Source organism: Mya arenaria, chromosome 8 (genome assembly GCF_026914265.1).
Source record: "Mya arenaria isolate MELC-2E11 chromosome 8, ASM2691426v1".
Lineage (NCBI taxonomy): Eukaryota > Metazoa > Mollusca > Bivalvia > Myida > Myidae > Mya > Mya arenaria.
This window is the reverse complement of record NC_069129.1, coordinates 23,649,374-23,914,987: the sequence shown is the minus strand read 5'-3', so window position 1 is coordinate 23,914,987 and position 265,614 is coordinate 23,649,374. Positions and strand designations below refer to the sequence as shown.

General features: G+C 34.5%; 8 protein-coding genes across 21 annotated transcripts in view; 4 read left to right on the top strand and 4 right to left on the bottom strand.

Annotated features, from left to right (window-relative positions):
* Positions 1-15,227: 15,227 nt before the first annotated feature.
* LOC128242752 (zinc finger protein 45-like) lies at positions 15,228-36,964 on the bottom strand. 3 transcript variants are annotated; one of them, XR_008262694.1, is made up of 15 exons: positions 36,835-36,964; positions 33,928-34,081; positions 32,242-32,477; positions 31,701-31,838; positions 30,338-30,596; positions 26,050-26,238; positions 25,510-25,682; positions 23,534-23,666; positions 22,662-22,816; positions 21,740-21,868; positions 20,238-20,385; positions 19,467-19,592; positions 18,025-18,158; positions 15,999-17,404; positions 15,228-15,932 (listed from the first exon to the last, which is right to left on the bottom strand). XR_008262694.1 is itself a non-coding variant. In XM_052960025.1 (14 exons), the coding sequence occupies exons 2-14, from the start codon at positions 34,052-34,054 to the stop codon at positions 17,219-17,221; spliced, it is 2,133 nt and encodes a 710-aa protein (XP_052815985.1). In that variant the 5' UTR covers positions 34,055-34,081; positions 36,835-36,964; the 3' UTR covers positions 15,228-17,218. The 3 variants fall into 3 exon arrangements, 2 of the variants coding, with proteins under 2 accessions (XP_052815985.1, XP_052815986.1); XM_052960025.1 differs by having other exon boundaries at positions 15,228-17,404; XM_052960026.1 differs by lacking the exon at positions 36,835-36,964 and adding an exon at positions 36,545-36,686 and having other exon boundaries at positions 15,228-17,404.
* On the top strand, positions 36,711-45,058 carry LOC128242754 (glutathione S-transferase omega-1-like). 2 transcript variants are annotated; one of them, XM_052960030.1, is made up of 7 exons: positions 36,718-36,821; positions 39,106-39,156; positions 39,915-40,101; positions 40,239-40,344; positions 40,762-40,984; positions 42,788-42,917; positions 44,261-45,058. In XM_052960030.1, exons 3-7 carry the CDS (start codon positions 39,984-39,986, stop codon positions 44,518-44,520), a joined length of 837 nt encoding a protein of 278 aa, XP_052815990.1. In that variant the 5' UTR covers positions 36,718-36,821; positions 39,106-39,156; positions 39,915-39,983; the 3' UTR covers positions 44,521-45,058. The 2 variants fall into 2 exon arrangements, with proteins under 2 accessions (XP_052815991.1, XP_052815990.1); XM_052960031.1 differs by lacking the exon at positions 39,106-39,156 and having other exon boundaries at positions 36,711-36,821.
* LOC128242753 (uncharacterized) lies at positions 44,912-75,065 on the bottom strand. 2 transcript variants are annotated; one of them, XM_052960028.1, is made up of 8 exons: positions 74,862-75,065; positions 70,256-70,402; positions 65,099-65,178; positions 64,500-64,650; positions 61,817-61,903; positions 60,565-60,620; positions 59,989-60,151; positions 44,912-47,872 (listed from the first exon to the last, which is right to left on the bottom strand). In XM_052960028.1, exons 2-8 carry the CDS (start codon positions 70,377-70,379, stop codon positions 47,115-47,117), a joined length of 1,419 nt encoding a protein of 472 aa, XP_052815988.1. In that variant the 5' UTR covers positions 70,380-70,402; positions 74,862-75,065; the 3' UTR covers positions 44,912-47,114. The 2 variants fall into 2 exon arrangements, with proteins under 2 accessions (XP_052815988.1, XP_052815989.1); XM_052960029.1 differs by lacking the exon at positions 44,912-47,872 and adding an exon at positions 52,965-54,417.
* A 24,328-nt stretch (positions 75,066-99,393) lies between these two features.
* On the bottom strand, positions 99,394-125,889 carry LOC128244622 (uncharacterized). Its single transcript, XM_052962636.1, has 12 exons — positions 125,797-125,889; positions 122,007-122,711; positions 120,644-120,760; positions 119,672-119,798; positions 117,852-117,983; positions 112,771-112,850; positions 111,683-111,833; positions 110,180-110,368; positions 106,964-107,176; positions 105,167-105,228; positions 101,419-101,581; positions 99,394-100,756 (listed from the first exon to the last, which is right to left on the bottom strand). Exons 2-12 carry the CDS (start codon positions 122,679-122,681, stop codon positions 99,984-99,986), a joined length of 2,682 nt encoding a protein of 893 aa, XP_052818596.1. The 5' UTR covers positions 122,682-122,711; positions 125,797-125,889; the 3' UTR covers positions 99,394-99,983.
* Positions 125,890-126,028: 139 nt separating this feature from the next.
* LOC128242494 (uncharacterized) lies at positions 126,029-135,383 on the top strand. The gene is made up of 8 exons (XM_052959656.1): positions 126,029-126,165; positions 127,720-127,791; positions 128,582-128,791; positions 129,164-129,301; positions 130,254-130,314; positions 131,687-131,754; positions 132,285-132,379; positions 133,031-135,383. The coding sequence occupies exons 1-8, from the start codon at positions 126,100-126,102 to the stop codon at positions 133,143-133,145; spliced, it is 825 nt and encodes a 274-aa protein (XP_052815616.1). The 5' UTR covers positions 126,029-126,099; the 3' UTR covers positions 133,146-135,383.
* An 848-nt stretch (positions 135,384-136,231) lies between these two features.
* Positions 136,232-219,388, bottom strand: LOC128242243 (capping protein, Arp2/3 and myosin-I linker protein 3-like). 8 transcript variants are annotated; one of them, XM_052959333.1, is made up of 41 exons: positions 219,228-219,388; positions 216,030-216,127; positions 211,089-211,139; positions 208,647-208,706; positions 204,961-205,088; positions 204,013-204,181; positions 202,471-202,544; positions 200,951-201,026; positions 200,262-200,350; positions 199,560-199,651; positions 196,603-196,796; positions 191,671-191,748; positions 190,209-190,393; positions 189,118-189,287; positions 188,636-188,738; positions 187,595-187,649; positions 186,491-186,594; positions 186,072-186,209; positions 185,287-185,380; positions 184,517-184,615; positions 183,960-184,091; positions 182,990-183,106; positions 182,337-182,399; positions 181,818-181,927; positions 180,919-181,006; positions 178,746-178,811; positions 176,911-176,946; positions 173,573-173,636; positions 168,761-169,177; positions 164,224-164,292; positions 161,767-161,915; positions 158,918-159,012; positions 157,939-158,019; positions 154,535-154,613; positions 153,328-153,964; positions 152,105-152,355; positions 149,890-150,193; positions 148,857-148,949; positions 148,455-148,475; positions 144,072-144,254; positions 136,232-142,280 (listed from the first exon to the last, which is right to left on the bottom strand). In XM_052959333.1, the coding sequence occupies exons 1-41, from the start codon at positions 219,262-219,264 to the stop codon at positions 142,117-142,119; spliced, it is 5,313 nt and encodes a 1,770-aa protein (XP_052815293.1). In that variant the 5' UTR covers positions 219,265-219,388; the 3' UTR covers positions 136,232-142,116. The 8 variants fall into 8 exon arrangements, with proteins under 8 accessions (XP_052815293.1, XP_052815294.1, XP_052815290.1 ...); XM_052959334.1 differs by having other exon boundaries at positions 148,455-148,472; XM_052959330.1 differs by lacking the exon at positions 148,455-148,475 and adding an exon at positions 144,785-145,126.
* A 1,045-nt stretch (positions 219,389-220,433) lies between these two features.
* Positions 220,434-232,025, top strand: LOC128244706 (uncharacterized). Its single transcript, XM_052962749.1, has 4 exons — positions 220,434-220,573; positions 227,654-227,823; positions 229,637-229,741; positions 230,648-232,025. The coding sequence occupies exons 1-4, from the start codon at positions 220,561-220,563 to the stop codon at positions 231,140-231,142; spliced, it is 783 nt and encodes a 260-aa protein (XP_052818709.1). The 5' UTR covers positions 220,434-220,560; the 3' UTR covers positions 231,143-232,025.
* A 16,282-nt stretch (positions 232,026-248,307) lies between these two features.
* LOC128242424 (cytochrome P450 3A24-like) overlaps positions 248,308-265,614 on the top strand; it is a 19,409-nt gene continuing 2,102 nt past the window's right edge. Inside the window, exons 1-15 of one of the 3 annotated variants that reach the window (XM_052959569.1) lie at positions 248,308-248,541; positions 249,049-249,144; positions 250,406-250,502; positions 253,377-253,429; positions 253,849-253,945; positions 254,391-254,507; positions 255,613-255,704; positions 257,298-257,449; positions 258,110-258,237; positions 259,010-259,091; positions 259,322-259,479; positions 260,582-260,670; positions 262,255-262,392; positions 263,498-263,660; positions 264,884-265,614. The exon at positions 264,884-265,614 is cut by the window's right edge and continues 2,102 nt beyond it. In XM_052959569.1, the coding sequence (XP_052815529.1) occupies positions 249,071-249,144; positions 250,406-250,502; positions 253,377-253,429; positions 253,849-253,945; positions 254,391-254,507; positions 255,613-255,704; positions 257,298-257,449; positions 258,110-258,237; positions 259,010-259,091; positions 259,322-259,479; positions 260,582-260,670; positions 262,255-262,392; positions 263,498-263,660; positions 264,884-264,967 (1,524 nt within the window). In that variant the 5' untranslated portion in view covers positions 248,308-248,541; positions 249,049-249,070 and the 3' untranslated portion in view covers positions 264,968-265,614. Of the gene's footprint in view, positions 248,542-248,694; positions 248,753-249,048; positions 249,145-249,856; positions 249,988-250,405; positions 250,503-253,376; positions 253,430-253,848; positions 253,946-254,390; positions 254,508-255,612; positions 255,705-257,297; positions 257,450-258,109; positions 258,238-259,009; positions 259,092-259,321; positions 259,480-260,581; positions 260,671-262,254; positions 262,393-263,497; positions 263,661-264,883 lie in introns of those variants that run through there. The other 2 variants (XM_052959570.1, XM_052959568.1) reach the window with 2 other exon arrangements.

Sequence of the window (265,614 nt, the reverse complement as noted above, 5' to 3'; positions counted from 1 at the left end):
TGTATTGACATATTTCATTTAGAAATGTACTTTTGCAGATTTTGAAGGTAGATTAGCATGGCGTGTATACCTCTGTATATCTCAGTTTTAACCACTTAGCCTTCTTCTACGTTATTTTGACCAAAATGTTAGCTGATGTGCTTTGTATGATGGTAGATAATTTGCATTATCATTGTTTCAGGAAACCGATCCACATATAAGCAAGTTCTCTCATACCTCAGCTAAACATACTGCAATTGACCCATATGCTTTGGGTATCATTTGAGAGGTATCTGCTTGCTGATTACTTATATCTTAAATAAATTGTGAAAAGTACAGCATACATAAAGTTATTTTAGTTTGTGCATTTGATCTTCATTTCTACTGACATTTAACACTTTTAAGGTAAAAAACGTGTTTGATATATGTACCTGTCTTTTATAAAACACACTGTTCACTAGCATGTTTGTATTCATATTGTTACGAGTATTCAGTTTTATTGAGAATATTTCATTCAGAATTGTTAAACATATTTATCCATGCATTGTAAAAAATGGCATTTCTGTTCATCGATTTTCAGTTCTTTCAAACTGTCATACCTTCACTAATTAATTCATTAAGCAAATGTCAATACATTGTTCTTACTAGAAATTAAAATATTGGAGGTCAGTATAAACAAGGTTTATTTGTTTTGCTTTTAAAAAAATGTCATAAATGAAAGTTTAAAACTAAAAAATAGTCAATGAAACGACGATGTCTACTGTACACAATCATTTTGATATGGATCTATTTTTCAGCTTAAATGTCGGCCATTTTATTGCCTTTTTCAAAAATGGAAATCAGTCACTTTTGACTATTTAAAGCGGCAGAAGGACCGTTTTTGACAAGTTTTTAACTTTTAGTCTTGGAATTCGCCAATGTTTTAGTAAATCTCTGGAAACCAGTGATACAAGACTACTGATAAAAGATAAAATAGCAGTATTCATTTTTACGTTCAAACAATAATGAATTATAGCTAAAAGCGTTACTAACGCTTTAAGAAACAAATATGTTGTTTTTTGCATAACAAACAGTAAACATGGAAACCTGCGATTGCTCTTGTGTCAGCAGTCTTAAATCACTTGTTTCACTGGCATTAACGCAAATATTGACTAATTCTAAGACAATTTTTTTAAGTTGTCAAACCGGTCAGTCTGTGAGTGTGCAGCTTAAAATTGAATATTGTACATAATTGTAATAAAACACGCAGATATTTATCATGGCTTTGTGTAAGAAACATACTTTAATGATATGTGTTTGCTGAGATCTTGTAAAATTGTAAATACATATGAATGTTTAATGTCCTAATTGTATTTTAAATATATACTTTGTATGAATTAACATTCAATTACGTATATAATTTAATATTATTTTAGACAATGATATGTCAATACGTATGGAGTTACGAGCATTGCGTCTTCCCCCAATACCCACCCATTTTGGTCCAGCACGCGCAAATATCTTTATTTAATATACATTTTTTTTTAGAATTAGCCAATGCCAAAACTAACTTATCGACATTCTCTGTTATAAAAAATATGTACGTTTATCATACAGAGACTCGTAAATACAAAGAAAATAAGACTGAACTTATTAGTTTGACATAAATATCCGCATGAATTATACAGGGGTTGAAAACATATTAATAAAACGTCAAAAACTAGCTGATTTAAAATCGTTGGGAACTTGACACCCTAATGCATAGGCCACGCACAATGTACTTAATGTCTGTAGCGTCTCCGGGCGGAAGGTTATGAATTCCTTAACAATGTGTGTATGTCAACAATCAATAATGTAAGCCTGGCTAAGTAATAATTGAGTTGATTGAGGAATATATTTTAGAAGCGGGTGCTAGTTCGGAAAGTGTCCGAGTATCATACCGCATAGACAGTAGAATTGTTGATGTACACGTACAACTAAAAATGTTGTTACGCTCCTGTTATTACATGCGCGCAGGAATGTGTCTGGTGAAGCATATATTTTTAATTTTGTAATTGTTGATTGATGTTGTGAAAAGTGAGATGTTACTTACAAACTTAAGCCCTCAGTGTTCCAGTAAACTCGTGTTTCACTGACTGTTCCAAGGCGGTTGTCCATTCATTTATTGGTAAAGCTATATAAATGCATGTGTGGTCTGTTTCTGGTATTTATGTGTGCGGTGTCTCTAGTTCATAGTCGCTTGTGTGACACTTCAATATTGGTCGTTTAAGTTTCTCCTGGCGTGAATAAAGAACACCTAAAGCGTTTCTATATATTAATATACGTATACTTATGCACAAATAACCATCCATCTAGCTCAATGATCGTATAGTGGAAATTTGTTTATATTAAAAAAACTTGCTTTAAATGTCTTAACATTCAATTGTTCTTATAACATTTCTGAGTCCGTTTAAAATGAAATAAAACAGTTAAATAACTCATCCGATGAAAGAATCTTAGAATTTGAAATCCAACAACATTGCTCCGAGCAGGATTGCACTCAAATCAATGGCGAAATTGGAGTTTGATTAGTAGGAGCGCGCTCGTGTCGAAAATGGGCGCTTCTTAAATTAAGTCCCATTGTTTTGGGTGTGGAGACAGGTTAGACTGAGAGCTAGACAGTCTATCCCGGCTGATTTAATTTGCTTTAGGTCAAGTGCTTTAGTAAATATATTTCTACTTAAATAAGATAAATAGTTCCGCTTGGTCATCACTTCGTCACGTTTTGAAAAGTGCTGACCGACACAGTGCCCTAGTTTGTATTTCTGCACTCATGACCAGATTATTTTAAATAAAGCGAAATCGGCAGTGACCATATAATATATAGTGTCACATCTGGGCCCTTGCCTAGCGTCTTTCAACCGTTATGTTTGTATTTTTTGGACTAGGGCACTTGTGCAATAGTTCGCAGAGATGCACCAGATATCGACAACCTCGGCCGAGTCTACAGTTCACTGACGTCATGTTTCACTACGCTATGCAGTTTGATTGGATGCCCGTTACCGAATTTGAATGATTAAAGTCGTACCAGGACTGCTAACAATGTACTAGAACGTGAACAGTTCACCTAGTCAGGCATTCTGAAACTGACAGCAACCTTCGTTGTTTTTGGATTAGGCCTAAAAACAATATGTCTGTTTCGGATAACCCGACCCTACCTATAAAAATGCGCCGACCCTAACTATTTTTTTCCGTTTCTGGGCAAAAAAAATATTCGTTAGCGAATAGAGAGTTACGAAGGGCGGATAAATGCAGATTTTAATCAGAATTATTGTGAATATGATAAAACAAAGTCAGGCAATGACAGTAATGTAGGAAACACTGCCATGTGCAAGAAAACACTCTTAACTTACGACAGATTTTGAAAAATAAAATAAAAAAAATAAATAAATAATCCCTACCTACCCTACCTAGAAATTTTGGGAAGGTTACCCTAAACAAACGATTTTTTTTGGCCTTATGAAAAGTTGAAGTTGTTTTTAATAGTGTGGAAAACAACAATGATGACTACGATGCGAACGAGAACTATAATAGATATATGTATTATGAAGATGTAGTAGATGATCGAGACTATGCAGAACAAAATGAAAATTGGACAGATGATAGAGACTATGGCGATATGGATGACTTCAACTGAGGCTATGATGATGACTATTAACTGGAAACCTACTATAATGAATACGATACGGCCGAATACCATTATGCGAATGTGATGAATGATGATCATGGCGCAGTGTAGACTTTGTAGGTCTGCATCTTGCTGCTGGAGAAAAAAACAGTTCTCTCTATGTTCGCAATTTATTTTACATCTTTATAGTTATAAATATAATCTCATCACTAGCCATTTTAGCTTTATATAACTTGTACAGCTTTAATTGTTTATATATTTTAAAACATCGCACCTAGTTCTATAATAAGAAGATAGCGGAGATGCAGACAGTTACCTCTGGCCTTGGTGTGAAAAATCACAGAGAGCCAATCCTTGATCAACGACGCAATCTCAAAAGGTGTCAATGTTTGACAAATTGCGTTATGATATAGTAAGTATACATGATAAATGTGGCAAAAACATGTAGTTTTTTTTCTAACCACGACTGGGTTTCCTTGAGTGTTAGGCATAAACGAACATATGTACACCACATGTCATGAGGTCGTCAAATGGTCAAAATCGGTATTACTAATGTAACGGCATACAATGAAACATAAAGTAAGGGTTTAAAGTTTTTGGTATGTATTTACTAAAATAGATGGTTTAATGCGACGCATAAGGCGAGAGTGGTCTATTGGTATATGTGTCCGCCTCCCCACCAAGAGGTTGTGGGTTGAATCCTACCCAAAGGTACCTTCTTATGGCCTTTCAAAATGTACTCTAGTACTGGTTTCAGCCCAGGAAACGGACACCGTGTATTTTAAAGCTGCCAACTTTCGTCACAATCGAGCTAAAAGAAATAAGTATAATTTAAACTTATGACTCGAGATTATATTTTGTACACTGACCAAGTCTCGGTTTAAGGTTTAAGGTTACCGATTCACATGATTTAATTGAATGGCTGACTTATGATTTATCGAAGTAAATGAACGGCACATCTGAAAAACTGCCATCCCGTTGAACAAAATGGATAAACACTAAATTTGTCTCATCTAATATATGTCTATCCAGTAACCAGGTAAGAAAAGAAACTAGCATCCATTTGTACGATGGACTCGATTGGTCTGTCCTTGAACTTGCTACTGTAACAGAATGGTGGGACTATTGCATTATATAATAATATCGTGATTTGTATCAATTAATTACAATATATTAATAAAGTATAGATTGTGTTGTCAGATTTCTTAGCATTTATTTGCAATATATACCATGAACATAGATATGGTGTATTTAACCAGTAAATAATTCAGATAATAAAACATCAATTTTGAGAATTGAATCAACTAATAACAGCGATTTCAAAATGTTAAAAGCAATGCTAACAATAATTGAGAATTATTTACAAAAAAGTCTCCCTTTTTTGTAATTAAAAGTTCAAAGTTAAGTCAGAGGAGGAACTGCCGGGTGCTTGCAGAGAATCCTTAGTCGTTTTATTATTTGTTTCTCTTCTGAAAGATATTATATGAAATGATATAAATTGTATGACAGAAGTTTCTGATAATTAAATGATAAAAGCAATGCTAACAATAATTAGGAATCATTAAAAAGTCGTTTTATTATGAGTTTATCTATTGAAGGTTATGATATGAAATGATATAAATTGTATGACAGGACGTCGAGTTGTATGAACTCGTTTAGTGGTTATTCAAGCTTCAGTCTGTAAATTAGACCACAAATAAGACCATTTGCTATGTTCTGTACTGAAAGGTTAAACGATACCTTATCGTATTTCTTTAGACCTTACGGTCAAGGATAACCCGTGAAAGTGCAAGCACTTATTTCCAACAGGGTCTTTTGTTTTTTGTGATTTTTTTTGCTGACAGCACGCTGAAGAAAGTGGTGGTATACAAGGATGTTCGGGTGACATACCCTAGCTCTTTTTCGAAGAGACCCCTTGGTTCTTTTACGTGCTCGGTGTAAAGCACCTGGGTTAAACCAGTACTGAGTACACCATTTTTCCAAGCGCTAACCTTTAATGGCCAAGCGCCAGGCAAGGGAGCTAATTGTGCCAAATTTTAACGTTTTTTTGGAATGACGCAGCCGGGGACCGAACCCACGACCTCCCGCTCCGTAGGCGGAAGCTTAACCACTAGACCACGGAGACGGTCTACTCAGTTTACAATGTTTTGTAAACATATAACTTATACATCTTACTAAAATACAATAAGAAATATATAAAATTATTATAAAAGAAACGTAAAAAACATGAATATTTTTTTTCATTGAAAAGCATAATTATAACTTTATAAAAAAATAGGTTACGTTATGCTGTATGTTATAATACCTCATTATGAAGTATTCATTAATCATAAAACAATACTTTATATTAATAAATTGTTTAAATTTTTAATTGTTTTATTATATATTTCAGGACAGGTATTTGCTGTGTAATTATCAATATGTTTGTCCATTGTTTATCATGTCAACTTGGGGGATAAACTATGAGCATAATATCCGTATAATCTACGAAATAATCACTATGGAAACGTATATTGAAATAACTATAAAAGCATCGCTCGCATTTTTTCACAGACATTAGCTGTTACATCCGTTGACCATTGGAAGTTCGTGTTATGGCAGGGAATTACACTGACTTTAGGTCTGAATTAGGCTTGAAAGTCGGGAATGGCCTCTGGGTGTTTGTATCTCCCGTTTTGATACTATTTGGGACTGCTGGCAATGCTATTTCCATCATGATTTTGTCTCGACCTGCGCACAGCAAATCTTCATCCACCGCCTATTTCCTAGGACTTGCAATTTTCGACCTTCTGATTCTGTACATTGGGCTCTTCTTTAGGTGGTGCAAAAGCGCCTTTGACTGGGATGTTCGCTTTGTGTCAACCGTTACATGCAAGCTACATGGATGGCTGTTTTACTCCCTTCTAAATGGCTCTGTTTGGATACTGGTTGCCATAACCGTGGAGCGTATGCTAGCGACGCTGAACATACAAAAACACAAAACTGTATGCACCAGACTGAGAGCAAAGTTAGTGGTGCTTGCAATTGGAGGATCAGCATTTGTTCTAAATGGTCACATTCTTTATGGATTCGAACTTCTAGAAATATCAAATGATGGCGTGTCGGAAAAGACGTGTTTTACATCCGATGCATTCTACGCGGATTTCATGATAAACACTTGGACATGGGTTGGGCTCAGTACGTATTCACTGATTCCCTTTGCTGTTCTTTCGACTGGAAACATTTGTGTCGTCTATACACTAGTTAAATCCAGAATCAGGCTTAACACACAAATCATGCCTCAGAATGAAGGTGTAAGCGTAAGTGTTCGTAAACGGAAGATTTCTCGGTTGACCCTGCTACAAGTATGTCTGAATTTGGTATTTATTATCAGCACGCTGCCGATTTGTGTCTACTTGATTGGTGAGCCTTATTGGGTCCCTAAAGATGTTCCACGTCATATTCAACTACAAGATCCCTGGCTGGCAATCGCTAATCTGATGATGTACGCCAACCATGCCTGCAACTTCATCATGTAATGCTTGGCCGGTTCTAAATTTCGCAATGAGGTCAAGAAAATGTTTAGAATTGAATGTTGGGCCCGTACGCCATTGGCATAAAAATGTTGCTTGAAAGATACAAAGAACTCTTGTGTAGTTAAAGACTGTTTTGTGATTTTGTATGTATGTATGTATGTATTACTCTAAGTTAAAGACTGTTCTATGTAGTGATTTGGTATGTATGTATTATTCTAAGTTACAGACTATTTTATGTTTTGATTGTGTACGTATGTATTATTCCAAGTTGAAGACTGCACTATGAAATGATTGTGTACGTATGTATTATTCCAAGTTAAAGACTGCATTATGAAATGATTGTGTATGTATGTATGATTCTAAGTTAAAGACTATTGTATGTTTTGATTGTGTATGTATGCATTATTCCAAGTTAAAGACTGCTCTATGTAGTGACTATGTATGTATGCATTATTTCAAGTTGAAGACTGCATTATGAAATGATTGTGTATGTATGTATTAATTTTAGTTAAAGACTATTTTATGTTTTGACTGTGTATGTATGTATGTATTATTCTAAGTTAAAGACTGCTCTATGTAGTGACTGTGTATGTATGCATTATTCTAAGTTAAAGACTGCACTATGTAGTGACTGTGTATGTATGTATTATTCTAAGTTAAAGAATGCTATGTGTCTTGATGTTGTGTGTGTGTGTGTGTGTGTGTGTGCGTGCGTGCGTGCGTGCGTACGTGTGTGCGTGCGCGAGCGTGTGTTTGTGACAGTATGTATGTATTTTTTTTAAGTTAAAGACCATCCTATGTAGTGGTTGTATGTATTGTTCTTATCTTGTTAAGCTTAGAAAAGGGTTTGGTTAGTGTTACATCCTTTTCAAAAACCAGGTGGGAAGTCTTTTTTAAATATATATAAATTAGGCTTTATATATGAACGTAATCGTCATCTTTTTAGAACGGTGTTAAAGTACTATTCTATTTAAAGCGTTAAAAGTTTAAACTATATATTGAAACACAGACTTAAAAAACTAACTATAAAAACGGTAGGATCGGCGACTATTTCGAAGGTAGGGTCGGCGACTATTTCGAAGGTAGGGTCGGCGACTATTTCGAAGGTAGGGTCGGGTAACCCAAACCAAATGCATTTAAGGGTCGCAGGTATCCCGCATGGGCGTTTCATTGAATATAATAGCATGTTAATCAGATTAGATCGAGATATTATGTCAACTCAAAAGGTTACGCCCCTTTATTTACACCTCTTCTAAGTAATCCTGGATCCGCCCTGAATTTGATATAATAACTATGTTTTTCATAGTTTATAGTATTATGTTGTGTCCAATGACAACCATTGACTTTGTTTACTGAATATGTAAATATCGCTTATATTTTTAATAAGAAAAGTTGATTTCTTAAGTATTATACATCAATATTTCAAGTTTATAAGTTGTATTTCAAAATTGTTTGCAACGGTAACATTTTCCATTTACGTGTAAATCTAAAATTTTAAAAGCAGTTTACCACTTTTCGGTAACAAAGTAACCCAAAGATCAGTTGACCGAACAATAATTAGCCTCAACATAAGTAGCCCCAACATAAGTAAATCTATCATAAGTAGACCCAACAATAGTAATTCCAACATTAGAAGCCCCATCATAAGTAATCCCATCATTAGTAGCCCCAACATTAGTAGCCCCAACATTAGTAGCCCCAACATTAGTAGGCCCCAACATTAGTAGCCCCAACATTAGTAGCCCCAACATTAGTAGCCCCAACATTAGTAGCACCGACATTAGTAACCCCAACATTAGTAGCCCCAACATTAGTAACCCCAACATTAGTAGCCCCATCATTAGTAGCCCCATCATAAGTAATCCCATCATTAGTAGCCCCAACATTAGTAGCCCCAACATTAGTAGCCCCAACATTAGTAGCCCCAACATTAGTAACACCGACATTAGTAACCCCAACATTAGTAGCCCCATCATTAGTAACACCGACATAAGTAGCCCCATCATCCATCATTAGTAACCCCATCATTAGTAACCCCAACATAAGTAACCCCATCATTAGTAACCCCATCATTAGTAGCCCCATCATTAGTAACACCGACATAAGTAGCCCCATCATCCATCATTAGTAACCCCATCATTAGTAACCCCAACATAAGTAACCCCATCATTAGTAACCCCATCATTAGTAACCCCAACATAAGTAACCCCATCATTAGTAACCCCATCATTAGTAACCCCATCATTAGTAGCCCCATCATTAGTAACACCGACATTAGTAGCCCCATCATCCATCATTAGTAACCCCATCATTAGTAACCCCATCATTAGTAACCCCATCATTAGTAGCCCCATCATTAGTAACACCGACATTAGTAGCCCCATCATCCATCATTAGTAACCCCATCATTAGTAGCCCCATCATTAGTAGCCCCATCATTAGTAACCCCATCATTAGTAGCCCCATCATCCATCATTAGTAACCCCATCATTAGCAGCCCCAACATTAGTAGCCCCATCATTAGTAGCCCCATCATTAGTAACCCCAATATGAGTAACCCCAATATGAGTAACCCCAATATTGATTTTGATGATAAAAGTTTGATTGCAAATGATGTGAAATGTATGTGATGCCTTTTCCGTTGTTGTAGCTTTTAAAATTGTGCAATAAAACAAGATCATTGTAAAGTTCTGTGCTACTGATTTATATTGAATGTTTAAAACACACGCACACGCACGCACGCACGCACGCACGCGCGCGCGCACGCACGCACACACACACACACACACACACACATGCGATATACGCCATGCGACGGATGCGACTGACTGCGCATGCGCATAATACTGACCAGTGACGATAAAAATGAATGTCTGTACGTTAAATCAGTTTGTTTGGTAATAATGCGTACTTGTATAAAATAAATGAATACGTAAAATACAATATAAACTTTCAGGACCCTGTACACTTAAAAGGATATTGCACATCAAAGCGAATTGTTAACCGTAAATGCTTCGCAAATTTCCGAATTTTATCATAAGCATCAATCTTACAGTGGCCGATGATACACACAATTCAGAGTACATGGTCCGGCTCATGCAATATCTGAATACATTGTCATATATTCAGCATTCGGAACTCCTCGGCCAATTTCCACGAAAACAACCTCGGATGTATGCCGGTACACCAGAAGTAGTTCGTAAAATTTTGAATCATATATTAAATGCAGTGTTAAGCTTGTATTTGTATATCTAAGTTTAAATTTATTGACAGTGAAGTGTATTATTGCAAATATAATTAAGAATCCCAAGAGTTAAGTCATTAAGTTTAACTACTAAATTGAATTACTGTACGCGATCTACTTGCAGCGTAGTTAAAGTGTTCCAATTGCTGACATTGTAAACATTCCATATACATCCGAGGTTGTTTTCGGTAAAAATGGCCGAGGAGCTCCGAATGTGATCAACACGGTTTATAATTAAAAGGGACTGTACTCCTGACCGGGGGTACATTCCCTTCGAATGACTGTAGTATTGGACAGTGAACCGGACTGCTGTGTTGACAGGGGCGTAGCCAGCGCTACGCACTTACGCATGTGCGTAACATCAATTTCAATAATGAAAAAATATGGCCAAAAATTGCATCAAAGTTGAGGGCTAAGCTAAGAATTGATATCAGTATAAAAGGAAAATCAGCCTAAATCAATCACTTGGCAACTACAAAGTCGGAGGCCTCGAACCTATAAATCTTCAAATACACATCAGAGCTTAACATGTTAGTTCCATTTTCCACTTTTCCCCCTGGAAAGCCCCCCCCCCCGAACCCACCTTCAGCTACAGGGATATTTCCCCTTCCACCCCTTTCGTGCGTAACATTCAGTAAGGCCTGGCTACGCCCCTGGTTGAGGTTGTTTTTTAAATACATTCAGCAACATGAACAAATCTCTTCAACTTGACGCATGTTCAGGTAAGAGGTATGGTTGCTATTAAAAGATAAGAGGGAAGTGCGCATTTAGACTGCATGTTTTTGTTGCAACTTTTTGTTTTGGTACTATTCTTGGCATGATTTTCTTTCTCACAACTTCGATTAAATTTAAGTTGTCTAACTTTCAAATATTTAGGCATTTCGAGATTTTCTGTCATTATTAAACTGCTGTTATTCATGGTTTGTTCATGCTAAATCGTTGGTAGAAGTGACCCCTTTGATACATATGAAGAAAAATGTTTACAGGTCATATAAGACCAAATCAGGAATTCATTCCAATCAAACTAATGTACTGCTATCATGACTTACTAGTATTTTGTCATATCTATCCATAGCATGTTCTTACGGGTAATAGGCCATATACTGACAATTCAATTGGCAAAAAAGGGATAATTGGTTGTACCTTAGCCGAACATATAGATATGTAAATCGCTTTTTTGCCATTTCGAGTGTATAAACTCTGTAGTGACTAGCCAACGTAGGTGGATATCGAACCCTACAGAGCTAGTCTACCCATAACAATTCGTACGAATTAGGTGATGCTTAATTTTTTGATTGTACAACATTGTGTCTTAAGTAATGGTTGTAAAATGCGTAGAAAGTTAACAAATATAGAAGAACAATGATAAATAAGGCTAAAGGTGGTGGCCCCATGCCCTACGCTCCCGAGTCTCAGTACTGCTCAAAATATTGAGCTGGGGATGGTGGCTCTTATGTGATAGATACGTTAAAGCGGAGTAGTCTAAACTACTCTACTAGACGTGTTATACGGGATTCTTCCAATCCCTAACTAGACCAGATTTTCACCTGGCTCTGACCTCTGTTGGACAAGCCAACAGGTATTTTTACCTATCTTATAAATATATAGCTCTCTGCAACACTTATTCTGAAAGCATTAGTATATCAAACATAGTTCCCTCGTGTATAATGTTTTTTATCTTACGGAGCTCAAAGCTAAAAACATGCGGACGCTTAGCAAAATTATTAAATTGCCTGGCCTTATTAGATACTGTGTCTGTGGAAGAGTGAATATACATCCATGTGTAACGAACTCCCGCAAGTGTTACAAATTATGTTCTATTAAAGAGTATTCTTTTGTTAAAGTTGCTTAACCCTTGAACTACAGTCGAGGCCCGTTGGCTTGATATCGCTTGGCTCGAATTTCTCGTTGGCTCGAATTGGATGTAAAGGACCGAGTTTGTTTGTCTCATTATAATCATTACCGCTTGGCTCGAATTTCGCGAGGCTCGAAGTATTTTGGCCGGTCCTTGGGATATCGAGCCAACGAGTTTCGACTGTATATATCATTGTTCCTTGGTACGCTATGACATTCCTCCATACATGTGCATATGGCTATACACTCCTTATCAACTCAACTCAACTCAAAACTCGTTTTATTTACTATTTCGGATTACAATGTATGCAACAACATGAATAGGATATATATAAAACGCCTGTTTGATGAATGACATGATTTCGATAATTTTTTTACCCCCATTTTTTACAAGTTTTGTGTAAATACTCATCGCATTTGTCATTAGGATAAGCGCACTAACAAGGCTGCCAAACCCTGTTTATAGCCGGATTTTTTGGTTTTGACAAATGCGATTTTGCAGCAGGACGTTTGTTTGTGAAGATCAAGAGCTGTCACAGGAACGTGACAAATGCTCCCGAAATAATCCGTTTGACAGATAACCATTAGTTATTAGGAATGTATGGACAAATAGCCCTGGCCCCAATTTCTCGTCGCTTATTTCAATTAGCCAAAATATATACTGAAAATGGATTTTGATAAATAAAAAATGGTTTATTCTGATAATCATACAGATTGTTCATACATAATTTCAAAAATATCTTGAAGAAGTTAATATAACACAGCTTATAGAACAACAAAAATAGTGAGACTAGCTTAATCCTTTTATAAGGAAAGTTTCGAGAAATTGGGGCCCGAGCATTAAGGGCTCGACACTAACGGTAGCCCGGTGACCCGAGACACCCATTTATATGTAACATATTTTCAGGATGACCTACCCTACCGTCCCATGAACTTTGCAATATTTATTTTAAAAGAGCAATTCTATACATGCACAAGATAGTCACTGCAATATGGAGCGGATGTCAATTCGTCCTATGCCTAAGCGTTATTCAGTTAATTGATCTAAAACGGGGTTTTCAGCTAAAGGTCATCTACTATCATCCATGATATTTGACCTCTTAATCAATAAGGATCATCTGCTGGTCATTTCCAACCTGACTACCAAGTTTAAGGCATATGGGCCTTAACGTTCTTCAGTTATTGGTCGCAAACTGATTTTAGGCTCGAGGTCAGCACGACCTTGACTTTTGACCCACTGACCTCAGTTTCATTAGGGTTCATAAGCTTAGTCGATAGTTTCATCTGCTGATCAATACTAACAATTCTACCAATGTTTGGGGTTTCCGTGCATAATGGTTCTTCAGTAATTGATCGGAAACGACTTTTCAGCTCGAGTTTACCACGACCTTGACCTGTGACTCACTGACCTCAATTTCATAAGGGTTCATAAGCTTAGTCGATAGTTTCATCTGCTGATCAATACTAACAATTCTACCAAGTTTGAGGTTTCCGCGCATAAGGGTTATTCAGTAAATGGTCGGAAACGACTTTCAGCCCGAGTTTACCACGACCTTGACTCACTAACCTTAATGAGCATAGGGTTCATCTGCTGATTATTAACGACTTATTTCGAGGTACTGGGCCATAGGATATTGATCGGAAACGGATTTTCAGCTCGAGGTTACCACGACATTGACCTGTGAATCGAAATCTATAGTGTTTATTTGCTGGTCATAACCAACCAGCCTACCAAGTTTTAGGTCTATGAACATAAGCATTCTTTAGTTATTGATCAGAAACCCCGGGGAGGGACAAACGGTCCGATTATTATATGCCTCTCGCGGCATAAAAAATAAATATTCCTGCTACATATTCACACAATTTCGATCTAGTTTTTAACCCAAGAAGACCCATATTCACACTAGTTCGTAATATTATGCCGAGAGTTACTTGAAAATTGAATCAAGACTTGAATTTATGAAAGGAATAAGGAACTTGGTCTTAATATTTGACCTAGTTTTTTATCTGAGCTTTCCCATATTCAGACTGGTCTAACCCATCATGTAGACAAATATTATGACCGGATTTCATAGACTGGAAAAAACACTGCTTATTTTATGAATGTATTATTGGCTGTGAAATATTCTGACAGAATTTCTTGACGGTTGGATGAAAACTGATCTATTTGTGACAGAAATTAATGAAAATTAAACACATTTTTCTGAATATTTGATCTTCTGAGACCTGTTTTTTACCGAAGACGTCACATATTCACACTGTTCTTAAATATCATGCAAAAAAAATCTGAACAAGTTTCATAAAAATCCGAAGGCACTGTAATAACTGTTGAATTTGACACCGGTAGAAATAAATAGCTCAAAATTGTTTTGGACAGCTGCCCAGGCATTTTTCGTCAACCTTAAAACCCGCAATTATCAGAAAAACGTCCCTTGAAAATATTAACGGGGCGTTGTTCGAACGATTTACTTCAAGCAAATGAAAAAAAGATACATCAAACATACAGAAAATGATTATTAAAGCTGCACTCTCACAGATTTACCATTTTTACAACTTTTTTTGTCTTGGAGAGAGCAATTTTTAGTGTAAATATCTTCAAACCAATGATGTAAGATTGCTGACAAAAAATCAGATCGTAGTTTTTTTTATTTCCGTTCGAAAATTAATGTTTTACGGCCTAAAACGTTACTAAGGGTATAAGAAAAATGCATAAAACATCCTTTTTTGAACTTAAATACAGATATCTGCAATCTAATTTTTGTCAGCAGTCTTATTTAACTTGTTTCCATGGATTTTCGCAAAAATTAGCTCGTTCCAAGACAAAAAAATAAAAAGTTGTCAAAACGTTCAATCTGTGAGAGTGCAGCTTTAATGGAGTTTATTTTTCATCAAAATGTTGAAATGAAATGTATGAAACAAACCAGCGTGTTAGTCTTCATTAAAAATTATTGATGTTGTTAAAAGGAAGGTCTAAACAACATATATTTGAAAAACTTGTTTATTTTCAAGTGCAATATAATACATTCTTAACAGCTAAACAATAAATGGTCAACAGAGTTGTATGATTTAAACATAAATGTTTTGTTTTCATAAACAGCTATTTACAATACAGAGAGAACTATAAATTGTTTCATAATAATGCACAATTGTTTACTAATAAATATCAACATATATATGAACATTTACTTAAATATAACTTTGGAAATAAAATATAAAAAAAACCCTTTTGCCATGGCATTCACCAAACTGATGATGATGATGATGATGATGATGATGATGGTGATGAAAATGATGATGATGATGATGATGGTGATGAAAATGATGATGATGATGATGATGATGATGATGATGATGATGATGATGATGATGGTAGTGGTGATGCCAGTGATGATGATGATCATGATGAGCTTCATGGAAAGAAAAGCAGTCATGTGACAACAATAACAAAATCTGTCTCAAAATAAATAATACTACGTATGTCAAACTATTAATATCAGTTTTAATGTCATTACAATACTTGTGACAAAAAATCAAAAACCTCTACAAATGTACAAGTTTTCTATATTTTGAGAAATCTTCCTGGGGGTCGTTTCAATAAAGGATCTTAGTAGTAACTTCAATAATCTGTATTAAATGTCACAAAAAGGCAACACATTGATTTTATTTCCGTAACTTTTGTGTTCATTTTAAATAACTTTTGTGTTCATTTTAAATAACTTTTGTGTTCATTTTAAATAACTTTTGTGTTCATTTTAAATACTGGCTAAAGTTCAATGGAAACAAAATATGTAGCAAAATAATGAAACTATGATACGAAGACAATTTCAATTTACTAAGATCGAAATTGAAATCATCAGTAAAATGATTCTACAATAAATCATTGAGAAAAGCTTTTCATTTATCAATGACCGTTCTTTACATATATATATATAAAGGCCAACATCTTCTTCCACATTTTATAACAATCTGAAAGAATATTATCAATGAGTTTGAATAAACATTCTTAAAGCTGTTAGACTTATCTATAAAGGCTTGATTTTCATGAACATGCGACTGGATATGTATCTCTTTTTGCTGCGTGACCAGTCGACAGTGTAGTGATTTTTAATAACTATGTGTCTGTTAACCACACATACAAAATTACACATAAAATCTGTGTATTTAAATTACTATTTTACCTATTCATGAAAATTTGCAAACACCAGAAAGAAAATGGCAGATAATCAATTGAACATGATTAAATAAATACAAGCCAAAAATCATACGCTTTTTCAGTGGTGACACAGAGAACGTTTTGTCACATTGTTCAATAATTATTAAAGATGCACCCTTACCACGATTAAAATAAAACAATTAATATACCATAAAGGATGAATAAATGTCGAAAACTGTTGTTTTTATTCGAGATACCCACTTAAATTTGAAAGAAAGATGCAGAAAACACGGTATTTCTACCTAATGAGACGATAGTAGATCGCAGTAAATTTTTTAGCATTCACCAATCATTTAATATTTTGGCGCTTTCACCTATTAAAAACATGGTTACAATCTTTTATCAGTAATTCATATTTTCCATAAACGCATTATTTATTAAGTAGTTTAAGGTTTATCACTCAAAAATTATGTTTGTTATACATGTGTATGTATTGATTTTTCACTTTAACAAAAGATCTGTATTTCAAACTTTTAATGTTTTAATTATTATAAGCGTGTTTTAACATTTCACAGGATATAACAAACAAAATCAATGTCAAACCCTTTAAAATGTGAATGAGTCCCTTAACTACAGTTATGATTTGACAAGGTAATGCAACTCCATCCAAAAATTGAAAATGGTAATAGACATATTATCACTAGAAGTGCTATCTGCTCTTATTCCCTATTTACATCCCTGCAATGAACATCACACATTTGATAGATTGTTACTAACAAAACATACTATTTCGGACAGCATTCAAACCTATCACGGTCTAAACCACATTAGCTATTTTGGACTTCAGTAAACTCAGCTTTCGGAACAGTTGTGACATAGATCTGCTTCTGGTTGCCATCACCAACCAAAGGCTGGAGCTCTGAACTACCATTAAATGTATACACGGTGCTGTGTCCGTCCTGAACGACAGTTAAAACCTCTGCTGCTTCCAATTCTTTGGCTGTAAGTGTAGTCTGAAAACAAAATGGTAACATGAAACTGGATAGGCATGTTTGCTGTGTGAATTGAATAACTTGAAAATTATAATCTAGGCCTAAAAAAATAAATTGTTTGGTTAGGGTTACATCCTTTTCAAAAATAGGTAGGGTAGGTAGGCTTTTTTTTTTATTTTTTTTTTTATTAGGCTTTATATAAGAATGTCATTTTTAAGTTTTTCATTATTTTTTTTTCAAACTGACATAACCCGAACCAAATGTTTTTGTTTTTTTAGGCCCTACTGATATTTGCTGGCCTGCAGTTCTATAAATATCTCAAAGGGAGCCAAGAGGAAATGCTTCTATGAAAAATACAAGTAGAAAGGAAACCAGTTGCCTCGATATCGCTTGGCTGGATATCCTCGTTGGCTCGAACTTGAGGTAAAGGACTGATTAATTTCAACACTATGTAAGCATTCCAAATCTGCTCATATTCATAAGGCTGGAAGTATTTTGGTCAGTCCATTTGGAATGAAGCCAACGGGTTTCTATGTAGTGACACACTTATTGCACTGGGAATTTTATTACAAAATCAATGCTAAAGTTGAAAAATAATAGACAACAAGGGCTGTCACGGTCACCCAGGAAAGACAACTCACATGAACTTCCTGCATCTCGATTTCCTGTTCTTCCTGCAGCAGTTGGGCCTCGTCACCACTCGGTACGTTAGGACCCCCGATAACGATGGTCCGCCCGCCCGATGTTGTTGCCTTGATGATTCGTGGAATGTTTACTGGAAAGGGGATGTAAGTTATTTGTATCCACCAATATTTTACTACAAAAAATGGCTGCAGAGTAAAAAGAAAAGCTCATCTGTTATTTTTCAGTTAAAAAGGGGGCATAACTCAACAAGTTAGAGTTATGAGCCGTGTTATGTGTACCCTGGGACATGAATACAAAGTTTCATTTTTATATCATAAAGCTGCACTCTCAAAGAATGACGGTTTCAACATTTTTCCCGTTTTTTTCTCAGGTTTGGCTGATTTTGGTATCAATGCCTTCAACTAATAAGACATATAAGATAACTCACAACAGAACAGATCTCAATTGGAGAACTGCCGAAAAAATCATTTTTCTTAAAGGATAAGTAACGTAAAGAATCGGCTAATTCCAAGACGAAAAAAAAAAAAGTTGTCAAAATGGCTGATCTGTGAGAGTGCAGCTATTATGGTTTTGGAGTAACGGCAAGGTTTAAGTTTTAAATGCCGATTCAATTCATGTAGACCACAACAAGACCAAGTCTTTGACCATAACTCAACATTTTAGCTTCGAAGAGCAGACAAGCTAAAACTTAATAATCTTACATATTCCATTCATTATAACACAAGGTATTCTTTTATAATATCACTGACGGTAATGAAAATGTTGAAGCCCTGTCACCCAATACAATACTGGCATCCTTTGGTTAGAGTCTACTAGTGTATTTTGGCCACATTGTAAAGATAGCTAAAAGCTAATATGAATCATTCTTGAGTCTGTTTGCTTGGTTGAAACCAGTACTGCAGTCCTTTTTAGACGTTAAAGAAAGTATCTCTTGTGGCGATAGAATCCACAACCTGTTTAATGAAAGGCTCAGCACTCCTATATATCTAGACAACTATCACGTTCCCATTAATTCAACTTGACATTTACAGCCCAGTTTCCCCAATCTTCAACCATTTCTCAACCAGGCAGATTTTTGTCCGAAAAAAAAATTTGTCACAATTAGTGACGAATGGCCCCGAAGTGGGTAATCTATGCGACGTGTGGTCTTGGTATGTGTATAACAAGTTATTTTAAAATCTGTCCATACAAGAAAAAGTTACAGCCGAGACACATCTACCTATAGTCTATGTCCTTATATATGCAGCATTTCATAGTAAATAAACAGTAAGTGTGGCCTTGACCTTAGAGGTAGAGACACAGGTCATACACGTGACACGCCATCTTGGTTTGTCAAACAAATGTGCCTTCGGGGGAAATAAAAACATTCTGCCTGTTGCTTCAGAACAAGGGTGGACCGGAATCAGGATCTGAAGACTATTCTTATAGGGATAAATACCTCTGTCAGCTATTTGGTGTACGACTGTGGCGTCCATGGTTGACGTCCCGTCAGCACCATCCATTGCTGCCTCCTGACGCTCAATTTCTTCAAGAGCGGCTTCAGTTAAATCCTGGAGAGTGGCACCTATATCACAAGTAAGACATTAAACAATTACAATATTATCTATGCAGTATTTGACCATAATGAATTTGACAGACAATATTAGGAATTCTGATCAATTAAAGTAAAAGTAGATTTTAATTGCCAAAAAATTGTGTCTGTATTTTCAATCATAGTATAAGTTTTAATCAAAAGAAAGGAAAAAAAATTATCATCACAAGCATTTCATTTTATAATTTAAAGGCAGACAGGTCACCGTGAGATCAGAATAGTGTTACCAAAAACACTTTTTAAGCGACCAATAAGCTTTGTAAAATCAATAATAATATACATACATTTTTTTAAGCAATAATGTACAAGTCAGTTGATGTGAGAAATCTTAACAACAGCAAATACTGGGTGCTTTGCTACTAGCTGGAATCTCTGGGGTCTGTTCAGAAATCTCGTGAGCAGCTCTTCGTTTAAACATGATGTCACAATGGCCAGCAAGTTCTAGTTTAACTCAATCAGGCAGTTACAGAGCTCTTATACAGTTACATTATTCACACCATTTTTTATTTTTCCATCAACATTTTTTGCCAGTTTTTGGGGGAAAATATTAATAATTTTTGGAGAATATGCTAGATGTAAACGGTATATAAATTCCATAAAAAATCCCTTGTCCCAAACCTTTATGGTGGTTCTTGATATGCTCCTTGAGGAGAATTTTCCTGGCAAAGTCCTTCCCACAGAGTTCACAGGCGTGTGGTTTCTCACCCGTGTGAACTTTCATATGGTCCTTGAGATTTCCATTCTGGGCAAATCCCTTCCCGCATACCTGGGTAATGATATAACATAGTTAAAGTTAATCTACATTTATAGAATACAAACATATAGCAATCGGAATGTGACCTTTCTCAATCCTGATCTAAAAATTAATCCTGAAAACCATCATCCCTGCTACCATGATGTATCACATTATATCTCATAAATTACGCTATCTGGTATCAAGTGGAGGGGATGTTTGAACTAAACTCCCCTTGTAATTTATACAGTAAAACTGCGATCGCTCGAGGTCGCAGGGGACCGAGCCTAAACCTCGAGGGAACCGATGTTTTGATCGACCCGATTTTCAATTCTCCAGTCTGTTATGAAATATATTTCAGTGTGTTTCAAGTATGAAGTAGTCTGTTTACTAAGACACCAATTATGTGTTGCGTTGTGGAAATCGCTCATATGTTCAAAGACTGTCGTTTACAATATGTATACTAAATATGAAATGTAAAAAATATATCAATAAATCAATATTTTTTTTTCAAAAGCAAAGTGACAAAGAGTAATTATTTCCAGAGAGTCCGATGTTTGATTGATATGGTAGTGTTCATTCATATCTTATTACTCATATTCATTTCTCACAATTAACTTCTCGGCATTTACTTCTCATAATTTTCTTCTAAAATGCCCATATCAACTAATATCGGTCATGCGTTAACAGTGTTTAATGGTTTTTCACACCGTATCAATTGCCTTTCAACTGTCATTGCACATTTTACAACTTGCGAACATTTTGTTACCTAGCAATTGTTGTTTATTTTGGAACACGCGTTCGAGAAAAAGTGTGAAATCATTACCTCGAGTGAGCCATTTTAAGGTTTTGTGTACTTGGGACCGAGAATTTTGCTCGACTCCTCGACATAATTAGGTTTCGATGCAGCGTTGGTATATTTTATATGAAAATAGAAAGAAAACGTTCGGGACCAAGCTCCGACCTCGAGGGAACGCTGATTCTCGAACGACCGCATGTTCGAACGACCGCAGTTTTACTGTACCTCATTAATTAAAGATACATAGTGAGATATAATTGTTACACTGTTAGTAGCTGGGGGTGTATGGGTTATACACCCCCAGTGGTTTCATACCATGTGAGAGCACAGCCATACACCCCTAACTACTAAGGTCCGGGGGTATACCAGGGTAGCGGGGAAAATGGGCCATGTCTTTACATCCAGGTGGCCAGCAATGCCAAGTAAAGGTGGTGGTTTTGTTTTAGCGCTGAAAATAGCGGGGAATTGGCCTTACCTAGGTATGGAGGGCATTTGGCAGGGATTTAACCAGCAGTTTGTCCCCGCTATTCCCCGGATCTGAAGGGGAGTGGTTACAATTGACTGGTGCATAATAATCCCAACACTAACCTGGCATTTGTACGGTTTTTCCCCCGTGTGGGTTCGCAGATGTCTGTACATGTCTCCGATCTTCTTCACCTTCCGTCCACACACCGTACACACAAACGGACGCTGCCCTGAATGGATCTGAAGGTGTACCTAGAAACGAACACAGAAATAAGACTAAGAGGCGATCAAGTCAACAAATATTTCCAAACACCATGAACATAAACAGACACTGCCCTGAATGGAGGAGAACCTGTACAAAACACACACAAAATAGAAGGTGTTCACTTATATACAATGGTTTTAACAGCTGAAAATTGTCAGCTGAGTGTCTGTTTCAGAGTGAGGGGTTCATTCCAAGGGCCATAACTCTTGTTAGAAGAGGTGAAATGTCACACAAGTTGAAGGTGTACAATTTCCATTTCTGTCCAATATTCCAATTAAGTTTCGTGAATGTAGGTGCAATACTTTTGTAGCTACACGGTACAGAAAGGTACAAGCGTGACTCCGATATAGAGCCTAGATTTAACTGTCCTGGTGTATAACTAAAAGTATTTCAGAGAGTCCAGCGCATGAATCCAGAACATCCAGCTTCTTTAAAAGAACATTAGATTCCCACTTTATGCAAAGCAGGACTAAGACAGAAATAAGTATTTTGGATCTCTCATCATTTTTCCAAGTTCAAACTTGTTGATCGATTAGCCATAAAGACAAACATTTAGTCCTGAAGAATTTGTTAAAATCTTAAATTATTTGAACGATGTATTTTAAAACTACTTTAGTTGGTTACCAAAAGCAAATGATGCAAAAAATATAATCTGAATGGAATCAGCAAGCCTTCAGATACATTCCTAAGAAGGCATCATACTTACATACTACAAGTAGCATAGCATATTTCTTTCAATATTATCATGTAAAAGGTTTAAACAAACATAAATACAGTTACCTGTAGTTTTTCCGCATGGAAGAACCCCTTACAGCAGATTCCACACCTGTACGGGGACGACTCCTGAGGGCGTACATGAATCATGGTGTGTCGTCGCCAGTTTCCTCGCTCAGTGAAGGTCTTACCACACACTGCGCAGCTGTACGGCTTTTCACCTGTGAAAGTTGACATGAAAGATGAATATATATTTCTTCCTGAACAGTATCTTAAAGAGACTTGAGCAAGATCTTTTGTTTTCATCCCTCCACTGCTAATCGGTCTGGTAATCTTTAAACTAGAGAGTCAAGGCCGGAACATCAACACTAGTCTGTTTTTGTAGTCAAATAAGGAGCACAACTTAACAATGATTTAAGTCAGAGTTACGAGCTTTGCCATGACATGTGGGTATTGCATATGACTTCATGTGCAGAAAGTTTCATTTGAATGTCTTGAAGGGTTTTTCATTTTATTTTTTTTTGAATATCTTGAAGGGTTTGCATTTAGACAAGTTTTTAAAAATGCACTCTTACTCCCAAATAAGATATTCCACAATTAATACAAATGTTATAATTTACTGAAAATGATGAATATATAGCACTCACTAGTCATTTAATATTTGTGCGTTTTCAGCTATTAAATACACGGTTTCAATATTGTTATCAGTAAGTAATATTTTCCATAAATGCATTATTTAGTAAGTAATTAAAGATTCATCACTCTTAATTTATGTTTGTTATACACATGTATTTACTGATTTTAAAAAATTATCACTTTAAACGATGCCAACATCACCATGGCTTAAAACAATTCTAAGCCCACTAAAACAATATTCGCTGTGCAACTGGAAGCGACCAAATTTCAAAGGCTGTCCATAGACCAAATGAAAATCTCACCTGTGTGTATTCTGGCGTGCATTCGGACCTCATACTTCTGCGAGAATCGTTTATAGCAAAACTCACACTCGTAAAGTTTGCGGTCTTCTGTATGGATCATCATGTGCCGCTTACAGTTGCTCTTATTTGTGTACTGAAATTAAAAAACCTACGGTCTGAGATAAAATGTTATGTTTCTTGAGTTTCTTCATAAGTTTCTCCCAACAAGCCCAATGTGGATATATGTAACCCTCAGCATAATTTGTTTTATCTGTTATAAAAATTATTGAGAATGTTTGCGAATTTAGGGCCATTTAAGGTTGTATTTTGTTAATTTTGAAATAAAAGGGTGTTGTTCTATTGATGTTAAATCATTATTAACAAGGTAAGGGCTATTACAGTAAAACATGGGGGGAAAGGCAATTATTTTCATAGTATATGGGTGGGTGTCTTTTTTCCCTAATTTGGACCCCGAAAGGGTAAATTTGCTTCTGTAGGGGGGTGTTATATTTTTTAAGTGCCTTCCCCGGTGGTTATATGTTTAAATGGAATAGCCCTAAGACTAAATAATAAATGTGCTGACTCTATATTTTATGGCGTTGTAGTTCTTAAAATATATATAATTTTTGGGCTTGTTTGAGTAATATGTGTTCATATAAATTTAAATATCGTGAATATTCAAACAAAATACAAACCAAATACAAGACCAAAAATTACATTAAAAAAAAAAAAAAGGATGATTCAGTGACAATGTTTTCTTTAAAAAATGTCAAACCTGTCAGTCATTGAATCTGTAAGAGAGCAGCTTCTAGGCCATCATTGTACTTTTGAATGTTAATTTGATTCATATATTATTTAGATGTTTACTTTTACTATGATTACTACAGAAACAAGCTCAGTAGACAAAAATATTACTGTTAAATAAATAATACAGTTGAAACTTGTTGCCTCGATATCTCATGGCTCGATATCCTCGTTGACTCAAACCAGATTAAAAGGATCGATTTTATTTTACTCTTTGTTCATATAAAATTCGATCGGATGGCTCGATTTCTTGAGGGTCGATATTTCTCCTTGCTCATAGTCATTTTCGCAGTCCCAAGTAAGAATTTCACACTATGTTTTGTTTGCTTGGATCAATGTCATTCTCGCGGGTTCAGTTAAGAATCTCACACCTTGATTTGTTTGCTTGGCTTCATTTAGCACAAGGCGCTAATCAATTAAAATTGCTTGACTGGTATTATAATTATTATCAAATTTAAATGGTTTAACAGCTTGAATAAACATGCCATCACTTTAAGTTCTGTCTCTAATTGTTATCCATCTATAAATTTCTATGCATTTTGATATACCTTATGAGCTATGTTTGTGTTACCCATTGTTTAAAATTGCTCGTTTGTTGTTTTAGCATAAATGTATTTTTATAGTAAAATACAAAAAATTAAATGATATTTTCTAAGTATCGAATAAGTCATGTTACGAACTTTACAATTGTAATTATGTCCAATAAATACGCTTCTCTTCTCATGCAGAGATAGCGTAGCCAATAACAAACGACGTAAACAGTACTTTTTTGTAACGAATAAAAAAATGACATTCTGTAAGCAATCCCACTTGGCTCGATATTCTCGAGGCTCGAAATATTTTGGCCGGTCCCTAGAATATCGAGCCATCAAGTTTGGACTGTATGTTTAAGGTACTTGATAATAAATATTTGATTTTGGTTGCTTGGTGACCCATCATGTTATTTTGATATAAGATTTTAAGTTTTTTTTCTTTTTTTTAGGCTTTATAAAAGAAGGCAATTGTTATTATTGGAGAAGTTTTGTAAAGTAATCACCAGTAAAAAGCTTTAAAGGTTTAAAACTTCATATTAAAACACATGCTTTTTTCCCCATCTATTTCGAGGGTCTAATCAACTGAGCCAAATGTATTTTTTAAGGCCTTACTATCTACCTGTCCCAGGATTTATATAAAGTCTGTAACTAGACACCCACCTGTCTTCCGCACACATTACAAGCATAGATGTAGCCCGAGTATTTGGTCCGCATCGAGTCGGATCTGACGAGGGTCGGGGAATTGCGTCCTGCAAGCAGACTTAATGTCTCCTCATGACTGCTGGACTTCCCTGGGCTCTCGGGCTTGGCAGGGGATTCAGGGTCACCTCCTTCTAGGAAAGCAATGAATTAATCGAGTCAAGTAGGTTGTTTTAATTTCATTTGCAACATGTTCAATTTGTGTACTGACCATTTTGAAAATAATTGCAACATTTAAGCCCTTCCAAAACATATATGAAAGTTACTTTCAGTATAACTATGTATGCAGGAGGACATTTATACAAAAACATCTAACATTTTTATCAGTTTCAAAGTTATAGTTACAGTAAATAAAAATACATCTCTTTCATATTGTATTGTTTCAAGGAAATATTAGAAGTGTGTGTATATATATACACACTGCCAATCTCCCCTACCTAATTCCCCCCATTGCCTACTGGTATATCAAGCCTCCATTCAGTATGTCAAACAATTTCTTACCTGTATGCACCTTCAGGTGGCGTTCACACTCTTCCTTCACATTGTACTGTTCCCCACAGATGTTGCACGCATATATGTACCCCATCTCTCCATCTCCTCCGTCCTCTGCAGCGTCTTGACTGTTCTCATCGCCTTCCCCGGTATCCATAGCACTGCCAATGCCATTACCGCCTATGTTTATGCTGCCTCCTGAAAAAATATTGACAATCTTTTATAAATTTTGCCAAAGCTATCAACCCCAATGTTTATGCTGCTGTCTGAAAGAATATTGACAATCTTTTATAAATTTTGCCAATGTTATCAACCCCAATGTTTATGCTGCTGTCTGAAAGAATATTGACAATCTTTTATAAATTTTCCAATGCTATCAACCCTGATGTTTATGCTGCTGTCTGAAAGAATATTGACAATCTTTTATAAAAATTTGCCAATGCTATCAACCCCAATGCTGTTGTCTAAAAGAATATTGACAATCTTTTATAAATTTTCCAACGCTATCAACCCCAATGTTAATGCTGCTGTCTGAAAGAATATTGACAATCTTTTATATATTTTGCCAACGCTATCAACCCCAATGTTTATGCTGCTGTCTGAAAGAATATTGACAATCTTTTATAAATTTTCCAATGCTATCAGCCCTGATGTTTATGCTGCTGTCTGAAAGAATATTGACAATCTTTTATAAAAATTTGCCAATGCTATCAACCCCAATGCTGTTGTCTAAAAGAATATTGACAATCTTTTATAAATTTTCCAACGCTATCAACCCCAATGTTTATGCTGCTGTCTGAAAAAATATTGACAATCTTTTATAAATTTTGCCAACATTATCAACCCCAATGTTTATGCTGCTGTCTGAAAGAATATTGACAATCTTTTATAAATTTTCCAATGCTATCAACCCTGATGTTTATGCTGCTGTCTGAAAGAATATTGACAATCTTTTATAAAAATTTGCCAATGCTATCAACCCCAATGCTGTTGTCTAAAAGAATATTGAAAATCTTTTATAAATTTTCCAACGCTATCAACCCCAATGTTTATGCTGCTGTCTGAAAGAATATTGACAATCTTTTATATATTTTGCCAACGCTATCAACCCCAATGTTTATGCTGCTGTCTGAAAGAATATTGACAATCTTTTATAAATTTTCCAATGCTATCAACCCTGATGTTTATGCTGCTGTCTGAAAGAATATTGACAATCTTTTATAAAAATTTGCAAATGCTATCAACCCCAATGCTGTTGTCTAAAAGAATATTGACAATCTTTTATAAATTTTCCAACGCTATCAACCCCAATGTTTATGCTCTCGTCTGAAAGAAAATGGCAATCTTTTATAAATTTTGCCAACGCTATCAACCCCAATGTTTATGCTCTCGACTGAAAGAATATTGACAATCTTTTATAAAATTTCCTAACTCTATCAACCCCAATGTTTAAGCTGCTGTCTAAAAGAATATTGACAATCTTTTATAAAATTTGCCAACGCTATCAACCACAATGTTTATGCTGCTGTCTGAAAGAATATTGACAATCTTTAACACAATTTGCCAATGCTATCAACCCCAATGTTTATGCTGCGTCTGAAAGAATATTGACAATCTTTTATAAAATTTTCCAACGCTATCAACCCCTATGTTTATGCTGCTGTCTGAAGAATATTGACAATCTTTTATAAATTTTGCCAATGTTATCAACCCCAATGTTTATGCTGCCATCTGAAGAATATTGACAATCTTTAACACAATTTGCCAATGCTATCAACCCCAATGTTTATGCTGCTGTCTGAAAAAATATTGACAATCTTTTATAAAATTTTCTAACGCTATCAACCCCAATGTTTATGCTGCTGTCTGAAAGAATATTGACAATCTTTTAATAAAAATTGCCAACGCTATCAACCACAATGTTTATGCTGCTGTCTGAAAGAATATTGACAATTTTTTATAAAATTTGCCAACGCTATCAACCCATATGTTTATGCTGCTGTCTGAAAGAATATTGACAATCTTTTATAAAATTTGCCAACGCTATCAACCCCTATGTTTATGCTGCTGTCTGAAAGAATATTGACAATCTTTTATAAAATTTGCCAACGCTATCAACCCCTATGTTTATGCTGCTGTCTGAAAGAATATTGACAATCTTTTATAAAATTTGCCAACGCTATCAACCCCTATGTTTATGCTGCTGTCTGAAAGAATATTGACAATCTTTTATAAAATTTGCCAACGCTATCAACCCCAATGTTTATGCTGCTGTCTGAAAAAATATTGACAATCTTTTATAAATTTTGCCAACGTTAACAACCCCAATGTTTATGCTGCTGTCTGAAAGAATATTGACAATCTTTTATAAATTTTCCAATGCTATCAACCCTGATGTTTATGCTGCTGTCTGAAAGAATATTGACAATCTTTTATAAAAATTTGCCAATGCTATCAACCCCAATGCTGTTGTCTAAAAGAATATTGACAATCTTTTATAAATTTTCCAACGCTATCAACCCCAATGTTTATGCTGCTGTCTGAAAGAATATTGACAATCTTTTATATATTTTGCCAACGCTATCAACCCATATGTTTATGCTGCTGTCTGAAAGAATATTGACAATCTTTTATAAATTTTCCAACGCTATCAACCCCAATGTTTATGCTGCTGTCTGAAGAATATTGACAATCTTTTATATAAATTTGCCAACGCTATCAACCCCAATGTTTATGCTGTCGTCTGAAAGAATATTGAAAATATTTCATAAATTTTGCCAACGCTATCAACCCCAATGTTTATGCTCTCGTCTGAAAGAAAATGGCAATCTTTTATAAATTTTGCCAACGCTATCAACCCCAATGTTTATGCTCTCGACTGAAAGAATATTGACAATCTTTTATAAAATTTCCTAACTCTATCAACCCCAATGTTTAAGCTGCTGTCTAAAAGAATATTGACAATCTTTTATAAAATTTGCCAACGCTATCAACCACAATGTTTATGCTGCTGTCTGAAAGAATATTGACAATCTTTAACACAATTTGCCAATGCTATCAACCCCAATGTTTATGCTGCGTCTGAAAGAATATTGACAATCTTTTATAAAATTTTCCAACGCTATCAACCCCTATGTTTATGCTGCTGTCTGAAGAATATTGACAATCTTTTATAAATTTTGCCAATGTTATCAACCCCAATGTTTATGCTGCCATCTGAAGAATATTGACAATCTTTAACACAATTTGCCAATGCTATCAACCCCAATGTTTATGCTACTGTCTGAAAAAATATTGACAATCTTTTATAAAATTTTCTAACGCTATCAACCCCAATGTTTATGCTGCTGTCTGAAAGAATATTGACAATCTTTTAATAAAAATTGCCAACGCTATCAACCACAATGTTTATGCTGCTGTCTGAAAGAATATTGACAATCTTTTATAAAATTTGCCAACGCTATCAACCCATATGTTTATGCTGCTGTCTGAAAGAATATTGACAATCTTTTATAAAATTTGCCAACGCTATCAACCCCTATGTTTATGCTGCTGTCTGAAAGAATATTGACAATCTTTTATAAAATTTGCCAACGCTATCAACCCCTATGTTTATGCTGCTGTCTGAAAGAATATTGACAATCTTTTATAAAATTTGCCAACGCTATCAACCCCTATGTTTATGCTGCTGTCTGAAAGAATATTGACAATCTTTTATAAAATTTGCCAACGCTATCAACCCCTATGTTTATGCTGCTGTCTGAAAGAATATTGACAATCTTTTATAAAATTTGCCAACGCTATCAACCCCTATGTTTATGCTGCTGTCTGAAAGAATATTGACAATCTTTTATAAAATTTGCCAACGCTATCAACCCCTATGTTTATGCTGCTGTCTGAAAGAATATTGACAATCTTTTATAAATTTTGCGAATGCTATCAACTCCAAAGTTAAAACTGCCATCCCATCAATATTGACATTTTTTAAATTTTCTGTTCACCAGTACTGCAAACGTTAATACAGATATCTGATTCATTGATGAAAATATTGAAAAAATAATATGGACCGCTGACGTCAAAACGGAGCATCCAGCCACATCTAGAATGCATATTGAGGCCCAGACTCATTACAGGGGCCTTTTTTTAATGATGCGAGAGTAAAAAAACCCACCTAGGGTTAGGTTTAGGTTAGGGTCATGAATTCACTTCAGAGTCCTCAAGGGGAATTTGTCTCAGAGGGCTCCAGAGCTAACAGCTTAAGCAACACATATACTGTATAAAAGATAATTCCCAATACCTGCTAAACTATCAGTAGCCACTTCAGACACTTCCTCCGTAGCGGCCACATAAGTCTCCTCGCTGTTTTCCGCACTTCCATCATGGCTGATGTGGCTCACATGATTAAGAAGGTCGGGATTCGCCACTGTGCTATCTAAACCTTGTCGTTCTGACTTGTAGTCATCACTGGGTACGATGTCTCCCGGTAAATATACTCCACCAACTTTTAAGTTTGCTGATCCAAACATCATTTCTCTCTGACGTTTCATTTGTTTCTCCTGAAAATTTTAACGATGATGGAATCCATGAAGTGACAATAGTTAACAGTTAACTTTGACTATCTTCCTTATTAACTGTGTAATGATTGCATTTTTGTGAAGTGGTTTTTACAACTTTTTTTGGGAATGGGACCAAGGCCCTCAAAGTTGTAAAGATAAAAAAGCGACAACATGCCGAAAATTGTAAAATCTACCATAGTAAATTTCAAACAAAACAAAACCTTGTTTAAGATCCTGGGTCTGAAAATAGACTGTATTTAAACATTTCTGTACTAGGCCATAATAAATATACATGTACATTTGGTTTGGGTTATCTGACCCTACCTATGAAATAGGCGCCAAGCCTACTGTTTTTAGTCAGCTGTTAAAAAAGAAAAGAAAAAGAAATATTTTGTTTAGGTGTATGTTTTAATATGTAGTTGAAAACCTTAAAAGCTCTATGCAAAATATTACTTTAACACCATTCTCCAATGATGACAATAATGTTCTTGCATAAAGCCTTATCAAAAAAAGAAAAGAAAAAAAGCCTACATCATAACATGAACCTACCCTACCTGTTTTGAAAAGGATACATGTTACCCTAACCAAACCATTTTTCGGCCCTACATTTGCAATTGACTTATTAATATTTTTTTATTGGGACTAATGATTGTTTTTCGATTCTTAAATTCGGGCCAAAACTGTGCCCATTCACAATAACAAATGCACTCCTTTTTCATAATTGTGTTATTAAAATACAAAAATCTAAAATCCATCAAATTACACTCATTTTATTATGTGCAAATACAAGCTTCATTATACATGTGTAGGTGTATTTTAGGACAGAATTCACAACAGTAATAGTATTTGCCCAATTTCTTGCACAACGTGAGTGTTTTAAAATTCTGGCTGTTGCACAATTTAGCAAAGAGCTCTGCTATTTTTGCAATTTAAAAGGCCCTCACGCCATTCACAAAAACGCCAAAAAAATAAATTTAATATCAAAGGTGACCATGACGTGTATAATAATGGGTTTTCCAAGCATAAAATTTTCCCCTTTTGTGGACCAAACACCTTCAGATATCTGCAACCAATTCTAACATATAAACATAAACAAGCACATACCTCCCTCATGTGAACATCAAGGTGAGACTTGAGTGTACTGGACAATGTGAACAGTTGGGCACAGATTCCACACATAAAAACCTCTGCCCCATTGTGCGACACCAGGTGATTCTGCCAGGCCATCTTGTTTCTGTATACCTATTAAAATAGATGACATTTTGAACAGTTTGGTGCAGATTCCACACATAAAAACCTCTGCACCATTGTGCGAAACCAAGTGATTCTGCCAGGCCATCTTGTTTCTGTATACCTAAATAAAATAGATGACATTGTGAACAGTTGGCATAGATCCCACATATAAAAACCTCTGCCCCATAGTGCAAGACTAGGAATTAGATTGTTATAGTTTGGCACAGACTAGACACTTAAAATCCTCTGTCCCATTGTGTGACAACTGATGATTACTATGCTATGTAGACGCCAGGATCGGTAGAAAAGCTTGCCTTATTCTCAGACTGGTCGAGTTAAAAAGTTTTATTTCATAATTATTTTTTATGGTAATTTATTTTAAAATTAAGATTAAAAGCCACCAGGTACTAACCTTTGCACACAGTGGACAAGTGTAGATACCATTCATATTTGTTTGTCTGTACATCCCGTGATCAGGGGGTGGTGCTTTCTGAGCTTCGGCTTCTGCTTCAAGTTTCTTCGTCTTTGCGATTGTCTTGCGGACAATTTCTTTGACGACAGGCAGATCTTCTAGGCCAAACACCGTCTCGGTCTGTGTGGTGTTGTCCTTCACACTGGAGATAACGGTGGCACCCTCCCCGCCTTCATCTATTCATAACAGAACCAGTGCTAATTTTTAACATTTCCAGAAAAAGGCCTGGGCCTGTTTATTTTTTTGGCTAAAATTGGTAATATGGAAGGCTTTATAAAAATAATGAAAAAAGAAAGTGATAAAGTTTGTTTCTTTTAGAATACAAAAACTCTTCCAGTATATTCAGGGTTGCCAGCACTTTGGTGAAATGTATTTCCCTGACTTTTCACTGACCAATTCATGTTTTTCACTGACCAAAATCGTCAAACACATAAACGGCCTCCTGACCTCCCCTATAGCCGTCCAATCCTCCCATTATCTTTTTGCATGTAAACTTGTATTTATTTTCCAAAATATAAATCATTTACATTGTACATCAAAGTAATGATTCAAACATAGTGTTCTACTATTCTTAACTATTTCTATTCAAACACAGTGTGACTGTTGGTCAGTGAAACATGTGAAACATTAGCATGAAAACAAGAACATAGGGCTCATTTTGGCATATCATGAAATAATCACTATAAAATTAAAGACTTTGAATGAGTATGGTAAGTAAGTGTGAAAAAAAGTTAGTGTGAAAAACATAGCATTGCATAATTTAACCAGTTTCCATCATGTTTGCAAGACAAATCCTCTTGTACAATTTCTTAGTGTCAAAGCAAAAAGCAAAGCAGGTTATATGCCAATATGGTAGTTTGGTATACATGTATACTGACTAGATTTTGTTAGTAATTAAAAGCCCTTCTAGTTCTACCCAACACTTAAACTCTGTGTCCGTAAGCCAGTTATTATTGAAAGATGTCTGTTTTGAACTCATATTTGTTAATTTGTCATGCTAACAAGGAAGAGCCTGAAACAGAGTAATTTAATTATATTATCTGCCATCAAATCCCTTTATTAGATGATATAAAGAAACCGCAACACCTGAAACAAGGATAATAATCTATAGATTAGAATATAATGTCAGGTAAATTCTCTTTTCTGGTGTTATATTCCTACAATACAACAGAAATTACGTATTAGTCAGCTCTGGAGGCAAGGGTTGCAAAGCCTTTCAGTCTTTAGGCTGAATGATGTTCTAAGGTAAATAATGGGTATTATAATCACTAAGTTAACATATAATGCTTCTTAATATCACAGTTTACTGTTATTTGAATTTAATGCTTAACTGTGAGAGTGATAAAGTCAAATATTAAATGCCTAAAGACTGCCATAGCCAAGAAAGACCTTCAATGCGTATATTTTTCGACCTTTGAAATAATTTTTCCCTGACTTTTCAGGATTTTCATTTTTCACTGACCAAATTTCAAAATTCCCTGACAATTCCCTGACCTTGAAAAAATACCCAATTTCCCTGACTTTTCAAGTCCGCTGGCAACCCTGATATTAAATTCTATGATTAAAATTTTTGTCAGTTTTCAAAAAGGACCATGTAAAGAAAATGTACATATGTTGCTGTCTTACTTTCAGCCCCAAAGTTGACTAGAATCAGTTGTTGGTGGTTCTCATGGGGTGTCCGTACCGTTATCAACTGCTGGCTACCAATTGTTTCAGCTGAACTCAGACTTTCCATGGTTGTCTTGATGTCCATGTCAAAGTCAGAGTTCCTTCATATATACTGAAATAAATAGGTCAGTTTGGCATTACAATGTAGATGTGAAATTGAAATTGCTTGGAATCAAATTCACATCAAGCTAGTAATAAAACTGTTTTGACATGCACACTTGAATTTGTTCTAAAACCTTTTGCAGACAGGAATTATTTTCTTTATAAATCCTCCATACATGCCATATTTGGGAGACTATTCCAAGGGATTTGTTCAGAAAGGCTGTAGATTCAGGGGGATTTTGATTGAATTCAGGGGGATTTTTTTAGCAGGGATTTTTCCCCCTTCAGGAGATATGTCATGGACGATCCTTCATCAGGAGTTGTATTGTGCATTTCACATACTGTAGTACTCTCCCAGGTAGAACCAAGCCTTACGTTAATAAAATAGCTTTTCATTAAAAAATAATCAATTTTGTTAAATATTTCTGAAAAGGTAAAATCTAAAAGCATCTTGATCACCCTATAAATTACCAGACCCCAATCAAAGGCTTGAAAAGTAATACTTAAGGTGAGAGATCACTAATTTATCCTACCATAGCTTCAAATGCTAAAATACAATTTTCAAGCTGATAGAGCACTCTAATGATTGACCATCAACACCATAATTCATAATTTAGCCTTAAAATTGAGCATTTTTTACTTACAAAAATGGTACCTTGAAAATTAGAATAAAAAATATGTGATGTTTAAACAATAAACAATACACTCTAGAATACAAAAAAACAACAAGTTTTTAAAGCCACATGCATGCAAACTTGCTGACTATCTAAATATATAGATATCCATATGTAAACCATTCCAAGGGCTTTCCAAATTTCCTCAATATTTCAGTGAATTTATAAATCACATGACATTGGTAAAATATCTGTCATTATCTTTTCTAACTTGTTCACAGCAAGACTAAGTGGTTTTCAATCAAAAATTCAAAATGTAACTTTCAGTAATAGCCTAAAATATTAGACGTGTTATACGGGATTCTTCCAATCCCTAACGTCTAAACGGGAATGTGCAAAAAACGGGGGTGTTTTAAAAATATTGAAATTGTTTTAAGTGAAGTATTTTATGGTTGAAATTGATCATAAAGAGTTATATTCATATTTTACCATGTAAATGAAATGCTATTTTGCACTAAACAAGCATTTAATGCATTAAAACAAGTTGTTTACCTTTCCAATAAAACGAAAGTTGACTGACACAGAAAACAATTATGCGAAGGGGAACAACTCAATACAATCGTAATAACTCGGCCTCCTCCGACAAAGCTTCGAGATAGACCTCGTTCTACAATCGTAACAACTCGGCCATGGCCGAAATGTTCCGAGCGATTGAAAACTGTGCCCTGAAGCCTTGTAGGTGCCCTTCATGTATATATCGTTATGTTTTGACAGAATGAAATGAAGAAAAGCCGTCAAACTCATAATTATAAGTTGGATATTTATTTTTTGTGTACGGAACTATTATAAAATAACATTATCTGGTAATATTTCTTGTTTTTATGATATTTTATAGACGCTATATGCTTTAACCCGGAATCCTGATCGGAACAACTACCCTCTTTTGATACTAAACAATTTGTACGTGAAGGATTTGCCATATCAAAAATCTAAAAAAAATCCGTCAACGTACAATTATTTGGACTAGATTGGTAGTTGATCTGCTTTGCCACAAATTACATATCAATTTGGTTGGGCCGAGGCGACCCAATTCACAAATATTAGACCATAGGGGCATATGTACGGATGACTGTGAGATGAACAGAGCCACGGAAAATCCATTTCAAACTTTACCATAAATGTGCTTCCCATAATCCCACCTTATTCTTTAGCACCAGAGAAGCTATTTTTACGGCAAAAACAAAACCACTGCATTTAATCGGCACTGCCGGGCCACTTGGAAGGTAAAAACACGGCCCATTTCCCCCACTATTCCCCAAGACCTGTGGGGACTGTGGTTACAATTGACTGGTGTCAAAACTAATCATAGATGGTGTTGACTTTTAGTTGGAAAATGATACCAGTCATTTCGGATACAATTTAAATAAAAAATATGAGTAAAACATAAAATAAAAACCTCTTAGTCTTATTTTCTTTGACAGACAAACTTTAAAGCTGCACTCTCACTGATTTAACATTTTGACAACTTTTTTAATTTTTGTCTTGGAACGAGCCATTTTTTGCAAAAATCCATGGAAACCAGTCATTTAAGACTGCTGACAAAAAATAGATTGTAGATTTTCATATTTAAGTTAAAAAAATGATGTTTTATGCATTTTTCTTTAAACCGTTAGTATAAAACATTAATTTTCGAACGAAATATGTAAATCTACGATCTGATTTTTTGTCAGCAATCTTATATCACTGGTTTGCAGATATTTAGACAAGACAAAAAATAAAAAAGTTGTAAAATTGGTATATCTGTGAGGGTGCAGCTTTAATTCAGAAAATGAATAAGCCAGAAAAGTCTTTGAGATTACCTGCACTGTTTTAGTCAGTTCACAAAACGTGATTTTTTACATGACAAAAACATACAGCATTATAATGAGAAAGTTTATTAAGATGAAACTGGAAATTGAGTTACTCAGAAAAACACATAATACCAAACATCATTCAGGCGATTCCTATGCATTTATTTGACATTGACCAAGATCAAGCTTCTGTGTTCCCGATCTCTTCGGCGCATGCGAGCGTTTCCACAACAAAATTTACGAACATTTGGACAGCTTATAAACAGGTTTTACAGACATAACTAATGTAGGTAACTTACCAATACGTTTAATAGCAATACAATTCAATATTTCAAGCAGTTTGCTACAATGACGCTGTATATTAGTCGCGCAAACAAAATTTTACAAATGGCTGCCAAGCGCCAGGTGAAGCGGAAGTAGATTTTGTAAAGGGAGGCCACCCAAGGAAGATCAGGAAAGTTTAGCGCGGGAAAATTCAAATTGGCGATTGTATTTTGTCATATCACTGATCGCCATGGTTAATGGGTTCCGACTTCGTGGTAATATACTAGATAGTTCGACCATGAACTAATCATGGGGATAAATAGATTAAAAACGGCGAGATCTGTATGGATCTGAGCCATTTTTTTATTTTCGAAGGGAATTCAGATTACATAAGATCTATGACAGATTTCTTAAGACGGGAGCAACCCCAGCGCAGTTCTATTCAACTTATATCGATGTTTGTCAAATTGTGTACACACATGTTTACTGACCTTTTTTCGGATGCTATGTTCACCCCCAGAAAGTGTGTATGTCTATATATATTTAAAACATGGAATATATTTTTATCTAAAAATAAGGCTGCTTAATCAACTGCGGCGCTTTGTCCTAGTAGAACTGGGCACTTGACATCTTTAGATCTAAAAGAAACTACCTCTTATTCTCACCATTGCGTCTTATGCACCAGTCAATTGTAACCACGGCCCCCAGGTCCGGGGATAGCCGGGGAAATGGGCCGTGTTTTTACCTTTCATGTGGCCCCGCAGTGCCGGGTGAATGCGGTGGTTTTGTCTTCGCTTTAAATATAGTGGTGAATGGGCCTTACCTAGGGTCCCTGGGGTGCGGGGGCATTTGGCGGGAATTTTACCATCTGTTCGTCCCCAATTTGCGGTGAATTGACATATTTGCATTGTAGTTTATACCAGTTTCATATTTCAGTTTGCTCTGGTGTTTTTGTTCGAATTTGGTCCTTTATAGAAAATAATATATCATTCTAGACCAAACACTGAGTCAAGTTGCTGTACGCGTAACAAAAGGGGGTGGGTCAGCCTCAACGAGTGCATACATTATTTAATTTACATAATTTACATAATGCCACGGATGGGGTTAATTATTTTTTCAATGTATATTGAGCTTTACTCACCTGGCTTGCGTATACATTATCAACTAAAATTAATCCGACGGCTTAACCTGAGACGGACGGCGAGTAAACATTGAAACGACGTTATATGCATATGACTTCGTCGCTACGCTACTTTGCGACATACTATCCCGCCGGGAAGAATCATTCCAGGAACCCACGAACCCAGGCAGATGAAGACGCTAGTGACCAGCTGAGGATTAAGGCTTGTATCTGTGTCAGAATGAACTAATAAATTAGCCCGTTTATTGCGAAACTATGTCCCCAAATGATTTGGCAATTACAGAAAGCATGCAGTTTACGAAATTAATATAATATTCAATACGTATGGCTATTTATGGCGAACAATACCGTTCCTCGACGCAGTGGCCAAAATCCTGGAGAAGCGTTTCGCGTTGTCAAGCTTGAAGCATGGTCATATGAAGAGGCCCTGAAGTTGCAGTACGGACGTCAGACAATGGCACTCCACGTAGAGCGGTACCGTAGGGTCAGCCACCGCTCAGGCAAAATTTTGAACCAGTACACATTCGTGTGCGAAGCGAGCCGGCAGTGTACATAATCTGTCGCACTGACACGGTGACACCCATCTCTGATGAAAGGAGTTAAAGGAATGGTTTAGCCGTGGGTACCCGGCGATGGCACAGAGTCTGTGAATTGATCGAGTTCTAAATAATATTTGTTTCTGATATTGAATATGCCATGTATTGTGTTCCTCTTGTTTTGTGTCTGTTGCAGTTAGGCCTTTACCTTGTGCCTAAATAAACCAGCCTTTTGTTAAATATGTGGCCCTGCAGTTTCCTTTGTTTTATTGAAATTATTTATTGAATGATTTATATAATAAGATTTGCCGGTAAAGTGCAAATAGTATTCCGGCCGAAAACAAAAAAAAGCTGTACTTTACTTTAATTTTCACCGTTGCAGAATAGATAAAAACAAATCAAGCAATATATCCCCTCCTTTTAAACACTACGTCGCTGGTAATTATGCTGTCTTTGAAGTTGAGTAAAGTGAGTTTTAACGTATGCAGAAGATTAGGGTTGCAATGCAATGTGGTAATTTCCGCATTATTTAGTGAATATATACCACCCCAAACACGTATCCCCTCCACTGTGTTCCTATTATGATAAGATGGTCAATTTGTTTTACATTGGCAACGATTTCTTTTTAGAACTGACTTAGTCGACAAACACCATAACAACAACAGGCAGAAACTCATAAAGTAAGAAATTTATAAATTCAACCCTAAATATGTTTTTTCAAAAGCGTTACTAACGGCTTTGGGCAGACAAGAATTTAACACTTCTTGTCTCATTTAAAAATAGTAATTAACAGTCGAGCTCAAATTTCTGAAATTTGAACTTTTGATTATGTCACAGTTATCGTTGAAACACGCATGTAGTTCACATCTTATACGAAATAAATTCCATCGTTTCCCTATAAAATCTGAACGAGTCCCTTTAACCAAGGGCAGTAATGTCAGGTGCGTCCATGTTTCCTGGTTCATTGTTTTGGCTGAAAAACGTCGTAGAATCAGTGTTAAAGCTGCACTCTCACAGATATACCATTATTACAAAAAAAAATTATCTTGAAAAGAGCTAATTTTTGTAAATCATGACCTGCAAACAATGATATAAGATTGCTGACAAATATCAGATCGTAGATTTTCATATTTCCGTTCGAAAATAAAAGTTTTATGGCTTTAAGAAAAATGCATAAAACATCAATTTTAGAACTTAAATATAAAAATCTGCGATCTAATTTTTTGTCAGCAGTCTTCTGTCACTGGTTTCCACGTTTTTTTCGCAAAAATTGGCTCGTTCCAAAAAAATATAAAAAGTTGTCAAAACGTTCGATCTGTGTGAGTGCAGCTTTAACGTCGAAACCTGTGATATTTAGGACGGATAATGATCTCTGATACTACTGCTTGTCAAATATACATGTTGTATGTATCGATTACCCATTTTATCTCGTCCACAGGTCAAAATGTAGAACTCGATCCATTTGTTGACGGAAGTGTTAAATAGAGGACTTCGTTTTAAATGATAGATGATTTGTGGACGTATATATAGTTCATTGTCTGGTGTTCAAGCGAAACCACTTTTACGGGCAATTACAACAGCATCTACGGAAATACCAGTCATGTCCGAATTCGCCATCGGAAGAGGTAAGTATTTACAATGTACCTTCGTAAACATGAAATTTAAAATATTATTTGTAAGCCTTACTCAGTGTATATAGAGATTTTTTCTAAACAAATCGTAACAATGGACGATAATATATTAATAATTCTAATATTTTTAGGTCAGACGTGCCCGCCCCGTGCCCCAGGCGTACTCCGTCTCTACAGCATGCGCTATTGTCCGTACGCACAGCGTACCCGTATGGTTCTCGTCCATAAGAACATTCCGTAAGTACAGGTTTTATTTTTCTCTAACGTAATCTTTGTGTATTTATAAATGCCACCGAGTGTTCGTGTTGGACTGTACATTTTTGAATTGTCTATTTGGAAGATATACAAACTACGCTTTGTAAAGTAGCTTTCGTCCGAACAGAACAGCTGTTATCACTCCAAACATTGGAGTCCAAATTATTTATCCTCGTAATACCCCAGTATATACTATTTCGCAAATCACAGTATATACATTTTCACAAATCATTTGAAATATTCACAAATCATTTAATTTTCTATTCATGTCAATAGCTTAACCATTGACTCTTTCTTCTTAGACTTTTGAAACGCTTTAAAAAGTGTTCCATGGATCTTGTATTCCTTAAAAATTATTTTTTTTCGCCGTTCTGTGCGACACTGGTTCATTATTTTCAGCGCGGAAATCGTGAATGTCAACTTGAAGCGGAAACCAGACTGGTTATTCGAAATGAGTCCTACTGGACTGGTACCAGTCCTGGAATGGGACGGAGGCCACGTGCTGCACGAGTCAGCCGCATGCAATGACTATCTGGACGAAGCGTACCCCGAGCCCCGCCTCAATCCCGCCGACCCCTACCTCCGGGCCCGAGATAGACAGCTTTGGGAATCTATGGGCAAGGTCAGTGTTGGTTATTGATATTGATTCACCAAGAAACTTTAAAATTGCTTTTGCACCAGGTTCAGATCAATCAGTTGATGTTAAAAGGGGTGCATCTTTGGACATGCGCCCCTTCCTCAGAACCAAAAAAGACTCAGGTTTAAATGTTGATAGTGGGTTTGAAGTCTTCCTCCAAGATTATTTTGGCCTTTAAGTTAAAAATGGTGCATTTTGTGGTGCATCGTATTCAAAAAACATTCTCCGATATTGACATAGATAAGTGATCTTGAACGTTTTTAGTACATGTAACATTGTATTATTATCCCCCGCCGAATCGAAGATTTTGGGAGGGGGATATCGTTTTAGCATTGCCCGTCCGTCATTCCATCCGTCCGTCCGGTACCATATCTTGGTAGGCATTGATCAGAAAATGTTCAAACTTGGTCAGAATGTTCCCCTTGATCATATCTCGACCACTTGTAAAAGTGGGTCACATGGGGTCAAAAACTAGGTAACTAGGTCAAATTTTAGAAAAATCTTTGGAATATACTAGAGGCATTATACATGGTCAAATATTCATGAAACTTAATCAGAATGTTTTCCTTGATGAACTCTTTGTCGTAAATAAAACTGGGTCACATATAATCGAAAATTAGGTCACTAGGTCCAATCTTAAACCCTTGTCCGGAACCATATCATGGTAATGATACGTCAAGTTATGTTCAAAATTGGTCATGATGTACCCCTTGATGAAATTTGGACCACTTAAGAAAGTGGGTCACATGGGGTAAAAAACAAGGTCACTAGGTGAAATCTTAGAAAAAAAATGGAACATATTAGAGGCATTATACATGGTCAAATAACCATAAAACTTAATCCGAATGTTTTCCTTGATGAAATCTTGGACTTATTTAAAACTGGGTCACATATGATCGAAAATTAGGTCACTTGGTAAAATCTTAGATTTTTTTTGTCCGGAATGGAAATGATTGGTCGGATTATGTTCAAACTTGGTCATGATGTACCCCTTAATGACATACGGACCGCTTGTAAAAGTGGGGCAAATGGAGTCAAAAACTAGGTCACTAGGTCAAATCTTAGAAAAATCTTTGAAACACAGTAGAGGCATTATGTATTGTCTTATATTCATGAAACTTGATCAGAATGTTTTCCTTGATTAACTCTTGGACATGTTTTAAACTGGGTCATATGTGATAAAAAAAAATAGGTCACTAGTTACTGTTATCACTTCAGACATATCTGAACTTTTACTTTGAAATCATTCAAATTCATAGAAACTATTACAAATGTTACTCTATATACAAAACTTTTATTGCAAATAATTCCAAACAAACTCAAACTTATATCCAATGTTGATAACAGGCCAATTTCTCTGCAGCCATATTACAGGATAATGTAGGAATATTCAACCTTCTTTTCATTTCCAATCCATGAACTTTGCCTAATCAGGCGGGGGATATTAATTCAACGAATTTGCTTGTTTACTTTTATTTATTTATGGGGGGGGGGGGGGGGGGGGGGGGTCAGGAAGTTACTTCAATCTCCCTTTTTGGTACTCAGTTAATAGTGGATATTTAATAAGTATTCGGGTCTCAAGGGGGTATGCAGTACGCAGAAATTCGCATTATTCTGGAGGCCAACTATCAACATCCGGTCGAACATTTAAGTCACACTCCTGTTTAAAAACAATGCATACACATGAATAACAAACAAATCTTTAGTGATAAACCTTTATCTACTAACTATATAATGCATTTATATATTTCATTGCATATTTATTACAGAATATATATATATATTCAGTTGATCAGCTCGTTTTATGATGTAGCGGGAACTGCTGGTCAAGACAAGGTAGTGATGGACCGACTGTTTCGCGCCTTCACCAGATATGAAAAGGAACTGGTTTCCAGAGGGCAGGGACCTTTCTTCGGAGGTATTGATTTTTATACGCCCGTTGTTGTTTTTTTAAAAAGGGAAGTTTTTATAGTTTTACCTGCGGCAGAATATTGTCCGTGCAATAACTTCAGAAGCCTGTCTAATCATCACCACATTTGATCAGAATGTGTATTGGCATACTATCTTGAATAAGTTCGATAACCAGCCATATCCCTCAACTTACTCGAGATATCGCCCTTCAATTAAAGATTTTTTACCTTAAATTGGTCTTGTCCTCTCAATAACTTTAGGAACCTTTGTTAAATCCCCACCAAATTTGGTCTGAATGTGTATTGGTATGTCTTGGACATGTTTGATAACCAGCCATATTTCTCTAGTTTCTCAAAAGTAATCGTCCTTTAATTATTGAAATTACCTAAAATTGGTCTTGACCGTTCAATTTTTTAGAAGCCTGCAAGATAACCACCAAATTTTGTCAAAACGTGTTTTGGCATAATATCTCGGACAAGTTTAAAAACCAGTCTGTAAATAGTCACTGGAGAGTTATCGACCTTGTATAATAAATTACTTTTAAAGCCTTCATTCCATCATCACCAAATTGAGTTGGATTGTTTATGGGCAAGTTATCTCGGACAAGTTCTATAACTAGCCACATTGCTAAGGTCACTCACGAGTAATTGCCCTTTAATCATAGAACTTACCTTAAACTGGTCTTGTCCGATCAATAACTTTAGAAACCTTTGTCCAATCATCAGCAAATTTGGTCAGAATGTGTATTGCCATTAATATCTCGACCAAATTCGATTATCATCCATACCGCTCGTGTCACTCGAGAGATATCATCCTTAAATAATATAAGTTACCTCAAATTGCTCTTGTCCGATCAATAACTTAAGAAACATTTGTCCAATCATCACCGGATTTGGTCGGAATGTGTATGGGCATAATATATTGGTCAGGTTCGTTATCCTGCCATGTCGTCTCAGTCTTTACAGTGTCCGCTCTCTGAATTCGGCTAAACACACAACTACTAATTACCTAACTTAAATAAGGACGGGCGTTTTTTTTGGCGATAGTTGGCGCTCTTTTTATTTCTGTATAATTACTTAAATGATATTATTCAATATTCTAAATATTGAAAAGAAATAGGTAACAGTGTTTTTTGCTTTGTTGGATTAGGGGGAGGGGGCAAAATTGCTTGAGGCTGAGCTCTTTAATGTTCAGTTTTAAAAGGTACAGAATTGAATCATACTACGTTGTTTAATGGATCATATTTTCTAAATACCAATTCATCTTGCGATACTGTACTTGATGTGAATCGCAATTTTAATTTATAACAAGCATTGCCAAATCTTGAACTTCATATTTGACCTATTGCAGGGAGCAAGGTTTGCATGGCGGACTTCATGATATGGCCATGGTTTGAACGCCTACCAATCGTGAACCAAATAGTCCCGGAGACAAAGATCACTCCGGACAAATATCCTAGGCTGGCCCAGTGGATAAATAGCATGTACGAACTACCGGCCGTAAAAGAGACAAAGTTTGATGTCGAATCACATGCACACTTTTTGAAAACACTTAGGGTTGATAAAAATCCGGATTATGACTATGGACTAACACAGCCAGCAAAACTGTGATTTAATCATGTTACTTTGTTAACTCAGTATATTGTTTATGTTTTCATACAGTGACATTGGTCAGGTGTTTGTGAGGACTAGACAACTTTTCAAAACTAAACTCGTTTACATGCATCCAAGGGCTATTCCAGTAAAACATATAACCCCCGGGGGGAAGTCAATTATCTTAATAGACGGGTGTCTTTTTTCGCTAATTTGGACCCCAAAAGGGTAAATTTGCTTCTGAAGGGGGGGGGGGGGGGCATAATTTAAAAGTGCCTTCCCCCTGGGGATTATATGTTTAAATTGAATAGCCCCAAGTACTTGTGTAACAATTCTTACTAAAACTATTTGAAAGCCCACATGTGCACTCAAATGATTTGTACATGGTGTTCAAGGTAATCAGTCACAATAATGGTTATAATGTTTTATTGCATATTGTTATTGAAACATGAGTAATTTTTTGTATTTTTTATAAACATAGTCGAAATAAAATTAATCTGTAAGAACACTGTATAAAATTGATTGTATACAACAACATGTAATAAAAAATCAACAATAACATAATGTTCACAATGTTCTCACTTTATGCAAATACAATCGAACCCCTTTGGCTAATTCTTCGTTGGCTGGAACTGGGTGTAAAAGACTGATTTCTATATACTGAAGGTAAGCATTCCCGTTTGGCTCGAATTTTCCGAGGCTCGAGGTATTTTCGCCGGGTCCCTGGGTGTTCGAGCCAACGGGGTTCAACTGTTATAAAGTGATTCACAAAACTGTTTAAAAAATCGCAAATACTCATGGGTGAAAGTTTTCAGCATTGATACTGAATTCAGTATTTTGGAAAATATTTATCCTATTTAATGTATTGTAAAAATGGCATTTCCCTATGTAAACACCCTATTTTCAGTATTTTGAAAAATTCAAACTTTCACCCATGAATACTTTAAAACAATTTAAAGTAGTTCTGTCACGAAAGTGATGAATACAACCTACCGCCTGTACACATTATGGTTTAGGATGTGAGCATGAACATGATTGATATAAAGCTCGCCATTATTATGCCATTGTGACTTCCTCCATCCTGATATAAACCTCGGCAACATTATGCCATTGTGACTTCCTCCATCCTGATGATTTTAAGATCACTTTTTACAAGTAGAGATCGAAAGTCAAAGAAAATGATAAAATTTCAAAATACTATGCTAACATTATAGAACAAGAGGCCCAAAAGGGCCTATGCTCTACTGGCTGTGTTTGTGTGGTCAACATCACTGTTTTCGAAAAGAACCAACCCCTTATAGATATCTGAATACTCAAAACTGAAGACTGTATTATGTTCGCAAGCATTTATTACACAATAGCATTTTTTTATACTATCAAGGCCCAAAATCTAATCATTTCAAGGCCCATAATCTAGGCATGCATGTGCTGATCTAGCTGGTTTTCGAAAGGAACCCAGCTCTAATGGATATCCAAATACTGTACAAGTTTCATCGAGATACAATCAAAACTGAAGGCTGTATTGTGTTAACAAACAATTGTTTACTGACATACTGATTTTTTTATACTATCAAGGCCCATAATCTAGGCATGCATGGGCGGATCTGGCTGGCTTTCGAAAGGAACCGAGCTCTTATGGTTATGTAGATACTGGACAAGTTTCATCGAGATACTATCAAAACTGAGGGCTGTAGCGTGTTAACCAGGAATTGTTTACTGACAAACTGATTTTTTTATACTATCAAGGCCCATAATCTAGGCATGCATGGGCGGATCTGGCTGGTTTTTGAAAGGAACCAAGCTCTTATGGATATGTAGATACTGGACAAGTTTCATCGAGATACAATCAAAACTGAAGGCTGTATCGTGTTAACGAGCAATTGTTTACAGGATTTTTATACTATCAAGGCCCATAATCTAGGCATGCATGGGCGGATCTGGCTGGTTTTCGAAAAGAACCGAGCTCTAATGGATATGTAGATACTGTACAGGTTTCATCAAGATACAATCAAAACTGAAGGCTGTATCGTGTTAATATGAATTGTTTACAGACGCACGGACGCACATACTACGTACACATTACCATCGCATAAGCTCTTCTGGCCTTTGGCCAGTAGAGCTAAAAACAAATGACTATCATCATGGAAATTGTTTTCAATCATTTCAAAACTGAAAATAATTTATCATATGTTTCTAAGTTAAAAGACCTTTTAAGAAATTTGGTTTGTACATTATGAAGATATATTGATCTTCATTTTTATTATTACAAATACAAGGGTGGATTTACTATGAACATATCTCTGTCAAAATAGATGTTCAAGTATATACATTTTTCAAAACTTTGCGTTAAACTCAAAACTGCTTTTGCTTATTCATGTCTGTATCGACCATAAATGGCAATATATTTACCATGTCACAATTTCTGGTTTGTATGGCCATCTTTGTGTTTGTTAGAAGATAAGCAATGGCAGTTCAACACTTCCCAAACAATTCTGATAACATTCAAATGAAAAACTATATAGTACCACCATCCAAAAATCTTGTTTATATCAACAACCGTGGTTCTACAGTTTATGAAACAACCAGACTCGTCTCTTTATTTAAAGTCAGGACTATATATCCATTGGTTCACGGCGTTGATCCAATGGTTCAGGGTGCTGCAAGTGAAAAAGCTGCGCCACCAAATCACCATCAATTTCCCTGTTTTTTTCTAATGTCTCAAAAATGTAAGACATTCTTGAGCCGACTTCAAAACGTTTTTCATTTGGAAAACCACTCTGTAGAATATTTGAAAGATCAAAAAAGAATTCCGGGAGACCACATGTTACTACGCCTATCACCTCAACAGATGCTGCCGTGTTTGCTGCATGTTGACAAACCCTGACGATCGGGGCTCCTGAGGCGCCATGCTCCATAAAACAATGGAAAAGCAGCACAAATGGAGCGTCGAAGGGTTTGTATCCTCGATCAACTAAGGTTGGATCTTTCCCTTGATAGGACAAGTGCGTTTTATAATATCCTTTTTTTGTTTCTAGCCATTCCTTTGCCTGCACCATCTCTGGCCCATTAGGAGAGACAACCTTACAATGCGGATCAAGGCGTTTCTGATAACATTTTGGGTGACCATAACCAATTATTTGAACTGCGTTCAACAGTGATCTGTCAACGTATTCTTTCCTAAGAAACATTCGCGGAGGTAATCTCGTATCTGGGTTGGCTATTTTAAGAATTGCAACATCATGAGGCTCATCGAAGTACAACCATTCTTCCAATTTGTAATTAGATATGTCTGGTTCAATGGGTGAAACATTGAAATTTATTTTCACCAATGTCAGATTTCTCTTACAATAGCTTCTTTTCTTATCAGGATCTGAAAATGGAACATATAAGTTATTTGGGCTTTTACTTACATGTAGACCACCCAATCTCAAACAAAGACAACGATAATACCTCAACTTTGATAAAGACAAGCTAACAAGCACTAAATCGCGCTCGACTATGCTGTGCAGCATTGTCTTGAAAGTGAATACAATAATGATGCAACATGTGCCTGTCAAAAGCAATAAAAATATTTAAATTAAAAAGTATACAAGAACAGTGATGTGACAAAACCAGGTTTTCAAGGATTGGCAGAAGAGATTCAGTTTTAACTGATTTCTTCTATTTTTTGTAACAGTGACTGACCTTTCTCCTTTTCACTATTTCTTCACCATTTTAAATTTTCTTCACCATTTTAAATGAAACATAGCCCAGTATACGGCTTTTATGGAGCCCCGCCTTCAATCTTTTACAGGGTTTGATTGAGACTTTAGTTTCTTAAAACACTTTGACAAACCTTTTCACAAAACGTTCGTCTGACAGAGCACTGTCAAAACATTATTATGGAAACAGGTTGTCCAAGTGTTTGATGAAACATATCATCTTATCAAACTCCGGTAATAAAATGGAGGCGGGGCTCTTTTAGCGCCATAAAATGAGCTGATATATATGGGTACCTTTCTTTTTGCTATCAAAGAAAAAAATAGTTGTTCCCATATATTAACAAGCTGTATTAAACAACAAAATTATATTCAGAAAATGCCAGGCATTTACGACTAACTTTAAATACAGTGTGTGTCTTTCAAAGCATTGAAAACATATCATCTCCCCGCAAGTTGAACCAGTTTTCATGATATAATTATATAGGTTCTTTTATTTGTGTAATATAAGAAACTTTTTTCGATTTGTTGTTTGTAAAATGCCAAGAAATAGATCTCTGAGAATTTGTATAAAATATATTGTCACTGAAAACAAGAGTGCTAGACTGGCCTTATATTCAATACTTTGACCAGCCAGGAAATAGAGATCTAAGAATTTATATGCATGGCTACTATCAGGAGCGTGCATGCATGCGTGCGTGCGTGCGTGTGTCCTTCGAACCACTGAAGAAAATCATCTCACCGAAAAAAGAACAACTGAACATTTAATTTACATAATTATTTAGGTTCTTTTTATTTCGTATTTCGATTTTATGTTTATAAAATGCCAAGAAATAAATATCTATCAGTAGATTAGATTAGAGTATTAATTAGGACACTGAAAGTGTGTTAGTCAAGCTTATATATATATATATATATATATATATATATATATATATATATATATATATATATATATATATATATATATATACATTTGAGGCGGAAAAGAGAAACCATGCAACTGATAAACCTGTCAAGAAATGGTCTGAACATTTGCTGAAATTATTAGTAGATCACTTATTTCTTTTCACGTATTAATGCACATTTTATAGTGGGTAATGGGCCTCTGCTGACAGAAATTGGTTATCTCAATTTACATGCATTTGGCCAATTTCTTTTTATTTTTTTTTAGTTTCGATTTCATGCAAAATTTTGTTGCATCAAATCAATTATATTAAATCTTAGCATTCCATAATTGACAAAAAGTCAGAAAAAACAACATTGTTTAATGTCTGAAATCATGTCCTTACCTTCGACTACCGTATTTTCCGGCCAATTTTGCCCATGAATTTTGGTGTTTTTATATACAATACACCTTTATAAGACGCAATCAGTTTTTAGAACAAATCCAGCACTTCAATTTCTACAAATCCATGGTGATGTTCTAGAGAAACAGTCATTTATCAACTAAATTTGTTAATTTGCTTGACGAAAAATCGCCGATTTTCTTGGCAACTGTGAGCTTATGTAGTTAGGTTAATAATTCAACAAGTAAACGTGAATATGGATTTATTTTACGTTTTTTATTTTATTATTTATAATTTATCATTATTCTCGTAACAATTAAAGTTTCATTCATATTCGTAGTGAATTCAAACATTTTGGTCATTGTTTTAAGATTCCCAAACGACGATTATGGATTATTATATTTTTTTCGATCGTATGTTATTTTCTTACCAGCCTAGACGAAATCCTGGCAATCGAATGATATATTTTATGGTATCCGACCGACCAATTTAATTAAATACAAAAACCATAGCCACGCGCCTTTGATCTTATTACCGCTTATGCTCTGACATCACAAATTGTAGCATTTGATCTGCAGCCGACACATTCCTATAAATGTTGTTACAACTTTTGCAGGTTTTTGTTTGGATATATCATTGATGGGATTTTAATTAGGCGAAATAAATAACCATTTATAACTGCGGATAAATTAATGTAACAATTAACAAGAAACGCCGCAATGCAACGAAACCAGGTTTTTAATGATTGACAGAAGAACTTCAGCCTGTGTCTGTTTTTCTATTTTTAGTAACAGTGACCTTGACCCTAGGGACCCCAAATGCACTCCATTGAAAGGTATCCATAAACTCTTCCTTTATACCAAGTTGTGTCAGGATATGTCAACCCCAACTTAAGTTATTCAGTTTCAACCATTTTTCTGTTTTAAGTAACAGTGACCTTGACCTTGAATCTAGGGACCCCAACGCAATCCCATGAAAGGTATCCATAAACTCTTCCTTTATACCTGGATAAGTCAAGATATGTAGACCCTGTCTAAAATTAATCAGTTTCAACTGTTTTTCTATTATTAGTAACAGTGACCTTGACCTTGAATCTAGGGACCCCAAAACGCAATCCCATGAAAATATCCATTAACTCTTACTATAGACCAAGTTTGGTTAAAATATGTCAACCCTAACTAAAGATATTCAGTTTGAACCATTTTTCTATTTTTAGTTACAATGACCTTGACCCTAGGGACTCCAAATGCAATCCCATTAAAGTATCCATAAACTCTTCCTATAGACCAAGTTTGGTCAAGATATGTCAACCCTAACTAAAGTTATTCAGTTTCAACTGTTTTTCTATTTTCAGTAACAGTGACCTTGACCCTAGGGACCCCAAACACAATCCCATGAAAGGTATCTATAAACTCCTTCTATTGACCAAGTTTGGTCAAAATATGTCAACCCTTACTAAAGTTATTCAGTTTCAACTGTTTTTCTTTTTTTAGTAACAGTCACCTTGACCTTGACCCTAGGGACCCCATACGCAATCCCATGAAAGGTCTCCATAAACTCATAAACTCTTCCTATCGACCAAGTTTAGTCAAGATATGTCATCCCTCACTAAAGTAATTCAGTTTCAAACGTTTTTCTATTTTTAGTAACAGAGACCTTGACCTTGCCCCTAGGGACCACAAACGCAATCCCATGAAAAGTACCCAAAAACTCTTTCTATAGACCAAGTTTGGTCAAGATTTGTCAACCCCTACTAAAGTTATTCAGTTTCAACCGTTTTCTATTTTTAGTAACAGTGACCTTGACCTTGACCCTAGGGACCCCAAACGCAATCCAATGAAAGGTCTCCATAAACTCTTCCCATTGACCAAGTTTAGTCAAGATATGTCATCCCTAACTAAAGTTATTCAGTTTCAACCATTTTTCTATTTTAATTAACAATGACATTGACCTTGAATCTAGAGACCCCAAACGCAATCCCATGAAAGGTATCCATAAACTCTTCCTTTATACCTGGTTTGGTAAAGATATGTTGACCCTGACTAAAATTATTCAGTTTCAACTGTTTTTCTAATTTTAGAAACAGTGACCTTGACCTTGAATCTAGGGACCCCAAAACGCAATCCCATGAAAGTATCCATAAACGGTTCCTATAGATCAAGTTTGGTCAAGATATGTCAACCCTAACTAAAGATATTCAGTTTGAACCATTTTTCTATTTTTAGGAACAGTGACCTTGACCCTAGGGACCCCAAATGCAATCCCATGAAAGGTATCCATAAACTCTTCCTATAGACCAAGTTTGGTCAAGATATGTCAACCCTAACTAAAGTTATTCAGTTTCAACTGTTTTTCTATTTTTAGTAACAGTGACCTTGACCTTGACCCTAGGGACCCCAAATGCAATCCCATTAAAGGTATCTATAAACTCTTCCTGTACACCCAGTTTAGTCAAGATATGTCATCCTTAACTAAAGTTATTTAGTTTCAACCGTTTTTCTATTTTTAGTAACAGTGACCTTGAACCTAGGGACCCCAATCGCAATCCCAGGAAAGGTACCCATAAACTCTTTCTATAGATCAAGTTTGGTCAAGATATGTCAACCCTTACTAAAGTTATTCAGTTTCATAGGTGAGTTTGACGCCGCCCGGCCGCCCGCCCGCCCGCCTGAACAACGACGTTCGCCATTCTAATAACCAGGTTTCACTATGTGAAAACATGGTTAATAAAATGGGAACCTGGCAGTTAATCCTGAAATGAAAATTTATTCTCCGGTGACAGAGACAGACAAACAACGAAATGAATGACGATATTTATATTTTTTACTTTTATGTCTAAAAAAAGAAAAGGGTCGGCGAGGGAAAAAAAGGTCGGTCGGGTCACCGGAAACACAGGTATTTTTTTTACCTAAACACTAAGCTGTGGAGTGAGGATATGAGCCAAAATCTAGAAACCTGGCATAAACTGTAAGACTGATAAGTAATTGTTACTTTATTTTTGCGGAGCAATTGAAGAATGTAAAACATGTTCATAACTTATATCTGTTGTGACAAATTGAATGCAGGTAGCCAACATATTTAATAAGGTTCTCTTGATCGCATGATTTTTAAGACTGCAAACACAGCTACTTGTTTCTTTTAGATCCAAGCAATGCTGTTCTGACAGGGTTCCCAAATTTTTCTGCAAGTAAAATTCCAGACTTTTTCAAGGATTTTTTTGCAAATTCCAGACTTTCTCTCAACCTTTTTCACAGTAATTACAACGAAACATTTCAGTGAAATATTGTTTACATTTTCACATCTTAAAAATAACTTATTTGCCATTATCAACATTTATTAAACAACTTGTTAAATGACATCAAATGTCATTTTCAAAGGGTTTTATTCTCAAAAACAAAACCTTTCACTTTCTGAACTTCTTAGACATTTATTGAACAACATGATTAACCTTAAGCATGCTGAATACTGTTGGCCTCTGTGAACAGTGTAGACACAGATTAGCTGGCATGATCAGGGTTTAGGCTATTTGTATTTGCTACTTGGAAACTTAAAGGCTTACCTACTATCTGTGCATAGAACATTGTGGTCCCTGATCAGCCAGCATGGTTTGGTACCGGTTGATCTCCGTATACAATACCAATTTTCGTAATTGGTGGATAAATGCATGCTTAAGGTAAATATAATCAAATATCACATTAAAAAAGTTTTACTCTCTGAACAAAAACTTACTTTCTGAACATTTTTTTAAGCTGTACCAACTTATTTCATTTTTTGTCTTAGATAAATTTTTGACGTAAATATCTGCAAACCAACAATAAAAGATTGCCAACAAAAGATCAGATCGCTGATAATTTCATATTTCTGTTCGAAAATTTATGTTTTATGGTTTATTAACGGTTAAAGAAATATACATAAAACACCAATTTTTTATCTTAAATATAAATATCTGTAATCTATCTTTTTGCCAGCAGTCTTAAATAATTGGTTTTCATTGAGTTTTGCCAAAATTGGCTCGTTCAAAGACAAAAGTAAAAAAGTTGTCAAATTGTTCAATCTGTGAGAGGGAAGCTTTAAACATTTATTGTACAACTTGATCCCATAACATCCAGTGTCATTTTAAAAGAGTTTAACTCTCTTTAAAAAAAAATACTTGCATCAGTGAGCATAGATTCAGCTATATCTGAACATCAATCTTCATCAATCCATGTTCTTCGCTTCAACCATGGGTGAAAATGCAAAATAAGTGACTTTTTTGCACAAGTTTAAAACTATTATGATGTCTACTGGCCAAAGAACTTTGGTCTTCTCAATGTCTATAAATACGAGCAAGGTCAGTCTCAAGGCATGATCATTCATAGATTCACACTTGAATAGCAAATATTTGTCCGGCTGTGTAGCACTTCGCAGACTAGCAAGATCATTGCAATTAGCATTCATGTATGTTATTGACAGCGTATCTCAAGTTTATTTTATTGTAGATTAAAAAGATCGTTGTATATAGCACCCACGATTCTTACTGACAGCGTATATAAAGCGAATCCCGACAAACTGCAGCCAATTTTTCGTTTAAAATAACTTTTAAATGCAGACGGCAATGCAGACACAGCTACTATGACAAATAAACGCTTGCATGTGGTAACAGAAACCTTCTTAGTCTCGATCATTCAGCCGCTCTGATCAGAGTCAATTCAATACAGAACAGTGTCAGATGCAAGCGTCTTGGTGATCGAAACTACTTACTTTTACTAGGTTTGTACCCAAAACGGTTCAAACTTTTCCCGGCTTTTTCCCGATTTTTACCTATAATCGCAAAATTCAAGGCATTTTCACGACCGGGAACAGACTTTTCGATATTCCCGACTTTTTCCCATTTTCCCGGTAGCGTGGGAACCCTGGTTCTGTCTTTAAAAATCAGCAGAAAGGTTTGACTGAAAAGGAGATAGTTAAACTTTGTGCATTTTCAACATTTCCAGGTGAACAGCTTTGCCAATATGTTCCAAAGCCAAAAGAAAATTCTGTGTTTATTATGGATCTTCAAAAGGTTAAAGAAACAGATTAAGTTTGTGGTGATAGCGGTTGCTATAACAGTCATTCAAGTCCTTCAGTTGTAAAAAAGTAACAGCAACGGGCTGTAATGTGCAACATATAAAGACCATATCTCGAAGGAAGTTATTACAAAATGATCCAATATTGTCTGAAAGCAATGTTTATACAATTAAAAGAAAATATAGTGAGAGAATAGATCGAGTTGGATTAGGAAAAATAACAAGAATTATAAGCAATGTATACTCATGTTATGGTTCAGAAATATATGCTGAAATTCAATACTTGGGAGTAGCAATACCATCAGGTGTTGGCCATTGCAACGCCATCGATAAGAAAAGACTATGTCCTCAAAAAGCCTTCTGTTTTTGACCGTGAAAAACAACTTCGGCAGCATGAGCCACCAAGGAAAGTCATTTCTTTGATAGAGAAAGAAAAGGGGGGCCTTATAAATATGGCATCCTCAAGTGACGGTCCTAGAGATAGAAACTAACTATATAATTTGAAAAAAGTTAGACAATTTTCGAAATACAGGACCAGTGATCTCGCCAAATTTCACAGAACTTATAGCAGACATGGACGTAGGAAAGTTTGTAAATGTAGACTTTTCATTTCATTCAAAAGAAAACAAGCAAATTTGTTGAATTGATATCCCCCGCCTGATTTGGCTAAGATAAGGAACAGAAATCAATTGTTGGTGAAATAATTATACATGAGTTTGAGTTTGATTGCAACTGTTTGAAATAAAAAAATATTGTATATAATGTAGCATTTAGAACTGACCAAGAAACCTAGTTTATGACTCCATGTTACCCAGTTCCAAACTAATCTTGTTACCCAGTTCCAAACTAATCTAAGATTTCATCAAGGCAAACATTCTGATCAAGTTTAATGAAGATTGGTCCAGATATACTGCAAAAAAATATAGCCTCTAGAATGTCCACAATTGTTTTTTTCAGATTTGACCCAGTGACCTCATTTTTGACCCCACATGACCTACTTATTTCAAACTATTCCAAGATTTCATCGAGGCAAACATTCTGATTAAGTTTCATGGAAATTAGAGCAGATGTATTGCCTCTAGAGTGTTTCCAAGATTTCTGTAAGAAATTACCTTGTGACCTTGTTTTTGACCTCATGTGACCAATTTTAAAACTCTTGTAAGATTTTATTAAGGCAAACATTCTGACCAAATTTGAACATAACTGACTATTCAATACCAATGTTTGGTTTGGGACACAATTTTTCAAAGAGTTCACCTACTGACCTGGTTTCTGACCCCATGTGACTCAGTTTCGAACTATTCAACAACAATCAAGGAAAACAATTTGATTAAGTTTCATGAATATTAGATTTCCTCTAGTGTGTTTCCAATAAAAAAATTAAGATTTGACCTTTTGACCTTGTTTTTACCCATATGACCCACTTTTAAAATGCAGCAGAAATTTAACCCAAGAGAACATTTTGATCATGTTTGAACATAATCTGATCAATTACCACCATAAAATAGTTTCGGACAAGATTTTTGAAAGATTTGAACTAGTGACCTAATCTTTAATCACATGTGACCCAGTTTAAAACATGTCCAAGAATTCATCAAGGAAAACATTCTGATCAAGTTTCATGAATATTAAACCATACAAAATGCCTCTTATGTGTTTCAAAGATTTTTCTAAGATTTGACCTAGTGACCTAGTTTTTTACCTCATGTGCCCCACTTTTCCAAGCGGTCCATATTTCATCAAGGGGTACATCAAGACCAACAGTTGGAACATAATCCAACCAATCATTTCCATTCCGGACAAAAAACGTAGATTTGACCTAGTGACCTAATGTTCGATCATATGTGACCCAGTTTTAAAGTCCAAGATTTCATCAAGGAAAACATTCTGATTAAGTTTTATGAATATTTGACCATGTATAATGCCTCTAGTATGTTCCAAATTTTTCTTAGATTTGACCTGGTGACCTAGTTTTTGACCCCACTTTCTTAAGTGGTCCATATTTCATCAAGGGGTACATCATGACCAATTTTGAACACTTGACCAATCATTTAATACCATGATATGGTTTTGGACGAGATTTTTCAAAGATTTGACCTTGTGACCTGACTTTCGATCATAGGTGACCCACTTTTATTTAAGACCAAGAGTTCATCAAGAAAAACATTCTAATTAAATTTCATGAATATCTGACCATGTATGATGCCTCTAGTATGTTACAGATTTTTCTAAGATTTGACCTAGTGACCTAGTTTTTGACGCCATGAGACCCACTTTTACAAGTGGTCGAGATTTTATCAAGGGGAACATTCTGACCAAGTTTGAACATTTTCTGGTCAATGCCTACCAAGATATGGCTCCGGACGGACGGAAGGACGGACAACGCCAAAAATATAACCCCTCTCAAAACCTTCGATGGGGGATAAAAATGATACATCCTAATACATTTGCATTGACTGATACTGCTATTACTTGGACACAAAAGTATTGTGATCCTTCAAGCAGCTCAAAATCACTGCCAGGAATTATTATGACTTATAAAGTCGGCCCATTTTATACCTTATGTTTGAGTTTTCCTCATCCCCATTTAGTCAACAAAAATAGCAAACAAACGAACCCCCTACGGTGTTTGATGTTATGATGACTAGCACTGTTCGTAAGGAATTGGATTATCGATACTTAGCACATCAACTAAAATCATGTGGTTTAAAGAAGCTGATATAAAATTATGGGGCTGACGGAGAGCTCGCTTAAAGGAAAGGATTGAAAGCTGTGAAGAGGAGAAAAAAAATTAAAGATAAAATTAATCATGATTAAGAAGACATGCTGTCTAATAAAAAAAAAATCAACTACAGAAACTGCAGATTGTCCCCATGAAATCAAATCAACGTTCCTGAAATCAAAACGAAAAGAAATAAGAAATGAAGCTGGTTTGGGAAATCCTCCTCATAAATTTGACAAAAAAAAGAGCAGATTCTATAAATAATGTCGTGAAAGAATCAATTGGTGATCAGTATGAAGATCAGTCAGCTTTCCACAGTTGAGTGCATGAAAATGTAGTCATACTACATTAATAACCACCTTAAGCGCACATGTAAATGCTTTTCGCCAACATTGCTTTCACAAAATCGTAATAAGATTTTGTTCTCAGCATAATTGATGATAAACCATAATAAATCTTTGCAAACAATTTTACTTGCATTAAATGCATATTAACATGAATTGAATATTAATCTGCTTAACCTATGTCAACACTGTCTGATTAATTTTATTTTGGGCCGTAGGCCTTGCATAACGGCCATAAGACCATATTTGATTTTTGCGATGAAACTAAATGTATATTGCAAGCTGATATGCCTGTGTAGCTTGGAATTTGTTTTTGGGTGTGTGGAGCCACAGTCACTTAAAACTTCCATGTGATGACTGTTATGGATAATGATGATATTTTTTAAATGCTCAATAATATATAAGTTGTACCACAAATGAAGTTATAAAGATAATAATATATATATATATACATATAATGTTAGTATACATGTAACTCCCTTGCTTTCGGTGTGAGTATTTTGATTTTACATGCTTAAATCTTAACCCGGTAATTCTTGGCATTTTACACAACACAACTGTTTTTAGACACAAATTAAACTAGAGATGTTTGTCAACATTATGCTCCCCCATAAGCGACATGTTGTCAGGATTATTTGGACAATTGAATGAAATATGCATGGACCTCCAAGTGAAGTTTTAGGGCCATGGGTGCAGGCAGTGTCAAGTTATCACACAAGCTTTTTGCGTTCACTGTGACCTTGACCTTTGACCCCTAAAATTAATAGGGTCATCTACAGGTCAGGCCCAACCCCCTAGTCAAGTTTGATGATCATAGGTCCAGGCTTGGTTGAGATATCACTGTAAGAAGCTTTGATAACTTTTTCGTGTTAAAGGTCACTGTGACCTTGACCTTTGACCCGATGAAACCCAAAATCAAGAGTGGTCATCTACTGGTCAGGCCCAACCTTCATGTTAAGTTTGATGACCATAGGTCCTGGAATTGTCGAGTTTGCCTTCAAAGTCACTGTGACCTTGACCTTTGACCTGATGACCCCCAATATATGAAGGGGTCATCAACTGGTCAGGCCCAACCTACAAGTTAAGTTCGAGGGCCATGGGTGCAGGCATTGTCAAGTTATCACTTTGACAACCTTTTATCATTCAAGGTCGATGTGACCTTGACATTTGGCCTGATGACCCTCAAAATGAAAAGGGGTCATCTACTGCTCAGGCCGAACCTCCAAGTCAAGTTTGATGGCCATGGGTGAAGGCATTGTCGAGTTATCACTCGGACCACTTTTTATCATTCAAGGTCACTGTGACCTTAACCTTTGGCCTGATGAACCCCAAAATAAATAGGGGTCATCTACTGGTCAGACCCAACCTAAAATTTAAGATTGAGGGCCATTGGTGCAGGAATTGTCAAATTACCAATCGGACAACCCTCCATCATTTGTGACCTTGACCATTGACCCGATGACCCTTAAAATCAATAGGGGTCATCTACTGGTCAGGCCTAGCTTCCATGTCAAGTTTGATGACCATAGGTCTTGGCATTGTTGATAAATAACTCGGACAAGCTTTGAAATTCTTTTATCATTTCCTTTTACCATCACTCGGACAAGCTTTGGTCTACCGACGGACGGACGGACCGACATGTGCAAAGCAATATATCCCTCTTCTTCGAAGGGGGGCATAATAACCTATATAATTAGGTCATGTTGAATTGGTGTTTTTTCTTGGAAAAAATCTATATCTTGGCATTTCAAAAACTATATGTGGAAAAAACCTTCCATAACACAAATAAAAAGAGCCTTTACAATTATGTCATGTCCAATTGTTCCATTTTCAGTGAGATGATACTTTCTTCAGTGTTTTGAAGGACACATTTGTATACATATAGCTACTCTTAAAACGCTAGAGAGAGAGAGAGAGAGGGAGAAGGTGAGAGAGAGGGGGAGGGGGAGGGGGAGGTGAGGGAGAGGGAGAGAGAGTTCAATTGATGTTTTGATTTTGGGAAGACGATATTGCCTTTTGAAACACATGTTTATAAAGCTTGTCTAAAAGCGTTTGTTTTCGGTGGCCTTAGATTGCATATGCATTCCCTGATCTCTATTTGTGTTTCACAAACAAAAAATCGTAAATCCTGATAAAACACAAATAAAAGAGCCCTTAAAATTATGCATATTCAGTTGTTCTATTTTCGAGGAGATGATATTTTCTTCAGTGTTTCGAAGGACACACATATATAAAGCAAGTCTTAAAACGTTTGGCATTTCTAAATACAGATGTATTTCTTTTGTCTACTTCCGTTCCACAAAATACATATGTATGAAAGTATGTGTATCATTTAATGTGGTGATATTTTACAGACTTAGAACACAAGTGTTTCAGATTTCAACTCACCAACTATGGCTCGTACAACATGGAAAGCAGTCATCAAGAACATTCCTCCAACACGAAATGCTGTTCCAACTACTTGTCCTCCAATTATTAAAGCTGCAACAGACTTCATGTGACTGGCAAAGCAATCTACCATTGTTTGTGTCATTGTGTCATCATCTCTTTTCTAATATTCAGTAAAAAAAAAAAAAACGTTTTGAAATACAAACACGTATAATCTTGGATTTTTTTTTTTATTTACAATGAATAAAATATTTACATTTAATAATTGCATATTGAAGTTTGTTCAATCAATACATCAAAGAACACTTGGATGCTGTGATATTTTGTTGTTGTTGAAAAACATATATCCTACAACATTCATTCAAAGACAGAAGTTTGAAAGTAAATATATTACAAATAATGATAAATTTAATAAAATTCAAAATACCCTTTTTTGAATGGCTTGCTTGATTAAAAATATTATAATAAATCATTTGCTTTTCCTGGATGTATATAATTATAGTGCTTAATTTCATTTTTATATAAGTCATCATATGTATATAATTGTAATTGTAGCAAGCTAGACTGCAGACTTACTTTGAATAGTCCACTGGTACCAGCACTAGAATCGGGTACATCGTTCGACCCCGACGCTGTGAAAAAAAACTCAACACAGTTTTGTTTTGATATAGTTATAAAGTTGTCAAATAACTAAACCTTTCACCAAATTGAAGACTATAATTATACATATTGTTCATGTGTATCCAGAACCGGTCAGTATATATGACCTTAGGGCATACGTATGCCAGCTTGGCCTAGTTACCAGCACAAGGCCGAGGAAATGAATTCACAACGAAAGAAACATTGTAGCTTACATTAAGCTTTTAAATTCTATAGATACTGACATAAAAATTACAAAAATGCATGCATTGCTGTTAACGTCATATGAACAGTTATTCAAAATCATTCAAGTCATGTATAAGCAGATCACATTTTTAAAGAGTTAAATTGAATTGGTAAATAAACTTAATATTCTTAATTTATTATACATCATCAAATAAATTGCTAAAACTATACACCAAAACATCATGTAGCAATGCTGCGCAACTGCTATTCAATGGCATCGTGGAGAGGAAAATCAAGTTCTCCAGCACTGGTCACATGAGCGGAAACAAATTTCCACAGAGTATCTTATTTCAAAGATAGGAAAGGGGATATTTCGAATTATAAATTTGGAAATAATGACAATATCTTGCAGGCAAACAAAATGCATTTATTTGGTACCGTATAAAAAACAGTTCAAGGTGTTTGAAAATGTCTAAAACTTAAAGTGTGTAAAAGGGACACCAAAAAAGTTTATTTTCTGTAACGAATCTCAAGACAATTATTTAATAAAATGTTTAACTCTTGTAAAAATATATACCAAAATGTAAAAAAAAAAATTAGTCCGAGACGGGGTTCGAACCGGTGTCGCCAAAATTGCAGTCCAGCCTTGTATCCCCTTTGCTACGAAGACTTACTCTAAAACGTTGGAATATTTAAGCTATATACCTAACTTGGTATTATCACGTGATAACATCGACTAGCCAATCATGCATAAAAATGAATTCTACTAGGTATACATACCTAGTAATCTTTTTTAATGGAAAAATACAAAAAAACTGTGAAAAATAAATTATTTGTAAACTATGTGGTACTTCAGTTAGTTAGTTTCAATATATTGTACACATCGATACCAAGTTTATGTCAGTTTTCGACAATTTTCTTTATTTTCGCTATTTCATCATACGGTGTATAGTCCCTTTAACAACAGATTATGCCAACAATGACGTTTGAGAAAAATACTCACCTGAAGCACCATAATTGACCACAGCTCCAAAGTCTATCTCCTGTATCTTTTCAATTGTTTCTTGCTTTGGTTCTTTTCCCTCTGCATCTGAAGAAACATGAAACAATAAATATTTTATACACCATTAAAAAGCATGATTTAACTTTATAAAATTGTAAAGGGTCATTACCAGTAGTTTTGATGTTATTAACTACTTAAAGAATCATTTTGAAAAAAACATATCAATGTGACAAGTTTACACATAAAATTAATTTATAATGATAATCAAGAGCAGTCGCAGATTGCCATTAAGAACGGTATCAACTTTGCCTTTCGACAAAGTATAACAATGAACATTAACAAAGGGCAATAACTCAAAATATTCTACAGACAGAGTAAAGGTTCCTGTGCATTTTACTTTTCCTCAATGGGATCTATTTAAGGAATAAACAGCGTGATTGATTTCATTATCGGGGTATGAAAGCGTTTATATCTCCAATAATGACATCAATGACCAATTCATTACTTAATTTTACACCAATAGTTCATTATTTTTTTCCAGAATTGTAAGAAAATAATACTTTATTTCATTCAGGAAAACCTTACAGTTATTCTTTCTCACCCATCCTGTAAATAGAACAACCTGACCTGACACAAACAAAAACAAGATAAACAAGAGATGTTTGTCAAACATTATGCCCCAACCCTGAGCGCCATGTTGTCAGGAATTTTTGGACAATTGAATTAAATATGCATTGACTGAAATAGCAGTCTTAAGATTATGACCATTCAAAGTGTGAGGATAGTAGGTAGTTTTTAATCATGTTCAGATGATGACTGATATTTGCAGATAATCATGTATCCTCTAAGAAGCAGGGAATAAGTAAATATGACATAAATCTTAATGACCTATATGAGTTGTGATGTTCACCTTTGATTTGATGACTCAAAATCCATAGGAGTCGCCCCATACCTAAATGTCAAGCTGGACGGCCATGGGTGCAGGCAGACAATGCGAAAACTTTTTTTTCTTCACAGGACATTGGGAAAACTGAAAGTTTACCTGTCGCACCAAATTTTTACCTGTCGCAATGTTACAAACAGTATTCAGTTACATCAGCCTAAACCTTGATTTTAAGTCTCTTATTTAAATAAGTTTTGTAATTCCCCATTATAAGAGGTTTAGATCTTCTTGGTTAGATGTGTCCTACTATTATAAATTACAAAAAAGGAGCTAAACAGCAGGTCAAAAAAATCAATATTTCTGATCTTAAGTCATAATTTTTTTCCTCCCTTGCCTCCCAAAAAAACTCATATCCAGTTCGTCTACCCATGGAGCAGCTAGATCTTACTCTTTTAATTCATCTTTAAATAAAGATACCGTACGGTTATAAAATATAACGAATTATACTACAAGTCAAACTTAGACACAACATTTATGCAAAACAGAAATTAGAGTTCTTGTTATTGGCAATGTTAAACAGAGCGGAAAGAGTGTCAGCTCGGTATGTTCATCATCATATTTAAATTAACACGACTGCCGGGAACCACTTCACCGAAAAAAATTCATACGGAATTTTGTAATTTCCGAACATTTCTGTAAAATTCCGTCTATTAAAAGGTATTAGAGTACGAGCTGAAATTGGAACCTTACGTGTTTTTTTGGCTTTTACGGAAACATGTGCAAAACGGGGTTTACAAAAAGTGATACACGGTTTAACATGCTGAATAATCATGATATAATAATTAAAAATAAATCTGAACATTTATTTAGAAACTGAAAGTAAATTTTCCGAAAAATTAAACGGTGCTGACTGTAATTTTTCACCGGACATTGTGACTGACCAAAACAAAAGTTTCGTCGGTCAAAATGGAAATATATCGTACATGTCCGACTGTCCGACGGACATTTGCATTGTCTGTGCAGGCATTGTCGAGTTATCACACAGACTAGCTTTTTGCCTTCAATGTCACTGTGACCTTGTCCTTTGACCCTTTAAATCAATAGGGGTCATCTACTGGTCAGGCCCAACCTCCAAGTCAAGTTTGAGGGTCATGAGTGCAATCATTGGCGAGTTATCACAAGGACAACCTTTTCGCATTTAAGATCACTATGACCTTTGACCCGATGACCCCTTAAATTGATACGGGTCATCTACTGGTCATGACCAGCCTCCATGTCAAGTTTGATGACCATAGGTCCAGCATATATATATATATATGATATTATTGAATTATTTTTTTTTAGAAAGTCTTTTTACCTCTACTGGTTCATTTTCAACATCCTAATAAATTATGTGATGTAAAGTTTTTTTGATAATTGGAACTCGGAAATCATTGATTTTCATCACATTCAGAGACCAGTATGAAATAGTATCTGTCATGATTTATTGCAATAAATATTTACACCCATGGATTGATATTTCAGCCATTTTGGGTCTTTTGAAGGGAAAAAAAACTAATATTAACTAATTTTCCTAATTCGCAGGAGACTAAGACAGCTTTCTATTTTAACTGTAAAATTTCCCAATTTCGGCATTTTCATAACGCAAAATATCCCAAAATGTCTAGGGTCTTTTTCCCAAAATGGGCAGAAAAAGCCCTTATATATACGAGATAAAAGATACATGTTCTAGTATGTATAATACTGCACCTGCACTTCTATTCTTCTAAATCCTAAAAATTAAAATTAAAAACAACTTACCATTGGCAAATTGTTCGTCAAAGTATGTCACGGCCAAGTATTTGTTTCCAATATCTAGCAAAGCTGAAGCTAACAGCTCCTTTGGGTTCTCATCACAGTCAACCACAACATCATGCCACGCCTTCACCAGGCGAAATGTTTGCTCAGATATCTAAGAAAATAAATAAGTAATTTTACCTCATACAAATGTAATCAAATCATTTTTATTTAAGAAGAGGTTATGAAGATGCCTTGAGCAAAGGGTAACTAGTGAAATTTTTAAGCATGAGTTATGGAACTTGTTACACATGTGCCCATATTTTTTTCATTTATAAATGAGGTGAAATAGCGTGTTATTTCACCGCTGTTATTTACACTGCAGTGAAAATATAATGCACTGAAAATATAAATTTTATATATTAGAGATTTGGGTTTCTGTTTTGTTTAATACAAGTAATGTCAAATCACAACACTTTTTATATTTCATAATTTAAAGCATAAAAGAAACAGAAAAATTGTTGAATTTTGGAGTAGGATAGAAATGTATTTCACTTGTGATCACATAAAATTTTAATAAATTATATATATATTGTATTTACGACTCATGCTCAAATACTTACACCCTGAAATGATCTCACAAGCATATCATACTGTCTCTGTTCAAAGTTCAGAAATAGAGCCAATTGGTGAAAATCTTTACCTGAAAGGATATACCGGTACATAAATGCACGATTGTATAGAAGTGTCACAGAAACATGACAAATGCCCACAATTGGACCTTGGTGGATAAATAAGATCAAATATACATGTTGAATATGCCTTCAAATCGCTCTTTACAGATCTGTGAATATTAATTGAATTCCTATCAACATGTAAAAATGTATGGCAGTGATACAAACTAAGAAATACATATTTGTGCAACAATGGCTTCCCAATGGGACCTTGATCTTTAAGATGACAACAATTATGTCATGGGCGACACACCTTCCAATTAAGTTCTATGTATTTTCATAAATAGCAAGAGCTGTCACAGTTAGTGAGGAATGCCCCAAAAGTGCCATCCAGTTCAATGGAGTATGCCATTATTAATATGCCTTCATTCAGGATGAGATTACATAAACAATAAGCATATACCCCAGACACTGCAATAGTCGACCCGAAGTGTGGGGGAGTGATGAAGTAAGATGTAGGCTAAGGTACACTGGTCTTGCAATCAACACATCTTCTTTATGTACCGAACTCATGTGCCAATATATTTTTATAATCCCTCGGTGCATGACAAAGTTACAACTCAAAAAGGACCAACTACATAAATGTGCATATATTGTCCGATTGTTGCAAAAAGGTACCAAACAACATTTTGACCAAAACTGACTTTTCACTATTATTAGTTAGAAATAACTTATTTCTACCTTGTCTAAAAAAATCTCCCCTGAATATTGAATATTGACTGAGATATGTGTTTGTGCAGTTTAGTACCAAGTGAAATTGGTGCTTTTGATTGGTGGAAAAAGGTACCATATGCCATCTGGTGTATGCAAGAAGGTGCTATAAGACACAATGACATGGTACCTTTCTGCATTGAAATATTTTTACACATTAGATATATTTTTACACAAAGAGGAGCCTTATGGCATGTGGTACCTTATTGCATGAAATGATTCTAAAGCATTAGATACATATTGCAATGTAAAAGGGAGCCATATGACTTGTGGTACCTTCTTGCATAAAATGATTTTAACTAAATAAGTTTACAAAGTGTGCAATAAGTGACCTAGTGGCATATGGTTCTTTTTTGCATAAATGATTAAGACTAAAATGTTAATATTTTACAATATATGTTTATATGGTACCTTTATGAACTGATAGCAATTAACAATTTTTTACTAATTAATACTGATAACCTTGATATCATGTAACAAGTGTCCGGTAAGTTATTGTCACTTTTTGTGGGATTATAGAAACACCAGATGTTGGTGACTTCACATTCGAGAAGTGTAATTTGTTCATAAGGACAGAAGATTAAGAAGGGTCAGATATGGATACCATAACAAATGTAAGTATTGTTTTCTGTCATCTACAAAACAAAATTAAGTAATAATGATTATAACTTTATTTGGGGTGCGTTGAATATAACTAAATATATTACTTGTCTGTAAAGTAATGGTATTTTGGATTTATCCATTCTACCAGTAATTTGCATTGCGATATGTATTATGGAATGTGTATTTAGGATAATATACATCTAAAAAAAAAAATTTAAAATTTAGTAAGGTAGTTATAACAAAATTATGTTTCAGTAAGATTACATGGTAAGATGTAAGATATCTACTACACAGAATTCAATATGTGGAGATACTATAGCATCAAAAAGAACTATTTATAACAGGCCTGTTATACAGAATTTCAAATCTGAAAATGATTTTTAATAAACAGATATACAAAGGTGTGAAGGACTGAGGTAACCTGTCAAATTAAGATTAATAGATCCAAGTGAAGAAGGTTACACTGACATTGATCTTGATGAAACTTACAAACCAAGCAAGGATCTTTTTACTTCCAATGATACAGAAAATGAGACTGTATAAGGAAACATTAAACGGAAAACAGAGGTTTTAGCGTGGAAATTCATGGAAGAACTTTCGGAAACATATCAAGATCTAGCAAATGAAGACTCCAATAAAAGTTAAGCGGGAAAGAACACAGAGAGATGTCCATCAAAAACTAATGAACAGTATAACACTCTCACAAAATAGGAGATGCAAACAGACAATAAAATTAATAATTAGAGCCACCTGGAAAGAGCAAAGCGTATGAGTATAAAGTTAAATACAGTGCAAACAATTGTACGACAGTCACTCATATCAAGACTGTATAACTTTCTTGTCAGCAATGAACTTAAGCCAGCTAATGTCCAGGGAGATGGAAACTGCCTTTCCAGAGCACCAAAAGAAAGATAAAATGAATTTATAACTGATGATGTATCAGAAAGAAGTAAAAACCTGTGTAACATTATGTTGAAAACCAGTGAACATTCTGTTCAAACAAGCCCATAGGGTACCACAGTTCACCAGAGAAATCAAAAAGTTAAGAACAATCTTACAATCTTTGTTCTACAAGCCAAAACAGGACCAATGTTTCGTGCAATTGGATTACCGGTATATAGAAGGTAGCAAGCAGATGGTAGTACTAATGAAAACTTGACCAAAGAATACGAAGACTTTCAGTTAAATAAAGTAAAAGAAATAGAAGAGAAGGAAAAGGTCAAAGAGAGAGCAAAAGCTTTCAGTAGTGTTTACGTTGATACGTTGGACTCACATGCAGTGCTTTAAAGGCCTTACAACTCTCTTTTCATAAGTCAGTGAGCTAAGCTACTGTATAAAACTATGTGACCATTTGACCATTTATTTGTTGCAAAATAAACAAGTATTTTGTCACCTTTGGAACAAGACCCAGTACAAACGGGGCTCCTCCGAGGTAGCTACATGTCTCATAAAAACACTATGTAAGTATGTTAAAAAGGTTATGTGGAAGAGATTGTGTACATCTCTGACAAAACAGAAATCAGTATGTAATATTATCCATTCTGTTCACACTTCCTTGTGTCAGGACAATCTCAAATGGAATGTGATTCTGTTCACTCAACTATAGAAACAGCAAAAAAAACGTCTGTGTGTTCGTCGCAATGGATTACACGAAAGACAAACCTGTATGTTGTGGTTCCAAACAAATTCAACCATGTGGTAGACTACAAGAAATTGTGAAAATACTGTCCAAACTTAAAAGTGTCAACCTCTGGTATGCGCAGAAAGTGGCTACATGTTAAATTGAGTTAGGTAAGAAAATACTCACCCAAAAGTGTATTTATGAACTATTCACTTGAAATGGACTCATTTCTAGAGATAGCTATACCAACCATAACAAGGTAGACAGAAAGGAGATCATTTCTTCACCTCTCACTTAATGTCAGCATAACAAACATAGATGTTGTGCCAGTCATCAGACGATGAAGATATTGATGATAAAGAAACAGGAGTATTTCAATATGAACAGATTCATTTTTCATACTGGTGTAATTATTATGATAACCGTTAGTACATTTACACTGAACTGGGATTAATAATCATGATTATTCCAACTGAGGTTTATGCAACTTACAAGGTACTAATTGCCATATGTCTCCTTTTCACATTATTTTGTTTTACCTTATCACTTTATGCAAGAAGGTACCATGATACAAAATTAACTAATTAACCTTAATTATCCATTGTATTGATATGCAATTCAATGAACAATTTAAATAAACCATTTCAGATAAGTGATAAAAGATTCAAAGTCGCAAAATAATTTTCTGATTTTTTAGAACCTTTAAACTCAATTTATTCGAAAGTATGAAAATGTCGCTTGGTACCTTTTTGCACCAATGGGATGATATAAAGCATTTCTTAATGAATAAACTTAAGTATGACCGTGAACTTTGAGGTAGGGCCGTGGGTCTTGCTCATGAAACATTGCCTTTATGTACCAAACACACATGTATGAATTTATTTTAACACCCCTGTGCACATACCACATTTTCAGCTCAGACACTGATACTTTAGCTATGTGTTTATATGTAGCATACCTTTATGATTTAACTCCAAGAGCGACCTTGAACCTTTTGGTAGGAACATGGGTCATTCACGCAGCATGTCATCTTTATGTACAGAACACATGTGAAAATATTTTTTAAATCCCTCTCTGAATGACAAAGTAACAGACCGGAGAAGGAAAACCAGGGAACATAATTAAAACAAAATATTAATGAGCACGAAGCAATGCCTTGCAGTCCATCTAGTACAACATTGACCTCAAAATGTGGCCTTGATCTTTGAGATAGGAGCACATTTCTTTTTTGCAACACACATCATCTACAATGATGAGAAATATGATTGAGTTCTTTTTTGTTGTTGTGATTTTCACCACTCAGATAAAAGCATGGATTTCATGCACGGCACATCTACTTATGGTTCTCTTAACTTATGTGCAGTTTTATTCAATTATCACTAATAATAACCAAGTCATGCCTGTGACAAAAAGTATTGCTACATGTATGAAGTCCATTGACCTTCATGTGTGACCTTGAGCATTGAAACAAGAGCATGGATTTAAATCATCAATACAGCTTATCATGGTACTCTGCAATTTCCTCAAGTTAAATTCAATTCTCATTAAATGTGACCTTCACAGTTGCGATAAGAGCATCAACTTTTTAGCATGATAGACCTTTCTATGGTGCTGAACAATTCTTGGAGGTTTGATTAAATTCTCCCATTAACTTTTAAAATGTTATGGCTGAGACATGTAATATTGATATGAAGTCCATATTATAACATAAGTCTATATAACATTGACCTCCAAGTGTGACCTTGACATTTGAGTTAAGAGCATTAATATAATGTTAGTAAAACCTTACAATATTGGATTACTATTATGTGATGTTTTAATGAAATCCCATCAAAAATAAAGCTCTTGCTGAGACAAGATTGTAATGGACAGACAAACAAATAGAGACAGTAGGTGAGACAGTATCTTTCAGGTTTACACGGAATCCTAGCATTTTTCACATGTATGTCCTTCTTTTTCTTCTTTTGAATGTACTTATACTTAACAAGACATTTAACTAGTTATAGTGTAGTAATTTGACCATAGCTAAGTCACACAAAAATGTACTAAATATCTATATCAAATAATAACATACATGTACAACAGTACAACATATTTTCAGTTTCAGGTACCTATATTTTGACTAAATTTCTTAATTTCCCTATCAGGCATGGCATTTGATCTCAATGGCCTTGGCTTCTGATTGACCTCTCTGTTTCCATGGAAATCACCTCCACCACATTCTTGTCTCGACATAGTTGCTGGTTGAGGGGGAGGGGCTGTAAAAATAAAGCAAGGTGCACTTTTTACATAAGAATACGCATTTTACAATCAAAAGTGGCATAATTTAACTTGCAGATGGACAAATTAGGTCAACTCTTGACAAAAGCTGGATCATTCGAAGAATAATGGTGGCTATTCTATTCATGTTGGCGTTTTGTTCAAGTTTTATGGCATGATGGGATTTTTACTCATATCTTGAATACCGTTTTTTTCAATTGACTTGATGATTCTAAATACAACTTCTAGCCCTTGCTTGTCTTAGTTTGTTTAAAAACAGAAACAACTATTTGGCATATTATTATCAATCTCTAGATTGAAAACAAAATACGTGACACTGGAATAGAAGTAGTAGCCAATTCTTTGGATTCATTTAGACAAAAATAGAAGCCTTTAAGGTTTAAGAAATATTTTTCCCTACACAACAGTAATATACTTAAAATTTTAAAATAAGTTTGTAAGTTGCCAATGATTATTTGGCTACTGGTTGTGCTAACAGTTAGCAAAAAGTACAAAGACTTCCCAACCTTATAATGCTCTCAGGATGTCTAAGACAAATCCTTATATAACTACAGACATGCTTATTTTTGAACAGCTTACTTGCATGGTTAATGTTGTGTTAGATTGATGTCTGGACTTTTGCAAGGATGAATTCTAATAACATAAAATGCTAGAAGTGCAATTAGTACTAATTTACAGCACGGGCAGAATTTGAGTCAATACATGTATAAACAGCAGTGGTCGAAATTAAAACAAGCCCCTAGGCCCTGCAGTGGTAAAATGTTTTCCAGGCTAGCTCAAATTCTGAATTTTATTTTTGATGCCAAGCAATAGTATAAGAATTTGGGCTTGTTCATCCAAAATTCTAATTTCAATGACTGAAATGGATGCCAGGATATTTTAAGAAATTATGTATTGGCAGACTCATGGATTTCACATTCATATTTCATCAGTAAAAACATTGAGATTAAAATAAACAAGTAGGAGACCAGTTCTCGGACATTTCTTTATTTTTTGTGATTTTTTCTGTTTAAATAATTCAAAATCAAGTAAATAAACAACAACAAAAAATGTTTGTTTCTTTGGCTCTGTCTGAATGAGGTGTGTAAAAGGGGTTCAAATTCAAATTTAAAAGTATTAGTTCTAAGATGCTTCCCAAAATTAATAAAATTAATAACAAAACTGGTGTAAAAGTGGAAAATTTAAATCCCTTTTGTCTGATAACTATAAATAGCAGAGGGAGAAGTTTCCAATAAACAAGAACTACCCCTTTCCAACCATCCACAACCATGACGTCATATACAACCCACAAACATTTACGAAGTATTAAATCCCAGCGTACAAACCACCTTGAATAGTCTATTGTATGTACTTATGAAAATTTATGGGGTTTCCGGGTTTAAAGCTGCACACTCACAGATACCGTTTGTACAACCTTTTTTTTTTGCCTTAGAAAGAGCAAATTTTTGCGTAAATATCTGCAAACCAATGATAAAAGATTGATTGATTGATGTCAAAAGATCAGATCGCAGCTTTTCATATTTCTGTAAAAAAAAATATGTTTTATAACTTAAAGCTGCACTCTCACAGATTTTACCGTTTTTCCAACTTTTTTATTTTTTGTCTTGGAATTATCATTTTTTTGCGTATCTGCTAACAAGTGATGAAAGACTGCTGACAAAATAGCAGATCGCAGATTTTCATATTTCCATTCAAAATTTAATGTTTTATGGCTTAAACCGTTACTAACGGTTTAAGAAAGATGCATAAAACATCAATTTTGGGACGGAAATATGAAAAGCGCGATCTGATCTTTTGTCAGCAGTCTTTTATCACTGGTTTGAAGATATTTATGCAAAAATTTGCTCGTTCCACGACAACAAAAAAAGTTGTCAAAACGTTCAATCTGTGAGAGTGCAGCTTTAAACCATTACTCACTCACTAACAGTTAGAAAAATGCATAAAACATCAGTTTTTGTACTTAAATAAAAAATCGGCAATCTCATTTTTTGTCAGCAGTCTTATATATATAACTGGTTGCCAGGCATATTCTCAACAATTGGCTTGTTCCAAGACAAAAATTCAAAAAGTTGTCAATACGCTCAATCTGTGAGAGTGCAGCTTTAAGCCACCCCACACCCCTCCTCCAGACTTCCCCCACCCCTCTCCAACCACCACCAACTGCGGCATAGAACCCACGAACACAATGAAGAATCGCGGTGTACAAATCACATCGAAGACTCTATTGTATCAGTCTTTGCCTTAAAAAAAATTTCAGCACTTGCAGGTAATTGAAGTAAGAAAACCACATGACCCAAAACAGTTTTACTTGCCCAAAATAATAATAAAAAAAAAAAACGCAACAAAAATAAATTGTAGTGATCATTTATTCCCTCAAGGATAACAGCAAATTGAAAACAAGGTTTTCATTCATCTCAAAGTCATCATCACCACCATCCTCATCAGAATCATCCAAATAGTTAAAATTCATCATTTAGTAACCAAACCACAAACGAGAGAAGTATTCCATTAATAAGGGTCCACGTGTCGGGCAGATGCTTAGAAGCTAATAAATTTATTATTTAATTAAAAAGCCTCTAAGCATCGGGCAGACGCTTAGATGCTTATTAAATGAATACTACAAATGCTGAGCATGCGGAATGCTGTGACGTCACAAAATCATATCTAAATACAGGGCTTTCAACAGGGTCTGAAACCCAAGAGTCAATGACTCTTGAAATCTGATTTTCAAGAGTAAATAAGTTGTTCAAGAGTCATTGTCCATTTGTTTGTTTTTTAATTTTGTTGTCATTCTGCGTAAATAATAGGTCTCATCTGTCATAAGATTGAATTGCAAGGTACATGTACATAATAATCTATACTTCATTAAATAGTTTACATAACTTTAAAAATAATATCAATTTCCAGTGTTTTATAAAGATCTGCTGTATACCGGTAAGTTTCACTGTTCATTCTGTAAAAATCTCAAGCACAACAAAAAATAATCAATATTACTTTTAATAGAATACCTTGCCTCATTTCCTTTTCTTAGGGGGTTAAAAAAATCCCATCTAGTCAAAACTTGGAAAAATATGTTCTGACGCTGACAAACGTATTATTTATTTAATTCATGTTCGTTATGTAACCCAATGCATCCTTGTCAACTTCCAAAATGCACCAGCAATTGTTTTGTTGCAACAACATCTATCTTACTTTTACTTTCAGTTTCAATTTAACGTTTTTCTTTTTTTCTGGAAGTAAACAAAAAAATTCAACATTCCTAAAAATTGACAATATTGCAACATTGTATTTTTCATAAATGGCATAACCATTACTGTTAGACAATACTGTTTTGTTATAAACTTAACTGTAACACTGACAACGATTTACGAAGTTCTTCTTTCACTTTCATTAAAATTGACCAGAAGCTAGCGTGCACATGTTTCCCACGCTTTTTAGACCATGTGCTACGAAAAATGTTTATTTTCCTGTCACACATTAAACACTTATATAAATATTTTTTTTAATTAACCCGAGATATAAATAAACAACTTAAAATGAATGAATAAAATAAATTTTAGCATTGTTGTTTTTCAAAACCATCGTTCTTAGCAAAAAAGCGGAAGATGTCCCTTAATTTGCATAATAAAGGGGAGTTAATATTACATCAATGAGTTTGAGTGCTGCTAATTGACACGGTTTGTAACCGATCAGCTTCCATACCGATAATCACTTGTCACTTCGAGTGTTAATTGCTCTTGCGGATTAAACAAAGATTCAGATCATGCATTGAGGCTCCTTTCAGGTGATACCGACTCTCACATTGAAATTCTCGCGGGTCGAAACTGATGCATACTACAAATTTATGATGCGTCAATTTCGAGTCATTTACCATTTCTGTGCATCAAACCCAATATATACGAAAGCAAATATTTAGAAAGTTCATTCTGGATTTGAGAATTGTTGCTGAAGAAATTATGAAAACTGAGGGATTTAAATTGCGGAAAAATGAACTTGTCCGTTCAGGCAACCACCTGGGTATTTTGACTTGTCTGAAACAGTATTTACTTGTTCCGGGCTTCGGGTAACCCAGTTATGCACCAGTCAATTGTAACCACGGCTCCCCCAGGTCCGGGGAATATCGGGGACTTTGCCTTTTTGTCCAGCCAACCCCGGGTAAAATCCCCGCACTGCGGACACGAACAGATGGTAAAATCCCCTCCAAATGCCCCCCAGGGACCCTAGGTAAGTCCCAGGCCCTGCTATATTTTGCGCGAAAAACAAAAACACCGCATTCACCAGACAATGCAGGGCCACCTGAAAGGTAAAAACATGGCAAATTCCCCCGGACCGTGGTTACAATTGACTGGTGCATTACGACGAAGACTGTTGTATGATATTATGAAAATTTACGGGGCTTCCGCGTTTTAGCCACCCCCAACACCTCCTCCGACTTACCCCACTTCTCTCCAACCACCACGGACTACGTGATACAACCCAGGAACACAATGAAGTATTAAATACTGGCGTACAAACCACCTTCAATTCTCAATTGCAAATACTAATGAAGATTTACGTGGTTTCCGGGCAGAATTGCTTCCTGAATGTGTAATTTGATAACCTTTGATACGTTCAAAAGTATTGTTTATCTCCCCCTATCGATCGTTTTCTATTTGCTACGTAATCTCCGCAAGAGAAGAGTATTAATTGGGTGGTGCGAAAACCCGGTACCCGGTATCGATACTGGGAAAACTCGGTATCACAATTTATGATTCGTTATATTGATACCGGGGTTTTCGTCACAGTCGGTACCTGGTAATATAATTTTATAATTTGATGTCAAATAAAGATGTCCATCCTGATGAGAAAAGTGGGAAGTATGTTGAGGATTTCGACAATAATGCCAATAATGACCCTATGGTTGATAGTTTGGATGAACCTATATCTGATCAGGAAATTATTAAATAGCTGTGAAGAAATTGGGTGTTAATAAAGCTTGTTTTCTCGATAATATTCTGTATGAGTATTCTAAGTCATGTCACCAGTTATAATTAATCCCCTATTCTTCAATTAAATAGTTGATAAGCGATATTTTCCCAGTAGTTGGGCTACATGAGCCATAATTCTAATTTATAAAAAGTGAAAGCCAACGGACCCAAATAATTATAGAGGTATTACACTAAAAAGCCGTTTTGTTAAACTATTAACAGTTATATTAAATGACCGGCTTAAAAAGTGGGCAAAAGAGCACGATATTTTGACAGGTGCTCGGTTTGGTTTAAAAAGTAATAATAGTACGGTTGACCCTGTGTTTATACATATACTTATCTCTCGTATACAAAGGCAATTAAGTACATGTAAGAAGAAGAACCGATAGAGGGCGGTTTAAACTTATCAAACTTGATATAGATGGAAAGTTTTTAGCTCGACTATTCGAAGAATAGGTGGGCTATACTACTCGCCCCGGCGTCGGCGTCCGGTTAAAGTTTTAGGGCAAGTTGGGTGGGATTTTCACTTAAAACTCCAATACCATTCATTCAATTTACTTAATACTTCACACAGTTGTTCAGAGCCATCACATTTTGAGGTAAGATAACTCCATATTATCTTTTATACAAATTATGGCCCCTGATTGACTATGGAACTTAGGTTAAAGTTTTAGGGCAGGTTGGGATATTTATTAATTACTTCTATACCCTTCATACAATTGACTTAATACTTCACACAATTGTTCAGGACCATCATCCAATGAGGTTACATAACTCCATATTATCCTTAACAAGTTATGGCCCCTGATTGACTTAGGTTAAAGTTTTAGGCAAGTAAAAGTTAAAGGCAAGTTGGGATTTTAATAAAAAAAACTTCTATACCGTTCATTCAATGCACTTACTAAAATTCAAAATTATTTACGACCATCTTACAACAAGAAACATAACTCCAATTTAACCCTAAATACAAATTATGGCCCTTGGATTTGTTTATTTTTAATTTCTTTTGAAAGACATATTTGTATATTCTTAACCACATTTTCATAATGGGAAATCAAGTTATTTGAATGGCTTGCGTCATTGTTTGGGCGGGCTGGTGGGAGGGCAGCATCAAAGTCACCTTATGTATCGAATAATTTTAGTTAGGTTTAACATAAAGAGACCAAACTTGGTAATATTACATCATTATTGTATTCACTTCAAAGTCAAAGCGGCGTAGTCGAGCGCGCTGTCTAACGACGGCTCTTGTTGTCTTTGCTGCGGTCCATGTATAGTGAGATGAAAATGTATATTAAACATCATGATTCTTTGTCAGATTTCTATGACAGTAATATTGGCTTGTTTCAAGGGAAGATAGATAGATTCATTCGGGTATATATATATATGTCATATATGTCATAGTAACAAACCAAATATCTCATAACGTTTTAACACAAACTGATCAACAAAGTATTAGTGATGATATCTATACTAAAGCACAACATCATTAGAATGCTTTGGATACATTCGTGCGTTAATAAAGATTTAATTCCATGTGATAAATATATAACACAGGTTAACCCATTAAAGTTATTCAACTTATTTCCAATGGGGTCCTTATGACAAATATAATTATTTGCCAAGATCTCAGTTGTAAGCTGTTTAAATTAGGTTTTCTTATACAAAAATAGCATGCATGTACTCTTGACCAGTTAAAGAATGATTAAATGTTTGTGATCGAACTTCTTTTACAGTTATAATGCAACCTACTGTTAAAACCATATGACACTTATATGACAAAAATCTTAGAACTGATATGCAAGATTAAATGAATAACAATTAATATAATAGGAAATCTTCCATTTCTGCACATTTCATACCAACAATGAGATGTGATTTCACTTCTTTTTTAAAAGTATTCTTATTTTTCAATTCTTTTAACTTTATTGGAAGACTTTTCCAGTCCTGGATTGCTTGATAAAAGAAAGTATTTACTATGAAACTGTCAGCCTGTGGCACTTTGAAATTTCCAGCACTATGTCTACTGTTGTAAGAATGTGTGGATGAGACTAAAGTAAAATGTTCATGTAAGTATGATGGGCATTTTCTATTAAAGATTTTATGTACATGGTTTAGTCGTAGTTGCTTTATCCTATTTTCTATATTAAGCAATCCAATATCACTGAAAGCCAAGGCTTTCAGGGAAGTTCTACAATCATAGCCATAAATAAATCTGACAACTTTGTTCTGAGTGACCTGTAATCTGTTCTTGAATTGTTTAGATATACCACTGTACCAATATGTCGATGCATAGTCAAAATGACATTGTATTAAGGAGTTACATAACAATCTTCTTAGATTCATATCTAAAAAACGATTTTGTCTATATATTTTTTTAACCTAGAATTAACTTTACTGACAATATTGTTAACAATAGATGCAGCACTGAGATCATTGTCCAGTATACTTTCAAGATATTTAACAGATTGTTTAGGTTTTATTATATGGCCATTGCAGTTTACATTGAAGCTATCAACTTTTGTTAGTTTCATTTTAGACCCAAATAAAATACATTCTGTTTTTCCAAGATGCAAAGACAGTTTGTTGTCAACTAACCACTTACTACAGTTTTCAAGTTCCTTGCCGAGTACATTACTAATAACAGACGGATCTTTGTGTGAGAAAAGGATAGCACTATCATCTGCATATAATATTAATTTACATTTTTCACTTATGCTTATACTCATATCATTGACATAGCATAAAACAGCAACGGTCCAAGTATGCTTCCTTGAGGAACGCCACAAAAGATGTTCATGAATTCAGACGTTGTATTAATTACATTGACAACTTGTTTACATCCAGATAAATATGATTGAAACCACTCAATTTAATCCACACCAATTTCTTTTAACTTCTGACATAGAATTTTGTGATCTACGGTATCAAACGCCTTTTGAAGATCCAGCATAATCATTCCTGTATATAGACCTTTGGAATTTTGTTGTTTTATATGGTCAGTCAAATGAATTAGGCAGGAGTCAGTTGAATAGTTACATCTAAAACCACTCTGAAGTTCGTATAATAATCCATGTTTAACAAGAAAAGATTCTAGTTGGTTGTATACAACTCTTTCTAAGATTTTTGAAACTATACATAGTATGCTTACAGGTCGATAGTTTGAAACATCAAATCTGTTGTTTTTCTTAAACAATGGTTTAACTTTAGCATTTTTGAGTTCAGATGGTACAATGTTACTTGTGATAGAACTGTTTATCAGAAATGTTACTGGTATTTTTAAAAAATGGTGCAGCATCTTTTAAAAATCTTGCAGGAATGTTATCTAACCCCGTGCTTTTTTAACAATTTAGTTTACATAGTTCGTTGTCAATGTATTCTTCACAAACAGTGTGAAGTTTAAATTTAACCGAGTCAGGATTTCTATCTTTATATCGTTTAAAACAGTCAGACTCATAGTTAAACAAATTGAAGGGCAAAGGTAATTTTTCTACTAAAGTTGAGGCTACAGTAGTAAAACAAGTATTAAAGTGATTTGCAATCTTACATGGTTCAAAACAATTTTCATCATTAATGTTTAAAACAATATTTGAAGAAGATTTACTTTTACTACTATATCCAATATTTTTTAAATCGGACCACAGCTTTTTTGGATTTGGCCTTAATAACTTCTTTCTGAACAACGTTTCTGTAAAAACGATATTTATCTAACATCTCCTTCTGTTTGTATTTTTTGAATTTGAAATAAAAAGCATCTCTTTGACTGATGAATTCCAGAATGTTAGAATCTAACCATTGTTCCATTCTTTGTTTTACGCGTACAAAATACAGGCAAATGATAAATGAGACCTATCGGAAGAGCACCAGACAGAACAATTTTGTCTTGATGGCTACTTAAAATGTGATCTAACACAGAAGAGGACGACTCTGAGATTCTGGTAGGGTCATTTATGATCTGTTTTAGATTAAAGATATTTAGAACCTGTTCAAACCTTTTAAAAAGAGCTGATTTCTTTGCAAAAAAAAAACAAATGTTAAAATCACCAAGGATGTACCATTCTGTGTCAGATCTAACCATAGATAAAACATTTTCAAAAATATCAACAAAATCTGTTTGTTTAGGTGGTCTATAACATGACCCTATTAAAATAGGTTTAGTTTTTGGTAATAAAATATCAGCCCAAACTGCTTCAAGATTGTCCTTTTCTAGGTCCCGTCTTTCGGTGAACGCCAAATCTTCATTAACGTATAAGCATACTCCACCACCTTGTCTGTTCCGGTCCTTTCTGATCACATTGTATCCTTGAATTTGTATTTCCGAGTCCATAACTGAATTGTCCAGCCAGATCTCTGAAAACGCTATGGCTGCAAATCTATATTTTGACATTAAATGTCTCACTTCGGGCAACTTTGGTAATAGAGATCGTATGTTGAAATGAATAAAATGAAGTCCTTAAAGTTCAAAGCAGTTAAAATTACTACACGATTTAGCAAAACTATTGTCATGTAAATCGGGCAGAATTCTATCATGAATATCGTTTAAATCATCACAAAGATAAAAAGGTAATAATTTAAAAGTACATATCCGACAAGTGAAATAGAAAGATCCATTAGATTTGCATACGTTTGAGTAGAAAGAATCACTAATATAATCAGAGCATCTTATATGTGTCCGGATTTCACAAAAACCACAGTTGACAGCTTTACTACGGGCAGTTACACCTTTTGCACAAACTGAACAAGGAAATCTAGGTTGTCTCCTTTTCTTCATATTTGAAAATCCCGATTTATCAGCATACTTGTCCTGTTCAATAGGTCCAGGGTACGGGTGCACGTCATCGCTTAGTAAAAGGAACACGAAAAATATATATCTTGGATTAACCTTGGCATAATACTTCTGAAGGTTTTTAATAGTTCTCATGGAGGATACAAAATGGCTGGGTGCCACTTCAACCACTGGGGGCGAAAGAATTTAAAACGTGAAAATACTTTTTTTCTGTAGAGTCGAAACAGTTGACTAGTGTTTTTTTCGGCTGGAGAATATTTATGTTTTGTTTTAGACTGGTTGGTATCGTTGTATTCCACTGCTTTTAAATATATTTGAAGATGCATACAGGCGACTAAAATTCCACGAAAAGCCACCGTGGACCGTCTCCGTGGCCTTGTGGTTAAGTGTCCGCCTACGGAGCGGGAGGTCGTGGGTTCGGTCCCTGGCCGCGCCATACCAAAAGACGTTAACAATTGGTACAAGTAGTGCTACCCTTGCCTGGCGCTCGGCATTTAAAGGGTAGTGCTTGGAAAAGTGGTGTACTCAGTACGGGTTTAACCCAGGAAAGTTGTACCCCGTGTATCGGTGCTTTACACCGAGCACGTAAAAGAACCAAGGGGTCTCTTCGAAAACGAGCTAGGGTAACGCACCCGGACTTCCTTGTATCCCACCACTGTCTCTTCAGTGTGCTGTCCCTTCAGCAAAAACAAAGGACCCTGTTGGAAATAAGTGCTTGCACTTTCACGGGTTATCCTTGACCGCAAGGTCTAAAGAAATACATACATACCATCTCGAACGACTAGACTGTAAGCTCCTGTATTAAATTCAGTACGTCCAGAAGAAAAAGTGACTCTCCACATATGTTAAAAAAATGATCAACTCCTCCTTTTTATTAAGCTTGTAAGTCCCTCTTCGGTAATTTCTACGCCGGGATCCGAACACTATCAAGCGTTTACGTACGTTATATCTCCTGTGGAATTGTTGTCGATTTTGTTGAATTTGTCATAAACGGTATGGTTGTTGGCAAAATGATTGTTCACTGTTGATTTCCCATCTTTTAAGTTAAAGTTCCATCTTTTTCCTCTTTGTTACTCTATTTCTTGCGCCGACGTCAAAGCAAATTTGAAGTTCACACAAACCATCTTGATGGAAATTGTACCATAAGACGTGAATTTTAATTTGACATCGTTTGACAATATTTGTTTTGAATATTGCTTAAGAAATAATGTTAAAATAATATATTTTTTGTTAAAATATATAAGAGCGCTTCCCCGATTTGTTTTTCTCTCTTTCTCAATGAAATTGAGCTTCATTTACAACAAGGTTTAAATGCAGGTCTGACAGTTGGTGAGATTTCGGTTTATTTGTTCTTGTTTGCAGAGGACGCAGCTATTTTGTCGAAAACTAGGGAAGGCCTGCATGAGTCATTTAATAAATTATCTACTTATTGTTGTAAATGGAATCTGACTATCAATGTGGAAAATACTAAAATTGTGGTGTTTAGAGAAGGTGGTTGATTAGCTAGAAATGTTATATGGATGTACAATTAGCAAGCTGTTGAAACTGTCAATCCCTTTTACTATCTCGGTGTTGTATTTTCCTATAGTGGATCTTTCATGCAGGCGGCTAAAACATTTGCTGACAAGGCATTGCGGTCTATGGACTCACTTTAGGCTTTGATCCAACGTAACCAGGCCCCTATCGATAAATAATGTTAAACTTGTTTGATGAATTCGTTTTGTCAATTCTTAACTATAATTCAGAAGTGTGGGGCTATATTCAGCAAGAGGTGATAGGAATGGTACATAGGACACTTTGTATTGGGTGCTTAATGCCAAGCGCTCCACAAATTCATTGTCACTTTAAGGAGAGCTAGGCAGATTTTCGCTATATATTTATAAACATATTCGCGTTATTAAGTATTTCCTTAATTGTACAAAGAGAAAAAAAAATTGTATCCTCAAGTCAAATTAAAGGATCAATACATGGATCTTGAAGATAATCCACAGACTTTAAATTGGGTCTCCAAAGTAAGAAGTATACTTCAGTCAGCGGGTTATGCGGATCTGTGGTTATTCCCTGAGTCTGTTAATATAAATTCATTTGTCCCCATGTTTAGAAATAAATTAAGAGATGTATACATAAAGAGTTGGCGAGCTACCATGGAGACACTGTCATCATTGTATTTATATAAGGAAGTTAAGTTAAGAAAGTTGAACATTGTGCCATTTAAACGATGTAGAAGACGAGTGTCATTTTGTTTTGTTGGTCACGTGATATTAACATTCTGGAACTGATCAGTCAAAGAGATGCTTATTATTTTAAATTCAAAAAATACAAACAGAAGGAGATGTAAGAAAGAAGTCATTAAGGCCAAATCAGAATATATGTCAAACAAGCTGGAAGAAAAATAAAATGGTCCAAAAAAGCTGTGGTCCGATTTAAAAAATCTTGGATATAGTAATAAAAGAAAATCTTCACCAAATATTGTTTTAAACATGGATGATGAAAATTGTTTTGAACCATGTACGATTGCAACTCATTTTAATACGTTTTTACTACCGTAGCCTCAACTTTAGTAGAAAAGGTACCTTTGCCCTTCAATTTGTTTAACTATGAGTCTGATTGTTTTAAACGATTATATAAAGATATAAATCCTGACTCTGTTAAAGACCTAGTTTAAGCCTTCTATAAGTGATCCCCCCTCCACCCCTCTCCCCGTGTATTTGTACTCAACCTCTGTTAATTGATCTTAATCTTATTGTCTGATCAAATCTCCCATCTGAGTATCCTGCTGTGCAGTTTTCGATGTTATATTATCTAAATTGACCCTTAATGGCCTTAAGCCAATAAACGAATACACAGGAAATTGGCCCTTACTGTGACACCAGTCAAATTAACAGGAGATGCACAGCAGGGGATTATCATGCCAGACATTCCTTAAACTATGCCTTTATATTCAGACTTCACACTGTTAGTGAAGAATACATTGACAACGAACTATGTAACATTAATTGTTCAAAAAGCAAAAGCTAGATAATATTTATGCACGATATTTAGAAGATGCTCCATTTTTAAAGATACCTGTAACATTTCTTATATACAGCTCTATCACTAGTTACATTGTACAGTCTGAACTCAAAATGCTAAAGTTAAACCATTGTTTAAGAAAAACAACCGATCTGATGTTTCAAACTATCGACCTGTAACTTACTTAAACTTGTTTTGTAAAAGATAATTAAGAGTGAAAACAAATACTTGCAATGCCTGGTGATTGTTTATGGCGAATTAGGAAGATTTCCGTTATATATTCAAATATATGTGCGTATAATATTATTTTCAAAACTATATATACACACTAAGAATGGTTGTGATAAAGGTTGTCGTAATTGGGTGTATAACATTAGAAAGATATTACATGATTTTGGTTTTAGTCATGTTTATGACGATATCTACAATATCGATGTTGAAAGATTTATAACAGCCTGTCTGTCTGTCTGTCATAATTTTCATAAAGTTCATCTACAGGTCATGACCAACCTGCCTACCAAGTATGATATATCTAGGCCCAGTGAACGGAAACGGATTTGCAGCTCAATGTCACGCCGATCTTGACCCTTGGTGGAAAAGATAGTGTCCACATTTAAGACCGGTTGGAATGCTGGTAGTTGGTGTATTGTGTGTCATTGGCAGTAAACGTCTGTGCATCAGAACAATGTGGAGTAACAGCATCTTCGCTCACATCTGTTATTTAGGGCAGTCTGCAATGTAGCATGTATATGCATTTTTACCTAAAACTTGTATTTCATTAAGTTGCATGCAAGTGTATTATAACTTTGTTACCATATCCTTACTCATTACAATGTTTCAAGCTTTTAATAAATGATTCTGTTAAAATCTTCTTTAGCCACATGTTTTGGTAAAAAATGTTTCTGTTCATTTCTGTGAAAGGGTGAAACTGTTGAGAACTGATTGATTATATATGGATTTTTAGGCTGAGCTTTCGTTAGTAATTGTATTCCAAAAATGGAATTTTGCTGTTGTAATTCTTACGGATTTATATTGAAAGCAGATGTTGGTTGGCTTGTGGGAAAGCTTCCACTTGGTGCTGATGATCCAACACTGAAATATAATGGCATATAATAAAAAAATATAACTTCTTCTAACTATCCAATCTTTATTGGCAGAAGTTTTGAATGTTCTGACAAAGTCTGGTGAATTGCAGTGCTACACCTAGTGTTTAAGTACATTTATTCAGTCAGCACATTTTGATTTATAAGTTAATACCATTTTTTCATTCAGATACATGATATGGAAAATAAGCATTGATAAAATCTCTATAATAACTTCATTTTTACATACATAACATGGAATACAGAGAATAGCTAATTTGTTATTGTTATACTAATAAAACATGTACTTATAATATATAACATGATAACAACCTGGTACACAGCATCCATGTTGAGTCAAACCCTGCGGCAGCTGGCAATATGCCATGAATGTTTACTGTCTGACGGCCAACAACATCCATAACGGCCTCCGTCACAGGGTTCAGTGGGTTTTTACGTCCACCTGCTGCTCCTGTTAAGACATTTTATTTGTTAATGGTTCAACAAAAACAACACTATGTTGTCAATGAATACAGTCAGCAATATCACATTATCTTAATACGTGTATAATAAGAATATGAGATATATATTATCTTTTTGACTAAACAATATGATTTAATGTTTACCCTCAAACTGATCAAAACATTTAATGTTTACCGTGTGGAACACACATGCAATAAAGCAGGTTTTGAGATTTAAGGACAGAAATGAAGAAATTTGAAAATATTTATGAAACTCATTTTATGGTAGCCAATGATATTATCATTAAGTAATAACCTGTCTTGGTAGCATCTCTTATATAATCACTTTACTTGGCCCGTTGTGTTTGGGCCAAGTTATCCCACTTCTTTGCTAGGTCTGCTGTTGACCAGGGGTATTGCGACTGGGCATTAAAGTCATCCTTTATATTTGCCCAAAGCTCCCTTTTCACCGTAAATGTTATCCCTGCAAATTGAAATGATTATTTTGAAAAATAATACATTTAAATGGTAACATGATCAACAATACATAACTATAAATCGCCTGATATTACAAAACAATATAAAAGGATATGTGCGTAGAGAAAAAATATTCTCAAGGATAGTTTATATTCATAGATAAAATGTTCAATGTTCATCACTTATTCACATTACATTTTACGTGTGCCTTGTGATCTGTCAAGAAAATCGCATTCTCAATATTTTAACTTATAAATAATACATAAGAAAACAGGTGCTGAGCCCTTCCTCCCATTCCCAATGTGGGGATGCAAACAAATTATTATTAGTGACCCAAAACACACAATATGACTTCCCTTAGAACAACACAACATGTCTGATGTAAAAAATGTGTAGTAATGTAAAATAGACTATAGGTTAATATTACTTATGGTTTGCAGTGTCTAAATGTATTCAGTTGTACTGTGATGCTTGTCGAGAATAAATGGGTGTAAAGCTTATGAAATCTTAAGTTATTACATTTGGCGATGAGGATAGTGGAAAATTGCTGTGTACGGAAGAATTAAAAAGTTTTGCTATGGAGAAAAAGATTGGAACGAGTACATTGAAAGATTGGAATATTATTTTATTGCTTATAAAATTACTGATGCGGACAAGAAGAAAGCGATTTTATTATCAGTTGTTGGTGCAAAAACATACAAACTGATGTGCAACTTATTTTCACCAGTCAAACCAAGTGACAAATCTTTTGCTGAATTAAAAGAACTTGTCCAGAAACATCATCATCCTAAACCATCAGAAATAGTACAGAGATTTAAGTTAAACAGCCGTGCTCGAAAAAGTGGAGAAACTGTATCAAACTATGTGGCGGAATTACGTAAATTGTCGGAGGATTGCGATTTGGAGAGTCATTAGAAGTAATGCTTCGTGATCGACTCGTTAATGAGGACAGGATGCAGCGGAGATTGCTGTGAGAACCAAAGTTGGATTTTAAAAAAGCGTTGGATATTGCGACAAGCTTGAAACTCGCGGCAAAAAGTGCTGCCACTTTACATAATCAGTCGATAAATGGAACTACTGTGAATAAAGTTGGTCAATATAGGCACAAGTCAACAAGGACTGCTTCCAACAGGAAACCTGGAAAAGCAGGTGGGAAGCCGTGTTATAGGTGCACAGGTACAACTCATGGGCCAAATGACTGTCCATATAAGGACTTATTTGCTACAATTGTTCAGAAACAGGACATGTGCAAAAACCTTGTAGAGAGGAAAAAAAGCAAAAACAGCTTCCGCCAAAACAGTTAAAAAAGCAGGACCAGGAAAACAGAACTTTGTGGAGGACGATGGCGATGATGAAATGTACACCATGTATAACATTGGTGATCAGACAAAGCCTTACAAGGTTGAAATGAACCTTAACTCCATAACTGTTTCATTTGAGCTGGACACTGGTGCTTCAGCAACGATAGTTAATCGGGAGACCTGGGAAAGGTTGAAAAAAATCTTCATCTCTTGAAAAAAACTAAGGCAAAGTTGAAAACACACTCTGGAGAGTAATTAACAATTCTTGGGAAATGCAACGTCAACGTGAAATACGAGGACACGAACGTTGTATTGCCGATCATTGTGGTGAATAATGATGGGCCAAATATCCTTGGAAGAAACTGGCTTGAAAAAATAAAGCTTGACTGGGAACAAATATGTTCTGTAAAAGTCAGTGGGGCAACTGATGACAATGATTTGAATGCGATTTTGAACAAATACGGGAGGGTATTCAATGAAGGATTAGGAAAATAACTGGCATGAAGGCAAATATCTACAGTGACGTGGATGCCAAACCACTTTAAAGCACGATCAGTACCGTATGCTATGAAAGAAGGCATTGAAAAAGAGCTTGAACGTCTACCAAACGAAGAAACAATAACCCCTGTAGAGTTTTCTGAATTGGCAGCGCCGATTGTACCGATTGTCAAAGGTGATAAATCAATCAGGATATGTGGTGATTATAAAGTAACAATAAATCATTGTTCAAAGTTTGACAATTATCCAATTCCCAAAATTACCGATTTTATGATACGCTTAATGGCGGGAAACAGTTTTCAAAATTGGACATGTCACAAGCGTACTTGCAATTGGAACTTGAAGAAGATTCGAAGAAGAATGTCACCATAAATACGCTCAAAGGCTTATTTGTGTACAATCTAATGCCTTATGGTGTAAAGTCTTGTCCATGGAATATGCTACAGGGACTGCCGCATTTTATTGTGAGAGTTGATGACATTTTAGTCACAGGACGTACACGCAAAGTATATATATAATGTGTGTTAAAACGATTACAGAGGCATGGTATCGGGCTGAACCGAAACAAGTGCGTCTTCTTAGCAAACAAAGTTATATATCGGGGACACAAACACACAGGAAAGGGAGATGTACCACTACCAGAACGGGTAAGGCTATACAGAAAATGACAGCACCCAGCAACAAGAAGCAGCTACAAAGTTATCTGGGAATGATTAACTTTTATCATAAGTTCCCAAGAACATATCACAGATTTTGACGCCGTTACATGCGTTACTTGTGAAAGGGGCAGCATGGTCTTGAGGCGAGAACGAAAATCAGGCATTTCTGCAATCAAAGAAGCTCTTGGCATCCTTAGATTTGTTAGTATTTTTTATCCTGATAAACAGCTACTTTTGGTCTGTGACGCATCGCCGTATGTAGTTGTAGCGGTTTTGTCACACAATATGGAAGACGGTTCCGAGAGGCCGATTGCGTTTGCTGCTAGAACTCTATCCGGTGCAGATAAAAACTATTCAGTTCTTGAAAAGGAGGCATTAGCATTGGTATTTGGAGTGAAAAAAAAATCACCAATATTTGTATGGAAACAAATTTGTGTTGCTTTCGGGCCATAAACCGCTACTGGGTTTACTGAAGGAAAACAAAAAAAATCCAACAACGGCAGCCGCAAGAATACAGCGATGGGCATTGGCGTTTGCAGGTTACGAGTATGTTTTGCAAAACAAGGCAGGACCAAGGATTGGCAATGTTGATGGTCTAAGTCGATTGCCGAGACAAGCAGAGGTTTCCGAACCGCCAATTCCAACGAAAGTCGTGTGAGCCACTGAACAATTGGATGAAACGCCTGTAACATCACAACAGGTCAGGCTATGGACGCAACGAGATCCGGTTATGTCAAAATTTGCTGTGTTTCTGCAAAAGGGATGCCCGGAGAAATGTACAAATAAGGAATTAAGACCTTATTTTAATGTAAGAAATTATTTGAGCATACATGATGGATGCATTCGGGGGAATCGTGTAATTATACCTCCACGTGGACGTGAAACGATGTTGGACACGTTGCACGAAGGACATCCAGGCGCAAACAGGATGAAATCCTTAACCAGAATGTTGCTTAGCCAGAATGTATGTATGGTGGCCTTTAATGGACACTTAAATTGAAAATCATGTGAAACACTTTCAATTATGTCAGACAAACAGAAACATGCATGCAGAAGCGAAATTGCATCCGTGGGAATTACCGCAACGACCTTGAGTGAGACTGCATGTCGACTATGCATGTCCATTAATGGGGAAAATGTTTTTGGTCATAATCGATGCTCATTCGAAGTGAATCGAAGCATTCGATACGAACAAAGCTACTTCAGCAGTGACAATTGAACTATTACAAAGGACATTTGCTACATATGGACTGTGCCAGCAACTGGTCACAGACAATGGAAGTGCATTCACTAGTTCAGAATTTGACGAGTTCATGAAAATAAATGGCATAAAACACATTCGAGTTGCGAGTTACCACGCAGCGAGGAATGGTCTGGAAGAGCGAGCTGTAGGGATAATTAAAAGTGGGTTAAAGAAGCAACGGCATGGGACTATTCGGCAAAAGTTGGTACAGGTGTTACTCACATATCGACTCACACCGCAGACGACACTTGGCGTGAGTCCGAGTGGACTCGTTCATGGAAAATAATTAAGGTCAAGCTTAGATTTGGTATTGCCAAATTTCACTGAAAAAGTTCAAAATAAACAGACAAATATGAAAACCTATCACGATGCAAATGCAAAAGACAGACAATTTCAAACTGGAGAAAAGGTATTTGTGTGGGAAAGTGTTAGAAAATCATGGACACAGGGGACAGTTATTAATCAAACAGGCCCGGTTTCATATGAAATTGAAATAAATGATGGTCGTTTGTTGAAAAAACATGTGGATCATGTGTGTGACCGACACTGTGTTGTTATCACAGAAGAGCCTGAATTGGAGGCTGTTATACCCCCAATTCCAAATCCAGCTACGCTCATGCAACAGCAGGATACAATCGAGAGTATGCCAGAAGTGCAGGATTCGTCAACCACCGCCGATGCTTCAATAGCAGCGGAACAACCACAGCAACCACCAAATCTACAGCTACAACAACAGCAGTATCAACGACCACAACGCGAGAGCAAACCGCCAATTCGTTACAAGAATTACGTGTGTTTAAAGATTCTTACAATATGGTTGTGTGTTAAAAGGGCATAATAATAAGTGTCAAGTATCATACTAAGCTTGAAAGGATCAACATTTCTTTGTATATCTTCGTAAATTCACGTTGGAAAGTTGGAACACTATATTTCACAAAAAAAAGATAATCTAGGACATATTTTATTATTTTCATGTACATTTACAGAGTGTTTGCCATTTTAATCAGTCAACAACCACATTAACTTGATAACGTTCTGTTTTTGGAGTATTATTGCCAAACCCAGGATTCAACTTTCAAATGTTATCAAAAAAGACAAGTTTTATTTTATGGGAATTCAGGGAAAACTTCTCAATGGATTCATGAATGAACTCTTCATTTAGGGGGAAAGGATGTAGTAATGTGAATTAGACTATAGGTTAATATTACTTATGGTTTGCATTGTCTAAATGTATTCAGTTGTACTGTGATGCTTGTCGCGAATAAATATGTGTAAAGCTTATGAAATCTTAAGTTATTACAAAATGTAAACTGTTTATCAAGAGGTGGAGTACCGTTAAGTCAAATAGAGTGTAGACACATGTTCCTAAGCTCAAATAATACTTACAAGGAACTGATTTCGCCTTAAACACGGCGTAGTTTCTTAGTTCTTTATCAACTAGTGACCGTGCACCCATAACCTCACAGAGGAGAATGCAATCAGCCGGTGAAAAATTAGGATTGCGATCCTTCTTCTCCGAAAGAGCGATCGGAGCGGCCATTACGATCGTCTGCAGTCTTCGATAAGGCTCGCGCGTGCTATTTTAAACATACCTAGGAAAACCTTTCGTCACTTCTGGAGCTATTATTAGAAAGAAATGCCGGTGCGCACTTGCCTTTGCTTGACAACGAATTCTTAGATTCGATCTTAGAATTGAGGTTATCCTTTCGGGAGATTTAGAACAAGATTAGTTTTGAATACAACTAATTAATAAGATCGACTTGAGACTTTCGTAAGATTAAAAAATAAGGATGATATCAAATTGTAAAGACAGATCTAAGACGTTTATTGAATACGGCCCCTGCTGGTCCATGGCGTTCGCAGGTTATTGATCGGGAGCACAAAATGTGCTTAAGGTTTTCGTCCCTTTAAAGTTTAGTAGACGTTTCACATTTTAGTGCGCGTGTGTCTCTCTAAAGTTATATAGTACATTGTCTGGACTGCTCCCCAGAAACCTATGAGCTAGTATTGAAACTTTACATGAACAATCATATCAGGCATGTATTTGCATACTACTTACTTATTTTTCTTTCTTGTTTAAAATTGATCATCGGAGTGTTATGTAGACCAAATTACACCATGTTGCACTAGAGCAATTATAGCTGGACAGTACAGTTTTCTGAAACGTAGTTTTGTTTTTGTTTTATGAAGTCGAAGGTAAGTTACCTTCAAAGCATTGCCATTCCCTGTCTCCTTGTATTTCAATTGAACTCCAATGAGTAACTTAAATCTAATTATGAGTCCTTTTCAACCTTTCTTTCCATTGCCGATCTTCACCACCATTCCAAACAAAAATACTTCCCATACCACAACAAACCTTACTTATTTGCCATATAAATGAATTAGTAGGGAGAGATGAAATCGATCTTGAAGTTTATTATTTTGATATCCTCATAAGATTTCCATCGCTCAGTAATCATTTATTTGCCCTTTAGATATAAATAAACACTGAAATTAACATATAATATTTATCTAAACTTTCGTCAGATTGCTGCAAGTTCATCTTAGTGAAGTTAGGAAACATCACACAATGAACTCCTAGTATGGAACATAATGTACATGAGGGAATTGAAGACGGATGTAATTTCAGTTCTCAGTTCCTCTACAATTATATAACATTGAATAATAAATATGTACTCTTTATTACTATATTTCACAATTTCGTGTGGTAGATCCTCAAATGAAAAATAGCATAATGATGATTATACTTCTAGTGTTCTAGAACATTACGGAACAACTTTTTCACATGAGTATAATATATTTACTCTATGTGTGGTTTACGGGACTGCATTCCTGTAAACAATATAATAACAACAAGTTTATTGCCTAAAGAGCAATGATTTGTTGAAAAACGGAATAAAATAATAAATGTGTGATTTCCCCTCTTTACTGCAAATTTTATTAACCCATTTTAAATTTCCAAAATTAGCCTTTAAATTCCAAATTTTGAAATAAATTCAATTTAAATTGACTGTGCAACCATGTCCTTTGTGTTTGTAATTGTGTATCATCGCCTATATCATGTGCGAACTATATCTCTATGTTCCCTGAATGCCATTCTATAACCTCCTATAGAAAACAATAAAAGCAATACTTTTCAATGGTATTATTTTGGAAGTCTCAATGAAGCACTAAGGAAACCGATTAATACGTACAGCATGAACTTGCAATATGAGCAATGTATGACTAGGTAACAACATGCATGACAAAAAATGGAGCTTACAGACGTGGTCGGCTGGCCGAGGAAAAACTGAGATAAAACCCTCTTTTTGGGGAAAACTCAGAAACCTCTGCCCGTTTGTCATCCAGATTTACAGGATTTGTCTCGTACCACTAGATGTCGGACCTCATCATACATAAGCTCCTTAACAAAGATGTATAGAAAAAATATTATTTTCATGATTCATGTATACGTACTATATCAAGTTAAACAAATGCATATTACATCGCTATGTTCTTTGAAGACAAATGAAAACAAATTGATCATTCATATGATGAAATTGCATAGTAACAGAAAACTTTCACAAACATTTTCTTGTAAATCGATGTGAACGTATCGGATCCCCAAAGCTGAATGCCTTTACATGCATATGCGCACGATTCACTCGTGCTTATATATCGCCACCTGGCGATTATTTCATTATAAACAAGGGAAAATAATTTCCTTCTAATTCGTTTCACTCAAACGTATAAAATTATATTTATCTGCATTAAATATCCTGCGCCGTTTTGATGGTGACTGAGACACGGGTCACTCGATAACGATTTGATCTAGGACCATGAAAATGTTAAGTTGCTATTGACCAGCAAATGAACCGTATTGAATTTATGGTCAGTAAGTCAAAATCACAGTAAAAAGTCTTATGAAAATTATGTAACTACAACGAATTGAGAACTGTTTGACATAGGACCATCAACTTTAGTAGTAGGTTGCGCATGACCAATTGATGACCACTATTGTTTTGGAGGTCTGTAGGTCAAATGTTATTTACACAGTTAACAGTCTTATGAACAAACCTGTCTGCATAATTTCTCGTGAACGGTTGGGTATACGGCCAAGAAACGTCAGTGGTTTGTCGCAATCGACTAGCATATGACCCCAATACATTTAGAGGTTTATAGGTAAATATTAATGCATTTTCCTAATTGTTACATTCAAATGCATCTGAATCTAAGTGAAAATGGTAATGCTTTGACTGAGAGTTGTAACTGAGTCATAAGTAAGATTTTAATCTAAAAAAAGTTGTCTTTATTGAGTAATTGTTGTTATGGGAACGAACATTAGGCATACTTGCATGCTACAATATCAAATTCAATCTACGTTGAGCAAGGTCGAGCCGAAGCAAAGCCTAACAAAGTCAGATATATTCCTAACAAAGTCAATATATTAACATTGTTAAGTAATATTTTAATACAAAAGGATGTCTTTGTTGAATAAAAGACTTTATGAGAACGAAAATGCTTGCATGATACAATATCTAATTCAAGCAAGGTCAGGCAAATTATAACAAAGTAAAGCAAAGTCAATCAAAGTCAGTTTTATTTTGAACAAAGTCAATGAATTAACACGCATAAGTAATATTAAAATACATAAAGATGTATACATTTGTACATTGAATGATTTTATGATAGAGATAATAAGGCATATGTGCATGATATACTACCCGAGTCTAGCAAAGTCAAAGAAATTAGAGCTAAGTCAGTTACATGTTGAATAACGTCGATGAATTATTTTGATTGGCTTAACCTAATAGGAGGCGGAGTGAGCGGGACGGGACGGAATATTTTCATTGGCCAAGGAATACAGGGCACATTATGTAAGAGGTGTAAATATTCTCATTGGCTGTGGACGGTTTGGCGGAGGTGTGAATGTATTCAGTGGACAGCGGCCGGATGCGATGTTGTTTATGGCCTGTGTCAGTTAGGCCCTGTGCATTGAAAGTCACCTGAAGCCATTTGACACCTGACAAATGTCGTATTATTTGTGTTTCCGTAATGTACCGAGTTCCATATATGTCACCTGCCAAGTACCTTTCTTTGCATATATAATCTGTTAGATTTTTCAGTATATTCATTAACATAGTATATCTGCTAAAGATAATTCGGCATTATTGCTATCTTTAACAGTATGTTTTTGATATGTCATCAGTAGTAAATGTAAATGGAACTGAACGGTTTATCACTATCTAAATTTCTACCAAGTTTCATGAACATATATTTTGTTTTGGAGAAGATATTGTTATAATATTATTTTTCATTTCCTGCACTAATAATAAGTGGCCATTCATTGCAATATTTCATGGAATTCTTATTATTTATCTGTACATCTTAGGATTTGTTTAGATAAAGGTACTGCAGTTTTTCACTTATTGATACAATTGTGTGTTTTCATTACATCAAAAGCTATTTCCTGACAATGCTGTCTTGTTTCGAATATAGCACCAGAGATGTTTACCATTGGTCACAATCCCGGGTCAGATCAATACAGCTGACCTCAGACAAATAATTGGATCAATATGAAATCACTTAATTTATAACATTATAATACTGCATGAAAATCGATAAACACTTCATCTCTCGTGGAATTTCAGTCAGTTCAGAGCCGGTATGTTCGTCATAACCCGACGATATTTTGATGTATAGTATTGTCTCATCTTATACCAGTGTGCAGATAAATCCAACACGCATCACGTTCCCCGTTTTCCAAAGAAATGCTTGAAATTTTAATTAAATGAGTCAAAGCTGACCCATATATCCCATTCTCATTCATCGGAGGTTTGATAATGATAAGTCTTATGGTACGCATAGCATCATCACTCTGGGGTACGAGAATGATCTTTCCTGATTAAAATAAACGGTAACCGTCAACGGAACTATGCAGGACAATTTCCCCGCTTCACCAGCGGTATAGGAGGGATTTCTAATCAGCCAATATGCTAAAAATAGATTTACTGATAAGCACAGTCCATAGCAACTGTAACAGGTAGTACAAACTTTGTACGACCTGGCCTCTGTTTAACATAGATTTGCACTGGATTGGGTATGGACTTGGAGCCATTATCTCTTAAAAAACAAAACTCTGTAATAACACAAAATAAATATTTATTTCATACCTTTCCCTTAACCTAAAACAAATGAAATTTAAGTGAAAAGGGTTAATATGTGCGAGTGGTCAAGAGGATTTCACAGTTGCTAAATTAAAAGGTGGACATACAATTGCAGTAAACATTTTGTTAGATAGGCCTTAAACACTAAGAGGTATCTGTATCAAAGAATACATTGAAGTTTCAAAGGCCCTCTTGCAGTATGACAGCCATTCAACTCACCTTACTACAGAAACACACAATATTCAGATTGATCAAGTCTTGCAGGAAGAAATGTGCCATATACATGTGTGCATGCATATACATGATGACTTATATAATTAAGGAAGACCATAACGTGTGAACATTCTTACTCATATGTTTCATTAATCCAAATTAAATTTAAATACATCGACCAGCTGTGAACCTGATTCCACTCGAGAGAGTCCAAAAAGAGATAGGCGAAAATACTGTAAAACAAAGATAATATATCTCGTATGAGCGGCTTCTAAATGATATTAATCTTTTATTCTTTGTACACAAATAATGCAACTTTGAGATGCATTATGGGCATTCCAGTTCTGGTGCTGTAACATTTCTGTCGGATGTGGATAAAAAGAGCAAGAGTGACAGTGACATGGTCATAGCCTCACAGTTTGCGCACATCATAGAGCCTGGCGAATTAGTAATTGCTTATGGGGTATTTAAGACATCCTTCAGTAAAACAAAGTGCAATTGCACATTTTACCATTTTTAAGCGGCATGCAGAGACATATTGAAATTAATACATACACTCTATAACAAAACACAAGAATGTATTTAGTATCATATTTTAATATCTGTATTGACAACACATCGATGTATATATATTTATTTGTACTATGTGTGTACCAGCTATTGTATAAATCATGACATTGTGGACTGTTTTTCATTGGTTCATTTAAAGTTCAACTAGCATAAACCGTCATCAACTGGCACAATGATGACCTTGTCTTCCCCAGCTTTAATACAGGCACTGCATCTGAAAAAAATAAATGCAATTAATTTCTTAATCATAAAACATTGAAACCTATTTTATACATTTAGTATCTGGTTAGATGTCATCTATTCACAAATACACATAAGGACACACAGACAAGATCAGCTGAATGATAAGACAGAGAAAGTGTACCTGTTTCTGACCAACTGATATATATCCATTTCATATGCATTTTTCCTCAATTCTGGGCTAGAAACAATATTACAATAAATTAAAGAATTCCAATGCAGCTGTTAGACTAAATCTTATATGTTGAACCTACAGCATACCATATTATCACAATATTATACGTTTTCTTAAATGTAAACATATGTATACATACAGTAGATTGCATAATTTGCTTACCTGTTAATTAGATCTGGTCTTTTCCCAGATGAAGTTAAACCTCAGCAGCACTGTGTCCATTACTTATCTCAACAACTGACTTCTGAGAGAAACTTTGCACCAGGAAGATTATTTCTAGTGAATGTAACTGCAGAAACCTTATCAGAAGTAGCCATTGTTTACATTTCTTGTACGACCTTCCTGGAAATTGTGTACCACGTGGTACACATAGCAGAAAGCAATGACGTAGTTGTAAATCCCTCCTATACCGGTGTGCGCGACCCCTCAACCCCCATGAATAAGTAGAGTGCGGATAAATTTTAACGGTATTTCGTTATATTCATGTTACTTATTGGGCACATGCCAGTTAGTACATCCATACCGTTACATCGAGTTGAAAGTATACATAACTCGCGCATCAAACTCGTTGAGTATTATTTCAATAACTCGGAAAGTGGCTGCAGTAAATGTGACGACAATCGCGTACTTTAGTATAAAATAATTTCGTGGCGGTTTTATATAGATGCTCTAGAGGCCCCAAAGCGCCATTAGTTTCCGACGCACCTGAAATACCATAGCAAACAGCAAAATTCAAGGAATCATATAGTTTGTTATAAGTTTCAAGTAACTTACTAATTCGAATTCGCAAATCATAACTAGATATAGAGAATACTTCGGCTCACCCGATAAATTCCTCCGCCTTGCCAGATAAACTTCCTCCATCCACGGCACTAACCTAGTATTCTATTTATCCTGTTACTTTGTTTAATTAAACACTATAAAACCTTAAAATTAATAAGAATCTTTAAAAGTAAGGGGGGCAACTGTTTTTCCCTGTTGACGTCATCACACTCGGTATCCATGTTTAAATCGCCCCCAAAATAGTTCGTAAAACTGTTCAACTTTTTTAGTACGTTTATAATCAAAGTCATTGCATTTTAATACGTCAATATCAATTCAAAACATAAAAATACTTTTAAACGTGCGTAAGCATGGATCAGTCTCTGAACATTATCTGATGATGTAACAATTATTCCGCAAGTCAGAGTACAGTACACAGGTCAAAATTCAAGATCACGAGTGTTTACAAACAATCGCAACATATTAAATGGATTTAAATGATGTTGATAGTGTTGAATGATCATAACTGCACCGGCAAAGAGATCATTCATTTCTGTTGTAAGTGAGATTTTGTCATTCACCACAGAAATGGAATAAACTATCGACGAGTATCGTTGAATGCTGTTTCACAGTTTCCAGCATTTGCGGGTGGGGTAAGATTTTCACATCTCATGAAGATTTCAGGTCGATTGTTTTGCCAGTGTCATTATTTTGCATAATGATGGGACTTTATGGGCGAGTGATTGCTGAGGTCGGCTGTTAGTGGTCCATTGATAAGATACTGAAACGGCAGTTCTGTTTTTCTTCTGACATTGCAGACTATATAAAAGAAGTTCGTTTTCGCGGTCACATGACCACCTGACTGTAGATAAACATCACGTGGTCTACTATCCTAATAAACTAAAGTTTACACGGCACCTTGTTATTGGACCGATTTGTATGCAGGTGACAGGATAAAACCAGTTACTGCTAAAAGCCAGGAATGTATTTATAGATAAGTGGTAACACAAATTTTATCTAGTTTACCAGTTATTGTGTTACATACCGAGTGAAATTCGCAAACCATAACTAGATAACCTGTTAGTAAAGGTAACAGCTGGCAGATCTGGGCACATTAAAGCCTGTTTTAGTATTATATTAGTTATCTTACCGAAAAAGTTTTGCGAGTATGAACTAGATAGCTAGATAATTATCGCCAAAAAAATAAGTGGTTAACTAGTAAAAAAATGTACGGTAATATTTGGTACCGTCCTGATATGATAATTTTGTTAAATTAAAACAAGCAATTAAAAGCCTTACTGATATTAGTTCGTGTCCGGTCCATATCTTTCTCATTCATGGTCGGATTTTAATATTCTTTGGTAGACATGACTACCATAGTATGAGAATGTGTCCCTTCCTTTGAGCTCAAGGTCACAGCAACATTCTGATAGTAATATATTTTGCTATAGAAGCATTACTGATAATAGATCGTGTCCGGTTCATATCTTTGGTCATACAATGTCGGATTTTAATATTATTTGGCAGCATGGTATGAGGATGTGTCAATCACAAGTTTCGTGTCCATACCTTCGAGGTCAAGGTCACAGCAACCTTATGATCTAAGTATGTTTCGCTATATAAGCCTTTCTGATGGTAGATTATGCCTGTGCATGCGGGGGTATTTTAGTTTCCTTAGACCTGTGACAATTTCTTTTAACCGCTTATGGTCCTCGTCTTTGAATTTAGAGAGTAATGCCGACGCCCTTTTTAGCACGCGCTAAAATGTCCGGTATCCAACATGCATATTGCCCGAACATGGATTTAACAGTCTCAATATCCGAGTCGGAGCCCGCCGATTTCGGGGCTCATTTTTAATGCTCTTCTTTCCTTAAACAAAGATACCCATCTTGCAACAGTACGGTACAGAAGAGCAGTATCCCATACACATTGTCTAGATCTGTTTTAATTTATTGTGCTTCTTTTACCCAGTAAGACGCGAATCTTTGCTCCTTTCTGATATTTCCACCACATTCAGCCATATTCCCGTCAGTATGAAATGCTTTGTTGCCTTTAAATCGCATTAATCTACTTGTGCACGTGAATAACGTGTACAATTTGGATGGACTGGTAGGCTATACATGTACATGTAAGTGCACAAGGAAACCATGCTTTTGCAGCTATGTTACCACTGCTAATAAAGTGATCCTCATATGGTATTAGTAAATAAGACATTTATGACATGACTTCGTGTGCTTAAATAGAACATTTTGATATAATCATACTTCTGAAGTTCTGTTAATATTAAATGGTGTTCAAGTAAAAAAATCACACACGGAAAATTATTGTGAAGTCCACATTTTCAATGTCATAATACAAAAGTCAACGAACCAGTCAAGACAATGATTATAGTATTTTATTGCATAATGTCAAAGATACGTGTATTTTTTTAAAATAAAAATCATAAAAAAAACTGAAGTCTTTTGAAATGATTGTCTACAACACGTTTCTAAACACAACCTACATAATTAAATATTCATACAATTGATTCAATTTGCTTGTATTGATAGTCTGTAGACCCTCTAAATAGTTGGCACGCTGCATGTCAATAGATGAATCAAGTACCATCTGCTCTCTATGAAAGTAACACATTTTCTTTTCCTGGCCGTGTTGGATAATACCAGTCTTAAAAAAGATTTGACGTGTAGAAGTTTGAAACAGGGAACACACGTGAGAAATATTATTGTATATGTACTTTTAAATATTTCATAGTCTTATTCAAATCATTAAATGACAGAAGAAAGCATCTCTAGTATATATTCATCAACGGCCCAAAAATAGTGTTTCATTTCTTAGTATTAGTTGTATTTAAAGTTTCTGAAGTCAAAACCTGTACTGTTAATATTAACACTTGTTGAACGGCTTGTCAGTCAAAACTACACTATATGTTTCTGCTGAACTGTTCCCATGACCAGTAACGCAAGTGGTTTTTCAAACTGCCGTTTCCCTGCTACGATTTATTGGATGGAAGTCAGATTCCCGAACATCTGGTAAGTTGAAAAGCTCAGCGGCCAAAGTGTAGTTTGTGCTATGAAGCTGTTTGAAAATATGCTCCATTCTTGAACCAGCCTCAAATCGTTTATTATGCGGAACAAGTATGCGTCCATTGGTTGACAAATCAAAAAAGAAAGCGGGAATTCCATGGGTGACTACACCGACTACTTCGACAGATGCTGCTGTGTTCAAGGCCGAGGGACAAATTCTGATAATTGGGGAACCAGATGATCCATGCTCCATAAAACAGTGGAACAATATCTTAAAATCTGCATCGTAATTGCCATAACCAAGCTCAACATATTTTGGGTCTTTTCCTTGCACATACAAGTCTTTTTTAAAGATATGTTCATAGTTCTTTAGCCAAACTAATGCAGAACGCATTTCATTAGAATTTGGTGTGACCAGCTGACATTTATACTCAAAGTTTTTCTTGTTTGTTCTGTTCTGTTCAGGATGGCCAAAGCCAATAATTGATATAAAATTCAAAAACAAAGGATCGATGCCTTCTTTTCTCAGTAACATTGGTGGTGGTAAATGATCGTCGGGATTCCTAATTTGCAGAACTGCTAAGTCGTGTTCTGTGTCACGATAACCATAACTTTCCAGCTGATATCTAATGCCTTGCTCCAAAGGAGAGTCGGTAAATGAAACATAAGTGTTCTCTAGCGATAAATTTGAAAAGTCTTCTACGCCCTTTTTGTCTGGATCTGCAAAAAAAAAAACATAAACTGAAAAATCATTAACATGAACATAATGTTAAGATATATCAATAACCATGTGTTTGTTGAAAAACTGGTTAACAAGAAACGCAATTTGGAGAAATTGACCTATTTAAGTGTTGGGCATATAAATACAAGAAGTGACCTTTACCTTGTTTCTACCAGCCCAAAATACTATCTACAGCTTGCTCACTTTAATCACTGCACATCATTCTTACACGAATTACACAAAATTGTCTTTCAATTTTTTGTAACCAATAAACTTGACCCCACTTATCCCGAATGCTATTCCAAAGTACAACTTCATATGCAGTGTTATATACCAAGTTTCATTGAAATAATCTATTGTATAAGTTTTTAGCACATAACTTTTTTCTGGTTTTGGTAACCGTTATAGCTACCTCGACCTCACTGACCCAAAGTGCAATCACAAGATAAATCTTCATGTAAATTTCTGACACAGTACGTTCCTAGTTTGTATGAGGATTTTGTCCATTGTTTTGAAGAGTAGATTGGATTAGCAAATGTAATTAATAGGAATTAGGTATATACAAATAATATGACAATGCAAACCTTCATCTTTTAGCTATATAAGTGAGTGAATGTCTATATCATACTAGAACACTGAACGAAATAGAAAAAAATCATACCAATGATATTATTGACAACATGCCAGGCAGTCATAAGCGATTGTTTTCCGACCCGAAAAACAGTTCCTTGGATATTTCCATAAGCAACTAAAGCGCCAACGCATTTCATGTGGGCGGTGTAACTTTCCATCATTGTCTGAGTCAGACTCTCATCAATCTTCCTCTGCAGGTAAAACAAGAATGTAAATTAGGTTTTCATGGTCCTGTATTTAAATCTCTGAATTTGTCATCCATATATTCAAATTGCGGTCTTGTTTCGTTAAAAGGTCTTTGTCCTAGCTTACAGAATCTTGAATATGAGCCACTTTAGGGATGACAACAAGTTGATTTTTTTACTCTATTGTTTTCAACTTTGAAACTGGCTTAAGTTCAATTCACATAAATATGAGGGAACTTCAAAAAGTTATGTTATACGTTGTATAACATACAAACCACTAAAGACAAAAGCGTATTGTTGTAACCCCACAATATAAGCAAGATACAAAAATCTTTATTTAAAATCGGGTATATGATAAAAAGAAACATTAGCTCAATGAGACATGAATAACAAACATACATTACGTATAAAAACATAGCAATGAGCTTGTGACCTAGAAATAAAAGCATATAGTTTTAAATAGGTAAAAATATTGGAACAAGTATTTAAAAATTGTTCCTTATTATATTCATGCTTACAATTACAGAAAGTAAGATGGATTAGACACTGAAAACAGTGACAACATCAACTAGGTTTCCTGGCTGAACGGGCAATCCACACGCGTACGGTTTCGCTAGTTGACATACCACTGTAAAATGGTAAGTACTTTCAAAGGTATAACTTAAATCGGATATATTTTAACACCAAATTTGTAAGTAGCATATGCCCCATTTACACAAAAGCGTTTTTAAATCTAGACATTGTCTAAAAGCGCCAGAGTAGTGTACCTATGATAACCCTTGAAGTCACTGAGCCAGTGTCAAATGCAATAACTTTTCAAACTTTGAAAAAAGAATAAGAATATATTTTGAACTTGTAAATCATTTAAAAGAACTTATTATCTTTGAATTAGTATAAAAGTAACAAGCGCTGTCACAGTATGTGACGAATGCCCCCGAATGTGACATTGACCTATGAACAAGGTCAGTACATGAAAAGTTGATCTTGCCTTTACATGTCAAATACATATGGCAAGTCATTTTAAATTGCCTCTGAACAAAAAAAATACCACCCATATTTGACAATCTACACTCTTATGACCTTATATTCAGCATTCCATTGTGAATAAACACTAAGTGTATCTTTCACCTTAGAGGTAGGGACATGGGTCTTGCACGCGACACGTCGTCTTGGTATGTTGAACACATGTGGCAAATTATTTTAAAATCTGTCCATACAAGAAAAAGTTACAGCCCGGATATGACAACCTATACTCTATGTGCTTATATGCAGCACTCCATTGTGAATAAACACTAAGTGTGACCTTGACCTTAGAGGTAAGGACACGGGTCTTGCACGCGACACGTCGTCTTGGTATGTCGAACACATGTGGCAATCATTTTAAAATCTGTCCACACAATAGAAAGTAACAGCCCGGACACGACAACCTATACTCTATGTCCTTATATATGCAGTATTCCATTGTGAATAACACAAAGGGTGACCTTAGAGGTAAGGACACGGGTCTTGCACGCGACACGTCCTCTTGATATGTTGAACACATGTGGCAAGTTATTTTAAAATATGTCCATACAAGAGAAAGTTACAGCCCGGACACGACAATCTATACTCTATGTCCATATACCCAGCATTTCATTTTAAATAAACACTTAAGTGTGACCTTGACCTTAGAGGGAGGGACACGGGTCTTGCACGCGACACGTCATCTTGGTATGTCAAACACATGTGGCAAGTTATTTTAGAATATGTCCATACAAGAGAAAGTTACAGCCCGGACACGACAACCTCTACTCTATGTCCATATACCCAGCATTTCATTGTGAATAAACACCTAAGTGTGAGCTTAACCTTAGAGGGAGGGACACAGGTCTTGCACACGACACGTCGTCTTGGTATGTGGAACACATGTGGCAAGTCATTTTAAAATCTGTCCATACAAGGGAAAGTTACAGCCCGAAACGACAACCTATACTCCATATCCTTATATGCAGCAGTCCATTGTGAATAAACACCTAAGTGTGACCTTGACCTTAGAGGTAGGAACACGAGTCTGCACGCGACACATCGTCTTGGTATGTGAAACACACGTAGCAAGTTATTTTAAAATCTGTCCATACAAGGGAAAGTTACAGCCCGGACACGACAACCTATGCTCCATTGTGAATAAACACTAAGTGTGACCTTGACCTTAGAGGTATGAACATGGGTCTTGCACGCGACACGTCGTCTTGGTATGTGGAACACATGTGGCAAGTTATTTTAAAATCTGTCCATACAAGGGAAAGTTACAGCCCGGACACGAGTTATTGAGCCGGACACACGGACGGTGCGATTTTAATATTCCCATCTTTGCGGGCATAAAAATATCTACCTGTATCTATCAATTATTGAATAAGAATACAATTGAGGTCAAACAAAGCCCATTTTCATAACACTGACTACATACTTAACTGAGGCCATTTCAAGCAGGATCTTTAGGGCTATTCCATCTAAACATGTAACCACCGGGGGTAGCCACTATATACCACCCCTCTACAGAAGAAAATTTAAGTTTTTTGGGTCCAATTTAGCGAAAATAGATGCCCACGGTGGCCCACCCATATATAAAGAAAATAATTCCCCCCCCCCCCATCCCTTCTAAAAATGACACTAATGCTTTCTGTGTAAATAATAATAGTACTTCATTTTTTTTCTTTAACAAGAGGGCCCTGAGGGCCCCATATCGTTCATCTGATCCAATTCAAGTGTGAAATAAGTGTTTTCAGGGCGAGGGCAATTGATTACCCAGTTTCAAACTCTACATAAAGATCATCAAGAATAACATTCTGATCAAGTTCCATGAACACATTGTCATAAATGTGGCCTCTAGAGTGTTTACATGCTTTTCCTATTATTTGACCTGGTGACTCAGTTTTTGACTGCACATGACCCAGATTCGAACATGGCCTAAAGCTAATCAATATAAACATTCTGACTATGTTTCATGAACATTCAGTCATAAATGTGACCTCTAGAGTGCTAACAAGCTTTTCCTGTGATTTGACCTAATGACCTAGTTTTTGACCGCACATGACCCAGATATAAACTTGCCTAAGAGATTATTAATATAAACATTCTGACTGAAATGAAAATACATTTATAAATGTGACCTCTAGATTGTTAAAAGCTTTTCCTTCAATTTGACCTGGTGACCTGGTGACCTAGTTTTTGACCACACATGACCCATATTCGAAATTGTCCTAGAGATTATCAATATTAACATCTGATAAAGTTTCCTGAAGATACAGTCATAAATGTGACCTCTATAGTGTTAACAAGCTTTTCTTTTAACTTAACCTGGTGACCAAGTTTTTAACCCAAGATGACCCAATATCGAACTCGTCCAAGATGTTATTGAGGGTAACATTCTGACCAAGTTTCATTAAGATTGTGCCCAAATTGTGACCTCTAGAGTGTTAACAGTCAAATTGTTGACGACGGACGACGACGACAGACGACTACGACGAACACCGGGCGATGACAATAGCTCACCTTGAGCACTTCGTGCTCAGGTGAGCTTTAAACAAACAGGATCAAAGAACTACCAATTACCTTGAAGTTTCCTGCATTTAAAGAAGAACAAAAAGCCCCATCGGTGAAGTCTTGGGCAGGGTCTGCAAGGAATAATTTGCATTAATAAAACATATTCCATTCAATCCCTTATACTGTATAACTTTCAATATATATCTGACATACATGTAAGGAGACAAATTATTAAAGTGACACTCTTATTCAAAATCAATACATACACATGTATAACAAACATCAATGTTGACTGATAAACCTTTAACTACTTACTAAATAATGCATTTATGGAAAATATTAATTACTGATAACAAGATTGTAACTGTATATTTAATAGAAGAAAGCGCAAAAATATTAAATGATTGGTGAATGCTAAAATATTTACTGTGGTGTACTATTGTCTCATAAAGTAGATATACCGTGTTTTATGCTCATTTCTTTCAAATTAAACTCGGTATCCTTTATAAGAACAATTGTTTCCGACATTTATTAATCCTTTTTGGAATATTAAAACAAAATTATTAATATTGGTAAATCTTATTTGGGAGTAAGAGTGCATCTTTAATATGAAAATTAGTTCGAGAAAACATTTTGCTATGTAACAGTTATACTATTAGGGAAAATACACTTTCATGAGAGTGTGAATATCTGTATGTTGGCATAATGCGCAAAATGTGATTATGCCCTAATGCAGAGTAACAGTTTGTCAGGTGATTCATGTTTGTAAATACTGCCTCTTTTATGAATATATAATAAAGGCAAAATGTAGGGATTGAAAATCGGACCAAAGTCATAATCGATCGGACAAGCCATTTTGATCAATCATCGATTATATAATCGAAACGGAACAAGTGAATATACTACAAATATATCCTAAACTATATTGGTTTGTACATACATGTCTTTAAATGAATAAACATATTACAATCAGTTATGTTTTATATGCTGTTTTGTTATACATTCCAAGTTACAATAGATAATTTAGTAAAATGTTTTTAGGAGATAACTAAATTCTAAAATAATTGAGAATAAAAACTTCATTTTTCCACGCTACAAGTATATACGAGACAGTAGTTTCATTTGTTTTTTTAAAAATGAACCATAAACTGATGAATTATTTACATAATTATCAGCATTTTCATCACTTTAAAACAGATATTACATAATTTGGAACAAAAATGTAGTACAAATGTATTTACATGTAGCATTTTAATAAATGTTCCAATCTTTTACATGAAATACTTATCAATTATCATGACATCATGTTAAAATTAAATGAATATTTTTCTAGCAAGATATCACATGGGGAAATGCTGAATGAATAATCATTTTTACTTGATGAAAAAAATTATATTTGATATTACAATGAAGATGATTTTTTACTTTAAAAAGGCCATTTAAGTCCGTACCGCTTCCCGTTTTAAAGAATATCAGTACATACACAACATGGTTACTTCTCTTTGCCGTACATTAGCGATAATCGATTATGGAATAATGAAATCGATTATCGCCGACCTCGGACACAAATAATCGACTTTCGACAATACTCGATCATCGTTTTATCCCTAGTATCTACTAGTATGCATGTTTAGAAATATACATAATATTAAACATCGAAAACAATCTTAAGACATTCGTTAATATATTTGTCTAGCAACAATTATTTTACGTATCTATGCAAGATGGATACAGAAGGGAGTTCTCATCACAAATGAACAGTTCTCGAATGCTTTATCAATGGAAGTTTCTAAAATTAAAAAAATTTGAATTAATTGAAGTTTTTCATGCAGTTACTTTTATCTGCTAAACATGTATATGGTTTACCTTTTTTTTCATTCAAATCCCAACAGTGAAAGTTGTTACGGATGGAAATGTAAGATCCAGGTGCTGTGTTGAGTTTCCCGCCCATAACATTGATGGAGTATGGCTGAGCCATATTAGTAACGATGGTACCGGAGCTCCCTTGTACACTGCTAAGACTTGGAAGGCTGCTTGTTGTTCCTACACTGTGGCTTCCAAATCCCGGCAGGCTGTTATCTGTATAATAAAAGTTATCTGTAGAATTACAGCCATTAATTGCAGAGAAATAGCCTGGTCATGAAAAGTGGGGCTGCCTGGTCCTATATCATTCCATGTATAAATAAAAAGGGCCATAACTCTGTTTTTGTAAGAAAGCGTCGTGTTATGTTCCATTGAATACAAGGCGATGGTTGCTGTTTTAATACCCCAGACACAAATGGACGTATAACACACTATACAGAAATGAAAAAGGCCATAACTGTGTGGGAAATCATCAAACCAGAACCAGTTGATTATATGTGCATATGCACATATAAGTATAGCTTCCCACAACGTTTCATTAATTACAGGCCAACAGTTGTTGAGAAATAGCACCAACAATAATAGTGGGATCAAAAGACGGAATGACAGTCGGACTGAAACACAGACGAAGCAGCGCATATGTGCTCTAACCAATTTATTGGATTAGCATAATAAAGGAAAAGTGCATATGCAAAGATATGTTGAAAGTTGTATCTTTTATTTCAGTTTATAATTTGATATTATCATATCGGAGCCAAGATTAAAAGCTTTACTATAACCTTTTTGAAAGTACTTGAATCTTTTAAATCATGAGCACAAATTTAAAGACTTTGTTCTTCTCTTGCGAATGTTTACGTTTCTTAAATTCTATGTTTTTTACTCAAAGTTTTCAAAGCATAATTTGCTCATCCATATTAAAAGGTAAGGCATAATTTACTCCAAAGATGAAATTGTATTTAATCTGGACCAAACAATTTCTAGTTTGGTTTAAGGTTTACATCCTTTTCAAAAACATTTCATTCTCGTTCACCAGAGTGATGATGCTATATGCGTTAGATTTATCATTATCAAACCTTCGATATATTACGTTGAAACAGGAAGGGTCGAGAGGCTTTTTTTATTATTATTTGGCTTTATATCAGAACATTATTGTCATCATTGGAGCATTGTGTTCAAGTACTCTTCTGTAGAAATCGTTAAAGGTTTTAAACCACATATAACAAGAGATGTTTGTCAAACATTATGCCCCCCCTGAGCGCCATGTTGTCAGGATTATATGGACAATTGAATGAAATATGCATGGACCAAAATGACAGCTGATTTGTCGCTAACATTGTATGCCGTTGAGGCAGTTTTAAGATTATGACCATTCCAAGTTTGAGGATAGAGTGTGTTATGACCATGACCTTTGACTTTATGATCTCAAAATCCATAGTAGTCATCAGCTGGTCACCAAAAATCTAAATGTTAAGTTTGAGGGCCATGGGTGCAGGCATTGACTTAGTTATCACACAGACAAGCATTTTTCGTTCAAGGTCACTGTAACCTTGACCTTTGATCCAATGACCCCTTAAATCATAAGGGGTCATCTACAGGTCAGACACAACTCCAAGTCAAGTTTGAAGGCCATGGGTGCAGGCATTGTCCAATTATCGCATTCAAGGTCACTGTGAACCTGACCTTTGACCCAATGACTCCTAAAATCAATAAGGGTCATCTCCTGGTCAGGCCTAACTTACATGTCAAGTTTGATGATCATAGATTCAGGCATTGTTGAGAGATCACTGGGAAAAGATTTGCGTTAAAGGTTACTGTGACCTTGACCTTGGCCTGATGACCCCCAAAGTCAAGAGGAGTCATCTACTTGTCAGGCCCAACCTTCATGTCAAGTTTGATGACCATAGGTCCAGGAATTGTCGAGTTTGCTTTCAAGGTCACTGTGACCTTGACCTCCGACCCCTTAAATCAATAGGGGTCATCTACTGGTCAGGCCCAACCTCCAAGTCAAGATTGAGGGCCATGGGCGCAGGCATTGTTGAGTTATCACTCGGGCAACCTTTTATCGTTCAAAGTCACTGTTACCTTGACCTTTGGCCCAATGACCCCTTAAATCAATATGGGCCATTTACTGGTCAGGCCCAACCTCCAATTCAAGTTTGATGGCCATGGGTGCAGGCATTGTCGAGTAATGACACGGACAACCTTTAACCATTCAAGGTCACTGTGACCTTGACCTTTGGCCCGATGACCCCCAAAAACAATAGGGGTCATCTACTGGTCAGGCCCAACCTCCAAGTCAAGTTTGAGGGCCATAGGTGCAGGCATTGTCGAGTAATGACACGGACAACCTTTAACCATTCAAGGTCACTGTGACCTTGACCTTTGGCCCGATGACCCCCAAAAACAATAGGGGTCATCTACTGGTCAGGCCCAACCTCCAAGTCAAGTTTGAGGGCCATGGGTGTAGGCATTGTCGAGTTATCACATGGACAACCTTTTACCATTCAAGGTCACTGTGACCTTGACCTTTGGCCCGATGACCCCCAAAAACAATAGGGTTCATCTACTGGTCAGGCCCAACCTCCAAGTCAATTATGAGGGCCATGGGTGCAGGCATTGTTGAGTTATCACTCGGACAACCTTTTACCATTCAATGTCACTATGACCTTGATCTTGGACCCGATGAGCCCCAAAAACAATAGGGGTCAGCTACTGGTCAGGCCCAACCTCCAAGTCAAGAATGAGGGCCAAGGGTGCAGGCATTGTCGAGTTATCACATGGACATCTTTTTACCATTCAAGGTCATTGTGACCTTGACCTTTGGCCCGATGACCCCCAAAAACAATAGGGTTCATCTTATGGTCAGGCCCAACTTCCATATCAAGTTTGATGACCATAGGTCTAGGCATGGTTGAGTTATCACTCGGACAAGCTTAAAATTATTTTATCATTAAAGGTCACTGTGACCTTGACCTTTGACCCGATGAGCCCTAAAATCAATAGGGGTCATCTACTGGTCAGGCCCAACCTTCATGTCAAGTTTGATGACCATACGTCCAGGAATTGTTGAGTTATCACTCGGAAAAGCTTTGGTCTACCGACGGACCGACCGACCGACCGACCGACATGCCTGTGCAAAGCAATATACCCCTCTTCTTCGAAGGGGGGCATAATAAAAATACACTAACCAAATGTAAACAAAACAAAGGGAGTACAAACCTCTAAAATCCGAACCAATAGTGATAGCCCCACCAATTGTCATTTCTCCATCAAACATGTTAAGTGAGTTTGAGGCCCCAATGTTATAAATATGTACATTTTGAGCCGCATTTCTTTGCGCCTCAGCACCAAAGTTTATCTCCTGTATTCTTTTTGCTGTTTCTGGTTTTGGTTCTTTTCCTTGAGACTCTGAAGGAAAACAACAACTGAAAATTATTTAAAAAAAAAACATCAATAAAATCAAAAGATAACACACATTTGTGACAAGAAATGCTGCTATGCCTCAAAAACACGTTTTCAATTTATACAATCGGGAAATTTATATTCAATGCAGTTAGATTCAATTAAATGTAAGTTCCTTTTTTCTTGCAGTTGTATAATCAGGCGTCTAGTCACTTTAATCACTGCATATCCATTCTAACTACAGACGACTAACAAGCAAATTAGTTGACTTGATATCCCCTGCCTCATAAGGCAATATTCATGGATTGGAAACGGAAAGTAGGTGGAATATTCCTTTGTCAATGTATACTATGGCTGCAGCGAGATGGACTCTTATGAGCGTTGGATATGAGTTTGAGTTTGTGTGGAATTATTTGAAATAAACCTAATGTTTATATAGTACCATTTGTTACAGTTTCATATTAATTTGAATTTTTCAAATTGATAGTTCAGATAAGTCTGAAATGATAATAGTAAATTTTGAAATTGACATTTTAAGTGCCTGCTTCCTCGGGCATCTAAAAACTGTCCTTCTGTTAGCTAACCGTTCTATGAAAAGATATGGCTCTGGACAGCAAAAAAAATGATGAACAAACGGACAACTGGACACAATCGAATAATGAAGGGCAATAATCTGCATTAAATGCAAACTAGAGTTATCTATCTTGGTTAGTTAAGTAGGTTGGATGGTTGAGTATCATTGTATAAAGTCTCAATGCAATACCTCAAGTAGTTGCTGAGATATTAACCTATGTGTGCTTGCATGCAAAACGTTAACCAAGGTGTGACGCCAACGCCAACACTTGGGTAAGTAGTATAGCTCTCCATATTCTTCAATGGTCAAACTAAAAATGATCCTCCTTCCGACACCTTCAGTTAAGCGGTGGAATAATTGTCCATAAATAAACCCCTTGACTGTTTTATTAAGATTTGACCTAGTGACCTAGTTTTCGACCTTCAGCAACAGGGACTTTGATCCAAGCAACCACTTTCAAATGACCTCGTTAAATAAAACACTTTATAATGAGGTCATTCCTAACTAAAGTTTTTCATAAGAAACCAAGTTTACAGTAACAGTAACCTTGACTCTGCCAATGAAAATGCAATCCAAAGACACCTCTCCATCTGAGCTTGCTATATTCCTTGTCTTATAGCTTGTATGCTATTCCTAACTTAAGATTTAGCAGACAGTGTTTCTATTTGTAATAACAGTTTATAATTACTGCACCTGCATTTGAAGTCTTCCAAACTATGATAATGAAAATAAATAAAAACGCATACCATTGGCAAATTGTTCGCCAAAGTATTCCACAGCCAAGTATCTGTTTCCAATTTCATATAACGTTGAAGCCAACAGCTCCTTTGGGTTTTCATCACAGTCAACAACAACATCATGCCACGCCTTCACCAGGCGAAATGTTTGTTCAGACATCTAAGAAAATAAATAATTGATATTGCACTTTCAACTTTGTTTAAGTTTACAACGTTGTTTACACCATCATTGATAACTTTCAAATCTGTAAGTTTCTCTGAAAGTTCCTGCAATACGCTCATGATCTGCAATATTCCTAACAAAGAAGGACAATTGTTTCAGCTGTAATTGTTTATTATGCCTGTGAGAGTCAACAACAATGTTCTTTATCACATTGATATCTTATACAAAGTTTTGAACATTCAGGCCATTATCTTTTACAAGTTTAATCATATCATTTTCAATTTACCGGTAAGAGAGGGTAGTAAGGGAGGAAGTTTGAGCGAAGTGTAACCACTAAAATATACTAGCCAAAGTTATGGAACTTGATGCATATATGCCCATAGTTCTATCATGATTTTTAGTGAAATAGCGCAAATATCAATTTGATATTTTATGGATTATGTTATCTGTTTCGTTTAAGTAATGTCATGTCACAACATTATTTATAATATCACATCAATTTTCAATTAACGAAAATTCAATTACATTTTTCATATTATTTAGAATAAAAGAAATTAAAATTATTTTAGTGCAAGATGGACATTGATTTCACTTGTACAGTAAATTATACATCGAGTCTCATGAAAATATTGCTGTGCTTACTCAGTGAAATAAATTATGATTTAGCACTGAAATTCAACAAATATTCTGTATTTATTATGAACATAAGTTTTATTTAAACAACTTAATATCTTTATTAGTTCAAAAGGTTTTAAAATATGGCCACCAACTGCAATGTTGATGACAACATGGCTGTAAGTTACAATATCTCAACATTTTTCTCAAGACAAGTCAACTAAAGCAACAAGATATATGACTGAACTCATTTTGCAACAGTGTCCATAGAGCTGATTCCATAATTTTTATTAATTATTTCTAATGCTCAAATACTTACACCCTGAAATGATCTCACAAGCATATCAAACTGTGTCTGTTCAAAGTTCAGGAATAAAGCCAATTGGTGAAAATCTCTACCTGAAAGAATATACCGGTACATACATTCATGATTGTGTAATTGTTAGCTGTCACAAAAAGATGACAATGTCCACGATTGGGTCTTGTCTGATGGATAAGTATATATATATGCTGAATATTACTTCAAATATTGATTAAATTTCTATTAACAACTAAAACAGACCGAGATTGATAGTTTTATTTAAAATCAATAATTGTGCAACCTTGACCTGCATATGTGAGAGCAAAAATGTGTGACACACCTTCCAATGGAGAACGAAGTTATTTCACCAGCTATAGGTTGGTAATTTAACCAGTTATAGGTGAGTAATTTAACCAGTTATAGGTAGATAATTTAACCAGCTATAGGAAAGTAATTTAACGTAAGTAATTTAACCAATTATAGATAGGTAATTAAACCAGATATAGGTAGGAAATTTAACCAGATATAGGTAGGTAATTTAACCAGCTATAGGTAAGTTATTTAACCAGTTATAGGTGGGTAATTTAACCAGTTATAGGAATGTAATTTAACCAGTTACAGGTATTGAAGTAATTTAACCAGTTATAGGAAAGTAATTTAACCAGATATAGGTAAGTACTTTAACCAGTTACAGGTATTAAAGTAATTTAACCAGTTATAGGTAGGTAATATAACCAGTTATAAGTAAGTAATTTAACCAGTTATAAGTAAGTAATTTAACCAGTTATAAGTAAGTAATTTAACCAGCTATAGGTAGGTAATATAACCAGTTATAAGTAAGTAATTTAACCAGTTATAGATAAGTAATTTAACCAGCTATAGGTAGGTAATATAACCAGTTATAAGTAAGTAATTTAACCAGTTATAGATAAGTAATTTAACCAGCTATAGGTAAGTTATTTAACCAGTTATAGGTGGGTAATTTAACCAGTTATAGGAATGTAATTTAACCAGTTACAGGTATTGAAGTAATTTAACCAGTTATAGGAAAGTAATTTAACCAGATATAGGTAAGTACTTTAACCAGTTACAGGTATTTAAGTAATTTAACCAGCTATAGGTAGGTAATATAACCAGTTATAAGTAAGTAATTTAACCAGTTATAAGTAAGTAATTTAACCAGTTATAAGTAAGTAATTTAACCAGCTATAGGTAGGTAATATAACCAGTTATAAGTAAGTAATTTAACCAGTTATAGATAAGTAATTTAACCAGCTATAGGTAGGTAATATAACCAGTTATAAGTAAGTAATTTAACCAGTTATAGGTAAGTAATTTAACCAGTTATAAGTAAGTAATTTAACCAGTTATAAGTAAGTAATTTAACCAGTTATAGGTAAGTAATTTAACCAGCTATAGGTAGGTAATATAACCAGTTATAAGTAAGTAATTTAACCAGTTATAGGTAAGTAATTTAACCAGCTATAGGTAAGTAATTTAACCAGTTACAGGTATTAAAGTAATTTAACCAGTTATAGGTAAGTAATTTAACCAGCTATAGGTAAGTAATTTAACCAGTTACAGGTATTAAAGTAATTTAACCAGTTACAGGTATTAAAGTAATTTAACCAGTTATAGGAAAGTAATTTAACCAGATATAGGTAGGTAATTTAACCAGCTATAGGTAAGTTATTTAACCAGTTATAGGAGGGTAATTTAACCAGTTATAGGAAAGTAATTTAACCAGTTACAGGTATTAAAGTAATTTAACCAGTTATAGGAAAGTAATTTAACCAGCTATAGGTAGGTAATTTAACCAGTTATAAGTAAGTAATTTAACCAGCTATAGGTAAGTAATTTAACCAGTTACAGGTATTAAAGTAATTTAACCAGCTATAGGTAAGTAATTTAACCAGCTATAGGTAAGTAATTTAACCAGTTACAGGTATTAAAGTAATTTAACCAGTTATAGGAAAGTAATTTAACCAGCTATAGGTAGGTAATATAACCAGTTATAAGTAAGTAATTTAACCAGCTATTGGTAAGCAATTTAACCAGTTATAAGTAAGTAATTTAACCAGTTACAGGTATTAAAGTAATTTAACCAATTATAGGAAAGTAATTTAACCAGTTATAGGAAAGTAATTTAACCAGCTATAGGTAGGTAATATAACCAGTTATAAGTAAGTAATTTAACCAGTTATAGGAAAGTAATTTAACCAGCTATAGGTAGGTAATTTAACCAGTTATAAGTAAGTAATTTAACCAGCTATAGGTAAGTAATTTAACCAGTTACAGGTATTAAAGTAATTTAACCAGTTATAGAAAAGTAATTTAACCAGCTATAGGTAGGTAATTTAACCAGTTATAAGTAAGTAATTTAACCAGTTATAGGAAAGCAATTTAACCAACTATAGGTAGGTAATATAACCAGTTATAAGTAAGTAATTTAACCAGTTATAAGTAGGTAATTTAACCAGCTATAGGTAAGTAATTTAACCAGCTATAGGTAAGTAATTTAACCAGTTATAAGTAAGTAATTTAACCAGTTATATGTAAGTAATTTAACCAGCTATAGGTAAGTAATTTAACCAGCTATAGGAAAGTAATTTAACCAGCTATAGGTAAGTAATTTAACCAGTCATAGGAAAGTAATTTAACCAGCTATAGGTAAGTAATTTAACCAGCTATAGGTAGGTAATATAACCAGTTATAAGTAAGTAATTTAACCAGCTATAGGTAAGTAATTTAACCAGCTATAGGTAAGTAATTTAACCAGCTATAGGTAAGTAATTTAACCAGCTATAGGAAAGTAATTTAACCAGCTATAGGTAGGTAATATAACCAGTTATAAGTAAGTAATTTAACCAGTCATAGGTAAGTAATTTAACCAGCTATAGGTAAGTAATTTAACCAGTTACAGGTATTAAAGTAATTTAACCAGTTATAGGTAAGTAATTTAACCAGCTATAGGTAAGTAATTTAACCAGTTTTAGGTATTATAGTAATTTAACCAGTAACAGGTATAAAAGTAATTTAACCAGTTATAGGAAAGTAATTTAACCAGATATAGGTAGGTAATTTAACCAGCTATAGGTAAGTTATTTAACCAGTTATAGGAGGGTAATTTAACCAGTTATAGGAAAGTAATTTAACCAGCTATAGGTAGGTAATTTAACCAGTTATAAGTAAGTAATTTAACCAGCTATAGGTAAGTAATTTAACCAGCTATAGGTAAGTAATTTAACCAGTTTTAGGTATTAAAGTAATTTAACCAGTTACAGGTATAAAAGTAATTTAACCAGTTATAGGAAAGTAATTTAACCAGATATAGGTAGGTAATTTAACCAGCTATAGGTAAGTAATTTAACCAGTTATAGGAGGGTAATTTAACCAGTTATAGGAAAGTAATTTAACCAGCTATAGGTAGGTAATTTAACCAGTTATAAGTAAGTAATTTAACCAGCTATAGGTAAGTAATTTAACCAGTTACAGGTATTAAAGTAATTTAACCAGTTATAGGAAAGTAATTTAACCAGCTATAGGTAGGTAATATAACCAGTTATAAGTAAGTAATTTAACCAGTTATAGGAAAGTAATTTAACCAGCTATAGGTAAGTAATTTAACCAGTTACAGGTATTAAAGTAATTTAACCAGTTATAGGTAAGTAATTTAACCAGCTATAGGTAAGTAATTTAACCAGTTACAGGTATTAAAGTAATTTAACCAGTTATAGGAAAGTAATTTAACCAGCTATAGGTAGGTAATATAACCAGTTATAAGTAAGTAATTTAACCAGTTATAGGTAAGTAATTTAACCAGCTATAGGTAAGTAATTTAACCAGTTACAGGTATTAAAGTAATTTAACCAGTTATAGGTAAGTAATTTAACCAGCTATAGATAAGTAATTTAACCAGTTACAGGTATTAAAGTAATTTAACCAGTTACAGGTATTAAAGTAATTTAACCAGCTATAGGTAAGTAATTTAACCAGTTATAAGTAAGTAATTTAACCAGTTATAAGTAAGTAATTTAACCAGTTATAAGTAAGTAATTTAACCAGTTATAAGTAAGTAATTTAACCAGCTATAGGTAGGTAATATAACCAGTTATAAGTAAGTAATTTAACCAGTTATAGGTAAGTAATTTAACCAGCTATAGGTAGGTAATATAACCAGTTATAAGTAAGTAATTTAACCAGTTATAGATAAGTAATTTAACCAGCTATAGGTAAGTTATTTAACCAGTTATAGGTGGGTAATTTAACCAGTTATAGGAATGTAATTTAACCAGTTACAGGTATTGAAGTAATTTAACCAGTTATAGGAAAGTAATTTAGGAAAGTAATTTAACCAGTTATATGAAAGTAATTTAACCAGCTATAGGTAGGTAATATAACCAGTTATAAGTAAGTAATTTAACCAGTTATAGGAAAGTAATTTAACCAGCTATAGGTAGGTAATTTAACCAGTTATAAGTAAGTAATTTAACCAGCTATAGGTAAGTAATTTAACCAGTTACAGGTATTAAAGTAATTTAACCAGCTATAGGTAAGTAATTTAACCAGCTATAGGTAAGTAATTTAACCAGTTACAGGTATTAAAGTAATTTAACCAGTTATAGGAAAGTAATTTAACCAGCTATAGGTAGGTAATTTAACCAGTTATAAGTAAGTAATTTAACCAGTTATAGGAATGTAATTTAACCAGCTATAGGTAGGTAATATAACCAGTTATAAGTAAGTAATTTAACCAGTTATAAGTAAGTAATTTAACCAGCTATAGGTAAGTAATTTAACCAGCTATAGGTAAGTAATTTAACTAGTTATAAGTAAGTAATTTAACCAGTTATAAGTAAGTAATTTAACCAGCTATAGGTAAGTAATTTAACCAGCTATAGGTAAGTAATTTAACCAGTTATAAGTTAGTAATTTAACCAGTTATAAGTAAGTAATTTAACCAGTTATAGGAAAGTAATTTAACCAGTTACAGGTATTAAACTAATTTAACCAGTTATAGCCTAGTAACAGAAATATGTATTTAATATCTTTATAAAATAATGTTAAACATACAACATATTTAATGCAGTTACCAGTACCTATCTTTTGACTAAATGTCTTAATATCCTTATCAGTCATTGCATTTCGGTTTAATGGCCTTGGCCTCTTGAACTCTCTGTTTCCTTGGAAATCACCTTCACATTGTCTGGACATAGGCACTGGTTGGGGAGCTGTAAAATAAAGCAAGGAGTACATTTACACTAAAGAAGGCATTTAACTATCTTTTACATCATTGATGTAACTGCTTCTTAACAAGGGCACTGTGCCAAAAACTAATGTCAAAGCTACATTTTTTAGTCCAGTAAAACGGGAAATGACTCGATTATTTCATGACAGAAGTACTGGCTTTGCTACACCTGTGTATTGAAACATGTTGGAGAGTCTTTGCTTTGTTTTTCATTTATACATAAACTCCAGGATCGTAATGATAACAAGTGTGTGGATCTTAACCCAGCAATAAATATCATGCGAATTATTATCAATGCTTTAACATAAGCTCACTAGGTATTGAACGTTGTTCATGACAACATGGTACAAAAGTTACTGCTTCAATTACCTTTATGATTAAACAAGAACTGTCGTAAGACAGGGCGCTCAACTTCGCCACTTTGACTTAGAAGTGAATACAATAACACTGTAATATTACCAAGTTTGGTCTATTTATGTCAAACCTAACTAAAATTATTCAATACATACGGTGACTTTGAGGCTGCCCACACACCACCCAAAAAATGACGCAAGTCATTAAAAAAAAACTTGATTTCCCATCATGAAAATGTGGTAAAGAATATACAAATATGCCTTTCAAAAGAAATAAAAAAAATAAAAAAATAACAATGATAAAAAAATTCAAGGGCCATATAGTATAGCCCTCCTTGTTTTCCCTTGGTAAAAAAAACTGGCTAAGAATGTAAAAATGTGCCTGTCAAAAGAAATTAAAAAAAATAAAATTCAAGGGACATAATTTGTATTTAGGGTTAAAATGGAGTTATGTTTCTTGTTGTAAGACGGTCCAAAATAATTTTGAATTTTATTAAGTGCATTGAATGAAAGGTATAGAAGTCTTTTTTATTAAAATCCCAACTTGCCCTCAACTTTTAATTGCATAAAACTTTAACCTAAGTCAATCGGGCGCCATAACTTGTATTAAGGATATGGAGCAATGTAACCTCATTGGGTGATGGTCCTGAACAATTGTGTGAAGTATTAAGTCAATTGAATGAAGGGTATAGAAGTTATTAATAAATATCCCAACCAGCCCTTAAACTTTAACCTAGGTTCCATAGTCAATCAGGGGCCATAATTAGTATAAAAGATAATATGGAGTTATCTTACCTCATTATGTGATGGCTCTGAACAACTGTGTGAAGTATTAAGTCAATTGAATGATTGGTATTGGAGTTTTAAGTGAAAATCCCAACTTGCCCTTAAACTGAAACCTGCCCTAAAACTTTATGTAACCTCATTGTGTGATGGTTCTGAACAACTTTTTGAAGTTTTTAGTCAATTGAACGAAGGGTATAGAAGTTATTTAAAATATCCCAACCTGCCCTAAAACTTTAACAAAGGTTTAATAGTCAATCAGGGGCCATAATCTGTGTAAAGAATAATATGGAGTTTTCTAACCTCATCATGTGATGGCCCTGAACAGCTGTGTGAAGTATTAACTCAATTGAATGAAAGGTATTGGACTTATAAGTGAAAATCCCAACTTGCCCTTTAACCGGACGCCGACGCAGACACCTACGCCAACGCCGTGGCAAGTAGAATAGCCCACCCATTCTTCGAATAGTTGAGCTAAAAATACACTCACACTGAAATGCATTACATTAACAGACAAGCCTGAGAGTATATTCACCTTGAGCATGAAGCCTTAACATCATCTCCTGAACCCATGTGTAGATGTCATTCACCTTGCGAGTCATGTCATTTAATTTCTGGACAACGTGGCTACTGTCGGTAGATGTTGATGGTAAATTATTGGTCTGAAAAGAAAAATTTACAATGCAATTTAAACAAGAGCCAGACTGTCAAGCACTTTTTGGCAAGAAATAAGGGCTAATTTTAGGGATAAAAAAAAGAAATTTTAGGGCTAATTTAGGGCTAAAATTAGGAATTTAAGGTTTAAATTAATATGGTGGTTGTAAACATCATAATGGAGTTATCTCTGCTCACATACTATAAGTACAGGAATGACATACACCATTGTCTCAGCTGTTATTTTACGATAAGACACATTAAACAAGAAAAAGTGAGTGTATTAGTTTGTATTTTCAAAACTGTTATATAAGGCAATTAGAGAAGAAAAATGAACAAAAAATAGGAATTGACATAAAAAATAAGGGCGTTTTTATGAATTCCCTTTAAATTTTGAGTTTTATTAGGAGTTTTAGCAAAACTGAAAAAAATAGTAATTTTTAAGAATTTTAGGGCCGCTGGACAGCCTGAAGAGCGCCACAAAGTAAATGCTTGTATGATGTTGTTGTTTTTTTCAGTCAGTTTCAGAGAAGCATTACTCAATAATTATTAAAGCAAGAGTTATGGTCTCTTTTATTCATGTGCATATTGTGATAATTGTCTTTGGCAACATGTGTACCAAGTATCATTTTAATATCTTGTGGATGTTTTTGAGTAATGGCCAAGCTGGAATTTCTTGCAAAATGCTTGAGACTACCCCAAGACTATCATAACACCCTGACTTTTCGTCCTTGAGAAACAGATTAGAGTAAAATACTAACTGTAACCTTAAAGTAGCAAACTAGGATTCACGTTTATAGTAATTGTGTCAGCATGTGCATTGTTAACAAATTGCAAACATAAGTTAACTAACCTGAGTTGAAAGTTCATCTACTGATATAGCCTGGAATTCTTTCGCAATGTTTTCGACCTCACTTTGCAACCCGACTGGATCGATTCTCTTAGCATCAGGCTCATCCAACCCATCCTTCTATAAATCAGAACTTTTATTTCATGTGGTTTATCTCTATGAGATAGTTATAATACTTCTTGTTACAGCATAAGTATTCAAGAACATGGCGATAGTGGTCTAAAGTAGTCACTCTAGTGGTATAGGTGTCAGCCTCTCACCCAAGAGCTGGTGAGTTGACCCTTAACGGTTATAATAGGACTTCACTTCCTGTTCAGCACGAATATTCAAGAACATGCATTTGTGGTATAGGTATTGGCCTCTCACCCAAGAGCTGGTGAGTTGACCCTTAACGGTTATAATAGGACTTCACTTCCTGTTATGTACAGCACAAATATTCAAGAACATGGCGACTGTGGTAAAGGTGTTGGCCTCTCACCCAAGAGCCGGTGAGTTGACCCCTAAGGGTTATAATAGGACTTGTGGTCTATGGTAGTGACTCTACTGGTATAGGTGTAGGCCTCTCACCCAAGAGCTTGCAAGTTTGACCCTTAACAGTTATAATAGGGCTTGACTTCCTGTTACAGCATAAATATTCAAGAACATGGCCATAGTGATCTAGTGGTATAGGTGTCGGCTTCTCACCCAAGAGTTTGGGAGTTGAATCCCTATCAGGGGAACTTTCTCTTGACCTCTCATATAGGACAACATTATTAATGGTTTAAACCCAGGAAACTGACTGGAGAGTGGTTCATCGCCATCATGTTGTCTAACAAAATACAACAGTACATGATGATCCAATTTCATATTCAAAATTTATAAGTTGCCTGGTTAGCAATGGTGTAGCTTCAAGAAAAATACTGAGTTTGTTTTCAAATTGGAAGAATTTATGAAACAAGAAGTCGATGCCTCAAAGACTTTTCTAGTTATGCTCTGGACAAAAAATAATTCAGTATAAAAATCTGGATCCTATGCACTGCATTTCTCCTCATTGAGATCTATCTGTATATAAAATTTGAATTCAATTTAATATTCAATGACTTTTAGACATAAAAAAGTATGAAAAGGGCAACAAATAATGCAGCCAGAGTTATGGTCCCTGTGCACTGCACTGCTCATAAATGTAAAATGAGATCTATCTGTATTTAAAGATTTAAAACAATACCTCAAAGATTTTACGAGTTATGCTCCGGACAAGATTGCCCTGATGTACATACTAACACACGCTCATTTAATAGTACTATATGATCCCATTCAACTTTCAGTGGAGGATAATAGCAATACTCATAAAATAGACTGAATTTTGTTAATACAAATTAGGAAATACCTGTGACTGTTGTGTCTCGCTGTTTGACCTAATTTGTCCCTCTGCAAGTTTACTTTGAAGTCTTGAGAAATCTGATGCACTCCATAAAAACACCTGGTCAACATTTTGTGTCAAATTCCGACTCAAATCTTCTTTCGATGTATTCTTAAGTTCCCGTATTCTTTTGCTAACTTTCTTTGAATCCTCTCTACCACAAACGCTTTCTATGATAACTCTTAAATAGTGAGCCAAATCGTCCCATTTCTCTTCCAATTCTTCGATGCCTAATTTTACATTTAGGTTGTGAACAACCTCGTTCCGAATTCTCTGAACTTTAAGAAGGCATGCCCCAAGACTGTTATCCCCAACAGATGGCAAAATGTTCCAACCTTTAACTGGTGCTGGAACTTCTTCTATCACATATCTCAAAAGTACAAATAACATGGCCAAATCAAATTCATGTGGCTTGATATTTTCATCTTTGAGTTTGTCATATTGGTCACCAACAAGAATTCCGCTTTTCAACAAGTCATCAATTCTATTTTGGATTTTATCTGACTGGAAGTAAGACTGGACATTTCCCTTCTGTACAAAAGAATAGAAAGCCTTTAACAAACAGTCTTTTCCGATTTCTGAGAACAAGCTTATAATCCTTATAAAGTTAAGATCAGTGACTTCAGGGGTCAGTGCAGCCATGCTTTATGATGTTGGTGGCTCATTGATGGCCTGCAAAGAGACAAAAATAATTGACACTTACTAGATAACACACAGTATTATGACACATGAACAGCCGCAGCATTATAAGCTACTTAGACTTACCTTTACTTATAATGTTGTCTAAGACATCCCTACCTATTGAAACTCAACATGGTCCTTTCTGAAGTCCCCTTTACTTACAATTTGCATTTTGATCATTATGCACCAGTCAATTGTTATCACGCACCCCCCCCCCAAGGTCCGGGGAATAGCGGGGACTTTGACTTTCGGTTCAGCCAAGACGGGGTAAAATCCCCACCTGCGGGAACTAACTGTTGGTAAAATCCCTGCCAAATGCCCTTGCACCACGGGGACCATAGGTAAGGCCCATGTCCCCGCTAAATTTGGCTTGAAGACAAAACCACCGCATTCACTCGGCACTGCAGGGCCACCTGGAAGGTAAAAACACAGCCCATTTCCCCGGCTATCCCCCCAGACCTGGAGGAGGGGACTGTGGTTGACTGGTGCATTACGCAAACAATGAGGCAAAGAACTGAACATTGCAGAATTTCTGGACTTAATTCCCCACTATCCCTATTTTCTGTATATATTTTAATGCTAACATAAAGACAGGAAAAACATCATCTTAATAAGGAACATTTAGGTTAACTTTTGTAATATAAGTATCCATCATGTGTTTCCGGTACGGATAGAAAAATCCGACCCGAGAATGACGTTGAAAACAAACTTTTGTACAATTACACCAAACAGCGCGTGCGACGTTGTTAACTGACGTCATAGAGCGCAGTAGTTTTGAATAACTAAAAATATCATTCTTTACGAATATTTGTTTCAATTTTACTTAAAAGTCTTGCAAACATATATATTTGATTGCGCTTTATTGAAATGGCATAATACATTTTTCATGAACTATACAATAAATGAAATATGAAGTGGCGCGTTTTTGTGCGCGACTCAGCTAACATGGGTTATGTAAGAATTTTTTTTCCAGCACTGGTCACGTGACCGGAACACACGTATGTGACGCTGACAGTAAAACTGTGTTAAAAACCGGTATACATGTAGCTAGATAGCGAAAATAGCCTATTTTCGCGAAAATAGCATTCGACTACGAAACTAGCAAATGAAATAGGTATTGCGTTAGTAAAAACAATTAAATCGACCTTATATTGTAGATATGTATAAATACGATGAAAAATATGTTTCTTGGTTAGATATAATGACGAGAAAATCAATTTTTATTCAAATAATAAAAATGAGATGACGAAAAACTCGTACGAAAACAACTAACCACTTACGAAAATAGCTAATAAAATATGTTTAACGCTAGTAAAAACAATTAAAACGACATTATATTGTGGATATGTATAAATTTGATGAAAAAGAAATTTTTGGGTTATATATTATGACTACAAAATCGATATTTATTCAGATAATGAACATGAGATGACGAAAAACTCTTAAGAAAATAACGGTGCTTTCTTTATGCGGTCTCTGTTGAATACGATATCAGATCAGTTTCAGTTTAATAGTTTATTGCATAAAACAATACAATGTTTATAGCATAAACAAAATGATACAAATGGGTAGAACAGTATATAAAGTTTATTTCCACTTTTGCGAAAATAGGCTAGTGTCGCAGAAATAGGCTATTTTTAAAAACATCTTTCAAACTAACACTAAAAAGAAAAACAAATCATCATAAAATCATTTTTTTATAATGTTCCGTTTATATATAATTATATATATAAATAAATCTCTGGTTTATTTCAATATAATGATATAGCAGGCTATTTTTGTAGACAAATGCAATTTTCGCGGGAATAGGCTAGTGTCGCAGAAATAGGCTATTTTTAAAAACATCTTTCATACTCACTAAAAAAAAAGAAAAACTCATTATAAATCATTTTTCTATAATGTTCCGTTAAATATAATTATATATATAAATAAATCTCTGGTTTATTTCAATATAATGATATAGCAGGCTATCTTTGTAGACAAATGCTATTTTCGCTAAAAAATAGGCTAGTGTTGCAGAAACAGTCACAACAAGGGAATCTAAAGATTTGCCGGATTTCTGTAAAGCAATTATTGCACTTCATAGACAAACGCCAAGTTCAGGGAGAGTGTTATAATGATTAAAGTTTTTCAGGCACTTCGGAGAAAAGCAATTTTGACTACCAAATTTATTTTTTCATTACTATAATAATATTTTTAAAAACATCTTACAAACTCACTAAAAAAGAAAAGAAAAAATCATCATAAATCATTTTTCTATAATGTTCCGTTTAAATATAATTATATATATAAATTAATCTCTGGTGTATTTCAATATAATAATATAGCAGGCTATTTTCGTAGTCTTTCGCTATCTAGCTATACCTGTTAAAAACTAATTTCTTCAATTCTTAATTGGTTATACATATGCATTTATAAAATATCATGTGTATTTAAAACTATTTTTTATCTGTGAATTTATCGATACTGTACTGTAGAGATATCACAGCATATCAATAAAATATTTAATTGTTGAAATTGTTTTCCTGAATACCATTATCTGATAATGAATACCATTATCTGATAAAATAAAAATTGTAGATAGAAATGTTCACATTATCAATTCATGTACAGTAGGTTTTCATAGCTCAATAGTCCACCTAAATGGAGTCTTTAGAAGCTTTCACTTTTAGGCAGACTTAAGACAATGATAACTGGTGTCAAAATGATTTCAAAAGTATGAGTCCCCGAAGTTGAACACTGATTTAGAGTATTGTGAACATAATATATCCAATTAACCAATGGCTCTACAGATTACAATGTAGGTTTGGTACTCTCTGCCAATGAAACTTGCCTCAATTACCAAGTAAATAAGTTAACAGGCAATGAAAGTCATGGAAGCCACTTGGAATAATAATCCGAAATCACACGTCCGAATTGTATGAGTTTTACTTTCGTTTCATTTAATCGGATAATCTACCGCACTATAGCATCTATTTGTTAAACAGCTAATTAATTATTTCTTTTAAATACCATTCGAGAATACTTCTGCTTCTAAAACATGATTACACAACACAAAAAAAAATGTAAACTTTACGTGTTGTTGTTGTTCGTCTAGTTTCGGCTATGCCGAATGGCTTGGTTGTCGCATATGCAATCGTAACAACTCGGCCATCTCCGGCAAGCTTCGAGATAGACCTCGTAAATCAATCGTAACAACTCGGCCATCTCCGGCAAGCTTCGAGATAGCCATATCTTGATACTAGCCGAGGAGTTCCGATTGTAATATTTTGTAATCGATTAACCACTAAAGAAATGTTGTGTGCTACTTTGCGTGCTCGATTATACAAACAATTGAAGTCTGTTAATTGAAGTAATTTGTTGTAAATGCATCGTTACTATGTTTACGAAGACGCTTTTGATCCTGTCAGCCTCACTATCACCTTTTTTACTTCTTGTTTTCATGGTTTGTAGATGTACTTTCTTATTATTATAAACTTCTCAATGTATACCACAGAAGTGTGTCTCACTGTTCTTTGATTAAAGATTACTTTTTGAATGCCATTTTGGGACAAATACTGAGTTAACTAGCAATAATACACTATCAATATGAGTATTGAAAAAATAAAGACCAGGGCTTAACTCACTACTGGACAGTACATTTTCAATTTGTGCAACTTTCTGATAACATTGGTGTGAAAATGCTTTTAATAGGTTTCAAGTGTAAACTTAGGAATTAATTGCAATGAGAACATTAATTTCATGGTTAATAAAGCAGCTAGTCCATAAAAACAGCCGCTTCAGAGTCTGACAATTTTTGTTTTGGCAATTATTTTGGCGACTTCGCATCCATATCCCACTTATTGTTTTCCTAGCCAAGAATGACAAATCCCAGCGCTAAGTATATTGAGCGGATAGATAACTTGCTAGATAGTTAAAAAATGGTGATGCTTAAGTGTAATAATAGAAAGGTATTGGCTAAAAATCATTTATGTTTAACTTTGCATTGTTATTTAACAAAGCAGTGTCAGGTATTGTGGAGTTACAGTTGAAGAATATATTTTACATTGGTATTCATGAATCAGTTGACTTGTGGCGTTTTATAGGGAACAAAATGAATATCCTAATGTTTAAAAAAGTTCCCTTTACGCGCATAATTGTGGCTAGGTAAGCAACATCTAAATCAGACTTTCTTTTGAATGTTCCTCAAACCTGAAATTTTTTGCTATTGCTTTACATGATTTTGCTCTCCTTTATAATTCATGAGTTTGAGCTGGGAGTGTTATTGGTCACAGGTTTGAGCAAGCCCCATAAGCATTTGCCAGTTTCGCAATAAAGTGGGAAAATTATACCAGTCGTCTGTATTATTTAATTACTTTGAATGATGTAATTCAATAATCAACACAAAATTATGATTATATGGGCAGTCATCTTTTCAACATCTAATGACAGAAAGCCATGGTCATGGTTTGGGTTCCACCTTTAAATGTTTGAGTTATGTCCTGATGTTAAATAATCTGGTTCTTATATTTATAAAATCATATGATAAATATTTTTTTGGTGTTCAAAGGGTCAGTAAAATCATATATGATATTGACCAAAACTGGAGTTGTTTTATTTTTAATACCAAAATCATTTGCAAAAGAAATAACTGATGCACTCACAGTGCTTCACATGTTAATCTTTACAACTAAAAGAGCTAATTGTCTCTAAAGTTTTTTTAAGATAAAGGTTGTTGGGCCTTGTTAGTCATTTTAGGCTTTTGGAGCATAGTGCACAGACAGAATGTAACCCTGGTTAGAGCAACCCTGGTTCTTTAACGTGCACCAGTGTATAGCACTGTCACATGGGATCCCGATTTAACGTCCCATTTTTACTTTTCAGAGTCTATATCACTTTTTGTGACTTGTCATGTGACATTTTCCGACCAATCAAATTTGTGTTTATATGTAAGGTATGTTATATTATTGCCTAGTGTTTGCTTAAGTCAGAAAGTATATTGCAATTTTATTCAATTCAGGGAGCAGTGAATTCCATCACAGTTCATTGCCCCAGGGACAGGTCTAGAGCAGTTAGAAAAGTCCTCCAGCATGTGAGAATCATTGAAATCTTATTGGTTAACTGTATATGTTATGAAATTATAAAAAGTGTATAAGACCAAATGTTTTTCAAATCGTAACACTGGCCCGGTTGTTGGAACAATTGCTAAATACTTAACACTGAAATTTATCTTCAAAATGTTGAAGAACAACTGAATATTTAACGTCAGGTAACCGTAAGTGGCTAATTTAATAATAATCATTTTAATAATTGTAAAATTTAGCAAATGTTCCAACAATCAGGCCAGTATTATTAAATCCCATTTAAAGTATCATTTTTGTATCTTGTACCATGTTTGATAGTGCTACCTTTGTTTTTGTCTTTGCATTGACTGCCATATTGGAATTCGAACAAGTAGGCGAAGCTGAATCATTCAATAACTACTGTGCGGATAAATTACAACACCATTAATCAATCCTATGCTAGTTATTGACCATTGTCCTTGACAACATGGTAACACTCTTGCATAGAAGCGCTCATGTATAATTTCAACAATTCTGGTTGTGGGTAATATCATAAGGGTCACATAATAAGTTACCTTCAAGGCTTCAGTGCATCATTTAAGGATTGATTCTAATTTTTTGTGCATTCATGCAGTATGAACGCACAGCCGTGATTTGGCATATCCATGAACCGGGTATAAGCTTGGTAACAGTAAATCTGTCTGATCAGAGGTCTTGTCTTGCCAATTAAGGTACATGTATCAATATTCGGATATTGTAGGTCAGCTCCAGTTCATTTGACTTGGTTATTGCTGACTTGGTTATTTCATCACATTACAGTACATGACTTCAGTATTGAACGCAGAAGAAAGCCCATTGTCAACAAATTGTGTGTTTCATCCCAAACGAGACATTTTCCACAATCACGAGGCTCATAAAACCGAGGAAGGGTACGGCAAGTGGGCGTGTGAGTACTGTGGCAAAATGTTTTACGCTGAGAACTTTCTGGATAACCACTTTCAGAACAGACATGCAGGTTTCCTTAATAAGGTAAGTTAATTACAAAAGTTCCCTTTTCACCCTAAGAATTCTGTCCCTTTTATGCAGCACCCTGCCCGTTCAAAACTGGCTAAAATCCTATTTGGTGAGATAGTCTACAGATATAGGAGTCAGCTTTTCATCTATGATGGAAAATATCGAACATGATTTATCCTTGTTGAAATTTTATTATAGATACATTGATTGCTTTTTGCTATTTGATACTGAGACAGGTGTCTATTTGTCTGGTGGGATATGAACTGCGGTATTTTCCTGCGTTATTTTCCACTGTGAGATAAGATCAAGATACCGTAGGTAAATCCTACATACTTAGATTCATTTCTTTGTATCGAAGACATAATTTCATGTTGTTATATAACTCAGGGAAAGGACTCGATATGTCTGGCGGACTACTGCGATATTTTCCGCTGTGAGATCGTATCGGGATGGGTAAATCCTACATTCTGGGACTCGGCCCTCTGTATCGAAGATGACATGGAAGAGTTGGCTACCAAATGCCAGGTAACTGAAAAGGTCTATAGTGCAAAGCTGGGACAATTTTAATGAAATGCTCATAGGGGTCGTTTCATCATCAATCATGTCAGTCGCCCTATATATTCAGCATTTAAAGTAAGGCTTGGTTGAAAATCTTCCCTACATATGAAACAACCAAGACTTCTTTATGTAAGCCACAAGCGATATCTACATAGCCAAGGGCCTTACTCCTTTGCCCTCCCATTTTATTTGTAGCTTAACTATTTGAAGATGAGTACTATACTACTGGCCCTGTTTTGGCTTCAGCATCACACCTTGGTTAATGTTTTGCATCTATACTCACTTAGTAGGTCATGTATTGCATTGAAATTTTAGCCAAGTGTTCCCATCATTCCAACCCACTTAAATAATCAAGTTAGATAACTCTAATTTGCATAATCAAATTAGGGTCCTTTATTTGAAATTCTTGAATTCAGCTTCTTGAAGTATTGCAAGGGGTTTGATCATCCAAACATCTTAAGAAATCAAGAAAGGTAACTCTTACTTTGCTTCATTTAATTTAGGCCCTTTATTGTTTGACTAAGAAATTTTGGTTCAAAGAGGGAAAATAGTTGAGGGTGCTATTTCAGTGACAGTTCTTGTTAAAATAATATTGCAGTATATGCATTTACATATCAATTTCTATTCCTGGATTTCAAGTGAAGAGTTCAGACTCAGTGTTCAACAAAACAAAAGATTTCAAAGAAAAAAGTTTTGTCATAATCTTGGCGATGTTGTTACTGTTGGCTTGCATTTTTTTTAATTTGGCCATAACTTAAAACCATTCAAAATATTCAAATGAAATTTGCCATAGAAGGTACCAAAATATATGTACGTCAGGGTCCATTACTCTGTCTCTAATAAGTATTATGTTATGCCCCTTTAAGGACTGAAAAAAAGACTTGTTGACTTTCCTACAATTGACATTTTATCTTTACAGATGATATTTCAAGCCTGTCTTTCACCTACAACAATGACACCACATGTATTTGATGCCATTAGTAAGTAACAGTCTCATTCAAATTTCTTTCAAAGGTTTGTCTTCTTGTCATTATGTCTCACCCCATAAACATATTTTTTGTGTTCGAGTTGTCTTTCCGTTTGTCCACTTGTCAGTCACAAATTGTGCACTTCATATCTGATGAACTGCTTGAAGGATTTTGAAATCACTCTCCACAAATGTTCACAATATTAAGACGATGTGCAGAGTGCATATAACAACCAGTTCAATTCAAGGTCAAGGCCAAACTTAGGGGTCAAAGGTCATGTGACTACATTAAAAGTCAGCTCCATATATCTTGGATTAAATAACTCTACACAGATGTTTTTTTTCATATTGAGACAATGTGCAGAGTGCATGTTGCAAACACAGCTTAGTTCAAGGTCTAGGTCACACTTAGAGGTCAAAGGTCATATGACTATAATATGACTTTATTTTATGTCCGCTCCATATCTCTTGAAACCCTTGAAGGATTTTGAAATATCTATCCTCAAAAATCACCATGTTCTGATACGATGTGCAGAGCGCATGTTTCAACAAGGTCAGTTCAAGGTCAAGGTCACACAAGGTACTTTTTGTGTATGTCCTGCTGTTTCTGTTCCAAATGTTCTATCCTTTTCCATACATATTTCCCAGTGTCAAATGTAGTGAAACTGAATGAGATAACCAAAGGGGATACAGCTGTTTTTGATAACAAAAGAACAACCCTCAAGTTGATATGAATTTTAGTTTTTGAATTGCAAGAAATGTACAGGTTTAATATAAATAGGCAATTTCCAATTGTGATCATGTTGTAATTGGTACAATTTCATTGCAGATTAACCATATAGGCAATTTCCCATTGTCATCATGTTGTAATTGGTACAATTTCATTGTTGTAATTGGTATAATTTCATTGCAGATTAAACATGGGCAATTTCCCATTGTCATCATGTTATTGGCGCATTTGAAGTATCCATTGCAAATTAAAGATGGGACCTTTTTTATTGTCATCATGTTAATATTTGGTGCATTTGCCTTCGCAGATAAAGCATCAGTATTTGTTTATTTTCATATCTTCATGCTTTTTATTTGGTTCATAGAAACAAAATTGTGGATTAAATCCTGATAAACTCACTGTTTGAAATTTAGTTTCACTCATATAAGCTCTTTGCACTTTAAGAAAAATGAAAATAATTCCACATTGTTTCTGGTATACAATCAGTGATGTCATTTGCAGTATGGTGTAAATCTTCTTAATTTTGTGTGATTTTCTTGTTAAAAAATGATTATTAATCTGATTTTACTAGAAGCATGAAGTAGAAAAGAAACTGTTAAGTGTAATTAAGATTGCAATTTATTTCACTGACTAATTTGTATATTTCTCATTTAAGACAAAACCAGGACCATGGTTTGTTCTTCCTTAACCTGCAGTAGATACTGGTACACTGGAAAAGTTGAGGTAAACATGCACTAAATTTTACCTTTACCCTGTTTATTGCTCAATAAAGTTACAAAGTAGTATGGAACAAAACAATAAGGTTTAAAGTGGCACTCTTATTCAAAATCAATACATACTCAGGTATGTTGAATAATAAACCTTTAACTTCTTACTAAATAATGCATTTATGGAAAATATTAATTACTGATAACAAGATAGTAGCGCTGTATTTTATAGCAGAAAGTGCAAAAATGAAATGATTGGTGAATGCTTAAAGATTTACTATGGTTTACTTTAGTCTTTTATGGTAGAAAGATGGTGTTTTATGCTAATTCTTTCAAATTAAACTCCGTATCATTCATAAGAACCATTGATTCATCATTTTTGGAATATTAAAACAATATTATTAAATGCGGTAAATCTTATCTGGGAGTAATAGTGCATCTTTTACGAAGTGTAGAGCAGAAGTGTCAATTACAAGCAGGTTTGAAATCACATTTATGTATCTCTACATGTATGCTGCATTCCCAAACTTCACATCCATATTTCAGGAAAACCAGTGGCTCATGCTCTTGAAGACATTCTGTACTGTTTTTCTGATTGGCTCATTCATAGTGTATTACTTTTTAGCCTACCATCACTTTTAGTAAGTATGAAAAATGTTATTCTCGTAGATGTTTGCCCAGATTCACTATTAATCTTTATGTTTATGTAATGCAGTATTCAAGAATAATTAGTGTAAAAGGGATAGCAGCAGAAAACTCCAAAAATTTAAAAGCGCACCTGGTGGAAAATATGAATTTGTTGATATAAAAGCATGCTTGTATATGAACCCCAATTTTAACTTCAACACTTTTGGGTGGGTGGGAGGGATGTAACAAATGAATCACTTATTCCTTTCTGTCTGTTCATCAGGGGACAAATTTTGTATACAGCATATCTGTTGAAGTATTCAAGTTTCACCCATTGCCTCTTTAACCTTTTGCCATAACTCAAAAATTGTTCAAGATATACAAATGAAACTTGTTACACATTGTTGGAAGAGACAATAGGCACATGTACAGGAAGCCCATAATTCTGCCTTTAATAATTGTTACGTTATGACCCTTTTCGATTAAAAAAAGCACTGAGGAACGATGTTATAAGAAATGGAGTGACTTAGTGTCATGTGGTATGTTTGCCCATTAAAACTGTTTTTCCAATATTTAATGTTGCAGACAAGCTTGTGGGTGGGGATGTGTATCTAAAATAATTTTTCTTTTTTCTTATATATTAATACCCTTCCTTTCTCTTCCAGTTCAGAGTCACTGTTTTACGAGCCTCCAGATTCCGGGGTGCGACAAACAAAACCTTACGATCCAAACTACAGACCAAGAAAACACAGACCACGTAACAGGGTCCCTATTGTTTGATAGACAATCTGTTTAGTGTCAGACATTTCTCTCTTTTCTCAGGGCAAGGGACTGTGCAATGCTGCGATTTCTACATATGCAAGGTCTTGATATTTGTATCACAATCAATGGAGTGAATGTTCATATCTCAAGTGTCTTTTGTTATATGAAGGATTGGGAATGTGTATATACAGGAGCTATGTGACTTTAAAGTTTATTTGGGGTATTTACTTACATTCAATTTTATGTTCAATCAAGTTTATGCTTGGAGAGTCATGGTGCTTTGAAGACAATTGTTAGATGTGCTTAATAGAAAGTAGCATACAGACAGAGTGAATATTCAGTTTCATAACTGAATTCACCTGGGACCCGTTTCATAGGCAGAGTACCATTTTTGGAGGACAATTGTTAGATGTACTAGATGGAAAGTAGCATACAGAGTGAATATTGAGTTTGAAATCTGAATTCACCTGGGACACATCGATAGACAGAACGCCATTTTTCAAGGGCTGTGGAAGAGCATTATACTTACCTAACCAATAACCTGGTATTCGAACGAGCTAATGATATAAATAGAATTAGTAAACCAATAGAATAAGAGTGAGGAGTTTAAAACCATGCCTCCAAAAAGTCCACATGGTTTTAATATATAATTTTCGGTGGACTTTTCTATTCATGTTTCTAAAAGCCCTCTTTAAAAGGCAGCAAAATTTTCACTGTAACTGGGAACTTCAGACTACCTTTTTGTAAGACGAACCTTTATATTGGAGTTTGCTATAAAAGAGTGCTCTCAAATTGACTGCATCACACCCCTGCATATTATCATTCTAGACTGTTTATAGTTGTTCATTAAGCTTGTTGCTATGCTATAACACATTCAGTTCATCTCAGTCATACTATTGTATGTTGAAATCAAGATCTGCAGTGGACTGTTGTTCAATAAATATGTTACCTGCATCTTTACTTGCATATAGGTTGCTGATCCATGTAATTCCTTTATTTCATTAACAATTTATAAAATACATAACACCTGTTTTGGCCATGTCACAAAAGTCATGATATTCATGACACTTATTTGTACACATGCTGCCAGAGACATTACGCAGATGTATAGCAAGATTCTTAACTCTTGACATTAAATATTTACTGTAATATTTACACTTTAACTTCCATTCCTTAAATGAACAGCCTTTTGGCAATTGCGATTATCATCTGATGAACTCAACATCTCCGGATATGCTTGGATCGAATGATCGCGTAAAATATACATGTAAATTGAAAATTGTTTATCTTGTAATTGTTTTTATTGTGTCAGCAGGCCACAAAAACTTAAGTCAACATGTTGAAAAGTGTTAATATATGACTTGTTAAAATACTGTTGTCATGCGTTATAAAATCAACTATAAAGTTTTTTGTTTTGTGTTTTCCCGCATTCTTATGACGTCATATGATAAGCTCTTTCCGGTTACGGTCGGGTCGTTCTATATTCAGAATGGGTGATGAAGAATTACTAAAAGGTTTTCTTAAAGTTATTTTTCAAAAATTCTGAAAATAAATAAATGAATTATTGGACTCCACATGCATTAACCAGCCCAACTGTGTTCATACCCTGATAATGACAACAATCACACAATTCATTCCATAATTGAATAGATTTTGAGGAAAGCCCCTTGTTGCACAGAAAAAAAACAACAGAATAGCATTAAGTGTTGACTCAACAGTGCACTTCATTTGTGATCTTAAAATGAGTGAATTACTGCTGGGAATAAACCATGTGTTTAAGAATGAACGGTGTGCTTAAAAAAGTACTATTTATAGTACTGGCCCAAATTGCTCGAAACTTCTTAAGCTTAACAGGCTTAAGTAGCTTATTTCAATTAGCCAAAATATATACTTTAATGGATTTTTGATAAATGAAAAATGGTTAATTGTGATTATTATAAAGATATTCATATCTAAAGTATAAAAACACTAAAAAAAAAGTAAATATTACCCGAATTATTGAAAAACAAAAATAGTGAACTTAGCTTAATCCTATTTTAAGGGACTTGAGAAGTTTCGAGAAATTGGGGCCAGTAGTTTAGAAAACTTGAATTTTGTAAAAAAGATACCTGTTCAATAGTTTTGCTGTCTTAACTTGTTGGATCATAATGTATGTTGTCAAAAGTGCTTTACATGTTATTATTTTTGATAACTGCTGGTAGTTATGTTCAGCAATATAATTTAATATTGCCTGTTCTTTTCTTGCAATATGTAAAATCTATGTTTCACTCTTTTGCAAAATAAAATGATAACTCATAGGATGGTCTTTGAGCATGAGTCACATCATAAAATCGTTTTCTGAAAGTCGAGTGTTTGGTGATGTGTGTTTGACAGATCCTTTTAAAACTATTCCCCCGTGGCACTTATCATCACCACCCCATGTTACCCAACACTGTAATTGTTCAGAATCAAATTGACCTCTAAATGTGACCTTGACCTTTGACCTTGAGAGCTGGGTCTTTCAGTTTATGTGTCACTTATTGGTTAACATCTTGCTTTTATTTGTGCCAAGTTCTTTCACTTTCATTCCTCAAAGAAGCAGAACAAGAGTTACAACACAAGTTTTGACCCGGAGCCATACTCAATAATGCAACTTATATTGACCTTAGATTTAAGATTAGAAACTGAGTGTTTTAATTGGCCTGTATAGCTGACCAATCGGCTGAATGGAATCACTGAGGCATGTCAATGGATAAGGATAAGATGAATATTGGATACCGGCCTCAGCACATCAACCAAAGACTAACCGCTGACATCTGGAACCAATTTGATACACATTTAAAGCTCACCTGAGCAAAACAAGGTTAACACATTTCTTTGTGAACATGCGTGCCAAGTTTCATCAATATCAGAGTTCATTTTTTTTATTACCTACCTGGAAATAATGGCTTATAAATATGAAGATAGAGTATGATGAAAATCAGCATGGAAAAGGTATAGGCAACCTGAAGGCTATAATGATGAAACCAAAGTTTTTCTTTAAAAAACACCAAATAAATAAGTTTCAAAATATGATATTGAGGAGACACATGTAACATTTAAGGAAGAAAGAATACATAACTTAATGCAGTTTTCTGTTTATTATGATATTGCACATTATACATTTTATAGTAAATTAAAGTTACTTATTGTAAGTCAGTGAAATGCAGAGCACATTTTGAAGCATTTGAACGATTTATCATATCAATACAAGTCATGTACAAAATTAACATTGTATTAAATTAATACATATGAATATAATGAATACACAATAAGGAATAAAATTATTCTAACTTGAAAATCTAAGGAGTTATACTATCTACTTAGATAGAATGATAAGAGTTTATTGGTCAGCTTTTTGCAAAGTTTATTTGATTTTTCAGGTTAAATTTTCAACTTGTTTTTTGATACTCACTATATATATAAATATATTGAAATCAGTCTTTTTGATGAACAAGCCCGAATTCATATACTACTGCTTGGCATTACATTTTTGAACAAGCCCTGCTGTATAAAACTCAGAATTTGAGCAAGCCCGGAAAGCATTTTACCTTTGCAGGGCTTGTCAGCTTGTGCTAATTTCGACCACTCAAAGTCATGACCATGCAACATTTTCTCATACACTTGTTGAGAAGATGGCCACAATGCCATTATATGGAAAACAGTTTCCACTTTTTTCTCATTTGAATACTCTTATAATTAACATGATATTAAGGAAGAAGTCAAAATGTTTGACACTGTTATTTAGTCGGAATCTTTAAGTTTAATTTCATTTTCTACCAAAATGGACATACTGTTGTTGTTTTTAAAAACGGTTGTGTAAATCAACAGAGACTTAAAGCTGCACTCTCACAGATGAACCTTTTTGACATTTTTTTAAATTTTTTGTCTTAAGAATGAGCAAATTTTGACGTAAATGTCTCAGAAACAGTGGTATCAGTCTGCTTACATCAGATCGCGGCTTTTCATATTTACATTCTAACAGTTCAACGCTGATGTTTTATGCTGAAATGAAAACCTTAGTAATGCTTTCAGCCATAAAACTTCAATTTTCGTATGTAAATATTAAAAACTGCAATCTGATTTTTTGTCACCAGTCTAATATCACTGGTATCTAGATATTTCACAACAATTGGTTCATTCAAAGTCGGAAAAAAAATGTCAAAATAGTCTGTGAGAGTGCTGCTGCTTTAAGAGGAAAATATTACTGAACATAACCAAAAAAAAAATGAAGCGGTTTTTACAGCAAGCCTGTACATTAACAATAACAAATGAAATTAAAAAAGTTATTTGATACCTTTAAGAAAAAAATGCCACGCAGTCTGCTAAAATCAGGCCACAACACAGGCGAAAATAAGGCAATGCGAGTTTTTTTTCCCAAATGCTGCTTTTTGAAGCGAGAAAGTGGTTTTATTTTTAATTTCAATTAACAGAGACACTATAAGTAACCAATGTCTCCCTTCAAAAATTAGCGCATTGAAAATTTATTTCTTGTGTTATGTTAATTTTGCCTGTGGCCTGGGTTTTAGCAGATAGCGTTACAAATAAAATAAACACATTGGTCATAGTAACATGTATATAATTATGTACAGAACTTAACACAGACTGAAACAGCTTAAACAATCTAAAAGGCACTGAAAAATGAATACAATGTGTTATATATGTGTTTACTATTTTTAAAATTATATGAAAATGGGTTAAACACTAACTGAAAACAAAATGTGTGGTATTGGCGGTAAAACAGACTGCTACAACTAATATAATCTAAAAGGCACAGGAAAAATGAATACAATGTAGTCTTAAAACGTTGTTTCCTTTTTATTCTTATATTAAAAGAATGTTTAACCACTAACTGTTGTGGGGGTAAACAGACAGTTCCAAATATCAAAGTCCCTGTGTCTGTTTCAAATATCAAAGTCCCTGTGTCTGTTCCAAATATCAAAGTCCCTGTGTCTGTTTCATCAGTGAACTGAACACACCTATCATTGTCATGTTTTCTAGTATAACATTATGTTTTACATACATTACTTAACCACTTTGAGGCTCTATTATTTCAACTTGGCTTGCTCAAAAGGAATGCCATTGTCTACATGCATGACAAGACGCATGGTACATGGTGAGAAACAAATATTGTTACAAAATGTGGTCAAAAATTGTAACAAAATGTGGTCAAATATTGTAACAAAATGTGGTCAAATATTGTAACAAAATGTGGTCAAATATTGTAACAAAATGTGGTCAAATATTGTAACAAAATGTGGTCAAATATTGTAACAAAATATGGTCAAAAATTGTAACAAAATGTGGTCAAATATTGTAACAAAATGTGGACAAATATTGTAACAAAATGTGGTCAAATATTGTAACAAAATGTGGACAAATATTGTAACAAAACGTGGTCAAATATTGTAACAAAATGTGGTTAAATATTGGAACAAAATGTGGACAAAAACTGTACCAAAATGTGGACAAATACTGTACCAAAATGTGGACAAATATTGTAAACAAAATGTGGCCAAATATTGTACCAAATATGGCCAAATATTGTAACAAAACGTGGTCAAATATTGTACCAAAATGTGGTTAAGTATTGTAACAAAATATGGTCAAATATTGTAGCAAAATGTGGCCAAATATTGTAACAAAATGTGGTCAAATATTGTAAACAAAATGTGGCCAAATATTGTACCAAATATGGCCAAATATTGTACTGTACCAAAATGTGGTTAAGTATTGAACCAAAATGTGGCCAAATATTGGAACAAATTGTGGTCAAATATTGTATCAAAATGTGGCCAAATATTTTAACAAAATGTGGTCAAATATTGTAACAAAACGTGGTCAAATATTGTAACAATATGTGGCCAAATATAGGTGGTTAACTAGTTGCATCTACTACTAACATTAAGAATTATAGTGCACAAATATCATCACATGAACACACAAATCATGGCATAGATAAACTTAATGTAAAATAAATTGTGCATAGACTGGCTTTGTCTTATTTGCATAGAAGCATTACATACCAAACCATTATTAATATTCATAAATAAAAAAAATGAAAAATATGAAAACAAAAAATGAAAAATGTTCTTGAACAGGAAAAGCTTTTCAAAAATTGGTAAAGCAATTTACATAACAGACACACTAATGTGGTCTGACAACCCAGTTCAGACTTCTAGAAACTATTAAACTTTTTTCGGAATTTCACAATGCACATATTACAAAAATATGTGAAATAAGTCTTAAGTCAGAGAAGAAAAGGCAGTAATTTGCAATCTCATATAGTTCAATACTAGTCAAGACTTATTCTACTACTGAAACAAGATTTGTTACCAAAATATACCACAAAAAGAAGAGTTCAAAACATTGAAAGATCAAATATAATGAAAAGCATAAAGTTATAATCATGCTATTGATCAAAAGCATCCTAAATAGAATGAAAGTTAGGTTCAATTGATACAAAACAAAGAAGTTATAAACTAATGCCACATTTAATAAATAGAATGTTTGGACTTCGCCGACTAACATTTTGAGGGGTGGGTAGGAAGGTAGGTCACCCCCCCCTCCCCTTCCCCTCCCTTAACCAAACAAAGTTTGTAGGAGGTTATATTAGAGTCACCATATGGGCTAGTTGGTTGGTCAGACTGTTGGGAAAAGTTTAAGGAGTGAACTTCTCCAACAGTTTTAAAATTATCACTCTGGGCTCGTTTTCAAGTTCCTATCCTTTATAATTCTTAGACATACCTCAGTTATTCAATTAATTCTATTGGCCAATATATTTCACTGTCCAATCAGATTCTACTCTTAAAATTTAGCAACACTTTAAGGTGGTTACATTACAATGATGACGTATAGTACTGTTCGGCATATCGTCATTCTAATTGCAATCACTCATTAACTGTATGTAGAGAAAGAAGCAGATATTGAATTATTGCTTAAAGCTGCACTCTCACAGATTGATTGTTTAGACAACTGTTTTATTTTTTGTCTTGGAATGAGCCAATTTTTGCGTAAATATCTGGACACCAGTGATAGAAGACTGCTGACAAAACAGCAAATCACAGTTTTTATATTTTTGTATGAAAACTGATGTTTTAAAAGCATTACTTACGCTTTAAGAAAAATGGAATTTTCAGCAGTTTACCAAACAGTTATATCTGCTCTATTGTGAGCTATCTTATATGACTGAATTGAAGGCACTGATGCCAAAATGAGCTGATTCCGAGACAAAAAAATACTAAAATTGGCCAAAACTGTCAATTTGTGAGAGTGCAGCTTTAAGGTAACGAATTATAGTTTGATACTAGTCCTATGTAATTCTATTAATTTTGCTAAATTTGTTGCCAATATATCACAAAAAACAAACTTTTAATTATTAAACTATCTAATACAATTGAAATGTAGAACATTAATAAACAGATCTCTAAATATGAATGACATCTAGGTTTAAAACAAAACAAAACAATATATACTAATCAAGATATGAGACTAATTAAGTGCAATTTACAATGCATTGAAATTGAATATAACGTACATGTTCTTTACAGAATCTGAAATAATTCTGTACTCAACCTTTTAACAGTGGATATAGTAATAGAAAGAAAAAAATAACAGATATAACAGATTTTAACAGATTAACAAATAGTTTACTTGAACATACAAAAGCAGTTATCAGTTACATACACAACTGTATAAACTAAATACTCATCTTATACATAGACATTTATGTTACAGTATAGATCATATTTTGTTGTATCATTGTTTTGTTGCCAATAGCTTTAAATGGTCCCAAATTAATTGTAAAAGCTGGCTATTTTGTTAAACCATTTACACATAACATGTTTTATCACTCAATGTACATGTAACATAGCTTTATAACACTCAATGTACATGTACCATAGCTTTATAATACTCAATGTACATGTAGCATAGCTTTATAACACTCAATGTACATGTAACATAGCTTTATAACACTCAATGTACATGTAACATAGCTTTATAACACTCAATGTACATGTAACATACATGCACATTTATTACAATCCGGAATGCTTTTGGTATTTTATGATCCCTATGAAATGTTTTAAAATTCTTGGCAACCAACAATTTTATTTATATATATATAATATCAAAATAAATATATGAAAGGTTAACAACATAGTGTACCATATTAAAGAGGAGCATATTCTTTCATTCATCTTTACATAACATATCTATCCCATATCAGAATGGTTAAAAGAAGGCAGAGCATAGTTGTGCAATAACTAGCATGCAGATAAATCATGTTTCTCACTTATACATATATACAAAGGAGTTATTGAAGGTTGTTCTTGACAACATGGTATAAAACAGTTACCATACTTAACCCCTGTAATTGAATTTTAACAACTTGCACTTTGTGCTGGTATATCAATAACTTGGGTAGCGGGTGCAGCTACTGTTGCATGTTGAAAAGACTTCAGGAATTTCGGAACTATTTAAAATGATTTTATACGTGGAGAAAGATAATGTATAAAGTATATCCATACACAATTTTTTTTATATCTTAAATGATAACAAAATAGCTTATTTCAATAGGAAACTCTTTCTTTAACATAGTTTCTATCATTAATTTAATATACGAGTAATCAGAGCAGAACATGCTTTTAAATGATACCAAAATTATTTTTGGTCTACAAGCATTGGAATTGGACCTTATCACCAAGTATGGTTTATACCCTTTTTAGCCTCTTGGAGGAAGTATCTAAACATACAATTATCAATGATCTGTCAATGTCACACAAGTTGTTCTTTTTACAAAATAACTTTTTCCTATACTAAATGATTTTCTTTACATGAGCCTTTCTGTCATTCACTTTTCTGATTGTCCTCCAAAATGAAGAGTATTCTACAATAAAATAAACCTCTCCTCCTGGATAGAAAGTGTTGTCTGCTACCTTTGAATGCTTCCTCCACAATGAAGAGTATCCTACACTAAAATGACATCCTCAGTTGGAGAGCCTTTCTCTTCGACAGTTTCTTTATTTTCCTCTTTCTCTAGTGGAGTGTCGAGAGTCCCAGATTTTTTCAGATCAGGCCTGTTTTGTAAAACTTCAAACATTGACTTGGGTCTTCTAGTCACCTCAGGAGATTCTGAAATCAAGCATTTAATAGGTTTATACAAATTTACTTCAGCTACATTGTGATGATAACTGTAAGCTTACAAAATCATTATCCAATAGACTCCTTCCAGTACCAATGTCTCTATAAGTGGATTCATGATTTACGATTGTTGAGATCAAAGCCTGGACAACTTGGGATTCATATCGCTTTGAGTCAAATACAATCTCCCTGGTCAAAAATGCAGTACTTATAACCAGGGCTTCTAAATGTTTGGAACCTAAAACAATCCGGACCCAGCGATAACCCCCCCCCCCCCCCAACAAAAAACCCCCCCTCGTCCAAACAAAAGTTGAAAGGTCTGATTATATAAAAATGTCACACATTTTCGCGATGTGTGTTCTGTCAATTTTAATTTTGGATGCGGTAATTCGTAAGAGGGCTTTAGAACCATCATAGCCGAATTAGATAGTAATTTATACAAACTTAATTTCAAATGAGATTCTCATTGAGTTCTGTGGAGCTTCTAACAAGAAACGCTGCTATCATATTTAACTGTGGCCGGCGGGAAGCGGTCAGACGACAAAAAGTAAAACAGTATTATGATTTATTTTCTTAATGCTACTTCAGTTGGTCAACATACAACTGATGAATAATCATAATCTAGATTTATAATCGGGGCTTCTAGCTATAAGTTTGATATCGACAACCAACTTCGAAATTTTTCATTACAGTGTATTAAAATGACGTATTTGCTTGCCGCCCACTCAGCTTTCAGACTCTGTAGTTAATCAAGCGTGTCGCTGTTGATATCCTAATTAGGACAAGGTTAATTTATTTGGAATTTTAACCAGCAATGCTTTTATTACAATTTAAATTTACAGTTTGGTAATCAACAAACGGATGTATCATGTACATGATCGACGACAAAGCCGATTGCAATGTGAAAATATGGAACGATTTTAACACGTCTTAATCAGGATAGCTGTAAGCACATGATTTGTTTAATTGTGTCTTCTGCGACCTACCATTACACGTGATTGGATCGATTGCAAGCATCTGCTTATTAACAGATATCGAGTGTTCAGCGTAGCAGAAAAAGCAGCTTTTCGCATGGTCTGATGGTAACTAGGACACTTTTATTGGGGGTAATTTTGAACGTGTGAATGACCCAAGAATGTTTGTGTATTACAATTTTTACAGACTTAGTCATTTTGGAACGATATAAAAAAAAATAAAAAAAATCGGACCAATTTTTTCGACACTTTTTGAAACTGAAATCGGTCTGGCTTGGTCAAAATCGGTCCACTCACTGTCTAGACCGGCAAATTGCCGGTTCTTTGAAGCCCTGCTTACAAACCCTTTTGTTTTGGATGTTTGTAGACCCAATGTTGTCTTATAAAAAGAGTCCAACTAAGACTCTCCACCCCTGAAGTCTTAGAATGATGATCTTGATATTCAGCCCCATCATATCTGAATACTGGACACGCTGGTATAATTTATTTATCATGTATTTTGCGCATTTTTCATAAAATAAAAACGACTCCAAGGATAAGACTAAGTATGTTATCTTACTTTTTATTATTTATTAATATGCATATCCAGCGATTACTCTATTATTAATATGCATAGTATTTCAACCTACTAAATATTATTCTGAGGCATTTGTAATTGTCTCATTGACAGGGTTCAATATGGGATGAGCTCATGGCTATAAATAGCGACAAATCAGAATATAAGAAGTTAATCATTGTCATGATTATCACTATAATTATCTTCTCTACCATGTCAAAATGCTTAAGAGCAACTAGTATTTAGCCAAACCTTTCATGTCAGATGGTTTTGCCTTTCGTGAAAGTGACGACGATTTCTCTGATTTATCAGCTTGTCCAAACACTGCAGCAGCGTCCTTGACCGATGGGCGAGCAAGCGTCTCAGAGTCATACACAATACCACTGTCAGTCATGTCATTTGAATTGTGTTCTCTCTTGAAAGCAGTATCCCCAGCTATGGATAAAAAAATGAATATATTAATATTTGTCCGAGAGACTTTTGTCTGCGTTCAAAACGTGCTGAGAAAGAAAAATCACAGAACAGCATCAACCCAATGAGTGATTTGTTTCAAGTTGTCTTAAAAATGTTTTAAAAAGAAATAATTATCACAATTCCATCCATTGAAAGTTAAAAATAATATACATGTATCTCGTACACAAAGTGCTGACAATCATGCTATAGAATATTTGAAAGTGTATTCAAATAACACACTCATGCACATTTAAGAATGACAGAGAAATTATATATGAACTATCAAACATTTCTAAAGACAACAAAAAGACACATACTGTATATGATAAGCTCAGCCTAATAATTGTGGATGAAAGCAGAAAGGTTCTAAGTGAAATTAAATAAGGAAGTAGATGGAACGTTTTTCGCCACTAGATTACGCACAGACAACATTATAATGCGTCTATTGAGAAAATAAATCATTTTAAACTGCAAGTATTAAATAGATTTTACAAGTTTTAAAGACAATCAACCTTCAGATCCAGGTGTCGCATCATTATGTGACGATTTGTCATGCATCTGAGACTTTGTAACGTCAAAAGGCTTTGTATCTCTTGGCAATGAACCACTTTTACCACTCAAAGAGGGTGACGAGATACCCTTGCGACTGTGTTCTTCCTTATACGACCCAGTAAGTAAGCTGTTATTTTTAGCCTCATTTTCATCACCGTCGCCAGATGAAGAAAACATGGACATCTTTTCTCGGACCGACTTTTTCAAAGTTGCTGAGTCATACACCACTCCACTTTCAACCTTTTTGGCTTCTGGTTTTTTACTATTCTGTTCCATTTTTTTGGGCTCTTTAACTGGCTCATCTTAATATCAAAATGAGAACAACAAAAGATAAGCATGCATCAAATCATATTAACCAAGAACAACTTTGTTTAGCCAAGAGCAATTAGACATGCATCATACAATAGAAACCAAACACAAATTAGGCAACAGACTAGAAATGCAAACAAAGTATAAAGTTTATCAACTATGTTTAACATCCTACTTATACCAGTGCTGGCACCGATATCACAAAAATACTCAAGTCAAATCTCAATCTCAACTCATTTTACTACATAAAAGCATAGCAGGATTAAAAATCTTTAAAGTTTTTATACTTTTTAAAAAATGTATTTTCTCATAGAATGTGTTTATAAAAAGATTTTGAAAATATTACAAAGAAAACTTAACATTCTAGAGCAAAAATTATACTTGAGTAATTATAAGGCAATGATTTGTATTCCAGTACCTTTTTTCATTGTAGAAAATTTTCCCCTTGGAATCAAGACCAAAGGTTTTTATCAACATATTTAATGATAGAATGCGGTATTAACATGTGTAAATACATATTAAATAATTTTCAATAACATTTGATTCTTTGTGGTAAAATGACTTTGGACTGATATCAACATTTGGCCTAAGTATTTTTGTAAACTTGGGGCCTGGTCTATTTTTCTAGGTTTATCAGGGGCCTGGTCTATTTTTCTAGGTTTATCAGGGGCCTGGTCTTTTTTTCTCAGTTTATCAGGGGCCTGGTCTATTTTTCTCAGTTTATCAGGGGCCTGGTCTATTTTTCTCAGTTTATCAGGGGCCTGGTCTATTTTTCTCAGTTTATCAGGGGCCTGGTCTATTTACCTCAGTTTATCAAGGCGCATTACTTCATAAAAAGTCTATTCAACGATTTAACTAGTTGCAAAAATGAGTAATGTCATTGTAAATGTTTGTGTCAAGGTGACCAAGTTTTCATTCCCCGCCTTAGCACATTGTCAGTTTGGTTTATAGTTTGTTGTCACCAAGCCGGACAATCGAGGAACTCTATTAAACAATTAGACCACACTCTCATTTACCATTGTGCCCATGACAAGTGACTTACAATAAGGAAACTTTTTTTGCAATCATTGTAAAAAAAAATCAATTTCAAATTATTAGTATAACTAGTTTGACTGATTAGATTGCGTGGTTTCTGGGTTATTTCGAATATCTCATTCGGAATGTCAGTGAGGAAGACCAAAGAATGGTTGTGTCAAACTATTTCATTAAGAAAATAGACACGTCAACTAACAAAGGTTGTATGAACTGAAGGTTATAAAATTATAAAAAAAGGAAAAAAAAGAAGATTAAAACATCACAATCAAGGCTAAAACAGGCTGTCAACGTGTGCAAACACAAGTCATGTTTAAATGAGATCTGTTTTCACTAATGCAAAATGACAGCATAGTTTACAATGAATATGTTTTTAAACTTCAGCCCAGAGCCCATGAATGCTTCCTTGGAATAGACACTGATATATATCAACTACAAGAAAAAAGTCACAATGCAAATTAAAGTCATGCATGAAACTCAGGATTGGTCAGAAAACATTTAACAAAATCATAAGTCATGCTACCAGGCTACTAATAATGATCAAACTTTATTTCCCCTCTCACAACTGACTTGTAAATAGAGTTCAGCTCAAACATTTTTTCTTGGACATGTCTTTCTTTTTTGATTTATTGAAACAAAATTAAACAAGATTATGACACTGATATTTTTTTATCAAATTGATTTAAGGTAATCTATTCATCATTAGGATGTAAAGGGGTGTTAGTGCATTATAATAACATCAACATTTTAATGTTAAATTTACATTGATTAAACGAAATTTTACTATGCTTATACAACAATTTTATTAATTTGTTTCTTAATTAACGTAATGCCTATACCAAAAAAAAAGCTCTTAGTGAAAACTTAAAAGATATTCAAACTTAATATGTTGTAACTTTCAGAAGCATTTGTTGTATCAAAGATGGATGGCTTACCTTAAAGGGCTTTTAATTTACAACTATTGTGTTCATAGTAAGCAACATCTGTGCCAAGTTTCATGAAAACAGTTTAAGTTGTTTGAAGAGCTTATATCTATATAGGTCATGTAACACATATGTTCATAGTGTTTAGCAAAATGTGTGCACAGTTTCATGAGAACATGTGAAGTTGTTTTTAGAGTTTATATCTATATAGGTCATATTACACATGTGTTCATAGTCTTTAGCAACATTTGTGCCAAGTTCCATGTGAACATTCTGAGTTGTTTTAAGACTTTATATATGTCATGTAACACATGTGTTCATAGTCTTTAGCAACATTTGTGCCAAGTTCCATGTGAACATTCTGAGTTGTTTTAAGACTTTATATATGTCATGTTACACATGTGTTCATAGTCTTTAGCAACATTTGTGCCAAGTTCCATGTGAACATTATGAGTTGTTTTAAGACTTTATATATGTCATGTTACACATGTGTTCATAGACTTTAGCAACATTTGTGCCAAGTTCCATGTGAACATTCTGAGTTGTTTTAAGACTTTACATATGTCATGTAACACATGTGTTCATAGTCTTTAGCAACATTTGTGCCAAGTTTCATGAGAACATTCTGAGTTGTTTTAAGACTTTATATATGTCATGTAACACATGTGTTCATAGTCTTAAGCAACATTTGTGCCAAGTTCCATGTGAACATTCTGAGTTGTTTTAAGACTTTATATATGTCATGTTACACATGTGTTCATAGTCTTTAGCAACATCTGTGCCAAGTTCCATGTGAACATTCTTAGTTGTTTTAAGACTTTATATACATCATGTAACACATGTGTTCATAGTCTTTAGCAACATCTGTGCCAAGTTCCATGTGAACATTCTGAGTTGTTTTAAGACTTTATATATGTCATGTAACACATGTGTTCATAGTCTTAAGCAACATTTGGGCCAAGTTTCATGAGAACATTCTTAGTTGTTTTAAGACTTTATATACATCATGTAACACATGTGTTCATAGTCTTTATCAACATGTGTGGCAAGTTTCATGAGAACATTCTTAGTTGTTTTAAGACTTTATAGAGGTCATATTACACATGTGTTCATAGTCTTTATCAACATGTGTGCCAAGTTTCATGTGAACATTTTAAGTTGTTTTAGCTATGGCCAAGGTCCAAGTCTTTGCATGGCCCCACTATTTATGACTTCAAAGCTATCACCTTATTATTGCGCCTGAACATCACTAATATATTTTTAACTTTTTTTTTCTTTGGAAATTATTCATGTTTAAAAATTAGATAAAGGTGGAGGGGAAACAAAGAATTTATTGCAGGTAGCTTGCCTAAACCAATGATCTTACCATATGAATGTCTGAATCCTGCTATGAACAACAACAACATTATGCTAAATCAGATAATTTGTACTCATCATTAATTTTGATAATAAAAAAAAAAATCATGAATTTTCCATGGAAACTTTATATATATTAAAGTCTTTTTAACCTTGACATATTTTTCAAGTTGACATTATTTTCCTTCCATAGCATTTTCATGCTTAATATAAGATGCATTTTTAGGGCATATTCATAAGATAAGTAATAAATTGAGGAGACAACATAAAACAGTCAAATATGAAAAAATCGGAGTTACAACTGTCTTGCACTGTGCATGCCTTTTGAATGAGATATTACCTCATTTGCATAAGTACAAAAAGCCTTTGTTTCTGAATGTAGAAAGAATTGCCAGGACAATGACAAACATACCTTGGTCATCCGCTGTGCTCCGTCGTGGGGCCGGTGTCGGCTTGCCACCGGGTGGTTTGGGCTTCATTGGGGGTGGTGGTCTGCCTGAGAAACCTGAATAAGGGAAATCTTTGATTAATACTGATTGAGGGAGAATATCTATTGATGTTTACTTGTTGTTGTAGCCTGTTTTAATTTTTGCAAGGTTCTTTTTTATGTTGCATTTTGTGTCCTTTTATTTTTTGCCCATTTTAGACAATTATCATTAGCATGGTTAGCTAAATAAATTACAAGGAAAAGTAAAATTTACAGCACCCACAACCTGAGTAATAGAAATTTTACATGACCTTGAAAAGCAATCATTCAAGAGTAATGGGTAAAGTGACTGTTTGTACTTTGTTGTCAAGGAAAATGTTAAAGGGACTAGACACCAGATGGTTCCTAAATGGGCAAATACAGTATATCCTCAAAACAAGCCTAGAATTGTCAATACGAGTTTGTATGAGGCCGATAATGCATCACTTTACATGATTAAAAGAAAATTTTGGTGCTATTTCAGGTGAGTTGGCCTGTTTAAAAGTAGCCCATAATGGTTTCCAAATTTAGAATGTGTATATTTAGCATGTTAAAGTTACGTGATTTCTACAGATACATATACAGTTGCTATTTTATAATTAATTGGCATGTACTTCAATTAGAAAAATACACAAAAACTTATCAAGGTAGGTGTTGTAAGCAATGTGATACATCAGTAAATAAGATTTAATGCACTGTACAAAACAATATCAATTTTATGTTAGTTTTTTTTAAAATATTCATTTTTTTCTTGCAGTTGTATCATCTGGTGTCTAGTCCCTTTAATAAATAGCCAAAATATAAGTTAATAGCATTGTAATTCTTCTCCAAGCTATTAAATGCATCATATTAAGAGCTCTGCCAATTGGTTATGAAAAATAGTAAACGGACATAAACAAAGAAAACACTCGGACATGATACATGGTCAAATATTTGATTACTTTTTTGCGCAGATCATGGACTGTAAAACAATTCTCACCAGGTCTTGGCACGACTGATGGCTTATCCTTGCTTTCTTTGAAGAAGTTTTTCTTTAGTTTTTCAGACGGCTTCTCCCCATCAGCGATTCCTGAGTCTTTTACGGCAGGTTTTTGTTCTTCAGTCTCACTTTTGGACCCAGAAGATTTTACACTATCTGTGGACTTAGTCTCTTTTTTAGTGGGTCCCCCGTCACTATCTTTTGCCCCCGAGACTGGACGCAGCTTTGGAAGCCCAAAGGGTAAGGGTTTTTCCTCAACAACCGGGTTTTTCGATTTATCCGTAACAACTGGCTGCTTCGGAGCCTGTAGATAAAGAATGTAAATTTGTCATTATTTACATATATATATATATATATATATATAGTATCTATTGTAAATCAGTTACATATAGGGTAAAAAAATTGACATTATCCCCTTTGGAATAACCACCACAAGTTTTATTTCACAAATTACAAAGCCTGAGGACAAAAACTACCAATTCAAAATGCTAAAATGACCTAACATCATCTATTATTGTGTCCTTATAACATTGTCAACTTTTGGATTTAAGTAAATACATGCGCACAATTTAGGTTGATGCAAAAAAATTTTTTTTTTATTAATACATTATCATGTTTAACTCATTTGACTTTGGTGATCAAAACAAAACAAAACAAAAAACATAAGAGATAGGTACAGATAAAAGAATATTATTTCTCCCACCTCAGATAAATAGATCCAATATTTTAACCATGCTAGAAATTCTTATCTTGCCCTCGGGCGAAGATAAAATGCCTGTATGGAACTCCTTTTTAATGGTCACCACATTGTAATTACCTCCCTTGTTGAAGACTGTCATCTGTAGCAACATGGAAACCTTGTCTTGTGGCAATATTTAGAATGCTAACTGATTATTTCTCGCTTCAAATGTCACCATGAAACAGTTTTCATGCACCTTTCAAGAAATAATGCTTCACTCTCCATAAAACTATTTAAAGACCGATTTGACTATTAACATAATCTGAATCACTGCGCGCATATCCATGACAACGGCGAATTATTGCATATCCATACGCAATTATTTCCACTAAGCACAAAAGAGTTCCAGCAAAAAATACATTTTTTGCTTAATTTTGTTTAATTTAGGTGGGAGAAAAAGCATCTACCATAGCCGCTCGTGTAAGATAGGTTCATCCTGACCCTAGCGCAGAGTATTTTCGGTAAACCTCGTTTGCGCAAAACACCCTACGCTCGGTTCAGAATGAACCTATCTTACTCTCTCGGCCATGGAAGATAAGCCTTTGTAAATGAGTTTTCTTAATTAATAGCTACTTATCTACAAATTCCCCAGTAATAAAAGCACCTGAACATAGCTTATATATTTAACTGTACATAAATCATATGCATTTTTTTTTGTTCTAATCATTTAAGTCAAATGAGTTAAACATGATAATGCATTTAAATTAAAAAAAAAGTTTTTCTCCATTAACCTACGTTGTAATAATTGTACTCCTTTAAGGCTTCCATTCAAGAACAAGAGCATGAAAACATAACATAACTTGAATATCAACGTCAGTTTAATCTTTACAAAATAATTAAACATAAACATTGAACATGCAACTTATAAATCATTCTGTGTTTTGCCCATTATCTTAAAATATTTCAAAGATGAGGCAAATATTCAAAGATGAGGCAAATATTAAAGTTTTCTGAATAATGTCACAGCTTTATTACTCATGAAGATATTTATACCAAGACTTCTTATGATATATTTTTTAAACAAGCACATTGCAGTCCCATGAAAAATACTGTTAAAAAAAATAAAGCACAGTTGGATTTTTTTTCAGCCCTGAGGTATGGGCATCAAAACGCATATCAGTATTAGCACTGGTAATATGTGTAACAAGTTTTATGTGAATTTGTTGAATGTTTTTGGAGTTTATTCTGAACATTAAAGTTTTTGCATGATTCTGCTGCTATCAACAACAATGCTCCTGACAATGACACCAGAACTAAAACAATACCTCGACTGATTTTTAAATAAACCTTTAAAAAGGTTTATTTATCTTTTTAAAATCACACAGAAGTGCACCTATTTTCTTGTTTCTCTCAGTTCGGCTGATATCGCCTATGATGACATAGAAACAAACACTTAAGACAATATATCAACTATTTTTCTTCTTTTTACATAAAAACAAAAACCAACAAACCAACAAGCCAATACCAAAAACCCACCATGGAGATCCTTTTCTCTTGTTTCTCCTTCAGCTGGGCAAGAATATTTCCTCCAAACCCGATTGCGCCCGGGCCTCCAGGTTTACGGGGTTTTACGGGCTCTGGCTTAGGGGCTTCCTCTTCCTTTGGCTTTTCTTCCTTTTCCTCAGGTTTCCCTTCCTTTTCCTCAGGTTTCCCTTCCTTTTCCTCAGGTTTCACTTCCTTTTCCTCAGGTTTCCCTTCTTCAGCTTTTGGCGGTTTAGGACTTGGCTCTAAAATACATATGTATAGTTGTTTAGAAAAAGCACAATTGAGCCTTTAGCTTTAAGATAGAATAAAAAACTCTTTGGTCTGGGTCCTGAGTAAAAAACAGTACTCAATCTGTAACATAATTAATTATATGCATTCCTGTGGTTTATAGAGATATATCAGTGAAATAAAAATGATATTTCGCTGTTTTCAAACAGTAAAAAATATCAAATTGATATTTTTTCACTGCTTTAAAATTTTAGCCGGCTAGTTCCAAATCAAACATCAGCCCGCACACTGGACTGGGACACAATTTCAACAACGTCCTTTCCGAAAAGACGTTACGTGCACATACAAATTCGCGCGTTTTTTTAGATGTGTAATTAAATGACGTTTAACTCTTAGAGTAAGATAGCAATATATTTCACCTCGTGAACACCAAAAGCAAATATTTCACTCTTAGCTTACACCACTCGTGAAATATAGCTTTTGGGGCTCACTCGATGAAATATATTAGGATCTGAAACTGAGACAAACAATTATTAGTTTACAAAAAACTGGAGACTAAGCTTCATATGTAAGATATTAATATGATATTCTAGGGTCCATTTCCTGGGTAAAAATAAGTACCAGCACCACGAATGGAAAAAAGATGATTCTATGTTATTTAATAAGAGTGCCTTTCTTTGTCTAGATTTAGAATTAAGACTGTTTGTTAGCATGGCCCCAGGTGTCCATTTGGAGAGGCAAAGCTCCTTGTGGGGCTTGAACCCATAGTCTCATGGGTGAAGTGCATACACCTATACCTTGCTCTAAAATTATCCATTTGTTGAAGTCTGTTTTCTGGGTATAAACCATCACAGAGATAAAACCATTAGGACCTCCATGGTAAGGGATGGACACAAATACCACACAACAATCACCCTCGATGAAAAAAATATATATATATAAACAAGTTCCATATAATTTTATACCAGAAAGTACGTAATTCTCACCTTCCTTCTTTTCCTCTTCAGTTTTATCATCAACTTTCTCCTTGTCATCTTTCACAGTAGTGGCAGCTTCTTTTTCTTCCTTTTCCTCAGTTTTTGCTTCTTCCGTCTCATCAATGTCACTTTCCACCTCCTTCTCCACTGGTTTTTCAACTGATTTCAACTTCATAGGCACTTTTAAAGGCTTTTTCGCAACCTTTTCTGACCCACTGCTGCTAGTGGAATCACTTTTCTTTAAACCAACCACTTTTTGTGACTCACCATTTTCATGTTCTGCATCGGAATCTTCGCTATCACTTTTAGTCTTCTTTTCATCATTCTTAGCTTCTTCAGGCGTTTCTTCTGAGTTATTTGGTCCTTTCTGTCCCTTTCCAAAAGAAACTCTTGGTGATTGGCTCCTTTCTAGAGCAATCCCTGAAGATTTCTGTCCCCGTTCCGATGAAACTCTCGGGGATGAGCCACGCTCAAGAGAAGACCCTGACAATTTTTGGGCAGACTTATCAAATTTCCTTTCAAGACTTCCCTTAATTGATCCAGACTCAGAACCATTGTTCTGGTTGGAGTTCTGGGAAGATGTATCCCCGGAGCTTGGTTTTCTTTCCTTCGAAGGCACAAAGTCTTCTTCATCTTCTTCCGTTTCCTGTAAAGCAAATAAAAAATGTTACAGGGAGCATTGGTTTTCACTTAAAAGGACTCTCTGTGATTTTATGTTGGTTACAAGTTTTCAACAATTGTTAAAAACTAATACAGCTTATGAACTTCTTTGAAAAACAACAAAACAACAGTCCAGTCACATACTCAGTTTTGCATATGTAATGTCATCACCAAAAATTAATCTTGTGGAGGCAAAAAGTGATGTTTTCATTATTGCCATGTTTTGTGCCTCGCATCAACATAAGTAATCAACCATAGCTAGTTTAACTCTCTTTGTTAAAAGCTTCTTTTTTTGTTAACATGAATTCATCAACAGGACACCTCTACAGACAACGTTAAATATTGTATGTTTCAATTTCAATCAGTAACAATGTTTTTTGCAAGATGAAACACTCTATTCTTTTATAAACAGTTGGTCGCTTTTTTAAACTTCAGATTACAACTTTTAAACTGGTTTTATAACATAAGAGTCTGTAGAGTATGACTCTACAAAACATGAAAGAATTCAACTATATACAGTAAGTCCTATGAAGAACATAGTTCATATGAAACTGACCTTGACATCTGAGACCCTTTTGCTGGTGGGCGAAGGTTTGGGAGGCGTCTTCTTGCCAAAGAGGGAGAATCCACCGCTACTGGAATAGTTACAGAGGGAAAATAGTAAAACAGTACTTTAGTCAGAAACAATACTTTCCCTTCTTAAGTCAGAAGGGATACTTACATCACGTTCAAACATTGGACTAATCTGATAAAGGGGGATTTATGAAATATTCTTGGGACCATGCATTGGTGACTCTACCTTATCCAGGCTAATTTGATGTTTATGTTATTGGTAAAGACTGGGGAAAAATTGCACTTGGACTTTATAGTCTGACATTGATATTTTCGACCCTGTTTATATAAACAAGAGCGCCGCAGAGCAAACACCAAATGCTTGTCATTTTTGGGTTTTTTAGGCAAAAAATGAGCATAACTGTACAATTTTTAAAGTCAGTGGTATGTGCCTATACATATGAAAATTGTCATTGGCAACATATGTACCAAGTTTCATTTCAATATCTTGAATGATTTATGAGTTTAGGCCAAATCTGATGACACCAAAACAGCCATAATATCTCCACTTTTTTCTATGAAGAACAGACAAGCCCAAAACAAAATCACTCAATAAGCCAGGATTAGATATCAATAAAGTTGATTTATACATTACAGTATTGAACAGAATTAGCCTTTTATTGGATAAGTGGAAAATGTTAATGAGATGAAAATATCGCGTTACAGTTATATTAGGCATTTCATTTAAATAGGCATACAATTGTGTTATCCTTGTGAATAAAAAAAATAGGGGTTTCAATGCTGTCAACAGTGCCCTTTCACATATTATGCACTGTATATTTAAGATAAGATTAGATTAGTATAAGATCATACAATGTTTGGTAAGCATCTAAACTTATAAAAGGAAGGAAACAATTGATCCTACAAACATTATGCAATATTATCATTATATGGTTGTGTATGAGAATTAAGTCAAACCAAAAGCTGTCACAGGAATGTGACAAATATCCCACTTTGGCATTGTCAGACTGATAGCCAGGTGATATCTAATCTAATCATATCCACTACAGTGGTCAACTTCTGGGCAAAAATAAGACAACACACTGCCATAAACCAATGAAATGTAGTTGGAGCATTGCATAAACCAAAAGGAACTCACTTACAACTCTCAGTCAAAGCATCACCTTTTTCACCAAGATTTAGATGTATTTGAATGTAACAATTAGAAAAATTGACCTACTGACCTCAAAATCAATAGGAGTAATTTTTTGGTCAATGGCAACCTGCCACTAACGTATCATGGAATTATGTCAAAATGATGTCAAATGATTTTGTGGACAAGTTTTTCATAAGCCTGTTGACCAGGGTCCTAATCTTTGACCTTCTGACCTTAAAACTTTAGGAGTCAACTTCTTGTCATGGGCAACCTACCAATGAAGTTTGGTCACATAGGTCAAACTGTTTTCGAGTTATGCATAAGAATGTTGACTGTGACCTTGACCTTTAACCTACTGACTTCAAAATCAATCAGGGGTCATTTTCTGGTAAAAGGCAACCTAATATTGAGGTTTCATGGTCCTTGAACGTCTTCAAATTATAATGCAGACAAAGTCTTCATATGCTTGTTCATTATGACCTTTTCCTTTGACTTTCTGTCAACAAGATTGATGTAGGTCAACTATTGGTCAAGGGAAACCTACCTCTGACCATTCATGTCCCTCAATGACCAATTCATGACCAAGGTCAATGGTTTCTAAGTTATTGTACAGACAAAAAAATCATAAGACTGTTACTGTGACCTTTAACCTATAAGTCACATCAAAAACGATAGGGTTCATCTACTGAAGGGCGATTTTGGGGAGGTGTTCTGGGGGCTGTTTTATATCCTCAGAAGCAAAACTGGCTTTTTAGAAGCCCTTTTGTGGGCTCTCCTGGCATCAATCTTGAAGCAAACTGAAGTTTCAATACTTACATCAAATAAAGTAACAACCAAGAGCGACCAGTAAGTATTATTTATTTTTCTATTTTATGGTCCCTTGATTGATCTGGTCAAAGGAAATCCAGGAATCCGAGGACAAATCACATTTCTGCATTATAGACTGATGTGCAAGGGAGAAAGGGATCTTTAACATGAGCATTTTGCCAGATTATGTATTTTACCTGAATGGTAACTTGTAAAACTGGTGCTGTAAACAACTTAACAGTATATCAACACACTGACTATATAGATATATATATATATATATATTCTAAAACCCACCTCCTGACTATGAACTTTGACTATGGAATTTATATAGGCTACATTAAACTAATATCATAACAAAAAATGTTAACTTTTATTCATATAAGACAGAAAAAGAGGTTTATTGGACAAATACAGTATAAGCCACAATAATTATATCAGTCAAAATGTGATTGGTAAAGCATGCAGGTTAAAGAAAAATGAGCACATTGTTATCATCATAAAACAGTGCAAATAATATTTTATTACAAGAAGAGAATTAATTTAACTTCAACTTTAAAAAGATTCAAAATTTGAATATACACTTAAAATCCAAATCCTTTACCATAGCACTATCCTAAAGCATGCTAGATCAAAATTTACATTCATATACTACTTTTAAAAACGAGAAATTGCTCAATGAAATGCCAACTCTAAAAATCATATAGTTTTCTTAAAATGTTTTCTTTGACATTGAAACTTATTTGAGGAAAACTGAAGGCTATGCATTTTAGCAAAGTCAAACAAACAAAAATTAAGAAAATCTGACAAATAATTATCCCCTGAGTGTGCCCTTTAACTTTCTGTAGTTTTAAAATCACCCTATGCATGACCAAGTTTCAGCTCAAACATTGATTGTGACCTTGACCTTTGACCTACAGATATTGGACTTGCAAGTGACATGCCAACTTCTCACGACTTACATTTGTGCCAAGAAATTTTAAAATCCCAAAATACATGGCAAAGTTTCGAGCCAAATTCATACATTTTTCACCAATAATCCTTTGAGTGTGACCTTGTCCTTTGACCTACAAACATGGTCCAGCATGTGGCACACCGGCATCTCATAGCATACATTTGTGCCTAGTCATTTTAAAATCCTCCAATGCAAGGTCAACTTACACTGCCCACACAAAACCAAATTACAAAGAATTTCAGTGTCACCTTGACCTTTGACCTACAAACATTGGTCTTATAAATACGATACACAGTCTTCTCATGGTGAAGATTTGTGGCAATTTATTAAAAAATCCCTTCATACATGGCCTAGTAAGAGCTAGGACAAGCCAGAAACAGACGAAAATAAGGGACAGACACATGCTCTCACATACACTACGTGGAGCTCACCGCTAGCAAAAATGCAGAGAAAAATCCAACACACACAATCATATCAAAATCACACTTACTGTTTCTTTGCATCTTTCTCTTTACTGCCAAAGTTAAAAAAACCTCCAGGTTTTTTCTTACTTTCTGGTGTAGATCTTTCACTGGAAACATGCATGTTTATACTCTGAGCATTCCAGGCTTGTGAAAGGATTAGATGGTGTCATATTTATTTAGAAATAGTTCATTTGCTACACGGATTTTGAGTCATGGAAAATATATTGAAAAGGAAGTTTGTTATATTTTTATTCCAGTAAATATGAAACAAGAGTGATGTGGAGTGGACACAAATGCTCATCAGCTTTTTTTGTCAAAAAAGGGCATAAATCATGCATTACTGTCAGAGTTATGGGCCTTGTAGTATATGTGAGTATTGTCTCTAGCAATTAGTTTTGTTTTAAGTTAAGGCCCAGGCCCCAATATCACGAAAAGACTCAAGTCAAATCTCAATCTCAGTCTCAACTCTTTTTATCAAATTACAGCAACATATGATTCAAAATTGTAAATGTTTTACCCTTTTTAAAATTGCATTCTCTCATTCATTATCTTGATTAAAAAAAAATGCTCAATATTTTATAGAAAAAAAAAATGAGAGCAAAAATTTCATGAGTCAAATTTATTATTTTTGAGTTTTACTCAAGTACATTTTGTGCTATAAAAAATATTTTTTTATAATATTGAACAAAAATGTTAATCAACATAGTGCATGTGAGAATGTGCTTTTAAAAATAGTAAAACATTAGTAATTTTTAATAATGTCATACTGTAATTTGGGAAAATGAGTTGAGACTGAGATTGAGATTTGACTTAAGTTTCTAAAATTATGACAAACAATAATGACACTAAAATTATGACAAAATATAAATAAAGTGATACACGCAATATTGAATAAAAGGCAGGATACAAATTATATGGGATAAAGGTTTTGAGTGAAGACTTAATAATAGTTTAGTGCTCTGCGTGAGTTATTTTTAGCATCCAATCAAGGTGTCCATGTATTACCTTGGTGTTTTGTTCCCGGAGTCGGGTCCATTACTGACTGGGGTGGTAGGGGTAGAAGACGCCTTTGAAAAGAAATTGTCTACACCCTCATCTACCTGTGAATAAAATAAACAAGTGCAATTTTTAAGAACTTTACAGAGCCCAATTTAAGATATAATATAAGTAATATGTTTTGGCATTGATCAGTATATTGAGTACAGTCAAAACCAGCAATGTCAAAGTCATCGGGACTTCAGGAAATACTTACAAGATAAGGATCATTCAATACATTAAAAATACAAAAAATACAAGAGAAATAAAAATTGTGATAAGACAGCTTCTTGTGTATTTATGTTATGAGCAGATGACATGTGTTTTCATAATCAGTTATCTTCTTATCTGATAATTGGGTAGCCTATCAGCAAAAAAGTGGAACATTGAAAGTAGGCAGAGCTATTGAAGGTAACAGCCAATCAGAATGTACATCAAGAACATGGTCCTTGCGGTTTCAGAGAAGATTTTCAAAGATTTATCTATAAAAGTATATAGAAAACTTGTCAAGCCTGGGGCGGGGCCACTTTTGATCCTAGGGCCATAATTTGAACAATCAAGGACCACTACATGAGGGTGCATACCAAATATCATGGGTCTAGCCCATAAGATTTCAGAAAAGATTTAAGTTTTAAAATGTTGACGCAAGACAACTGACACCAGATATCAATAGCTTTTGTTTTGATCATTCAAGTGAAATGAGTTTAAACATGATAATGCATTAAAAATAAAAAATCTACCTTTATTGTGGTCTTAATAGAGCTGCACTTTCACAGATTGACAGCATGAAGTTTTATTATAATTTTTGTCTCAGAATCAGCTGATTTTGGTATCAATGCATCCAATTCAGTCATATGATATAACTCACTAAAGAACTGATCTCAATTGTTTGGAAAACTGCTGAAAAGCTCATTTTTCTTAAAGTGTTAAAACCTCATTTTTCTTAAAGCAAAAATAACGCTTTTAGCCATAAAACATCAATTTTGGAACGTAAATATGAACAAGAGGCCCAAAAGGGCCTATGCTCTACTGGCATGGCTCTTGTGGTCATTTTCAATCCAGAGCATGTACGTTTGAGTAATAGGCAACAAATATATAGTTCACTTTTAGTGTTTGGGTTAGATGAAAACGCTGCACGTTCAACATCTGAGGACAGATTAGTTGCATGAACTATTTTAATATGTGCCAAGTAAAGGTAATCTGAGGGTAAAAAATATTTGCTTTTAAAACTGTACTCATCGTCAAAACTTCATTTCTGTAGCTTTAAAAATAAAGTCGGTCAAAGGTCAAAGTCAAGGACATCCGAGGGCAACACTAATGCTTGTTTGCAAAACTGTTCACATGTTCAAAATTTCATTACTGTAGCTTTAAAAATTAATAAGTAAGTCAAAAGGGGTGGGGCCAGCTTTTGCCCAAGGGGCATTATTTCAAATGTTTTCAATTGCATCATATGATGCTCCACAACAAATATCAAAGGTATGGGCCTTGTGGTTTGAAACAAGAAGATTTTGAAAATATTTCTTAAATAAGTCTCTAGGAAAATTGTGACACCCAGGGCAGTGCCAGTTTTGACCCAAGGGGCATAATTTGAACAACCTTGGTAGTGGACCACTAAATAAAGCCTTGTTCAAAATAGCAAGGATTTGCATAGTGGTTTCAGACAAAAGGTTTTTAACATTTCCCAATTTAAGGGGGGGGGAGTCCGTCCCTCTGCCAACGTCGCCGAGGTCGTTTGCATTTGCCGCACTGGTCCCTTGCGGGACAATATCCTTTGGGGGGGGGGGGGGGGCAGTAATGACCCCAGGGGCATAATTTGAACAAACCTTCACTAGCAATTGTGACTTTACATATAAACATGGCTAAAAATAGACTTCGCTCATGTAGTCTTGGCTAAAAAATAGACTTAGCTTAAAATAGCATTTTTTATACTTTCAAGACCCATAATCCAGGCATGCATGGGCAAATCTGGCTGGTTTTCAAAAGGAACCGAGTTCTAATGGATATCTAAATACTGTACAAGTTTCATCGAGATACAATCAAAAATTAAGACTGTATCATGTTCACAAGCAATTGTTTACAGACAAACTGATTTTTTAATACTTTCAAGGCCCATAATCTAGGCATGCATGGTTGGATCTGGCTGGTTTTTATCGAAAGGAACCGAGCTCTAATGGATATCTAAATACTGTACAAGTTTCATCGAGATACAACCAAATCTGAAGCCTGTATCGTGTTCACAAGCTAGTGTTTTACACAATAGCATTTTTTTTATACAATCAAGGGCCATAATTTAGGCATGCATGGGCGGATCTGGCTGGTTTTCGAAAGGAACCGAGCTCTAATGGATATCTAGATACTGTACAAGTTTCATCAAGATACAATCAAAACTGAAGACTGTATCGTGTTCACAACCAATTGTTTACACAATAGCATATTTTTATACTATCAAGGGCCATAATCTAGGCATGCATGGGCGGATCTGGCTGGTTTCCGAAAGGAACCGAGCTCTAATGGATATCTAGATACTGTACAAGTTTCATCGAGATACAATCAAAACTGAAGACTGTATCGTGTTCACAAGCAATTGTTTAAAGACGCACGAACGCACGGATGCACATACTACGTACACATTACCATCGCATAAGCTCTTCTGGCCTTTGGCCAGTAGAGCTAAAAACTGCAATTTGATCTTTTGTCAGAAGTCTTATATCACTGGTTTCCACACATTAACGCAAAAATTGGCTCATTCCAAGACAAAAAATAAAAAAAGGTCAAAACGGTCATCTGTGAGAGTGCAGCTTAAAGGTACTTGTTCCTACCCTATCTCCAGACGTGGAAGTGGCTGCAGACTGTCTGGTCGGTGGTCGAACATTCCGCTTCACTCGAGCTCGATCCTTTGTCACATGGGTCAGCTTACCGTACTCCGGCAATTCAGGAACAACATCGAGTTCTACTTCTTTATCTGGGACTGAAAAAAACCCATACATTAGCATTGATTATTGCGGGCTTTATATCAAATAAATTTGGCTTTTAATATATTCATTTAGAGAGGATTTATTTTATAGAGCTTTGGTAGACCATTGGATGGTCTCACAAACGATCTTAGGGAATTAGAGAAGTAAAAAAATTAATGCGTGAAATCCTATAATCCTTTTTGATATTTAAAATAAAAAGCCTATCAGATGGCAGAATATTGAATACTAATAATATGTGCGACTGAAGTTTCTTTGTTGAACAGGCTCATTTGAAAAAAAAATACATATACAATGTAATGATAGATTATGCATTAAAGAATATTGTGTTTTTTTCTTATTTCAACTGAAATCCAAACAAAACAAGAATGGGGTGGGCCCCAGGCAACTAAAAATAGACCCGGGCTATGATAAAATCTGATAACATAGCCTGATGGGGGATGAAATTGTCAGGCTTTGTGACTAAACAAAGTTTCAGGTCGATGTCTACCTTGCCACCGTTTAATGACTTCCGGATTATTTCTCATCAGTATTAATCTATTTTCATCCCCCACAAATACTGGCAACTTAAACGGAATACAATAATATAAAGTACAGAATTCATATCCTTCCTTGCCTTTAATCATATTAAGTACTCACAAATTTGTCACGCGATATCTTAATGTCTGTAGCCCCATTAGCTACCTGAGTAAAAAGGTAAATATTGCACACTGCAATATACATGTGCATATAGTTTCTGGCAACATTGGCACCAAATTTCAAAAGAACGTTGTTTTTTTGTTTTTTTAGTCATAGCCAAGATTAAAGTTTTTGCAATTTGCCAACTCCCACAGCACCAAGGTTATGACCATACCTCAACTTTTTCCTTTGAAAAATAGATGAGCTTATGTGCCATTATGCAGGCTTACAAAACTGATTATGTTATTTTAAGTTCAAGTTTATATGGTCTTCCACTACATATGAAACCCTTTTAAATGATCATAATCATATCATATGCCATTGTGATACTTGTGTTTGGGAATTTATAGATATTTGGCTAGTTATAAACTCCAAAGATGGTTTCACCTCTCAAGCATAAAAAGAGCACTACAAATCAAATGCCAACACTTCTCTTTGTAGGGTAGGGGGATGGGTTCTCAAACAAGGGGCATAATTCAACAACTATTGAAGAAAGAGTTATGGGCCTTGCTTAAAATGTATCCACTGTTTCTTGCAACATGTGTACCAAGTTTGAAAAATAATCTTGAAAAGTTTTGGAGTTATAGTCAGGGTTAAGAATGAACTAAAATCTTAATGATTAAGAATAGGCCGAGACTGCAAAGGAAATGAGCCCTTCTTTATCATTAAGATTTTAATTCAGGACACCTGACTGACTTAGAATAAAACCTCATTGGCTGACACATTGTCAATGCAAAATCTGACGCAGGGAGTGTGTATCAGATTAGAGGCAGTAGGCGGAGCTTTAAACACCCATGAAAGTTGAAATTCTTAAAGATTGTCTATATTTCATTGGCTGTATATGCAGGTTGTATTCTTAGGCTAATTTTTATAAAGCATGAAACAAACCCATCAAAAAGTATTTCACTTACAATGCTTTTATTCCTTGTCCTTAAAAACCAGAGCTCTAAATATAATTATCTTCACACATACATTATATTAGATGTCAATCACCCTGAATTAAGGAAACTAAGATAACAATTAGAACTTGTATATATTTTCTATTATCTAATAAGACTGTCATATCATCAAGCCTTTAGTGATAACATTAAATTTCAATACCTGGTGACTCTATACAATTTTGTTATCATTTAAAATGGGTATTGCTTCCTGATCGCTATTATGTAAAATGAATGGCTGAATATCCACTATAGAGTAAAATTATTATAGAGTAATTACACTATAATAGTTAAACCAGTTTTTGTGGTTGAGTTCCTCTCTAAAATGTTTAACTAAAATCAGATGTGAAATGGCCTATTTTGCAATCTTTCCATGCCAGAAAATAAAATCAGATGTGAAATAGCCTATTTTGCAATCTTTCCAGGTCAGAAAATAAAATCCCCGGGTTGGACCCCTGAACACCACGGCTATTGACACAGCTTGCCGAGACCTTTCAAACAGCAGCTTGTTTGCCCTGATGGGATCACAGAAGGCGGAGATACGAGCAGGCAAAGTTTCGCCAATGTAAATTAAAATGTCTGCCCAAGCCCCAATTTAAAAAAAAATTGTATGAAAATCTAACAATTAATTTATATTAGCCTATTTAGAGAAACAATAATCAAACATTCAGCTATGCTGTTTAATTACCTGCTTTGGTAGGAGTTCGTACTTTTGTGTGTTTTGGTATATGTAAATCCGGTTCCTCGTTCAAGTCATCTGAAAGTAAAGGTATTTCCATATTTCATTCGCTCTTAAAATATCAGTAACACAATATAACCTAAAAGTTCCTATACCCTGAAAATTAAAACCATACATTATGTCATTAACTGCTTTAATACTAACGAAAAATCATACCAAATACTTAATATCTTAATTTCTGTCCTTCAGCATTTTGTAGACATTTTTCAATATCATTTTAAGACCACAGTTAATGAGTTTTTTGTTTGGCATCTCCCTAACCATATTTCAAGGTGTCGATTAGTATAGGGGTGTTTCATGTGTGTTTTTTTTTACCAAACCCCCTCCCCTGTTAGGAAAAGGAAAGAAAAATTATGACCAAAAATACTTGGGTTTCTGGTTATTTCATGAGTTGGTCTGAAAAACGTCAGCAGAAACAAACTGTTTTTTATTTTCTAGCCTTTTATACTATAAACACAGTATTTAAACAATACAGTAAACATATATATGGTAAACAAGATAAAAATAAAAATTCTGCCCCCTGTGGTTGGTAAACGCTTAAAAAAACTATTTTTTACTGTGGCCTTATGAGAAATATTTTTCATGTACACTACAGTCACTCTCCATTCAAAATAAGTTATGAAATGTAATCTATGTAATTTATTCACTTCCCTATAACTTACCCTCCTTGACCTCTCTCGTTCTTACTAAACAATAAATCCAATCTACTATTTTCCGAAACATTATCAAATATATAGACACTTCTTTAATTCAAAAGACACTACTTTTGTGACACTCATTACATCATTAGGTTAGTCCAAACTAAACCAAAATTGGCCACAATCAACTAAAGAAATAAGAAACCAATGACTGTTAGTTATTTTAACACAAAAGTAACATTCAACTCAAAAAACGAAATCAAAATTATATACACTCATCAAATGTTACAAAATGAAATGTTTGAACGGATGTTAGTGTTTAAATTTTCACATACTGTATATCGTTATGATTTCGCGAGAGTTTTATTTTTCTAATATTTGCAAGAAATTCATCTCACTGCATTTTCAAAATTTCGCTAAATAGAGTATACGAACAGACTACCACGCAAAGGAAATGGATTCATATCATTACGTCACAGATAATACAAAATCATACAAAATAGGTCAGAGAACAAAAATTATGGGAAAAAAATAAAGCTTTTATATTGAAGGCGATCTACAGTATTTTTACAAAGCAGATGAATTGGATTGCACTGTAAATTTCCTGGTCAGTATCACGTTCATCTTCATCCTTTATCGGTATTGTTCAAGAAAAAAACACCGTAACATATTAACTATATTTATTGTATGCTTTTCGGTGGTAAATCGAGATTTAACAGTGAAATAAAAATGATATTTCACTTTTTCAAACAGTAAAAATAGCATTTTGATATTTTTCACTGTATTAAAAGTTTAGCCCACACTCATTTCCAAATCAAATGCCAGTGTCCAAATAACGGCTGGGATACAATTTCAACGATGTCATTTCCCAAAATATGTTACATTCACATACAATTTGGCGCGTTTTCTTAAAAAAAAAAAACTATGATAATATTAATTTTCATTTCATATTATTTTTAGGCACATAATAAAAAGAAAAATTGTTCATTTCAGTGTAAGTTCATAATGTATTTCACCTAGTGAACAAAAAAAGTAAATATTTCACTCATGGCTCTGCCACTAGTGAAATATAGCTTTTGGTGCTCACTCTGTGAAATATATATTACGATCTTACACTGAAACAAACAATTATCCTATATATATTTATATTAATTCGAAATTAAGATTCCGTTTAAAATGCATGTTTTTAAAGGCCATATATATTCACCGAACATTTTTTTTCTGGTTAAATCCAGACTTTTAATCATCAGCATTTACAAGAATGAGAAACCAATTACATACTTTTAATTATTAGTGGATAGAAGTTGTTTTAATATAAATTGATTTTACAATAATTGTGAAAAAAGTTACGTTAGTATGCCAAATCCACTTTTAATGGCAGGAAATAGTATGAGCTATTACACCAAAATAGCCAGAGCAAACCAGCTTGTTTGGCTCTTCGACCGCTGACCAAATTCAAATGGGCCTTGGCCAGGAATTGAACCTGTAACCCCTCGATGAGAAGCCAGTGTTCTTACTACTGCGCTTACCTGACCAACGGACAGTTTAACGCTGTCATCAATACAAGCCTAAATAATAAATGCAAAGACTGAGTATTCCTTTATAATGTTGGTACAATGCAAAGATCCAGAGAGTTCAAGTTTCAGGCAATCACCGGCTAAAGCGCAGAGCAAGTCATGAATTTGAAGGTGAAGGATATTCCAAAGGTCAAGGACATAATTATAATACTGAAAGCAAAGAGGAAGAAACTGGCTATAACTTGAACAATAGAGTGAAAGTAAGATCACAGTTATATGGGTGCAGAAAATGAATGGTAACAAAATGGTCAACAACTTGATCTAGTTAGCACGCTTATAATCATCTTACTTCTAAATGTAACCAACAAAGACAGTCATACAGAAGTGGATGCTAAACAATCGTATGTTTATTCTCAGTTGATCAATAAATAATGTTTGCAAGACTTAAGGGACCTGCTATAGATGTGTATATGTTATCATGCTGAACTTGTGTACAAACAACCGTTTTGACACATTTTTTTATTTTTTTTTGTCTTGGAATGAGCAGATTTTTGCGTAAATGTATGGAAACTAATGATATAAGACTGCTGACAAGAGATCTGATCACAGTTTTTACATTTATGTTAAAAATTAATGTTTTATGGCTAAAAGCATTACTAACGCTTTGAGAAAAAATAGTTTTTCGATATTAAACATAATTTTTTTAACTAAATATAAAACATGCGATTTGATCTTTTGTCAGCAGTCTTACATCACTTTAGACATTAGAGCAAAAAATGGCTCATCCGAAGACAAAAACAAAAAAGTTGTCAAAACGATCATTCTGTGACAGTGCAGCTTTAAGGCCTCAAAAAAAAAAAAAAAAAAAATACTCTCAAACATTTTGAAAACAGCTCCTATGTGACTGATGGATTCTGCACAATGTTGTGCTATAAAAAGTGAGAATGCAGCTTTTTAAGGCCCCAAGAAACAATATACTCTCAAACATTTAGAAAACAGCTACTATGTGACTGATGGATTCTGCACAATGTTGTGCTATAAAAAGTGAGAATGCAGCTTTTTAAGGCCTCAAGAAACAATATACTCTCAAACATTTAGAAAACAGCTTCTATGTGACTGATGGATTCTGCACAATGTTGTGCTATAAAAAGTGAGAATGCAGCTTTTTAAGGCCCCAAGAAACAATATACTCTCAAACATTTAGAAAACAGCTCCTATGTGACTGATGGATTCTGCACAATGCTACGCTATTAAAGGTGAGAATGCAGCTTTTTAAGGCCTCAAGAAACAATATACTCTCAAACATTTAGAAAACAGCTTCTATGTGACTGATGGATTCTGCACAATGCTACGCTATTAAAGGTGAGAATGCAGCTTTAAGGACTAAAAAAAAAAATCTCAAACCTTACAAAAACAGCTCCTAAGTGACTGATGGATTCTGGAGAATGTTGCGGTATTAAAGGTTTGTAGTATAGATACAGAATGTCCTGTCTACATGCCGTAAATGACAAACTTCCTGTTTGTCAATCACACAAATGAAGTATGGTTTCCTGTCAACCCACTGCCCTTCAATCAAACAATATTTAAACATGAAGAAATGAACATTTAAACAGATTTCAACCTTCATCATTTATAATTTATGCCTTGTTCTTAAGCAATGGCTGAAATTTGGCCACTTCCTATTTGTTTGTTTTTATAATTTATAGACACTTAAAGGTTTACAGTAAATCTTATGTGTTTTATTATTTTTTCTCAAATCATCAAAACATTGTTTGTGCTGTTTTACTGTAATACTCGCCTTTGTTATTAATTATATGCCAATATTTCATTAATTCTAATAAATGAGCTTGAAGTACTTACGAGAAAACTGTCAATTTTTCATATTTGGATGCGATACAAATGTCATGACTGTTTAAATTTCCCACAGAAAAAGGCCAAGCTTTTTCCAATTTTTGATGAAAAAGCCCTGTGATTATGATGTTGATTTAAGCCTACAAAACAATTAAGAATCTCAAGACATCTTTTGCACCATGGTGACTATAAAGAACAAAATATGTATCCTTATTATAACAGTTATAACTATGACCTGAAAATTAAAAAAACCTCCTCCCATTCCGGAACATTCCTGTTAAAAAATAAATGAAAATTGTACAGCCTACAATTGTACCATTCCCTACATCCGTTTGTCAAAAGCTCATGCATCAAAAACTGCTTTTTAAATGATTAGGGATACATTACATGCAAAAATAGTTTGAGGTATGCAACAATTCAATTATTTATGTCATATATGCACCAAAACATTCATAAACACATTCCCCATTCTATGTTTACCAATGTTGCTACGGTGACATCTTGGTGAGCCTCTAACATCAGGTGCATTGTCATAAAGTGGGTCAGGGTCAAGGTCATTTCCATCAGCAGAGGTCACTTCTATTTTTGGAATTGATGCTTTTGACGCTGAAGAGTCAAGAGCAACTTGAGAGGATGTTTTACTTTTTGATTTTTTAGGTCGCGACCTTGGCACTTTCACTGGCTTTTGAGGAGTAGGCGAATCAGACTTTGAACTGCGTGACTTTGAACTTGACTTTGATTGGTCTACACGGTCATGTGACCTTACATGCTCTCGGTCACATGACCCATCAGTAGATGGTGACCTTGACCCTGACCTTGGAGAATGACTGCCCTGGGAGATGGGATCAAGGCTGGATTTCTTTTCTGCATCAAGGGCTTGTTGAACTACTGCCTTATCTACAGAAAATTCCAGAAAATGAAAGGGGGGATGGGGTAAAATTCTAAAAAAAGAATTCCTTATTTTTTTCGGAAAAACACACAAAAAAACCCATTTAAATCTTGAAAACAGGCATTTTATCAAAGTAATATTGTTTTGCATGCTTTCAAGTATGGATTTGTATGAATTTCATACACTGTTGAGAACTATTGAAATTACAATGACAAACATTGAATTTTAAATAACCAATGCACTTTTGAATATTACAACATGCTTTAAGCTGTGCAAAATGAAAATATGAAAATGCATTACTACTAAACACAATCAAACTTAACCACCCCATTCATACCCAGGAGCATAAAAAGGCATAATATTTCACCTATCTGTGACAATGATTTAAACGCCCTATTACAAATAGCTGGGCTAAATTACAGATAGCAAAATACATGTGATATAATACAGGTTTAAACGAACAAAACAATTGCCAAACAAGTATAAAGGCGTTTCATAATTTGACTTAAGCTAAAAAGACTTCCTGGTTAACAGGTCACTGGATTATATATTACCTTGGTTGTTCTTCTGTGCTCTGATCTTCCACCAGAGACAGAAGGACATTCTAAACCATTACACTCCTCCCCACTGGCACTTTTTGTTCACATAACACGAGGCGTGTAACATTCAAGGTATTCAAATATTTTTTTCACATAGCTGCCTTCATAAACATAAAAAGTAAAGTAGTCCAACCTTTTTTTCACATTTATGCCTTCGTTAACATTAAAAAATATATATTTCAACCTCCTTTTTCACCTTCGCTCCTTCTTTAAAGGTATATACAAATGTATATATGCTTCAACTTTTTTGACCACTTAGCTATCTTATAACATTAACGGTACAAACTCCATCATTTGTTCACATTTAAGCTCTTCTTCAACATTAAAGGTAAAATGCTTTCACCTTTTTTCACATTTTAAATACCCCTTGTTAAATACTCCTCACTATTTTCACATTTTTGTAAAATCCCCTTCTTTCACAATTCAGCAACTTTATTGCTTACTTTATTTCTTTAAAATTCACTGCTTCTTGTACTTAAACCTGATGAAAATAATTGTTTCGTATTAAACACTTTTTCATTATTGATGATACTCCGTGAAATGAAATAACACTCAGAATTTGACTGAATTTTTTATGTTCGACTGTATTAAGTTAAATTTCTGAAAATCCACGTGCAGTATTGCACAAGATTGCTTGAAACGTAAATAAAATTAAGGTAACAATTCATCGGGTACTAGCAATTCAATCCGTATCATCCTTTCGATATGTATGGGAAGCAAAAGGGGTACTTAAATCACAACAAAATAAAATTTATTGTAACTGATAACTATGTGATGAGATTAATTCAGAAAAAACTTCTAAAACATTACATATACAACATATTACACTTCCTAAGTTATTATTTAAACAACTTCAAAGCAACGTATGGCTAAATCCAGTTTCTGTGTTCTTTGTATATTAAGTTGTCGAACCAGTGAATCGTTTCATAACACTGCATTATTCACAAACAAAAACTAAACATTATGATGTACTCACTCACTCGGCGCACATGTATGTAAATTCCTGTCGATAAGTTAACAAAAACTTAACAATTAAATCTCAATTAAAGTGCTTAATGAAACCATTTTGGAATTGTTATCAAAATCTTAACCACAACTGATAAAACTTGTTTGGTCGCTTGCTTCATGTTTGTAATTTTGCTACTCCCACTATGATATACTTGAACGTAATCAGTTTTGGAAACTAGTCAGTCAACGCTCTGCTTTTGTTTAAACTTTAAGACGATATTTGTTTAATGACCTTCCTCATGGTCGGAACATTTTGTAAATTAAAACTCCGAACATAATTAATCACAACACTGATTTCTCTGATATTTTTTAAAACACTTTTAAAGTTAATTAATAATTAGTTTTTGTTTCCTTTAACAAGACTTTCTTGATACTAATTGTTCACTCTTTTTTGTAAATTTGATACCGCCTGGCAAAATTATTGACACCACTGTAATGGAAATGATTTAAGCTATTTTCGAAAACTGTGTTATTCATTTCATTATGATTAAATAATAAGGTAGCAACTCAACTCAACTTAACTCATTAACTCCCCCTTGAAGATCCTTATCTAAATTTCCAAAGCAAATAACCATTTTGTCCTCAATGTTTATTCATGTATAAAAAGTTCAATTATATACAATACCTATATCCTGTTTCATACTTTTAAAATAAGTCCAACTTTTGTAAATCTACATTTTCAAACCAAAATTATTATCTGTTGCCATGGTTGAGTGAAATATTTATTAACCGTAAATATACTCATCCCTCCTAGTACTCCGCTTCACATAACTCATGTTTTTAATGCTTCACTTAGTAATAAATGTTTGAATTTTAATATGAAATAAGCTAATCAGTAACTTAATGTTGTGATCATTATCATAAATACAATTGAGTATGGTTCAAATAATGCACACTGAAATCTTATTACCAAAGGAGACATTTTAAACAACAATTTATCATACGCAACAAAACTAATTTAATGCTGTAATATAAAATTGAAATTGGTTAATCAGATCTGTCGCCCTTTGGATGCGCCCACATTTGTTCTGGTCAAGATCACCATGACCTTCACTTTCAAACCCTAAAATAAAGAGAGGTCATTTTGTAAATGACCATGCTTAATGTGCATACCAAGTTTGAAGGCTCTATGCCAAGTCATTCAAGAACAATTCATAAAAAATGAAAGCAACCATAAGTGTTCTATTAAATGTAACAATGGCCTTCACTGTTTTTAATTTCCACTAATTTACACTATATAAAAACAACATGGTTAAATAAGGAAGTTTTTTTAATCATGACCCATAGAGCTGTATTTTTTTAAAACATGCTAAACCAAAAAAAATGGTTTTAACTGCATTATGATATCAGTGTCATGGCCAAACATGCTGTCATTGATCAGATAACATTTGATACTTGACAAAAATTGTTTTCCTTATTGCAGTAAAATACCATTGTTATATAGTTAATCGTTTCCGGTTCTATGAAATTTTATGTAAGAATAAAAAAGTGAGACTTCCTACAACCATTGTCTAATGCATGAACTCTTGAAATAAAATGAAGAAGTTATTTAGCCCTAAAACCATATTTAAAAGCCTATATACAATAAAACTAACAAAAAATAACTTAATTATAATGATTTCATTATAATGATTTCAATAACTCATTTTGGGCCAAAAAAATGACAGTACAGCAACAAAATAAATACGGCAATAAGGGAAAAAAACTGTTTCTTGGGGTGTTCATATGCCAAGAAATGTTTATGGAAAAGGATTATGTAATAAGAGCTGTCACAGGAACATGACAAATGCCCCTGATTTGTCACCGTTTCAGAGTGATAGCTGATTGACCTTTAAGTTTGACCTTTACCTTTTGAATGAGGTCAATAAGTTTATGCACGAAATATCTTCCCATGCTGCTCTGCAATTCTGTGAAGTTTGATAGAAATTTGATTAAATGTGACTAAGTTACAGTCTAGGCATGACAGTCACTGATGGGTGCATAGGCGGACTAATGAACAGACTGTGCTACCACTATATGCCTCCCTATGTAGACATAAAGTAATACACTTAGTCTAGTTGTACTTAGTTTACACCAACCAACTTAAATTAAATCTGGACATTCAATTACTAAACAATACATGTACAAAGTAAACAAACCGGTTACAGGTACATATAATGTTATATGTATATTTAAAAAGAATACACAAGTTAATCTCAAAATATAATTCACAGCCATGGCAATTAATCAAACAGAGAGACGAACACCACAGATATTTAAGGAGGGATCATGTTTTTTCTTGTGTTCACGCTGTATGAACACAGCATGGTACGCGAGTTAATTCCATGAAGTGCACTAGGATAGGAAGGGCACATTGTCATCATGCCCTTACTTTTTTAACAAAGCTAAAGACGGATATAATCATTTTTAACAATTCTGAGAAAGCAGAATGGTGTACATAATATCTCGGGTCTACATGAAGATAAATGGGTGCTTCAAAAGCGGCAGGGTGTAGCATCCTTCTAAACTCTTCAGCTAAAACCGTTATAAACCTACACAGCAAGCAAATACTTCGTCTGCTTTAATCCTTTTGTCACAAGTCATGGAGTAACGCAACAAATAATTTAACCAGAGTTATTGAACTTGCTACAAACACGTAAATATAAAGATTGATCACACATTTTAAACGTGTTTTGGCTGTATGAATGCAAAAGGGCATCAATGTATTCAAGAAAACATAACGAAAATATCCCATCTTCCTTTCTTCCAAAAAAAAAAATCAAGCTAATATCATACATCTTAAGATAATAAGCTTACCTATTACTGACTGGGGTCTAATTTTTCTTGCGTAACTTTTCCTTTGCATCAATTTCGGTGAATCCTGAAAAAATCATCATTAATATTTGATCAGTAAATCCATTTCTCAGATTCAAAATAATTCTTAACAAATATTTTAACTCGAAATAAAACTACAGGCAATACAATATAAAATATTCAATACACCCTACTGAAACAATTTGTATGTACTGCATCATGAAACCATTCCCTAATGAATGAGGATAATAAAACTGACAATATTTGCTCCAAGGTGTGAGGAGGGTTACACATGAAGAGGTTTTAGGGTCTGCAACTTAAGATGGCCGACATGATACTGGATATGATTCAAATAATTTGATAATATCTATGATTATCATGATTTCAAAATAGGTATAGCATTCTTTGGCATTCAATTAAAAACCAAATATGATCTTAATAAATGAAAATTTATTACTATTTCCATGAAATTCTTTATTTCTCGGAAATTTTATACTATCTTTACATTCCTACTTTCAATATCTTACACTCGGGGAGAGAATAGAAGCAAAAATTACAATACAAAATGATAAATATAAATATAGGGTGTTAGCTAGAGGCTTCTGGGAAGGTGCTGCACCTTTTTTTTATTGGGAGCAGTTCTTTCTGCCCTCATGGAGACCAGAAACTGCACCCTCCTGCCTTCAAAGAATTAAATGCTTAAAATTGTAATCTAATATTTCTTTTGTTTTGATTTCCACTTGAAATATGATAATGAATTCAAACAAACTTTACTTATTTAGTAGTTGAAACCTAATATTACTTCAAAGTCCCACAATATCTAACATTTTCTTTGATATTCATAAATGCTTAAATTATTCCCTGCTCAATACATTATATATATTATATTATATTATATCACATTATCTGTACCCTTTTGACCCTCAACACCCTGTTCCTTTTATACAGCACACTGTCCTTTTTTTCTCCACAGTTTGATGTAATCTAAATAAAGTTTCTTTATAATGTTAAACACCTCATGGATGTCTTCTAAGAACTCTATATATATAATAAATTCTGGGGGCATAAAGAAATGTCTCTTCAATCATCTAATAACAATATAATGCAATACAGGCTCTGAATCATATTACAATACCATATTTAACAAATTGAAGCAGCCCTATAGTCTTAAAGTCTCTATAAGCTTCACATTAAAGGTACACAATAAAGGTTGATCCAAATTTCTAATTTTTATTTTTTTTAAATTTCAATGCACTTTCCTGTAAAACTCATTTTACTTTAATGATTAAAACATAAAAATGCGTATAATTTAAGTTGAGATGAAAGAATATAAGCCTTTATTAATGATTTTTTTTTAATTAATAGCTACATGGCCACAACTTCCCCAGTTTAAAAAGCTTTAAAATATTGCTAAATAATATTTGTTTATCTGTTCCTAAATCATATGCTTTTTTTGTTTTTATTATTCAAGTAGAATGAGTTAAACATGATAATGCATTAAAGTGAAAAATACTTATAAGCATCAAACTATATTGTGCGCCTTTAACTGGTTTCAAGTTTTTGGTTTCAGGAATAAAGTTTTTTAACATAATTTGTGATTTTCCTGCCAAAAGATACCAATCTACTACTTGACAAAGTGTAACTTGCATAACCCCTTGGTAATACATTTTATTTCACATCTAACAAATTTACTTCAAAGAAATTACATGATTTAAAACTTAATATAATTGATGAAGTCTAAACTACAAAATAGTAAACTTTATTATCCTACCAACGTTTTCGCCATGCTGGCCTTGACATCAGGCCTTAACAAACAACAGGAAATGATATCAATGTCAAAAAACATTTAAAATGACGTCAACAATGTTAATATAATTTGGCGTCAACAATGTTAATATATTTTGGCGCAATATTTGACATCAAAGGATCATAGCAATAAATGATAGGGCATGATTGAAACATGATACAGTCGGAACCCCGTTGGCTCTAACTTGCTTGGCTCAAATTCCTTGTTAGCTGGAACTGGATATAAAGGACTGATTTCTATGAACTGAAGGTAAGCATTCCCACTTTGCTTGAATTTTTCGGGGTTCGAGGTATTTTCGCCAGTCCCAAAATTTTTTAGCTAACGAGGTTCGACTGTCTATAGAAAACAGAGAGAATTTCTGTATTACACACAGTGTTTTCTGATTCAGTATCCAACAGAAGCCTTAGTTAGTGTGCATGTGCAAATCTACTTCCACAATAATATGCAGTCGATGGATCAGTGGGATTGTATGACTTCTCATTGCTTGCATAAAGATACATAGCACTCAACCTGTGGTCTTGTACGAAATGGAATTTCGGCAACAAACTCGAAGTGATACAACACCACAGATCAACTATCATAGTTTAACATAATATTCCATATTGTGGTGGTCCATATCACTAGATATAAGGTGCATGATTTATATGGAAAAGAACATATTCACCTTTTATAGGGCATGGCATCAAACTTTTTTTTTAACAAGAAATGTAAACAAAGTAATAGCAGCAATGATAAAACATCACAATAAGCTCAATTTTTACAAATATTTAAAAAATATGACAGATTTTTTTCCATAAAAAGAGTTAATAACGTTTTTAATAAATTGAATGGATTTAAGGGTTGGATTTCGAAACTTTTTCAAATAAGTATCTTCCATCAGATTCTGATGCAAGGTGTTTGGTCATAAAAGTAAGTTCAAAAACTCGACAAATTTAAAACAAAATGTAGTCAATATAAAACCTGTGAAAGAGTTCCTTTAAGACGGTTTGATCAATAGGATACCAAAGCATGAGGAAGTTTTGCATATTTTGAAAGCAGTTTTTAGAATAGAAATTATCAAGAGTGATTAAGTGGGTATAAAGACAGATTTTTTTCTTATCAACATACATGAAACTCAGTTTTATTACCTTTTTATATCAGAAGATATACAGCATTGCAGGAAACAGAATGGGAAGTTTATTATACTGCGCAGCCCATTTCAATAAATAATTAAGTCATAAATATTTTGAGTGTCATATTTTTTTATATTTTGATACATATCTGTAGGAATTGAACTTAAGCCAGTGTTAAACATGAACACAAAGACGAAGAAATAAAACAATGAATTATTGAGACATTTAAACGAATTTAAGATTATTGTTACAACTTATAAAGATCATTGAAATGGGCCCCCATTTGTGCAGCATAATCAATTGTAATAGTATAAATAAATTACAATATTGTCAACTAAAGAAGCATATTGGAGATGCCTGATTTCCAGGATATAGTTTGATGTAGCCTAAAGTAAGAAGAACAGAAGCAAGAAGCATCATACCCGTTCAGACTGTGAGCGTAACAGTTTTTGTCTGATCTAAAATGTTCGCAAAACATGGCAATGATGATTGATGATGCGAGCCCAGCCAAGCATATTGGTGTATATAACATGTATAAAATGTGATACTTAAATGCAAACAACATTTATACAGTCAAATCACATTAGCTCAAACTCGTTCGGCTCTAATTCCTTGTTGGCTCGAACTGGATGATAAGGCCTGGATTTCTTGATACTAAAGGAGAGAATTCACTCTTGTCCCAAATTTTCTGAGACTCGAGGCAATTTCGCACGTCCCTAGAAATTTGAGCCAATGGGTTTCAACTGTACTCATAGTCAATTTTGGAATCTTAATTACATATATATATTTATATATATATATAAATATATTTGGGTATATGTAGCCTTCCCCTATACCACTGATCAAAGTTATACATCTGTATGTAATCCAATAATTTGGCCGATTGTTCAGGACTTTGCTAAAGTTATCAATGTCATTAACGAGATTATTGCTTTTAAATGTAAAACATTTGATGCTGTGCTCAGATTATCAAATATAACAGGTACAGCTGTAACAAGTGTCTCAAATCTTGTTAAAAATACTGCTGATAACAAGTATATAATATATAGTGTGTGTATACCACGTGATAAATTACGTCATATATGCTACGTCGGACGGCAAACATTTGCTTAAAATGAAGACTTAAACAAAGATTTATAACTTTTCATTTATAACACCATTTTAAATGAGACAAAGGGCAGTCTATGTCGCTTAAAGAGTCCCGCATTTGTTTTATTTCCAAAATTTGATGAGGACCTTATAGATTCATCAAACACTTCGACAAACCTGTTTCCAAAATAATGTTTTGACAGTGCTCCGTCAGACGGCTGTATTGTGAAAATGTTTGTCGAAGTGTTTTAAGAAACTAAACTCGCATTCAAACTCTGGTAAAAAACCAAAGGTGGGGCACTGTAAGCGGCGTAGACTGCGCTTTATTTCATTTAAAATGGTGAAGAAATAGTGAAGTTATCTTTGTTTAAAGTCTTTTTTAAAATCAAAATATTGCCTTCTGACGTAGCATTTATGACGCAATTTATCACATGGTATACACACACTTATATATATATTTCTAGTGCAGTAAAGAAGCTAACAACTATGGCATTTAAACAATGTTTTAAACTTTAAAAAAGTTCTGAACAATCGGCCCACTGTTAAATATCGCTAATAAAATTGGGTAAACAAATGTTACTATGCATATCCAAATACTAATTAAAATCATTTGATTAAGAAATCATGAACTCATTATGCACATTAAAGCCATGCATAATGCATCCAAATAAGGCCAAACATTTCAGCCAATTGCACTCAAACATACTATGCATACAAGCAAATGCAACCAAACATCAAACAAATTCACTCAAGTGCAAATGCATACCAAGTTTCATGACATTTACTAAAAGAGATATGGCCAATCAAAACACATTATTTTGTTGCATGCTGCCACTGTGCACAAATGATGATAAAGCTGACACAATGGTGATATTACAATACTTTCAGACTTTCTTTACTTCAAGAATAAAAGAAAAACACAAAAAAAAATCAGAAAAAAAGCCCTCAAAAAACAGGCTTGAAATGTAAATTTTGCTTGAAATGTAAATTTTGCAAATTGGATGCGTCACCTGTCGGGATCAACTATAAATTTTCTTGGGACTTTGACCTACTGACCCCATTATCAATTTGGGTCATAAACTGACCATGATCAATCCGAACAAAATGTTTTAAGACTCCACACTAAGCTGTAAAAATAAAATAATAACTACTCTTATAATGTGTATACCTGAGGTGATTCAGTACCCTCGGAGGCTGGTGCTGCTTTCTTCTTTTTCTCATTCAAATGGTTTGTCTGCAAAAGATGTATGAGAATGACATTATGAATAATATACTTTAAGCTATTCACAGGAAAAACTGTTGTTTTTTAATTAAAATAGAGAGCATTTTTTAGCAAAAATCTATATATCTATAGGTACTAAAATTCCTACAATGACAGCTAATTGTTTACACTCATGTCTAAGCCAATGGGATCATTGTTAACTTATTTAGAAAGTTTCTGACGAAACTTACCAACAAAGTTCTATAATTATAGTCATTAATAATATAATAATATGTGTTTGCTAGAATTGTGACATTTGCACCATAATCAACCATTATAGTTAGTATTTATTTTTGGTTTTCTAAAAAATTAATTTGGTGAGACTTAATTGTCATTACGCCAAACAACCCAAATACATGTAGCTGTTAGCACAATGAGCAATTTACTAGTCACGTAATAATCTAGATGAACAAATGCATGTTGGCTTGGATTCAACATATTCTTTTGTTAAACAAAGTAACTAATTATCGAGGGCGGTCTTAATCCTATTTAGCATCATGCAGGTCCCAATACCACAAAAATACTTAAGTCTCAATCTCAACTTATTTTAGCATCAACATAGCATGAAAAATTAAATATCATATATGTTTTTACAAGTATGTTCTATCATAAAATATGTCGATTAAGGCCTTTGGTCAAGATTCCAATAGAAAAATATTCTACAGCCAAAAATGTAATGAAGTACAATTTACTGTTTTTTAAGTTCAATAATTACTCAAGAATATGTTTTGCTCTTAAATATTAGTTTTCTTTGAAAAATTGAGAAATTCTTGTAATCAACAAACTCTATGAGAAACTAGAGCTGTCACAGGAGTGACGAATACCCCCAAATGCCGCCTAGACACAGGAACAGCAAACCATTCCTTTGAAAAGAGGCCATAACTCCAAGGTTACTGCACACTGCATCTTCTTTTATCATGCATGTATTGTTTGTCCGGAAACCGTTTTTCTATTTTCGTAAAGTGCACAAAAACCTTTACTCCACTGGCCCCATTTTCAATCACAAGCATTGTCATCACAGAGGCTGCCTATACAGCAAGTTTCATCACAATATCTCATGCCCAATTAAAGTTATGAAGCAGAAACTATTTTCTATTTTTAGTAACAGTGACCTTGACCTTGGCCCCACCAGCCCCAATATCAAACTTGACCTGTATCTTCTGATGTTACACATGTGTACCAAAAAATGTTCAAATCTGTCAAGCCTTTCATGAGTTATCGTCCAGAAACCATTTTTCTATTTTTAGTAACAGTGACCTTGACCCCACCATCCCCAATATCGAACTTGATCTGTATCTTCTGATGATACACCTGTGTACCAAAAATTGTTCAAATCCGTTTAGCCTTTCATTAGTTATCGTCCAGAAACCGTTTTTCTTTTTTAGTAACAGTGACCTTGACCTTGGCCCCACCAGCCCCAATATCGAACTTGACCTGTATCTTCTGATGTTACACCTGTGTACCAAAATTTTTTCAAATCTGTCAAGCCTTTCATGAGTTATTGTCTGGAAACCATTTTTCTATTTTTAGTAACAGTGACCTTGACCTTGTCCCCACCAGCCCCAATATCAAACTTGACCTGTATCTTCTGATGTTACACCTGTGTACCAAATTTTTTTCAAATCTGTCAAGCCTTTCATGAGTTATCGTCCGGAAACCGTTTTTCTATTTTTAGTAACAGTGACCTTGACCTTGGCCCCACCAGCCCCAATATCGAACTTGACCTGTATCTTCTGATGTTACACCTGTGTACCAAAAATTTTCAAATCTGTCAAGCCTTTCATGAGTTATCGTCCGGAAACCATGAAAACCGACAGACCGACCGACCGACAGACAGACCGACCGACCGACCGACAGGCTCACTCCTATGTACCCCCTCAAACTTCGTTTGTGGGGGTATAAATACATTTTCATAAAGTATAAAAACATGCAAGATATTTAATCATACTAATTAATATTAATGTGGTAAAATGAGTTGAGATTGAGAATTTTTGTGATATTTGAGCCAGGGTATTTGATAGTAGACCGAAAATAAAAACAAAATACATAAAACTGTACTATAAGCGGACTACAAATATACCAGGGTGCGATGTGAGTGCTGCAGGTTGTCTATGACTCCGTCCACAACTGTGTCCGATATGAGGGATGCCACTGCTAAGTTCAGCTCACTGTGAAATGGAGCAGACAAGTGCCAAACATGTGAACTGAACAGCAGGCTTATTTGAGAATCATTATTACAAATGTTCATGTAGCGAACAATATTACATTTCCTGTTTGGTTTTTATCTTTATCATCTGATAACATTTTGAAGGAACACCTCTTTACTGTAGCAATTTTACGCCAAAGAACAATCTTTAGAAGCAATGAGACTTAAGTATTTCCATCAGAACCCAGTTTTGGACAACAATTTAAGTCATGTTGGCTATAAACAAGGGGTCTTCAGAGAAAACGCCAATGATCATATTTTGTTTTCATTCAAAAAGGGGTATAACTCCACAATTATTAAAGCCAAAATTATTGGTCTTGCAAAAATTTTGCATATTGTCGTTCGTTACATGTACACCTATTTCATTTGAATATTTTGAAAGTCCATATAAAAGTTTTTGCAAGATAGCAATATTGACTAAGACACCAGGGCTATAATAATACATCAACCTTTTTTCTTTCTCAAAACTGATGAGCTAAAAATCATTGCATTCACATCTGTAATTTTTTCGATACCAACTCTGTGAATACCTGAGTTTGGTTGTTCAGTTAGCGCACTCGCTTCTTACCTAAGCGACCAGGGTGTGATTCCCGGCCTCGGTGCATATGAGTTTGGTTTGTGGTCACCGAGCCAGATAAGTGGGTCTCCACTGGACACACATGTTTCCCCCACAACACAAGACCACACTCTCGCATTGTGCCAACGAGAGTGATTGATAAAATCTAATAACTTGTTTCACAATCATAGCAAAATAAAAAAGTTGAAACTATCACCTGAGTTTGTTGAATATTTCTGTATAAACACCATCCAGTACATTGCTGGTAAAATCTTTGGGAAGTAAGCTCTTTTCGGCACAGCCTGTCTGAATATCTCTCTTGAACTCCTAAAATAAATAAATTCAGTATAAATGCTGGTGTTGAAAGAGGCAATTTAAAAGTAGACCTATGTTCAATTTTAAGTTTTTTCAGTCTCCATAAATACATGTATTAAATAGTTTAGCTTGTATTGCCCAAGGCAGTACAAAACAAAACAACTGCAGTTTTTTTTTTCTTTTTATGTGTCTAGGACATGAAACAGCACCCAAAAAGGTTTTCTTCAGAAAAAACAACAATACAAGTTTAAGATAGAAGCATTTATATCAAATTTAAAACATCTCTGCTACTTAAAAAACAGAACCAGTTTAATATAAAAGCATTCATACCAAATTTAAAACATCTCTGGTATTTTAAAATAACGAGACCAGTATAATGTAAAGGCTTTCAAACCAAATTTTAAACATCTCTTCTACTTACGGGATCAGTCATGATTCCTGAACACTGATTGACGGTGATTTCCAGCATCTCACGAACAGTTTTCTGCAATTAATACAAATTAAAGAATGTTGTATTTAGGTAGATGCCGTATTTGTCCATTGGTTGGGCACCTGGGTTGTTACAATAAAGTTACAATTTCTTGTTTATTTTATTGGTGTTTTGTAACTCATCATGAAGGTATTCCGCAAACAAAAGGTTCCGCAAGACATGCCCCTCCCCTGTTTACTAGTTTAGCAAGAAACATCTGGGCACAAGTACAACAAGATTTAAGTTTCTTATTTCATTTAGCCAAAACACTTAGAATCCACTTTACAGAAAACTAATTTTAATAGTGATTATAATAAATATAATTTCATTTACAAGTCAAACAGAGAATATTGCAAAACTTATACCAAAACAAATAAAGGGAGCTCATTTTTGTGTTTATGGACTGTTGTGTTGCTCTCCATTTAGATAATAGTGGTGTGTAAGTGTAACAATTTTAGTCTGTCGTTAATTAAGGTAATGAAAAAAACAACAGTTTTTCGAATTCCATTCTATTCCCACATAATTTAAGTTAAAGAATAACACTGTTATAACTATAACCCATTGCAGAAATTCCAACCTGACAACATTTTCAAGTAGGCACAAACCTTCATTTGGTTTTCCAGCACAGTTTTTAGTTCCTCAGCCACAGTGTTCAGTTTCTGCGATACGTCATTCCCTGTCTTCTGTGACTGGATCGCTATGTCATACAGTTGGGGCAGCAACTGGCAGAATAAAACACAAATGGTGAAACATTACTTTCTTTTTCAGCTGCATACTAAAACACCAAAGCTAAGATTAATTTTCATCCACCTTTCTCAGTTGAACTGGAGGTAAAATTTGACAATAAAAAAAGGCCAATGATATGGGCCTTAACATCCCATAGATAAATGTGAAGTGTTGGTAAAATATTCCATCCCAAACAATGTATCTAGAGTACCTAGTTACGAAAAAATAAAAATATTTAATCAAGACAAACTTTCAGAAATAAGTTCACAAAGACTGGACCAGAAATGTTGCAAAATATTGCCTCTACAGAGTTCACAAGGCTTTTCTAAGATTTTACCTATAGTGACCTAGATTTGACCCCATGTGACCTAGTTTCAAACGATCCAAGATTTTGTTGAGGACAAATATTCTATTAAGTTTCATGAATATTGGAGCGGATACATTGCCTTTGTTTGTTCCCAAGACTTTTCTGAAAATTACCTTATGAACTAATTTTTGACTCCATATGACCCACTTTTAATGTATCCCAAGATTACATCAGGGGATTCAAGTTTGAACAAAGTCTGACCAATTAATACCAATATTTGGTTCAGGACATGATTTTTCAAAGATTTTTGACCTATAGATTAAGTTTCTGACCTCATGTGACCCAGTTTCAAACAAGTCAATGATTTAATCTAAGAATCTGATAATTTTTCTTAAATTCCTGGTCCAATATTGACTGTTCAGACCTTGTTCAAAATTTGGTCCCCTTAAAGTATTCAAAGAGCGATTTGTTTTTAAAGAATCTTGGGGGGAAAATTGATATAAACTGAATTCCACATATTAAAAAATATAAATGCAGCATACAGTTTTGGAGTTGTCTGCATCCGCGATGTTGACCTTCGCAGCCTGGACGGCATTTGTGTACGGCTGCAGTGAGTCAGTCAGCGAGAGAGCATTGATGGTGTCCTGCGTCTGTACAACCAGTCGGTCAACCGTCTGGATATCGGAGGAAGATATACATACATAGAAAGATTCTGTTTATAACACTTTTAAAAGTATCAACAAGCAGCATAACAGGCATAGGGAAACAAAGCATACGCCTTTTACTCTTTTATCTCAGTTTTTTGCCTTTCAGGTATGGACAAAAAGAATTTTGTAAATATAAGACGACTTGTGCTTTTCAATTTGGGGAAATACAGGAAGACCTGAGCTCTTCAAATTTAAAGAAAATAAGAAGTCTTGTGCTCTTCTTGATTTGAAAAATACAACTAAGCTTGCAATCTTCCAATTTGTAGAATACTAGAAGCTTTGAGCTCTTCAAAACATGGAGAATACAAGTAAACTCACGATCTACAAATTTGGAGAGCACAAAACTAAATTCGTATTTAAATTTGGAGAATAGATGAACATCTTCCATGTACCTGTTGTGTGGAACTGATAAGAAATCCCTGCTGTAGTCTGTATGCCTGGTCAGATGAATACTTCTGTGGGCTATGGTTCCTTTGAAGTAGCCTTTCTATCTGTAATTGAAAAAATAACAGATTAACTCATTTTTAGTTATTTTAACATAATAAAATATTTGAATGCTTCTGCTGCCAATAATGACATCGTAACAACTACCAGACCATGATTATAATCCTTGCCTTGCTTTCATTAACAGAAGCACCCCATGCAAGCCGATATCAAAGCTTGTATTTTAGTCAAAAAGGGGCATTTTTCAATTTCCTATAAGGCTATAGGCTCAATATTTTTTAATGGTCTTGAGGTTATACCTGACGATAAGGCTAATGAATGTTGACACTGATTACAAAAACACTAAGGCAATCACAAGGTGTATTACCCCATCTTTATAAGTTTATACTTATTTGTATTTAGCATGATTTTGACAAAACTGACGGCATATAAAATCATGCTCGAGTTAGTTTTTTTGGTCGGAAACCAGTATTGGTGTCCATTTTGAGAGGATATAAGAATGGTACCCCATTAAGTTAATAAAATAAGCTACTTAAGCCTGTTAAGTTTCGAGAAATTTGGGCCAGTACTAGTGTCAATTTTGAGAGGCTATGAGAAGGGTACCTGTAGTGGCGATCAAACTCATAACTTCTTGGGTGAAAGGGGCGGACACCTATACCACTATTCCTCGAAAAACAAACCAACAATTGACAGAACAATCTCATAAAAAACAACATACTGTTTGAAGGGCCTGTTCAGTCCTCTGTGGTTCACTTCTTAAGGCCACACTAGCATCATACACTGGCACCGGCATTTTATGTAAGGTGTAGCTCCTAGCGACACAAACAAATAAATCATGTATTAGTTTTTAAATAAAAAAGTAGATAAAAAAAATGCTATGCAAATAATAAATGTTCCTAACAAACTAATTATCATGTGAACTAGTTTTGCTTTGCTTGTATATACCTATTTTTCTCTAAAAAAAACAACAGTAATATCTTGTTCTAATATACCAGTCTAACATAGATTTAATCTTTAAACATACAGTAATTTGTTATATATAACTAAATGTATCTTGATAAATCAACACATAAAAGCTGGAAACGTAGAAAAACAAACATATAAAAAGCAGATGTCAAGGTTATCCATATAATTATCTTAGTTGTTCATGAATCATGACTCATAATAAATTGAAGAGTTATTGGCCTTGCAAGACATATTTTGTCATGCACATTATCACAATTTACTGATTATTACCATTGCTAGTACATAAACAAGTTTCATTGAAATTGTTTAACTCAACGATGATAACATCAAGGCTACCATATACTTCTAATTTTTCCCTCGAACAAAAGGACAAGAAAATGACAAAGTTATGGCTAATAATCAAGGATTTTGCATGCAGATAACAATAATGTCCTAGAAAAGACTACCATAATAAGACCTTTGTATTTTTTTTTCTTGTGCAAACAAGATAAAGACAAAGAAGGGGGCATATTCTGCAAATGTTTGGAAATATCTTACTTCTCCAGAGCGAGGGCGACATCCTCGAACCCAAGACAGGTAGTGTTGTTTTTGTCCCAGACAATTGTGCGGAGTTTGTTGTTGATCTGAAGGGCCTTGGACAACATGCGGGCCCCTAGGTCACCCATCTGGTTTCCACTGGTAGGAGAAAATATTTTTTATTCTTTCCAATTGTTTGTTTGATAAAAATCATAACGTGTTTTATTGGGAAAACATAGACAAAGTTTAACATATCATGTTTATTTGGAAAACGTAGACAAGGTTTAACATAATGTGTTTAATGGGGAAAAAGTAGACAGAGTTAAACATAACACGTTTATTGGGAAATCCAAGACAGAGTTAAACATAAGACGTTTATTGGGAAAATATCGACAAAGTTAAACAATGTTATTTTTATTTGAAATTATTTGAAAACTTACCTGATGTCAATCTCAGTCAGTGACATGTTGCTGCCAAGAGCATTAATGATCATGTTCATACTGTCCTTGAGCTTCGAGTCTGCCAGCGATAGGGACTCCACAACCTAACAAATCACAAGGGGAATGAAATAAAGTCTTGGATGCGCATTCTCAAATTTGAAAGCAAATACTGTTAATGTGCAATTTTTGTGTGTTTCACATACTGTATAACCTAAGGTTTATCTAAATTTCTCTTTGTTTTTCAGTATTTTTTCATATGCAAAACAACACCTGTTCCAAATTGATTCTGACAGTTGAAAATATCAGGACATGGTCAGATTTGTTGCTAGGGGCATTATTTGAACAAACTTGGTGCTACATACAAAATACCATGGGTCTGGGCCTAGCAGTTTCAGACAGGAAGATTTAAAAAAAAAAATCTGATATAAATCTATAGTAATTTGTGACCCCTGGGGCAGAGCCAGTATGGACCTCAGAGGCACAATTTGAACAAACTTCAGGACTATTATATGATGCTACACACAAAACATCAAGGATCTGGGCCTGGTGGTTTCAGACAAGATTTTTCTATATAATTTTGTAAGAAAATTGTGACCTCTGGGGCAGGGCCAGTTTGGACCCCAGGGGCATTATTTGAACAAACTTGGTAAAGGACCACTAGACAATGTAACACACAGAGTATCTAAGCATTTGGCCTCTTAATTTTTGTCAAAAAAAATCCTTTCAGTTGCCATGGCAACCAGAGTTCTGCAACTGATCTCTTTGAACATCTTGAAAGGGCAACACTCAAGGAACATCCCAGTGAAGTTTTGTCTAAATTCACCAGGCTATTAGGAAGATGTCATTTAAAGCAATTGTTGACAGATATGGGACGATGTGAAAAGCTCAGGTAAGCTATAAAGGGTCACACTCAAATTTAACTGCATGCAACAGTTAGTATAATTATTGGTTTGGCACAATGCCCATTAAAATAAGGTCATGTAAGGAAAATGTATAACATAGTAGTAGAAATAGAAGAAAAAACATTCAAATCAAATGTCATGCATGTACGTGTATCTCTTATAAATATTAAGTTTAAGAGAAAGAAAAATAATAAGATCTTACAGAGTTCTCAGCTTGCAGGATATCCACTAGTTTTTCCATGACAACCTTCATATTCCTATCAAACAAAGGCAATAACACATGGGTTAGTATTAACAATATAAGTAATCATTTTTCTAAAAAATATCTTAAGTTACTTCAGCTTTTATCAAGAAAAGAATGTGTTTACAATGGCCGGACAGACACACAAAACAAGAGCGCTGTATAGCAAACCCCAACACTCATATTTCATGCAGTTACCTACAATGTTCTTAGATCAATTTACGACCAATATCCATTGAATACTACACAATAATTTATCATGGAAAATTCTACTCAAAAAGTTTTAGTTTTAATTCCAACAATGTTCAGGAAGAGAATTAGCAATTGATATCACACATGTTGATACACATCTGGTATTTAATGTTTACAAAGGGACGTTTCTCAGCAAATATTTCAGCCAGAGTGAATTCCAACATGATCAACATGGCTATGACTATTCATTGACTTTTATTTCTTTTCAAAAAAAAAGAAAACACAACTGACTATTTACAGGTTAATCTCTTCAGATAACGAAATAAAAAAATAAGGATTGGTACTATCTGGTAATTACCCCAGGTAACAACACCAGCTCTAAACCATGCATTGCTCAAAAGATTGAATTACTTGCAAGTGCCTTTTCGTAAAGCATGATACGTAATCTTACTTTGGTGTGACAGAGCTGTACATCTGACCCAGTGAGACTGTTCATCAGTCAATGATAAAGAGGATATTTATAGGATAACAAGAGTGCCTCTGAGCAAATGACACCGCTAGACTGCTTTTTTTAAATGAAAAAGGGGGCTCAACTCAACAAATATTAAAGCAAGAGTTATGTGCCTTGTTGTGCAAGTGCCTATTTATTTGGCAACATGTGTACCAAATTTCATTTTAATATCTGGAATCTTATGTTTTTTAAAGTTTATGCAAGCCAACAACAATGACACTAAGGCTTTAACCATAAATGTACCTCAGCTATTTTTCTTTTCAGTCAAACTAATGAAGTATTTTCAGCAATACCCTTACTTTGGTTTGACGGCACTGTACATCTGACCGAGTGATAGGTAACGTATGGTGCTGTTCTGACCGAGACTGTCAAATATCTGCACCAGCTCGCGCTCATTTAAAGCTGCAGGAAGGTAAAAAGACAAACATAGATCTTAGGCAATGATATGTTATTTAAGCTCAAATTTTACCAAATTAGCTTTTAAAAGTAATCAAAAGTATTAATTTGGTAAAACAAATGTGTGTTTTTTCATAAAACAGTATAAATGGCAAGATAAATTATACTTCAATACAAATAATCAAAACTTTGATAGGAACCTTAAGGCAAATAAAGATCATCTTCTTTGGAATGAAGAATTGTTTCTTATTGTCTGGTTTTGTTATAAATCAGTGTGTGTGAACACACTGTAAATGAACTTCACAAGATGTGTTTGCTGGAAAATATTTACATTATGAGTTAAAATTAAGACAATGTTTACAAGGTGAAAGAGTAAACAAATCACCTGAGTTCTGTCCCTTGACAAGCCCTGTCAAATCAAGGCGGGCGATGTTTTGGGTGGAGGGAAGGCAATTTGTGAGTGTCTGTACGCCCACTGCGGTCACTTCGCAACCCGTGATGTCAACATGAACGTCCTTCAGGTTACGATTTGAGGTTATACCCAGGAAAAGGTCCCTGAAACATAGATTATTTTTATTATTTATTGGAAATTATTTTAAATCTGTGATTTATAATAGATAGTGCCAATAGGGACACTTAATAGGTCACGCTGTCAATGTAAACAGTTTTGTTACAGTCTGAACTTATACCAAGGACACATTCATATTTACATTTAACATATTTTTCCCTCTTCAAACAAATTAGTTTAAACATAAAATTTTTCCAATGACTATAAAGAAAGTTATAATAACATATACTAAGTCACTGACTCTTTGGCATAATGTTGCATGTGAATGTGGTCTTGTACAACTTGGTGACCAATAACCAAACTCACTTGCCCCCAGCTCAACCTGGGTAGCCTCATCCTCGGACCCAAGCGTATCATAACCTATATGATACCCTGGGCAAATTGGCTTAGGAAACTTCGCAAATCTTGAATATTCATAAGCATTTTCCATCCAATGAAATAGCCGGTAACAAAAAGAAAAGAATCTCCTTTATGAAGAGCCACCAGCATATTTAACAATATCCTGCCTAAAACAATTTGTAAGCCATGATCTCATCGGATAATTGCGAACAGTCATTTCATCCGTAACTTCTTAATCATCGTAATCCGGCCATTTAAACACAGCATGAGGTGTGTCTCATGCAACCAATCAAGCAGCTGGATTTCACCTTATTAATTATTCATGAGTAGGAGATTTTTAAAGCCAATTTACCCAGGGTATCAAATAGGTTATGATATGCTGGGGTGCCGATGATGGGGTAGCCACAGTGAGAAGCGAGTGCTCTAGCCACTGCCCTAACTGAACAACCAAGCATAAATTCCAAAATATGAGCTTTATGTGCATATTCATCATCAAACTTCCATTACTTTATTCTTACGATGATAACATCAAATTTTATAATCAATATACAATATCAATTTTTACATACTTGAGAGCTTCAGGTGGGATGCGGACATAGGACAGGTCTACAAGTTTCAGAGTGACCACGGTAGCGAAGAACTGCTTGAATGAAGACTGGACCACAACATCCTTGGTTCTCCTGGAATACGCGACTCTTGAAAGCTTCAATGTTGTGAGGTTCTGACTGCAGCCTCGTTGTAGAGGGGTCATCAGCTGGAAAGTGTAAAAACAGCAGGTGTTTTTATCCTTATAGAATAGATGCTGATATTCGGCTTTTGCCCAAAGCTCAGGAGGCATTATATATACTTATTTATTTGAGCACGATTGTGACGAAAGTTGAGCGTATAGAATCACTCTCAAGACCTTTTCCTGGGCAGAAACCAGTACTGTGTCCTTTTTGAGAGGCCATGACAAAAGTGGGGATTGAAACCACAACCCCTTGGGTGAGAGGCGGAAACCTATACAACTAAACCACTCTCACCTCCAGCTAGCTCTATGATAGCTCCATTGAGCTAATTGTTAAATTTTGATGCAATAAATGACAACAAGAACACATTAAGTTAAGTTATAACAGTACATATTAGCTCCTTATTTCTCCCACCTCAGATAAGTAGATCCAATAATTTAACCATGCTAGATATTCTTATCTTGCCCACGGGCAAAGATAAAATGCCCGTATGGAACTCCTTTTTAAAGGTCACCACATTGTAATAACCTCCCTTGTTGAAGACTGGACCGTCAGTAGCATTAAGGAAATCTTGTATTATGGTAATATTTAGAACGCTAATTAATTATTTCTCGCTTCAAATGTCACCATAAAACAGTTTTCACGCACCATTCAAGAAATAATGCTTCATTTTTCATAGAACTATTTAAAAAGACCGATTTGACTATTAACTGGATCACTGCGCGCGTATCCAAGACAACCACGTGCTATCGCATATCCATACGCAATTATTTTCACTAAGCACAAAAGAGTTCCAGCAAAAACTACATTCTTAATTAATTTTGTTTAACTAAGGTGGGAGAAAAAGCATCTACCATAGCCGCTCATGTAAGATAGTTTCATCCTGACCCTCGCTCGGGCCGGAATGAACATATCTTACACTCTCGGCCATGGAAGATACTTATAATCAACTGAATTTAAACATAAACGCCCAAAAAACTTGTATGATATATCATTTTTGCTATTTTTAGCAAACATTTTCAATTTCTGCACACAAAATCCTATCAAATGATGCTAAAATTATATGGGATCACAATGCATCTGAAATGCACATGTTTGTGCATCAAAATATCTTCAGCAGCAAATAAGGAGAATGAGGAATCTAAGCACTACATATATTTTTGGCTACCCAAATATCAACCGTACCTATTATTACCATGTTTTATGTTACCTTGAGTGGAATAATTATTTTAAACATGACTGTGAAAATCATTCTCAAATCAATGCTCACTGAACCTCGACAGTTCCTTATGCCTGTACCCACCTTATCTATCTCGACTTCAGTCCCGGACAGGTCTAGATGGTTGAGCATGGTGGGGGAGGCCAGAAATGCATACATGCTCTGAAAATATAAACCTATAGTTTAGGCTAGTTAAAATATCGTAAAGCATAAATGCACTTCCAGAGAAGGATCTTTTACACATACAAGGAAACATTTCTGATTGTGTAATTTATGATTAATTCAATGAAAATAACATGAACAAGGGTGCTATCTGGTTTCATTTTATAACTGAACAAGGGGCATAACTCAACAATTATCAAAACTAGAGTTGTGGATCTTGCTCACCATGATTGAGGTCATTATCTGTTGCAACTTGTGTAGAAAGTTACATATGCAGTTTGAAGTTATGGCCAAATTAAAAAAAATTGAACAATGATGCCAACACTAATACAAACAACACCAATGCTATGACTATTCCTGTAACTTTTTCTTCATAAAAAGACGAGCTAAAAATGCCACTACAGGAGCACTTAACTAAATAAAGTAACAAAAAAGACCAAATGTGTTGATTTGCGATTACCTTATGTGTCATTTTGAAACAGTATTATTAAATGACGTCATTATCTGTTTAACTTCATTCTATATTAATTATTAAATATTACATTTGGCATGTTAAGTCTAACATGTAACAAAAAATTCTTTGTTAGTACAGTGATTTGAAAAAGGCCTTTATGCCAACACATCAATAAATAGTTAACTTAAAAAGGATTAAAACGATAAAGCCATGACTTTAAATACTGTAAATCCCAAAAACAAATATCCAGAATCACCACTATCTTAGATTTTCTGTTTATTTTATAGACAATATTGTTTATCATCTAAGAATACGGCAAGTTAAGGCTTATTACCTCTTATTATATGATCCTGTGTTATCTGTGTAATTTAGGGCACACCCTTAATAATAATTCATTTGATATTTCATTTGAATTTCATTGTTTCGTCAACTGTGTTAGTTAAACCATCTTTTAGCTTGTTTCTAAGTAAAAATATTGTTAAATACATGTACTAAAATAAAATAATATACAACATTTGTCTTAAAGAAAATCTTATAAAAGAACAACAACAAAAAGTAAGATATTCTATGGGGAGGGGGGCTCTTTTGTGGAAGGGGGCAGGGAGTGATTTTGTCTCTCTCCTAATACAAACTTGTACAAATATAGCTGTTGTACGTAAGTTTCTACAGTGTACAGCAGATTTTATTGATCACCTGATCTCAAAAGCAAGATACATTGAAATTATAAATACCGTAAATGACTGGGTATTAGATGCCCTTTTTTCCCTCAGATTTCGATGTAAAAAATGCCTGCGTATAATATCCCGTAACAATTTTTTAAACTTTTTTTCTGAGGTCGATTTCAAGCCGAGAGTTTGTTTAGATTTATGTAGAAAGGGATGTTACCGCGTCATATTGATCGAGTACATACGAGTTAAAACGGCAGTTGAAGATTGGGATGCAGTATATCGTAAGACGTTTATAATTTAAACAAAAATATTTTTCGATTAAAGTTATTCAATATTATTTTGAATAATAAATTGAATTGAACAATAATTAAACTTGCATATATAAAAAAGCAAAGTTGGACACTGTCAAAATATTTTTTGTCAGTTGTACGAGAAGGTGTGAAAAACTCGACTGCCTTTAACCTGTTTAACATACCAATACTACAAACTGTTGCGATAATGGTCTTGTTTTTTCCCACTTTTTCCCACTTTGTCACATTCTTTATTCTTTTCTGTAGGTGTTGACATTTTGAGAACAAACCCGTACAATATAAGGTTTTTGCATAACTTAACTTTTCATTCTCGACAGTTTATCATTGTATGGTTTTAAAGATATCCGTCGCCATTTTTACAAAAAAGATTTTTTTCGTCACTGTCAACAAACATGGTGGCCGAAAATGCCAGACGATTTGACATCTTTTCTATGCGTCTTTTAACCAAAAACATAGATTAAAAGTTTTTTTCTTGGACTTTTCACAGATTTTTTTCCCTGCGTCTAATACCCCCTATTGTCTTATACCCCGTCATTTACGGTATAGTAAATTGATACATATATATTTATAATATAGTAAAACTTTGATGTGAAATCCAGATAGGAGATTATCAAAGGCGCTGCTTGATTTGAGTGTTATACAGCACTTATGCATCTTCTTAAATAACACTGATGGAAAATAACTTGACATTGATGTCATTTAGCCATACCAATTTAGCCAAATAAAATAAAATTTAGTTTTGTAAGACAATTGCACCATTCCTTGTCATTTAAAACAAAATGATCAAACTTGTAACACAAAGAAGTTATAAGCTTGGCCAAAAAAGCGATCGCCGGATATCCCCGATACACACAACGCTATGCTTCATTGTGTACCGTGGGCAATTTGGCTACGAAAAACTCGTAATCATGAATATTTTTGTGGCAGTTTCATTGGTTCTGCAAAGTACCAGATACTTTACGGTTGAAAAATATTCTGGCGATTGCTTGAGTTGAACAGGGTCCGCCTTCTCAGTACAATTTTTGGCCGTAGTCAAGATCACGCTGCGCAGGCTACAGTCATTTTACAGTTATTAAACACTATTTGAGTGTAACATGCAAATTCATTGGAAAAAGAGTTGTCTGTTGAGACTCCTGCCTCATGCACTTTCATTAAAACAAGATTTTGTCAGTCAATTGTCCCACAGTATTGAGTGTAACAGGAGAAAGTACCGTGGTTGCCGATGATGGACAAAAATATGGACAAAAGCCTGCCCAAACTGTAAATAATAACACTTCCTTAACATGTTTTATAAAATTTTATATTGAGGGCAACTTAACAGCGGTGTAATAATTCAAGTTACAATTTTCAGAAGCTTTACTGATGATAACTACGTTTTGCTACAGATAGTTACAAACTGGATCTAGAAAGTCAAAACTGTTTAGCATGGTAGATATAATTCACTACACACTTGTACCTGAACTTGAAATGAGTGTGGACAGTCCTGCAAAGTTGTCAATGTTTGTTAGAAATATTTAATTCACTGATAAAAAGCGAATTGTTGCATATTTTCACTTAACGAATAACACTGGATATAAATGGTACATTTATAACAACAATAGAAACTAAGAATAGACCAACGTGAATGACATGGCAGTATTAGCGAACACCCTGGCCCCAAACGACTTTCTTCAAAATGCCTTAACTCCATTATAAGTGGAGACTGTTTCCATTAAAGAACATAAAATTTTCATCAAAATAGCTCCCAAAGATTCTTTTTGTTTATACGGTACTATAGAATTGTAGTGTTTTAATATACCGTATTATATCATGCATAGGACACACTTTTTTACCCCCAATTATCGTCTTAAAAATTGCCTGCGTCCTTTCTATGCTATTAGAATTTCATCTGTTTTTTTCCAAGTTACGAGTGTTTACTTTTTTACAAAAGGGACGCTACTCACAAAAACTTGATGTGAGTCAGCACTTTAACTGGATTGAGTTATAACGGCAACGGAAAATCGGGAAAGGAGGTATTTATCAATTAATCGTTGTTCATGATTTTAATGTTTCGATATTTTACAAAACATTTTGTTGTATATTACTGTTTTAAAAAATTAATAAAGGAATGTGCATAACGCAAAGTAGCATTATTGTCACTATCAAATCTTTTAAAATGTGCGAAGGTGTGAAAAACACCCGCTGTCTGTCATTAGAAAAACATCAATAGAACAAACTATTGCGATGGTAATTAATACCGTATTGTTGTTTGTTCGCACTTTACCCGAGGTGCCTTCTGCTACCAAGGCTAATTACCGACACGCATAAATTATGCTGACATGCTTTAATCCGCGCAGCGACAAGCCTTATCAAAACAATCATTAGTTTTGACAATACACAGTTTTGCAACGGTTGCAACGGTTGACTGTCATTCAGAAGGCATGTCGGGAGATGCAACAGTTGCAACGATTGACTGTCAGTCAGAACTAGTCTATTACAGCATTTGTATAAGTCTTATATTATGCGTGAATGTTCTCAAAATGTCAAGACATATATCATTGTTGTGTACGCTTAATCACCGAAATACGACGATAATTATCGAAATACACAAGACACTTATCGAAATATGTCTTATATACAATTTTTGTTTGTTTTTTTACTTCAATATATGTTATAAATACTTTACCAACCTCAATTCTTCGGCTCCAATTTTGACATTTTTCCGCTGCGTCCTATCTTATATATTAAGGGTTTTTACCCGTTTTCTCGACAATTTTTTTGCCTGCGTCCTATCTATGCTAGCGTCCTATACATGATATAATACGGTAGAAAGAAAAGATCAAGTTAAGCCCATTATTTTTTTAGATATAAATTGCATATTTTTCTCCTTTTTTTTTATAAAGATATTTATGAAAAAAAAAAAATTGCATATAAAATCAAGCTTAAAAGCAAGTCAATTTGAAAAACTTGGGCCAGAAAGTAAGCAAAACTATAAACAACTTTATTGGGCACACTGAAATGGCGTGTACACTAAATTGTGGCCTACAAAACATAAACAGTCATGCATTTTCAATTTTGTATTGAGATATAAAGCATGCACACTGTATTGTGACCATTTCCAAATACAAAAGCAACTGTCACCTTCAAGAGCAAAACCAGCTACATACTCATAAATATAGACCTTTTCGCAGGTACTGTCTTTAGTCACATTGTGTACTATACTAGGTATAATGTATATCTGTTTCCGGGAAAGTTATAAATTCTATCAGGAGCTGATCAATCTAGGCAAAACTCCCAGTGTAAATTGGGGCAACAGGCTGTGAGAAGGACAATGGATTCACATGTACTCTTGTAAATTTATACTATTCAAACAGTCAGTACCTATAATCACCTTATCAGACCATTTAGTTTTTGCACATAGATAATGACCCGAAGCCCTTACCTGAAGGTCATCGCTCTTTCCTGCGGCCACCGTGCTCAGTTTTAGGGTCTGGAGTGCACTGAACACGTGAGGGCTGCGGTTCATGGCCTCGGCGACCTTGTTGAGCCCCTTAGACGTGACCTTGGTCCCCGTAAGGTCAAGGTAGGTGCATTGTTTTCCGCGGCTGCTCAACGCACCTATCAGATACTCCGCACCTAGAAAAAGTGAAATGTATTTTGTAATTCTTTTCTTCTAATTACTGTTGTGCTTGATGACGGCAAAATACTTCTGTGCAGGTACATTTACCAGTAGATGGCAACTGTGGAGTCTGAATATTTTTTTTCTGAGTTTAAAATTTTTGGTTTCTTAAAATGTTAATATCTACAATTAAGTGATTACAGCAACCACAGAGTCAAAGGGTGAGTATTATTACTTGTATGGCATATCCTGACCTTTGGCACAAATTGTAGGCCTGGATTTGATAAAAAAAAACCACTGTTTTGCTCAAAATACATTTAGCTTCATGTACGAAATTATATCCACTTCCAAAGTCCTAAAACTAGACACACTTAATTACTGCTTTCACACACATAACGGTGACAATGCAGGCAGTGACAATGTAGGCAGCTAGAGACAATGTAGGCAGACAGTTCCAATGTAGGCAGACAGAGACAATGTAGACAATGTAGGCAGACAGTGACAATGTAGGCAGACAGTGACAATGTATGTAGACAGAGACAATGTAGGCAGACAGTGACAATGTAGGCAGACATTGACAATGTAGGCAGACAGTTACAATGTAGGCAGACAGTGACAATGTAGGCAGACAGAGACAATGTAGGCAGACAGTGATAATGTAGGCAGACAGTGACAATGTAGGCAGACAGAGACAATGAAGGCAGACAGTGAAAAATGTAGGCAGACAGAGACAATGTAGGCAGACAGAGACAATGTAGACAGACAGTGACAATGTAGGCAGACAGTGACAATGTAGGCAGACAGTGACGATGTAGGCAGAGAGTGACAATGTAGGTAGACAGAGACAATGTAGGCAGAGAGTGACAATGTAGGTAGACAGAGACAATGTAGACAGACAGTGACAATGTAGGCAGACAGTGACAATGTAGGCAGACATTGACACTGTAGGCAGACAGAGACAATGTAGGTAGACAGTGACAATGTAGACAGACAGTGACAATGTAGGTAGACAGAGACAATGTAGACAGACAGTGACAATGTAGGCAGACAGTGACAATGTAGGCAGACAGTGACAATGTAGGCAGACAGTGACAATGTAGGTAGACAGAGACAATGTAGACAGACAGTGACAATGTAGGCAGACAGTGATAATGTAGGCAGACAGTGACAATGTATGTAGACAGAGACAATGTAGGCAGACAGTGACAATGTAGGCAGACATTGACAATGTAGGCAGACAGTTACAATGTAGGCAGACAGTGACAATGTAGGCAGACAGAGACAATGTAGGCAGACAGTGATAATGTAGGCAGACAGTGACAATGTAGGCAGACAGAGACAATGAAGGCAGACAGTGAAAAATGTAGGCAGACAGAGACAATGTAGGTAGACAGAGACAATGTAGACAGACAGTGACAATGTAGGCAGACAGTGACAATGTAGGCAGACAGTGACAATGTAGGCAGAGAGTGACAATGTAGGTAGACAGAGACAATGTAGGCAGAGAGTGACAATGTAGGTAGACAGAGACAATGTAGACAGACAGTGATAATGTAGGCAGACAGTGACAATGTAGGCAGACATTGACACTGTAGGCAGACAGAGACAATGTAGGTAGACAGTGACAATGTAGACAGACAGTGACAATGTAGGTAGACAGAGACAATGTAGACAGACAGTGACAATGTAGGCAGACAGTGACAATGTAGGTCGACAGTGACAATGTAGGCAGACAGTGACAATGTAGGTAGACAGAGACAATGTAGACAGACAGTGACAATGTAGGCAGACAGTGACAATGTAGGCAGACAGTGACAATGTAGACAGACAGTGACAATGTAGGCAGACAGTGACAATGTAGGCAGACAGTGACAATGTAGGCAGACAGAGACAATGTAGGCAGACAGTGACAATGTAGGCAGACATTGACACTGTAGGCAGACAGAGACAATGTAGGTAGACAGTGACAATGTAGACAGACAGTGACAATGTAGGCAGACAGTGACAATGTTGGTAGACAGAGACAATGTAGGCAGAGAGTGACAATGTAGGCAGACATTGACAATGTAGGCAGACAGTGACAATGTAGGCAGACAGTGACAATGTAGGCAGACAGTGACAATGTAGGCAGACAGTGATAATGTAGGCAGACAGAGACAATGTAGGTTGACAGAGACAATGTAGGCAGACAGTGACAATGTAGGCAGACATTGACAATGTAGGCAGACAGAGACAATGTAGGCAGACAGTGACAATGTAGGCAGACACTGACAATGTAGGCAGACAGAGACAATGTAGGCAGACAGAGACAATGTAGGCAGACACTGACAATGTAGGCAGACAGAGACAATGTAGGCAGACAGAGACAATGTAGGCAGACAGTGACAATGTAGGCAGACAGTGACAATGTAGGCAGACAGAGACAATGTAGGCAGACAGTGACAATGTAGGCAGACAGAGACAATGTAGGCAGACAGAGACAATGTAGGTAGACAGAGACAATGTAGGCAGACAGAGACAATGTAGGTTGACAGAGACAATGTAGGCAGACAGTGACAATGTAGGCAGACATTGACAATGTAGGCAGACAGAGACAATGTAGGCAGACACTGACAATGTAGGCAGACACTGACAATGTAGGCAGACGGTGACCAGACGGTGACAATGCAGGTAGTGACAATGTAGGCGGCTAGAGACAATGTAGGCAGACAGTGACAATGTAGGCAGATGGTGACAATGTAGGTAGACAGTGACAATGTAGAATTACTACAAGCACATACCAAAATCGTCAATGTTTAAGTTGTTAGATAGGTCAAGCCTCTGTAGCTGGGTGTCCACCATGGCAGTCGTTGACAGTCGCTTTACAAACTCACTGAAATGAAATGTCACACGTCAAGAAAAGCTTGGCACAAATTGGGAAGAGTTAAAAGATACATTTAGTGGTAAAAATTAGCATTACAAAAACATCTTTACTGGTAAAAGGCTTTTGGGCTTGCTCATATTCTGGATTTGAGCAGGGCTTGCTGAATCTTTTGAGGCTTGTTCATCCAAAAGTCTAATTTCAATGACTGTACATTATACATGTACATGTGAAAGACATACCAAGGGTGATTAAAAGTATGTAGACTTTTCACATGACTTTAATATAATTCTTACAATCGATTTCTTATTTGAACAAAACAAATTGTGAAATAAGTATGCAAAGTTTCATCAAATTTGGTTGTTCATTATGAAAATTATAATAAAAGCCATGCCGGGATATCTGAGGCATGACATCAACCATTATGACAGTGAAATTTTATTTTGTTGAAGATGATGTTCATGCATGATGATTGAGATTTACATATTAAAAACAGAAATCTAAATAAAAACATTTTTCTTTCAAAATCAGACATTTAAAATAATGAAAAGCCTGTAATATTACCATGCATTTAAAGTATTTTGATTACTTCAATGAGATAATAAAATGAATATTATCTTACGTTGAGATTCCAGTGTTGCTAAGGAACAGAGATTCTATCACAGAATTCTTTTTGATCACATGTAGAATTTCATTGCACACTTCCACAGACTGAAAATGAATATGAGAAAAATAGGTATTTTTTTATCAATTATTAAATAGACAGTCAACCAACATGGTAAACAAACCTATTTACAAATATTTAATTATAAATTACAGTGGTTACGGCACTTGCTTCTCAGCACGGCAACCTGGGATCGATTCCAGGCCTGGGCGTATACATGTGAGTTTAATTGATGGTCAACAAGCTGGACAAGTGGGTTTTCTCCAGTTTCCCCCATCAACAAAAGATTACCCTCTCGCATAACATGGTCAACAAGAGTGACATAGTATAAGTTAATGTAACTTTCTTCACAATTTTTGTAAAAATAAATACAGTTGCAAATTATGAGCTCAAATTGGGCAAATTAAAATAACATTTTATATAAATATCTAAATTTTGACTACTAATAAGTTAGTTAACCTGTTTCAGAGTTGAATAGAAGTCTTCATATATCTCTGAATCATTAAATATAAATCAGAACAGAGGAAAATTACAACAATAACAAAAAATAAAATAACAAACCATTTTAAAACATTTTACACATTTCCCCTGATGATAAGCTTGTATATGATAAATAAAAAACTCTGATACAAGCAAGAACTACTTACCAGTTTGATGCTGTTGGCATTCAAGCCAGTAAACCAGGTGTTGTGCACGAGGGCCGAGACGATTGGAACGAGGTCCCTGTAGGACAAAGGTCAAAGGTCAGACAAGTAAAAAGAAGAGTACCACAGAGCAGTTTTATAGTCAAACAAGGGGCATAACAATTGTTTAAGCCAAAGTTATGTCCCTTGTTAATCATGTTCATATTTTTTTTCACTTGCAACATGTGTATCAAGTTTCATTCCAATATCTTGAATGTTTTTTTCTTTACTTATGGCCCTGGTTAAAGTTTCTCACAACACTGAAGATGCCGCACTGCTGACAATAAAGCAACGCCAAGGCTATCACAATATTCTGACTTTAATTTTCCAAAAACAAGAGACAAACTTAAAACAAATTGAGAGGAAAAAAGAAAAAACAGTTGGTCAAAGGTCACAGTTATTGAAAATAGTTCATTAAGTTCAAAGGTTACTCAATTTAGTAGGACATTTGGTTTTTCAATTATCACACCAAATGTCATAGAGTTCAAAAGAGCTTAAAACATAAATTGTTATAAGATTAGGTCATATTTGTACATAGAGGTTATGAATTTAGACTTACAAAGGAGTTTCATGAGTAAAACCTGTTAATCAGGTCAAAGTTCAAAATGTTGAAGAGGTCAGATGTCACAATGGCAGGATTGAAAAGGTCATAATAAACAAAGGTCAATTCATATTTCATAAACGTCAACAAAACATCACACAGGTCAACAGTGATAAGACACTGGGGTCAAAAAGTCACACATTTAGGCTGATATGAAATCAATACAGTAAATAATTCATGCTCAGGAATCAGGGATCAAGCTAGGAAATATTTTTTTCTATGTTTTGTATTAAAAAACATTCCCTATTATGGGGCATATGAAATGGGTCATCGAGGCCTGAAAAAGGTCAAAAAGCTTATTTGAGTGATGGCTAAAGTAGAAAGATGAAAGTTTTAAATTGCAGTGTGATGATTTGCCTTACATTTATTCTAGCTTGATCCCTTTTACACTAAACTTACATATTATTGATGCATTCATGAAAACTCTACAACATTCAAAGCTTGTTACTGATATGTGATTTAAACATTTTGAAAAAAATAAATAAACATCTTTTCAAAATAAACATCTTTTCAATGCAATTTCAGAAGATGATTAAAACTGAATAAATATTCACACCAAGGTTTGATGGATTTTGACCATGCCTGACTGATTTCAGTAGCAGAAAATGGCTAAAAAAATTGATCCAAAAGTTTGAGGGTTTTTTGTTTTGTTTTTTAAAATTTCGGTCCAAAATGTCACTAGAAAATGTATTATGTATTTCAGCATGCCAATTTTAAGCCATTTTATCAACAGCCTCTAACTGATTTTCTTTTATTTGACTAATTCATCTTTGGCGACATGTGTTTCTAACCTGAAAATAAAAATTCAATGCACATGCCATACTACCTCATTTTTAAGAAATAAACAGGGGCGAGAACCTATTCTACTTTTCACTGGCCTTACCTCTCTTTCAGATGGTCAAAGTCATGCAAACAGAGTTCCCTTGAATCCTGGGACAGGTAGATAGTGTCAACATCCTGAAAGTAAAATCCTTAGCATAATCATGGATCCGATAGTGAGAGCAAGGCCGAGAGAATACCAATGCTTGTCTGTTTGTTTTTTAGTCAAACAAGGGGCATAACTCTACAATTATTAAAGCCGGAATTATGAGCTTTGCTGTACACGTACATATTGACCCTACTTAACATTACATTGTGTACCAAGTTTCATTCAAATATATCTTGGAATGTTTTTTTCTGTCATGGCCAAGGTTCAATTCTTTTCACAACGAGGACAATAACACAAACAGAACCAAGGCTATCACAATACCCTAACTTAAATACTACACACAGCAGAGAAATTAATAAAGTAAATAAGATTTTCCAGTGAGGGTTGGGGGGGGGGTATCCATCCCATTTCTCCCTTTTAATAATCTGCATCCATAGTTTTTTTATATCAAAAGCATTGTCTGAACCCACAAGTTCGCCTCCTGCAAAGTTCACAAAATGTACTTTCTATTTCATACACTCTTCGCTATCTGCTCCAATAAAATTACTTCCCATTGTGTTCATAATTTGATTTCTGAATCAGTCAATACCCTGTTCACTATCATGGTTACCCAGTTCATTATCAAAATATTATTTCCTACTCAATTTACCATCTGTTTTCAACAAACAATTCCCTTCCCTATTCACCATCAAACACTGTGCCTGTTCAAAGTTCAATACCAAACATTATTTCCTACCCAGTTCATTATCTTTTCCAAACATTATAACAACCCTGTTCACTTGCTGAGCCTACCTTGTTCACCACATTTATTAAACATATAACTTCATTGACAGTCTATCTTCTGAACCTACCCAGTTCACCTATATTATTAAACATATAACTTCTTTCACAGTCTATCTTTTGAACCTACCCAGTTCACCAAATTTATTTAACATATAACTTCTTTCCAAGTCTATCTTCTGAACCTACCCAGTTCACCACATTTATTTAACATATAACTTCTTTCACAGTCTATCTTCTGAACCAACCCAGTTCACCACATTTATTAAACATATAACTTCTTTCCAAGTCTATCTTCTGAACCTACCCAGTTCACCACATTTATTTCACATATAACTTCATTCCTGGTTCACCATCTGAACCTTCTCAGTTCACCACATTTATTTAACATATAACTTCATTCCAAGTCTATCTTCTGAACCTACCCAGTTCACCACATTTATTTAACATATAACTACTTTCCCAGTCTATCTTCTTAACCCACCAAGTTCACCACATTTATTTAACATATAACTTCATTCCCAGTCTATCTTCTGAACCTACCCAGTTCACCACATTTATTAAACATATAACATCATTCCTGGTTCACCTTCTGAACCTTCTCAGTTCACCACATTTATTTCAAATATAACTTCATTAATTCATCTGCTTTACCTACCCAGTTCACCACAATAACTTAACATATAGCTACATCCCCGGTTCACCAGCTGTACCTACCCAGGCCACCTCATCTCTGTATGTGAGGCCATGGAAGTCACACATGCACATGTACTGGACAGTAAAATTGCCACATGGTGTCATCCCCTTCTGGCCTATCGTCTGACATAGATCGTTCATCACCTTCAGGCGGTCGGAGGGCTGCACTTCTACTGTCTTAATTAAACGCCTGTAATATAAAACAAGATTACAACAAATGATGTGAATTTTGGGTGAGAGTGGTCTAGTAGTATAAGTGTCTGCCTCTCATCCCAAAAGTTCTGGGTTTGGTCCCCATTAGGAATACTTTCTAATGGCCTCTAATAAAACAAAGGACATCAGTTTCTGTTTCTGCCAAAGGAAATGAACTGAATAGTGCTTCCTATCAGCGTTCAACTGTCTTTATAATCAATCTAAAAAAACATAAAATCTAAATTATGTGAATTGCATATTTTTTTAGAAAATGAACATTGAAACATTGTAGATACATGCATCTTGGACAAATTGGGTTACCATTCTTGCCAAGCCGCTTGGTTTTATATAAATTGTCCATTGTAACATTAAGACCATTTGGCTCCAAAACTCAACTGAGTTTAGAGTATTCTCATTCTTATACATTTGTGTGTTCTTGTAACATTAAGACCATTTGGCTCCAAAACTCAACTGAGTTTAGAGTATTCTCATTCTTATACATTTGTGTGTTCTGATCTGTGATATAATACTTATCATGAAGTTAATCGGGATCGGCAACGACAATGCTTACACTATGCGAGGAAAATATGAAGATGTATGATAATAATTTACCTGCCCCCCCAAAAAGACTTTTTTTCCCTAAAGTTTAAACATAGAGTATTCAGGGCTTTTTATCAGGGCTTTTACTCTATTTCTTACACAAACTTTTATCTAAACATCTGTCCTAGCACATTTTATACAATAAAATTCAGTAACAAATTCATATCAATTGCTTACTCAAGGGAGAATTTTGGGAAGACAGTTTTCAGCGAGGTGCCGATGTGGGTGATCATGTGATTCACTTCGTCCGTGTCTGCTTCCATCGTTAAAAACGAATATGTCTTGTTGGATGCACATATCACCAGCTGAAAGATCAGCAACCAAACAGCATTAGCAACCAAACTGCATTAACTGCATAAGCAACCAAACTGCATTACCTGCATTACCAACCAAACTGCATTAGCAACCAAACTGCATTATCAACCAAACTGCATTACCTGCATTATCAACCAAACTGCATTATCAACCAGACTGCATTACCAACCAAACTGCATTAGCAACCAAACTGCATTAGCAACCAACTGCATTACCTGCATTAGCAACCAAACTGCATTACCTGCATTAGCAACCAAACTGCATTATCTGCATCACCAACCAAACTGCATTAGCAACCAAACTGCATTACCTGCATTACCAACCAAACTGCATTAGCAACCAAACTGCATTATGGTACCTGCATTACCAACCAAACTGCATTAGCAACCAAACTGCATTAGCAACCAAACTGCATTACCTGCATAATCAACCAAACTGCATTACCTGCATTACCAGCCACTGCATTATCAACCAAACTGCATTACCTGCATTAGCAACCAAACTGCATTACCAACCAAACTGCATAACCTGCATTACCAACCAAACTGCATTACCTGCATTACCAACCACTGCATTATCAACCAAACTGCATAATCAACCAAACTGCATTACCTGCATTACCAGCCACTGCATTATCAACCAAACTGCATTACCTGCATTAGCAACCAAACTGCATTAGCAACCAAACTGCATTACCTGCATAATCAACCAAACTGCATTACCTGCATTACCGACCACTGCATTATCAACCAAACTGCATTAGCAACCAAACTGCATTACCAACCAAACTGCATTACCAACCAAACTGCATTATGGTACCTGCATTACCAACCAAATTGCATTAGCAACCAAACTGCATTACCTGCATTACCAGCCACTGCATTATCAACCAAACTGCATTACCTGCATTAGCAACCAAACTGCATTAGCAACCAAACTGCATTACCTGCATTACCAACCACTGCATTATCAACCAAACTGCATTACCAACCAAACTGCATTACCAACCAAACTGCATCAGCAACCAAACTGCATTACCAACCAAACTGCATTAGCAGCCAAACTGCATTACCTGCATTACCAACCAAACTGCATTATAAACCAAACTGCATTATCAATGTGATTACCATGGACAAACAAATGCATGTGGACTTTAATTCAATAATTTTTTTATATATTATTTTGCTAAACAATGTACGTAATCTGATTTAACCTGTACATCAATTGATATGATGTTTCAACTTGATAAAAACAAAACAAAATCCATACAAACATACTTTGTTTGACAAAAGATTACATCCAACATCGAACCCAAGTCGAAATGCATGGTTATCATCACATTGACAGTTAATATGATTATTTATATCAAGGTGGTTCAGGGTCACATCAATATACATAGCCCCGAATTCACATAACTAGGTTTTCTCATGCCGGTACAATTAAAAGGTGAATTTCAAGCTATTGAAATTCATATTAGAGACCAATGACTCGATTGTTTCCGAAGTAACATGTGTATATGAGGAAGAATTCACTGTCCTGCATTTTCAGTTACATCTCAAATAATTGGATTTAGTTGTAGTTTGCGTTTTTTCTATGCTTCCAGTGTTGTAATCATTAGAAAGACAACATTGATGGAATTTTATATGTGTATAATAATAATTTTTAAGAATACAGGAACTAATTATTTTTTATAAAATTTGGTCAGTTTTGTTGGACATTTGATGAACATTTTTACCGTGGGTTCAGAAAACTGATATTGCCTCCTTCAGCACTTTGGAGTTTTGGTCGCTTCAGACGATTTATCTTTATAGAAAGGAAAATTTCCCAACGTCCATTTGCCAAATAAGCATTTGGAAGAGTTGAAAACATATAAATCCCGATTTAATCTGAAGAAAACATGACGTAACATTTCGTGTCAAATATGTTACGTCTCGAATCGCTTGTTTTTTTGACAACAACAGACATGTATAATTCACTTTAGTGACCTGTTTTTAATTTTCCCGAGGTCAGGTGTTCATTTGATGAAAACAATAGTTCCCATAATTACGTACAAAACGTGTATTGATCGACCAAAATATTTCGCCTGAAGTCGTGTCTCAAATGTTACGTCACAAATTATTCAGATCTTGTTCATGTACACAGCCCTTTGTGTATTTCGACAAACTTTAACTGTGTGGCATATATAGCTAATACCGTGACAGAAAAGTAGCACCGAACGCGCGCATTGATACTGTGTAGTATATCCAAGATGGCGGAACAAGCAAAGCATGAGTAAGTGTTGTCGTGGAAGTTACGTCCTAACAGATTCGAGGTGGGCTTATTTCATTCAGTTTCATGACATTAATTGATGCAGCTTGTATATTTCGCCTGTAAGGGTGCACAAACTAATGATTTGTCTCAATTGTCTTGAGGTTTAAAACATTCGATTTCACGCGCGTTCAGTTCAAATGTGTTGTAAAGATCGAACCAAAGCTGGTATTTTGGTGTCTTATGTTACGTCTACGGTGTCTTATGAAGTTATGTTACGTCTACGAAGTCATTGTGTTTACATCGGTACACGCTGTATTTTAAGCAGTCATAATTCGCAATTTTGCATATAAACTGAGTAAATTTTAACCAGATAATTGGGAATTTCTTAAAAAATGCCTGTTGTCACACAGCTCTTATTACACGAATACGTAACGGCGACACCATTCATTACCAATTTTGACATTTGGGTAAAAGAGTCCCAAGTTACGTCCAAATAATTTTGAAAAGCATTTTAAGTCTCTAGTGCTAGTAAGAAAGAATGTATAAACATGTTATGTACCTGTGTTACGCAATAATCAAGAGACATATACGAGAAATAAGCCTCAAATAGCTCATATTACTGCCACAAAAGTATATAACTTTACTCTTTGATGTGGGCCTTTGTGTCCAGTTACATCTGGATATAAAGTCCTAAAACCGATTGTATGCTTCAAAACTCGGCATGGTTTGCTTGGTTTTTCTGCATAAAAAACAACTATTTATGTGACAAAGCATTACAAATTATAATAAAGCAAATGTTTACAACAAGAAAGGGTTCCATTTATAGTGGAATGTCATCGTTACATCACCAATATTTTAAATAAATTGAAGGCTCATTACTTTTTTTGTGTGAAGTGCTTTATTTAAATCTTCTAAGGTATTTTAGAAGTGACAAAATAAATGCATTAGCATGTAAAAGAACTTACTAAACTATTGATAATTTTTTTTTTATGTGGACACCAAGCAATTTGTGATGTAACAAAACAAGCTGGACAGTGAATTCTTCCTCATATTAAAATGATACATGTATAATTTTGTTTGTTTGCAATGTGATTGTTTTGATAGAGGCAGATGAAAGGTTAATCCATTATATGTTCTTTAATCCATTTTGATTATTTAATTTTATGAATACAACTTATTGATTTTAGTTTGGAAGAGAAAAAAATGAGGAAAAAAAAAATTGAAAAAGAAAGAGTGATAAATTGCTTTTTGAAAGTGAATTTTGTGCCATACTTTACAATTGTCTAGTAAAAACTTACTTGGTTTGGTCGCTTGCTTTCAATTGACTTGATATCGAGGTAATGGAAGTTGGCATCAATCTAAAACCACAAAATAATATTATCAACGAATTTAGACACATTTGTAAATGAAACACTCACTGCCCGGCAACTGTATCAGAAGTATGAACCAAACTAAACAGGGCTATTGATGGAAGTAAATATGTATCCTCCCCTCAGGGTAAAAATTTTCGAAATGAAGGTGCCGATTTGAAGATATTAAGATTGAAGATGTCAAGTACCAGTTATTCATATGGCATAGGAGTTGGTTGTAATTATCGAACGTAAAATAGTTAACATGAAAAACAAATTAGATATCCATTTATATAAATAGATTTTTTTATCATGAAAAAACAAACAAACAAACAACAACAACCAAACAGGAAATACCAGTATGACTCTCAGAAACCCTTTTTTTTTATCCCCCCCCCACACACACACACACAATATCTGACATGGCACAGCACAACAAGAAATAAGCTTGACATAGGTGAAACATTAAGTCATATGATATTTGAAAATATTGTTGTTTTCTTCTGTATATGATGTAGCATGTTTTGTATTGATATTGCTGTTGTTTACATATGAACAAAAAAAAGGACTTGGTTTTGAACAAAAGTACTATCATCAACACCTCAGTTCAATGATGAGAGGACTTGTGTCAAGTGATTTCGAAATCTCCAGACAAAACATAAGTATAAATATCAACAAAGGCAATTCTTGTTAAAATACTAAAAACAGAGTTATAATGGTTAATTGTGCACTGCACTTTCCCTCAATATGATATCTGTGCATGTATATGAAGTTTGAAGTCAATATCTCAAAGACATTTCGAGTTAGGCTCAGGCCAAAATTAAGTATAACAAATATAGTAAAGGGAAGAAAATTCAATGAAGATTGAATGTAGCTCTTGCACACTTCACTGCTATCTTTCTTTTTTCAAAGTTTTTCAATCAGTGCCTTTTGAGTTATGGTCCTTGACAAACAGCTTCCTTATAAATACATACTGTAAAAGTAAAAGGGCAAGATAATATAGCAATGACTGAAGCTAGGATTATAGATCGTGCGCATCACACTTGTACAACATTGCCCTCTGTCAATGTTCGAAGTTTCATTGAAGTACCATCAGTTGTGTTTAAGTTATTTTCTAGACAACGGTGTGCTGGCCAAAGCAGGGACTATATATACTTATGCTCTTCTTCTTGAGTAACATAAAAAGTGCACATAATACATGTACTGGACAAAAGTTTAAATATACAGAAAATATCTTTGTACCATGTTTGAGAGTATTTCCTTTGATTTGTCAATACATTAGCTCTCATATCACCATATGGTAAAAAGTAGGCGGAGCTTAAGGGTTCAGTAACTAGAGAGTAGATAAGTTTCGCAGCTTAATTCACTTAAACTGCACGCTATTTATTGAATGTTGTCCTTGACAACATTCTAAAAACAGTTACATCACCCACTGCTCCTGTTGAAGTGCTCGTGTACAATTTCAATTACTCTGGTTGTGGGAGCAGTGACTATTACTTAGTCCTTAAAGGGGCACAGGTTGTCCGGTTAACACAGCGGTTAGCGCACTTGCTTCCCACCAAGACGCCCCGGGTTCGATTCCCAGCCTCAAGGGGCATATGAGTTTGGTTAGTGGTCACAAAGCCAGACAAGTGGGTTTTCTGCGGGTACTCAAGTTTCCCGCCCAAGACCACACTCTCAGTCAACATCGTGCCAACGAGAGTGACTTTAAGTCATCATAACTTTCTTCCAAATCATAAAACAAATACTGTTTTATCTAATATATACAATATAGGTTGATACAAAAAATGTTTTAATATTTTAATGCATTTTTTGTGTTTAACTCATTTGACTTAAACGATCAAACCAAAAAGGCATATATAATTTAGGTACAGTAGTCTGTCAAACAAATATTAGCCTTTATAACTAGGATATTTGAATAAACAGCTACATGGCCATAAATTTCCAAGTTATAAAAGTGCCACAATATGGCTAATATGTCTTTTATCATTCTGTACACAGGTCATATACATTTTTTGGTTCGATCATTAAGTCAAATGAGTTAAACACCAGAATGCATTAAAATAAAATAAAAATGTGTCAACCTTTATTGTGTCCCATTAAATAAGTTGGTCTTGTACATTTTTTTAATTATATCTTGAATGACCAAAATAAAAAAGGAAAGCATCGAAATTGATCATTAAGTGCTAGTTATATCAGTACAAATTTCCCTGCTATTGAAGCAAACAAAATAACAAAGAAAAAATAATCTGACTGCTATTTATGATTGGAAATTAACCACAAAACGAGGAAGTTAACAGCTGAACTGATCAATTTGCTTAAAGACATGTATCTCACAAGGTTACTGTAAGCAGGAAGACCTTTTAAGTAAAAACTCAAATCATTTCATACCTTTGTTGGAATTTTTGCAGTAAGGATAAATAGCCTGTATGTGGAGAATGCCTGAAAAAGAAAACAATTTAACAAATTACCAATTTTTTATTATTGTCATTTGTTTCAGCAAATTTCCAACTTCAGGGTGAAGTTTCGACCAATTTGAGGACACAATTCGGCACTGTTTTCATTGCTGAAAGGTAATTCAGTGTGTCACAGTTTTTAAGCATTGAATTCAATAAATCACAGAGTAAGCTCTGTCCTGGATCACAAAGTGGTCAAATCAAGTGCAAGTATAGTCAATAAATATTGACTAAGGTTTTCATGCACATCAAAAGATCACTAGCAATAGACACCTTGGTTTCACGGAGTGACAACAACGTTTGCAACACTTAAGTTATAACAAATATTATCATGTAATATAATAATCACAGGTAGACTCTAAAATCCCCAAATTATGATCAAATCGGCCGCTGTAAGCAGTAAAACAGCATCAAATATCAGCAACAACAGCATGAACGACCTATTTTGACTGTACATTTTTATTAATCATTACAAATTTTCATTTTCATGAATGAAATCTTGAGTAGAGACTTATTGCGTTAATTTTGTAATTGGAAGGCTCATCGCAGAAGGGATGAAATTTAATAATATTAAAGCGTCGAGTCCTCAAACTGGGGAACCATATGATATCAGGTTTTGTGGGTTTGTGGTGAGAGGAAAATAAAATCCCTAATTGGCAAGTTATCCACATGAACTTTTTGATATTAGTATGTTCAACTTTACACTGGCCTTTATCACAAAAATATGTTTCATAATAGTCAACGACAACATATGACTAATCTTTAGTATACGTAGTAAGGTCAAGAATTGTATGAATATTCACACAACAAAACAATTAATATTATTAAGCAGTGTTAAAGCTGCACTCTCACAGATTTGCCATTTTTACAACTTTTTCATATTTTGTCTTGGAAAGACAATTTTTTTGAGTAAATATCTGCAAACCAATGATATCAGACCGCTGACAAAAGATCAGATTGTAGATTTTGATATTTTCGATCGAAAATTAATGCTTTATGGCTTAAACAGTTACTACTGTAACGGTTTAAGAAAAATGCATAAAACATCAATTTTTCAACTTAAATATAAATACTTGCCATCTATTTTTTGTCAGCAGTCTAATATAACTGGTTTCCATGGATTTTCGCAAAAATTGGCTCGTTCCAAGACAAAAAATTATAAGTTGTCAAAATGTTCAATCTGTGAGAGTTCAGCTTTAAAAGCATCAAAGTGTCAGTACTCAATTGATAAAACAAAATGTGGAAATAAGATACAATTTTTTCTAAGGTTACCTTATTTACATTTATCATTAATGATGTAGAATGTATGGCTGGTGTTACATTCCTCTGAGGGGCGGATCCAGGATTTAATGTTAAAATTAGGCTCAACAAGAGGGCAACATGCGCCCCCTCCCCTAGAACCAAACTATACTTATTGGTTCAAATGATAGCAAGCAAGTTTGGTGTTTTCCCAAAAGAAAAGTTTTGTTATTTTTAGCCTGAAATGATGCAGTATTGAATTATTACTCCGATATTGACATAAAAAAAGACAATGTAGACAATTTTAGGGGGAAAACCCCCATATCCCCTAAATCACTAAGGAAATTAGACTGACAGCGACACACAATTGTCATATAATAATAGTGACATTATGGAAGTTTCAAAACATTATTTTTTCCAGCTTCCCTATAAGGAGCTAGACTCTCAATTTCAGCAGGAACTAAAATGCACAATGCTGAACTGAAAATGAAATTCATACAATATAAAATATAAACATTGTTTCAGCTAAATATAAGAGATACTTCACAAGAAAACCAGGTACTTGAAACTCTTAAAGATGGTCATACTTGTGTTTAATTTTGCCAAGATTTTATAGTAAAGAAAATGAAACTGTTATGACTATCATACAATTACAGCTGATTGGCTCTGATTATCATCAAATTCAGACTAGAAAGATTTTGACAATATTTCGAAGAAAACTAATTCTAAAGCAAAAAATATACTTAAGTAATTGTTACAAGGCAATAGATTGTACTCAAGTACATTTTGGGCTGTAAAATAGTTTTCCCTTGGAATCTAGACCAAAGATTTCAATCAACATATTCAATGATAGAGTACCATTTTAAAATGTGTAAAAATAGATATTATTTTCAATTACTTCTTATGCTCTGTGGTAAAAAGAGTTGAGACTGAGATTGAGATTTGAATTAAGTATATTTTTGATAAAACTTGGAGCCTGCTCATCAAAATCATCGGTTTTTGCAATGAGGCAATCATTTGCCGCTTTTGGTTTCTTTAGCACATTATGTGAGAATATATAGACGTACAGGGATGTGGTTGATCTGGCAGTTGGAGGGCTGAAACCATTTCAGCCATGGGTTCTTGGGGTGCTCTTTGGGTCAAAAGCACACTGCTGTAGAAGAAAAACTGGCTTTTTAGAAGCTCTTTTGAAGGTTCTTCTGACTTTAAATTTGAAGCAAACAGGGATATCAACTCTAACAACCAAAAGCAATTAAGTAACTTTTTTATCAGCTAAAAATAAATCCACGGACAAATCAGATCCCTGACGTACAAAGCGCATACCTATGAAATAAAATCAATAATTTTTCATTGTCTTGGCATCATAATTTTTAGTTTGGAAATATATTTTTTTATTTAAAAATAAAAAAAATGAGTTTGAAAATCCGGTTCCAGTGCTGTAACTTAAGATTTTTTCAATTTTCACTACAGAATTAAGTTGTTGGAGGTTAAAAAAAAAAAAAATTCTACCAACACACATAACAACATAGGTAGGGAAACTATTTATTTTACGTGGCCTCAAATTGTGATTCACAAAATTTAAAGGGTATCTCATAATGCAACTAGGAAGTGCAAGTTTTTGCCTTACAAACAAGTTTATATAGTCATGTTTTTTCAGTTTAAATAAGTCAACCATACACAGGTCTAAGTTATAGATACACCATAATGTGATTAAATGCAAATTTGCTATATGGTGAAGTCTTAAGTGATGCACTTGACAATTATATTAGGGCGACACAGTGATTTATAATGCATGTGTAATTATACTAGGTTCATTTGGCTTAAACAGATATTTACACTCAAAACATTTATAACAACACAATGATGTTTATCTTTTGTTTATGTTAATATCTTTCATCTTTTATTTACCTTAACTGTATAATCTATAGGTGATATTTAAAGTTGTATTGATTACAGTATTGTCACAATCCACGCTTTCTTCCTAGTTGAAATAGCAAAATTCAGCTGATTTTTAAAAAATAAGCATACATACAGCAAGGGATTTTTTTCCATTTAACTCAGAGAACATCGCTAGTGGATCCAGGGGGTGCACCCGGCCTGCACCCCCCCCCCCCAGTCAAATCGTCCAAGTATAATTTTATTTCACTAAAGGAGAAAAAAATTAATAAAATATGCCCAAAATGCACCCTTTCGGACTAGAAATTGTTAACATTTTCTTGGCGGACTACCCCAACACTACCCTGCCAACACTTGAAACTAATTTAATTGGGTTTTAAGGGAGGGGCGCATTTAAAAAAGTTATGCCCCTACATAACGGCCCCTTTAAGGTGGAATCCTGGATCTGCCCCTGAACATACATGTATGTAACTCATGTTACTCAAGTTTCAACATTTAAAATCAAATATGCTGGCCCATTTTGTTATATTTTAAAACTTGGATGAAAATCTTTTTTATTGGGATTCTTTTTCTTTTTTAATATTAATGAGAATTTAAATTGTCTACACTTTTGTAGTACATAGGATGAAAAGATTGAGTATAGTTTTGTTAAAACTAAAGCAATTCGTGATGAATAACTCATTAAAGGGAAATCTAGTGTTGTTACAAAAATTAAGGATATATTTCTGGATAATCTAAATTTTTCCATCCGCAAGGCCCAATGAGCTGTTTTGTCCAGAATTTCATTTCATTTTGACCTCAAAAAGTGAGCCACCATTATAACCGTGTGTTTTAACAAGATGAGAATATACAATCAGTGTGAGATATCCCTTTAAACATTAAAGCAAAAGTGAGGAGGCTTGCTGTTTACAAATGCATGTATCATAATTCCTACCAAGATTAATGTAAACATTTTGAATGGCTTCCAAGCCAATGTAAGTTTTGTTAAGACCCTAGCGATGGCAACTACCATGCAGACGCTACTTACAAAGTTTTTGTAAAACCAACAAGCTTTTAAAGAAGAAAGTTATCAAGAGAAACTCTGATTTATTTCAAGTTAGCAAATAATCCAGCAATGTTCCACCCAGGTTTTGAAAAAGGCACAGCCATGCTAGGTCAGAAAGGGCACTTTTGATGCCCATTGAATGAGCCTTAATTAATGGGGCTCTTCGATTACAGCGATCAAAATTAGCACAAGCCCGCAAGCCCTGCACTGGTAAAATGTCTTCCGGGCTTGCTCAAATTCTGAAATTTATATAGCAGGGCTTGTTCAAAAATATGATTCCATGCAAAAGTATAAGAATTCAGGCTTGTTCATCCGAAAGTCTAATTTCGATGACTGTGATTAGGTCAATTTTTAATTCCTATTGTATATGTGTTGTAACTACTTTCAAAACTAAAAGTTTTTAATGAATACCTTAGCTGTTATCTTCAATTTAGTGTTGAAATTATATATATTTATTATTATTATACTTATTACTAATAATTGATAATGATTCTAGTCAAACAAAAGGCATAGCAGGGTGTAGTAAAAAGAGTAGCAGTGTGCCAAACCCTGTTATTTAGCCTAGCTTGAGCACGGCATTATTGACTCCTGACCAAACAAGAGCTCAGTTCTTACAACAGCACACAAATAGAGATTCAAGTAAAAATCCTGAAAATCCTAAAACCTTGATTTTTTTTCCTAATCAAGTTTACCTACCAAAACTCGCTGTTCAATCTTTTCTTTTTTTGTTTCGTAGTTGACTAGCCTCTTGATCGACAGCTTGAGTCGTCGATCAAGGCACTCCCGCATACTCTCTGAAAAAATAATCAATAACATATTAAGTGAAGTTCCAACGATCAATAATTCATCGAAAACTGATTGGTTGCGCAAATCAGCAACAATCCATTGTATTTGGTCCTAATTAATCATCGATTCAACCAGCAAGTTTTTTTCTCCTTTTCTCCAGTTACTTGTGTTCAGCTTATTTCCACAAAATTTTCACATTTTCTCCTTTGAGTTCATTTACACATTCGAAAGTGTTCTGATGTTAATTGTTATTGTTTACAATCTGGCTGAAAGCAACAACAACACTAACTACTAAAACCTTCACATAACATAACCATAATTAATGATACTGAGTTATTGTACAAGAACAAAACTGCAATTAAGGTATTGTTAAAAACTGATATAATAATCTGATGTAATATCGATCATCCATTACTCGAGTGGAACCGATTATCAATAGTCAAACTGGAACTGATTCCCAAAATTAAATAACTTATCAATGTCACAGGGTGAAAAAAGTGTGCAACCAGACTGGGGCTCGAACCCGGGACCCCTCGCTATCAGGGCAACTGCTCTACCGACTGAGCTACCGGACCGCTTACACACCTCCTCACCACCTGTATAGGTATCGGTTCTGTGACATACTTCCCCGCAAACTGGAAATTCGTCCTCGATTTTGAGGAACACCAGTGCTAAGGAATACACAGAGCGCATTATGCTGCCAAACAGTGCTGCCACAGCCCCACGTTGGGCTACAAATGTCACAGGGTGAGAAAAATGTGCAGCCAGACCGGGGCTCGAACCCGGGACTCCTCGCTATCAGGGTGAGTGCTCTACCGACTGAGCTACTGGACTGCTTACACATTCCTCACCACCTGTATAGGTATCGGTACTGTGACATCAATAAAAAAAATTCTTTATATAACTTTGATGATATTTATTCACATTTTAATGCATTAAATAATTAACAGTTGCAAGAAACAGTTGCTTAAAGGAAGACTCATAGTGAATATATAAATGTATAGTGCAAAAGATTTAGCCACAGTATCTTTGAAAATCATTTTTAGAATGGGGCCGGGAAAAAAGGCAACATTTTGATCAAAATTAGGATTTCCTATTTCGCCTAAGACTCAGCTGACAAAAGAAAAGCTTGCAGACTTTCATATTTAAGTTCAAAATTTGATGTTTTATGCATTTTTCTTAAACCGTAAGTAACAGTTATAGCCATAAGACATCAATTTTTGAACAGAAATATGAAAATCTGTGATCTGACCTTTTGTCAGCAGTCTTATATCACTGGTTTGCAGTTATTAACGCAAAAAATGGCTCATTCCAAGACTAAAAATAAGAAAGTTGCTAAAACGGTAAATCTGTGAGAGTGCAGCTTTAACATCTTTGTAATGACACTGTCACTATTTGAGGACCACCCGCTATTAGAGTATACTACAAGAGTATCTGGGTCATATTTCATTGAAAATTTAGACCTATAAATCTTTATTAGCATGCATACTAATGTGTATTTTTAAATATACTGATTAGCAGTAGTACGTACAAGTAAATGGCAATGATTTTCAATATGCACAAACTAGTGATGAAACGATAATCGAGTACAATCGATTAATCGTCGCTGGCAATGCTATATCGGCGACAATCGATAGTGGTTGTCAAAAATCGATGTCGCTAATGTTACTTCCGGTAACTACGTATTTTTTTGTTCTGTGGCAAAAGTCGAGTAAATGTAAATTTTTCTTTCAGGTAAATTCTCGTTGAGTTTATTTAAACAAGAGATGTCACTCTCTTATACAATTGATGTGAATGTAAACACTTTTGCTTAAAAACTTAAAACCTCTTCCAAAATTACAAATTAATCTTAATTGTTTATATATTTCATAAAACATTCTTCAATAACCTGTCTCTATGATGTAGTGGGTCCGGTCTTTCCTGTAAATACCGGGGATCCCGGCTCGATGCAATCTGTTTTTGAAACCGTTTCTGGTTTGGTTTGTAATTAACTAAATTATTTTTTTGTTGAAAGTTTTATGAAATTAAGATGTTCTAATGAAAAGATGAATATAACAGGTTCACAAAAAATTGATATGCGTTTACATGCTTAAAAAATTAAGATACCTTACATGTTCCAGTGTGCATCATTTTGCAGTTAATGTTTTTTTCGTTTAGTTGTTTAAAGGCAGAACGGGACTATGGAAACTTACTTTCTGTTGCAAAAAGCATGCCTATAGCATCACACGTACTGAATCCAGGTTTAACCATGCTCGTGATACTAATATAGCATCACACGTACTGAATCCAGGTTTAACCATGCTCGTGATACTAATATAGCATCACACGTACTGAATCCAGGTTTAACCATGCTCGTGATACTAATATAGCATCACACGTACTGAATCCAGGTTTAACCATGCTCGTGATACTATGTATTAATAATATATTCCTTATTGATATCATGAACTTTCGATTATTGTTCGATAGTAAATCGAAATGCCTGGTCCGATTCGATTCGATTATCGATAGCAAAAAGAGTCCGATTTTCAAACACTAGCACAAACACTCTTTAAAGTATGAGTAGTCGGGGTCGGAGTCAGGAATAGACAATGTTTTGGGTCAATACAGGATGGATCTGTTTTTTTCTACAGGAAGCCAGTGATTTCGCATGAGTACTATCTGTTATAGTATACTAGTTGAAGCCTTTAAGAAAGGTTCAACGATGTGACTGTGGCAAGTGTCAGCTAATAGCAGGAATGGTTGTGAGTAATTCTCAATGATTAATACACAATTGATGTACATACAATTCATATAAATGCAATCATGCCATGATAATGTATGGTGAATATGAACACACTGTTACAAATCGACATAAAAATTAAGAGTTAATGTAGAATTAGGCTAAGATTTGTAAAATTTGTCAGATCGAACTACGTTCAAAATTTGTTGATAAAAAATGACAAGCATTTTTACAATGGTAAGAAAAGAGATCAGCATTTATAGTTTGTAAATTGAACTAACAATTTTGTTGACAGTGCATATAAACCACCAATAACCGACTTTTACGTAAATAATTTCTTGCCCCACCCACTTATTTTAAACAACCACCTGTTGATAAAAACTTACCAAGAATCTCTCGAGGGACATTATTCATTGACGCCATTGTCAGGACATTAGAGAGTTTTTATTTCGTTCATACAACAGAGATTTAAAACATATGAATGCTAATTTCTTCCAAAATATCTAATTAAACTTAGTTTTAAAGTTAGTCGTCCGAGTGAATCGCCATCTTGTGACGTCACAAAATCTTATAAATAGTAACAAAACCCGGAAGTGTCTTTTATTTACTAACAATACCATATAAGGACGACATTCAGCAATTAATTCATTCATGAAATTGATCCAGTTAATCAATCATGAAATCAAGCAATCAAGCAATCAAACAAACAAACGGTTCTTCTTCTTCTTCTTCTTCGTCTTCGTCTTCTTCTTATTCTCCGCCTCCTCCTTCCCCTCTTCTTCTTCTTCGTGTTCTTCTCCTTCGAGTTCTTCTTTTTCCGCTCCTTCCCCTCTTCTTCTTATTCGTGTTCATCTTCTTTGCATTCTTCTTTGCGTTCTTCGACTTTTCGTCCTTCTTCTTCTTCTCCTCCTCCTCCTCCACCTCTCCTCCTCCTCTCCCCCCTCTTCTTCTTCTGCGTGTTCTTCTTCTTTGCGTTCTTCTTTGCGTTCATCTTTGCGTCTTCTTTGCAGTCTTCTTCATCTTCTTCTTCTTCTTCTTCTTCTTCTTCTTCTTCTTCTTCTTCTTCTTCTTCTTCTTCTTCTTCTTCTTCTTCTTCTTCTTTATATAGATTTTGCCAAAAGCGTGACGTTACGACTTTGTTCTATTTGTCACCTTGTAACGATTTCTCTATTTCTGAAGATTATAAGACATAATTGAGCAATTATTACAATACATATAATTCAATCATGTATAATACAAAGTGAACGTAATTATGTACGAAAAGCCTCGACAAAAATAAACATATATGGAATGAACAAACAGCACCAAGGTACAATTTAAGTAACCCTTAGGCTAAACAATCAACGAACATAAAAGCATTATTTTTTTTATTTTGAGGTAATTTTTCAAAGATAAGCTTTAGTTTTTTAGCTGAATGCAAATATATTTATACAGTTAGTTGTTCTATGGTATATTTATATTCTAAGCTCTATTAGCTACCGTGAAAGCGATCAGATACTGTCATATTGTGCACAAATTACATTTTTAGAAAATATCATTTACAAGGCGACCGAGTTTGTTGATGATATTTGCATTAGATAAGGGATATTCGCCGCTTTACAAAGGCTTGCAATTCGATAAGAAGTGTACGTGAGCCATGGCCATATATTAATCAACAAATGGTTAAGCTTTGGAGGATAAATATTCTGTGATATTATAGGAAGGGATGTGAAATGTAAAATGACCGAACAAGGTGAGATTATTTATCTATTTGCATTTGAATGTGATGGTTTGCCATAATGCATTGTTCTGTACACAAACTATGTTAACTTTCACAGTTAACATTTTGATTTCAATTCAATAATCCAATTGTCAGTTAACAAACATTAGGTAAGAGCATGAAGGGTGAAGAATCACGTGACTTAAAGGGATTCTCATATAGGTCTCCACGGGCCACAACCGATTGAGTGTCCGGCATAAGGTGACGACCAAGTATTATATAACGTAAAGTATATTATGAATTTGATAAATAATGATTCTCCATTTCTTTGGAGGAAAAAAATCTGGCGTGCTTAATCATGCACTTTATATTGGTCGAGTAACTTGCGCAACTTGCATTAATCAAACAGGGTATTACCTTATGCTGCGTCTATCAAAGCGACAAGGACAACGTTGGCACAACGTTAGGACAACGGTTTTTTTAGGTTAAGGAAACCGCGAAAAGTATCTCAAAGTTGTAAACACAACGTTAGTACAAGGTTATCCTATCACTAAAATCTCATTATTATTTTAATACTCACAAATCATAGGAAGATGATTGCCTTTAAATATTTATTACAAACATCATAATTTGAATGATATTAGAGTAAAAAAAGTTACAAATAAATTAAGGCACAAACGTTGTCAAAACGTCATTGAATAGCCTTATCACGAGGGATATATGTTCAATGATGTTAAGTGTCAATAAGACAATTATATGCTAAATGGCATAAAATGGCAATAATAAGACAAGTAATGTTAAATGACATTTAAATGGTAATAAGTCAACCGTAGTATACTGTTAAATGGCATACATGTTAATAAGACAAATATAATGTCATAAAATGGCATAGCTAAAGAACTTCAGCGAACACGTTATATATTACCTTTTTGGATGTGTTCGCTGAAGAGAACGCCGTATTCAAACCCTACCAGAATTCGTGACATTTTTATGTCACGCTGTTATTTCACTTGTATGCATTGTACAGACAAAATAGCTGTATCCTTAGGTTAATGAAGTAAAATGTAGTTCACAAACTCATTTTCAAAACCAAAAAAAGCTTTAAAGATAGTTGATTTAGCATTTTAATAAATCCTATTACAAGCATTCCTTATCTAGGTCATAGTTGTGTTCAAATTTAATCACGTGACACCAAGATTTTCAGAAAATACCCATGTGACCTAGTGTTTATTTTGCTGTTATTTTTTCTATTTCGAATAATTAATAAATAACTAATAACAAATTTGGAATAAATATATTGTTTTTACTTATCAAAAGGTATTTACAGCCTTACTGCAATTGGATTCAACTAAATGAACAATGTGAATCCGATGCTATAAATAGAATCCATCGACGTCATTATGGTCATGTGATTGCATTGCATCATCACACTAAATTGATTCTGGTTGACTTTACTATGGGGGTTACGCCATAACTTTAATGTGTTGCAAACATCAAAAAAATAAATATCAACATTAAAGTTATGGAAGCCAGAACTAAAAATGGCATATTGACAAAGACAACGAAACAAAAGTACCATACAAAACAGTAAATTATTTAGTGACACTCTTATTCAAAATCAATACGAACAAATGAATAACAAACATCAATTTTGACTGAAAAACCTTTAACTACTTACTAAATTATGCATTTATGGAAAATATTAATTACTGATAACAAGATTTTAACCGTGTATTTAATAGCAGAAAGCGCAAAATGAATGGTGAATGCTAAACGATTTACTGTGGTCTACTATAGTCTCATAAGGTAGAAATACCGTGTTTTATACTCATTTCTTTCAAACTAAACTCGGTATCACAAAAACCATTGTTTTCGACATTTATTCATTCTTTTTGGAATATTAAAACAAAATTATTAATTATGGTAAATCTTTTTGGGAGTAAGAGTGCATCTTTAACACAAAAATAATCACAATGCAGATACCATAACTAAACAGTATGCAAATATCAACCTAATCGAGCCGTACTAGGCTACTTTAAAGGATTGTATATTTCCTGTGGACCAGTCAACACATCATGTTATAATTCGGTAAACAGGAGTGCATACGCTAATGAGAAAATATCCCGCTTCCGACTAATGCAACAATCTATCAGTAAACATAAATGTAATACTTAACATGAATGCAATAGTATACGAGTAAACATGAATGCAACAATATTCCAACACACATGAATGTAACAATAACTGAGTAACCATGAATGCAACAATCTACACTTAAACGTAAATGCATCAATCTACTAATAAACATATGAATGCAGCAATAAATCAGTAAGCATGAATGCGACAATCTCCAAGTTAACCTGAATCATCCAACAACCTACCAGTAAACATGGATGCAACAATATATCAGTAAACATTAATGCGGCAATTTGCTAATTAACATTCATGCGGCAATTTACCAGTAAGCATGAATGCGGCAATTTATCAGTAAGCATGAATGCAGCAATCTACCAGTAAACACTATTACAACAATCTACCAGTAAACATGTGAATGCAGCAATCTACCAGTAAACATGTGAAGGCAACAATCTGCCGGTAACCAGTTGAATGGAGCAATCTACCAGTAGTTGTGTGATCGCAACAATATTCCTATAAGCATGAAGATAACAATCTACCACCACACATGTGAATGCAACAATCTACCAGCAGACATGTTAATGCAGCAATCTACCGGTAACCATGTGAATGGAGCAATCTACCAGTAAACATGTGAATGCAACAATCTACCAGTAAACATGTAAATGCAGCAATCTACCAGCACACATGTCAATGCAGCAGCAGTCTACCAGTAAATATGTGAATGCAGCAAACTACCAGTAAACATGTAAATACAACAAGCTACCAGTAAACATGTGAATGCAACAATCTTCAAGTAAACATGTGAATGTAGCAATTTACCAGTAAACATGTGAATGCAGCAATCTACCAGTAAACATGTGAATGCAACAATTTACCAGTAAACATGTGAATGCAGCAATCTACCAGTAAACATTTGAATGCAGCAATCTACCAATAAACATGTGAATGCAGCAATCTACCAGTAAACATGTAAATGCAACAAGCTACCAGTAAACATGTAAATACAACAAGCTACCAGTAAACATGTGAATGCAACAATATTCAAGTAAACATGTGAATGTAGCAATCTACCAGTAAACATGTGAATGCAGCAATCTACCAGTAAACATGTGAATGCAACAATTTACCAGTAAACATGTGAATGCAGCAATCTACCAGTAAACATTTGAATGCAGCAATCTACCAATAAACATGTGAATGCAGCAATCTACCAGTAAACATGTGAATGCAACAAGCTACCAGTAAACATGTAAATACAACAAGCTACCAGTAAACATGTGAATGCAACAATCTTCAAGTAAACATGTGAATGCAGCAATCTACCAGTAAACATGTGAATGCAGCAATCTACCAGTAAACATGTGAATAGAGCAATCTACCAGTAAACATGTGAATGCAACAATCTACCAGTAAACATGTAAATGCAGCAATCTACCAGCACACATGTCAATGCAGCAGCAGTCTACCAGTAAATATGTGAATGCAGCAATCTACCAGTAAACATGTAAATACAACAAGCTACCAGTAAACATGTGAATGCAACAATCTTCAAGTAAACATGTGAATGCAGCAATCTACCAGTAAACATGTGAATGCAGCAATCTACTGGTAAACATGTGAATGCAACAATTTACAAGTAAACATGTGAATGCAGCAATCTTCAAGTAAATATGTGAATGCAGCAATCTACCAGTAAACATGTGAATGCAACAATCTGCCAGTAAACATGTGAATGCAACAATTTACCAGTAAACATGTGAATGCAGCAATCTACCAGTAAACATGTGAATGCAGCAATCTACCAGTAAACATGTGAATGCAACAATTTACCAGTAAACATGTGAATGCAGCAATCTACCAGTAAACATTTGAATGCAGCAATCTACCAATAAACATGTGAATACAGCAATCTACCAATAAATATGTGAATGCAGCAATCTACCAGTAAACATGTAAATACAACAAGCTACCAGTAAACATGTGAATGCAACAATCTTCAAGTAAACATGTGAATGTAGCAATCTACCAGTAAACATGTGAATGCAACAATCTTCAAGTAAACATGTGAATGCAGCAATCTACCAGTAAATATGTGAATGCAGCAATCTACCAGTAAACATGTGAATGCAACAATTTACCGGTAAACATGTGAATGCAGCAATCTACCTGTAAACATTTGAATGCAGCAATCTACCAATAAACATGTGAATGCAGCAATCTACCAGTAAACATGTGAATGCAACAATCTTCAAGTAAACATGTGAATGCAACAATCTACCAGTAAACATGTGAATGCAGCAATCTACCAGTAAACATGTGAATGCAACAATCTACCAGTAAACATTTGAATGCAGCAATCTACCAGTAAACATTTGAATGCAGCAATCTACCAATAAACATGTGAATGCAGCAATCTACCAGTAAACATGTGAATGCAGCAATCTACCATTAAACATGTGAATGCAGCAATCTACCAGTAAACATTTGAATGCAGCAATCTACCAATAAACATGTGAATGCAGCAATCTACCAGTAAACATGTGAATGCAACAATCTTCAAGAAAGCATGTGAATGCAGCAATCTACCAGTAAACATGTGAATGCAACAATGTACCAGTAAACATGTGAATGCAGCAATCTACCAGTAAACATGTGAATGCAGCAATCTACCAGTAAACATGTGGATGCAACAATTTTTCAGTAAACATGTGAATGCAGCAATCTACCAGTAAACATTTGAATGCAGCAATCTACCAATAAACATGTGAATGCAGCAATCTACCAGTAAACATGTGAATGCAACAATCTTCAAGAAAGCATGTGAATGCAGCAATCTACCAGTAAACATGTGAATGCAACAATGTACCAGTAAACATGTGAATGCAGCAATCTACCAGTAAACATGTGAATGCAGCAATCTACCAGTAAACATGTGGATGCAACAATTTTTCAGTAAACATGTGAATGCAGCAATCTACCAGTAAACATTTGAATGCAGCAATCTACCAATAAACATGTGAATGCAGCAATCTACCAGTAAACATGTGAATGCAACAATCTTCAAGAAAGCATGTGAATGCAGCAATCTACCAGTAAACATGTGCATCCAACAATCTACCGGTAAACATGTGAACGCAGCAGTCTACCAGTAAACATAAGAATGCAGCAATCTACTGGTAACCATGTGAATGCAGCAATCTACCAGTAAACATCTGAATGCAACAATTTACAAGCAATCATATTAATGCAACAATTTACCAGTAGTTGTGTTATCGCAACAATATTCCCGTAAGCATGAATACAACAGTCTACAAGCAATCATGTAAATGCAACAATATTCCAGTAAACGAGAATGCAAAAATCGACAAATTCACATGAATGCAACAATCCAATATAAAGCACGAATGCAGCAATGCACCAGTAAACATGAATACGGCAATCTACGATATAACAATATAAGAAAATTCTAATTCATCATTCAAATCGCATTGAACACTGATGTTGTAATCTCTCTGACTAAAAAAGCAATCTGCCATTTAACACTTATGTTCAGTTATTAAAGCTGCACTCTCACAGATTTACCTTTTTTTACCATTTTTTTATTTTTTGTCTTAGAAAGAGCATTTGTTTGCATAAATATCTTCAAACCAATGATATAAGACTGCTGACAAAAAATCATATCGCAGAATGTTTTATGGCTTAAACCGTTACTAACGGTTTGAGAAAAATGCATAAAACATCAATTTTTTAACTAAAATATGACATTTTCGGATCTGATTTTTTGTCAGCAGTCTTATATCACTGGCCTTTTAAGATTTTGCAAAAACTTGCTCTTTCCGGGACAAAAAAATAAAAAAAGTTGTCAAAACGTTCAATCTGTGATAGTGCAGCTTAATCGCTGATGTAAACACTACTTCATGCAATTCTCACTCAGTACGATGAGCACTTATTTACGTTAACACTATCAGTGAACACTTATGCAACATAGTCACAGTTAACATCTATGGCTATGCATCATTTGTATGCAGAGAATAAACCCAACCACAGTAACACTTCTAACTAGAATTTCATTCCACACTTTTTTTTAGTGCCTGCTGAAGGTATTTTGTATTCTTTTGAACGCTTACGTTTCAATGACTGTTGAGAAACAGGTCTTATGAAACAAAGGTGTCCCGTGAGCATTTGTTTTACATAATACCATTAAAAAATTGTGACGTAATATTAGTAATACCGTAATTATAAAGGGTCTCGAGTCGGATGTTGGACACAGAAAGCAAGTGATTTTTTTATTACAAACTCTATTTAACAAGAGTATAGCTTTTTACCATAAGAGTGGTGCTGGGCGAATTTTACAATAACAAAACTAATAGTGATTTTCAGGCTGAATTCTGACGTAAAGGGACTAAACATCAAAAGGCTACAAAATCGGCATTTTCTCAGAAAGCCTAGAATTATTATTATTATTATTATTATTATTATTATTATTATTATTATTATTATAAGCTAGTATAAGGCCGATAACACGTCATTTTACATGATATAAATAATATTTTGTCCATTTCCAAATTTAAAGTGTGTGTATTTAGAATGTGCAAGTCACGTGGATAATACAGATACATATAACGACGCTATTATTTAATTGACTGGGATTTACTTGGTAGACAATCCCAGTAAATTTCGCATTTCAAATACGAAAAAACTACATGATACATCTGTCGTAAGCAATATGATACATCAGCGTTGTACACAACGATATGAATTTTATGTTAGTTTTTTTGCAATTTTCTTTTCTTCTTGCAATGGTATCATCTGCTGTTTAGTCCCTTTAAGGCCAATCGTATGTCGTCTGCATGAGCACTAAGGAATATGGCCATGCTGAAGGGGTGCATTTAGTTGATGGTCGTGTTTGTTTTATCACCATTTCATAATAATTATTATGATACTTTATATATATTCTTTTCATGTATTTTTCAGGAGTTCATACAAGCCGATGTTGTTTTTCTTTAGCATGTTTGCACAGTTGCCAAGCACTTCAAGTGTTATTTCCTTGGCTGGCGTTGTTTGGAACCATTATTCTGTTTGATGCAAACGGAGCGCTGCTCGAAATAGTGTTGGTGTCCATAGCGTCACTTCTTCTTGCTATTGTAAGTGCTCAGCTGTCTGCTCGCGTGTTTCCAGTCATTTTTCTTTTGTATGACATTTTATTTGACATTCGCTTTTATGAGAATTTCTTCCCGTTGCTTTTGGGCCCATGGATGTAAGTGTATTGACATTGATTCACTAACAGACCATGATCACAAATTTTATTTTCTTGTCTGACATTGTCTTGTACCGTTATTCTGTTTGTTGCAAACAGACCGCTGTTCGAACTAGTGTTGAAGTCTATATGGTGACTTCATCTTATTTTGATAAGTGTTTCACTGTCTGTTCGCGTGTTTTCACTTGTTACTCTTGTTTAGCGACATTTTATTGACATGCTTCCTATGAGTCGAGCTTTTTTGCTATAATTTCCATGGAAACAAATACGTTGCAATAGGTGATAAAGAGGACGACTTTCTTTCATGCTTTTCGATGAAAATATGGAGTTTTACCAGTTCAATAACAAAAGTGAAAATCTGATAATTATTTTCATTGCAAAATAAGGAATGAAAATATCAACTTTCAGAACTACTTTTAAAATACATTGTAGTTACTTCCCCTTGAAGAAAACAGAACAGAAAATGTTCGCAAATAAATTATCTAAAATTTAAAGGCATGTAACAAAAGTTAAAAAAAAAGATATATTTGGAAATTACAACTTACCGTTTATTAAAAAAATGGTACTTGAACAAGTTATTTTAAGCTGATTGTTCGAACATTTGCTTTCATACCAAACAAATTACAGACGAAAACAACTGTTCGAACATAACTATAATGTTATATCATCGTTCAAAATGTAGTTGAACTGTTTGTCGTTGTAAATACGTATTACGAACTTTCCGGAAAATTAACACAACAATTAACAGATTTACTGTTTTTTTTTTACCCCACCAACGCCTCAAAATTTATCAACAAACTAGCGTGGTCTTCATCATTACGTGGAAATAGACCTGTCTTCAAGTAAAACAGACTGGTCTCTGACAGTAAGATGACTGAATGTTCATGTATCATGAAACACATTCAAACACTAAGAAAAAGTTTTATATTCAATGATCATCCGCATTTGTTTTGCTAACACATTCGACCTTTTAAATTTTCATTCAATGAATGGCGGCGAAGTAATTTGGTTATGTGTATATGCCCCGCTTAAAATAAAAGTGTTTTTGTTATTTTTTTATAACATACACGCACTAATAAGACTTTATTGATTACTGATCATAACATATTTGTACTAAAAAACGACCGAATGATTAACTATAAAAAAGAATATCAGATAACCTTTTCTCAACAAACAGGAAATAGAAAATTGACAGCTACTTTATATATAAAATTTGCGTGTGAGGCGTTCCACTGGTTACGGCGTAAAAACCCTTTTAAAAAAAGGATGTAATTAAGAAAATGAATTAAAATACTAATAAAACTCCGAATATAAGCATAAAAGAAACAGAAACCTATCTCGTGGTCATAGGTTTGCCACTCGTGAAAATATGTTTTTCTATGACACTCGTGAAATCGCAACAATACCGACTTTTGAAACGTGATCGTATCCTGATCTTGCCAAAACATTTACCCTAACATTTACTCAAAATGATGTTATTGTTTTTATAGAAATGGAGGGTGTTGTCTTTTTGCGTTGTGTATCTCTCGCTTAGTGTGTGTAAACTCTAAGATCTGTGTGTCTTTAAACATGATCTTGAACTTCTAGGCTTGTCCCTGTAGTTTCCATAGTGCTAATGTTATAAAAAATATTTCGTCAGAACGTTTTGACTTTGAACTTCATACAAATGCATATAATTCTTGGATTTATCTTTGTTTCAGACAATCGTTTCTTCCTGTTGTTACATCTTCCTTACACGAGCTGTTAACTTAGCTCTGAAACACAATGACAACCAAACACAGATCAGGCGAAAAATAAAAAGTCTTGTAAGTATAGAGACGGTATCAGTCGCCAAAATGAGTGTGTGTATTAAACTCATAGTTGATCATATCAGATATACTCTGACCGATTGAACCATACATCCTTAAGCTATTGAACACATTACTTCCACCACAATAATTAATAGTTTATAGTAAGCTTAGCTAAACAAAGTCATTTGATCATATTTATTTTTAGATATATTTTTTTGACACACGATCTGTTGTTTTCAGTATGTATAGAATGGTAGCGAACAACACTTGTACGAGTAAAAATTACCGTCGGCTTCAAATGTTTTTTTTTGTGTTGTTGTTTTTTTGCGAAATTTGTCATTTATGAGTACGCGTTGATGGACTGTGTCTGAACTTGATTGTAATTTTGTTTATACTATTCGTCTAGCACAAGCCTACTCATACGATACATGTGTCGTAGACTGCAAATCGTACAAGTCCTGGATACTGACTACACCCTTTAAACTTAAAATTCCTGGATGACGCAGTGTTCAAAAGTAGCTAACACGTATTTGTGCCCGTAAAAGTTGCGTTTAGCAGCCTCTCTTATGGAGATACTAGTACGAGTACTTGTCTTTTTTGTGCACTACGTCGTCCAGGTATGTGTACATTGTGCCCGTTTACAATGATAAATACGATAGCACGAGTAAAGTGATTTATGCGAGTATTAGCGAGCCTACAGGTACACGTTCAAGACATCTGTCACAAACTAGTTTTAAAACCAACCGCAACTTAAACGTGAGCATTCGCTTACAAGTACACGTACGCGTCTTGTTTTGCATTATCTCTTACACCACAGTGTATACAGGTTTTGTCTGTAAACAAGGTAATGTGTAATTTTAGCTACTGGGCTTGTCCTGTAGTGCCCACATTGTATAATAAAAGCCTATTATCCACTTTCAGGCAATATACATGACCTGCTGGTGGGTTATCACGTCAATAGGAAGCATTGCTTTGATCGGAAGTTCGTTTTACATGATAGACAAAGAATCTTCAAAGCTGACTACACTCCAAAATGCTTTCATATATTCAATAATAGCATGTAGTTTATTTCAATTATTTTCTGTGATATTTGGCGCCACTGTTTTTCACACTGGAAAAGAACTAATCTTCCTATCAACGCATTCAAATAGGAATGAACAAAGTGGTTGTGGTTCTCATGAACAGTCACAACATGACAGGGAGGGAACATCATCGCAAGTAGAACACCAATTAGAAGCAACAGTTGCCCACACACAGGTTAACATGGAACTTCATGATTTACGAGAGCACAACGACATTTTGGAAGATCAATTGCAACTTAACCGACAGCAAATTGCAGAGTTAGAAGGACAACATTCTCAAAAAATTACACCCTCCGCTCCGCCACTCTATTTGATAGAAGACAATTATTATTAAGAATGTAACAAAAAAAAATCATAATGATGTTTATATAATATTTTGTTTTGTTTTGTATTTGTTTGTTTCACGCCATAATACATTCAAAATAGGTATTGGACGTTATTCACTAAACCTTTCAGAATGGTCAAGCTTTATGGAGAAACGAAGATTTGCCGTCAGACAGACAATCTATTTGTGTAACGCACTGTACCTAAACTCTGCTACGAATACAAAATATCAGTAATTTGCTATGGTGCTTGTCCCTGCCTGTAGTTTCCAGAGCATTGCGAATGAGAAGGATAATACAAGAGTTATTTTCACTGGATTTATTACCAACGTCATTCAATCATAATATCATATGATATGACAGAAAACCATGATTTGTAATTTCGTAAATATTCCTCCTCCGTGGTACCAAAAATCTAGAGAGTTGCCGAACTTCAACAACACCTCATCAAAGAAGCTTCTTGTTTTTACGGTTTTACTATTAAAACGTGGCATAAGTACGGTAACATCGTTATGGCGAAAACGGAGAGTATCAAATAAATTGCTTTGATGGTGTTTTGATCGAAGTACATAGTTCCAAAAGGAATACCTGTATTGACTGAGAGACATGGTTTACATGTCCATGATAGATGTAAGCTTTTTATGTTTATTGAATTTATTTCAAAACTGTTGTAAGAAATAGTAGATGACTTAAATTTATATATATAAGTCATATATAAATAATATATTTTACAAATGCCACATCCTCATTACATTGAACTCTTTTTCTGTCTTTTTCTATTTTTGCAAAATTCTTTCTAAAATCATGTTAAATCAGCTGACATGTGAATGTTAATATATTGATTAAACGTGATGTTATATTGCATTTTTAGAATTTGTGGTATGTAAATTATGATTATTGGCGACGGACTATGTTCTAGTCTAAAATAAACACTTCTGTGTTCTTTTTAGTTCATTTATTTCATGTCAATACATTGGACAAACACATAATACATACTAGTATAAGGATTGAAGAGATATCTGAAAGTAAATATTAATACCGGAGGAATTGTAGATCACGTCACAATGAAAGTTATCATAAATATTGTAGACTCACGTAACAACGGTAGTAACCAGAGAAATTGTTCATCACGTGACACGGTAGTAATCAGAGGAATAGAAGACTCTCGTAACAACGGTAATAATAAAGGGAATTACAGACTCACGTAACGATTGTAGTAATAAGAGGAATTGTAGACTCACGTAACGATGGTAGTAATCAGAGAAATTGTAGACTCACGTAACGATGGAAGTTATCAGAGGAATCGTAGACCCACGTATCGATGGTAATAATCAGAGGAATTGTAGACTCACGTAACGATTGTAGTAATCAGAGAAATTGTAGACTCACTTAACGATGGTAGTAATCAGAGAAATTGTAGACTCACATAACGATGGTAGTAAACAGAGGAAGTGTAGACTCACATAACGATGGTAGTAATCAGAGGAATTGTAGCCTCACGTTTCGATGGTAGTAATTAGAGGAATTGTAGCCTCACGTATCGATTGTTGTAATCAGAGGAAGTGTAGACTCACGTAATGATGGTAGTAATCCGAAAATTTTTAGATTCACGTAACGATGGTAGTAAGCAGAGGAATTGTAAACTTACGTATCGATGGTTGTAATCAGAGGAAGTGTAGACTCACGTAACGATGGCAGGGCTTTTTCACCTTCTTTGCAAAGGGCTGAATTTCGGCTACTTCACAGTTGCAAAAAAATGACATTTTTTCCCAATTTCCAGATATTTTTTTCCCAAAAAAGAAGTTCTAACTTCACAAATTTACCATAAAAATATATTCTCTTTGCGCAAGTTTTGTAGCATTCGTTTATATTCGGCCTCGCGGAAAAAGCCGGAAATTGTCAACTTTCACCCTTTTAATTATACGTGTGTATCGCCGGTAACAGAGTGCTATTTATACGAGATGATCAATTTTCAGTGGTGGAATGCGATATAAGGTACAGAAAAGATTTGATGTAATTTGAAGTATGTTGAAGTAAGTTGAAGTTTTGAAGTATATTAATTTATTGAAGTAGAAAACGTTTCTTGCATAAATTTACCGAAATAGCCGCGCTTTGAAACATCTCATCGGTTTGTCACATATTTTCGCGACTTTATTGATTGTAAAGTTTTAAACATTCGTCAAGCTCATCTGCTAATATATGTTATCACACCATATTTTAATGTTATAATATGATATTAGACACATATCTAAAATAAGATGTGTTGTTTTTCTTCAGGTTTGCCTTCTGTTTACAATCAAACAGAATCGGCTGTGTTCCTGAAAGCCATTCAATGTGCTGTGATAAAATACCTGGCAAATGACTGACATTGAAGCGAAAAGGACCCGAAATATTGCTGCTGAAATGATTTGTGTGGAAAGAACAAATAATAAATTTAAAAAAAACCTGTTACATGTGATTTAATTGTCACCTTCAGTTGCATCAATCAGATAATGATTTGTACTCTAGTAAATAAATGTTTTTCGAGGACCCAGTTATATCTCTCTCCCTCTCTTGCCATAACGTCATGTTTAAAAAAGAGAAGTCACATACATTATTTCACCCTCAATAAGATCTACATGTGTATTAATTTGAAGTCGATATATTATAGACTTTTCATGTTAGGCCCTGTGGAGTGTTTGTACACATTTCAAATAAAAAAGGTCATAATTGAAAAAAAAGCTAGAAGTAAACCCACATGTAAGATATGGGCATGTTTTCTTGTAACATGAGTTTCATATGGATACATGTATATTGACCTGTGTTAAATAGTTGTCTTCAATACTCATATATGGAATTTCCCAATTTGAGGCGTTTACGCGCTTTAAATTCCCAATTTGCAGAATTTCACGCGTTAAAATTTCCCAAAATGAAAAGGCTAGGCCTGTTCACAATTTTTTTGTGAAAAAGCCCTGGATGGTTGTAATCAGAGGAATGGTGGCCTCACGTATCGATGGTAGTAATCAGAGAAATTGTAGACTCACGTAACGATGGTAGTAATCAGAGGAAGTGTAGACTCAAGTATCGATGGTTGTAATCAGAGTAATTGTAACCTCACGTATCGATGTTAGTAATCAGAGGAATTGTAGACTCACGTAACGATGGTAGTTATTAGAGGAATTCTAGCCTCACGTATCGATGGTAGTTATCAGAGGAATTGTAGCCTCACGTATCGATGGTTGTAATCAGAGGAATTGTAGACTCAAGTAACGATGGTAGTAATCAGAGTCTGTAAATTATGGTGGCATTTAACTGTCGTAAGAAAACCTGTTAACGTTCGCGAATTAGTTAGTATCAGTTAATATGTTCCTTATTAAGTGAAATGCGCAAACCATGACAAGATAACCTGTTAGCGCCTGAATCTGGAATGTATTTGTAGCTAAGTGGTAACACGAATCTTAATTCATTACGTTAACAAGTAAGTGTGTAACTTATTAAGTGGAAATCGCAAGCAATAACTAGATAACCTGTAAATAATGTACAGCTAAAACAGCTAAAACAGGTAATTTCTTGTCACTTTCAAGCCTGTTTTAGTCTTATGATCTTTATCTTACCAAAAAATATAACGCGAATATTAACTAGATAGCAAGACAATTATCGCGAAAATTAAGTGGTTAACACGAAACAATTTGCGAGCGTTAAAAGGTTATTTTATGGCAGTTGTATGCCACCATAGTTGATGTTTATCAATAACTAAATACCGTTAAAGATTGTGTTTATAAGTTAAAATATCAGGTACTGCTGTGTTTAAAGCTATATGCTAAGCAAAAAAATGCATTTTCTGAAAATATCCTTCACAAATTAATAAACAAAGCAACGAAGGATTTTTGTATATATTTTAACATAAGATAAGGGGTATTTTAAATCTGCAGGGCTTTACAGAGCACGTACTTCAATGATAAAGAGTGTGTATCATCAAAAATGGTAGGGTTTTGGAGGGATCATAATTGTGAAATTGTATGGCAGGACGTTACACTTAAAATGGCCGAACACGGTGAGAACTTTATTTTTCAATGGTCTTTGAACATGCTTACCGATCAGTTCCATAATTATTTGCAATTTAAGGTGATGGTTTTAACTAAACATTTTTTTTTTTATTTCAATGATACAATGGAATCTTCTTAAAGTATATTGATTCGTTATTCATGTTGTTGGATATTTTACTACACATTTTTATACTTGTGACTTGTTCAGCGCTTTATCAGAATTTAAACTTGATAACTGCTAGCCGTGTTTGTCATTTTCATTTGGAACTATTTATATGGCGCATCGTTGACATTCCACTCTGAGTACTTTGGCTGTCAAACAATGGGTTTAGAGAGTGGAACTAAATTGGTAATAAAAACACCGTTTTAAGCATGTGATAAAAACGATCTGACACTCGTTGTCATTTTATACAACATGTAAATGGCATAAAAATGACAATACGACAACGACATGTTGAAAAGCATAAAATGACAATATTACAACTATATATTAAAGCTGCACTTATTTTTTGTCTTGGAACGAGCCAATTTTTGCGAATATGCATGGGAACCAGTTATATAAGACTGCTGACAAAAATTAGATCGAAGATTTTTTATATATATTAGGTCAAAAATTGATGTTTTATGGATTTTTCTTAAACCGTTAGTAACCGTTTAAGCCATAACACATTAATATTCGAACGGAAATATGAAAATCTGCGATCTAATCTTTTGTCAACAGTCTTTTATCACTGGTTTGCAGATAATTACGCAAAAATTTGCTCATTCCAAGACAAAAAATGTTGTGAAAACGGCAAATCTGTGAGAGTGCAGCTTTAAATGGTAAGCAACTGACGATAAGACACAAAGTGGACAGAATACAACTTTATTTTAAATGGCATAAAAATTTAAAAAAAAAAAACCTTCATGTGAATTGTACTATAATTGTTATACGACAAGTTTAACGCTTAATGGCATACCATTGTAACATAGCAACTATATGTTTATTGACATACAATGGCAATACGAGTTTTATGATGTTTAATGGCATGAAATGGCGATAAGACAACTATTGTGTTAAATGGCATACAATTGCAAAATTACAAATAAGTGATAAATTGTATAACACGGCAATAAAACAATTGCACTATTAGAAGGCGCATTATGGCAGTAAGACAACTATAATATTATATGCCGAAATACGACAATAAATCCACAGTTATATTATATGTCAAACTTACAACGTTATGTAAAATGGCATAACATGGCTATAAAACATCTATAATTTTAAATGGGGTACACTGTCAGTAAGACATCTATACTACTAACTGGCAAGAATTGATACTCATACAATTAAATGGCATATAATGGGAAAATGACACTTATATTGTTAAATAGCATGAAATGCAATAAGATACCTATAATGCTAATTTGCATCAAACGACAATAAGACATATACGACGAAACAAAATATCGTTACATAACTGTAAAGTAATTTAGATAATAAATATTATGCGGAAACCAGTTAACACGATAAATTATTCAGTAATCCGTTAATAAACTCTTATGCAAATATCGACCTAATCGACTTCTTTAAAGTAAGTTGTGATTCCTGTACACCAGTCAAAACCTTAAGTTAAAATCTCTCAAGATTTTAAGAACTAGATTTTAAATAAGAATGTTACAATACCAATTTAACAAATATGCAACAATATACCAGCAAACACTGGTGTTACAATTACCCAATAATGACTAAAGCAACAATCTGCATGAAAACACGAACGCAAAAATCTACAAGAAAATATGAATGCAACAATAGACCATTAATCATGAATTCACTAATAAAACAGAACATATTAATGAAACCATCTACCATTTAATATCAATGCTACAATCTATCAGTAAACATGATTCAAAAATGATAAAGTAAACATGAATACAACAATCTTTTAGTAAAAAGTTATGTATCAATCTGTCATCAAACACGAATGCGTAGATTTATCAATAAATATGAATGCAACCATAAGTCATTAAAATGAATGCAAAAAATACCATTTAATATGAATGCAACAATATAACAGTTAACGTAAATGGAGCAATCTACAAATAATCAAGAATGTGGCAGTCTAACAGTAAACATGAAGGCAACAATATTGAAGGAAACATAATTCAAACAATCTATCAAAAATATGATTGCAGTAATCTATTCTACCAGTAAAAATAAATTGAACAATATACCACTATACACACAACATGAATGCAACAATCTACCAATAAACATGAATTCAACAATATACCAGTTAACATTAATGCAACAATTTATCAATAAACAAGAATGTTGCAATCTAACAGTAAACATGAAGGCAACACTATTCAAGTAAACATGATTGAAACAATCTACCAAAAATATGAATGCAGGAATCTACAAGTGAACATGAATTCAACAATATACCATTAAAAATGAATGGGGCAACTAATCTACCAATAAACATGAATACAACAATCAACCATTTAATTTGAATGCAACAATCTACCATTAAAGATTAATGTAACAATAAACCAGTAAACATAAATGCAACACTTTACCAGTAAACAATGCAACAAATTTAAAAACATTTATGCAATTTTCAACTCACAGTTGACATTGATGTTAGAATCCCTTTGACCTAAGAAGCCATTTAAAACGTATGTAACATTCAACCAGTAAACAATGATGTTTAACTTTCCATGTAAACACTACTTATTGCAACACTCACTCAGTACATTCAGCACAGATGAATGAAACAGTCGACTAGCGAACACTAACGCAGCGAACGAATTAAACACCTTTGCAACAGTTTGTCAGTCAACATGTATGCACAACAAAACTACAGAAACACGTACGGAAATCCGGTTTTCGAAATGCATATGGTTTCTAATTACATTCCCATTACAGCATTTCAGTGTCGTCTGCATGAGAACCAAGGATTATGACGATGCTTTAAATGATGCATCTAGTAGCAGTCTGATAGTCGTGTATTTAATCAATATTACCTAATTATGAACATTTATACTCTCCATGTATTCTACAGGTGTTCATACACGACGAAGTTGTTCTTCCTTAGCATGTTTGCAAAGTTGCCAAGCACTTCAAATGTTATTTTCTTGTCTGGCGTTGTCTGGAACCATAATTCTGTTTGATGCAAACAGACAAACAGAGCACTGCTAGAAATAGTATTGGTGTGCATAGCGTAATTTCTTCTTGATATAGTAAGTGTTCAGCTGTCTGCTCGCGTATTGCAAGTCTTTTTCTTCTTTTATGACATTTTATTTGACATTCGTTTTATGAACACTGCTTCCCTTTGCTTTTGGACTCACAGAAACGAATGTTTTGCATTCGATAAACAAAGAGGAGATGATCAAATTATAAATGCGTTGCTGTATACTAAAGTTGTTACAATGCTGAATTTCACAACGTGTTTTGTATCATGAAACTGCCCAGGCGATTAATCCAACATAGACTTATAGTGATGCTTTGATATGAGTGTATCTAGTTCACTTGTGTCGCTGTGATACCGCTTGTCTTCAAACAGAATCTTGATTAAATGATAGACTATTGGGCTAGTTCCCGTAGTTTCCATTGTTAAATTGTTATATAAAATATTATAATAGACCTTTTGGATTTGAACGTCATGCAAATGCATAAATGCGTAGATTAATTTTTGTTTCAGACAATCATTTCTACCATTTGTTACTTATTCCTTATACGATCTATCAAGTCCGCATTGAAACACCATGGCAACCGAACACAGATCAGGAGAAAAACAAAACGTCTAGTAAGTATAGAGAGAATGTCCCAGACGCCAAAATATGAGAATTAGACTTACAGTTGACCGTATCAGATCGTCTCTGACCGATTGGAAAATCATCTATGGTTAAATAATTATAAATAGTATTTTCTAAACAATTGCTTATATTTTATACATAGCTTCCATTAAAAAACTTAACCATTGAAAGACGTTGAGCACAAAAAGTAGCTCAGACGTACATGTACCCGTACAAGATGCATTTAACAGCCTCTCTAATAGAGAGTATTGTATGTGTCTTGTCTTTTGTGTACTACGTCGCCAGCGTAGGCATATATTGAACACGTTTGAATGGCAAGCGTGAAAAACTGAGTAAAGCAATCTATACAAGTATTAGCGAGCATACAAAGTACTCATTTATAGAGACCTCAGAGCTGTCATAAACCATTTTTAAAACCAACATTTAAGTTTATGAGTACCAGTACACGCACTCGTCTTGCAACATTTCTGATGCAACCGAGTAAATACGTTTTGTCTCATAAAGAAGGTCTTCTTTAATTGAGCCTCGGTTCTTGTCCTGTAATTTCTCTTGTATTATTAGGCCTTTTCTCCACTTTCAGGCAAAATACATGGCCTGCTGGTGGGTACTCACCTCATTAGGAAGCATCATCTTGTTCGTAAATAGTGCTCATTACTTAATTGCCAATGACTCTTCAAAACAGACTGCACTCCAAATTAGTATTACATAAGTATGTAGTTTTTGTCAATTATATTTGTGATTCATGGCGCTGCTGTATTTCACACTGGAAAAGACCGATTTTTCCTATCTCTGCATTCAAATAGAAGTGAACAAAGTTGTTGATGGCAGGACAACATTCTCAAAAAATTATACCCTCGCTCCGCCACTCTATTTGATAGAAGACAATAATTATTAAGAATGTAACACATAAATTTTGTGCATAATGAAGTTGATTTAATATTGTGTTTTGTTTTGTATTTGTTAGTTTTACGCCATTATAAATTCAAAGCAGATATTGCACCTTATTCTATTTCAGAATGGTCAAGCTTTATGGAGACAACGTATTTCGCCTAAAAGATTAGAAATCGAGGATAGGTGTAATGCAAAATTATATTCGTTATTACACTAAGTCTTTAAGATAGTAAATGTTTGAATTTCACTAAGATTTTGTAATCGCTTTTACTCTCTTCAACGTTTTAATGCATACTTAGATTTTCCGACAATTTGATCGAGTTCACAGATTTTGGAAAAAATATAAATTCTCGGAATACAACAAAATCAGCAAAATTCCATCGTTCCCCTTATAACCATGACAAAATAAAAGAGATTGAAACAAACGACAACTAAACCAAACAATATATCATTACTATTACAACTTGTAACATGTAATTTGTTGTGTTGTATACATTTTATTTAGCTGATGTTTGAAACACCCTGTATCGTGTAAAAGAAATATTCACTGCTAGTCAAGAGATTTTCTGTGAAAGAATGTTCTGTTGATAAAATTTGACCTTATTTACACAATGGATCCGGTGTAAAGTACTTTCAAATCTATTTATATTCGTAGAAATGATATTATCAGTCCATATACGTGCATAATTAACTGAGTACACGCAATTACCTTCATAGTAAAACATCCAAACATCTGGCTTTCGTTTAAGAAAAGATTGTCTTTGTTCGAAGACAGGAAGTGATTCGCACTCTCTACCATTAAACGGAAAGTTGCTTCAAGAAGTGGTTGAATTAATTTACACAATGTTCATTTGAAGCCTTCCGGCCATTTTTATCGAAAACTCGGATGTATATGGATGGTTTACATACTCAGAAATCGGTATGTTTAAGACCGCTACGAGTAGAACACGTAGTAATTTTAACAGTTGAACTTAATGAGTTAACTCTTGGGAATCTTAATTATGTTTGCAATCATAACCTTTACTGACAATCCCTTTAAACTTAGATCAATAAATACAAACTAAAACGCTACATTTTAATTAACGATATAATTAAAAAAGATACGAACTACTTCTACTGATGTCACGGCATACGTCCGAGGTTGTTTTCAAAAAATGGCTGAGGAGTTTCGAATGACACCATTTTTTTATTGAAATTGTAGCAACATCTTGACGAAAATGTCAAGAATGACGTTCTTCTTCTTTTTTTCTTCTGCTTCTTCTTCTGCTTCTTTTTCTGCTTCTACTTTGTGTAAAAAGTCATAAAGATAATTTAGCCTAGTCCCATTATAAGAGGCTTGACGTCAACCATTGATTTTCTACAAACCTCGGTCATCTTTTTATTCCTAATTGATCAGTTAATTAATAAGAAGGAGCATTACGATTGATGTTCATTAATAACTTAATACCAGTAGATTTTGTGTATAAGTTAAAAGGTTTATAAGACACTGCTGTGTTTAAAGTTAATATATTATAAGCAAAATAATTCATTTTCTGAAAATATCCTTTACAAATCAATCTACAAGGCAACCAGGGTGTTTGTATAGGATTAGCGGTGTTTTTTATTATGAAGGGCCATATAACGCCCGTACTTTGATAAAATGTGTATCGCCGAAAATGGTAGGGTTTTGGAGGGATTAATTTTATGATATTGCATGACAGGACGTACACTTAAAATGACCGAACAAGATGAATTTTTCATAGATGTTTGACCATAATCACTTATTAAACACTTATGCAAATATCTACCTAATCGACTTCTTTTAAGTATGTTGTGATTCCTGTAGACCAGTCAAAACCTTAACGTAAAATTTCTCAAGAAATTAAGAACTTGATTACAATACCAATTTAACAAATATGCAGCAATATACCAGCAGTAAACACTGGCATTGCAATCGCCCTATACAGATAGCCTTTACAAATCAATTTACAAGGCAACGAAGATTGTTTGTATTTACTTAAGATAAGGGTATTTTGAATACAAAGGGCCTTACAGAGCCCGTTCTTTGATGATAAAGAGTGTGTATCAACAAAAGTGGAAGGGTTTTGGAGAGCAACTATTTATGACCGGACGTTACACCTAAAATGACCGAACAAGGTGGGCACTTCCATTTTCATAGATCTTTGACCATGCTTACCGATAAGTTCCTAATTATTTGCAATGTAAAGTGAAGGGTTAAACTTAACATTTCGTTTTCATTTCAATGATACAATGGCATATAACAGTAAATATGAATGCAGTAATCTACAAGTGAACATGAATTCAACAATTTACCAGTAAACATGCGGCAACTAATATACTAATAAACATGAATGCTATAATCTGCCAGTTTAAATTACATGAATGCACCAATTTACAAATAGACATGAATGAAACAATCTACCATTTAATTTGAATGCAACAATAAACCAGTAAACATAACTTTATAACATTTATGCAACATTCAATTTACAGTTGACACTGATGCTACAATCTCTTTGACTTAAGAACCAATATTCCGTTGAAAACTTATATAACATTCAACCGATAAACATTGATGTTAAACTTTTCATGTAAACACTTTTTATGGCAACACTCGCTCTGTACAGTGATCACTTATGAATATAAAAATCAACAATGAACACTAATTCAACGTTGCCACAGTAAACAACTATGGCTTTGCAACACTCGTTAATCCCACGTTATTGAGTGCCTGCTGTAGGCAATTTGTATACTTGCCAAAAAAGCGTTTTAATGACTGTTGAAAAACAGGTATTTCCAATAAATGTTGTTACATGAGTATGTGGAATATAAAGTCGGACGTTGAACTCGGACACTGAAAATCCAGTTTAATATATGCATATGGATTTCTAATTACATTCCTTTTACAACATCGATGTCAATAACATTTACAAATGTACAGTTATTTACCAGAAATGTGGTGCAAGAAGGATTTTACAATTACAAAACTAATAATGGTTTACAATCTGACTTAAGACCAATCGTAAGTGTCGACTGCATGAGTACTAGGGATTATGTCGATACGTTAAATGGTGCATCTAGTTGTTAGAAGTGTATTTATCACTATTTCATAATTATGAACTTTATATACTTTTTATATAATTATTCTACAGGTGTTCATACAAGACAAGGCTGTTGTTCTTTAGCATGTTTGCACAGTAGCCAAGCACTTTTTTATTTTCTGGGCTAGCGTTGTCTGCAACCATTATTCTGTTTGATGCAAACGGAGCGCTGCTCGAAATAGTGTTGGTGTCCATAGGGTCACTTCTCTTTGCTATTGTAAGTGTTCAGCTGTCTGCTAGCGTGCTCCCAGTCATTTTTCTTTTTAATGACATTTTATTTGACATTCGTTTTTATGAGCATTGCTTTCCTGTGCTTTCGGGCCCATGAAGGCAAATGTTTTGCCATTGATCAACAAAAAGACCATGATCATATTTTTGAAATGCCTTTCAGTATGCTTTAGTCGTTACAATGTTGAATTTTATTACTTGCTTGTATCGGGAACTTGCCCATGTGAGTAATCAAATTTTTACTAATAGTGATGCTCTGCTATAAGTGTATTTCATTGTCTTGTGTTGCTGTGTATATCCTGTTTAGTGTTTGTTTTCGTCTTGATTCTAGTGTCTTTAAACATTATCTTGATTAAATGCTAGTATATTGGGCTTATTCCTGTAGTTTCCATAGTTCTTTTGTTATATCAAATATTTCAGTAGATCGTTTGGACTTGGAACCGTATACAAATGCATAATTGCATGGATTAATTATTGTTTCAGACAATCACTTCAACCATTTGCTACGTTTACCTCATACGAGCTGTCAACTTAGCTTTGAAACACAATGACAGATCAACGCAGATCAGGCGAGAAACAAAACGTCTAGTAAGTATAGGGATTATAACTGACGCCAACATATAAGTATTTCACTCAGAGTTGACCGTATCAGATCTTCTCTGGCCGATTTGATAATCACCTATGGTAAATCTATTAAACATATTGTTTCCAAAATTACTTATATTTCAGACATAGCTTAGTTTAAGTAAAACGAATAAGTCATTTTATCAGTAAAACATACAAATATTATAAGATAAGATATTTTCCTTCACACAAGTTCAGTTCTCCATTGTTTATAAAGCAGTAGCAAACACCACGTGCACAAATTACAGTTTGCTTCAAATGTTGTTTGCAAAATATTCTATTACATGCACGCGTAGATAGACCTATTTCGGAATAAGCGTTTTCCTCTTGTTTTTATTATGTTTTTATCGTTCATCTAGCATAAGCCTACTCATACATTCATTTGTCATAGACTGAAAATTGTACAAGTCATGGTTACTGACTACAAGCTTTAAACTTTAAATCTGGACGACATACTGCACAAGTTGCATTTAACAGCCGCTTGTTTAGCAACATCTTTTATAACACAATGTATACAGGTTTTGTCTCACAAACAAGTAATTCTTGAATTTAGCCTCGGGGCTTTTCCTGTAATTTCATTTGTATTATTCAGGCCTGTTTTCCACTTTCAGGCAAAATACATGGCCTGCTTTCTGAAAATGGGGAAATTCAGAGGCTTCATACACAAGCGTATGCCTTTCATAAGATGACACGACTCCTGCACCTAATACTATAAATAGTTTACAAAAGCAATTTTGACGTATCCGCTGAGAGACGTAAAACTTGCAAATATATCGTACAATATGAATTGACGTGTCGTCTTGTTACGCCAATGGAATTGTTTATATCACGTTTTGTCCATATTACATGCTGTAATTGGTCGCGTGGTGCCTTCTTTACCAATGAAAATGAAGGAAAAAACAAGCATGTGTTTAATACAAACGTGCAGTTTGAGAATTTTTTCTCCGTTGCTAAGAAGTTATTTTGAGATTAGATTCCAAAACGTCCCAAACACGGAAATATATACCAATAGATTCCAACTGTTTGAATGCTTTTGTAAAATTGAATTTGAAAACGTCCCACACAGGGATATAAATCACGTATAAAGATACCAACTGTTTGAATGCTTCTGAAAAAGTTGTTTCGAAAACGTCCCACACACGGATATAAATCACGTTTAAAATTATCAATTATTTGAATGTTTCTGTAAAATATGAAAGACGGTCTCAATTTCAGGACACAACTGGAACCTTGGAACGATATATCACCGTCATTAGGAAGCATCACCTTGTTCGGAAATTGTGATTATTACTTAATAAACAATGACTCTTCTAAACAGACTGCACTCCAAATTGCCTTTGAATATTCTATTTTAGTATGTAGTTTTTGTCAACTATATTTTGTGATTAATGGCGCTGCTGTTTTGTACATCGGAAAAGACCAGTTGTTCCTATCACGGCATTCAAATAGAAATGAAGTGGTTGTGGTTCTCATGAACAATCAAATCATGACAGAGAGGGAAATTCATCTCAAGTAGAACACCAACAAGAAGAAACAGTTGTCCCCACGCAGGTTAACAGTGAGCTTATTCATTTACGAGAGCACAACCGATTTTTGCAGGATCAATTGCTACTCAACCAAGAACAAATCGCTGAATTAGGACATCAATCTCAGATAATTACACCCTCCGCTCCACCACTCCATTTGTTACAATGAAAGTATTTTTAAGAATGTTTACGCTACAAAGTTTGATTCGTAACAACGTTGAAGTTATATTGTTCGTCGTCATATATGTTTACAATGGCTTTTGACATAGATTTTAGACCTATCAAATTTTGTAAATAAAGCGAGATGTTTTTACATAAAAGAGAGGTCTTACCTCATTGCCGCCAAAAATGACAAGATAAATTTATGGAACTTAAATAAAACCGTACCTATTGAATATGTTTTGCAATTTTTTTTAATTTTATGAAGTCTAAGTGGGTTTAATAAACATTTTTTTTTGATAAAACAATTTCAATTTTCAGATAATTTACAAGATTTGTGCATATTCAAAATATTAACTGCGGCAATAAAACGTGAAAATAGACAATATTTGTATGCACACTACACAATAATCACGACAAAATAGAGAAGGGAGTTTTGAAGCTTTTCATTTTTCAAATTGATGATACGCAAATGCGTAAACGCGTAACGCTGGCTACGCCCCTCGCATTAATGGTTATGATCAAAATTTATTAATGGCACAGAATTTCTTTACATTAAAATACAACGAAAAATGACAACGTTTAAATTTGTATCTTTACTTTTCGTTTACGGAATATGAAATACTTTAATAATATATATCATCAACGGAGCAAAAAAAATATCGACAGCTCTTTTTGCTATCATTTAGTACATAGTAGTTAACAAGCGTCCAAGAGGCCCTTTTAAGGAATTTATACTTTTATATGCGTCTTACATTATAAGGTGTGTATTGCAACTACCAACGTGAATATGATGTTTACTTACATTATCTTAAATATAGGTCATCGCGCTCGATATTGACCTTAGCCAATTGCAAGATATCAGACGTAAAAAGAGAAGTGCCCGACTGTTAGAAATATGTTATAGATAAAATAAATAAATACTAAATTAACTAATTACAGTAATAAATCAGATATAGTATTATAATTATAATCCAACAATCACAGTTAGCCTTACATTTCATTGGAGCAAATAAGATAGACAAGCATGTTTTGTTCAGGAATCCAAAACAGAGCTAAAATTATTTTAATAAATCACTCTATTCTTCCATTCGCTCATGCCTCATTTAGAAAGTCTATTATCCACATCATCCGTTAATTTATATGAATTTATTAATATAAGAAAATCACTGATTCCAATTATCTTATTCCTTCTCTCCTTCATAACTACCATACTTGCCTCATTACTTCCATACTTCCTTCCTTTATAACTTCATAACTTCCATCCTTCCTTTCTTCATAACTTCCATCCTTCCTTTCTTCATAACTTCCATTCTTCCTTTCTTCATAACTTCCATCCTTCCTTTCTTCATAACTTCCATCCTTCCTTTCTTCATAACTTCCATTCTTCCTTTCTTCATAACTTCCATACTTCCTTCCTTCATAACTTCCATACTTCCTTCCTTCATAACTTTCATCCTTCATTTCTTCATAACTTCCTTCCTTCATTTCTTCATAACTTACATACTTCCTTTCTTCATAACTTCCATACTTCCTTTCCTTATAACGTTCATCCTTCTTTTCCTCATAACTTCCATACTCCCTCCTTTCATAACTTCATAACTTTCATGCTTCCATACTTCCTTTTTTCATTACTTCCATACTTCCTTTCTTCATAACTTCCATACTTCCTTTCCTTATAATGTTCATCCTTCCTTTCTTCATAACTTCCATACTCCCTTCTTTCATAACTTCATAACTTTCATGCTTCCATACTTCCTTTTTTCATTACTTCCATACTCCCTTCTTTCATAACTTCATAACTTCCATGCTTCCATACTTCCTTTTTTTATTACTTCCATACTTCCTTTCTTCGTAATTTCATAACTATCAAATTTCCTTTTTTCCATTCTTCAGTACATTCATGCGTCCTTACTTCTTCCCTTTTATTTTTTATTCCTTTCTTGTTTTCTTGCTTCCTTCCTTCCTTTCTCCCTTGCTTTTCTTTCTTCATTTATTTGACCGCAAATTTATTAATGCTTTCTTCATTCATTTACTTAGTTTCAAGCTAAATAAAGTGACACTCTAATTCAAAATCAATACATAAACAAGAATAACAAACATCAATTTTGACTGATAAACCTTTAACAACTTATTAAATAATACATATATGGAACATATTAATTACTGATAACAAGATTGTAACCGTGTACTTAATAGCAGTAGGCGTAAAAATATTAAATGATAGGTGAATGCTCTACGACTTACTGTGGTCTACTATAGTCTCATAAGGTTGAAATACCGTGTTTTATGCTCGTTTCTATTTAATTAAACTCGGTAGCCTTCATAAGATTTTTTTTTTAATTTTCATCTTTTTTGGAATATTAAAGCAATATAGTTTATTGTGGAAAATCTTATCTGCGAGTAAAGGTGCATCTTTAATTAAGTAAAGTTAAAATTTACATTTTTGTCGTGAAAAAATGAAAGCTATAAAAGGAAAGAAAAAAGGAAAGAATGAAAGAAAAAATAAGGGCAGAATAAAAAGAAATGAACAAAATAACAATAGGAACATTGCATGCATTTAATTGGTATTGCCTATTGGTATAAAATTAAATGTATGCATTTTGTCTTAATATTGCCCAGTTGAGCTATGCTGTACTTTCAATGAGTAACCATATTTCATCACTTATAAGTAATACTCACTTAGCTATATATATAATCATCAATGTCCCCGATAGCAAGTTGAAGATAACACGAGAATTAGATGTCTATATAGGAGGGTTAACGTATTCAAAACAGCTTATATTCACAAAGGTTATACAAGGTAGCATCTGCATAACATCAATATATGTTGTTTTAGATCAACGTCTTTATTTGTGTGTTTTTTCCCGATAGGAGGATAATTGCTTTGGGAAAAAGAATAATATTGGAGACTCTTAATATCATGTTTTTAATTTTAAATGGACTGTACTCGGTTTAATGTGTTCGATCTCTGAAGGAAATACATTGCAATGTGAACAAAATGACTGTACCAGTTATTAAAAGATCATACAAAGTTTAAATAAGCTCTAAGGTAAACAAAACTTTTAATTGGATATGAAAATAAATGCTTTATCTAGCTGATAAGTGTAAATAACGCAATTGAAAATTAACCTAAATTTACTCATTTCTGCTGTATTCTTCCCCTTGGAGTTTGGTGGTGATCGTAGGAGTAACAGAATAACTCATTTGAACAAATCAAAGAAAAATAATTGCCAACAAACTACGCTTAAAGCGTTACCATAGTAAATACAAGTTGCTTTAAACAAGACAAACATGTGTCCAAATACAAGGGCAGAAGAAAATTATTTCAAAATAAGCTTTCATGACCTTCAAATACCTGTGTCACTATATTTGCGTATCACAAAACGTTTGCTTGTATAATCCGAGTATCAGAAGGGGTCTGAAAGTATGAAAAGTATATTTGAAGTTTTAAGTGCGTTATAAAGCATAGTTCATTGATTGTCTTGATATTGGTTTTAAAACTCATAAAATACATATAGTTTCATTGCAGATAAGTCTCGATTTCATATTTCATAAGGACGTCACTGAAGACATATTCAATGGAAATACTTGGACTATTTGATCTGCCAAGATGGGTCGCTGCCATTATCTTCTTTCCGTTGACTGTCTGTTTGTGAGTAAAGCTTTTGCTTATTTAAAGCTTTTTCTTTAATTCAAACTTATCTTTACAATGATTTTAAAATATGTAATGAAAACATAAGGCCAATCACGATTGTTGATTCGATTGAGCAAACATGTGGACTTGTGGTGTGAAGGAAACCAGAGGACCTGGTTGAAACCCACTTGTTAGGTTTGGCCATCACCTATCATTTTTGGACAGTCAGGATTAGGCTGGCTCCCCAACACATATTCATTGCTCTTCAGGCACCAATTTTCAAAACTTCTTAAGTACCTTATAACAGGATTAAACTAATCTCACTATTTTTGTTTTTTTTCTATATTATGCGTAACATTACTTCTGCGAGAGTTTTTATACGTTATGAAGTAAATATTTGTATGAAAATCACAATTAACTATTTTTCATTTATCAAAATCCATTTTCAGCATATATTTTGGCGACTTCAGCCTGTTAAGCTTAAGAAGTTTCGAGAAATTGGGGCCAGTTGTGTAAAGGAGAAGAACTCCTTATATTTCCTACAGTATTATGTGACCCTTGAGTGGCATGCGACCTTTAACAATAAAGTCCTGTTTTGTTCGGATTTTAATAAACTGTCACCAGTCGTAATAACGATTTACCATAAAATAACTTTTTGATATGGCATTTAAAGAATGTTAGAAATCTCTTATGCATTAAAAGTTCAATATAGTTCAATACAGGATTGACATCTTATATAAATCTAAGGAAGACACGCGTATTTTTAGGTCAAATGTCACTAATTTGTATAGATCATATAAAGTGTACAGGTTACATGACACTAAATGAAATAGCAGTAGTTCAATTCCTTTCACACCACTGGTATGTTTAATGTTTGTAAATTATATCTTTAATTTGGGTCATAACAATGACTGACAGTGTCTTAGCTTATACAGAGCAGAGCAAAACTTAATTTCAGTTAAGACTTTCAACATTATTACATACAATGAAATAGATCAGAATGATTCTTGATTATTGACAATATATAATACATGATCATATATGCATGGCGTTCGGCGAGTTAGTACATGAAACGAAAGATAATTTAGTATAATAGATAAGTAAAGAACACAATATGGTAGATTGTAATGAACACATTAATTTGATTATAAAGAAAATAAACGTAAACAAGACCTTGAATTAGCACTCTAACACGTATCGCAATCTAATTTGTCACCCCAACGAATGTAATGGCATCTTAAATATGTAAGTAGTTATATTGATTGATTTAACCGTATAGGTACACCTGGTACAAACAAAGCTACTTCAAGAGGCTGGGAATCAAACAGAGGAAGACCACATTTTTCCTTGGTGACATTGTTGATATGGCGAAGAAGGTAAATTCGTACAAATATTAAACTTTGTTATCCAATGCATAGTAGTAGAGTAATCTCATCAATTTATTTAATTGTTCACTTGAATTGTTTTGTTTGAAGGTTAAGTGATAACTTGGCATTTTTTGATTAACGTCTTTAGAACAGAAAAAGAGATAATAACCAGATACGACTTCAAATACGTATCGATACCTTAATTGTTGATGTTTTTGAAAAAACACCTTTACAATAGTTTTATCAATCTATTCTAAATAGTATTTCATAAACCATTTAAACAGGTACATTGAACAAAGCACACTTGCCAGTTCAAAAGTTCATAAATAAGAGTTAAAGCCTCACCGGCAAACCTGTTCACAATCAGTACCACAAACACATTTATTTCCCCAAAATAATCTTATTCAGATCAGATAGATATACATGTAATAAGACGATACAATAAGCGTAATCTCTTATACTTGTCAACCGTCTATAAAGATATATTAAGATATTCTATCCAACACTAAGGTGCTGTGTAACCACAAATGAGTTGTTAGCATTATATGTGTGTCCATTTCAGGGATACATTCTTATTAATCCGTATGTACTCAAACCTTTGCAACAGTAACCAACGATATATCAATGCTCACAAAGCATCAAGATTTACCAAAACAGTCCAGCGGACTTAGCCAAAATCAAGACTAACTAACATAATTACATAACTACATTTAAATTTTGTATTTTTTAATGTAAGAACTATTTATTCTATTTGTTTAAAGGAATGCCAAAGAGCGTCAACAATTAAAGTTAGGGATACATTTCAGGGTCTTGGTGGACATTTTATGTTAGTGGTAAACATTTCCGGGCCTTGGTGAAAAAATAATGTTAGTGGTACTCATTTCAGGGCCTTGGTGAACAATAAAGTTAGTGGTGGACATTTCAGGGCCTTGGTGAACAACAAATGTTAGTAGTACACATTTCAGGGCCTTGGTGAACAATAAAGTTAGTGGTGGACATTTCAGGGCCTGGGTGAACAACAAATGCTAGTAGTACACATTTCAGAGCCTTGGTGAACAATTAATGTTAGTGGTGGACATTTCAGGGCCTTGGTGAACAATTAATGTTAGTGGTGGACATTTCAGGGCCTGGGTGAACAACAAATGCTAGTAGTACACATTTCAGAGCCTTGGTGAACAATTAATGTTAGTGGTGGACATTTCAGGGCCTGGGTGAACAACAAATGCTAGTAGTACACATTTCAGGGCCTTGGTGAACAATTAATGTAATTGATACATGTTCAGGGCATTGGTGAGCATTTTATGTTAGTGGTGCACATTTCAGGGCCTTGGTAAACAAAAAATGTTAGTGGTACACATTTCTAGGCATTGGTGAACAATTTACGTTAGTGGTACACATATCAGGACCTTGGTTAACAAATTATGTTAGTGGTACACACTTCAGGGCCTTGGTAAACAATTATTGTTAGTGGTGCACATTTCAGGGCCTTGGTAAACAATAAATGTTAGTGGTTCACATTTAAGGGCCTTGGTGAACACTTAATGTTACTGGTGCACATTTTAAGGCCTTGGTGAACAATTATTGTTAATACATCTCATTTTAAGGCTTCAGTAAACAATAAATGTTAGTGGTGCACATTTCAGGGCCTTGGTAAACACTTAATGTTACTGGTGCACATTTTAGGGCCTTGGTGAACAATTATTGTTCGTGATTCTCATTTTAAGGCCTCAGTAAACAATAAATGTTAGTGGTGCAAATTTCAGGGCCTTGGTGAACAATTTACGTTAGTGGTACTTATTTCCGGGCCATGGTGACCAATTAATGTGAGTGGTAATCATTTCAGGGTCTTGGTGAACAATTAATGGCAGTGGTACACATTTCAGGGTCTTGGTGAACAATTAATGTGAGTGGTACACATTTAATGGCCTTCGTGAACAATTAACGTTAGTGGTACTCATTTACGGGCCTTGGTTAACAAGCAATGTGAGTGGTACACATTTCAGGGCCTTGGTAAACAATTAATGTAAGTGGTGGACATTTAGGGCCTTGGTAAAAAATCAATGTGAGTGGTATACATTTAAGGGCCTTGGTGAACAATTAATGTTAGTGGTTCCCATTTAAGGGCCTTGGTAAACATTCAATGTGAGTGGTACACATTTAAGGGCCTTGGTGAACAATTAATGTAAGTGGTGGACATTTTAGGGCATTGGTAAACTTTCAATGTGAGTGGTACACATGTCAGGACCTTGGTGAACAATTAATGTAAGTGGTGGACATTATACGGCCTTGGTAAACATTCAATGTGAGTGGTACACATGTCAGGACCTTGGTGAACAATTAATGTTAGTGGTTCCCATTTTAGGGCCTTGGTAAACATTCAATGTGAGTGGTACACATGTCAGGACCTTGGTGAACAATTAATGTGAGTGGTGGACATTTAAGGACCTTGGTGAACAGTTAATGTTAGTGGTTCACATTTAAGGACCTTGGTGAACAATTAATGTGAGTGGTGGACATTTTAGGGCCTTGGTAAACATTCAATGTGAGTGGTACACATGTCAAGACCTTGGTGAACAATTAATGTTAGTGGTGGACATTTTAGGGCCTTTGTGAACAATTCATGTAAGTGGTAATCATTTCAGGGCCTTAGTGAACAATTTACACTATTGCTGGACATTCCAGGGCCTTGCTGAACACAAGTTAGTTGTGCACAATTAAGAGCGTTGGTGAACAACTGGTGAAAAACTACTGTTAGTGATGTACATTTTAGTGCCTTGGTAAACAACTTATGTTAGGGGTACACATTTCAGGGTCTTGGTGAGCAATAAATGTTAGTGAAGTAAATGTTAGTGCCTTAGTAAACAACTAATGTACATATTTCAGGGCCTCGGATACCTTAACATAGAAGATTACAAGAAATATGGAAAAGTTTTCGGGTAACGTTCTAAATATAGTCATTCACTTAGTAACTTTGAATACATCATGCTTTTTTAAATCAACTTGTACCTATATCATTACGCCTGCGCTTATTTCGGAAAGAAATTCAGAGTAATTTACGTGTTAGTTTCATCTTTGCCTTATAAATAAATTCATAAATATATATGTCGTAATTGTACCTTGGTCATTAAGCTATTATATTTTTTTCAATGATGTATACTCATAGCAATATATGCATCGATGCATTTGTAATGCATTAACACTAAACTAAATACATTTACATCTCCCTAGTTTCTGTGTCATTAATTAAGACGAGTTGAACTTCAACTTGATTCAAGCATTTTCTTTTGTATTTTGCAGATACTGCCCATATTTTAACTTTGATATAAAGTTAATTTCATAAGCAATATATCTGCAGGATATACTTGGGAAACAGGCCAACATTGGTGATCAGTGACCCTGATATCATCAAACAAATCACAGTGAAGCAGTTCGATAAATTCACCAACAGAGCGGTGAGTTATACATACATACATGTTAGGAAATTCTTAATGAGTAACAATGGGCGGATTGGGCGTAGCGAACGAGGCCTTCTTTATTGTTAAGAAATTACTTCAGGTCATCTAACTGTCTTAGAATACAACCTCATTGGCTGATACATTGACAACGCAAATTTTGATGCAGGGAATGTGTATCGGATGAGTGGCAGTAGGTGGACCTTAAAACACCCGCGAAAGTTGAAACTCTTTATGATTAAGCGTAATACTAAAAGAATGCCTTTCTGTATTTCATTGGCTGAGAATAGTGGTTGTTTTCTAAATATAGCTTAATCATTTGGTTATTTCTGATTCTTGACCACATCGCTCTCGAAGTCATCTGTATCCATAATCAAGCATGAGAACAAAAGTGTTATATGAGCACTTGTCATATCATTTATGTTTTTACTGGTTTTGTTTTTAGCAAATGTTGAACACACCTGATTTTTGGAAATCCGCTCTGTCTACTGCCAGGGGAGATACGTGGAGGAAAATTCGACATACCCTTAGCCCAACTTTCACTTCCGGAAAAATGAGACATGTGAGTGAATATGTGACTTTCAACTCGAGGGGTGAATGCAAAAAGGTTCTAAGTGACATTAAATAAAGAAGAACATAAAACCTTTTGGCTTTCATCTCTCGAGGTGCAAGGTCCATCAACGGAATGCATAAGTTATGTTATCTTGACAAAATTAATGCGTAAAATGCGTTCCATGTTGAAAAAAATATTCTAAGGAAAAACGTGTCCGAAATAGGTAATCTGTTTAAAAACATCTAGAAATATTTGATTGTGATTTAATTGAAAATGTAATAGAAAAAGATACTTGTCTTAAATGCGAAAGTGGTCAGAGTTAAACCATCCTTAATAGTTGTCTTTGTTTTTTCGTTAAAATAAGGAATGTTTTTTCGCTTTACAATTAATTTATTCCGCTAGTTATATTAAGCCAATTCAAGTAGCCAAGAAAGTAAAACTAAGTCTCCATGAGCACTCTACAGAGAATATCAACTTGAACATGTGAAGTGGAAAACGTGGAGCTGTTACTACGCTTGCTGTGTAACACACTGTTTGAACTATTGGTTCTTGCCAACTGCAGTATGCATAGGAAGGTCGTGTTATAAGGCTTGTCGCGTTCATTTTGATGTAACAGAAAAGTACCGCTTGCTGTGTAACACACTATTTGAGCTATTGGTTCATGATCATAACAGTACGCATATTAATAGCGATTGTAACCACGGCCCCTAGGTCCGGAGGTATACCGGGGATAGCCGGGGAAATGGGCCGTGTTTTTACCTTCCAGGTAACCCCGCAGTGCCGGGTGAATGCGATGGGTTTGTCTTCGCAATAATATAGTGGGGAACGGGTCCCGGGATGCGGGGGCATTTGGCGGGGATTTTACCAGCTGTTCGTCCCCGCAGGGTGGGGATTTTATCCGGGCTTGGCTGGGCTTGGCTGGACCGAAAGTCAAAGTCCCCGCTATTCCCTGGACCTGTGGGCCGTGGTTACAATTTACTGGTGCAGTATAAGGCTTGTAGCGTCCGTTCTGAAGGTACAGACACTTGCAGTCGTTTCCTAAGGTATCATGCTTAATGAATCATGGATGTTCATTAACTATCTGTGTAACTGTTGTGTTTTCTCATGTCTGTAGATGGGGCCATATTTGCACAAATGTCTCGACGTTTTCCATGAAATTCTCGACACGAAATGCCAAGAGAATCCGGAAGGCTTCGACATAGATCCGTGAGTAATGTTCTCATAATACCAAAATTGAGATTTTTAATTTTAATTACGGTTTACCTTCCGTCGCCTTGGCGCGGGGAGTGTTGTATCATTACAACCAATGAACATTTTCGTGAAAAGTTGAGGATGCTACCATCGATCATTCGCTCGCTCGTCCAACTTCTATTTTTTTCAGGACGCTTCAAATAATGTTCCGAGATGTTTGTGCAATCCCAGTGCGTTTTCTAGTGCGTCTTTTTCAATGTTTTTGTCCTTGTGTCGTTTAATATCAACAACGAAGGTTTAGACTTGTCTATGTAGGTTGCTCTGAAGTAAGGATATTCTTTAAATATATGCACAACAGCAACACTGTCATAAGACCTTATTTACAAACCTTGTTTTCACGACTCATTCCTGACTATGTTATGCTCATAATGCTTTCAAAGCAAGTAGAAAATACACAGTCCACAACACGGCTTGGCTGATGATGAGGCAATGGGTTCTTTTGTGGTGTTTGTATTTGTGTATGTGATGTTAATATGTTTGTGCCAATAGTTCATTGTCGTTTGACTCCTTGCCTTCTGCACATAAACAGGGTTTATTTTTGAATTTTCGACTACTTTATACCTCTATTGTTCATTGTTTTATTGAACCTAGCTCCTAACCTACCCCGCCTTGAGCGGTGACTATGTTGGAAGCGGGGTGAAGCCATATTTATATACCAAACTCTTCTATAGTTTTAAATTGTGAGATGAAACATGATAGTCAAAAGAACAATATACATTGCGGCCATCTTATCAACGAGCGTTCGAAAATTAGCTTAAGCTAATCTAAGTTGAATGTAAAAGCTGCACACTCACAGATTGAACGTTTTGAAAACTTTTTTATTGTTTGTCTTGGAACGAACCAATTTGTGAAATGCATGGGAACCAGTTATATAAGACTACTGACAAAATATAGAGCGCAGATTTTATATTCAAGTTCAAAATTGATGTTTTATGCATTTTTCTTAAATCGTTAGAAACGGTTTAAGCCATAAAACCTTAATTTTCGAACGGAAATATGAAGATCTGCGATCTGATCTTTTGTCAGCAGTCTTATATCATTATCACTGGTTGCAGATATTTACGCAAAAAATTGCTCTCTCCAAGACAAAAAATAAAAAAAAAGTTATCAACACGTATTTGAAAGTGCAGCTTTAAAACCTTAGAAGAGTTATGTATATAATACATCACCAACGTCAGCAAAATCAACTGTTCGACACATGTTACGGTACGCGAAAACCTACGCATACAGGGATTTATACTGTCAAATTTACCGGCCTTTAAGTGATATGTTTTTCAAATACATTTACAAGACAGAATCGAACTATGTATTTTGGTTATTAATCGTTCTGATTTGACATTAAGACAGCATTCTAACGTTTGGTGAACTAGTACCGAAATGGTGGAAAAGTGACTTCAACTCAATTCTACTGGCTTCCAACTCATTGAGGAGTACACCTCTCCGGATGCCCTTTCCTACCGCTGCACATGTACCAATTAAAAAAAGCTCTTTCATTGCATATTACTTGTGATATCTGATTGAATTTTCACTCCTTTTTTGTACTTGCAGTGCGGTTCGTGGATACACGATTGACGTTATCTGCAGCACTGGGTTCGGAACGGAAGTCAGCGCCCAGACAGACCCCGACAATTCGTTTAATAGACACGCTAAAATTGCCCTGACGTTTAGGCCAGCAACCAACCCTGCGTTTCTCCTTTATGGTAAACACAAACTCAGTGTGTGTATACCATGTGTTAAATTGCGTCATAAATACTACGTCGGAAGGCAATATTTTGCTGCGAATGAAGACTTTAAACAAAGATTACTTCACTATTTCTTAACTATTTTTAATGAAACAAAGCGCAGTCTATGCCGCTTATGGAGCCCCGCCTTCGGTCTTTTACCAGAGTTTGATTGTGGCTTAAGTTTCTTAAAACACTTCGACAAACCTTTTCACATTACGGCCGTCTGACGGAGCACTGTCAAAAAAGTTTTTGGAAATAGGTTTGTCGAAGTGTTTGATGAAACAAACCACCTTATCAAACTTCGGTAATAAAACGACGGTGGGGCTTTTAAAGGGGCATAGACTGACCTTCGTTTTATTTTAAATGGTGTAGTAAAAGAAAAGTTATCTTTGATTAAAGGCTTCATATATGACGTAATTTATCACGTGGTATATACACCCACTGATATTTAATATGCCTAACTTTCATACTGAATTGTCAACAAATAGTAGCAATATCGATAACACAAATATATCACGTATGAATCACTATTACGTCTGTTTATTTGGAAGAACGATAACTGATGTCCTTTTTGAAGCTTTTGGTGTCGTGAGTTGGTTCAAAAACTGTTTATTGACACAAATGTTTCTGTTTCAGTCTTCTTTCCTGATGTTATAGGAGCTTTTCCAAATTTGTTTCCAACAAATTTCCTACCAAAAGACACACTCAATTTTTTCGTTGATGCTTCAAAATCATTCTTGGAAGAGAGAAAAAAGGGTTCCTCTGTAAGTATGCATTGTTCATGTACGTAAGCGTTGTTCCTCTGTAAGTACATGTTGTTCATATGTAAGTACGCGTTGTTTATCTTTAAGTACGCTTTGTTACTGTGTAAACGCGTTGCTCCTGTGTAAGTACGCGTTGTTTTTATGAAGAAACGAGTTGTTCCTCTGTAAGTACGCGTTGTTTCTATGTAAGTACGCAGTGTTCCTCAATTATACGCGTTGTTTCTCTGTTAGTACGCGTTCTCACCATGTAGGTACGCGTAATTACATTTTGTTCCTATGTAAGTACGCGTTGTTTCTCTGTCAATACGCGTTGTTCCTCTGTCAATACGCGTTGTCCTCTGTTAGTACGCATTGATCCAATATAAACGCGTTGTTCCTCTGTTAGTACGCGTTGTTCCTCTTTTATAAGTACGCGTTGGTCCTCTTTAATAAGTACGCGTTGTTCTTCTATTATTATTCCTTTTTCCTCTGTTAGTACGCCTTGTTCCTCTTTCATAAGTACGCGTTGGTCCTCTTTAATAAGTACGCGTTGTTCCTCTGTTAGTACGCGTTGTTCCTCTTTTATAAGTACGCGTTGGTCCTCTTTAATAAGTACGCGTTGTTCTTCTATTGATATCCCTTGTTCCTCTGTTAGTACGCCTTGTTCCTCAATAGTATCTATGCTTTCTGTCAATTTGTATGTTAATTCTAAGCCGGAACTTCTTTTTATACTGAAATGTATTAAGTGAAAAATGTGTTCGTGTTTTTAATTAAATATATATTCATTATCAAGAAACACAGAGACCTTTTACAATTGATGGTGAATGCCCATAATGATGAAGACGTGAAAACACGAACTGGAAATCGAATTGAAGGTACGTTCTTATATCATTTTATTGCTTGTTGTACAGAATACATTTTTATTCTAAGTACATCATTAGTGGAGATATGTAAGCAAACTGCATGGTATGTGTTTCATTAACTGCATATTCACATAATAGCTGATGTTAATCTTAAAAATTAAATGCGATCTTCTATATACACTGATTACGCAGTGAAAGCTCAAAACATTCAATATTCAAAGTGATAACTCGTCCATATCCAGGTCTAACAGATAACGAGATCCTTTCCAACTCCATCATCTTTATGTTGGCTGGCTTTGACACAACAGCGACGTCTATAGCTTGGGTGCTCTATGAACTCGCTTTAAACCCAGACGTTCAGGAAAAACTCATTGATTCCATTGACCAAGAAATAGGAGATGTATGTTCTTTAATGATTCTATTGCTCTTACATAAAACCCTTTGTAATATATTAATGTCAAAACAAGCGGGTGTTAGGGAGCATTGACAATTGTGCACGTTTACCATTTATATAAATGAACGGTGTGATTTAACCCAAAGCTTTTAATTAAGGAAAGAATTGCGGGCTTGATGTCATTATCGGGGTATGAACGCAATTGGGCTGTTAAAAGTGTGTGGAGTCCGAAGGACCCCACGCGTACTTTGACCAGCCCAATTGCGTTTATATCCCTGATAATGACTTCAACCCCGCAATTCATTACTTATATTTACGCCAATAGTTCATTATTTTATTCAATAATTGTTAAAAAAACTTGATTTCATTTAATAAAACCTTTCTGTAACCCATTCCTACCCATTCTGTAAATAGAACGACCCGAGTGTAATCGGAAGCATTTTTCAAATGACGTCACAGTAACGCGAGAACTTATGGCAACAATTCATTTAAAATTTAAAAAGAAACACTTTCTAAAATGTTGATTTATATTTTACGGGACCTGTTGACACAATACAAACAATAACAAGATCAATATTTTGCATGTATATTGTTATGTGATGAATTGCGATCCGAACATATCCGAAGATGTTGCGTTCATCGATTGATAAACGCAATTGCCGAAAGGCAGTTCATTAAAGGAATGGAAGTTGAGGTGTAAATATTGTTATATGTTGGGTTGTATTTTATGTTTCCATAAGATCGCTCCCTCAAAATGTATTCCGTATAGTTTATAATTGACTTTTAATAATGTTTAAACAAAAATATGTTGTTGCTTCTCTTCCGTTAACTAAAAACAACGACGTTCGAGGTCTATCCAAGAAGACCAATTTTATTTCGCAATTTTCTAACGTCCGAATGCTATAAAAAATGTATGTATTGACATTAAGCCGTTTAACTTTATTGAAAAATGATCATCTATATTATTCTTAGATGACATAAACAGCTGGACTGTTTGTTCTTTGTCCCCGTAGTTTCTGAAATACTAAAAGTATATAAATGCCATACCTCTTTTTATATCCAATGAGCCATCATACAAACGTTTTTTCTTGTATTGTCAAATTTTCAGAGCGAACTTTCCTACGATAACGTGTTTACCATGCAGTATATGGACATGGTAATGTCAGAGACACTGCGCATACACCCAGTTGTGCAAAGGTAACCGTAAACAGAATGCAAGTTCCAGTTAGGCGAACACTCAGTTGAACAGTATAAGGATAAAGGTTAATCGTGTAACAGAATGCAAATTTCAGTCAAGCGAACACTCAGTTGAACAGCACAATGATCAAAGTTTGTAAATAAATGAAAGCACATGGTTACATTATCAAACATGCTTTACTAGGAATCCTTTTGGCAAAGGATCTCGACAAGTTTCAATACATGATTTGGCGACTGGTCGACTGAACATAAGGAAGTTTTTAATCAATTCAAATATGATGGTAAAGGTGACTTTGTCTTAATACACTATCATCTCAAAACGTATCTGACTGCTTCATTTTCTAATAGCCCGTGGAACCCTTTGATGTGTTATCATCTCTTAAACCTTCTGTTTGCGTCATTGTCTAATGCCACGTGAAACCTTTTTATGTGTTATCAATTCAAACCGTTTCTGTCTGCTTCATTTTCTAATATCCCGTGGAACTTTCCAATGTGTTATCATCTCCAAAGGCTTTTTCGTGGAACTTTTCAATGTGTTATCATCTCCAAAGGCTTTCGAATGTCCCTTGAAACTTTTCATTGTGCTGTCATCTCTAAAAGTGTCAGTCTGCTTCATTTTCTAATGTCCAGTGGAACTGTGTAGTCATTTCTAAAACCTTCTGTAAGCTTCATTTTCTGATGTCCCGTTGAATTTTGTAATGTTATATCATCTCAAACAGTTTCTGTCTGCTTCATGATCTAATGTATCGTGAAATCTTTCAATGTCTTGTCATCTCTAAAAGCTTCTGTCTGCTTCATTTTCTTATGTCTTGTGGAACTTTTCAATGTGTTGTTATCTCCAAAAGCTTCTGTCTGCTTCATATTCAAATGTCCAATGGATTTTTCATGTTGTTGTCATCTCTAAACGCGTCTGTTTGCTTCATTTTCTAATACATGTATCGTTAAACCTTTTAATGCTTTATCATATCTAAACGTTTATATATGCTGCCTTTTCCCCCATGTAACCATTTACTATATAAACATCTTAAGAAGCGTTTGTCGTCCTCTTTTTTATAATATAACGTTGAACACTTTAATGAGTTCTTATCTTTTAAAGCATTTGTCTGCTTTATTATCTAATGTCATGTGGACCCTTTTAATGTTTCATCATCTCTAAAATCTGTTTTCACTTCATTCTTATATCATGTTTTGTACTTCTCTGATACTTGTATTTTCGGCCGGAGGCCTTTGACTACAATATATATAACATATTATGTTATGTTATGGTTTGTAATGTTTATTATCTGTGCTTTCATTTCAAAATATTTTCAAAGCCATATTGTCATGTTAATCACGTGACGTCTTTTTGGGTCGATCAAACAAGCTTTTAGAATGCATGTACTTATTACCATTTTCAATTTTTCCTTGGATGTAATGACTATATCTACCATTGAAATTTTAATTTTTGAAATTGTAATCAACTGTTTAGCATACCGTTTTTGGAAGTTCCCAATCTTGCTTGCATTGCTTGTAGGAGTGTTAATGGTTTACATTAACTGCTTTCTCACGATGCTTAATACTTGTTTTTTTTTCTTTTCTGTATAGAATGAACAGAGAAGCATCTGAAGATATCGAAATCAATGGATTGAAAATCAAGAAGGGAATGGATTGTACGTATTGCCCGCCAATTCTGCACTTTAACGAAGAGTATTGGGACGAGCCAAACAAGTTTGACCCGGAGAGGTGGGGCCTTAATTTATGCCATGATCAAAATATCGTTTTAAATGTTAAGCACTATAAAATGGGCATGCTTAAACTAGTATTCTTGGTATTACTTTTGGAATTTAATAAGTGAGTAATACATATTGTCGAATTTGGTGGACCTTTATAAACTCTTTAACAACATATGATGATCATTATCGTGCTGCGAATGAATATTGAATTATTATTTGGCATAGATGTGACATCATCGTCTGTTTGTACTTTATATCGGTTATTGGACTTAGAAACGTATCTTTTCTACTAATTTTCCATTAATTTAAGATTGGACATTTTAAGCTCAACTATTCGAAGAATAAGTAGAGCTTTACTACTCTCCCTAGCGTCACACTCTGGTTACTGTTTTGCATGTAAGCACCTTTAAGTCATTAAGTCTTTAAGCTAATACACTATTCATTTCATTGGATCTTAAAATATGTATTCCCAACAAACCAACCTACGTAATGAAAGAAGTAAGATAACACCTTTTTGAAGAAAATGCAAACAATTAACCTTTTTTTGGACATTCTGGTTAAGGTTTTGCATGTGAGATTCTAAAGCGGTACTCCACCACCTAACTTTCTTGCATAACCAAGTAAGACAACTGTAATTTGCAAATAATTGCCCTTACTTATTATACTTAGAAAATCTGGTAAACCTAATGGACAGGTCATGGCATTTCACTCTTACGTAGAACCTAAGTTTACTTACAGAAACCCACACACTGTATTATTCAAAAGTGTTCGATAAAATTTTCAGAAAAAGAGGGGCAGTTTATTTCTAAATCACGCAGTAATAATAACAATATATGAAACTTATATATGAAACTTATGAAAGTAGGATATCGAAGGTAAACCAATTTAAAAACAAAAGATTCATTTTGAGTATATTACGCTTATTAGCTAAAAAATTCTTAAAGCTTTAGGACCGTGTGTCAGTCTGTGTTAAATACATTTTGCATTTCTGATTTTGCTATATAACATACAGGCTGGTTTAAAAAAATCGTTATTGTAATAGATATGAAGAATGTTGTTGTTACAGAACATTAGCTTGCTCTTACAATTATTGATTCTTAAACTATTAATTCCAGATTTTCTCCCGAGAACAAAAACCGCATCAACGAGTATGCTTACATACCGTTTGGTCTTGGGCCAAGAAATTGTATTGGTATGAGATTGGCGCAGCTAGAGGTAAAGATGACCATCATCAGCATTCTGCAGAAGTACAGGATCCACAAGACGGAAAAACTCCAGGTATGTATGCTTTGTACAGGTTAATGGCAAAGCTAGTAGTAAAGGTAACCATCATTATCCTTCTACAGAAATCCACACGACTGAACATGCATGTTAGCAATGTACAGTGTTATTGCACAGTTAAAGGTGAAAATGATGACCATCATTAGCCTTCTGTAGAAATATAGAGTCCACACGACTGAACATGCATGTTATCTATGAACAGTGATATTGCACAGTTAAAGGTGAAAATGATGACCATCATTAGCCTTCTGTAGAAATACAGGGTCCACACGACTGAACATGCATGTTTGCTATGTACAGAGTAATTGTACAGCTAAAGGTGCAAATGATCATAAGCCTTCTGTAGAAATACAGCGTTCACATGATCTTACAACTCATGGTATGTAGGGTATGGACAGTTTTATGACACGGGTATAGGTTTAGGCGAAAATCCTAAAATGAAAAAAGTTAAAGTTAAACAAAATAAAAATGCTTAAGTACGATTGATTTGTTACTAACGGATACGAAATAATGCATGTCATCATCAAATTCATCATTATTTATATGTATATATGCACTTCCATATTAAGTTATACAATGTTTTCGTCGAGTAGACACGATCAGATTGTATACGGAATGTATTCTAAGAAATAAAGTAAAGTGGATCAATATTCAAATTTTTATCATTGATACCATAATCCTTTATTATCATTGATCGTCTGCAACACAACTCAGTGTTTATTCTTCTATATCATGGTAATGGTATGATCATTCATTACCATTGGTCGTCTGCAACATAACTCAGTGATTATTATTCTGCATCATTGAAATGGTATGATCCTTCATTATTACTTGTCGTCTGCAACAAACAGTGCCTATTCGACTGTTCCTTTGAAATGGATTGTTTCTGTATTATCGTTTGACGTCTGCAACATAACTCAATGGTTATTCATCTGTATCATTGAAATGGTTAGACCCCTCGTTATCTTTCCAAAACGTAGTTTTAACAATATGTTTAGCAGCATAGACAGACAGTTTCCAGTTATGGTTTTTATGTATATCAACGACTGCCCCCAAAACGAGACAACTAATCGGATTGTGAAACACTACTGATACACCTATTAATAATAGCAATATTATAAAACTAAAGCTTTACCAAACTGGTACTTTTGAACAGGACTAAAATGCACCATTGAAAAACAAACCTTTACAGTTTGATTGTATTATGATTCTAACTACAGGTACCGATGCCTTCATCTAAGGCATCAGGCGGCATCAACAAACCAGGGGAGCCCTTGCATCTGCGATTAGAAAGAAGGAAGTGAATTCAATAACAAACTGCCCAATACGACGTGATTTTCATGAGAAGTGAAATAACATTGGACGATTTTGCTACGTTTTACACTTTATATTATTGCCCAAGATTTAACACATTTTTCATCCAATTACATAAATATTTTATTCATCACAAAGCTTCCAATGTTGGGTACTCTAGCTATTCTTCCGAAGAACCTCTCCTCCAGAGTGTATCACATTAATGAGCAAACTAGGACCAAACAAATGAATACGAGTGAAGCTATAGAATACAAACTTTAATGAGAAAACAAGGACCAAACAAATAAAAGGAGTGAAGCTATAGAATACAACATTAATGAGAAAACTAGGAACAAACAAATAAAAGGTGTGAAGCTATAGAATACAAACATTAATGAGAAAACTAGGAACAAACAAATAAAAGGAGTGAAGCTATAGAATACAAACATTAATGAGAAAACTAGGAACAAACAAATAAAAGAAGTGAAGCTATAGAATACAAACATTAATGAGAAAACTAGGAACAAACAAATAAAAGGAGTGAAGCTATAGAATACAAACATTAATGAGAAAACTAGGAACAAACAAATAAAAGGAGTGAAGCTATAGAATACAAACATTAATGAGAAAACTAGGAACAAACAAATAAAAGGAGTGA

Bases quoted from the DNA above. Each gene is read 5' to 3' on its own strand.
- LOC128242752 (XM_052960025.1), bottom strand. From the start codon at position 34,054: ATGGACATCAAGACAACCATGGAAAGTCTGAGTTCAGCTGAAACAATT. The intron at 23,667-25,509 runs GTGGGTGTCTAG...TTTTAATTTCAG, and splicing joins GTAATGTGTGCGGAAGACAG to TACACAAATAAGAGCAACTG. The intron at 21,869-22,661 runs GTAACTGTATTT...GTTCGTTTCTAG, and splicing joins TCCATGCGGAAAAACTACAG to GTACACCTTCAGATCCATTC.
- LOC128242754 (XM_052960031.1), top strand. From the start codon at position 39,984: ATGATTTGTGGACGTATATATAGTTCATTGTCTGGTGTTCAAGCGAAA. The intron at 40,102-40,238 runs GTAAGTATTTAC...TAATATTTTTAG, and splicing joins CGAATTCGCCATCGGAAGAG to GTCAGACGTGCCCGCCCCGT. The intron at 40,985-42,787 runs GTCAGTGTTGGT...ATATATATTCAG, and splicing joins TTTGGGAATCTATGGGCAAG to TTGATCAGCTCGTTTTATGA.
- LOC128242753 (XM_052960028.1), bottom strand. From the start codon at position 70,379: ATGTCGAGACAAGAATGTGGTGGAGGTGATTTCCATGGAAACAGAGAG. The intron at 61,904-64,499 runs GTAAGTTGTTTT...ATGTTTCTTCAG, and splicing joins TGACGAACAATTTGCCAATG to ATGCAGAGGGAAAAGAACCA. The intron at 60,152-60,564 runs GTAAGTCTGCAG...ACTGAATATTAG, and splicing joins GTACCAGTGGACTATTCAAA to AAAAGAGATGATGACACAAT.
- LOC128244622 (XM_052962636.1), bottom strand. From the start codon at position 122,681: ATGGCTGCACTGACCCCTGAAGTCACTGATCTTAACTTTATAAGGATT. The intron at 107,177-110,179 runs GTTTGTACTCCC...TTTATTATACAG, and splicing joins TATTGGTTCGGATTTTAGAG to ATAACAGCCTGCCGGGATTT. The intron at 101,582-105,166 runs GTAATTGGTAGT...TTTTACCTGCAG, and splicing joins TAAATGCAGGAAACTTCAAG to AGGAAGATTGATGAGAGTCT.
- LOC128242494 (XM_052959656.1), top strand. From the start codon at position 126,100: ATGTTTACGAAGACGCTTTTGATCCTGTCAGCCTCACTATCACCTTTT. The intron at 127,792-128,581 runs GTGAGAATCATT...ATCACATTACAG, and splicing joins TTAGAAAAGTCCTCCAGCAT to TACATGACTTCAGTATTGAA. The intron at 128,792-129,163 runs GTAAGTTAATTA...TATATAACTCAG, and splicing joins ATGCAGGTTTCCTTAATAAG to GGAAAGGACTCGATATGTCT.
- LOC128242243 (XM_052959330.1), bottom strand. From the start codon at position 219,264: ATGGCGTCAATGAATAATGTCCCTCGAGAGATTCTTG. The intron at 169,178-173,572 runs GTAAGCTTATTA...AATTTTCTGTAG, and splicing joins TAGACCCCAGTCAGTAATAG to ATAAGGCAGTAGTTCAACAA. The intron at 144,255-144,784 runs GTTGATTGTCTT...TTTTATCCATAG, and splicing joins TGCGACACCTGGATCTGAAG to CTGGGGATACTGCTTTCAAG.
- LOC128244706 (XM_052962749.1), top strand. The intron at 227,824-229,636 runs GTAAGTGCTCAG...TCTTTGTTTCAG, and splicing joins CGTCACTTCTTCTTGCTATT to ACAATCGTTTCTTCCTGTTG. The intron at 229,742-230,647 runs GTAAGTATAGAG...ATCCACTTTCAG, and splicing joins GGCGAAAAATAAAAAGTCTT to GCAATATACATGACCTGCTG.